At 42.6% G+C, this 288358-nt stretch overlaps 7 protein-coding genes and 1 long non-coding RNA gene across 27 annotated transcripts; 4 read left to right on the plus strand and 4 right to left on the minus strand.

The window, feature by feature from the left end:
* Positions 1 to 29136: 29136 nt before the first annotated feature.
* DISP1 (dispatched RND transporter family member 1) lies at positions 29137 to 114470 on the minus strand. Of its 4 annotated transcripts, none has more exons than XM_081186354.1 (8): positions 114182 to 114470; positions 63687 to 64228; positions 48190 to 48219; positions 45761 to 45884; positions 42673 to 42800; positions 41721 to 41818; positions 40454 to 40551; positions 29137 to 32319 (listed from the first exon to the last, which is right to left on the minus strand). In XM_081186354.1, exons 1-8 carry the CDS (start codon positions 114347 to 114349, stop codon positions 29410 to 29412), a joined length of 4098 nt encoding a protein of 1365 aa, XP_081042480.1. In that variant the 5' UTR covers positions 114350 to 114470; the 3' UTR covers positions 29137 to 29409. The 4 variants fall into 4 exon arrangements, with proteins under 4 accessions (XP_081042480.1, XP_081042481.1, XP_081042482.1 ...); XM_081186355.1 differs by having other exon boundaries at positions 64052 to 64228; positions 114182 to 114312; XM_081186356.1 differs by lacking the exon at positions 114182 to 114470 and adding an exon at positions 72906 to 73109 and having other exon boundaries at positions 64052 to 64228.
* LOC308583120 lies at positions 94028 to 99738 on the plus strand. The gene is made up of 3 exons (XR_014006063.1): positions 94028 to 94703; positions 95582 to 95659; positions 98754 to 99738. It is a non-coding gene; the product is annotated as an uncharacterized lncRNA (long non-coding RNA).
* Positions 114471 to 120219: 5749 nt separating the features above from the next.
* Positions 120220 to 127421, minus strand: FAM177B (family with sequence similarity 177 member B). Its single transcript, XM_081186504.1, has 5 exons — positions 126741 to 127421; positions 125766 to 125924; positions 123542 to 123608; positions 122845 to 122942; positions 120220 to 120499 (listed from the first exon to the last, which is right to left on the minus strand). Exons 1-5 carry the CDS (start codon positions 126765 to 126767, stop codon positions 120302 to 120304), a joined length of 549 nt encoding a protein of 182 aa, XP_081042630.1. The 5' UTR covers positions 126768 to 127421; the 3' UTR covers positions 120220 to 120301.
* A 3375-nt stretch (positions 127422 to 130796) lies between these two features.
* BROX (BRO1 domain and CAAX motif containing) lies at positions 130797 to 154666 on the minus strand. 4 transcript variants are annotated; one of them, XM_081186459.1, is made up of 13 exons: positions 154213 to 154666; positions 148230 to 148368; positions 147983 to 148089; positions 147365 to 147461; positions 145700 to 145795; positions 143802 to 143874; positions 141631 to 141736; positions 139876 to 139965; positions 139356 to 139441; positions 138563 to 138644; positions 136926 to 137076; positions 135592 to 135751; positions 130797 to 134898 (listed from the first exon to the last, which is right to left on the minus strand). In XM_081186459.1, exons 2-13 carry the CDS (start codon positions 148328 to 148330, stop codon positions 134812 to 134814), a joined length of 1236 nt encoding a protein of 411 aa, XP_081042585.1. In that variant the 5' UTR covers positions 148331 to 148368; positions 154213 to 154666; the 3' UTR covers positions 130797 to 134811. The 4 variants fall into 4 exon arrangements, with proteins under 4 accessions (XP_081042585.1, XP_081042584.1, XP_081042587.1 ...); XM_081186458.1 differs by lacking the exon at positions 154213 to 154666 and adding an exon at positions 152278 to 152432; XM_081186461.1 differs by lacking the exon at positions 154213 to 154666 and adding an exon at positions 151987 to 152238.
* A 954-nt stretch (positions 154667 to 155620) lies between these two features.
* Positions 155621 to 179377, plus strand: AIDA (axin interactor, dorsalization associated). 4 transcript variants are annotated; one of them, XM_081186486.1, is made up of 12 exons: positions 155621 to 155884; positions 164748 to 164817; positions 168429 to 168482; positions 170968 to 170988; positions 171085 to 171139; positions 173705 to 173768; positions 173985 to 174091; positions 175035 to 175046; positions 176128 to 176250; positions 177898 to 178020; positions 178483 to 178600; positions 178917 to 179377. In XM_081186486.1, exons 1-12 carry the CDS (start codon positions 155775 to 155777, stop codon positions 179011 to 179013), a joined length of 954 nt encoding a protein of 317 aa, XP_081042612.1. In that variant the 5' UTR covers positions 155621 to 155774; the 3' UTR covers positions 179014 to 179377. The 4 variants fall into 4 exon arrangements, with proteins under 4 accessions (XP_081042612.1, XP_081042614.1, XP_081042613.1 ...); XM_081186488.1 differs by lacking the exon at positions 170968 to 170988 and having other exon boundaries at positions 155622 to 155884; XM_081186487.1 differs by lacking the exon at positions 175035 to 175046 and having other exon boundaries at positions 155623 to 155884.
* A 1829-nt stretch (positions 179378 to 181206) lies between these two features.
* MIA3 (MIA SH3 domain ER export factor 3) lies at positions 181207 to 218093 on the minus strand. Of its 4 annotated transcripts, XM_081185944.1 has the most exons (28): positions 217758 to 217959; positions 215220 to 215353; positions 208070 to 208156; positions 204592 to 207322; positions 202558 to 202833; positions 200924 to 201063; positions 197701 to 197832; positions 196936 to 196957; positions 195976 to 196064; positions 195707 to 195784; positions 195513 to 195623; positions 193635 to 193706; positions 192955 to 193059; positions 189558 to 189680; positions 189344 to 189446; positions 188813 to 188868; positions 188260 to 188350; positions 187289 to 187427; positions 186339 to 186440; positions 186195 to 186255; positions 186054 to 186089; positions 185842 to 185909; positions 185219 to 185316; positions 184994 to 185116; positions 183926 to 184002; positions 183693 to 183764; positions 182640 to 182781; positions 181207 to 182087 (listed from the first exon to the last, which is right to left on the minus strand). In XM_081185944.1, exons 1-28 carry the CDS (start codon positions 217942 to 217944, stop codon positions 181765 to 181767), a joined length of 5778 nt encoding a protein of 1925 aa, XP_081042070.1. In that variant the 5' UTR covers positions 217945 to 217959; the 3' UTR covers positions 181207 to 181764. The 4 variants fall into 4 exon arrangements, with proteins under 4 accessions (XP_081042070.1, XP_081042071.1, XP_081042072.1 ...); XM_081185945.1 differs by lacking the exon at positions 183693 to 183764; XM_081185946.1 differs by lacking the exons at positions 215220 to 215353; positions 217758 to 217959 and adding an exon at positions 215196 to 215213.
* TAF1A (TATA-box binding protein associated factor, RNA polymerase I subunit A) lies at positions 199730 to 238460 on the plus strand. 8 transcript variants are annotated; one of them, XM_081186066.1, is made up of 11 exons: positions 199730 to 199910; positions 226267 to 226416; positions 226810 to 226979; positions 228298 to 228411; positions 229496 to 229694; positions 230925 to 231055; positions 232362 to 232520; positions 234264 to 234330; positions 234428 to 234551; positions 236706 to 236866; positions 238098 to 238460. In XM_081186066.1, the coding sequence occupies exons 2-11, from the start codon at positions 226269 to 226271 to the stop codon at positions 238211 to 238213; spliced, it is 1389 nt and encodes a 462-aa protein (XP_081042192.1). In that variant the 5' UTR covers positions 199730 to 199910; positions 226267 to 226268; the 3' UTR covers positions 238214 to 238460. The 8 variants fall into 8 exon arrangements, with proteins under 8 accessions (XP_081042192.1, XP_081042194.1, XP_081042191.1 ...); XM_081186065.1 differs by lacking the exon at positions 199730 to 199910 and adding an exon at positions 221995 to 222014; XM_081186064.1 differs by lacking the exon at positions 199730 to 199910 and adding an exon at positions 223464 to 223701.
* A 4523-nt stretch (positions 238461 to 242983) lies between these two features.
* On the plus strand, positions 242984 to 263148 carry HHIPL2 (HHIP like 2). The gene is made up of 9 exons (XM_081187007.1): positions 242984 to 243449; positions 248575 to 249227; positions 251251 to 251394; positions 252063 to 252394; positions 253850 to 253976; positions 254229 to 254374; positions 254668 to 254749; positions 258167 to 258249; positions 261009 to 263148. Exons 1-9 carry the CDS (start codon positions 243069 to 243071, stop codon positions 261404 to 261406), a joined length of 2346 nt encoding a protein of 781 aa, XP_081043133.1. The 5' UTR covers positions 242984 to 243068; the 3' UTR covers positions 261407 to 263148.
* The last annotated feature ends 25210 nt before the right edge of the window (positions 263149 to 288358 follow it).

Below are 288358 nucleotides of genomic sequence, written 5' to 3' on the forward strand. Positions count from 1 at the left end.
CCCAGCTTCTGTTCTCATCAGTAAAGAAAAACAGGCTTGTAATGGACTCTTTGCCAAAGTATCTGGGTGGAACATTTAGAACTTGGATGGTCTGAGATGCAGGATAGAGCATTTGGTAACTCAGATACTAAGTGAAAATACATTGGCAACAACAGGAGTGTTAAGTTGTGGGCGAACATATCAGACAACACAGCGATTCTTCCAAAGCAGCTCTTTATTTGTAAGCTGGAACAGAACTAACTGAGGAGCTCAGTCAGCCTGTTTATATAGAGCTCCAGAACAATGTAACTGTTGCCATTTTCTAAAACTATCCAATCACTGAACGTCACTTTCGATCCTTCATTTGCATAACTATCTACAGCATCCCCCTGCTGGCCCAGGGTGAGAACTTCAGTACATAACAAGGAGGAAGAACACATATGAATAAAACTCGAATAGCGACTGGAAGCAGAGCTGAAGTTTGAAAAGCCCAAGAGACAAGGTAATGCAAATGTGTTCCCAAGCAGAATGTAAACCAAAAAAACATTTGGGATAATACATGAAGGTGCTTAAGCTTCACTTGAGTCCCATCCGAACCAGAGCATCAGTGAGTACTCTCTCTCTCTCTCTCTCTCTCTCTGTGTGTGTGTGTGTGTGTGTGTGCGCGTGTGCTGCCCTAGGAAAGCATTTCTGTATCAAGTTGTGCCGAAATGTCAAGCACAGCAGCTCTTGTCGAAGCAGCTCTGCTTACTGGTGGAATGATAATAATCAGTAATTATAAAGTAATTAGAAATTTCAAGCTGCTCTGCAAGCACAGGCATAGCTCTAGTGAGTCAGGCATTCTTGCCTCAATTTACAGAGATGAAGGATCCCTGAGGTGCTGAGGCAGAGATGGTGTTGGCAGGTTTCAGCTGGGGCAAGATAGGTCAAGGGCAGAGCCTGGTAGATTCTGGTGGGTCTAGGGACAGGGTTCATAGCAAAGAAAGAAACTGTCGGGCTGCTTCTGGAATTCGCTGGCTACTCAGATCCCAGTTCTAGTTGCCTGCCAGAATGCTCTTTTATTAGCTGGGCAAGTAAAATAATGGATGCTTGACAACCCAACCTGTGGAGGGCTGCAGAACCATAGTGGGTTATTACTCATGCATGGTGATCTATTTGACTGTCCAGGAAAATATATGGCCGCAAGCCCTGAACATTTTACAGTACTAGGCCATGTAAACTCACAAAGCTTGTCCATGAGCACTGACAGCATTAAAATGAAATGAGGATGTAAGGGCTGGTGGAAAGAGCACAGGGAGCTGCCTAATACAGAGTTAGACCAGGACTGTCAACACGGACTGGCAATGGCTCTCTAGGGCTTCAGGCAGGAGTCTCTCCTAGCCCTACCTAAGGATGGACCCTGGGACCTCCTGCATGCAAAAATCGTTCTCTGCAACTGCGCTATAGCCACAACAAGTGGCCCTCTCTCATGATCTCTGTGACACGAAATGTCCTTACACATGTATCCCCCTGCCATCATAATCTTGCTCCTAAGCCACAGATAGCAATTCCCCAGAGGCAGACAGCTACAAGGAGCAGCTAACCTGGGATAAAATCTGATGCACAGCTGCTTATAATTGCAAGATCGCATATGCCACTGCTTTGAAACTGGCAGTGCCACATAATGCTTGTTCTGCTTTTGTAAGATATTGATCTTTTAGTGTGGCAGGACTTACCCTTTGGAACTCCCTGCCTATTGACATCAGACAGGCTCTTCTGCTTTACTACTCTGTTTGGTGCCGGCTAAAAACATTTTTCTTTAGGCAAGCCTATCCAGACATGTAGAATTTTGCTTTAATTTGGTTTTCAGGTTTTCATTGATTTTAACTATTTTTTGAACATTTTCAGTAGTTGTTGTTTTTTTTCATTTGTAAACCACTTTGAGGTTTTATAGCAATAAATCTTGTGAAACAATAATCAAGTCCCACTATCTGTGTGATGGATTGTGGCAGTGTTCATGGGAATTTAACCTTCAACTCTAGGCTTCCGTAAAGCTGAAAGGTGATTTCTCCTGCCCTAAGACCTGAAGAGAACACTGCATTATAGTCTCTGGCAAAGAAGTTTTGTATTATTTCAAAAACCTACAATACATTTTTTAGCCAGAAACAAGAATGGGACAAAAAATGGTGTGCGTGCGCCATGGAAAGGAAAACTCCTCTCAACTCAAATGTGATGCCTTGTGTGACACATTTGCAATTCTGGGTTCACCATGAGAGTCTGATGATGTCTTGTTATAGTGAATCAAATTATCAACTAAGCATTTTGCCATTGATGGTCCCCAATCAAATGCTATTCGGGGTTGTTGTTTTTTTTTAAAAAAAATGTTTTTCCTAGCTGAAATGCACCATTCCAAACCTATTACTACTTCCCTTTGGACAGAAGTGTTTTGTTCGGACAAAATGTCAATAACTGGCCAATTAAGCTGCATGACTCCATCCCATCTTGAGAAAACAAAAACAAAAAGGCAGAGTCCTCAGAGGGTTATTTGACAAAGCAGAATGCCTTCATTAAAGGAGATCTTTGTGTAACAGAATGGAAAGAAGAGTGTTGTATAAAGAGCAGAAGTGGGTGACTCTCTCTCTCTCTCTCTTGAGCAGCTGAGGATTTATGCAGATGCTGGTTTAGCTGAATAGCATTCAGTTTCTGGGGCAAGGCAGAGCTCCCTCCCCTCCAATTTAGGAAATTCCAAAGAGCCGATCATGAGTAAAACAGGAATCATCATTGCTTGGTTGATCCAACTCAAGTAAAAGATGTACATCAAATTGAACAATGTCTTTATTGGGCAGGATTAGCACATTAAATGCTGGAAAAGCCTACTTTTTGGGTCACACAAAATTCTTCTTCAAAGCAAAGAAAGGAAATAACTAATGTTTCACCATGGCCTGCTGTGCAGTCTTCTAAACTGTTAAATGCATGACACTGTTGAGGATATTACTTGGCCTTGCTGTTAAATGTCCAGTTATAAAAATCCTTTCCAGCAGCAAAGTAGTAAATGAAAAGTATATACTCCCTTTGCAACTATATAATTCGGAAGCAAGGTTCACCTAGACAACCACTGGAGTCTCCTTTGAGCCCTGGTAAGCAGGGCCAGGCCAAGCAAAAACAGAGCGGCAAAGCTAGAGAGTCATTTGGGAAACTCAATCAACAGAGTGTCAACTGGAGCAATGCTACTGCCTCACATAGAGCAATTGTTCTTGAGGTCTTCATTCAGAATCATAATAAAGTTATTCTCTGGTTTTTGCGTTTCTCTGAATTTGATGATATAGTTTGCAGCTCAATACATATACTGTGTGAAAATGCTTGCTTCGAATGCTATTTGGTAGCAACATTGCCTAAATAATGCAGATGGAGCCCAGAAAGAAAAGAAATCCTGATAACACTTTACCGAGTTTCTAAGGAAACTGGACCAAAACAGTGTAGAATTTAAGGGAAAGGGAACAGAGAAGTTCCGTCTTCCTTCAGGCCTTCTACATTCAGCAAAGGTTTCCGACAGAACTACACATCCAATCGGGGCATGTACTATCTCAGCAAATGCAGGCATCTTCAGTGCTATTGCTTCCACTTTCAACTGCAGTTTTCAAACAACAAAACTTCCTACAGAAGCCTATGGGAATGTTTGTGCTACTATTAGTGAAGGCCATAACGTGAGCATGACCAATCCTCATTTCAAGTTTGCTCTTTCCTTGCCATCAAGCCTCTGTATGTAGCAGGGCAATCTTTTTCTTTTTGTTTCAGCAAGGGAAGCTTACCTGTTTAGGGAAGTTTTTAATATTTATAATATTTATAATAAATATTTAATATTTAATGCTGTATTGTTTTTAACACTCGATTGGAAGCCGCCCGGAGTGGCTGGGGAAACTCAGCCAGATGGGCGGGGTAGTATGTATTTATTTATTTATTTATTTATTTATTTATTTATTTATTGTTATTTTATTTATTATATTACCTGCCCACTCACTCCACACTTCCAAACAGAAAGCTTCAGAGAAAAGGGGGAGTTTCTTGCCTTTGCTTCTGACACTCTACCACACCTGTTAGAGGCAGAGAGTCAACTCTGTTAGGAAATGAAATCTTTGGCAATATCAATATAGGAATCATGTGATAAATTCCCTCATTTGCCTCTTCTTCAGTCCAGGTCAGTAGGTGCAGCCTCCAGCTCCTTTTCTTTTCACCCAGTTAGTCCCTTCCCCACATCCGTGCTGCACAGATGCTATTAGCCCAGAGATGGAAAGAAGATAAAGTCTCTACCAAGAGAAGAATGGCAAATCAAACTGTTGGACTATGCCAAAATGGCAAAACTGACCAGGAAGCTCAGGAAAAAAGACGACCAAAACTTTAACAAAGAATGGGGAAAATTTACCATTTATCTTGGAGACCACTGTAAGCAGATGAAAATGTTAGCAGGATTGCAATAACATTTGTAATGTAACAAGTACTATGGAGGTAATGGATTTATATAAAATATGGACTATTGAAAAAGATGCAGTAGAAAAGGTTTAATAATAGGACCCACAGAGGGGAAGGTGGGAAGTCCAGAGATTCAGTAAAGGTAAAGGTACCCCTGACCTAGGTCTAGTCGTGGATGACTCCCTCTATAGGCCAAGGGAGCCGACGTTTGTCCGCAGACAGCTTCCGGATCATGTGGCCAGCATGACTAAGCCGCTTCTGGTGAACCAGAGCAGCTCAAGGAAACGCCGTTTACCTTCCCGCCAGAGCGGTACCTATTTATCTACTTGCACTTGACATGCTTTCAAACTGCTAGGTGGGCAGGAGCTGGGACCAAACAACGGGAACTCACCCCGTCGTGGGGATTCGAACCACCAACCTTCTGATTGGCAAGCCCTAGGCTCAGTGGTTTAGACCACAGTACCACCCGCGTCCCCCAGAGATTCAGAGGAATCTTCAAATATGGATGTTTTTGGTTGTATTGTCATAATTTTATACTTTTAGAATAAAATAAAATTATTATTAAAAAAAATTCCTTCCCCACAGCAACATGCAGCAGAGGTAACAGGTAGAGTGCATGCACATTCACAAATGCACACCCATCAATTTCTTTAAAGAACATACATCCACACTCCCTTCTGGCAGCCAAGAGGCATGATCACAGTTCAAGAATGCATTTCAGCCAGGCAAGCACCATCAAAGGAGGACATGGCCAGATAGAGGGGTGTGGAAGCCCACATTTGCAACTTGCATCGGGACATTCCCCATCCCTGTTATAACTAGCTAAGCTGTTTCGATGTCCTCAGACAGCCCAGAGCATTGATGTTCATACTGGCAGGAGAAAGTGAGAAGATAGCAGAGGGAACACCAAAAAACAGTGGCACTCTTTTCAGCTGCACTCTAAAGAACATCACAATGGAGCTCTAAAGATCCTGTACGGAATTTGCTGCACTCGCTGAATAGCTTTTTCAGACAAATTTGGGTTTTGGCAAGCACGCAGAAGGAATTCCTAAACCACAATGGTTTGGGGGAAGACTTCGACTTCCTACCTCACTTGAACTGGCGTTGTTTGATCTGTGTTTTGATTGAGCGCAACTTTGCTTTGGCAGCAGCGCATGTAATTTCCTGAGGTCGTGTCAATATTTTGCAGCGGGGAGGCCCCAACTTTTCCGCAACACTATTATTATTAGGAACACACAAAAATATGAGAGGCTGAGGCCAGATCTTCGGAGAGGCTGCAGGCGAAAGGAAGCAAAACCCTGAAGAAGGGAAAACCCGCAACTGCTAGCACACAAATTGACAAAACACTGTGCACACCCAGCACCACAACTGCATCTCTGGCTTGTTCTCCTCCCGTATTTTGCCTTTAGAGAGGCAGCTCGAAGAATACAAAGCCGGATTAGACAGCCTCTATAAAGAGCAGCAGCATCTGGCATTACACTAGATGGGATAAGTATTAGGATAGCTCCACATTGTTGGAACTCAAAAGATTTAAGCTGATCCCCAGCTGAGGGCCAGAAGGAATCCATACCCTGCCATCGGAGAATATAATATGATTACACTACATACAGAAAGAGGATTTACACCTCCCTTGGAAAGAGACATCGATAGCAGCTTTGCTAACTCTCATATCTGATTGGATGAATCTCCAGTTTTTAAGTAGAAAAAACACAGCAAGAGATTCAGAGCATTAAGCTTAGGCAGGCAATTAATTTGATCACACTAGTAATAGAACAGGTGGAGGATGCACCGAAACATGTTTGTTATGAAGTTATTATTGAGAAAGATGCATCAGCCCTTGAGAAGTGGACGTCAGCTCACAGGAGTTACCCATTAATGGTTTGGACTTGTGAGGAAGTCTGGAGTGTGTTCTCAGGTTCCTCTTTGCTCTTCCATCCTCTGCAAGCTACTGGCAAATGAAACCAAATACGCTGCTTACAGGGGTTCAGCCCATTCATGCTACTCAAAGAGTAAATACCTTCCACTCCTGGCAAAGGAGGATGCAAGCCTTCATCTGACACAGTCCTTCATCAAGCACTAATCTCTCGCCAGAGCAGGGTGCCCCAAATTTCTGAGTTCATTAACCCCACTATGAGCTTATAAAGTTGTCATTGACTCCAACCCAAGTTGTTAGAAATGTAAATGAAATCAAGTCAAGACATAGCTATATTTAAGAGGAGTATTGGAATTATTTTTTGCCACTGTAAACAAAAATAGTGCACCTGAATACAGTATTTTTTAAAAGCAAGAAAGCAGCACGGTCTGAGAATACTGTTGCATTATGATATCATCTTATTAAATAGAAAGGTTTCTCACTGGAGGCACACTTTTTATATACCCTTTATTTCTGAGGCCCATAGCTCCTAAGTAATTTTTTCACACTGTGCCTCATGAACCCCTTTTCTGTCACGTTTGACTCTGTTTCAATCCTTAGTCACCCTCTGGGCAGTCCCACTGACTTGTGGTGGGGTCAGTTTCAACTACTTTGGGAAACCCTGCACTAGAGAGAACACAAAGCTGGTTATAAGTGTAGCTTCTGAGCCTCAAACCTTTTCTCTCCACCCTACAAATACCCCTTACAAAAAAGCCCCAAACCCTTAAAGCAAAGCCCAGCCCCTTCTCCCCCAAACCACAAAGGGCCTCCAGTTTTTTGGTTTCTGAATTTCCAAGGAATAGTAGATGCACAGCAACAAAAAGTGCAAACAGGCAGGGAGGGAGGTCGGTCATGAGAAACATCTGATATCGATCTCTGTTCTCTTAATCCTAAATCATAACAGTGTGAAACCAGAGCAAGTATGAGAGCTGTGGCATCCATCTGGAATTCACACTGGTTCCTCTGCTTCATGTTGAATGAGGAAAGGGTGTATCATTCGTTACATGCAACAAGGGAAGAAATTACATGTTTGTGTAATCAGAATAGCCTCTGTGATGATGGCGCAGGCTCCGCCAGAGGTATTGACCAAGTCAACCGATTCCCATCGAGATGTATTTGAACTCCCTGTTGTTGTTAACGAAAGAAACAAAGAGCTGCATTCAGCTGGGATGCCATCAAAAGTGCAGGCCCTGTCAGCCTCCCTCCCCTTTGGCAAGCACTTCGGGGGCAACGCAGTGGCGTGAGCGTTTTGGAATGTGAACCAGGAAGGTGCCATGACGGACAAGAGCAGCTGCTGCCAGCTAAGGGGAAGGAGAGCGCCAAAAGCTCTGTTCTGTGTAATGAGGTGCGGCGATGATAAACACACTCTTAAGGGGATTCAGAGTGCAAATAACACTTGGTGGAGCGAGCAGAGAAGCCAAAGGACAGCAAGGAAAGGAAGAATTCAGACCAAATGTCAGGAAAATAAATTGCTGCAATATCCATTAGGCTGGAGCCTTAACTCCCCCCCCCCCCAAGGGAAAGGAGGAGAAGCTTCATTTCTGTGCAATTAGGGCTGTATTCTTTTTCATGGCAATAGATTGCGCATTTCATGGTCCATTCGCTCCTCCCCTCCTCAGTTGCCAAGTCCTAAAATGGACCCTCATGCAAGTGTTTCAGGAACAAATATTTTTTCACAGGGAACTGATATTACACAGGCCTGGGGAGGATTTCACACAAATTATGAAATCCTTGATGCCTGTCGGGGAAAGAAAGAAAAAGATGACCCTGACCGCAAAATGTCAGGCTGTGATGTGTGAATCACTTGTCCCCTTTGCAAGGAATGTTGCATTTCTTTCGAAAGAAGACATGAAGAGAATTCAGGTCTGAAAGCTTTAAGTAGATCATCAACCTCTCCTTGCCAACGATCACAGGATTCAGTTTGTAGATGGATCACTTTGTGGCAGCCCACTGTCTAAGGGTATAATTTGGAAACTGGAAACACCTTGAATTGATGCATGCCAATTGAACCAAAAATAAAAATAATTATTCATCTTGTTATTCAACAAGCATATCCTGTTAATCAAAAGCCTAAATCAGAACAAAGGCATGCCTACCGTTTCAACAAAGCGTTGGTAAAAATACAGGAAGGAAGCTGAAGATTAAAACAAACCGGGGAGATTCTTTTGAAGTTTGATAGCACCTCTTGACCATGCTGGCTTCTGTTGCTAGGGGCAGCAGACAGGACATGCGGAGAACGGCGGGTCAATTCAAACACTACGACTGTCATATGAAAATGCTGCCACATGACAGAAGCTCTGCAAAGGCCATCATGCTAGAAAGCTGCTACTTGGCATGTGGATCACTCCATTACAGAAGACTTGCTTCCATCATAGGCAGAGCAGGTTCCAGCTACTCCGCGAAATGCCCTTGCTCAGAGGATCACGCTGGGTGAGGCAGCCTGGCAACACTTTCTTCTGCCATTAGCTGAGCAAGGTCTTGTCGCTGGGCCCTCTTACCTTGCCTCAGAGGTTTTCAGTGGCTCTGCTGCCTACTAGGCAGGAGCCAAAGGAGGTCACTGAGGGGAGGGACATAGGAAGCTGCCTTATAGTGAGACAGACAATTGGGTCCATCTCATTCTGCTCTGTCTACACTGACTGGCAGGAGCTTCCAGGGGTTTCTCTTTCCCAGTCCTACCTGGTGACAGGATCAAGCCAGCAGTAAATTATACTGAGCAATTTGGAATTAATTCTTATTAGCAAAAACACAAACAGTACAGGAGTGTCCGGTCTAATGAGCACAGTAACTCATCTCTGGCAGGTCTGAAGCAATTGCGGAGGCTGAAGGCCCCTGCTTTCCCACAGCTGCCTAAGTTCCCTCCTTTCCAGGGTTTTTGACAAGCAATCTGAGACTGTGCCTGCATGAAGCTAACTGCTCCTCTGCCCTCTTCATGCCTCTCCCAGTTCTGGGAGACCAGGAGAGAGGGGAACTTGTCACAGCAGGAGATTCATCTCTGCCTCTTGGCCATCCTCCTCTCCTGTCCTGCTTCAGCTTCTGCCTTTGATTCTGGACTGCTCTCTGCCACAGACTCCTCCTGCTCATTCAGCCCTGTTACCTCTTCAGCTTTTGACACCTCCGCCTCCCAGTCTACTCCTTCAGACCACTCATGGTTGTCCCACCACCAACCCCTGGACTCTGAGCCTTCTTCCCTTGGGGGCTCCTCACACCGTTCCTCTGTGCCCAACCAGTTCGTGGCATCTGGCCAGCTCTGCATGCAAAGCTGATGGTCTGCCGCTGAGCTATGATTCTTCCCCAAAGACCAAGGATGAGAATGGGAAAAGCTGCCTGTACAATCCCAGAACCATATGGACACAGTGTTATTCCTCTGTCCAGTATTACATTTCACTGCAATTGTATTGCAATAACTTTTTGTAAGCTGCTTGGAGAGCATCTAGGAGCTATATAGTGGGGATAGAGTTCTAAGTAAGTTAGCAATCCAGTGGAAAGTCTTCAGTGCCAATGTGTTCACTGGGACAGCTGACATTCATGTTGAGAGCCTCCTTCCGCACAGCCAGAGCAAAACATGGGTGAACAGTTTTAAATGTTCTGGGCCCTGAACAGAAGCATTACTATGACAAAACTTCAAGCAAATTGGCAAGATCTGATTCGTAAATTTTAGTGCCACATCAAAAAGGTATCTCCTGTACAGTAGTACTTTGGGTTAAGAACTTAATTCATTCTGGAGGTCTGTTCTTAACCTGAAACTGTTCTTAACCCGAGATACCACTTTAGCTAATGGGGCCTCCCACTGCCACTGTGCTGCCGGAGCACAATTTCTGTTCTCATCCTGAAGCAAAGTTCTTAACCCAAGGTACTATTTCTGGGTAAGCGGAGTCTGTAACCTGAAGCGTCTGTAACCCGAGGTACCACTGTATTAGGTACAAATTCTGTGCACACCAATCAAATTCTAGGACACTTATACAATGCATACACTGGAAAGGAAGCAGTATATGTTCTCGCAAGATCTTCAGAGCACCCACAATTTCCCAGGCAACAGTTTTTCACTGGCATGTCCTAACACAATTCTTAAAGGGAGCAGGCTCAGTTCAAATACAGGTCACAGCACTCATCCTGTTACAGGCCGGCAAAAACAACACAAGCTTCCTTAAACTAGCCTACAAGTAACCCTTTCACCTTGGAGTTACCTATAGGTGATCAACAGTTCAGGACATCCTGTGTCCTGAACTTTGACAATCGTGCTCTTTTGGATTGAGGTTTTGTTTTTGACATCACTGCTTTCAAAGAATATTCTTGGATTTTAGTCTAATGAACCAAAGTTGGCTGTTTCTGCCAAAGATGATTTAGAATTAATACTTAAAAACACATTTTCATTTGGAATGAAACACTTGGGAATGCTGATAATGGATGGTTGCTGAAAGTGGGCCCAATTTTATTCTTTTTGTAAACTACTCCATCATTTTTGTAAACCATTTTGAGATTTTATTACAGCAGTACCTTGAGTTACATACGCTTCAGGTTACATATGCTTCAGGTTACAGACTCCGCTCACCCAGAAATAGTACCTCGGGTTAAGAACTTTGCTTCAGGATGAGAACAGAAATTGTGCTCCGGTGGTGCGGAGGCAGCGGAAGGCCCCATTAGCTAAAGTGGTGCTTCAGGTTAAGAACAGTTTCAGGTTAAGAACAGACCTCTAGAACGAATTAAGTACTTAACCCGAGGTACCACTGTATAATCAAGTGGTATATAAATGTTGTGAAATAAATACATTAAAAAATTAAGCAAGTTTACTTTCTAGGCAATGCCTGTTTTGCCTTCAAAATTACAGATGCAGAAAATAAGCATCACTTGTGAGAATGACTTTCGTCAACATGACTGTTTCTTTAAATTTTCAGTTGATTCAGAATATGAATTCTCTGTTTTCCCCACAGCCTGTATTCATTGCCTTCACTCAGACTAAACAGAGCTTAGCATTTTAATCACAGCCTTAAAAGTACTCAAAGAGTCTCCATCTACCTGTATATTAAGATCTTCATGGTAAGAGCTCCTGCAAGTGCCTTTGCCTTCTGAGGTCAAACAGGTGGCTTCCAGAAAGAGGGCCTTTTCAGTGGTGGCTTCCAAACTGCATATCCAAACTACCCCAGCCTTTTAGTTCATGATATTTTGCTTGTGTTTACATTTTAAGTAGTTTATTCTTTCTTTTAAACCATCCTAATGTGTGAAAGCCTGCCACTGTTCTTTACCTCTGGATAAAAATTGTGCATCATGAATGTCCCTATTTAAGCCCCAAACTTCAAGTAAATATGTTTTACTTTAGAAAACACCATAAAACAATTTGGCAGTTATGTAGCAACATACTGATGTTTCAAAAACAGTGAAGCCAAAGACAAAAAGCCACACATAATTGGCCAGTTTTCACCATGGCTTTTGGATTTCAACCATCACCTCAGGAATCCTCACAAGAACATTGGTCAGTTGAACTTAGTTTCAGCTGAAACCTGTGGGTCTTCTCTTAGCTGTGACTACCTTTTCCCATTCATTTCAGTGGGACCTAAACACAATCAACTTACGTCTTAAAGGCAGGCAGCTGTTATTCCCATATTGCAAAGGGGTGAGGGCCGAAGTAAGATGGCTGGCCTAGGGCTCAGAGTTCATACCCTGAGATGCTTTTTAAGAAAACTGGAATTGGAGGAATTAAAAAAAAAAGTGTTAAACTAAACTTCAACAGTATATTTTGACAAGCCCTTGTGCTCTGGGGCACAGCTCTTTTGCTTTTTATTGGTCTAATAATTGAAGGCTGTAGATCCAAGCTGTCCAGGTCGCCCACTGCGCTGTCTCAAATTCTGGCTTCGGGGCTTATATATCTTGCCATTAAAATATCCTACTTCAAACCCCATGCCTCGATTTTTCTCTGCAAACAATGAGATCAACCAAGTAACACTTGAGAGATTGTCTTCATTAAGACATTTCCCCCCCTTTGGCAAGATACGCTCGTTCAAAACGATTGAATTTACCCCAAATCTTTCCTGATAACTTTTATAGAGGCCAACGCTTGGCTTTCTGAATTTTCTAACTTTTATAGAGGATTTGTGATCTGTGCCTACATAGCTATTCCTAGAGTCAAGTCTCTTAAAATATAAATAATTAGTTCCCTCCCAAGAAAGGATAAGGAAACTGTTTATTATGTGCAGATGGCTTCCCTTCACCCAGAGGAGAAAGAAAGGAAAAAAGGAGGGAGGGAAAAGAGAAAGCGGGGGGAGGTAAGGAGAAAAGCCACTCTTTCACTTTACCATCATTATTTGATTTAATGAAAAGCAGGTGATTGTAATGGCATGAATGGGCTACACAGAAGAGGAATTGAAAGGAATCTTGGGCTCCTTGGCAAGGCATCAGGAAAAGAGACTAGGTAGGGACATCTGCTCACCAGCAGATGTGGGACCCTTGTAAGCCATTTCTGCGGTTCTTTGGCCTACTTTCACTGTGCACATGATTATTATCATTATTTAATTGCCTTTGCTTTCCAGAAAGGAAAAATGACAGTGGATCATCATTCCCAATGTACAAAGGAAGTCATCTTGAGAGCATGCACAGGAAAGAAATTAGATTTTGCCTACAGCTGCTCAAGGCCAACCCAGGACATTTTGCTCCCTGAGACAAAGGATTCCCTTCCACATACAAAAAATCAGGCTATTTATTTTATTTCATTTACTTAGCATTGTATAATGGTTTTGGTTTTTACAAATATTAGTTTTTAACAATCCAAATTGCATATCCATATTTTGAGATTTCTCCAACTCTCAGGACTTCCCGCCTTCCCCTCCATGCTTTCTATTGTACAATATTTTATCTACTTAGAAAACCACTTATTAAGAAAATGACAATAGCTCTCCAAGTGGTTTACAGCTAAAAAATATAAACATGGCTTAAAGCCATAAATCAATTTAATGCAACTATACCCACAACCACCATAATTAAAAACTAAGGATATAATCAATAAAACTTAAAACTAACACAAGTAACTAAATCATGTGTCTGGATAGGCTTGATAATTTTGCAGCAGGTGTCTAAAATAATATATTGAGGGCACCTGCCTATTGTCAATAATGTCAAGATTAGGCTGGCTGTTGAATCTTACTTTGGGACCCCATCCTCCAGTCCAGCAGGCTATTTGAGAGATGCAGGACAAGGCTGCATGGGACACAGTCTTCCAACAGAGGGGAAGATCTGGAAGTCTCAGGAGTGGCGAGTGGATTGCCACCATTGCCCTTCACATTTTCCACCTCAGCCAGCTGCTTCACTCGGCCTAATGGTAGGGACGACCCTACAGTTGCTTCTCTACAACTCTCAGTCAAGGTGACCCGTGAAATAAGAACTTCAATGCTTGTTCCTGTATGCTAATGTGAAAGAAGATGCCGCACGACACTCACGGGGTGCAGTAAAGTGCCTGGGCAATGTCGCTGCAGATCCCAGGATCAGGTCGATTTCTAAGCAAAAGGATAGAGCTACGTAAGATCATAATCACAGAGATAAGTGATTAAATAGGCTCAGAAAGCACTTGCATGGCACTATAAACCAACCATAAAAGAATACTTTTGGTATCCACTCTGCAATAAAATAGCTGTTGAAATGCAGAGTATATTTGAAAGTAAGCAGATGTGAATAACAATCATAAGTCCTGTCCAAAACTGCCCAAACACATAAGATTCTCATTGTTTAAAGCAGCTGTCTTCAGACCCATGAGTCATTTTATGGTAAAAAAGGAAGAAGAAAAAGAAAAAAAAAGTTATTGCATTTCTCTACTCCCAGTTTCAGGTTTTTTCTATTTATTTTCTCCTCTGAATTTAAAATAAAGTGAGATGAGTTGTCACAGTATGGTTAGGTTGTAGGTCATGATCTATCCAGTGAAAACATAAAATTACAATATTTATTCTAACACCAACTCAAAACCGACTTAATTTTGCATTCATAGCAGGTAATTATCTTCTTGACAGTATTGTAGAAAGGGCAACCAGTTTCCCTCAAATTTATTCCTATATTCACTTGCAGTTCTCGATCTTAAATGTTATTTTTGCCTTCATAGCCAAGCGCCAAATTTTACCAAGCCATTATTTCCAAGGAGGGAGGAATGTAACTTTCTTTTTTTTTTTTTTTAATAAATTTTTATTGGTTTTACAACATTTTTAGAAAAAACAAACAAACACACAAAATGACAAACATACAGAATAGTTTCAAAGATATTTTCATAAACCTCTTTTCTTGGACTTCCCCATACCCCCCCTCTCTGCATCCCAATGTCCATATTTGAACTAGCAACTCCCAATTGTTATTTTCTAATCTCTGTCATCTTAGTCCTCTTTTATTGTCTAACCTTGTATCCTTGTACCCAATTGCTTCTGGCAACCACAACATTTTAACATTCATTCAGTTTATAGTAGTCCTTAAGATAGCTTTTAAATTTTTTCCATTCTTCTTCCACCATCTCTTTGCGTTGGTCACGGATTCTGCCTGTCATCTCAGCCAATGTCATATAGTCCATCACTTTCATCTGCCATTCTTCCAGAGTAGGTAAGTCTTGTGTCTTCCAATACTTTGCGATGAGTATTCTTGCTGCTGTTGTGGCATACATGAAGAAATTTCTATCTTTCTTTGTCACCAATTGGCCGACAATGCCCAAGAGAAAGGCCTCTGGTTTTTTAGGAAATGTACATTTAAGTACCTTTTTCATTTCATTGTAGATCATTTCCCAGAAGGCCTTTATCTTCGGGCATGTCCACCAAAGGTGATAGAAAGTACCTTCAGTCTCTTTACACTTCCAACATTTATTATCGGGCAAATGGTAGATTTTTGCCAGTTTGACTGGGGTCATGTACCACCTGTAAACCATTTTCATAATGTTTTCCTTTAAGGCATTACATGCCGTAAATTTGATACCGGTGTTCCATAACCATTCCCAGTCATCTGACATAATGTTGTGTCCAACATCCTGCGCCCACTTAATCATAGCAGATTTAACTGTTTCATCCTGTGTGTTCCATTTCAACAGCAAGTTATACATTCTAGATAAATTCTTAGTATTGGGTTCTAGCAATTCGGTCTCTAGTTTTGATTTCTCCACCTGGAAACCGATTTTCCTATCCTGTTTAAAAAATTCCATTATTTGGCGATATTGAAACCAATTTTCTACTTTGTGCTTCAATTTCTCCTGACTTTGTAGTTTAAACTTGTCTCCATCCTGTTCTAAGATTTCCCAATACTTCGGCCATCCGACCTCCATATTGAGTTTCTTCACTGCTTTAGCCTCCACTGGTGACACCCATCTAGGGGTTTTATTTTCCAATAGGTCTTTGTATCTTATCCAAACATTAAATAATGCTTTTCTAACAATGTGATTTTTAAAAGTACTGTTAACTTTGTCATACCAAAGATATGCATGCCAAACATTCTAGGCAATACATTCATTTTAATTACTGCAATTCGGCCTAACATTGACAGTTTCAGATTTGACCATATTTCTAAATCTTTTTTAATCTCTGACCAACATTTTTCATAATTGTCCTTATACAAATTGACATTCTTAGGTGTTAAATAAACCCCTAGATATTTGACCTTCTTGACCACTGTCAAACCTGTTTCCTCCTGAAATTTCTCCTTTTCCATATCTGTTAGGTTTTTCCCTAAAACTTTAGTTTTTTGCTTATTCAACTTAAATCCAGCTACCTGGCCAAATTGTTGTATTATTTCTAAGACCCTTTTCGTACTAGTGTTTGGCTCTTGCAAAGTCAATACTAGGTCATCTGCATACGCTCTTAACTTATAATGTTTAGCTCCGACCTGCACACCTTTGACCTGCTGGTCATTTCTTATCATATTCAGCAACACCTCCAGAACCGAAATGAAAAGTAATGGGGAAATTGGGCACCCCTGTCGTGTTCCTTTTTCTATCTTAAGTTCCTCAGTCACAACATTATTTACAATCAGTTTAGCTTTTTGTTCAGAATATATTGCAGCTATACCATTCTCAAAACCCTGGCCTACCCCCATCCCATGTAGATTCTTCCTCATAAAACTCCAAGAGATGTTATCAAAGGCTTTCTCCGCATCCACAAAGATCAATACTGCTTTAGTGTTTATATTCACCTCCAGCTTTTCCAAGATGTCTATTACATTCCTTACATTGTCTGCTAGGTGTCTTTTAGGGAGAAAGCCTGCTTGGTCTTTATGAATCTTCTCCATCAAAACTCTTTTAAATCTTTTTGCCAAAATATCTGCAAAAATTTTGTAATCCACATTAAGGAGTGATATTGGGCGGTAGTTCTTGAGTTGGGTCTTTTCAGTCTCTGACTTTGGTATGAGTGAAATATATGCCTCTTTCCACGATTCAGGTGCCCTTTTTCCCTCAAGAATCTCATTACAAACTTCTCTTAGTGGTTGAATCAACCATTCCTTCAGCGATTTGTAGTATCTAGAAGTCAATCCATCTGGTCCCGGAGATTTGCCCAGTTGCATATTCTGAATGGCAGCCTCTATCTCTTGTTCTGAGATTCTCTGGTTCAAGTCCATCTTACTTTGCTGAGAGATATTTTGTAATCCATATCTTCCAAGGAATTTATCTATATCTTCTTCATTTTGCGGGCCTTGGGTGTAGAGTTTTTTGAAATAACTTAAAAAGCAATTTCTAATTTCATTGGGTTTAGATATGTTCTTTCCATCGACCTCTAGGCTTGTAACTGTATTTAGTTTCTGCCTTTTCTTCAATTGCCATGCCAAAAGTTTACCACATTTATTTGCTGATTCAAAAGTCTTTTGCTTCATTTGCTTTATCTTCCATTCAATCTCTTGGTTCATCAATTCCATATATTGAGTTTGATATAACTTGATCTCTCTTAAAATGTCCTGAGACTTTGGTTTTGTTCTTAATTTCCTCTCTCCTTCCTTTATCATTTCCAAGATCTTCTCTTTTTTCTCATTTTGTTTTTTCCTCTTTATTGAATTTTGTTGAATCAAAAATCCTCTCATAACCGCTTTACTTGCGTCCCAGATCACTCTTTTCTCCACGTCGGTCCTCAAATTTATTTCAAAATAGTCTTTTAGGGTCTTTTGGGCCTTCGTGAGAATCTCCTTATCTCGAAAGAGGGTGTCATTCATTCTCCATCTAAATTGACCAGTTATTGTGAGTTTCATCTCCATCTTCACGGCGTTATGGTCGGAGCAAGTTTTTGGGCAGATTTCCACTTTCTTAATCTTTGGAGCCAGTCCACTAGTAACCCAGATTTGGTCAATTCTGGTCCAGGTCATCATTGCTTGGGAGAAAAAGGTTCCCTCTCTCTCCAGAGGGTTCCTTGTTCTCCAAATGTCTATCAAGTCCATGTTTTCTGTCATTTCGAAAAAAGTCTTAGGGAGTCTCCCTTCTTTAGTGACTGTTAGTCTTTGTGCCTTGTCCATATTAGTGGAGACCACGCCATTCATGTCTCCCATGATTATCATATTGTAATCCAGATAGTCCGTCAAAGTTTCATGAAGTCTCTTAAAGAAGTCAGACTTGCCTTCATTTGGTGCATAAATTCCAACAACTAAAAATTTTTCTCCTTGTACTTGTATCTCCACAGCCAGATATCTCCCTTGTTCATCTTTGAATATCATTTTTGGAGCCCATTTCTCCTTCACATATATTACCACTCCTCTCTTCTTAACTTTGTCTGATGAAATAAATTCTTGTCCTAGCCTTTTATTTGTGAGTAATCTCCTGTGGGCTCTGGTTATGTGAGTTTCTTGTAAACATATCAAGTCCAGTTGTTCTCTGTTCAAAATATGAAATACTTGTCTTCTCTTCAAAGGCCCATTCAGTCCATTACAATTCCAACTAAGGAATTGCAAAGCCATCTTGTTATTTTCTTAAGGCTCCTCCAACAGCTCCAAGTTGTTGCTCTTCTTCTGATGGTGGTGGTTTTTGTCCAAACGAGAGATTCAGAATATCCAGTGCTCTCCTCTGTTCTGCAAGTACGTCCACAGTCCCCTTCTGTAAGTCCTCCTGGTATCTTGCCAAAAATTTGTCTTTATCTTGAATTGTCTTTATTTTGACTTTCTTTGCCTTGTAGTCGAATGACAGTCCTTGTGGGAACTCCCACCTGAAGCGGATAGAATTTTTCTTTAACAAAAGAACCAAATCCTTGTAGAAGTTTCTTAAATCCAAAATGTATTTTGGTATATCTTTAAAGATCTGTACAGCTGAATTTCCAATTTGCAAGGCCTTTTCAAAGTGTAGTCCTAAAATTTTATCTCTTTCCTCCTTAGATCTGAGTGTGATCAGACAATCTCTCGGTGTCTTTCTATCTTGCTTTTTACCCAGTCTAAAGGCAGTTGTGATTTTGAATTCGTCTTCCTCAAGGTCCCAGCAATCCGCAAACTCCCGTGTCAAATATTCCACAAGGTTGTCTCTTTCATTCTCCGGAATCAGTCTTAATTTTAAATTTCTCTCTTTCCTCTGTAACTCCCACAAGGCCAAAGTTGCATCATGCTCATAGACCTTCTTGGCAAGTGGCTCTAATTTCTCCTGCGTCTCTCCAGCAGTGGCTTTGGCCTCTTCGGCAATTTGACGCGTGGTGGCGTTTTCCTCGACCAGTTTGTTTATAGATTCTGTATTCTGGTTTAATCTTGTTGATATTTCTGTTAATTTTTGTGTGTTCTCTGAAGTCTGTTTTGTCAGAGACTCCAGAGTCTGGTTTATCTTAAGCAAGGCTTCTGTCACAGCTTCCATAGAAACGGCTGCTCCTTTGTCTTGTCCTGTTGTTCCAGCTAATCCGGCTGTTGCGCCTGAGATTGAGCCTCTTTTCCTTGCTTGTTGCAGCTGCAACTGTTGTTGTTGTTGTTGTTGCTTGGTCTTGGCTCTTGTAGCTATCTCTTCTTGTGGTCCACTCATGTCAAGGTCAATTCCCACGGGATTTATTCTCCCTTGGAAAATTCCACTGTCTTAGGCCGTGCCGGACTTTACTTTATCCTCTAGAGGGAGCAAATCAAAATGGCCATAGAAGGAAGTTTCCAAATACAAGAACAAAGGAGATAGTCCAAAATGTAGAAAGAAAGGAGATTAACACAGTCAAAGTCAATGTTGCTAAAGTCTTATAACTTCCAATTGCCACAGTTACCCAGTATACTGCTTATACTGTTTCTTCTTATAATGTACAAAAGTCAGGCACTGTGGAAACTTTGTATCAAGGTGTCACTTCACAGGGAAAAGTCAGCTCAGTGTACTAAAAAGGCAGACCGTTTCGAGCTTTCGAATAGATGAGATAGCAGAGGTTTTTTCCTCCAAATAAATCATGCAGTTGTTAGTCAAATTCACCTCCCCTCTGCCCTGCTTGCTAGAGGGGAGATCAAGGGTCTAAATGTCCGGTTTAAATGATCAAAGAGCAGGTCTAAACGGATGCAAGTTTAGAGTTCCGTTGCTTTCACTTTCATGCAGTCGGGGGGAGGCAGACTTCCTTTGTTTAAATCTCCCCGTTTTTAGCCCAATTTCTGAAATTTAAAGGGTCCCGATTGTTTTCCAGCTCTTACTCACGGGAATTCAGTCCAGATTTTCTTTTCAGGAAGGAATCGGCGCTCTCCGCTTATGGCGACGCGGCTTCACTTCGCAGGCTGGGTAGCGACTCTCAGCACCGCGCTCTCTCCCGATGTCGATCCGTAGCCTTTAAAAAGGCTCTTTCACGGTACCGGGGGGCGCGAAGGTGCCCACCGAGTCTCCTTGTTCTCAGGCTTCAGCGCCTGAGATTTTAGGGGTCCCCCGCTCGCCGTAGCGGGTAAGACCCGAACTTGCGAAGCAGTCCTTCTCCGGAGCTCGGAGGCAGGACCGCCATTAAGCGCTGGCACCGACCGGAAGTCCCGGGAGGAATGTAACTTTCCAACTTTGAGCAAATAACATCATTGTGGCTGTTAACAAACAGGAATGCAAGTTCCTTGTGGGTCCCCCTCCCCCCAAGTGATAGGTGACATATGGTCTGCCAAATTAATAATGGATCTAAGGGAACTTCATATTTTATTATTATATGTTATTATGATGCTATTACCTTCCAGTATTTTTCGCATAACTACACATCCACCAAATACGGTAATATTTTCCATTCTCCTTTTTGCATCTCCAGCACATTTTTGACTATGATGTATTTATTGCTCCAATAATTTATAGGAGTCAGATGCCACCATACCATAATGTTTAAACAATTTTCTCCTTTTTTATTAAATGGATGGTCTTTTCACCACAATTTCTCCTAGCTAAAGGACCCCCTGTTTTTCAAACGGCAAGCCACGGACCCCCTACTTTTGAAAAATTTTATAACTCTATGGTAGTTACCTGTGCAAAGCATTTTTTTAAAAAGAAATGTGAGGTAACCCCTAATAAGCGAAATTTTAGGACCATAGAATTTGTGATATTACTACACAAAATGCAAAGATTTAGTTGGGGGAGGGGATAGTAAAGGTATTAACGCATAGTAAAGGTAAAGGGACCCCGGACCATTAGGTCCAGTCGCGGACGACTCTGGGGTTGCGGTGCTCATCTCGCTTTATGGGCCAAGGGAGCCGGCGTACAGCTTCCGGGTCATGTGGCCAGCATGACTAAGCCGCTTCTGGAGAACCAGAGCAGTGCACAGAAACGCAGTTTACCTTCCCGCCGGAGTGGTACCTATTTATCTACTTGCACTTTGACATGCTTTCAAACTGCTAGGTTGGCAGGAGCAGGGACCAAGCAACGGGAGCTCACCCCCATCATGGGGATTCGAACCGCCGACCTTCTGATTAGCAAGTTCTAGGCTCTGTGGTTTAACCCACAGCGCCACCCACGTCCCCATTAACGCATAGTACAAGTGAACAAATTAGGACATGTCCAGCAGCTACTAAACCTAAATATATGCCACTCATCTGGCTGGGAGCCACTCTGGGTGGCTCACAACAAAATGTTAAAACACACTCAACCTAAATGTGATGGGAAAAACCATGCCTCTTTTTGTCCCTTCCACATCCGGTTCAATATTTCCTACTTTTATTCTCCAGTCTGGTTCAACAGTAAGTCATTTTCTATGCTTGTTCTTCATATAACAAAATGTTGACAATGTGTTTTCACAATGATATGTGGAACAAAAAGGAACTAGGCATTTCAAAGCTTTTTCAGCAAAAACCTCTGCCCAGAATTGGTCCAGTCTACATTCTTTGAAAAATGATTTCAATGAACTCTCACAAGTCACATCAACAGGTACATCTTGCTCTTCCACAGATAGTTGTTAGTTGTACATCACCACATTCAAAAGGATTCCTTACCCATGAGTTTTCAGGATTTGGTGCCGGGAAGTAATCTCTGAAGCTAGTCACTAAATCACGCGGGTACTCAGTGATGTAATGTTTTACTTCTGGTATCAATTCTTTGTCAGTGGCCCCCAGAAATGTCTCCAGTGTTGGGATGTTAGTGAGGCTGCCACCTTCTACTCAGCTTGCCCATGACCACCATTTTTTAAATCACTGCCTCAATCTTATCTTCAACATAAAAAATATTCACATCATTACCTTGAAGGCTTGTGTTGAGAGAGCTCAAGTATGTGACCACATCTGCTAAGTAGGCTACCATACACAACCATGCAAAGTTGTTCAACTGATCGCATGAAATTTTGAATCTGTGAGGGGGAAAACATTGAGTCAGACCACTGATCCATTTGGCTCGGCGTTGTCTCTACAGTGACTGGCAGTAAATAGTTCTCCAGGATTTCAGATAGGGATGCCAGGGCATGTGCAAAACAGATGCTCTACTGCTGAGCTCTACTTATCCCCAGACAGTAGGAAAAACTTGTCTTCATTGCTCCTCTACAACTGAATAATAAAAAGAAACTGCGTCCCTAGCTTGCAAGTGTTCTATATGCAGAAGGCTTTTTATATGAGAGAGTATTCAAACATGCTATTCCTTACTTGTAATCTGAGATGGTACATTTTAGCAAAGCTTTGCAGCTAACTGAGGGATCTTGCACCTTCAAGACATAGGTGAAGGCTTGGTCAGGGCTTGGTAAAGTATTGGTGAAGACCGAGTAGAAAACAGCTGGAATTATATAATGTTGGTAATAGTAGTAGTAGTAATTTATAATAATACAGTCCTGTGCCTAAGTTTCATCCCTGGCTTAAAGAGATTAATTAGTTAAATACAGCACTTATTTGGAGTGAGGTTTTTATTCTTGCTGATTACCCAATAGGAACTACCAACTTTTAAATTTATTAGGATTCTGCCATACATCTGTTTCCTCCCACCCCCAAATGTAGCCGCATAGCTTCACACAGAAAACAAGAAAACAAAATCAGGTGGCACTGTGGGTTAAACCACAGAGCCTAGGACTTGCCGATCAGAAGGTTGGTGGTTCGAATCCCTGCGACGGGGTGAGCTCCCGTTGCTCGGTCCCTGCTCCTGCCAACCTAGCAGTTCGAAAGCACGTCAAAGTGCAAGTAGATAAATAGGTACCGCTCCAGCGGGAAGGTAAACGGCATTTCCGTGCGCTGCTCTGGTTCACCAGAAGCGGCTAAGTCATGCTGGCCACATGACCCGGAAGCTGTACGCTGGCTCCCTCGGCCAATAAAGCAAGATGAGCGCCGCAACCCCAGAGTCGGTCACAACTGGACCTAATGGTCAGGGGTCCCTTTACCTTTACCTAAATCATCAGAGGGTGGCCATTTGCTTAACGATTTTCCCTGTTGGACTTCCAGGCTGAGACATGAATCACAAACTCAAAAGGCAAGATTCACCAAAAACCCTACTCACAAGCAGTGGGAAAGTACTCTAAACCTGCTAGTCCTTGAAAGCAATTAGAACTTCTTTGCAGTTAAAAAGTAGAGAGCAAGGGGAAGGGAACCCTTACTTTTTAAAAATATAGGCAAGTGAACCCGCCCTGTGGAGCAAGCCATTTACTCCCCCCCCCCCAATGCAAGAGCCCTAAGAAACTGCGTCAGAGGTTTTTTTCCTCAATCCCAGCTCACTTGCCATCCAGCAACTCCTTCACAAGTTTTTTCCCTGGCTAGCAAGCAGGCACTGGTCAGGAGCAGAGGCTGGATCATCTGTCAAAAGCTTTCACTGTACACTTAACAAGATAAGTGAGTCCCCTGGCAGGGGATGGTGCTATGGACACCCTGGGTGTGTTCTGCGGACCCCCAGACACCCATTTGGGAACCAATGTCTTAGACAATTGAAGTTTGCCTTTCTTTAAGTTTTCTGATTCAGTTCTCTCATTGCCACATTCTCCATTATAAATGTGAATATTATATTTCAGACTTATACCAGTGTATTTTAGCATTTTGTACTGCTTCCTTGACCACTGAAAATTGAATCATTGTTCCATCTTTAATCAGCTCTCTGTAACTAGATAAATCCCTTCTCCCCATCCAAATATTAAAGCCATAGTCCTGTTCAATTTCACACACAGATTTTTCTTGGACTGACTGCTCCATTTCCATCTGGCAGAAAGCAATGTGCTCCAAATGTATTTTCAAGGGAACATCCTCATTCTAATTTAATCAAGTGCAAGTTAGAGTCTATGCCAGATGTCCCGCGATGAGTTCAGAACTGGACTGGGGATGGAGGATACTGGAAAGAGAAGAAAGTAAACAAACATTTGGCTACATCCCCCTTTGTTTTATTTTAAGTTCTACATAGAGTCACAGAACTAAATTTAGAATGCTTTTATTTCCGTGTGACAGGGTAATGAAGTGTTTAATAACGGGAGTGCAACTGACCGTTTTCTGTAGTTTGATGTCCATAAACTAAATGTTCTAGGACTAGGTGGTGTATTAAGCCACTGGGATATGCTGAATATTTTATCGAAGGTGCTTAGTAGCTGGTACTATGAAACAAGTGTAACTCCCCCCCCCCCCCAATCAGGTACTGTGAACTTCATCCTAGATCCTGTCACCAGACTTAACTGTACTGGGTTCTCCTCTGAGCAGAACAAAAATCCTAATTCCTTTGTCATTTTGTTGTTGTTTTTATCTCACACTGAGTCTCACTTCACTTTCTATCCTGATCAAAGATTGGTCTGGGACTGGAGAGCCCCCGTGTTGGTGCTCTCTGAAGTACTAGCTATAGGAGCTCAAATGGAAACACTTGAGATGGATTTTGGCTGCTACTTCGCTTTTCTGTTCTGATTTCAATCCTGAATGTGTTTAAATGGATATAAATAGATAATAAAATTAAACTTTTTAAACCATTTTGATTATAAGTAGTAAATAGTGTTCTCCATTCTCCTCATGCATTTATGTTGTAAGTGTTCAGTTGTTTTTTATTTTAATTGATCAGCATTTAATTTTGTTCAGGTTTGTTTTTTAAAAAAATGCTTTTTAAACCAGCTCTCCTCAGTATGGCTGCTCACTACTAAAATGTTTTGTCTGTCAAAGGTTTGGCTGTTTTATATTGCAAAATAGTGAAATCTGAACTCCAAAGGTGAGAAGAGCAGGCATGGTTATGTCCATGAATAAGCTGGCTGCATATTCAATTTCTTTCTGTTCCAAAATAAATTAATAAAATGTGGCATTGCTTGCCTTACTTTATTTTGGAGTAGACAAAAACTAAATGAAAAGGTAAGACGTAAGCACTTTTCAGTGAAAAACAATAACAGTGTGAGATCAGTCGTGGATTGGGGCCCTGAGGTTGCTTTTTCTCTGAAAGGTTAAGCACACTTGTTTAAACACATGACTAATAACACATGTAATTTGGCCCTAACACAGCTACTCTTCTAAACTCTTCATTTACATTGCTTGGGGCTAGTCTTTAAAAGAACAAAAATAAACACTAGTGAGATATGAACCAGCAATGTGTGACTTGCCTTTCCTTTGCAGAAAATGATTGTCAGTCACTTCACTAAGGAAGTTAAATTAGTGGCTACAAATGCCGGCCAACAGAGATCCCTGTATTTGAGTCATATAAGACCCACTCAGTGCTCAGTTCTGCTTAAAGAGGTGAGCAAAATTATGAGATTTTCACAATAGAATTCTTAAAGTACCTTCTCTCTCTCTCTCTCTCTCTCTCACTCACTCACACACACACACACACTGACCCAAGGCTGAAAAACCCTTTTTTGTACTTCGAAGATAGATAAAAGGTAAAGGACCCCTGGATGGTTAAGTCCAGTGAAAGGCTGAAGATAACTGGTTTACCACCATGTTGAATTTAATGCAACATGTTCACTTAAGAGAAAGTTGTTCTTGAACACTGTGACACATGTCCAGGTAATTGTTTAATTGCACTAATGTGCTCTATAGGGGGCTCCCCTAGAAGGTTGTTCATAAGTTGCAATTAGTTCAGAATGCAGTGGCAAAAATAGTTTTTTTATGTGAGCCAAAGGAACGATGTGCAAAGACTTCACTTGTTGCCGATTTGTTTCTGGGCTGTGGTGATGCTTACCTTTAAAGACCTTCATGGTCTGGACCAGGGATGCCTTCTCACTCGGAGAACCTTTCACTGGTCCCAGGCTGGAGAACACTGCTGAACCATCTTTTTCAGGACTGGCTCTAAGATTCTGGAACAATGAGCCTGCCCTTTTTAAACAGGTGGCTAAAAATGTTATTTAGGCAGCCTCTCCATGTTTTAGCATTTGTTTTTATTTGTGTCAACTCTTGTGGCTTTGATTTGGCCCTGATTTACTGTAGTATTTTAGCACTTTCAGAATTGCACCCCAAGAGAGCTATAAACCTTCTAAATAAAGACTCCCTGGGCATTAAAGCAACCAACAACAGGAAAGTCACAATTATTTTTTTAGGATGGCTATGGGTGATAAGTGACAGGATTTAGTTTCCAATTGTGCCTTTCTACCTTGCTGACATACTGGAAGCAATCTGTATAACAGGAGAGTTGCATTTACGGCAACACTTTAACAATTGTAACGGCTTTCTATTTCAGGCGCAGTTCAATATATTGGTAGTCCTCTTTAAATGCTGTTGCGTGGTGTGCTCCTGTTCAGGGTGCCTGCCAGTGGACCACATCCCTTTCCAGGATACTCCATTCCAGTGAGTATGTTGTCCTTATTGATATATCTTTTGGGTGGAGGGTACCCCACCTAGGCTCCTCACACAAGATCATTTATATTTCTGCAAATCTTGGTTTCCCAGAGCCTGCTGATTCCTCCTCCTGTGTGTAGATCGATGACAGTTCAACCACATAAAATAGTCAGATGGCCTGGGGATGGGCGTGGGCAGGAGGAAGGTGAAAAAGAAGTAGCAGCACTTATCCTGTTTGGGATGTAGTCAAGTGGGACCAACATCCTACTCCTTGTCTTCCTTCCCCTGTAGAAAACTATGGGAAAACAGATATGGACTGTCATTGTGCTGGTGATGAGGCAGCATTGGAGGCACGCATGCGCTGTGCTCTCCAGAAGCGAGCAATGATAATCATGAATTTAGATCCAATTTTGCATGGGAAAATAGCAAGACTGGAATGTAGCAAATAACGAATTCTTCCCGAATTCTCCAAACAAGAGTACAGTGGTACCTCGGGTTACATACGCTTCAGGTTACAGACTCGGCTAACCCAGAAATATTGCTTTAGGTTAAGAACTTTGCTTCAGGATGAGAACAGAAATTGTGCTCCGGCGGCGCGGCGGCAGCAGGAGGCCCCATTAGCTAAAGTGGTGCTTCAGGTTAAGAACAGTTTCAGGTTAAGTACGGACCTCCGGAACGAATTAAGTACTTAACCCGAGGCACCACTGTATAGGATATTTCCAACTTGGTAATTTGTCTGCGGGAGGCAGTGGAAGACAGGAGTGCCTGGCGTGCTCTGATCCATGGGGTCACGAAGAGTCGGACACGGCTAAATGACTAAACAACAACAACAAAATTTCTCCATGATGTTTGGTATCTTGATTTTATGGAATAATTGGCCACAATATAGATTTGTACTATGTGCTCAAAGCCTCCAGCCCCAGAGAGCAACCTGGCCACTGAATTCTGCACCCACTGAAGTTTCTGAACAGTCTTCAGAGGCAGCCCTACATATGATGTGTTGCAGTAATCTAAGCTAGAGGTTACCAGAGCATAGACAACAGAACTTAGGCTACCTGTGTCCAGATAGGGGTGTAGCTGGGACTGAGCCGAAGCTGATCGAAGGCACTTTGTGTCACACCAAAGCCACCTGAACTTCAAGCAACAGCAGTGGGTCCAGAAGTATCCCCAAGTTGCATACCTGCTCCTTCAGAGGGAGTGTAACTCATGAAGAGCGGGCTATTTTTAATTGCTATTCAAATAGGTGCCCATGACATTCATTTATGCCAAAAGAGCAGGAGGAAAGTGCTTTTTCGGTTGGAACTCTTGGGGAATGTAAAGTGAGAAGCACATAAAAATTCAAGCATTTGTTTGAACTAATTTACCCAACGGTACTATTCCGTGAGTTGTGAAACAGATTGGTAACATTTAGAGTCTGTACAATTTGTGCTTCTGATTAGGTTCAGTCTTCTTTGTGAATGTTATACAAGCAATAAATTTAGACAAATCTCATTTATGACATCATGCCAACAGCTAATGTGTGTTGGTGCCATTTTAAACCTGTAATCTCTTTAGATCCAAGTCAACGTGCAACATGATACATATAGTAGAAGCAGATTATTTTTACAATGTTAAAAGCAGATGAGAAAATCTGTGTGCAGGGAATTTTGTCGTTTTATTAGCCTCCCTGATCCTTTAAGAGATGTCTCTAGCTGACCCAATATAAATAGATAGATAATAGAAGAGAATAGTAAGAATAATACAGCACATTGGTTCACAAACTCCACACCTACACACACACCACTTGCAAACTGCTGAGAGCCTTGGCAAACCAGGAAACGTTTTTCCCACCTGTTGTTTAGGAACTGTAATGCATTCTCTTAGATTCCTCCTCTTTTTCTTGCTGCTTCCTTCATTCCAACACATTGATTCTCTGCTCATTTCAAGTACCTTGTCTGTCTCTTTCCTCTGCTTGGGACCTTCCTGTTTCCCTGCCAGCTGTGACTTTATTCCTCTGGGGAAGGCGGAGCCTCCATCACTTATGCAGACCACACTGCAAGAACCCCTCAGCAGCATAATTATAACCTTAATGACTAATCCTCTCTTGCCAAAAGGTGATTAGTAATGTTTTATTTTTCAGCTTGTGTGGATGCATTGCTGTTTTTTCCCACCAAGACCTAAATTAAACATGGCTTCATATTCTTGAGAACAATACCTAATTAACTTGTATGAGTTAAGAGAACTAACACACATACACCTTTCTTTTTAAGGAAGCATTTAATTCGAGAGTGTTAACTTTAATGTCTTTTTGTTTGACAGCTTGGGAAGGTTGGAATATTCTTTTAAAAAGAGAAAAGATCCCCCCACAAAAAAGACAGAACCGACAAGTTTAAGATTTATTATAGTTTTTTTTATTAGCAAACTTTCATTGGAAAGTTCTGGGTGTGCTAACAACAGCAGGCACATGGGCTTCACTGTTTGGCATATGACACTCAACAAAATTGCACTTTATTTTTATGGTTCTGTTACAATACCAGGAATTTTCAGGCCACAACTCAAAACCAGCCTTTGTTGATGTACTGTTTTCTATATATTTCCATTTATTCTGGTTAGCCCTCACACCTGAAGCAGTTTGTTGTAAGTTCTGGAGGCGCTCAGTTTCAGTTTGTGGATTTTGCTTTGATTTCGACGTTCTGTTTTCGTTCCCATTTACTTCAGTGACTCTTACAACCCATTTGTCTTCAGTTATCACAAGAGTCCCTTCTGATTATTAGATAGGTTTTTCTCCATTTCACAACAAGAGTGAACCAACACCCTTGAAGATAAACAGAGAAGAACTTGCTTCCTTTGGAGGAGTTCTCAAGTTCTCCTTGGCATTTGGAAGACTTTGGGATTGAAACAGTTGCTGTAAGTGGAGAAAAAATATTTCAGGGGCTATCTTAACCTGCTCTGTAGACAGTTACAGTGCAGAACTTGCTGGGACGGTAGTCACATATTTATCGAAAGAATGATGCAAAGCAGTTGCGCAAACTACAGAACTCTGGCTATGCACATTCCTGGACAAAGGAGAAGAGAGGTAGCATGAAGCTTCATTTGACCCCAAATTTTAACTGCTGACATGAGTGGGGGCTCCATTTCATGCTCACATGCTTATAATCAACTGAGCAACTACACTGCTGGTTTTGACATAAGAGCTGGCAAGTGGTGTCCTGCTCACCAGAAGACAACATGCCTATCCTGAATTCATTTTTGCTGCTTACGTTCAGGTCGCTGTTGTACGCTGACTGGGGAAGGACGTGCTCATTTGCAAGCCTGCCATCTAAGAGCTCCGCGCACATGTGCGTTTCTTCAAAGGTTCTCTTCTCTAACGCGCTGCAGTTGTTGGCATGGCATGCCAAAGGCTCCAATTCATAATGCTCGTGTTCCATGCCCGTTTTTTGACCTCTAGAGTCCAACTGATACTTACTGGCAGGCTGAGCTTTGTTTTGTTCCCCATCCCCTTTGTTCCCCGACAACGCCTGGGAAAAGGCGCTGCACTGCAGCCTTTTCGGCAGAGGAATCTGACCAAAAGTACCTTGGGGCCCAAGGCAACGGCACATACACTGGAAGAAGAAGGTCGCAAAGCCCCAACTAACGCACATTATAAGCATCATGAAGGTACCAAGCTGAGTATATGCCAGAACGGTGGAAGGCATCATCATGGCGCCGGCTACAAATGTGGTCAGCGCAGCCATAGCAATTGCCGAACCCATGCGGCTGAGAGAGAAGACTACTTTCCCTTCTCGGTCAGGATCGGGAGCTAAGCGGTAAGCAACGCCATAATGGACCGCGAAGTCTACCGATAAGCCGACAGCAACAGAAATGGTGACAGACTCCAAAACATTTAGCTCCCAGCCAAGAAGGACCAACGATCCAACTGTGACAAAAATGGTTCCTGCTATCGAAACTATTGCATAAAGGCTCAGTATGATATTCCATGTTGTGAGCAGCATTACGCTGAACGCAACAGCCACCGAAAGACCCATGGCAATCAAAGTGCCATCAGAGAGACTGTCCTGGAGATCATAGAACTCCAGGTTGCTCACAAACCAGCCACTGCTTAGACCCTCAGGCGCAGTGCTCAGCTCATCCGCAATCCAGGTATCTACCTCTTTGTAGAACTGATGCATCTTCTCGTAAGCCAAGGTGAAGAGGTAGGTGCTCTGGAACTCCAGTACTACTGCTCTGATGGTATCGTTGATGTCAAAGCGAGGCCCCGGGGTTTTGCTGTCTAAATGGTACCCTGTGCTTCTTTCAAGTTCCATGATGGCCCTCTTGATGCATAACTCAAAAACCTCCTGTTTATAGGGGAAGCTCCAGTGACTGCAGCACGGATAGAGAGCCGGCTCGTCGCAGTCCTGATTTTCCATCCACTGCTTAAACGTCTCAATGAAGCAGCTCGTGAAGTCCTGCTCTTCTGTTTGGTAGAAAAAGGTCTGATTTCTCAGCCTCTGGCAAAACTTCAGAATCCAGAGCTGTGAATCTGGGCTTGCAATATTGAAAGTGCTGTCCAGTTTCAGCTTCCCTTTGCTTTTGGGATTTAGAGGGTCCCCGTTATCCTCAGGAGAGACCCCCCAGATAATAGTGATTGGCATATGAAGCTCCTCTCCGTGATGGACACGTTCAAACATGAACAGCTTTTTGTACTCGGCGTCATAGCGTTCAAAAGGATGGGAAGACCTGAAGACTTGAAACTCGGAGAGCTCCAGGGATGGCAGCTTCATCTTTGGATTCACACAGACGATATATGCTCCCCCAACAGTTAAGGCCAGGAACCAGACCAACCAGATGTAGCGAAACCTGATAACTATGTGTGGCAACACTTTCTCGAAAAATATCCGGGATGCTTCCGAGGCTGCGAAAGCAACCTTGCGGAACATTTGGCACAGCACTGTCCAGCAGCTTTTGTTATTGTACACACTTGCCTGAGGCTTTCTGAAGCAACTAAATATATTGAGTAGATACCGTTCGTGTAGCACGACAACTGCAGGTAACCACGTTACCATTAATACATAGTTCACCAATATGGCGGTGCCAGCATAAACACCAAAACATCTGATTGCTGTAATATTGCTGACATAATTGGCATAGAAGGCAGCGGCGGTGGTAAAACTGGTGACAAACATGGAAAGGGCAGCATGTTGCAGGGTGATGCTCACCGTCTCCGAAGTGGTAGCTTGAGACTTGTCAAATTTCGTGTAGTTCCACACATCGCACAATACGAAAGCATCATCCGCCCCAATACCGACGAGAATAATCAGTGCAGTGAGGTTCATAAAGGGGAAAAATTCAAAATTAAATACTACCCGATAAAGAAAATAAGAAACGATCAAGGAGCTAATTATTGCAAACATAGTCATCAGTGTGATAAACATGGACTTGGTATATATGCACATGACTAAGAGAACAATCACAATGGCTATAGCAGGATACACAGTATCCATTAAAAGGTAATCTTGGAATAAACTATGCTTTATTCCAAACTCAATCCCTGTGATGGTGGTTATTCCATCTGAAGAGTTCCAGTTCTCAAAGTTATCCAGATAGATATTCATCATGCTCTCCCCTTTTTCAGTAGGTGAAAAGAGCATGCTGTACTTTAAAGCTGGTAAGACATAGTCTGTAGTCTTTGGGCTTAGAAAATCTTTGTCTACTAGGTAGTGGAGAATCTGGTAAACAGCATTGTACTTTGTACATTTACGAGGCACATTTGTACACTTGAGTTGGTCCTTCCTTCTGGCTGCCATATCCCAGCAATCTGGTCCCAGGGTCCCATTATAGTAGTATTTGGCACACGTACGGAGCTGCTTCAGAGTGTGAGAAACATCTTTCTCCACAAGCTTTTGACAGGATGATCTGTTGTTTAAAATGGCAATGTAATTGCCTAGCGTCCAGCTGGGGCAGCACGAAGCAGCAGTGGTCCTCTGGCAGAGATCACCAAACTGAGCATGGGATCGTATCTGCGTAAAGAAAGACAGAAAGAATTATAATAAGAAGCAGAAGTGCAAAGCTCAAACACCATTTTAACATTTTCGTTGCCCACAAAAAAATCTTCTTACCATCTCTAAAAATATTAGTTCCAACTGTGGGATTTCTCGAGCATTTGAGTGATTTGGAACCAGTTCTTTGTGATCACTAATTGCACACACTTTTGAGCTCTGTCCTCCCCTTGTGCACATTTAGCAAGAGCAATTTATACTAAGCAATCAGTGGTTTTGATAGCAAATGAGATGTAATTTTAAAGGTAACATACTTTGGAGACTAAATTTACTGCTCATAGACTCATTTGAACACATACCAAAAAAGTCAATATACTCCATCAGAAATAGTTTTTTTCTGTATACTGAAGGCAAAGGAAAATACAGGCACCGGGAATTCTCAACTGAGCACGCTGCTGTAGCTACATTTATACAAATGTGAGTGCAAATTGGTTAAAACTGGTCACCTGGAAGTCTTGAGTGTATCTTTAGCTACAGCCAAGAACAGAAAAATCATCTGATATAAAACAGGCTGACTTGTGTGGACAAAACTATAGTTAAATTTTGCTTCTTTCCTCGGTTCTCAGTCAGGACTATGAATCCTTTCTTCACCAGATCAAGAAAAGGCAACAATGCAGGCAGACAGGTAAGTGGCTTGGTTAAGCGTTTATGTGGTACTTGAATTTCTCAATCACTTGACACGGCTGCCATTTCACAATGTTTCTAGGGTTATCACACATCTATTAAAGTTGCTGATGACCGCAGGAAAGTCATTTTCCTAGACATATTTAGAAGTTAACTGGCACAAACTGTGGCAAGGCTTCAATACCTTTTCAGACTAGTCTTTTGAACTGGTTCCCATGCTATCTTTTTGCATAGGGAATGTTGGAAGATGTCTGTGTCAGGATCCGTCCTACTCTCGAGTAGGACCCTGGCAGAGGAACATGCCCGACTGGCATACTCTCTCCTTCCTGGTCAATCGTTCGGGAGCTTCAAAAGCTTTCTTCTGCCCGAACATCACAGCGACTGATGCCAACAGACATCAGCACAGTTAGGGATCCGCAGTGTTTGTGCAGTCAGCGTAACAGAACTCACTAGCTCAGCATTTGGCTAATCTACATTTATTTACATATAAAGCACTCGGAGCATTCTGACTTTGCTGTCTGATGAGAAAGAGGAAGGAGCTAAGAGAAAGAACAGAGGACAATAGTCCCACTTCACAGAACACAGTAACACAAACATCCTGTCTCCCTCACTTCCCACTCTGTGGAGTCAAAACATACACAGTCATGTGATAGACAACAATCCCATGACTGCAGACACGGGGAATGAATCTCTAATAATCTGAGAGAGTTTCTTGGACAAGTTTAACAACTGTAACATGATGTGACAAAGAGGGTATGTATATACTATATCCCACAAGAGCAACAAACCTGTAACAACCCCCCCCCCAAACCTCCAGTGTTACCTTTTCCTAACTGGTCAATGCATTCAGAGAATATACTGCTATGTAGACTCATTCCATCACTCCCAGAAATCAGAATATATATATTTATGGAAATACAGGAGGGATAGGCTCCTTAATTTGTGTTGGCACACCTACTGAGGTGTGGGGAGCTTTGTGGCACTGCTATTCAGAGGGCCAGGATACTCATTAGTTAGGCCTGCAAAGCTTCAGAATTAAGTTGTGCCTAATGTACATCTGGACTCACTAGTCAAATTTCCTACTTGGAATGCATAACAAAGGACCAATCCTGGATACACTTATGTACTTTCCCAATATTATCGGAGGATTAGTCTTACTAAGTCACTTACACATGTGCTTAAGCTTTTTGAAAGCCAGGCACATTTCAGACATCCAAACATTCTGGTTTTGAGTCATATTGAAATTGCTTTGGCTGATTATGTGCAATCCTTTTATAGCAGAGGCAAAAAAGAGCAGGATTTAGGAATTCTCCCGATCGTTATAAAAGATTTAATATGGCCTTAATTTTGTCAAACAATTTCAGAACAATAATGACCTAGCATTCCATAAAAACAGGATAATTCACATTTGATTGTTTCCAGATAAAAACACTCACACATGCAAGCTCAGGAAAAAACGAACAACCTAATAAATAAAAGGAAGCACTGGAATGCCATCTCTTTATTTTTCATGGCCCATGTCCAGTTGTATCAGGGAGGATACAACATGAAAGCCCTTCAGGTCAGCCAGACAAGCTGGGAGGAAAAAACTATCATCCACTTTACTTATTCAAGTTCAATCTGAAACTGTGAGTTTGCTTGCTATTTCTCAACACATTGCAGACCTTACATATTTGCTGTTAAAGCAAGCCTCACAAAAGATAAAGATAAATTGGCTGTTAGAACTTGGAAAGAGAGACTTAGCCTGGAACTTATCAAAATACCTCATGAAAACATTGTTTTAGAAATACTGCAAACACATGCAAGAGTTAGGGTCTGTTTTGTTGCTACATCAAAAGGTGTTGCCAAGGCCACTTTGTGCATGCAAGATTAGATGTATCATTGTGATGTTTTCCACTTGTTCTGCAACATCTAAAGAAAATATTGTGCTTAAATTATCTCTCGGTGGTTTTCAGATTTCTTACACTTCCAATGTGACCATGTGCTCTAGAACCCACACATTTCTTAGTAATACTGTATTGTACAGCATGAGGAACTTGCCGTATTTTTCTGTGTATAAGACAAGGTTTCCCCCCTAAAAAATAATGTCCAAAATTTCAGGGAGTCTTATACATGTATAGAGCTCCCCCCATTTTCTTAAATTGAAGTCCCCCAAATAAGGGGCGTATTATACACATAAAAATACGGTACCTCTGCTCCTCCAGATGTTGCTGGACTGCAACGTCCATCATCTTCCATTACTTATGGTGGCTAGGGCTGGTGGGAGTTGAAGCCCAACAACATCAGAAGGATAGCAGTTTAGCCATCTCTGTTTTAAGGGAAGACTGGTAATGGCAGGCGACCAGTCTTTTAGGGGGCTATATCTATGTTTCGGGACGCGGGTGGTGCTGTGGGTTAAACCACAGAGCCTAGGACTTGCCGATCATAAGGTCAGCGGTTCGAATCCCCGCGACGGGGTGAGCTCCCATTGCTCAGTCCCTGCTCCTGCCCACCTAGCAGTTCGAAAGCATGTCAGAGTGCAAGTAGATAAATAGGTACCGCTCCAGCGGGAAGGTAAACGGCGTTTGCATGTGCTGCTCTGGTTCACCAGAAGCGGCTTAGTCATGCTGGGCACATGACCCGGAAACTGTACGCCGGCTCCCTCGGCCAATAAAGCGAGATGAGCACCGCAACCCCAGAGTCGGCCACAGCTGGACCTAACGGTCAGGGGTCCCTTTACCTTTTATCTATGTTTCACACTGGAGAATGAGGACACGTTTCCAAGAAACCCCAGAGTTCCTCAGAAAACAGTTTGAAAGCAGCTTGAAAGCAGGCTTTCACATAAATTTCAGGGTGATTAACAGTCATACAATAGAAAGATGTGGGCAGTGGCAGTAAAAGCCCTGCTGTGGACGGGGGCTTCTGATATTTTAGAGACTTCACAGAGGGGTTCTTTTGAGAACAAGTGACCTCCTGGGTATATAAGAGGTAAGACCTCAAACCACCTGGTCCCCAAACTGTTTCAAGCCATGTATGTTAGTACCAAAACCCTGAACTTGACCTAGCAGCAATTAGCAAGCATTGTAGATCCTGTGTGCTGGCTGCAGTTCACCCCCCACAGGCAGCGTAGCTGCCATATTCTGCACCAGCTACAGCAGGGGTAGGCAACCTAAGTCCTGGATGTGGCCCAATCACTTTCTAAATCCGGCCCGTGGACAGTCCAGGAATCAGCGTGTTTTTACATGAGTAGCATGTGTCCTTTTATTTAAAATGCATCTCTGGGTTATTTGTGGAGCATAGGAATTCATTCATTCCCCCCCCCCCCAAATATAGTCTGGCCCACCACAGGGCTTGAGGGATGGTGGATCGGCCCACGGCTAAAAAAGGTTGCTGACCCCTGAGCTACAGCTTCCAGAACAATGTCAAGGGTTGCCCCCTCAGAGAGAACACTGCAGCAATTCAAACCTGAGGCTACCACTGCATGGTCAAGCTGTCCTGATTGAGAAACTGCTGTAGAAGGCACTCCAAGACCATCAGTAACAGAGCTGCATCTAGGGCAGGCATGTCAAAACTCCATTTTGGGGGCTTAATTCGGCCCACTGGAACTCCATGGCTATATATGTCTGGGGGTAAAATCCTCAACAACTTCAATCCTAAAGAAAAAGCTCAACAACTTTGGTCGGCCCTCATGCATGGTCACTTCATCAAATCTGGCCCCCTTTGAAAAAGTTTGGGCACCCCCAGATCTAGGGAAACCCCCAAACCACGCACCTGCTTCTTCAAGGATATCTGAAGGAGCGTCTCCACCCCCATCGTTCTACCCGGACACTGAGGTCCAGCACCGAGGGCCTTCTGGCAGTTCCCTCAGTGCAAGAAGCCAAGTTACAGGGAACCAGGCAGAGGGCCTTCTCGGTAGTGGCGCCTTCCCTGTGGAACACCCTCCCACCAGATGTCAAAGAGAACAACAACTACCAGGCTTTTAGAAGACATCTGAAGGCAGCCCTGTTTCGGAAGCTTTTAATGTTTGATGTATTATAGTATTTTAATATTCTTTTGGAAGCCGCCCAGAGTGGCTGGGGAAGCCCAGCCAGATGGGCGGGGTATAAATAATAATTTTTTTTAAAAAGTGCAACATTATACAGGGCAGGCAACTGTCTGTCTTCCCTAACCTGGGAACTGCGTACTCACAGAGCTTCCTGCTTGCCAGGATTCACACGCAGGTTATTAGCCCTCATCCAGCCCACCAATGCATCCAGACATTGATTCAGCACCTGCTTAGCCAGTCCTAATTCTCTGTTATAGTGGAACAGAGTTGGGTATCAGCAATGAATGGATGACACCTCACTCCAAATCTCCTAATGACCAATCCCAATAACTTCATATTCAATAGCATTGGAAGCTAATACATTGCCCTGCAGCACTACATAACTCAAAAGCCAGGAAACTGAGAAACACTCATCCAATACTATCTTCTGGAACCTTTCCTGGAGATAAGACTAGAACCATGGCAGAATAGTGCCCCCAGTGCCAATCTCCCAAGGGTGGTCCAAGAGGATACCTTGGCTGATAATATCAAAAGCCAATGAGAGATCAACCAGAAGAAGCAGGGTCACACTCCCCCTCTCCCTCTCCAGGCCAATTTAGTCCCAAACCCTGTTCTAAACCCAAACTGAAATAGTTCTAGACAAATCTATACATCTACTTGCAGCAGGATTTTCCTACACTGGAATCTCACTTGTGAGTCTGTTTTTAGGAAGCACCCTAGAGAAGATTTCTAGGTCAGTTAAAATCTAAAAGCATATGATCGATTTTTAAAAGGGCTTAAACGTTAGCAATATACAAACTGGGGGCTGAATCCTGTAGCCATTCTGCATATGGCATTAACATTAAGATTATGTGGGTGCAATGTGTGAAGAATTATAGGATCTTTTCCCAAGCATAAGTAAACCAGATGGCTAAAGCTGACACAGCATGCCCAAGACAAATTGTGTATGACTGGTACACAGCTGGCAATACAATTTATAATATCCCGCCCCCTCTTATGGAAATGCTGGGAATTTAATCAAAGTTTCCATTAAAACACATAATGGCACAGAAAGGAAATATGGCAAACCTTAAAGTTAAACTTTCAAAACACCAAACCAGTTGGATTTGCTTCCACATGAATTAATGGCATTGACTTGAGTACAGAAGGAGCCAGGCCTTTAAAGGAACATGAACTGGAAAGAGATACGGATAGCAGGCAACGAGAGAGACATTAATAAAGATGAAAGACTACAGAAGACATCAATGCCTCATTACTGGGCAAGACAGCCTCAGTTCAAAGATCCAGAGGTTTGCAATAGAGTAGAGCTGTTTTCTAAATACAACACACACTTAAAAACACCACCTATTTCCATATGGCTTGAACAGCCAATGAATCTTTTAAAAAATGATTCCGTTAGAATAACTAAATGCACTTCCCATTCCCCTAGCTCATTCAGTATTGAAAGCTTTTCTAACAAGAAGCCATCATTGTAATATCTGGGTAATACAGTGGTACCTCGGGTTACAGATGCTTCAGGTTACATACTTCGCTAACCCAGAAATAGTACCTCGGGTTAAGAGCTTTGCTTCAGGATGAGAACAGAAACTGCACGGCAGCAGCGGGAGGCCCCATTAGCTAAAGTGGTACCTCAGGTTAAGAACAGTTTCAGGTTAAGAACGGACCTCCAGAACAAATTAAGTTCTTAACCCGAGGTACCACTGTATTGCTCCTTCTCCAAATACTCATGATAGAGTCTACAAAGATAACAAATAAATTGAGAAGCTATCATCTGGTTTAAAAGTAGTCCATGATTTCAACTCAATCCCAGTTGGGATTATGCTAGACATCGTCCTCGTCATCATAATAATAAAAATTATTCAAGTGCCTCTAAAGTAAACATCCATGCAAGTGTGCTGCAAAGTTGTCAAGCTGCTTGAATAAAATTATGTTATAAAATAAATGGCTTGTTTGCTTTATTATAATCACGTAGAACTGGAAAAAATTTAAAAGCACTATTACAAGCTCTTCATCTTGAATTCAGTTTTCTTTTGTAATTTTGTGGTGCTTCAAAAGCAGGTTTTTCTTTCATTATTTTTTCAAAAGCAGATTATTAGTATTAAGCAGTAACTGAAACATTTTCCCTTATATCTAGCGTGCAGGTTGGGTTGTGAAAGCCTTGCAACAATGAATGATTACGTGAACCAGTCCCTAAAGAAGTTATTACCCATTCATTCATGCACACATATCCCACAACTGAGTGATCGTACTTCCACTTCCATGGATTCTTGCATTGTTGGGCATAACAATCCGATAACTCACAAAAATCTAGTTTTCCATTTCCCCACCAGCCCACTAAGCAGCACTGAGAGTGACACCAATCATGTGGTTTGTCTGTGGCTTTTCTTTCAGAAATAGCCAGCACAGGACACCAGGCCCAGATTGGGACCATGGTAAGAGGAGCCGGGGGACAACAGCCCTTTTCTCTCCTGCTACAGTCCCAATCTGGACTGGACCCCAGAACATGCAGTTTGCACAGTGACCCAATCCCGACCAGGACCATGAACCAACCATATTTTGAGGCTCCAGCACCTGTCAAAGTATACCAACTACTGTAGATTCAGAGAGCGACAAGCTCACATATCATAGATACACAATATGAACATACTCTCTTCACTTTACCAAAGACCTTGCATCAGTTAAGGTCCATTAGTTAAAACCAGACTTCATTTTCAACTATATGCAATGTTAACTTCTAACACATGCAGGAGGAACTCACGGAGTCCCTGAGGCTGCCTGTTACTTTTTACATTTTGGTTCCTTGGGGGAATAAAAAAAGGCCCTAACTATTTTGATGATGGAAAACATTCTCTCCTGATCAGAGCAGTCAAGACCAAAGTGTCTTCTTTCATCCCCCTGTGCTCTGAAGAGGAAGCAAACTTTGCTTTCTCAGAACACCACGATCTGGACTGAATTATTTTGGGGGGCTGCAGGGGGGGGATTTACACAAGTTACTGTATATATGTCTGCGTTCCCTATTGCCAACCTATTCCCTTTTGGACTTACAAACCTAAGCAACTCATGGAATCACACACAACAAAACTACTTTAAGGAGTATTGTAAACGGGCAAAAAATGCTTCCTCGCCAAGATGACAAAACAATCAATGAGAAAGACAAAGTCTTATTCTGAAAATTGCATACTAAATCCTTCTCCTCTCCTCAGACAAAGTATTCAGAATAGGAATGGGTAGGAAAAAATGAAACAGACAGCACTGTTAACCTTGAGAAGGGGTCATAAAGAAATGTTGGGCAGCATTATCATCACCACTGTAAAAGGCAAAGTTTCTTTTGTCCTAATGGTTGCCTGCCAATAAGTACCCTGTGACAAGCAAGACTTTAGTAATTATCAAAGACAAGAACACGAAGTTTCACATTTAGTCATATCAAAATTTGATATCTGTACTTACTCTCATATTATCCACATTGCACATTGATTTTATTGCAGGTAAATTCCACAAGTTATTTCCATCTGCTGATGTAAATACCACTCGGGAATAGCGATCACCTGAAATAAGATTGACATATCAAGAAGGTTTCTGATGTTATAGACCTTGAGAGAGTTAAAGTGTAGGGTATGTTCTCAGTTCAGTAGCACCCTGGGACACTCTGTCTCAGTCTAACCTACCTCAAAAGGTTGTTGTGGGAATAGGATGGGTGTGGAGAAGCATTTACGCAGTCTTGAAATTAATGGAGGAAAGGCGGAATTATAACGTAATGAATAAAATATATAGCCTAGCTAAATTGGTGTGCCTAAAACATCTTCTGTACTATATTAACATATAGAAACTAATTGCCAAGAAAAGCAGCACATAGAAACTGGGGGATGTTTTATAAAGTTAGCATTCATTTTCAGAAATGTTGAGTTTGTAATAATCAGTTGCTAGAGTGTCTTATTTTAGTGCATACACTTTCAGTATCAATATACTTTGAAAAATAGCGCCAAAGTGACCAATGTGTTATTGGCGTGAGTGGGTTGGGCTGAAAGGAGGAGGAGGATTTACACCTCTCCCATTTGTTCTAGCACCAAGGAGAAGCAAGCATTCAGCTATCCATTTACTTCCAGTGGTGAGAAAGGAGGACATGCAAAATGCCCTTTCTTCCCACACCACAAACTTCACAAAGCTGCAGCTAGTAAGGAAGTAAAAAATTGATTTCCTGGAAATATCGTGCAGGATTCATCTAGTGAACCCTGATAGCAGAAGCCATGTGCAGGACTTCTGTTTATGTGACATCTCCTTCCCTGTGACCGCAGAGGGGAGAGAGGATTGTTTTGTCTGATATGCTTGTGTAGACCCACTGTTTCTAGTACCAGGACACTGAATTCCACCCATGCACATTTTCGTACCACTAGTGGGGGACGACGACGACAAGTGCATGGTGATAATCTCTAAATGTGGTAAGAACTTGTAGCTTGGTAATCATCCCTTGCTTTTCACAAACTGAAAAGAACATTTCCTGGGAAATTGAAAAGGTCAACTGTAAGTAAAATATTAGTTCATCTTCCTCACATGCTTTAGATCAGGCATAGGCAAACTCAGCCCTCTAGATGTTTTGGGACTACAAATCCCATCATCCCTAGCTAACAGGACCAGTTGTAGTCCCATAACATCTGGAGTGTTTGCCTATGCCTGCTTTAGATTCATTTCCTAACATTTTTGCACACTTAACACTCACTTGGAATGTCGCAGAAAAAGCTGTCCTTGTGGAAATTCCAGTCTGCTTCCCTCTTCTCTCTTTCATAGTGATCATCTGAATATCGGTTATCTCGATGGCTAAGAGAGAACAAATTTTCATCTTTGAAAATATAGCATTCGAACAGCTTACACTTTTAACAGTTATCTTTGTTTCAATAGTAACTGCACAAAAGGCGGCAGGGGAGGGGGGAGTGCCATGAAGATACATGTACTCCAGTTTTATTGGGTGCTAAAGACATACCTCTTTACTCAGATGTTTGGAACTTCTTGAGGGTGTCACTGGTTAGGGTCAGGAAAATCTGGTTGGCAGAACAGTTTTTGGCAGGGATGGGGAACTTATGTCTCCCACAACCTGCAGGATAACTCTGACAGGTGGGTGGAGCAACCCACCCATGAATCACTTAAAAATAAATTAATTAAAAGATAGCTGAATGCGGGAGGGAGGGGGATGAATACCTATCCACAACCAAACAAAGAACAAGCTGCTCCTACCATGATTTTCAAGAACAGTTCTATCCTTAAAAGAACACTAACATAAAGCAGGGTCAACAACATCATTACTCTGTGTTCTCTGCTTTTTATACTAATATGGGCATACTGCCCCATTACACATTTTCGGCTGTGGCTGCTGGGTAAAGTAAGAATTCCCTAAGAAAATAAATCAAGTTTCACATGACTTCTAGGGTTTAAGAATTCAAATATTCAAAATAGTTTTTTATATCACTGTAAATGTTTGTTAGCATGCCACCTTGTTATTAACACTGACCAGGGCTTATGATTAAGAGAGCCAGATGTTAAAAGTGTGCAGTGCTATTTTTGTTGTATGGGGGGGGGGGGGAAGGAGAGGTTTAAAATAAGCTCCCACATTTCGTTTCATACGATATGTAAGTGGAAAACAACAGCAGAAGAGAACATGGTTGAAAAGCTCTTACCTCTTAGCCTGCTCATCTGCATATTTGAAAGGATAGTTTGCTAAGGTTGCTTTGTACCCTGTGTTTTTCACCATATTATTCCAGGTAACCAGCCGCTGTCCTATTGCAGTTCCTCTTGGCTCAAAACCCTATGACAAAAACATTAGAGAGCTTTTTTAGCGCATGCCATCCTTCTATTTGAAAAGGATGTTAGCAAGTCCAATGGATGAGAAGCCTTCATTAGAAAGCCCTCTCTCTGCAGTCCTATGCAACAAATTCCTATATAACAAATTCACTACCACCAAGTCTTGCCCACTACCACCAAGTCTTTCCCAGTAATAAAGGATAGAAATGATGGAAAGGATAGAAATGTTTAATTATCCTCCCCTCTTCCCTCTCCATCCCCACCATGGGCCTTGCAAAGGTCACCTTTGGGAAGCTGCTATTTGCATTGAAAGGGAAGCTCCCATAGGTGACAATGGAGATTTCACTTGAAACTTCAGAGGGATTATTTTTGTTGGGTTTGTGGCAGAGAGCACGAGAGTGCGAATATGAGAGTGAAACTTCTCCAGTCCAAGGTCCCCAGGCTGCTCATTAACACCATTCATGCAATTAATGGTGTGCCTAGCGTGGTTCTTAGTTGTTTGAGAGTTTTCCTACAATGTATTCAATCCCTATGGTAGTCCAAGAGGGGAAAAATAACTGCTCAAGTAATAAGCCTACAAATTGTGATGTCTAGACCCTGGCTGAAATATAGCTTTAGGTGTGCCTGCAATAAAATGAAACTGTCTAAAGCTTGCCAACGGTTGTTCCTTTAAAAATAAGATAAAATTAGAGGGCTTGGACTCATATCCTTGCCATATCCTTGCCTTGTTTAACCATTTATGGATTCTTATGTCTATGCCAACAGTGGCACATTTAATGTCTAATGAGGAGCACGCTACAGCCAACTTCTCCTAAATAGTTCAAACAGATGGTTCTGCGACAACTTTTAATCGTGTAGTTATTCTCTCCCCCAGCCCAGAAGACTCTCCGTACCTTTGATGGCTTGTTTTTATTGTTAGCAAAGCCGATTCCTAACCAAATATTCCTCTTTCATCTTCATGTCTCGAGAGACCACACAATTCCCATATTGCTCACACTGGGCTTTGAAATGTATGAAGCTGTTCTCCAATAACCTAAGCATGTGTAGACGTGCTCCACATGAAAAACAACACCCCTGAGACCGTGCAAAGCCACCTCCATAATAGTTGCTACATGCAGCAATCCATCAGTACGAAGTGCCCCACTACTGGCTGCCATCATCTGGTTTGTCTCCATGTGATTGTAAAAACACTCTATCAGAGTTTCATTGCAGTACAGAGAAACTGACAGCATTCAATACATGTGCAAAAATCTGCACCCAGTAGTTTGCTGCATGAGCAGCTAAGTTATGCAGTCATGGGGATTGTGTTAAGCAGGCTGTGATTTCCACAACCCCAAAATGCCTGACCACTGAGGCTAAATGCCAGGCAAGAACGGAAGACTGCAACAATTTCATTGTGGTGTAGTAGTAGTAGTAGTAGTAGAAGAAGAAGAGTTTGGATTTGATATCCCGCCTTTCACTCCCCTTCAGGAGTCTCAAAGCGGCTAACATTCTCCTTTCCCTTCCTCCCCCACAACAAACACTCTGTGAGGTGAGTGAGGCTGAGAGACTTCAGAGAAGTGTGACTGGCCCAAGGTCACCCAGCAGCTGCATGTGGAGGAGCGGAGACACGAACCCGGTTCACCAGATTACGAGTCCACCGCTCTTAACCACTTTGACCTGAGAGACCAGGGAGCTTCACCCAGCCGTGAAGCTCACTGGGTGATCTTGGGCCAGGTTAGCCTGACCTAACTCATAGGGTTGTTGTGAAGAGAAAATGTGGGGGGGAGACATGTGTACCTTCTTGGAGGAAAAGTGGGATATAAATGTAACATAAAACCCCACTGGGTGATGACCCCAAGGGTCATCTAGTTCACCCCACTGCAATGCAGGAATCTCAACTAAAGATGTTATCGGCCCAGAGCTGTAAAGATGACAAAGTCCCTACCAGAGAAGAATGGCAAGCCAAGTTGATGGACTATGCCAAGATAGCAAAGTTGACTGGAAAACTCAAAGTTGACTGGAAAACTCAGAAACCAAGAGGGTTAAAACTTTATAAAAGAATGGGAAAAATTTACAAGTTATTTGGGAGGCCATTGCACGCTGATGGAAACAAGAGCAGGATTTTGACACACTTGTAGTGTAAAAAACATTGTGGTTTGATATAAAAACTGGAGTGCAGACTAATATGCACAGTTGTAGATGTTCAAAATAAGACTTCATAGACGGGATTAGGGGAAGTCGCAAGATTCAGAGAATCTCCACATACAGTATTACTCTACTGATGTGAGTTTATTTGCATTTTTTATTTGTAAAATTAATAAAATGTCTTTAAAACCCCCCAAAACTAAAGATACTCAGAAGTTCTTCACAAAGGTCCCCCCCCCCCTTTAAACTGCATCCTCCCAAAATTGCCTCAGGAGGAGTCAGCAAGCAGGAGCGGGAGAGGATTGTTCCATTGGATGATCTGTTAGGCTTACACAGACAGAATGTTTCTAATAGCGTAATGTTGAACTCCACCCATTGACTTCAATGCGTCTACTCCAAATATGATTACACAATACTTTTGGTAAACTCATTTTAAAATTTAACAGGATAGAAATTCCATGTACCATTTCATAACACTGATGGTGTTATACTCTATAATCTAGTCATTACCATTTAATAAACCCATAATCTTCCTGGAGTTGCCTTCTATTCAGCACATTCAAAACTCAAATTATTTTCAGAGGTGCTGCTGGAAGAGATCTTTTCAATTTGTGTGTTATTGATTAAAAGGTTCAGCAGCTGCGCAGACATATTTGAAGACATCTGGGCTCAACTACCAAACTTCATAAATATTCAGATTTGGCGTTTTGATTTGCGCACATCTGTATTTGAAAGCAATATAATACATTTGCTGAGAATTCTTACAGCTCTCTGCTTACCATTACTGCTGGAAATAACACAACGATTTGACAGCACAAGATGATAATGTTTACTTACCAATAATGGATCAGAGAAGTCTGGAAGATCTGGGACTAGTATTCCAACCAATGCACACACCACAATTAACACAGTACACATGCCTAAAACCACCACCGGCCAGTCAGCTATCAGAGCTGCATAGCTAGAAGAAAATGGAAAATAACTATTTAAAAGGGGAAGGTTCATGTGTGTGTGCGTGCGTGCGTGCGTGCGTGTGTGTGTGTGTAGAACCAAGGAGAAGATAAATTTTACTTTACATCTGTTTTTACTTCATGAAGGTAATTAAAAAAAGAAAAACAATTACCACAATGTTTGTGGCAATTTAGGAGTGGCACTTCCAAAATAAATCAAGCTGATAACCAATGCAACAGGACTACTGCTTCCTCTTATTCTACCTGCAGTCTCCCCTGTGTCCCCTAAATCTGCTCCAGGGTATTGTGAGATTTTTAAAACTTCTTCCTCAAGTTCATGTTTTTGGTCTGGTCAGAATATTTCCAAATTCAATACCAAAAGTAAACCCCATACAATGTTAGAACATGAGAAGGGCTAGGCTCCAGCTCCTCTGTAAAGGGTTTCAGGGATTTAATGTAATTATATTGCAAAACATGGAAATGTAATTTTGGGCCCAGTTAACTCAAACACGGTGGCTCGGACATAAAAGGAAACAATACTGTATTACTCTGTGCTTGAAGAGTTATATCCAGTTTTAAGGCTAGCACTAACAAACTGAAGAAGATTTATCTGGTATGCAAGACACAATTAAAAGGTAAAAGACTGGCCATATTTACTTAAAGGAAAGAAGACTGAAGAGGGCCAAATAAGTAGACCATTGCCATGACAAAGAGGTCACATGCTTACCAGATGTACAAAAAAAAGGATGAAAAACATGGATTCAAATTGCAGCAAAGCAAATTTAAGGTGGATATCAGAAAGGATTTTCCAACTATAAGAATTTTAGGGCAGTTACCCAGAGACGTTGCAGCGAGTTCTTCCATAAAGATTATTAGAATACCGATCAGTTGTTGGTTCTGTCTAAGGAATCTTGCATTTATTGGGACTGGTGTGGGTCCATGCTGGGAGTTAATTCCAACAATATGTTCTGACAATATTGAGTTGATGTGAGATTTCAACTGCTCTTTTGTGAACTGGAACATTCCAACTTGCAAGGGGGCAATCTTAGAAGAATTAGCTGCTGTGTTGCACTGCTCACAAAAGTAGGCAACTCAGACGAACCTTTATTTTATTTAACACAAAAAATATGCCAACAGTGTATTGTTGGACATCGGTATGACTGTTTTGGGCATCTTGGGCAATGTTTAGGAATGCCTACTCCAGCAAGTTTCTCTTTTCACTTAACAGATTTCTCTTTAACATAAGCTGTAAGGCAGAATGCTTTAACTGTCTTTGCAGGCAGTTATCTTCCTCAGCTAAGGAAATGTGAATTCAGCAAAAGGGGAAGAGATGCCAACTGCTACTCTCAGCAAAAGTTTGCTGCCTAAGGACATAAACATGTGTTGTTTTGTGTCTGCTAGCAACTCTTATGGCTTCTTGTTTTTGTTTTTCTTATTAACAAACTGGGAACAAAAAGCGAATGTTTTGAACGGTCTTCATTAGTGAATGACTACAAAGATGCACAATCAATTTCACCAGAAAAAGGAGAGAAACTAGGAAGGATTAGAAACAGGGACAATACCCACCCCCCTTACAAATGAGCTGAATCTATTCTTCAGGCTGCTTCTGATAATGTTTGCTACAAAAAATAAAAAATAAAACAAAACATTTAAACAAAAACTGATAAAAGGTGGTGACGTCAACCTTTCTCTAGCATGTGTGTGAGATAAGCAGATTTGTGTATTATATAACCAAGGCAGAGAAAATTAACAGTGGGAAAGGTAACAACAATAAAACGCTCTAGTCACTCTCGTCGGCGGTCCATCCCTACCTACACTGTTTGATACAAACTTTGTTTAGATTTTTTAAAATAAAAAACCACATTTATTCCTAAAAGTTAAAATATAGCTTTGTCCACTGCCATAATATCACAGAATGATCGCACCAAACTTTGTTTAGATGAGCATTGTGGGTTGAGAGATTGTATGATAGAAATTTAGTCTTCAGCTTAATACAATGAAGGCGTTACTTTCCCGCCTCTGTCTCTTGTTTGTGGCTTGTTTTCGATTAATTTTGTATTCTTATGATCATTCGTCACCCTGCACACCAAATTTATATATAAATTAGTCACATCAGTTGGTGATGTGGTCAAGACTATGAAGGTATCCTCTGGAGTGCCCCCTCAGCCCCCAGGATTCTTGCCACACCAGATCACAGTATTTATACTTATTTGGCTTCCTCATTACTTGAGTCCTGAGGTGGATTGAACAAAAGATGTTTCTATGAATAAAAACCACAGAAGAGAATATAAAGCATGGAAATAATTCACATCTTACCTTTTTGGCCATGTTAATGTTCTGGCTGGCCTGAAAATCGAAAGAAAAACAATCTTAGATAGATAACATATATATACCAATGCCCAATAATTTCCCTCTCCTCATCATGTTTATAGAGATCAGCAAGAGGCAGTGAAGGGATTAAACTAGTACAGTAAGTTTGCTTTTCAAGGATCTATACTGTGCTAGTATTTTGATGCAGATATATGAGATGTACTTTCTCATTAAGAGCTTGCAAAACCAAGGCAAATTTTACAAGTTAAATAGAAAATTGGGGGGGGGGGGGCGCACGATGATCCACAGCACTTCCTTTCCTTTCTACAGAATGTATTCTGGAAACGTTTCCCAAGTCGATTTCCAAAGTCAAGCTCATACCTAAGACACTCTATACAACACTGATTTTCTTGGCTAACAGGAAAGAAACAAATAGGAAATTAAAAACCTCTATTCTTAGATTGTTTAAAAGCAGTTTGCTTTTAAACTGCTATGCATTAAATATGAAAATATTTCATGTACACACCAAAATGCAATACACATTATCTTTACTTGGATCCGTAAGTACAAATATGCCAATATTATTTTAGTAAGAGAACGTGGCCAAGAGTTCTGAGCTGTTTGCTCCCTTCAAACAAACAAACAAACAAACAAACAAACAAACAAACAAACAAACAAACGGTCATGCTCTGATTTAGAAAAAGCAATTCAAGCTTTGGTTTCCAAACTCTAATCAGATGACTAAAAAAGGCCCTCCTGGGAAAGCTGAAAATCCTCTGAAAAATGCCAGATATATGGACACGACAAACATAACAAACAGATGTTCAGAAATAACTTAAGCCATGGCTTCAGGTAAAAAAAAAGAAATGTTACTTCACATTGAAGGCCAACTCTAAAAGGTGCTTCTGTTTGCTCCTAAGCTACTGAGTTGGTGGATAGTTTTTTTCAAGAAAAGTTCAATTGAAGGAAGGTATTATGTTTCTAGTTTTGAAAGAAGACAGTTTTCAAAACTGCTATATGATAATGCTATTTATGAAACCATGAAAAGCAACTATGAATTCAAAGACCATCACACTCGACATAGTGGCCCACTTTTGACAATGCAACCAACAATAGCGTGTTCTTAAACACATGAGCCTCAGTCTTATGCACTCCATCTTCTTCAGTCCTTAATACACACATTTCTCCAATATGCAACAGAAAATGCCTACACTTGGATCTAGGGCAAAGAATGTGGGGACCTAGTCATGGTTTATCACTGCTTTAATTAGGCATTCTATAGAATTCATTATACTGCTATGTTGCACCAAGCCCTGCTTGGAATGCACTTTTTGATAACATTTGGATAATGCGTGGATAAATTACATTAATCCACAATTCTCTCATGGGGAGTCAGGAGTGTTTGCCCTTCTCCACAAAGCAGTTGGGGAAGGTGTTCTTGACAAACCAAACCGGAGCATAAAAAAGACCTTTTAAAACTGTGCATATCATCCATTAACGCAGCGGGAAAATTCTATTTTGCTATGCCTTTCTAAGTTTAAGCATAACAGAAAAGACTGTTGAAGTCGAAGATGGATAATGTTCCTAACCAACATAATAAAGTTGTCATAAAACAGCTGCAACGTATTGGTTACAGTGCAGGGCTTCATTCTGGTGCACAGCTTTTTTAATGCATACTTTTGGAAACAAAACAGTTTGATAGCAGGTGTGACCTTTAACATTTCAGACTTGAAGGACTTAATCATCGCTTTTGTGCAGCTCAAATATGCTTAAAGCCACTGAGTTGGTAGAAAAGGGAACATAGATGCAAGCTGGGATCTCTCCAGAACAATTTTGGGCATATCCATCGGCCTGCACAGATCGTGTGTGTGTGTGTGTGTGTGTGTGTGTGTGTGTGTGTGTGTTTAAACACTTTCAGCATGCCATGTCACCAAAAGCTTTTCAAACTCCTTACTTTTTATATTATTTAAGAGTGGCTTGCTTTGAAGTATTGCTGGGGAAAGGTAAGGGTGGTTCCTGCTTTTTGAAAACAAAATGCTGCGCTGTAATTATTTGGATTCATGTCCTTGTTTCCCAGAAAGATGTTGTGTGAATTATTTTTAAACGCTATCTCAAATAAAGTCATACTCAGCATAGGCCCATTGAAATCAGCGGACTTAAGTCCATTCGTTTCAGAGGGTCTCCTCCAAGTATGACATAAGAAATAAATACTGGCACAGATACTCACTGATAGCTTATGGTCTCTGAAGAAATTAATTTGTTTTGCTCAAGAACAGAATTCGGGTCTCTGGGCTCTGCTTAATAAACTAACTCTCTAAATCGTATACTATGGAGAGAGTTCAAGGTTAAGTTAGTAAACCAACTCAACATTCAGAATGATGAGAGAGAAGACTGCTTTGGCAAAACTACTGTCATCATTTTCAAGATGAAGCAGAAAGGGAAATTGTATTATTTGCAAAGTTCAAAAATCAATTTGCGGGAAATCCATCCAATAAACATTAGATAGTCACCAGGGCTAGCTGGCTGAATTAGTCCTACTTGGGCCAGCAAGGAGGCCAGGGGAGAATTAGCTATGGGGTCCTAGAGCAGGTAATCTTCATAAAAGGGGAGGGGGAGGAAAGAGAAGGGGAAATAAAAGATCAGGCTGAATTCAAATTAAAGGCCAGGTGGATTAACTCTGTCTTACAGGCCCGGCGAAAGGAGGTTAAATCCTGAAGGGCCCTGGTCTCCTGGGACAGAGCATTCCACCAGGTCGGAGCCATCACTGAAAAGGCCCTGTCCCTGGTGGAGGATAGTCTGACTTCTTTAGGGCCCAGGACCTCTAAACTATGGTTATTCATGGACCTTAAGGTCCTCTGCGGGGCATACCAGGAGAGGTGGTCCCGTAAATACGAGGGCCCTAAGCCACATATAGTAAATATAGGGCACATGAAAGCAACTATAAACACTTACCTGGGGTAGTATAAACATGATAATGTTTAATGATGCTTTCTTCCCTACAAACCCTTACCTTCCAACTTTTGAGAGTTCACATTCAGAGGTTCAAGTGTTATTTTATATGGCTCCACTACTATATATATAATTTAAGTCATGAGTGCATATTAAGCTGATCCATGAACTTTAAGTGCTTACAGTTCAATACAGATGATGATTGAAGGATGCTGGCATTCTGACAATTGAGAATTGAGGAACAAATGTTCTCTCTAAATGTATACAGTGCCACATTTAAAGCTTCATATGCTTGGCTAGCAGTTCTGAGAAAAAGCATCCAATTGTATTTCGCCCCCAGCTCTGCCTAAAGATGGACATGACTTTTCTTCTCACATTGTGTCTTGTCACTCATAAATAGGCCTGTATTCCTTCAAGGTTCTACTGTTTGGGTTCAAATATACATAGAGCACAAAATTGGTACAGGATGCTGTAGCTTGCTTAATAATTGGTGATTGGGGTGCATATTAACAGAAGCTTTCCTGTCAGTCATGTTGGCTTCAAATTATTTCTAACTTTGTCTTTTGCTCCAGTATGTTGAAGTCAGTGAAAGTAATGGAAATCCAAATTAAATTGTTATAATTGAAGCTTTATATTTAGATGGGGAAAGGGATTTGCACCTAATTCGTGTTGGAAAGTGGTGGTTTGGGGAGTGCCAACGCTATTATATTCTATCGTTAACAGTGGCATTCTGCAATAATTGCAAGCTATTTTACATTTCTCTAAGCACAACACTGTGACTCACATTGCACCAGTGTTCATCAATATGATTAATTTGTTCAAAATGAGTATCTAGCTAAGAGGCAGCCTATCAAGACAAATCCCCTGGATGGTTAAGTCCAGTCAAAGGCGACTATGGGGTTGCAGCGCTCATCTCGCTTTCAGGCTGAGGGAGCCGGCGTTTGTCCACAGACAGATTTCCGGGTCATGTGGCCAGCATGACTAAACCGCTTCTGGCGCAATGGAACACTGTGACGGAAATCAGAGCATACGGAAATGCTGTTTACCTTCCTGCCACAGCGGTACCTATTTATCTACTTGCACTGGTGTACTTTTGAACTGCTAGGTAGGCAGGAGTTGGGACACAGCAACAGGAGCTCACCCCATTGTACAGATTCAAACTGCCAACCTTCTGATCGGCAAGCCCAAGAGGCTCAGTGGTTTAGACCACAGTGCCACAGCATGGAAGAGGGAAATCTTGCTGTAATTAAATAAAAATAACTCTCGTTACGACTGTAACTTTTGGAGCACAGGGAGCCTGATTCGCACCAAGTGGGCAATAAAGATAGTCAACTGCAGGAAAGTTACAAGGAAAAGGTTTATGCATACTGAACAGCACTCTCATTTTCACCCAATAAAAACAATTGAAAAACTCAAGACAAATGTGTATCAAAGTTGTCACGCCACCACCAAGTGCCTTTCATTGTCAATTTGATCCTGCCACTCTGTCTTTCAATATCATTGCAAAGTCCCTGCTTTTCATGTTATTTCTTACAATTTGCCTGCCACTATGCTAATAGAGGGACGTGGGTGGCGCTGTGGGTAAAACCTCAGTGCCTAGGGCTTGCTGATTGAATGGTCAGCGGTTCGAATCCCCGCGGCAGGGTGAGCTTCCGCCGTTCAGTCCCAGCTCCTGCCCACCTAGCAGTTCGAAAGCACCTTTAAGTGCAAGTAGATAAATAGGTACCTCTGTATAGCGGGAAGGTAAACGGCGTTTCCGTGTGCTGCGCTGGTGCTGGCTCGCCAGCTGCAGCTTCGTCACACTGGCCACGTGACCCGGAAAGTGTCTCCGGACAGGCCTGGCTCCCGGCCTCTTGAGCGAGATGAGCACGCAACCCTAGAGTCGGACCCGACTGGCCCATACGGGCAGGGGTACCTTTACCTTTTTATGCTAATAGAAAACCACCAGAAAAGTCAAATATATAGTGAAACGTGACTACAGTAGCCTAATCTAGAAACTGGTACATTGGTTGTGCTAGTGAAAATGCTGTCCCCATATGCCGGGATTTGTATCTTAGAACAGCTTGCATTGCCTCTAGCCTTACCTAAGATTTTACTAATGTTCCCTTCCCTGTATCATATTTGGGTAATGGGTCTGCATTCTTTACTCTCTTAATAGACTGATGGTTAAACCAGATCCCCTTTCCTCACCCCCTCCCTAGCACTGAAGCTAAATGTTTGAGATCTATGCATTACTTTATCATCCAAATAGACTGTTACAAAGTCCTGGCAGCCTTTGAACACTAGGGCTATTCGTCTCTGGCATGAAAATCAAAGGAACTGACTATAAATGGATGAGGTCTTGCTGGGATCCAAAATGGTGCTTAAGCTTTGGATTTTGGAACAAATGGAATTTACTAGAAATGATTTACAGATCGTCGTTTTTCCAGCTGTCACTACCTTTCATTAAAAAAGAAGGCAAAAATGAGATACTGCATTTCAAAGGATTGTGCATCTTTATTTTTCCTTGAGCATTGCCCATTGCAATTATTTTTTTCTGACATTCTCTGTCTTCAGTTTTGGAACCAGCAGGGCCATTTCAAACATTACCTTTTCCTACACAAAGATGCAAAGTGCATTACTTTGGCATGGATGCATAATGCCCTGAATGCCCAGAATTGGCCTCCACAGTCACTTACGGGCTCATTGTTAATGTGTTTATAGAAGACAATCTTACTCGGCTACAAGTGATTGCCAAAGAAGAAGAAGAAAAAGATTTTATTTTTATTTATAATATATATATATATGGAATTTCAAGATAGGTAGCAACTATTTAAAATAATGTAAGGCCAGGTAAAAGTAATTAGAAGATAGAACTGCCAATATCCCTCACATCTATCCCAGGACAGGACTTATGCATCAAATGCTTGGCAGAAGAGGAAGGTGTTCATCTTTTTACTTGCAACTTTTCCACCTCCTCAACTGCTTTTCCCTCTAGCAATTACAGGTGCACATTTGTGAGATTAATGCACACATCTGGAAGTCTGCAGGAGGGAAGCAGCCAGAGTAGAAAGAAAGGGCCCTCTTGGCTCTTCTCTCCTCCAAATCAACCCTGCCCAAATCTGCTTTACCCTAACAGACATGGCAACAACACTTTTTGGTGCACACATTTCTGCATATAATATTCTCCCCCAACCCCACTTTCAGGCCTCTCATGAAAAGATACAGTTTGCTGGGTTAGCTAAATAAAAGGTTCTGAAATATTCAAAGACAATAAAAGTTTAATATCACTGTGAGTCACAATTTGAGAACAGGCCAACATCTAATTTGGAGCAGGCATTTTACTACTAAATACTTCATAAGATGAAATTCTTTTGTGCTGCCTTCTCCACATCCCTTCCATAACCGAAATGAAATTGAATAATAGTTGGCCTAAATGATGACCAAGTGGCTTTCAGCAGCATTTTTGGCACATAGTTGCTTCCATAACACACTTTATTTGTATACTTTCATTACACCTCCTATTTCAAGCAGCATCACAAGGTCAAGGTCAATTATATCTTTGAGAGGAAACTGAAACGATTCAGCAAAAATCACACTAGACAACAGACTCCTCCAAAACTGAACAAGAGGAGAGACATGAAGGGTGAATATTGATAATAATAATAATAATAATAATAATAATAATAATAATAATAATAATAATAATTTATTATTTATACCCCGCCCATCTGGCTGGGCCTCCCCAGCCACTCTGGGCGGCTTCCATAAAAACCAAAAATACAATAAAATATCACACGTTAAAAACTTCCCTGAACAGGGCTGCCTTAAGATGTCTCCTGAATGTCAGGTAGTTGTTTATCGCTTTGACATCTGCTGGAAGGGCGTTCCACAGGGTGGGCGCCACTACCGAGAAGGCCCTCTGCCTGGTTCCCTGTAGCTTTGCTTCTCGCAATGAGGGAACCGCCAGAAGGCCCTCGGCGCTGGACCTCAGCGTCCGGGCAGAATGATAGTTATATGCATGATTATAGTTGCTCATTAAAAATACTAATTCTCTCTTTACTGCATCCAAACTACAGTTTTGAAAACTCAACGCAAGCTGCGTGTTTCCTAGTATCCCTTAAAAGTTTTTCTTATGATGCAGAGACCTTCCAAAAGATAACACATGCACTTTCACAGAAATCCTCAAGATATTTGTGAAAACATGCCAAATATTACAAATGTTTGTCATAGCATCTAAGGCTACTCATGCATTATGGATCAACAAGGGTAGGGGGGTGGTTTGATGTATTTATACACATATTTTCATCCCATATTTTTCTAGTGCTCATGCACCTAACAATTAAAAACACAATATAAAACCCGAGGCAATATAACAAAGCAGATAGGTACACAGGAGACAAACCAAAAGCATCAGATAAAAAAGGTACTGAATTAAAAAAAAAAGCCTGCTTAAACAGAAAGATTTTGACCATAGAGTAAACCACCCCAGAGGAGACCAACCAAGCCTTATGAAGCAAAGAGTTCACATATTTTAGATGCAGCCACAAAGAAGATCTTTCTTCCATCCCCACCAGTCGAGGTTCCATAGTTGGAACATAGAGAAGGGGGCCCTCTGTAGGAGCTTAGGGAATGGAAAGGGTTGTGTTGGATGTGGTGATTTGCAAGGTCACCTGGATCCAAGGCAGGGGTCGCCAACCTTTTTGGATCATTTTGAGAGAGTGCTTGGGGCACCAGTCACATAACAGCTGTTGGTGTGTGTGTGAGAGAGAGAGTTATGTGTGTGGTACAACACAAAATTAGAGAGGCAGCCACCCCTGGCAGCCTTATGTGAAACCATAGGAAGTTAGCTATGCCCTACTGGTCCCAACTGTGGAGATATACAATCACACTCACTCACTGTTATTATTGCTATCTAATAGCAACAGGCCACATTCCTAAGTACCAGGAAAAATATACAAGGTGGCCACACTACTCACTCTCATTTCACAGAAATCGGTTAAATGATACCTGCACTTTTTGCCCTACAACTTTCTTTTTCCAAGGGCTAGAAAAAAATTTAAAAAGAAAAATTAAAGCTTAAGAGTCTGCGGCATCTGCCCAGGGGCACCAGTAAAAGCCTTTGCAGCTGTCTATGGCACCAGGCTTGCAACCCCTGACATCAGCCATTTTATAGTTTGCTGCTTTGCCTTGTCTTGGATTTTAAAAATGAATCAAGTAGTTCAGCTTTGGAACATTGCTATTTAAGAGATGGAATTTAGAAACAGCCTGAAGGGTGTTAGCTAAATCTGTACCTTGTACAAAGCAACTTTCCTACAAACACACACATCTTCAAAAGAGTTTGCAATCCTAATTTTGGACGTTTTACTCTTTGGGCCTAAGTCAACAAAACCATCGTAAAGTAGTATTCCTGCTCTCCAAACATATCTGAATGACTTAGATGTCACCTAGGTCATTTGGAAAATTTGGGTTGTGCTGTATTTGCTCATATAATTATTATACATTCCTCCCTCTTTTTCTACTGCTATTTCTCTCTCAGTTTTCATAGGAACTGGGAGCCCAGCATCAACATTAAGGAGATCTAGATTCTACTAGTAGTTTTCACCAAGCATGTGCAATGCTTAGCCACAAGCGGTATAAAACAAGTCTCTTGCTTATATACCCAGTAATGGGGGTTGACTCACTCCTGACACACCTAGTTATTAAATTTCTTTAGCTAGTTTAGACACTTACTTTCTTGGCTTAGGGAAAAAAACTCCACTCTATTTCCTTTAATCTGGTGTCTTCATTAAGAGAAAAGTAAAAGAAAGATTTGAGGCTACGTCCAAAGAAAATGCCAGTTAGTTCAGCATTTGATTTTATGTGTGGGGAAAGAACCAAAATAAAATAAAATAAAAATACAGAGAGTAACTGAACAGAAGTGGGATAAAATTTAATAGAATTTGCAGCATTAAAGTGCTTACAGTACTGAGCAGTGAAATGGAAGGGAGATTCGCGTACAGAATTGTTTATAATCTTTTAAAGCAAAATGTATAACATAACAAAACAAAACGTTGCTTCCCTGAGAAATTATTCCGTGATTCAGAATGTCAGATAAGGCTGCACATATGCACAAGGTGTGCTTTTAGTACAGTTGTTTCTTTTCATCCACAGAAAAGAACTAAGAAAATGCCCCCAAAGGATTTTTTAACTACTCCAGGGACATGCTAGAGAAACCCCCAAGTCAATAGGGCTGGGCGATATCAGCTTTTCAGCATTGTGGTATATCACCAGCCAAACATTGCGGTCTAGCGATATACCACGATGTTGGGGGAAAAGCTGCATTGGCCCCAGCTTGCGAGGTGCCAGGGGAAAGTGCCACAGCTCTCAACGTGGGAGCCAAGGTAGTTTTGCCCCAGCACCTAGTGGGAGCCTGGGACAAGGCAACTTGTTTGTACGGTTCAGCTGGGGCATGGGAGGGTGGAAAGAAAATAAGGCCATGTTGGACATGATAGAAAGGGAGTGAATGAGTTGCGTTACAGATAAGAACGCATATTGGAGCCATCAGGAGATGGGAGAACGCAACAAACCATGCTACAGAAGCTTCAAAGAGAATGGAAGATTGAGCACTTATGCATAGCTGATGGTGTAAAACAGGGTAGTAACAAAGGGGACTAACAGCATATCTAATTAAGTCAGCATGGCTGAAATAATGCTTTAATTAGTCAGTGTTGCTGAAATGATGCTTTGAGACTGTGCTGAACTAACAGTAATGAAGGGGGTGGGTTTGGTGATTTTACGTTGCTGTTACCTATGCTTGCATTGCGTTGGAATCCTTTGCAGCGACTTCTGCACTGGAGTTGCCACCTTGCACGTGCAAAATGAATGTTTTTTATTTACTACTGTGTTATTATTGACCTCCAGCAAGGAAACCTAGTTATTTCCCTACAGTGGAACATTTGGATCATGTCAAATCCCTATAAAGTAGGGTCTGTGATTTAATGTGCAGTTGGGAGGGATGGAAAAGGTTCCTGAACCTTTCCCCACCAATGTTCCTTTGTCTCCCAACATCACTTCTCCCCAGCCATTTTTCTCCTGGTATGGGTTGCTTCTGGAGTCCCAGAAGAGGAACAATAGTTGGCAAATTGTGGAGTGAAATGTAGTACGAGAGAGGAGTGGAGTGTTCAGCTTTCAGCTCAACTGCCCCCCACCAAGTTCAAATCTCCTACATACATATACATTTTATTTATTACATGTATATCCCACCTTTCGTCCAAGAAGCCCCCGCTTCATTTTATCCTTGAGTAACCCTTTGAGGTCGGTTAGTCTGGGAGACTGCAAATGGTGCAAAATTGCCCCACGAGCTTCACAGATGAGTGGAGATTAAAAATCCGGCCTGCTGCCACCATGTCTATTTTGTCCTGAAGGCAGACCCTTGTATTTTTTTAAACTAAAACAAGCCAACAACAGTGGCTGGGTCCTTGCATGTTCTACTCACATTTATAGTGGAACATGATTATTTCAAGCATCATAAGAACAAATTTCATAGCGCCACTGTGTTAGAAGTTCATTTGGTAAAATGCAATTGATTTATGATTAGTTGAAAAATTAACATGTAAACTTCTAAAATTATATGCGGTCACACTAAGAGCCTTTAAGTAAAGGAGGGCGATCAGAGGAAGTCTTGGAAGACTTGTAGATAATCCATTAGAAAGAGAGAAATCCAAGATCTACAGTAAAGTAATGCCTCTGTTAGAACCAACCAAAATGTCATGAAGTCATGAGTAACCTTTCTAATTCCCAATATATATCTGAAACTATGCAAATATTTGACATTCACATTCCATAAATAAACTTCAGAAAAATAAAAAGTCCAGCACTTGCACACATTCAAGAATGTTGAAAAGCAGACACCCTTGTTGAGTCTGGACTCCCCCTAATTATCCTGATTCTTTTAAAGAATTAGGGCCTTGCTGCTTAAGTGTTTTGAAAGCTATTCATCTATCTTCCCAAAATAACTCAGCCTTTTTGTCTGTGAATTAAGATGCTCACAGTTCATTCAGCGTACATTTTGAGCACTATCAAGCATAGCTTGTTCATAACTTGCTACAAGCTTTAAAATGGACTGAAATAATACTTTTCATAATTAACAGTGGGATGGAGGTATATTCTTGTTATATTAATTATCTCATTTGCACGCTACAGTTCAAAGGACTACAGATCACTAGGTTAAGTACTGAATATTCTTCTGTTTCTTAGAAGGTGAGGGATGAAGGGCATGGGAAATGAGTTTTCAAACACTTTGTTGCTACCATTTGCAAATGCCAGATTCTAAAGGTCAAAAGACGTAACTACTCCAGGATTGTGGCGCAGAGGCCAAAGCAAGAATTTACAAAACCCTTTTGGGAACTGAAAAGAACTCTGGTTCTAAAAAGAGAGTAATTACAACAAGGCCTTAGGTTGACTATGTAATGTGCTATCTTATTAAACTAATAAAATTTAGCCTCTACAGACTGTATGTAGACATTAACTTGCCAGACATTAACTTTGAAATGGTTTTCAATACAGTGTGGTATATTTGCATAGAACCTAAGGCAATGGGGAACACTTTAATGAAACTACAGCATATTGCTTTCATATGCACACTAAATAAGCAAAATGGGATCTGTGGAAAGATATTAATAAAGCCTGAACAAACTTTCTAAATTAATGTTGACTGTGACTAATTTATTTGAGCAAAGAGCTAGGCAGGCCTAGCAAGTGTCGCTGATGCACTGACATTCCAGAGAACCCATAGATCAGAAGTTTCTGGAGTACAAAATTCTGAAGGCATCAGATACTGGAAAACCTTTTCCAATTTTGTGCGGACAAGGGGAAACATAGGATTATATCCAGTGTTGCCATTACACCTGTGCAATGGAACTTCCCTCTCATCTCTCTGCTGAAACTCCTTGTGCACCCTCAAAAATCTGCTGCAGAGGGTTGCAGAATTCTCTGGAGTGGTTTTGGGGCACATGTGGAGAGGATGGGGTAGGCAACCTAAGGCCCGGGGGCCAGATGCAGCCCAATCGCCTTCTCAATCCGGCCCACAGACGGTCCCGGAATCAGCGTGTTTTTACATGAGTAGAATGTGTCCTTTTATTTAAAATGCATCTCTGGGTTATTTGTGGGGCCTGCCTGATGTTTTTACATGGGTAGAATGTATCCTATTATTTAAAATGCATTTCTGGGTTATTTGTGGGGTGTAGGAATTTGTTCATATTTTTTTAAAAAAAATAGTCCGGTCCACCACATGGTCTGAGGGATGGTGGACCGGTCCGCGGCTGAAAAGTGTTGCTGACCCCTGATCCACAGCATCATTGGAGAGGGGCACCGGCACCTGGGCTCCAGTGGGTGAGCCCGCCCCACCCCCAGCACACCTCATCCCCTGGCGTGCGTGCCCACCCAGGGCAGCAAACAGAGACACAATGTCCCTGCTGTCTACTTCGCCATAACATAAGAAAGCAAAAAAGTTAGTAAGTTATTGATATCAAGCTCTATAGTGTCAGCTTTACTTTTAGAAACAAAACCAACTACATTTATTTGAAATGTTGAAACCAATCTGAGTGTACACAGTTATTTCAAATTCATTAGAGTTTCTGTAATTCAAAGGTAAATACTATGCCGAATTCAATTCAGCTGAAAAACAGCAAAAGCAATTCTTCACTCTTTAAAAACTAATTTAGAACACGAAGAATCAACACTTCATTCTTTTAATGTTAGGTCACTGACAAATGCTAAGCTCTAGAAGGCTTGAAAAACCTGCTATGACCTGCTGTGCCAAACTGGTTACTTGCCAAGTCTCAATTTTTCGTTAAATTTGTAGAGAGATCTTTCCTCTGTAATAATATTGGTTCCCCCCTACCTTTCCAATTCCCAATTAAAGTTAACAATGTGGAGATATACAGTAATGAAAGCTGCTTTCATTATACACTAAATTTAATTAATGTGTCATACAAAAATGGAAGGACACCTGCATTTAATATTACACTGTCAGAACATGCACACTGCAGTGCTGAACGACTTCCAACTAGGGCTGTTTTACACACTTTTTTTTTTAATTGCCTTCCCAGCTTTTGGACAAAACCGAGGTCCGTATGCTCTGTGCAGGGCAATGTGCACATTTAAAAATAGAAATAAACAAAAACCCCTTACATTATTTCTATGTAAGAATATCATTTTTGTGTGTGGGATAGATCTAATGCAACAGGGAAAAGTCAATTTCATGTCTTTTGAAAAACAGCACCATTTAATAAATTTGATGTTTAAAAATAAGAGAAGAAGATAAGGATATTTATAGAACAACACACAATGTTCAACTTCCAAACCAAGGATGCTTAATTTAACTATAACTTACACTGGGGGAGGGCAGCTACCAGAAAAGTAGATTTGATTCCGTCTTCATACTAAAAGAAAGCCAAGCAGGCTGGGTATATAGAAGAAGAACAGAAATTGAGATATAGGAGAGCTTGCCAAAGTGCCAGAGAAAGTTTGAAAAGGCTATGCCAGCACCCAATTATGAAATACCTAAGTAGGTGGCACAGCCAGATGCCACGATGTAATGTTGGTTTGGGCTGCACCACTAAAAGAATTGGGCAGATGGATCAGAGCCTGCTGCTCAGTCCTGGTGCACCGTCTAAAGAGGAATCAAGTATTCTGCTCAAAGAACTTTCCAGTAACGTTCACAATGGAGATAAAATTTTGACATTACGTATTTTGTGTATATTTTCTTACAGAGCTCATTCCAAAAACACGCTATACCTAGTTCATGTGGGGATCAATGTGCTGTCCATTTTGGTTATGAAAATGCCAATTCCTACCAATACCAAGTGTTAGGTTTTTTATTTTTAAACCTCTTTAGGATCATCATACTGAAGAGTACAAAGAATCAAAAAAGCCCAAATTAAAATCCACATATCGCAATCCTTGTAAACACTGATCTAACTGCATTTAGTTTAGCTCAACTGTTGGGATTCGAAAAGAGTTTGACATGAAAGATGTTGCTGAAGAACAACAATTCTCATTACAATTTTATATTCCGTGTATTTTAACCAACACCAAGAGATCGTATGAGACAACTAACTGTAAGCTAGTCATGAGAAAAACCTCCACCTTGCAGTAATCTGAAAGATACATATATGCAGAGACACAGCTTGCCTACTGTCCTGGTCAGATGTTCAACTTGATTTGTCTTCAGCCACACTATAAGATATTACATATATATGATTAACAATGAAATACTGTGTGTCTACTCAGAAGCAAGTTCCACTGAGTTACCCAAGTTGGTATAGAACTGCATCCTACCACTGTTTTTCTACCAAATAATGTACCCCCTGGGAAATGTGTGGTAAAGATGAGAGCTTTCCAGGAACCTAGGTTTCAGGTACCTAGGTTCCTGAATGGCTTGTCTCCTGAACAAATTGACTCCCGCACGTCGCAAACCTGGAAGTAAGTGTTCCAGTTTGTGAACGTTTTTTGGAAGCCAAACGTCTATTTTGGCTGTTGGCATTGTTTCTGGGGCCAATCAGAAGCCGCGCCTTGGTTTGCAAACGTTTTGGAAGTCAAACGGACTTCAAGAACGGATTGAGTTTGGGAAACAAGGCACCACATGAAGGAGACATCAAAAAGTATTTGTAATAACAAGTCACAAAATGGCATGTCTTGATGTGAAAATATTTAAGATGGAAATAGTTTTAGATCATGTGTAGCAGATGTTGGGGTGGTAAGTAATAAAATACTATTTTTTGTAGTGAAAGAATATGCTGCATTGATTTTATTACTACAAAATTTAGTAACTTCAGAATTGATGCACATTTTAAAATGGATTGCACTTGGATTATTCCAAGATGATTAAACTTGCCTCACCGACACAAAAGAAGGCTTCATACATAAATAAGTGCACTTCACCCAGACAATTATGTGGTCTGTAGGGTTAAATAGTCTGATGATTTTATTGTTTTATTCTTTATTGTAAACTGCTTTGTTTTACTACAATCAAGCGTTGTGAGATAAACAAATAGTGATCCTTATTATCCCTGTTCAGAAGGGCACCAACAATCCCAACCAACTAACTTGGGTCAATTTGGAATTCTGCTACCCCTAACATCCTGCCAATCAATCATTAAGACTTACAATGTTTGGATATGCCATGCCTTATGTAAGGTATATAAAATAACCAAACCTTCTTTATCTTTAATTCAACATGGGCTATTGGAGCATAAGTTTGCATGTACTTCTAGATGAAACATATCTGATGGACTAGGACTATAGTGGGAAGGATTTAGCTCACTATAGGCTTGCTTTAAAACCTTTTATCTACATTGTGAAACAAGTGAAGTAGAAAGCATATAAAAATAACAATTCAGACACTATAGGAAAAAGCCACTGTCCTCCTAGTGGTGCAGCAATAAAACTGCTAGCATATTTGCAAAACTAAGTAGGGGGTGGTATGGTTTCAAATTGGATGGGGGACCATATGTTGAGATCCATGCATTGCAGGGGGTTGGACTAGATGACCCTTGTAATCCCTTCCAACTCTACAATTCAAATATACTTACCGTATATTAGCTATATGTTGTTGCACAGGCTGATGCTGAAAATGTTCAGGCCACTGATGATGTAGGCAGAATGAGGGCGAGGACTGAAGACAGCAGGCAGTCTGATACAAGGGTGTATGTTTTTGGCAAGCGGATGCTGAATATTCTGTATGAAGGTTTGGGCAGCAGGAAGTTAATGGAGATGGCGCCGCATTGCCAGACAGTGAAAGGCATTCTTGCTGATTACAATGGTGATTTAGAGGCTGATGATGGTATGGGCAAGGGCGACAACACTGTGATAATACCTGTGGAGTTCTTTGGTCATCTACAGGCAGAAACGATGGTTTTAGCATGCCATTAAGTTGAAGGCACCCATTTGCACTCACTTTTCTTCTTGTGGTTTCCTTAGATGGGAGGTTTTGGACGGCAACATTGCCATCACCAGTTGCAAGGAGATCAGGACTAGTTGCATTGGTCGGGATGTTACCATTGCTCAGAACGACAAAGTCATTGCTCCCATTGCTTGTAGCCATGCTCCAAAGTTCTGGTGGTCTGCAATGCTTCTAGAAGGGAGAAAAAGAAAGAAAAAGTTAAAAATGAAAAAGGCACAATTTTGTCAATAATATACTGGTCTCAGTGTTCTATATGATCTGCTGAATAAAAAGAAACCTGGATTAAGGATGCACCAAGTATCTGTACAGTTACAATTAGGGCTGGGCAATAGCTGGTTTTCACCATCACAATATATCGCCAGCTAAACATCGCAGTATACCAATATATTACAATGTCTAAAACAAGGATGGAACTAAGTACAGTATAGGGACGGAGGTGGAGCTATGGTCTAAACCAGTGTTCCCCAACCTTGGGTCTCCAGCTGTTTTCGGACTACAATTCCCATCATCCTTGACCACTGATCTTGCTAGTGATGGATGATGGGAGTTGTAGTCCAAAAACAGCTGGAGACCCAAGGTTGGGGAACACTGGTCTAAACCACTGAGCCTATGGCTTGCCATTTGGAAGGTCAATGGTTCGAAACCCCACGACAGGGTGAGCTCCCGTTGCTCGGTCCCTGCTCCTGCCAACCTAGCAGTTTGAAAGCACATCAAAGTGCAAGTAGATAAATAGGTACCGCTCCAGCAGGAAGGTAAATGGTGTTTCCGTGCGCTGCTCTGGTTTTGCCAGAAGCGACTTAGTCATGCTGGCCACATGACCCGGAAGCTGTCTGCAGACAAACGCCGGCTCCCTCGACCAGTAAAGCAAGATGAGTGCCACAACTCCAGAGTTATTCATAACTGGACTTAACTGTCAGGGGTCCTTTACCTTTTTAAGTACAGTATAGACATTGGCTGGCTTCACGTTTCCCCCCGCATCATGACTTCTGCATTGTCCTTGACCACTGACCAAGCTAACTATAAATGAATTTGAGCCCAACAACACTGGGCAAAGGTTAGTCACCCTGATCTAGAAGAAGAGACTGTTATCACTGATTTAACATCTTTAGAATGTACATAACATTAAAGCTTTGTGATTGTTAATAGCTTGCTAAGATTCTGCTTGCTCTACAGGGACCCATAAACATTAATTTTCTCTTTCTTCTCTACTACTGAGCTGTTAAGAGTGCCTGAAACTGTACAGCCAGCCAAGCTATTTAATTGGTTCATCACTAATATCGAACAGAAGGTGCTATGCACAATGGAATGCTGCCCATAGCAACCCTGGATGCTGATTCTCAGAGCCATTTGGGTTTGGAATCCTCAATGCCTAAAGCTAAAGGAGGTGGGGGAGAAAGAGCCCTGAATAATGTAACTTAAAACTATTTGTTCTATGTTACACTCAGACACTCTGCAAAGTTAATACCAAACGGCAACCAGTCAAAACTTGACAGCATTTTCAAGACAGGAATATTTTCCTTCAGAATCCAATTCCTTGCATTCCTATGTTTAATATTCTTTCCCGAACCACTGCACCCTAAACCAGTAGACCCCATTAAAAAGTTACTGAACACACAACTTGCCAAGTTTAAATTTAAGCAGCTGAATGAAGCTGGTTGCCGTCTGAAAATATTTAATTTTTAAAATACTGTATGGCTGAAGTAGAGTAGTTTTCTCATGGATTGCATGGCAATTTCAGAATGGCTGCAGAAAGGAATGTAAAAATAAGCACACAATTAAAAAGAAGAATATTTTTTCCCTTAAAGAGACATTTGTACACTTTTCCTTTTGTGCAACAGATTCAGAAGCACGTTGACACACTGGAGAAATCTTCTGAACAGGAAATTCAAGCATCCAAGTCAACCAACAGCTTCTTCCATATTTTCATTAGGATTTCTAAAGCAGTAGGTACAAACATTTATTGATCTGAACTCTGGGCAACCCAAAAAGGTCATGACTGGGACAAGACAGACCAGTTCCTTTGCTGTTAGGATGCAAATACACAAAAAAGGCAGCTGAAAAATGACTTTATGACCTACCAAGTCTACAGAGAACATTTTGTGGTTTCTTTGTTCTCTATGATGAGAGGGCAAAGATGAGCAGGTTCCCGGCTGCTCATGATAAGAGACAAGAGACGCAGCAGACACACACAAATCGGCAATAAAAGAGCAGCAAGCTAGCAACAAAAAGCACAGCGAAACCCATGTGTTTTAACCGGCTTGCAAAATGCTGAAAGGGAAGGTGTCAAACTGTGGAAGGCTATTCCATGGAACCTGGTGGCGAAAGAGGTCCTGCTTCTCATGGGGCTCCTTCAGCAAGCTGTTGCCGCAAAGAGAAGATCAGACTGCGGGGAAGGTTGAAAATTGTAGTTCTGATGTTAAGAATGGAGAGGGGGCTGCCAGGGTATCATTTGGAGAACTGGTTTACCAGGCTTCAGCAGGCTTGTCTGAATTTGTTCTGAGTCTGGCACTATGACCAAAATAAAAGAAGCAAAGGTGTATATGGCTATGGTAGCAGTTTATTACAGCACCCCAGAAGGAGAGAAAAGCTCTATTCCTTCTCTTTTTAATCCTACAACGGATTCTCCATTCTGGGGGATTCTCTTTCTGCTAAGACAACCTCTCAAATAAAGGATTTACCTTGGTATGGGATGGTTAGTACATCAGCCATGGCAATATCTTTCTCTTTTCATCCTCTCCCCCCCCCCCTCGTTTTGCTTTTCTTTGGTGTCCTCTGCTCAGGGCCAATTTTGGGGTCCAAGGATTACACACACATGAAGGCGGTGGATGAATGGAAGGACCCTGAGTGAGTGGTAAGGAAAGGAAGACCTCCCAGGATGAGAGATTGGGAGAAGAAAGGAAAGTTCCCAGGTGAGAGCTGGGAGGGTCCACCACTTTCTGTGTGAGACAAGGGTTAAGAGCTACGTTTGAGACAGGACTCTGTGATTTCTTCTCTCTCTCTGTTTTTATTTATACCAATCTCTTTTATCTTACTGTATTACGGAAAAGGTTTAATTTTTTTTAAAGAATTTTTTGTCTGTAAAAACAGAAGTACTGTTTTTGGGGGACGGGGGGCAGGCGGGTGTGGGGGATTCCCTGGTCCTGAATGGGGTAACTGCCCCTGAAGGACCAGGTGCGCAGCCTGGGAGTCATTTTGGACTCACAGTTGTCCATGGAGGCATAGGTTAATTCTGTGTCCAGGGCAGCTGTCTACCAGCTCCACCTGGTACGCAGGCTAAGACCCTACCTGCCCGCGAACTGTCTCGCCAGAGTGGTGCATGCTCTAGTTATCTCCCGCTTGGACTACTGCAATGCACTCTACGTGGGGCTACCTTTGAAGGTGACCCGGAAACTGCAATTAATCCAGAATGCGGCAGCTAGACTGGTGACTGGGAGTGGCCGCCGGGACAACATAACACCGATTCTGAGAGATCTGCATTGGCTCCCAGTATGTTTCTGGGCACAATTCAAAGTGTTGGTGCTCACCTTTAAAGCCCTGAACGGGCTCGGTCCTGTATACCTGAAGGAGCGTCTCCACCCCCATCGTTCAGCCCGGACACTGAGATCCAGCGCCAAGGGCCTTCTGGCGGTTCCCTCATTGCGAGAAGTAAGGTTACAGGGAACCAGGCAGAGGGCCTTCTCGGTAGTGGCGCCTTCCCTGTGGAACGCCCTCCCAGCAGATGTCAAGGCAATAAACAACTATTTTACTTTTAAAAGACAACTGAAGGCAGCCCTCTTTAGGGAAGTTTTTAATGTCTAATGCTGTATCGTTTTTAATATTCAGTTGGAAGCCACCCAGAGTGGCTGGGAAAACCCAGCCAGATGGGCGGGGTATAAATAAATTCTTCTTCTTCTTCTATTATGTTGAGGTGCAGGAATATCTTATCTTTCATATGAGTTTTGGGACTACAGACAGAAAACTCATGACCATCGGGTTTAATTTCAACGTAATCAGTAATGTACTTTGGACTCAGCATTAAATATCAAACTGCAAACAACAACAACAACAAAAACAAAAACAATAGCAACTTCAATCTCTACCCACAGTTGCACAGAAGGCAAAGCGACTCCCAAAAGTTCCTCTAGATCAGGCATAGGCAAACTCGGTCCTCCAGATGTTTTGGGACTACAATTCCCATCATCCCTGACCACCGGTCCTGTTAGCTAGGGATGATGGGAGTTGTAGTCCCAAAACATCTGGAGGGCCGAGTTTGCCTATGCCTGATCTAGACAGTCAGAACCCATGCCCATATCCTCAGGCCAAACCAAGTGAAAGTGATCCCACAAACCTGGGCCAGACTGTACTTGAGGAGCCTCCCTGAGATCTGCTTCAACAGTAGCATCAAATTAGGAATGGAAATTAATGACTTTTCCCCTCAAAGTGCTTCACAAAACTAGTACAGTGGGCTACTCAGTGATCTGTTGCTACATCTGCTGGGCTGATACTAACCAGACCCTTCAGCTTTAGGAAAAGGTCCCCTAGGTAGTTCACCGAGTAGGCAATTGTGGCTATAAAGTGAGCCGTCTGTGATGCCATCACCTCCACATAGACACTCACCTGTGTTTGGTCCAAGAGTTTAAGGAAGAACTGTAATGCTGTACTGCACTCAGACATGTGTGCAGGATTTTGTGCTCACTCAAGTGAATATTAATTTTAGATGTGGGTAAACCTCTCCCATTCCTTCAGGCCAAGATGACGTATTTCATTACTCTGAAGAGGTTTTTTATGTTATTATTAAGAAAGGGTGTGGGGGTAGGAGAAGGAGGCTTAAAAAAACATTGGTTCAAGAAAAGCCATCTGGACTAACACCACTACTATTGAAAAAGACAAGTGCAAAATCAGGTGGGAATGAAGTACTGGAAATGTGGTTTCATTAGTGCAGAGCATTATAAATCTTTAGATGGCCTTAGGAACCAGCTAATTAGCTGTTGAACCATTCATCCCCAGCCTCTCTTAAATCCAACAAAAACTCAACTTAAAAAAATGACGACAACTGTTCTATAACATTTAACCTAGATTCAACTTGCACATGAAATTATTTCATATATAAGCTGGAAAAGAACGCTCCCAAGCAAACAGTCCTGGTTTAGGGGGGTTGTGCTGTTTAAACCAGGCATAGGCAAACTCGGCCCTCTAGATGTTTTGGGACTACAACTCCCATCATTCCTGACCACTAGCTAGGGATGATGGGAGTTGTAGTCCCAAAACATCTAGAGGGCTGAGTTTGCCTATGCCTGGTTTAAATCATTGAATTCCTGCCAGATAAAGAGATTGCAGTATGCTAGCTGATGGAAATATGTCTTCTCATTCTAAAGTCTTCATTAAGGTGTTTTCCTTAAATGCTGCAAGACAGACAAACTGAGCAATATGCAACAGAGTGATATGCAACAACCTGTATAAGTATTAAAATAAATTCTATGATTTTTCTACAGAATGTTTATACAGCAAGCCTGCACCCTTCCGCTACTCTCATTTTACAACAAAATTATGTGGGTGTGAGAGAAGTGACAGACGGCCCTTGATATTTGGATTTTCTATCTATCTCTCAAGCCAGTATTCTTAAGGCAATTAAAGAGATTTTAAAATGCTTAATGTCATTGATCTTAGCCAGTGCTTTTTTTCTAAAAAAAAAAAAAAAAAGGTTTAAGGGTACTCTCATTTTCCTACTTATACTGAAATACTGCCCCTCAATGAGGTCAAACTTAGATTCACAAAATGTTTAGGGGTATGCGTCCCCCCCCCCCCAGAAAAAAGCACTGATCTTAGCTTCCGGCTCTCAGCTAGACATTTTTGAAATTCCCTAGTACCTTTGCTATTCACAGGCCAAGGGAGTCTCCCACAGTTTCCTGGCACTTGCTTTTTATTTTGTTTATAGGCCGCTAGCTATACACTGAACATAGTCTTTAACTATGATAACTTACTCCTCGAGGAGGCCCTGTTTCTGCAGAATGCCATTCCCTAATTGAAGTAGTTTAGGTCTACTTTAATGTGTGCAAAGAAAATGTGTGTGTGTGTGTGTTAAATCCAACAAGCTTGCTGTAGTAAGTATTAATAAGTAAAGTTCAACATGGTTAAAATGAAGTATTTTAACTCCTTTCCTTCAAACAAGGGTGGAGGCATATGCTTGCAAAGCCCTCTTCCCTCAGAGCCCTTTTCTGTCTCCTCCTGATAGGAACTTGGAGCTGAGAGCACTCATTATGTGTTAAGTAGGATGCCCATTATCTGATTCTTCACCCCTGAAGCTTGGATGTGAATGTTTCCTCAGCCATTTTTTGCACAGGCCACGGGTTTTAATTATGTACAGGTGTAAGTATATGTTATTGCAGATGCTACTTAAAATTTACATCCTTCTTAAACCTAAATCAATCATTAATGCATAGCGTTTGCTCACAACACATGAATTCAGAGGTACTGGGGTCACTCAGCTGATTGTTGCAAATATTCATTTGCTAAAATCCTCATTTGTATGTGTCACACACGCACACACTGAACTTTTATACTGCCTTTCATCAGGGTGTGTTATAAACATATAAAGCAGATAAAACCAATTCTCAAATGAATTGTTTATTTTTCAAAAATGCTATGGACGTATTATATAATCTCAACACCTATGAAGGCTGGGGAAGTATGTAATCCACCAAAAGAATGGCTGGGGAAACCCAGCCAGATGGGCGGGGTATAATAAATAATAATAATAAATAATAATAATAATAATAATAATAATAATAATAATAATAATAATAATAATAATAATAATTACACTGTAGGTGCCACTAGCCAAACATCCAAGGAGAGGGTGTTTCACATCTGGGCCTCTACTGTCCTATTCTTCTTCTTCTTTGGCGATCACTTGTAGCAGAGTAAGACTGTCTTCCATGAACATGGTCTTAAAGAGAAAGCTGGTTCTTGTGTCACAACATAATCCACCAGTCCTTCATAAAGAGTTAAATGGATCCATCACATTATTCAACACCTTCCAAGTCACGAAACATTTTTAGGATTAATCTTCTCTCGTATTTAAGTGTTTTGTTGCATTACTGCCAATCTACATCCCAAAAGACTTGATGTGTCTGCCCTGACCTTGAGAAATTATTTCATTTCCTGGGCTGAAGGCTGGGCTAGGAATTGCAATTCCACTGGCAGGGATTTTCCAGGTATCACCATGCCAAGGTAATAAAAATTGCTTTAAAGATAGGCACAGAGAATGCACATTAATTCAGCATTGGCAGCAATGGAGTGAAGGAATGACTGCTGGGAATAGTAGTAAGGATGGAGAGATGAAATTAAAAGCCTTTTTTTTATCTATCAACAGGTTAACTTACATAGAAGAAGCTAAAGGTAAAGATTAAATCCAAGTGTAAGAACAACCCACATAATGGGTTCTCACCTTCTTTGGGATGATGCCATACAAACTATAAGAGACTTTAATATACAATTGTAGTTTCTGTTTAGAAGAACATTGTGCAACTTAAAGTAAATCAAGATGAAAAAATTAAATGTATTAGGTAACTTGAGGAACTGGCAGAACTCTTAGCTAAATATGTCAATAGCTTCTTCACTTCACCAAACAGCAAAAGAGCCATTTTTAAGGGTTAGGTAAATTTACAAATAACATTTTAGACTAGAAATTATATGCTTGCAAGACATCCCTGTATCAAGCAAAGAAAGCTGTGCACTCTTAGCACAATGCACCAGGATTCTAAGAATCCTAATGCAAGAAGTTTAAGTCATACACCCTACAATTTTAAGAACCGTCATTACACTAAATCTTATATACACAGCTAAATGACTTTTCATTGGTATGTAAAGGCAAGTTTTCATTATGATAAATCCTTTATGCTTACAATAATGCTACACACACACACACACACACACACACACAGTGATATGCTCTTTTTCAGCTGAAAAAGGAAGTAACTTGTACTGAAAATGAACTGAAACATGTACGGGAATTCACAATAAATTATGTAAACAGGGAATGTCAATATTTAGAGTAACCCACAGCAGTAGAAAATCCTGTTAAGATAATGCACAACTGTAAAAGAATTGTTCTGCTACATGCATTTGAAAGGCACATAACACAGTAAGTTTGAAACCAATTTTGGATAATGTGTATTATCTAGAACCTTCCAGTGTGCTCTGCTAACAAAAGTTGCAAAGCTGAATTAAATTAAACTGGCTTTGACACACAGGAATCATTAAGGACAGCTGAGCTATGATTTTAGCATACAACTGGTTAAATGTTTTTGTATCTAAACATGTGCACACTTTTCAAAGTGACAATATATTTAGAATACCTTTAGACTTCTGCACTTAATAGCTGTGTTTTGTCGTAAAAAAAGTCATAAACCATACAATATTTTAGTATGCTAAATAGGCATACGATGAACATGTTTTAAATGACATTCAGTGCAGGTTTCCTAATCTCAGTTTATCAGATGAGAAAACTGCTTGTTGTACATGCATATCCCCAAGTAAATTTAAGATACCAATCAAGTTTAATTGCTGAATGCCTTCTGCCAGTTTTGCAGGCACATTCTACTTCCTTAAAAACAATACCCACTTGCATTTGTTCTCTTCAATCACTATAAAAGCATTTTGCCTCCTGTTGGGTCCGAACAAAACCAGGAAATCTCTTACTTTAGACACGTTCCCTGGCAGCCCGTTAAGTTTTGCCACAGGCTTCTTAACTCTCCCCCTTCAACTGCAGTCTCATTGTAAGTCAACAATCATATGCATACTTAACACAGCTTTGCAAAAACAAACAAATAAACAAACCCATAAGTTCTTAATACTTGCATTAACTCACCCAATTATTCTGAAATTCCTGGCTTAAGCCGCATCAAAAAATGTAGTGCAGAAACTAGAGATAAATATTTTTTTGGGGGGATCTCTCCTTGATTGCCAAATAAGAACAGTGTTGAAGAATTAAAATCGTTATCTATCGTTATCTAAAGAAAACTCAAAGCTATATGCACGATCTTTCATGAAGTCTTCACAGCAACTGCTCAGAACAGCAGAGACAAAATAGCTGGTTGAGGCTGCTCTGCAATACTGCCGAGAGGAGTCTGTATGACACGCACATGCAAATTGCCTTAAATCACGCTTGTTGGGGGCTGGAATTTCCAGCTCTCTTTCTCCTATTGGACAGCCGAATTTCTCTCCTAATGAGCCTCAAGGGGCAAGGGCTCAGTGGTAACAGCTGGTATGGCAAAGGCTTGATTTCCATGCAAGGTTAGAAAGGCAGGATATTACCATTAACATGGCTTTCCCCCGTTTCTGCAGGAGACGCTCATAATATTGCTGCTAAACATATCTGTGTTTTTCCTCTTAAACTGAACTAGTTGCTAGATTAAGACCCTTTCAAATGGCCTTATTTGGTTTGCTATTTTAGAGAAACTTTAAACTCCAGCGTCCAGGTACCTCATTTGTAAGATCTATCACGTATAAGGATTTTTCACCACACTTTGCAAACATAGTCCCACTCTACACTAAGAACAGCAGAGAAGCACGGCTGGGTCAGTCCCAAAAAAGTCTACCAACTCCAACATTCAGCTACCAACAGAGGCCAGGCCAGTCAAATGCATCTGGGAAGTTCACAAGCAGGGAATAAAGGCAATAATCCTCTCCCATTGTTCTCCAGATCCCAGCAACTGGTACGCAGAGGCATTCCATCTCTGAACCTGGAAGGTTCTATTTAGGTATCATGTTGAATAGCTCTATCCTCCACAAACCTGTCTACCCTTTTAAAAGACATTTAAGTCTGGAGATGCCACTGCCACCAAATCTTGTGGCAGTGGGTTTAATAAACGAATCACCTTCTTTTATGTCTCCTGAAGCTGCGGTCAAACAATTTATGTGTCTGGAATCTGAGGTCAAAAGGTGTGCAAAAGGAGGAAATCATAGAATTGTAGAGTTGGAAGGGATCCGTAGGCTCATCTAAGTCCACCCCCCTGCAACGCAGGAATATGCAGCTGTCCCATACAGAGATTGAACCCGCAATCTTGGCGTTATCAGCACTACGCTCTAAACAACAAAAGCTGAATGAATTTGTTGCATCTTTACTGAAGAAGATGCAGGACAGATCCCAGTCCCTGAACTAACTTTCTCAGGAAGAAAGTTTGAGAAACTGAGGTAAACAGTTGTGACAAGAGATGGAAATCTAGGTCTTGCTGACAAAATAAAAAGCAATACATCATCAGTTCTAGATGGCATCCACCCAAGAGATTTCAAATGTGAAATTGCTTATCTTCTAACAAAAATTTTTAACTTGTAAGATCAGCCTCCATTACAGAAGGCTGAAAATTGGACAGTGTAACAGCTATTTTTATAAAGGGATAGAGGGCAGGAAGATCTAGAAAATTACATGTCCGTTCTGGGAAAACTGAAAGAAAGCAATACTGATGATAAAGCTAGAATTACCAAGCACTTAGAACAGGGGTCAGCAACCTTTTTCAGCCATGGGCCACTCCACCATCCCTCAGACCAGGTGGTGGGCCAGACTATATTTTGGAAAGGAAAAAAAATGAACGAAATCTTATGCCCCACAAATAACCCAGAGACGCCTTTTAAATAAAAGCACACATTCTACTCATGTAAAAACACCAGACGGGCCCCACAAATAACCCAGAGATGCATTTTAAATAAAAGCACACATTCTACTCATGGAAAAACATGCTGATTCCTGGACTGTCCACAGGCCGGATTGAGAAGGCAATTGGGCCGGATCCGGCCACCGGGCCTTAGGTTGCCTACCCCTGACTTAGAAGAATAAGTCTTTGTGAAAAGAAACCCTGCCTGTATGACCTTTTTAGTGTTTATTTATTTGGATTATTTTTATAGACCACTTATATTTAAACAAATCCACTTGAAGCTGTTTTGTTCTTCGAGTGTCAAAAAGCATGTGGATAGGGGCGATCTAGATGGCACTGCATACTCTGACTTGCAAAAAGCTCTTGGGAAAGTCCCTCATCAAAGAGGAAGCAAACCAAGCTTACTCATGAGGTAAGAGGGCAGGCCTCTTATGGATCAGTAGTGGGTTAAAGAACAGGAAGCAGACGATAAAAAAATAAAACAAAGACAGTTCTCACAATGTAAGGATGTAGGAAGCAGGGTCTCGCAGGATCTATATTGGGACCTGAGCTTTTAAACTTGTTCATAAGTGACCTGGAGTTAGGAGTGAATAGCGAGAGAGCAAAGTTTGCTGGTGACAACAAATGGTCAAAACAAAAAGGGCACTGAGAGGAGTTTGAAAAGGATCTACCCAAACCTGGTAAATGGGCAGTAAAATTGCAAAGGCAAAACAAGCAAGCGGAAAGTGATGTGAGTTGGGGCAAAAATTAAAAATAAATAAAAATCTAACCTCACATATATGGTGCCTGAACTGGCAGTAACTGACAAGGAAAAAACATCCTGTGGTTGTAGTGGATGGTTGGTTGAAGATGCTGACTCAGCTATGGCCAAAGCACATTGCATGTTAGGGAGCAGAAATAGGAAGAATCATAGGATTGTAGAGTTGGAAGGGACCCTGACGATCATCTAGTCCAATCCCCTGCAATGCAGGAACATGCAACTGGGGATCGAACCTGCAACCTTGGCACTATCAGCACCACGCTCTAATCAACTGAGTTATCCATCTACATGTTGTGCTCATGCAGACTTCCCATAGCATCACTGTGAGAACATGATGCTGGCCTAGATGGCCAGCTGGTCTGATCCAGAGGGCTCTTCTTATGTTCTTAAATCAGCCTTTTAACTTGTTGATTTAAATCACCGAAATAAAATATATCTCCACTGTGATTCAGAGCACTGCAGTCATTAATCCAGAAAGGAACATACCACAGTGCCCAAATCACCATCTTCCAGGAAGGCATATTATATATTACATTACTTTTTTTATTACACTATATCAGAAGAGGTGAATAACACTCATGTCAACTAAGCATCCGGGAGCAAAGGTGAGACAGGAATAATAATAATAATAATAATAATAATAATAATAATAATAATATCCCGCCCATCTGGCTGGGTTTCCCCAGCCACTCTGGGCGGCTTCCAACAAAAGATTAAAAATACATTAAAACATCAGTCATTAAAAACTTCCCTAAACAGGGCAGCAAGAATTCCCAAGTTATGCAATTGCTCCTTTAAAGGTAACTGGAATCACACTCTTCCACACATGACATGCACCACTGTCCTGGGAAAGCTACAATAGTCAAGGGCTGCGAAAAAGATTCTATGCACCTCAGTGGAACATCATTCCTTATGTTTTATATGCAATACTCTGGCCATTACCTCCTCGAAGGCGTCATTAGTGAGCAAGAGCTCATGCAAAAGGGTAAGTTGTATAGCCCAATATAATTCTAGCCCTAGGACTACTGTCTGGAGACTAGAGTGGCCCTTGACAATACAGACCCAGACATGAATTACTATCAAATCAGAGACTTGCACATATTACTCAGCTTAGCATTATGCAGCATCCTAGTAACCAGAGAAATGTTGAAGAAAGATGTAGCCAAACTCTCAAAAATAAGAACAAACATTTTGTTAACATGTGAAGACAGGCTGAAAACCAATGGAAGACTATAGAAATGCAACTGGCCTCTATGGCAGCCACTTCTTATTAAACACGTATGAAAAGCAGTAAGATGCCTAGTTCAGCTGTGAAGACACAATTCATGAACAGTAGAAATCTGTCTGTTTTGTTTCTATGACTAGTGATGGTCATTTCCCACAAGCATGATTTTATCAGCCAATTTTCTGCTACCTACTGCTTTTCAGACACAAGAATCTTCTATTTCTATAAATAAATAGGTGTGGTTGTGATAGAGACGTGTAGTGAAGACAGGCATTTAAGTAAAGAAACCAAAAGGGTTTCATACAATAGAGGCCAACTAATAACCTCAGCAGGCATGCTTTAATTTCAATTCTTTATGGATAAGCTAACCAACAATATAACCTCTTGAGTTCAAAAGGAACACTACACACACCTGTGGAGTTTCAATCAAACCACAAAATCTGTTAAACAGGCTGATCTCCGCTAGACACAGTCAGCTGGTTATAAGCAAAGGAATGTGTGACATTGGTGGAGTTGGGTCATATGTATCTTACCTTAGCAGCTTAAAAGCTCTGGTGGCGTATTATGAGGTATGATAGCTGGTCCTATGCCAACCTTAATAGCACTTATGGACCTATAAACATAAGAATGCATACATGCATATTATATTCTGCAAATATGCAGGAATAAGTCCAAAGAAATTAAATAAGTACAGTCTGACTTGCTTTTTCCCTGCTGGCTAATTCAATCATTTGTTTCGTAATGTATCCCAAGGTCCAGTTATTCTGACAACTAAGAGACAACCTCATCTGATCTTGGAATAACAGCATGCACTATGGTGTGTTGTTTTTGTTTAGTCGTTTAGTCGTGTCCGACTCTTTGTGATCCCCTGGACCAGAGCATGCCAGGCACTCCTGTCTTCCACTGCCTCCCGCAGTTTGGTCAAACTCATGCTGGTAGCTTCGAGAACACTGTCCAACCATCTCGTCTTCTGTCGTCCCCTTCTCCTTCTGCCCTCAATCTTTCCCAACATCAGGGTCTTTTCCAGGGAGTCTTCTCTTCTCATGAGGTGGTCAAAGTACTGGAGCCTCAGCTTCAGGATCTGTTCTTCCAGCACTCAGGGCTGATTTCCTTAAGAATGGATAGGTTTGGTGTGTACCATGACTTAAGTTGTCGCTTTGAGACAGCTGATGGTATGGTATCTTTCAAGACCACATTGTCCTATGTACGGTGAAAAATTACTACGAGCAACAACTATTACTACATCACTGTGCCCATTTTCCTTCCCTCAGATGATAAAACCCTTGGACACGTCATTTTTTAAACTGCGCAAGATGCACAAGAGGAGGAAGATGGCTAGAGGATTGCATTATTCTGTTAAAAATAAGAAAATATCTATGGTACCCAAGCATTAAGCAGGGAGTCGACACTATGCTTATCCCTTCTCACGTGTGCAACAGTGCACACATGGGGAGGAATAATGCCTTCAACAATTTCAAGTTGTTTGTGAATATGTTCTCATTTTGACACATTTCCTGTGTATTTGGCTACTCATAACAGCAACTTGCCATGCATTTGTAGTACCACATAAAGTAACTGCAAGTGATCTCAGAATAAGTATAAAAATGTAAGTATTAAAATTTATGTTATGATTTTAAAAGTCACAACACAAACAAATCATGCAATTCAATTCAGTCATTCCCCCATCATACACCATAAAGGCTTGTTAAACAACTGATGTAAACCAAAATTATTGAAAGAAATCAAACAACTGCAGCGTATGGTTTAAAATATAAAAAGGTGCAAAAATTTGCATGTTTCAAATAGCATTCAAAATGTGTACCTTTCTCAAAATGTATAAAATTGGACGAGGAAATTAAATTGTTTCAACAGTCATAGAAGCTTGACTTACTAAAGTAGAGTTTAACACGCCTGTTTGTAACTTCAAGCAAGTTGCCTGATCTGACAAACATGCACCAATAATAAATGACTTACACTGGAGCGCAGCTGTACTAACATTTATACAAAGTTACACAGTCATATGCATTCCATTATCACAGGTGTTGGCTTTCCACTATGAGTTACAACTAATAGGAAACTTGAACAAGTATACGCAAACCCCCAGACTGGGCTATTTTTACAAGCAGCCAAGGCGGGAGATGATATGAGTCCATCACCCGTAAACATAATAAATGATGCAAAAAGCCACATGCAGCACTTCATAAATTGGACAAGGTTGGTACTTTAGAAATCCCACCATCTTGATGTCACACACTGATTACATTGCTTGGCAGGCATCTAGAAAAGACATCACCTGTCCATTTATGTACAATGCTGTTAGAACAAAAAGGAAGTATTCTCAATTCTACCTTGTGAGAATTAAGACAAGGTGAAAAGCACAACCACCATATCGGAGCTAGCTGTCTAACTGCACCCACCCACACCCTGGTCAACTCTTTCAAGTTTGGAAGCCGCACTGTATTCAAGGGAAACCATTCAAGAAAAACCCAGCCAGATGGGTGGGGTATGTATTAATTAATTACTATTAGTATCATGAAGAGTCCTGCCAATCTCTATTGTTACTAGTTTCAGGAGAACTAGTAACAATAGATCTCTCAGCAGCTTTCGGTATCATCAGTCATGGAATCCTGGAGCAGCGGTCCAAGCTGGGTGGAGACAACACTGGGTTGTAGTGATTCTACTTATATGTGGGTAGCTGGTTCTAGGTGATGCTGGACCACATAGCATTTACGTCTCAGGGTCTTGCAGCAGTGTTCAAAATTCCCCCAGTGCCAGGCGTGTTTTGCTACTGGCGCAGGTCCAATTATTGTTCTTATTCATTTCATGTGTATACCGCTTTACATTTTAAAGGGGAAAAAACACAAAGCGGTTTACAACACATTTAAACATCAAATACCGGTACATCAAATACAACAACGCAGAATAAAACAGATTCAAGCTTCAAGGAAAATATTTCAGATCCTTTTCCATGTGACATTTTGCTTCTCAACCTAAGCTACCTCACAAGGGTGTTGTGTGGATTAACTGAGCCGTGGAAGAACCATGCACTCCTTGTAGAAAAAGGTGGGATATAAATACAATAAATAAGCTCTTCTGCTTGCCTGCTTAAGAAAACTGGAGGGGCCAGCTAGATGGAGACGTCCATTGCCAACCTAGCATCCAGAGATTTCCACATGGTTGCCAGTCGCAAAACTCACTCGGCTAATTTAGAACACTACCTTTCATTATTAACTAGCATTATGCAAGACTGTTATTGATGTTTTATGTCTGTTTTCATCATGGCTATGTTTTAAGCTTTATGAGATGATATCAACTCTTTACATGGCTAGATGAATCGGAGTGCAGCCATTAAATTATTATTTTTTTAAAAAAAACTGTGCTGCTTTGCATCTTATGATGGCTCATTTGGTTTACTCGATTTGCGTTTTTTGGCATTTAACAAATGAATATTCTATAACACTGTATTACATTCTCTGCAGGCTTCTGGAATCTGCCTGTGCTAAAGTTTTTCCATATACAAAGGGGGAGGCTGTGAATGTTCAATTAGGGACAACTTAAGCTATGTATATGGCTCTCATAAATGTTTCTTTTATCAAATGAACAGTTATGGCATCAACCTGGGAGGTTGATGCTTAAGTCAGAGAACTGTAACACCATGGACTCTAATAGCTGCCTTTATTCAGCACCTACACTTTTTCCTGCTTAGGGTAATGAAATAAGTATTATGACTACAGGGGTTTTTTTCTTTACAAAAGAGGTCCAAGTGATTTGAGAAAATGGTCATTGCAACAACTCATACAGAAGGTTTTATCTGATCTGAGATTTGCTGACACACTAATGAAGGCTGAAGCAGACAAGGCAAGAGAAAATGTTGTTTGAGCACAAATTTAAATGTTTATTCACTAGGCTGCTTGGGTTTGAGAGCACTGCCCAAACACAGCTCTTCCAATGCGGACACAATATTTTCTAGTTGTCTCTTGGCAAAGAGATGGGAGCCTGGGAATTCCTCTTGCATGCAGATAAATCAATGACCGGGCTTTGAGAGAGCTAACCTTCAGTGCCTTCAGAAGCATGTGTTAAATGTCTCTGGGACACTCCAGTTTTGCATAGCTCACACTAAAGGAAAACCACCAGCTCTAATTATAAGCTGGTAACTTTTAAAATGGCTTAGTTCAACAAATATATGAGGTAATTTTTATTATTATTTGAAAACAATGCATAAATTAAACTATTTTCTTCAAACCAGAAGCCCAAATTCAACATTTTTTGACTGTCAGTGCAAGGGCTGTTGCAGTAGCATTAAGCACAAGAATAATGGCTTCACAATAAGAAATCCATTGCAACAATAGTGGAAATTTGTTCTGCAACAAGTATCAGGGACAAGTATCAGGCACAACCAGCAACAATAACTGTGCTGCCTTCCTGCCCGTCTCCTGTGCAAGCCATTCCACTAGCACAACTAGTACACTGCTAAGGGACTTTAACTTACTGTGACTTATTTAATAAAATTATCATTAATTTCAAGGCAATAAGTCATAGAAATCTCTAATCATCATGTGCATTTAAGATTATTTGCACATGTGTTGGCTCACTCTTGCACCATTTTGAGTGTACTGGGAAACCCAGCCAGATGGGTGGGGTATAAATAATAAAAATTATTATTATTATTATTATTATTATTATTATTATTATTATCATCATTATTATTATCATTATTATTATTATTATTAAAATAAGTAGCCTCATACCTTCATTTTTTTAAAAAAGCACTGACATTACATCGATTTGACAGTGTCTGAAGAGACAGAAGGAAATAATCCATTGTGCCTCCTTGCCACAAATTTATCAGGGCTCCTTTCCAAACTCACCAAGGCTATGGGGAAAGGTTCAACCCATTTACAGTTGCACCAGCTTAAGGTTCAAAAAACCTAAAGCTTGAGCAATGAAGGAGGTATATGCTCCCACTGCACAGCTTTCCATAGCCCTTAAACTAATGCAGGATTTGTCAGCCTCCTCACTGTTATTCACAAGTAAGAAAATATAGTTGAATGATGATCAATTATATAACTACAATATATATCATAGTTGTTTTTAGGAAGCGCTATATGTGAAGGCACTTCAGGCTCCATCTTCTCCAACAGCAATGAGTGAAGAGCTGTACTTGCAGAAAAGCTAATATTACGCATATGAGATTGGTTCTCTCCCCGCACCCATGACAACCAAGTTGGGGGTGGCGGTGGGAGAAACCCACCTGTAATTCTCAGTGTTCTTTTACTTTTAAAAGTGTGTGGTAATGCTGGTAAGTGTTTTAACACTTAGTTCCAAATAAACTTTGTCAGCCTTTGCATTCTACAGGCTCTCAGTTTCCTTTCAAAAATTTATTCAGCATCTGTAACACCAGTGAAAATGGAAGCTGTTCCAAAAAATACTGATGATGGGGACAAATTCCACACAACATATGAGCCTGCCAATTAATTCCATGCCAACCACAGCACAGAGACAGACAGACAGACAGACAGACAGTGCAAGCCTCAGACTCAATCTTCAACAGCCTAAAACAACGTTCTTTCTTCTCACATTCCCAAGTCCCTAAACCTGTAGCCAGGCCAGAAAGTTATGAGGACAGAGGCCACATACTGTATATGGCTGGGCAAGTTGGAACTGTTGTAATACTAGAACTATGTATAACTTTGGAAGTACACCGATATTCCAATAGCGTTCATATTAATTTGTGTATAGTTTCAGAGTAAGGAACAGAAAGTTAAGAATCAAGGGTTATTATATAACTGATTTATACCAAGAGTCTTCTTAAAAAGAGAACACTTTTAGAGCTTAGAGAAAGCTTAACTCCTCTTCAAAGTACAAAATCTCCTAACCCCTGTTTAAATACATTACACATGCACCATGACCCTTCAAAAATGGTGTGTTTTTTTAAAAAAAAAATCTTCCCTGGGGTGGAAAGAGGCCTAGCTCATAATTTCTGTATTAAACTCTGTACTATTAGCTAAGGAATGGAATTATTAGTGACAGGTTCACTGAATTACCTGAGAGGTCACTAGAGCTTCCTCAAAATCTAAAACTGCCACCATAAATTTAACTAATGACAAATGATTTTTTTAAGCTACCAGAAGGAGATGTGCACAGGATAAGAACTCTTCCAAACAGCAAGTTAGGCACTGCACAATAGTCTTCTACAGTGATGACAGAGGCATCAAACTGATATGCATCAATGCTAGTTTAGATGCTGCTTTCACAATTGCGCTATAAGTATAACTTTTACAATCCACACAGTAAGAATGAGAAGCCAAGGACGAAAATAAAATTGATGATGGTAGTCCCATGCACTTAAACATGAACTTCCCCAATCAATCAAGAACATTTGTGGGGAAGGGTCTGATTCTGAAGCCAAGAAGTATTCACAGATACGAAGTACAAAACTACCCCAGCTTTTCTCCCCAAAGTGTTTTGCCAATGCACAGCGGATGAGTGGGAGCTGCAGGTAAGGAGGCTTTGAATTTCATCTGTATGCCCCTTTTTGTCTTAAAACTTGGACCCTGCTCTGAGTTCCCGGGACAATTCTTGTTTAAGCACATGGAAGTGCCATAATAAAATCTAGTTTGGAATCAAATCAGAAGCTGATTCCTGATCGATACACTTGAGGGCAATTTCATTTCCCCATAAGTCAACCTGTGTAAAGTAACTGCCCATGAAATAGTCATCAATTTCGAGAAAACAGAAAGGCTATTTACCTGATGTTGATACAAACATGAAGGTGCTGCTCTCAAGCAGAAAGTTTTGTCATGAATTAAACATTTGTTTAGCACCAATTAGGTGCTGGTCTGATCACACACACACATAAAATTAGCCTACTAGGGGCACCTCTGCCTTGAAGTGAAAATTATCTGAAAGCTACAGGGACGAGTGTGCATCACAAAGAAGCAGCCAACTTCTCAAGTGGGTAAGAGATCCATCCCTATTTTGAAACAACCCATCTGCAAAACCAAACTTCTCCCCTGAGCCTTCCCCAATGGTAGGGAAACAAAGGCCGATATAATGATTCTATAGTAGGACCCTGAAAACTGTCAAAATGAAGAAACCCAGAGCGTAATCCTACAATATCTGGAAGGGCATTCCAGGGGCTGCAAATTAGGTCAAATCTACCCCTCCAATGTCAAGAGATCTGATGTCATAGACTCCCTCCCTATGGCTGGTTCCTTCAAAGCCAACAGATGTTAGAGCTCCATAATCTGAAGAAGCAGAAGGGGGCGGCTATCTTGAGTTGTGGCTTGGGTCCAAAGTCCCCCTGGCACTGTGACAGGCCACAAACCAGAGAGAAATTTAAATAAACGTCTGAGCATGTCTAAATCTCTCCTTCCCTTTTCCTCTACCTCGTGGTAGACCACATGTTTTGTATGGAAAATGTCCAAGGATCAATCTTTGGTATCTCCAGGTAGGGATGAGAAAGACTCCTGTCTGAAAAGCCACTGCCAGTCAAAGGGGAAGGGAAAGCGTTAAGAGTACAGTTGTTGTTGGAAACTTGCATATAGGCCCAGCCAGGTGCAGGATAAAGCAGTTCAAATGCCTTCAGTTCCTCTCCCTTGCAACCTTAGGAATGTAGCCTTAATATTAAAACAAATGCATGTTTGAGTTGTAGGATCTTAATCAAAGTGATCTCAAATAACCTGGAGTAACTATATATAAAAAGTAACAACCAACGGTACATAAAATGCAAAATAGCAAGTTTCACATTTTCCTTTGGACAGACCCTTCCTTTTCCCTCTTTCCAAGATATACTTGTTAAAGTGTCATCATGTCCAATCTCAGGGCTGAACTGCACAAGGCTTTTTTTGTATATTTGCCCCCCTTGTAAAAGCAACGTGTGCAATGATCATGACATCACCCTCCAAAACCAAAGGTTTCTGACAAGCATTCTCAGTAATCTGAAGGCTAATGAAAACAGTGTTTGGATTGGCTCCACCCCTATAATTTCTCAGAAGGGTTGGTGTGCTGTATCACACTTCTACCCAACAATACAGGCTACAGTTCAGGTCAGGGGAAATTATGCACAATACACTGAGAGTACCATCAATGCTCGTTCACTCTCTTCTCATCATCAGTTGCTCATGAAGATCAGAAACAAAAGTACTTTAAAGTAGGCAAGTACGGAAAAAGAAAAAGAAGGCAATCAGATACTGACATTGCTAGCTACCAAATTGTTCTGACAAAAAACAACAGCTTTCATTTGGTCTAATTGAATGCAAAATGTTAAGCAATTTAGAATGTGACAAACCCATGGACCAGTAATTTTAATGTGATTTTTAATGTGATTGTTCTCTTAACATTCACAGAGATGTTAAATAAGCAGCCAGCCATACAGCAGGCTCTGCTAAAATATACTAAGAGCAGAACCATGACTTTGTACTGTTTCTCATCATTAAATAATCTGGCTAAACCTTATAGCAAATCTGTGCTTTTCCAAGTACAGTAATGAGAAGGAAATAAAACATAAAACTAGCCAGCTCAACCCCCTCCCCCCAAAAAACAGTGGGTCTTCATAGAAACAGAATATTTTTGTTATGGCAGAGAAATTGTGTGGCTGCTTGCCTGGCTGGAAGGTAGGAGCTGAAAGAGATTTAGTGTATGAGGACTGACTTGGACTTCAAACTACAGTGGTACCTCGGGTTAAGTACTTAATTCATTCCGGAGGTCTGTACTTAACCTGAAACTGTTCTTAACCTGAAGCACCACTTTAGCTAATGGGGCCTCCTGCTGCCGCCGCGCTGCGGGAGCATGATTTCTGTTCTCATCCTGAAGCAAAAGTTCTTAACCCGAGGTACTATTTCTGGGTTAGCGGAGTCTGTAACCTGAAGCATATGTAACCTGAAGCGTATGTAACTTGAGGTACCACTGTATTTGCTCAAGAAACATGTTCCTAAATTCAAGTACTGTACATAAAAGATCTCAGGTTCAATACCTTGCACTTAACTGTTTGTGTGTGTTTAACGTGTCCAACAACCATTATTAGAGTGACAAGAATAAAGCAGAATCGAGTCCAGAGAGAAAATGAAATTCCCGATAACACTTTAATGCTAACCAACTGAACAAGAACAACATATAATATGATGAGAAATGAAAGGGGGGGTTGTCTTTGTTACGTCAAGCCTAAAAAAGGAGCAAACTGCCTGCAGAACCACTTTCCTCTCCAATTCCTCCATTACTCAAATTTCAATCTTCTTCTTCACTCACAGCCGAAGCCCAAAAGACTAGAACCTCCAGCCAATTAAGTCTGCTGTCAGTTAGACCAATAACAGAATTAACCTCTTAAGATCCTGATAGCTCGGTTGGTCGAGCCTGAGACTCTTAATCTCAGAGTTGTGGGTCTGGGCCCCGTGATGGGCAAAACGATTCCCGCAATGCAAGCGGTTGGACCAGATGACCCTTGTTGTCCCTTCTAACTCTATGATTCTATAATTCACACACTGAATGTTCTCTGCAGCTGTAGTTCCAACAAAGACTACTAAACAAAAATCAGTTTTTTACTTGCTACAGCTGGAGATTTGAGCTACAAGGAACTAGAAATATTTGGATGCCTAAAATCAGCAGGCAGAAGGTCCTGCCGTATTTCCCCTGCTGGATCAAAAGGTCAGGCTCTTAGGTATTTAAGCCAGGCATGGCCAATCTACTTGTTTCACTTTCCCCTTGTGGGCACCCATCTGTCTCAGGATCCACTGGCTTCGCAAAGTCTGCCTGTTACAAAGAACAATCTTTCACAACTCCATTTCTCTTTGTGCCTGAAGTAGGCTCTAAAGCCTTCAGAGAACCAAGTCAGGTCACTCACTATTTAATAATTTTATATCACTTCTCTCTACAACAACTATAAATCAGGCCTCAGAGTCCCCAGTTCAGATACTGGGCAGAACGGCAGGGCCTCAGAGTTTTCACTTTATTATGGTGTGTTTTTAATTGCACTTTTAATTATTTTATTCTGAAGCATATTTATGTAAGGTGGAGCAGGTTTCTGATCATGTGCAGAATATACACAAATACTCCACAATATTGCAGTGCTGTAATATTATACTGAGAGTTTTATTTGCTAATTCCTAATTTTACATGTTCACCTTGATCTCTAAAGCTCAACAGAGGATAAATGTTTTAAGTACGTTAAATAAAGGTGCAACAGCCAAGACAAATAAAACCATTTCTCAACTGTTCTGAATTATAAATTAAAGCTTGTGCTACACCAATGTATTTTTAAAAAATCAAATTAAAAAGTTGAAACACTATTTTTTAAAAAAAAACCAAAGCAAATGCTTATTTTTGCTTTCTTGGGATGCTCTAGTTCCTCCTCCCATTTAAAAAACTAAACCAAAGAAGGCATTTTTCTCCTTCTTGAACTTCAAGTCAAATACAATTTAGGACAAGATCCCAGCACACTTTAATTTACTGCTCCTTTTGCTATTGTTACACAGCCGTTTCTAAATATTTGTCCTTCCCAGATTACCAAAATGGACTGAGATGTGATTCCTTTGTAGTGCAGATGATTTGCACAGACCTCAAGCAGTAGAGAAATTCTCACGCCTTCAAGGCACAAACCGGATTTAGGAGGTGCTCTGCTCACATGGCAGGGTAAACTAATAATTAAAGTCAAAGAGAGCTTTCTAACTAACTTGCCCAAAGAAAAGGGTCGCAATAGTGTTATTACTGCACTATGGAAAGGCTCTGGTTTCTAATTTTTTCCCCACAAAAGCCAGAGGCCATCACAAAACACAGCTATCGCAAGTCAGTGTCTCATAATGAATCTCTAGCTTTACAATAGACTCTCCATGAGAGGTGAAGCTTACATATTCTCTGACACCCCTACACAAAACCAGAATTCTTTATAACCTTCCTTGAATATTATACATAACTTGTTGTTGTTTAGTCGTTTAGTTGTGTCCGACTCTTTGTGATCCCCTGGACCAGAGCACGCCAGGCACTCCCGTCTTCCACTGCCTCCCGCAGTTTGGTCAAATTCATGCTGGTAGCTTCGGGAACACTGTCCAACCATCTCGTCCTCTGTCGTCCCCTTCTCCTTGTGCCCTCCATCTTTCCCAACATCAGGGTCTTTTCCAGGGAGTCTTCTCTTCCCATGAGGTGGCCAAAGTACTGGAGCCTCAGCTTCACGATCTGTCCTTCCAGTGAGCACACACCCAGTCATAACTTATTCAAGACTAAAAGAGATACATGCACATAATACAAGCAGTGGCGAAACTAGCCTTTATTTCACCAGGGTCAAAGATCCAGTTTGGCACCCTCTACCATCATTTGCATATATATATATATATATATATATGCAGGTTTTGGTGTTTTCGGGTATATATATATACACACATACACACACACACACACACACACACACACACACACAGGCAGAGAGCCTCAGGCAAATCAGGTCCTCCCTTAAAGAGGGCACGTATTGCGGTGAGACCTGGACAACCGACACCCTGTGTTGTGGGTGGGTACAATTGGTTAGCCACAACACCCGAATGCTAGGTCCCTTGAAGCTGGGTACAATCTGGCCAATGCGATGCAGTCTAAACGGTTCGAGGGACCTATTTATGCCCATGCACATGACCCAGAGCTTCCCCTTTCGGTGCATGCATTCGGAACACTCGCCCACCTCTCTCTACTTTTAGGGCTTGTTGCGCTTGACCTTACTATGTTGTTGTGTGTCGTCTGTCGTTAGGACTGGGACACTGCAGGAATTTTCCCCACTTGGCTGATAGGCTGTTGCCATTTGGGTTTCGCCTGCCGCATAGCAAATCATCACAACTTGTAAGGTTGCGGATAGGCTCTGGTTCAGGTGATAGGGATGGGAGAACGCTCTCGTCATCCCTATGTGAAGGGTATTCCGTTAAAGGAATCCAGGGACTCGATGGTTTGGTTAACCCCTGAGAGGGGGTTGTGCCCGTGCTTGAGTCCAGGGGGACATTTGGGTGGCAGAGTTAGCCTGTGCCCGGCTTTCCACTTATCCAGGTGTTCACCCTTGGCTGACCTATGCTGGTGTCTTGGGTCAGCGCTACCTGCATGACAGGGAGCTAGCGGAACCAGAGCCTATGCAACCAGTCACTGTCTGTAATCAATAAAGTTGTGGCCTAAATTCTGCCAAAAACCAAACCAAAATTTTGAGTCAAGTGTGAATTTATTTAGGGAGGAGGTTTCTGGGTCTGAACAAGCAAAGAAATGCCACCACACAAGGGAAGTCGGGCAGGGTCCCATTGTCTACCCATTGTCACCTGAAGTGGTACCTCAAAAATCACTGGCACAACCAGCCTTGCTACTCTTGTCATTACCATTTGGGGGTGATCACCTGTGGGAACCCCAATTGGAGGAAGCAGGGCAGGGAGAGGGAGGGGACAGGTTGATAGCTATCTCTACTTAGCAGTTTTAAACATGGTTCCCTCCCCCCATAAGGGGGGGGGAGTGGTGGGTTCTTGGTTACAGGGCTTCCTTTCCACTAGATGTGAAGCTCCTCACCCTGGAGGACCTTGCTGCAGGATTTGTGCCTAGGGCTTTCCCGCCCAAAATTCAAGATAGTTTGTACTGGCTGATCAGTATCAAGTTTAAAGCATGCATTAAAATTCCATTTAGAAGATGTTACAACAATGTGAAAAACATATTTAAGGGAGATGACAAGGTATGCCATAAATCCTTCATGGGGCTTAATTAGTTTCAGACTAACCACTTAATGACTGCCAAAAGACCAAAGCTGCTGTATATACATGCATTAATTTCCAAAGTCACTGTCTAAAATTTATTCAGATCCATGCGCACATCTCCGCATAGTCCTGATTCAGTAACGGCCCCTGTGATGCAAATACCTGGATGCTCAAAGTTTAGAATATCCTTCACACTTTACATGTGTCGTGTTTTTAAGTGAGGAGCACAATTATCACCTGAAGTATGGAGCCACACCAGTTATAACATGTGATTTTTGTGCAAAAGAGAATAATACATTCTTACTCAACATTTATGGAAAAGTCTTTCCTAGAGAAGGGCCAACTGCAACATTATTTTTTCCTACCTCCATCTTAAAACAGGTAGAAAAGGCTCAAGAAGACATTAATAATAATAATAATAATAATAATAATAATAATAATAATAATAATAATAATAATAATAATAATTTAATTATACCCTGCCCATCTTGCTGGGTTTCCCCGGCCACTCTGGGTGGCTCCCAACACAACACCAATAACAATAATAATAAAAAAGCAACATCATCAAACATTAAAAACTTCCCTAAACATATATTGCAAAGAGGTTAGATATAACTAACACTAAATGAGCAGATCAGTTTTAAGGTGTAGGTGCAGCTGCCCAAAAGTGTAAGAACATACCCCAACAAAGATCCAGGGAAATATAAATAAAAGTTAACTTCTACATCAACTGGTGGAAAGGCCATAAGCAGAGTATGGCTATCATAGTCAAGCGCAAAACATTTATAAAGACCTGTGTGCATCCTCCTCGGAAGCCTGGACCAATCAGGGGTTCCAGCTCCACATATGTGGACATTTTAAGTTGTGTACATGTATGCATACTGCTGTTGAAAGAGACTGGTGTAACACCACACACACAAAATCACGTTTGCCATGTTCTGTGATTATGAATCTGCCAAAACAGGAAATCTCTTATCACCCTGTTCATTATCATAATACAGCTATGTCAAGAAAGTAAATATCCACACAGGAATATAGTCGAACATGATAAAATCCTACACCTGCCCTGCCCCACACAGTCTGTAGCATAGTAATAGCTGGTAAAAACAAAAACAGTGATTTAATCCCGTTAAAGAATAAACTCTCGTGTAATCTTTTTACAAAGCCATCTCTAGAGATGATGACCAGAACTTCAAAGCATTCGGAAAAAATTACTACCTCAAAAAATAAACACTGCTTTAAAGTCAAGTAGCTACGTGTACATACTATTGTGGTTCTTCAAAGTTCTCCAGCTGCTGCATTTTACAATGGAAATTGATGAAAGGGAAACATTAACTGAACCTCTATTTTACTAGCACACATCAATCTGTTTGATGCAACGGTTAACCCAGCTGTTAACTTGATGAAGAAAATTAAAAATGGGGTTTAAACAAAAATACTCTAAACAAAGAAACACAAAAATCTAAGATGCATTTTACTGTGTCTTTATGACATAATAAATAGCCAACATTTCTTACTGGAAGTGAAGACTGATTCAGCCTTTCACGAAACGTTTGATCTACCTGAAGACAAGATCTGCTTGTCAGAACTTCAAACTTAGTGCTTCAGCAGCTCGCAGATCTGAGGCAAACATTGTGAATTAAAGCAGCACACTGAAATACATTTACAATATAAAATTGCAATCTTATGAAAATACAATCCATATCTACCAAGCACTGTTTGCTTTTGGCTAAGATGGTCAAGGATCACTTTAACTCAGTGTCTATAATTTATCATCACTACTATCAGAGTTATATGGAAGATGGTTTTGGCAAGTAACAAACACATCTAAGTTGCACTGGAGAAAACTCCCTTAGGTATCCCATGTACAGTGGTACCTCAGGTTACATACACTTCAGGTTACAGACTCCGCTAACCCAGAAATAGTGCTTAAGGTTAAGAACTTTGCTTCAGGATGAGAACAGAAATTGTGCTCAGGTGGCGCGGCAGCAGCAGGAGGCTCCATTAGCTAAAGTGGTGCTTCAGGTTAAGAACAGTTTCAGGTTAAGTACGGACCTCTGGAACGAATTAAGTACTTAACCCGAGGTACCACTGTATTCAAAAGTAGGCCCTAGATAAGTAATCCATAATGTGATGGTTTCACATACTGTTAGGCTGTTGCTGATTTGATCATATTGGACCATCTTGTTTGCTGGGTATATCTGGTTTATAGAAGAACTTGCCAATGTTCAATGCACTATTTGAATATATAACAACTGTAAAATTGAGTTTCATTTATCTAAAATATCTGGAACTGACATTATTATGGCATTATGTATGCATCATTCTTCATGATTCCTGGACTTGAATCCTTGTTAAGAGGTGGGTTTTCTACTATCTCCTTTCTTAGGGTTGTTTCCAATGCTGTGCTGAGTTTCAATTGTATAATGGGCCTTTCATTTCTCCTCCCCAGCTCTGGATGCCCTCCCTATAGTGTCCATGGTTTGCAAAGCAGTCTAGATTGCTGCAACACGACGCCTGCTACTTGGAAGAAAGTGTCTCAGTTCTGCCCACTGCTGAGTCTACCCTCCAGATCAGTGATGGCCAAACTTGGCCTGCCAGCTGTTTTGGGACTACAACGCCCATCATCCCTAGCTAACAGGACCAGTGGTCAGGGATGATGGGAACTGTAGTCCCAAAACAGTTGGAGGGCCAAGTTTGGCCATCACTGCTCTAGATGGAATGTGTCTCCCACCCACCCCTTCCCGCCAGGCATGCTCTACTCAGGGAGCCCACTTAGTCTGAGAACCACTGATCCAAAATCGAAATATGGCTAAAGTTAAAGAGGATGGTCATAAAGAAAGATTATGGGTCTAACACCACGGTGGCCAGGCATGACAAGCGAAGGCTAGATGCAAAGCTGATCAGGGTGTTGCAAGACTGCAGCTAGGTCCGAGTGAGCAACTTGATCCAATGAAGATTGAGAGCAGACCAAACCTTTTTAAGCTCCTGCTCTCAAGACTACCTCTCTCTCATGCTCCATTCCCTTGTGACCAGATGTAGATTCTCAAAGAGCCAGCCTCCTGAACTGGAGTCGGGCACTCCATTCCCTTAGTCTTCTGGCTGGTGGACAGGCAAGGTCCTCTTAAAGAGCAGTGCTGATGGGTTGAACACAGGCACTCCATTCCCTGGTCTCCTGGCTGGTGCATTCCTTGCACAGCTGCACTGGTGAGGTCCTGGGAAGGCATTTATTTGGCATCTCAGACTCAGAGGATGTTGTCCAGAAGGGTTCAGGTTCTGGCCCTACAGATATAGGAGGCTCTTCTGGGGCTCATGGCCAACAGGTCTTAATTCATATCAGAAATATTTCATCCTTCCCATTCATGGCCCGGTACCACCCCAAAGACCAGCTATTTAAGCAGAGGCAACTAGTTGATTCATGGGAAACAATTCATTGCACGCACAGCAAATTTCTCCCAGAAGTTCCTCCACATGTGCTATAGTGGAACCTCGGTTGCCAAACGTAATCAATGCTGGAAGACCGTTCGACTTTCGAAACGTTTGTCAACCGAGGATCAATTGCCAGTCGGCAAAATCAATTGAGAAAATGGAGAAACGCTCCTCGGAAGCCGTTCAACTTCCGAGGCGCATTTGAAAACAGAAGCATCCACTTCTAGGTTGTCAGCGTTCAGAAGCCGAAACGTTTGACTTCTGAAGTGATCGACAACCAAGGTTCCACTGTATATACAATGCACTCCAATTAAATGAAAAAACAAAACTTACTTACCTCGGATTTTTAAAAAATGCATTTCAAGCGCTATTACAACAATAACAACTCCTGGTTGTAAAAATATATGGAGTGTAAGAGCAAAGAAACTCCACTGCTCCCCCCCCCCCAACGGTGGATTATGCATAGTTTTAATAGGCTCAATTGGACTAAGCCATGAGGTTATCAGAAATTTCTAGCCGTATGCCCATAACTTTCTCTGCAACAGCTTAACAATCTGGAACAGTGAAGCAGAAATAATTCTGCCGGCTAATAGGAGAGTTGAGACAGAAGGCAATAACAGCCTACTTTAATCTTTTCAGATAAAAAATAACACTAACAGGCTCTTGGAAACTTTATTTGAATTCAAAATGTACACAATATCCCTAGTCCAAAAGATTATTTCTTATCAAAACTGAATATTCGACTACAGCAGAATTAAATTCTGTGTCCTTAAATGTGTTCTTTGGCTAAACCACTTCCTTCTATAGAGACATGGAAAGGGAATCCAGTTTCAAGAAAAATACCATCTATTTGGATTTAGTCACAAGACTATAGATGCTTGCAAAAGGATTTGACCCACTATGAGCATTCCGTCTTACTGTGCTGTGGTTTAAACCATGCGAGTATAATGTGGTCTCCATATAGCTGATTATTTTCCATTCTGCCTGATGCAGTGTTCAAACTACCATATAGTAGCCCAAAGTGGACCAGAAAGTATTTATTGCACCAAACAGAATCAGCAATAAGAAAAAGGAAAATACACCACCTTTACAATTCCCTCATATTGCCGTCTGTAGATTTACATTCAGGTAGGTAGCCGTGTTGGTCTGACGCAGTCTAAACAAATAAAAAATAAAAAAAAACATTTTCCAGTAGCACCTTAGAGACCAACTAACTTTGTTCTGGGTATAAGCTTTCGTGTGCATGCACACTTCTTCAGATACACTGAAAAAGAAGTCACCAGACCCTTATATATAGTGGGAGGGAGGGGTGCGGTTTTTCTCAGAAGGGTAGTAGGGGATGAGTGATTAACTCAATGGGTATGGTAAACCTGTTGACAACTGTTAATGACTGCAATTAGTCCTACAGTAGTCCCACCCTCCCACTATATATAAGCTTACACCCAGAACAAACTTAGTTGGTCTCTAAGGTGCTACTGGACAGTATGTTAGAGTCACTCTCTTCAGACTCTATGAAACTTTTTACTTTGACTTTTCCTTGGTTGCCTAATTTTGTGTGCTTTTGGAGATAATGGTATTTGGTAATTAACCCTCCATCAGCTGCAATGTTATGTATATTGATAAATCTTAAACATTTATTCCTTGCCCTTTGCAAATATGTTTTCACGGCTCCATTCTCATCCAGGACTGAAATATTCTCTCAGCTTTTTATGATAGCTTTATGACACCTCTGCTTTGTCTGGAGACATCAAAATAAAATACCTTGGATACCATAGCTCATGGGGCATTGCTAGCCTTATGCTCAGCACTTTAAGAAGCTCTGAGCAACGTGCTGGCAAATCACTTCTTTCTCCATTCCACAACAGCTGAAGCCTGCATACTGCAAGCATCACCTGGTTGACAGGTGGGCAAGGTTTGGGGAAAATGGCATGTGCCAACTGGACCTCTTGACAGGCCAGAACAGGCCCACAGGCTGGAAGTTTCCTACCCTAAAGCAGGGTTTCCCAAACTTGGGTCTCCAGCTGTTTTTTGCATTACAATTCCCATCATCCATGACGTCAGCTACGGATGTGGGGAGTTGTAGTCCAAAAACAGCTGGGAACCCAAGTTTGAAAACCCTGCTCTAAAGTAAGGCAACATCCAAGCCCACAATGGAGTAGTGTTGTTCTGTTCTGCTGTTCTGTTTTCTAAAAAACTGGACTGGATGAGTAAGTTTTCTGTTGTAGAAGAAAAGGTAAGAGGTGTTTTCTTAATGGTTCCCTAATGAAATCCATTGGCTCAGCACTGCTGAGGTAATAAAGAATACATTTTAATTAGCACTGGATGGGCACACTGGAGGTACATCAAGGAAACATAGATCATGATTGTGCTGAAGCAACAGAAAATCTCCTAAATGAAACAGAATATTACGTTTACCGGGAAAAGTATGGTAGAAGCCATTACAACTATATACTGAACTTTGCTGGCTCTTCCCACAATCTATTTGTTAAAATGTAGTAAACACACACAAAATCTAATATTGCAGTTCAGATACGTATAATTTTTGACATTCTTTCTTTCTTAGGGTGAGTTATAATAAAACGCTTTTGTACCACCCCTCTCCAAAACTGGAGTTTCGATTTTCAAAAGGAAGTGTGAATAAGTTGCATAACAGAAAGAGCCACAAGAAATTCAGAAATATATCTGAATAAATCAAAGATCTGCAATGTACTGAACTATCAAATGACACCCCCCCCCCAAAAAAGAGGAATGGTGCATTGACATCAGAAGTCTTTCCTGCAGTAAAAGAGAACAGTATCAGAAGCAGAGCCTGAGGGACCTGACAGTGTGAAGATTTTAATAGGCAGCTCTTTGGCAAACGTACTCTGACCACTTCTAAATTAGCTTTGGAAGCACATTTGCCCTATTTTAGCTGGCAAACTTGCATTAGAAGCAAAACTGGATTATTTCCATCTTGAGCATCCTTAATCTGACTTCTTAAAGAAAAAGAAAAAGCTTCAAGTTAATATTACAACCTTTTAAAGGTTGTCAGTTCCAATTTGCTACCTTAAAGAGACACCAATATACATCTTTTAAATTCTTCAGGCTTTCACATTCCTAAAAATTATTAAGCACATTACAGTTCAAAGGAAACGGAGTAAGCAAGTGGAAATCAAAGGATGGTTCAAGCATGCATGAAAATAATGAAACGACATGGAGAACAGATGGCTGTTTCTGCCCGGCAGTTACGGTCAGAACTTTGCCATTAAGGCCCAATTATTTGAAGACATTTTGACATATATTGTACTTTTAAACATCAAACTGGTATGTTCACCATGAACTTTCCAAACCTAACCTTAAATCTATGAACAGTTTTGAAAGGATCCTGGCCCTTTTCCTGAATGTTAAAGAAATACACCCCCCCCCCCAGAGATAACTCTTCTTCAAGTCAAGATAGCCAATGAGCTGCTATAAAGAACAGGGGGTATCTGATGCTGTTGCCCTTTGCTGATAGAAGGCATCAGTCAGGTGAAAGAGGAGGGAGATTTTCTCTCTCCTCTGAAGCACCCTGCACCCCCCAAATCTGCTCTGGGCTCCACAAGCCTCCAGAGCAAATTTAGGAAAGTTCAGGGACTGGTGGGGTGCAGTCACTAAAAATTGCATCCTTCTCTGTTCTGCTCACACCTTCCATCAGCAAAGTGACAGCAATGGATACTATACAATATATATGACAGGTCCATGTTAAAATCATCATTCTTCTTCTCCTCCTTCTCCTCTTCCTCCTCCTCCTTTAAAAATCAGGCTAAACTATTCCCTCCAAGGCATAAAAGACCAATTCTGCAAGCATCCACTTACACAGCAGTTCATGTGACACCAAAATAACTTATGTGATATGAAAAGAAGAATTTGAAACTTTTGCAACAAAGCAAAGGGGTCGCTGACTCTTAAGATGTTTTCGAAATGTGCTGTGTTTCTTGCCTTTGGGCAGGAGGGGAGATTTTACTGTTTTATCTTGTATTGCAGTATTTTAGTTTCATTGTTTGTATACACACACACACACACACACACACACACACACAAAATTCTTTTTGTAAACTGCTTAGACTGTCCTGGTATTAAGCCATTTATAAATGTATTCAATAAATAAAATAAATAAATAAATAATCAGGGTAAGGAAATATGAATAATTCAATTAGGATAGTACCTGAAAAATCAGTTACTTTGGCCACCTCATGAGAAGAGAGGGCTCCCTGGAAAAGACCCTGATGTTGGGAAAGATTGAGGGCACAAGGAGAAGGAGACGACAAAGGACGAGATGGTTGGACAGAGTTCTCGAAACTACTAACATGAGTTTGACCAAACTGCGGGAGGCAGTGGAAGACAGGAGTGCCTGGCGTGCTCTGGTCCATGGGATCACGAAGAGTCGGACACGACTAAAGAACAACAAAAAACACACTGTGCAGTCACTCTATACTTTTCTATCAGTAACATATACTATCCCTTAAGCAAAATAAGAAACTGGGTAGAAAACATTCATAATAATGCCGAGGTTGCAGGTTTGATCCCCGTATGGGACAAATGTATAATCCTCCATTCCAGGGGATTGGGTGAGATGATTCGCAGGGTCCCATTCAGCTCTAACATTCTACGATTCAATAATTATGATAATGATGTCATAATTTACACTGAGAGCAGTTCTCAGATGAATAGCTGGCAGGCTCTATAAGCTCTTAGAAACTATTTTGGCATATAAGCAGTATATAAATGAGTAACAATAAATAGTATTTTACATGATAATTGCCCATAATAGCATGCTCCTTCAATCCAAACATCCTATATCAGCACATTGTGTAGTCCTGTCGATACATTTTTCCATTTCTTTGGTCATATGTCGCATCCTGTCCTGGGATCTCTCATCCTCATCACTTCTCCATTATGCCCTCTTTTCCTGTTTATGTTCCACAAACTTTGTCCACAATGGTTCTTTGTAGGCCTTCAGGGCTGGGCTGGATTGATTGTCAAGGTCCTTTTTTTGGAATTTTAAGAAACGTTTCCCAGATTTTTTCAAAAGAAAAAATAATTTTTTAACACAGGTATTTATGAAAATTGCAGGAGGTGGGCACCATCTTGGAAAATGCATGATCTTTCCCTCCCCCTGACACTTATACAGGAGGCCTCTTCTAAGAGATTGCCTGCTATAACACACATATCCATCGCCATAACAAAAAACCCTCCCCCCCCACAAATAAGGTATATTTTCCCTTGTTTTTAATTCATTTGCCAATTCTTGCAGATTTAATTAAAACTTTTTATCCAGCTAAGATTTCCTTAGTGAGACGACAGTCCTAGTTCCTTTCATTTCAAACTAAATACTCCCACGTAGAATAGCAAGGACAAATATTTCCTGAGCACATCCGCAAGGAGGACATGCAACTGGACGTTTAGTTCCTTATTGGCAAAGCACTTGAATACATCAGCTCCTAAGTGCAAGTATCTCTTGCTAAATAGCTAGCTGGACATCTCCTTCCTCTGACCTGTGCTCCATCCCAGCAGTTGGAGCAACAGCGCACCAGACCATTTAAACTAGTGATGGCAAAAACTTGGCCCTCCAGCTGTTTTGGGACTACAATTCCCACCATCCCTAGCTAACAGGACCAGTGGTCAGGGATGATGGGAACTGTAGTCCCAAAAACAGCTGGAGGGCCAAGTTTGACCATCACTGATTTAAACCCTCTCTTCTGATGTGGTGTGCACGAGCAACTTCACCTGTGAGGCATCTCCACCTGCTCCTGACGCCGCTTTAAGCCCCTCCTTGACCTTGGAGACCATGGGGAGGGGAGGGAGGAGGTTCTAAGGCTCCAACTCTCTCTCTGAAAATGTCTCTTCCACCTCTGCACCTTCCTGCAGCTCTCTCTCTGCCTGCTTTTCTTCTGTCTCTGTCTGCCCAGCTCCTCCCTCTCCCCCTGCCTCACAGGTAGTACCGAACCCCACCAATCACTGTCTCCTTCCTCTGGGTCATCCTCCTGCCCCCTGCCTCCTCTGCCCACCCTTCAGACTCCTGCCTGTCGCTGACAAAATTGCACAATGGCCACAAGAAAGCCATCACTGCAGAAACAACTGCAAGGGTTGATTTTGCATTTCATTATCAGTTGCTTTTTTCACCAGTTGCTTTTGTTCTCAAGCCTCCCTTGCACCTCGCCCAAATCTCTTCATACCACTACATCACACAAATGTAATCTTGTGCACGTTAAAAGTAATTTAACATCTTGCTCAGTGACAGTTTTGAGACATTGGCATGTGGCCGACTTGCAACTGATACCACGGTTTAAATACCTTCCCAGCAAAGTTGCACATTAACTTCAAAATACTCTGGGATTAAATATGTTTTTGTTTCAGTTACAAAGCTAATGAAAACCAAATGTCTGAATTTGTTTTAGCTCATGTAATGCACCAGGGATTTCACTTAAAAGGGAAAGGTTTGAATAAACTTCCATTTGCTCAGATGAACACATAGAGCCAGCACTACACTATGCACAGATACGAGTCATTATCGACCAAGTTTAACACAGGGAGAAATATTTGATGTTTAAGTTCCTGGCTGAAATTGCTTCAGACACACAGTATTTGAATATAAGATTTACTGAATTGTATATGTATTTCAAAACTGCAAGTTGCCCACTGCAAGAAGATTCACAGTGCAATCCTATATACATGTATCATCCGAGGCGAAACCCACTGAGTTCACTGGGTCTTACTCCAGTGTATATGTGTACAATATAGACAAATCAGTCTATTAACATCCTAGAGAAAACACTCCTCATCATGCTGAGACAACTTTATTAATTCCGGTTTTAAGATGTTTAATTTTAAAATGTTTTGAGTGTGTTCCACTTGTCTTTAAAAAGTCAGCAACAGCTGTTGAGAACAATAAAATCAAAGTACATGTGACTGGACATTTCAAAAGTCTTGTTCTAAGGAAGATACAGTGGTACCCCGCAAGACGAATGCCTCGCAAGACGGAAAACCCGCAAGACGAAAGGGTTTTCTGTTTTGGAGGCGCTTCGCAAGACGAATTTCCCTATGGGCTTGCTTCGCAAGACGAAAGCCCATAGGGAAATGCTGGCGGTCGGGAGCAAAGACTTTCGCCCACAGCCGGCCTTCAGAAGAGGACCTCTTCTGAAGGCCGGCGGGGGGCAAAAGTCTTTGCTCCCCCCCGCCTGCCTCCCCCCCCCGCCTGCCCCGGGCGATCTTAAAATGCTGGCGGGCGGGAGCGAAGCGTTCGCTGCCGACCCCCAGCATTTTAAAATCTCCAAGGGACAGCAGAGAAGTCTCTGTCCCGGGGAGATTTTAAAATGCTGGGGGTCGGGAGCGAAGCGCTGCCGACCCCCAGCATTTTAAAACGCTGTTCCGAAGGGGGGGCGGGGACACCTGCCCCAGCCGCCCCACTTTGGAAAGCTGTTCTGAAGTGGGGAGGGGGGCGGGGACACCTGCCCCAGCCGCCCCACTTCGGAAAGCTGTTCCGAAGTGGGGAGGGGGGCGGGGACACCGGCCCCAGCCGCCCCACTTCGGAAAGCTGTTCCGAAGTGGGGAGGGGGGGCGGGGACACCTGCCCCAGCCGCCCCACTTCGGAAAGCTGTTCCGAAGTGGGGAGGGGGGGCGGGGACACCTGCCCCAGCCGCCCCACTTCGGAAAGCTGTTCCGAAGTGGGGAGGGGGGGCGGGGACACCTGCCCCAGCCGCCCCACTTCGGAAAGCTGTTCCGAAGTGGGGAGGGGGGGCGGGGACACCTGCCCCAGCCGCCCCACTTCAGAAAGCTGTTCCGAAGTGGGGAGGGGGGGCGGGGACACCGGCCCCAGCCGCCCCACTTCGGAAAGCTGTTCCGAAGTGGGGAGGGGGGGCGGGGACACCCGCCCCAGCCGCCCCACTTCGGAAAGCTGTTCCGAAGTGGGGAGGGGGGGCGGGGACACCTGCCCCAGCCGCCCCACTTCGGAAAGCTGTTCCGAAGTGGGGAGGGGGGGCGGGGACACCTGCCCCAGCCGCCCCACTTCGGAAAGCTGTTCCGAAGTGGGGAGGGGGGGCGGGGACACCTGCCCCAGCCGCCCCACTTCAGAAAGCTGTTCCGAAGTGGGGAGGGGGGGCGGGGACACCTGCCCCAGCCGCCCCACTTCGGAAAGCTGTTCCGAAGTGGGGCGGGGACACCTGCCCCAGCCGCCCCACTTCGGAAAGCTGTTCCGAAGTGGGGCGGGGGGTGGGGACACCTGCCCCAGCCGCCCCACTTCGGAAAGCTGTTCCGAAGTGGGGCGGGGGGGCGGGGACACCAGCCCCAGCCGCCCCACTTCGGAAAGCTGTTCCGAAGTGGGGCGGGGGGTGGGGACACCTGCCCCAGCCGCCCCACTTCGGAAAGCTGTTCCGAAGTGGGGCGGGGGGGCGGGGACACCAGCCCCAGCCGCCCCACTTCGGAAAGCTGTTCCGAAGTGGGGAGGGGGGGCGGGGACACCTGCCCCAGCCGCCCCACTTCGGAAAGCTGTTCCGAAGTGGGGAGGGGGGGCGGGGACACCTGCCCCAGCCGCCCCACTTCGGAAAGCTGTTCCGAAGTGGGGAGGGGGGGCGGGGACACCTGCCCCAGCCGCCCCACTTCGGAAAGCTGTTCCGAAGTGGGGCGGGGACACCTGCCCCAGCCGCCCCACTTCGGAAAGCTGTTCCGAAGTGGGGCGGGGGGTGGGGACACCTGCCCCAGCCGCCCCACTTCGGAAAGCTGTTCCGAAGTGGGGCGGGGGGGCGGGGACACCTGCCCCAGCCGCCCCACTTCGGAAAGCTGTTCCGAAGTGGGGCGGGGGGGCAGGGACACCTGCCCCAGCCGCCCCACTTCAGAAAGCTGTTCCGAAGTGGGGCGGGGGTGGGGACACCTGCCCCAGCCGCCCCACTTCGGAAAGCTGTTCCGAAGTGGGGCGGGGGGGCGGGGACACCTGCCCCAGCCGCCCCACTTCGGAAAGCTGTTCCGAAGTGGGGCGGGGGGCGGGAACACCTTCTGAAGGCGGGCAGGGGGCGAAAGTCTTTGTCCCCCCTGCCTGCCTTCCCAGGGGCTTTTAAATCGCCCCGGACAGCGGAGAAGTCCTCCGCTGTCCGGGGCGATTTTAAAATGCCGCCCGCCAGCATTTTAAGATCGCCCCGGACAGCGGAGCAGTCCTCCGCTGTCCCAGGGTTTTTTAAAATGCTGGGGGTGGGAAGAAAAGCCCTTGTCCCCCCCCCCAGCCTTCAGAAGAGGTCCGGGGACAGACTGTCCCCGGACCTGGTCTGAAGGCGGTTTCCCTAGGAACGCATTAATTGATTTTCAATGCATTCCTATGGGAAACCGTGCATCGCAAGACGAAAAAACCGCAAGACGAAGAGACTTGCGGAACGAATTAATTTCGTCTTGCGAGGCACCACTGTACGTGAGGAATCTTTTATTTCAAGATTTGTATCCCATGTTTCCACATCAAAAGATCTACAAAGCGGCCTATAACAAAATTGAAATGTGCCATAGAGAGAAAAATAAAAAACAGCAGTATAACCAGTGAAACTCAAACAAAATTAAACCATTTAGTCAGAAACAGTAAGGAAGCAGAGCTGTTAAGATAGCAAATCCTGAAGTAATCACACATTGATGAAAGTAAGTTTTAACTCTGTGCCGAACAGTAAAATCCTATACATCATTCTACTCAAAAATAAGTCACATTGGGTTCAGTGGGGTTTACTCTTAAGTAAGTAGGTACAGTCACTGTTACCTTAGTCAATGTTAAGTGCACTCCCCTCTTGTCTAAGGAAGGCATTTCACAGACATGATGCTACGAATGAAGATGCCTTCACTGGTTATGTACTACAGTGGTACCTCTGGTTACATACTTAATTCGTTCCAGAGGTCCGTTCTTAACCCGAAACTGTTCTTAACCTGAAACACCACTTTAGCTAATGGGGCCTCCTGCTGCTGCTGCGCCACAGCCGCAAGATTTCTGTTCTCATCCTGAAGCAAAGTTCTTAACCGGAGGTACTATTTCTGGGTTAGCAGAGTCTGTAACCTGAAGCGTATGTAACCTGAAGCGTATGTAACCCAAGGTACCACTGTACAGTACTTCCAGTAACCGAGGCTGCATACTTCTCAATATCAGTTGCTGGGAAGCACATGTTTTCTCTCAGGTACCTAGAGACGTACCTCTTCTCTCTAAAAATTTTTTTTAAAACCCATCACATATTCATTTGGGAAACAGCAGTCCTTCAAATAACCAGGTCTCAAATGATTTGGGGTTTTAACATCAGAACTTTGAAATGTGTCCAGGAACAATTTGGCGCATTGCAGATCTTTCAAGAGTGACAAGATATGCTCAAACTGGCAAATTTAAACTCAGGAACCCCGGCAGAATAGTATAATATATAGCACAATGGCTCGGCAGGGGAGGAAATCAATAAAAATCTTTAGCTAGCCAAATAACTTGCTCTAAAGTTCACTTGGAATCTCAAGGCTGAAATAGATTAACCATAGGACATGTCACTGAAAAACTCACGCAAAACGGTTTTGCCAGGTTTAGTTCCTGCAATAAAATTCTGCCTTCCACAGCGTTTTAGGATTGGCACAGCATTCCAGGCAGCTGTTGAAGATATGGAGCAATACGTATTTGGCTCATGATCTAAGGTGATGAAGAAACACATTACGGGTTTTATCCAATTCTGATGTGTTTCCAGCCTAAGTGTCTTTCAGAGCTATGGCCAACATTGGTTGTGAAGGGTGATTTATAATTTTACACATGCTCTTCCACAGCAATGCTTTTATCAGTTTATACAGCGTTTCACAATTAACCACTTCTTGTCTGAGGTTTCGGAGATAAGCAACGCTACGATGACTGAAGCAAGTTTCATCTGCTGCTTGAAATATATGCATCCATAAAAGTAATTTGTGCAGATTTGACTTCACCTCTGAGTAGATAGATTGTTCTGATTTTCTTCCTGTACATTAAAGCAATATATGTAGGCATAGTGTACTACTGAACAACAGCAAGCACTGGTTTTCAAATGGGTAAAAAGCAGCAGAATACAAGTACCTTATTAAGTATTGATGAAATTTCAAAATATTTGAGAAAATTAAAAATTCAATTGGGGATATTTTATGATTGCCTTTTAGCTGGTACTGGTAAAGAGGCTAAGACACCATCCCACAGTTAACCACTGAAGAAATAAAGCCTGTAGCTCTGGTCTGGAGTACATGTAAACAGGTATGACTTTAGATAAGAAGCCACCACCTCCATCCAGAGCCAACACAAAACTGAAATAAAGAAGACTGGGGTAAGGGTGAACACTGCAGAAAAGGGAAAGGGAAAAGCGAGCACCACATGTGTTTTCTTCAGAACTGATCCAAAATAGTTTTCTTTACATCTTGCTAGTCACTTTCTAGAAGGCCATAAATAAATCACAGACATTTTTTAAGCAGTGCTTGAAGCCAGCTGGGGGGGGGGGCAGCTTTCAAGCCATAAAAAGCACTAGAGGCAAAACAATATTCAGATGTGAATGTATGCCAAAGTGAAAACCTATATTTTAAGAACCCTTTTGGACAAAGAAGCATGCATGATGTGCAGGCATGTCTGAAGCCAATGTGACACATTAGAAAGCAAGCAGGAACAAGTTTCTCAGACATAGCAGTCTACTTCATGAGGGGCTGGTTCCAAAAACTGTAAAGCTGCAATCTTAGGGATATTTACTAGCAAGCAACCCTCCCCCCCGCCCGAACTTGGGAAGGCTTACTTCCAAGTAGTGCCAAGCTCTAAGCATCTACATAAAACTGTCAATGAGACATTACATTCAACTGCAACAGAATTCAGGTTTTTTTACAGACATCTTTTAGTTACCAATAGTAAAATTTCAGAGGACTATTGTTTACGATAACAACAAACTTTGGGACAGCTTATCTTCTTATGTAATTAAAGTGTTGCGTAATCTAGCTAAATCTTTACTCCTGCAATTAAACTACAACAATAGGAATTTTAAAATTCCTGGCAGCCTCAAGCAAAGCTCACATAGCTATTCATTAAAATACTATGGTGATGCTGAGTTTTAGATGTGCAGATATTAATTCACCCCTTCCATCTCCTAAGCTGCAATCCTAGATGTACACTTATCTGAACATATATACTTCCAAATAAACAAAACTGCTGACGATGGGGTGTGTGTGTGTATTTACTCTCTTTTTCTTCTCATTTCCTCAGAAAGAAGCTACAAATTATGAGAACATTATACCACACCATATCATGAAAAAATGGGCTGTTGCTATGTTGTTTGCTAATACCACAATTCTTGATTAAATATGCAGTTATCTGAAGTCACACATAAAAGGTAAAGGTAAAAGACCCCTGACAGTTAAGTCCAGTAGCGAACGACTCTGGGCTCATCATCTCGCTTTTCTGGCCGAGGGAGCCAATGTTTGTCCACAGACAGTATTTCTGGGTCATGTGGCCAACATGACTAAGCTGCTTCTGGAGAACCAGAGCAGCGCATGGAAATGCCATTTACCTTCCCGCTGGAGCAGTACCTATTTATCTACTTGCACTTTGACGTGCTTTCAAACTGCTAGGTTGGCAGGAGCTGGGACCGAGCAACGGGAGCTCACCCTGTCGCGGGGATTCGAACCGCCAACCTTCCAATCAGCAAGCCCTAGGCCCAGTGGTTTTAGACCACAAAACCACCCAAGTTCCATATAAAGCCCACTAAATGTGGTGTGGGGTAAAAGATCTGGCTGGCTGGCTGCTGGGCTGCCCCACCTTGTGCTTCGTTTTGACAGGTGAGCAGACCCACCCATCACTCAATCACCTCATCTCACCTTTTAACAAAACAACAACCCAACCCTCTTATAATGCTAGTATTGTTAGCAAAAAAGGAACCTAGAATAATCCCTCACTGGAGCAAGCTCACGCACATACAGTCATACCTCGGGTTACAGACGCTTCAGGATGCATTTTTTCAGGTTACAGACCCGCTGAAACCCGGAAGTACCAGAATGAGTTACTTCCTTGTTTCGGGGGTTGTGCATGCACAGCAGCACTAAATCGTGCCTTGCGCATGCGCAGAAGAGCCGAATTACAGCTTGCGCATGCACAGATGTGCTGCTGTGGGTTGTGAACGCTGCAGGTTGCGAACGTGTATCCCGCACGGATCACGTTTGCAACCCGAGCGTCCACTGTATAACCTAGATAGACAAATTTGTATGGTATTATTTTTAGGCCACTTTCCCAAAAAATAAACCCTAAAAAACCCTGAATGTCCCAACATAATTGTTTCCTCTCTCCCATCTATAATTGATTATGCTGTTTCGCCACAAGAGTAGAAGGAACACACAGTTCAGTCCTGAGAGTCACAGAATTTCTTAAAAATCCACTACCAAATTAATATGGGGCACTCTTTAAAAATTGATTAACCTAACCCATCAATCAATACACTGCAGGATATAAATGATAGTGGTGAAGGAGACCCAAGAAATGGCAAGATTTTCGAATAGAAGTTTAAATGGCCTTTTTGATGTGGGGAACGGCACACAGTAAACAAACAAGGATTAAGAAGTGCTGTATTTTAATTCAGAGACAGTAGTGAGTTCTGAGACAATGTTGGCCAGTTAGGAGCATCTTTTGCCAGAAGAAAGGGATATCTACCAAGCAATTTTGCAGCCTATGGCAAAGTCTTAACTAGCAACTTTGTATGAATAGACTAGTAAGCATTTTCTTTGTTCAGACTTAAAGACACACACCCATGCAGTGAACAGTAATTTATGGTTGAGAAATAAAAGGTTTCCAATGAAGCATTCTTAGTTCACACCTTTAAATCAGCCATTAACCCTGAAGCACAACTGTAATGTGAGAAGTATCATTCTTTAGCATTCCAGCTAAACCGGAGGTGTGTGAATTGTTCCCACAGTTAATCCTTTTTATTTTTTTAGCCCCCCAACAGAGCCTTGAATTTTAAAGTAAGTTTACTCTAGGACTAAATACACCTAACTTAAAAAGGAACAGAAGAATTCACTTCTCCTGTTTCTCAAGGTGCAAATATTTTACCATTTTAAGTGGTTACGGTTTTAAAATTGTGGATTTGTAACTAGAATGTGCAATGCAATGCAGTAAGCTCACAACTTGCACAACTTGTGCACATTCAGCAAAAAATAAAATATAAATAAAAAGGGGCCGGAAAGAGGATGAGGTTTTGGGGAAAATTACTTTGGCAATCCCACCCGCCATTGAACCCAATGTGTTTTGACTATACACTATTTTGGCTTTAGGTGTGTAAGTTGCGGGCTTACTGTACAACTTAACATTTTCACAATGTTCAAACAGTTTTCTATATTTCTTTTATTTAAAGCAATGTATATCCCATCCTTCACCCCGTGGTCACAAGACATGTTATAATTTGTACAAATACACACATAACACAAAGCCAAATTACACAAAAACAGAATCTTAGTTAAAATTAGAAGTACAGAATTCAATCAGAATTCAATCCTTTATCTAATAACAATTCAATCCTAAATTACTAATTATGTTCAAAGTCAGCGTGAAACAGAAATGCCTTACCCTGTCAGATTCCACCCAATGTAGGAGTCTGCCTGTTATTGGGAGAGGGAGAGCAGGGAAGAAGAGTGTTTCAGAACCAGGGTGCCACAATCAAGAAGACCCTGTTCCAGGTTCCCACCAAGTATAATGATAGCACAACCAACAGGGTCTTCTCAGCAGATCCCAACTCACAATATCAGGAGAGGCAGTCTTTCAGCTAACTGGCCCCAACAGTCCAGAGCTTAACATTAAAGTTAACACCTTGAATTGGACTCAGTGATGAACAGGTAGCCAGTGCAAATGTTTCCAAATTGTGTATGTCACTGAATATGTCAGTACCTACACAGCATTTTGCTCAAGCTGCAGCCTCCAAACCACCTTCAAGGGCATCTCCGCAGAGAGCATCTTACAGTGGGCAAGCTGGGAAGCTACTAGGGCATGTGACTAAGCTATCTCTGTCCAGGAACACAGAGCATGACAGTTCCCATCAGCCCCAGCCAAAATGGCCTATGGTCAGGGGTGATGAAAGGTGTAGTCCAACAGCATCTGGAGGGCCACACATTCCCTATTCCTGCTTTAGAGAGAGTGCAACCTCACACCAAACAATCTGTGAACCCAATTCCTAAACCCGGGAACTCCAGTCTGCAGCAACTCCATCTTGTCAAGGTTCAACCTTAGCTTATAGAGAAATACTGAATGTTTGCAACACATTTTCAGAGGGGGGAAAATTCTGTACTATAGTGAAGAAATTACGTTGATTTAAAGGATTTCATAAGGGACGTAGGTGGTGCTGTGGGTTAAACCACAGAGCCTAGGACTTGCCGATCAGAAGGTTGGCGGTTCGAATCCCCGTGACAGGGTGAGCTCCCATTGCTCGGTCCCTGCTCCTGCCCACCTAGCAGTTCGAAAGCACGTCAAACTGCAAGTAGATAAATAGGTACTGCTACAGCAGGAAGGTAAACGGTGTTTCCGTGTGCTGCTCTGGTTCGCCAGAAGCGGCTTAGTCATGCTGGCCACATGACCCGGAAGCTGTACGCCGGCTCCCTCGGCCAATAAAGCGAGATGAGCGCCGCAACCCCAGAGTCGGCCACGACTGGACCTAATGGTCAGGGGTCCCTTTACCTTTACCTTTAAAGGATTTCATAACAACAGTCATAGGTTTTTCAGACACAACATTTTAAATAAGCCTTCATCTGATGAAAGTAATTTATTTAAAAATGTGTCTGTGTAGGAAGGTCTTGGGATGTGGGTGGCGCTGTGGTCTAAACCACTGGGCTTAGGGCTTGCTGATCGAAAGGTTGGCGGTTCGAATCCCCGTGACAGGGTGAGCTCCCATTGCTCGGTCCTTGTTCCTGCCCACCCAGCAGTTTGAAAGCACATCAAAGTGCAAGTAGAAAAATAGGTACCGCTCTGGCGGGAGGGTAAACAGCGTTTCAGTGCGTTGCTCTGGTTTTGCCAGAAGCGACTTAGTCATGCTGGCCACATGACCTGGAAAAACTGTCTGTGGACAAACGTCGGCTCCCTCGGCCAGTAAAGCGAGATAAGCGCCGCAACCCCAGAGTTGTTTGCGATGGGACTTTCAGGGGTCCTTTACCTTTTAGGAAGGCCTTACTGGGCAAGACACTAGCAAATTTAAAATGTAAATGCAGCTCAACTACACACGCTTACTATGGTCCACATTCAAAACTTATTTCAGATACAGAACAGTTCCAAACCACTAGTTCTGAGAAGTAATACAAACTTGAGTGAAATATCTTCTTTAAAAAAGCCCAGCAGTCAGTCAGCACAAAGAGAAAAGAAGTCACAGTCAGAAAAAGACCAACTAAGTTAGTTCTTGGTATGAGCTTTCGTGTGCATGCACACTTCTTCTGAAGAAGTGTGCATGCACACGAAAGCTCATACCAAGAACTAACTTAGTTGGTCTTTAAGGTGCTACTGGAAGGAATTTTTTTATTCAGAAAATGTTGTGAGAGAAGCTTCTTCAATACTATACAATACATACAAATAAGTGCTTAGCCTCACATGGTTTCAGCATTAATTAAAAACACCCACACATAATGGAGAAGGGAGAATTTCTAATACTACTTATATTGCAAAAAGTTACTAACCCACTTAAGAGCGCAAGAGCACATTAAGTCACTGTCCATCAGTTCTGCTCCTCAATTTCCCCCTCCCCAGGGATTCCTCCAAAGCGGCATGTGAACATCTTCTGGAAATGCTATTAAGGCTTTAAAAAAAATTAGTCTGGCTTTTGGTGTCTGGTATGGTGGAAGAGTTTTAATAGTAGGTTTTATTTTCACTGATTAGGCTTTTTAATGCTTTTAAAACAGTTAAGCTGCCACAAATCTTCAGGATAGAGTTTTGTGTACAAACCATTAACATCTGAAGAGGATTCCAGAAAGATGAGAAATATTTATTGAAATTTTATGAACTGAGCAGTTTGGGGGTTGTTGTTTTTTCAAAACTTAGTTGTGCTTGGGCTTTTTCCCCATTGATTTTACAATTCTAGCCCTTTTTGGGTGGTTGTTGATAAAAAAGGAACATTCAGATGATCCCAGTTATGCGGGCTTGACAATAGATTTGAAATATTCCAAGATGTTGTCACCTGACATCTCTCTCTCTTACACACACACAAACACACACACACATGCTCATTCATACACCCCTTGGCTAACACCTAGTGGAATTATCTGAAATGTTCCAAAATGTGGCTGAAAATTCAGTACAACTCATTAGACATTGCATGTGAGTGACAAACTGTATCCTTCCAGAATACCTACCCCCACCTGTTTCCCATCACTTTGTGACTTAAGGATTTAAGCTACCAGGAAAAAGAACAAAAAACCTTAACTCTGGTCTGTTAGCCAACTTTAAGAGGGTGACTAATCTCAAAGACGAATACTGTACATAGCATTTGAAAAGAGATGCTTTATGTGGGAAACTGACACATACTGCTGTAAAATATGAAGATTTAGGAGTCAGCATTGTAAGAAGTCTTTATTTTGTTCCTGGAAAACCCTTTAAAACATATTCCAAGTTCCAATGTTTGACACGGTCTACATCTCCAGTGCAGAAGCAGGGGGTGTGAGGGAAGAAGAAATGTTCATACTTTTTCTGGCATGATCACCTTCTGTCTTTTGCCACAGATAACCCAATATCTGAAATAGTAACAGGCCAAAATATGGCTGAAGGCCACTTCCATTTCACTAACAAAAAATCCCTGAGGCACAACAGGGAGCATCTTTCTCCAAGCTTGTGCCTTCCAAATATTTTTGGACTACAACTCCCATCAACCAATGGTCAGTAATGATGGGATCTGCAGTTCAAAGCATCTGAAAGGTACTAGGCTGGGGAAGGCTGAGTTTAAAGTGTTGCTTCTTTCCCCTCTTCCTCCACCAGATGTGCTGGAAAGTATCCAGAATTCTACATCCCATTCCAAACAGGAAACCTAAGCAACTACTAAAATCAGCTGGGTAGCCGATGAGGTGCGAAGGTTTACATTACTACTGAATAATTGTTTTGTTTCTAATTTAGGCATGCTCTACCTTAAAAATTGATCAACTCCGGAAATTCATATGATTGTAGGTTTGCTGAGGAGCACCGATATGTAAAAAGGTTCACCTTACAACATTTTTATGATGGTCCTACTACGCTGTTGACATACATGTAATGAAATCCTATACAAGTTTACTCAGACCTAAATCCCTCTTATGTTCAGTGGGACTTACTCCCAAGTACGGTAAGTATGCAAAGGGTTGCAACTCTAGGTTCACCTCCGTTTAAGGGAAGACCAGCCAAGGTTCTTCTGACATGTGGAACAATGTTTTATTCATGTAATTAAGTGACCTTTATTTACAGTGGTGCCCCGCAAGACGAATGCCTCGCAAGACGGAAAACTCGCTAGACGAAAGAGTTTTCCGTTTTGGAGGTGCTTCGCAAAACGAATCTCCTATGGGCTTGCTTTGCAAGACGAGAATGTCTTGTGAGTTCCTGCGGGGGTTTTTTCCTCCCCCCCCCTTTCTAAGCCGCTTATCAGCTGATCTGATAAGCCGATAAGCCGCTAAAAGCCGCTAATAGCGCTAATCCGTCAATAGGCTTGCTTCGCAAGATGAAAAAACCGCTAGACGAAGAGAATCACAGAACGGATTCTTTTCGTCTTGCGAGGCACCACTGTATTTCTCTTGTATTCATTTCTATCAATGGGCTATGTCTGAGTTCTTTTACGGTGGGTGGGGACTGAAAGGGGAAATTAAGGGGGAAACCAAATGTTGTCAATGTGTTTATTTTTAAAAAAACAAAAAACTACACACAAACAGTGGAAAATGACATGTTCTAACTCACCTCAATGATAAAAGAAATACTGTCAAGCCTTGATGTATTTGGAAGAGAGAAGATGAACATAAGCCTTAGCTTCCAGTACAGTGGTACCTCAGGTTAAGTACTGAATTCATTCCGGAGGTCCGTACTTAACCTGAAACTGTTCTTAACCTGAAGCACCACTTTAGCTAATGGGGCTTCCTGCTGCCACTGCGCCGCTGCTGCACGATTTCTGTTCTCATCCTGAAGCAAAGTTCTTAACCTGAGGTACCATTTCTGGGTTAGAAGTGTATGTAACCTGAAGTGTATGTAACCCGAGGTACCACTGTACTTTAAAAATGCAGTCCCTGTTGCAAACCCAAACTAAATTCTGCCCCATCCGAGGTAAAAAATAAATAAGTGGAATAATATCCGTAGGCTCTGTTTCTACTACAGAGTAATAAAACGACCAGAGCCTTTATTAATTCTGAACAATCCAAGACAAGCAGCAGTCGTTTTATAAATGTTATGGCTAAAGTTAAAAGAGCTTTCTTTGCTTTGAATATGTGCTTAGCACAGGAATGTAAATATTCTGATGTAGCAGATTCTTGTACACCAGATAATTAACCAAAGGATTATTGGGACTGCGGCTCACTGAACCAGCACAGAAGGTCCCATGTACACTCTCAGACACCTCCAATTAAAGGCTCTCAGATGCCAGGACTGGGAAATATATGAGACCTTGAGTCTGCTGCTAGGCGAAGTAAACAATACTTAACTAAATGGATGAATGGTCTGACCCAGCATACAGAAACTTTATAGGATAATGCATTCAACTATAATTTCAATTAACCCCCAAAGGCGGTGAAATTCCCTATTGTCTCTGACTTAAGTGTCAGAGATGGCTTTGGAATTGGATCCAATTTTAGGGCAGGCAGGCGACCCTAGGTTAAAATGGCCAACAGTCATAATGATGGAAACCGAAGTCTAACTAGAACTGGAGGGCACCATATTGACTATCCTTGGACTAGACAAACCATGTGGTCCTTTTCTTCAAATTCCACCTTCCATGCTTGACCTTCAGTCAACATGTATCTTTTATCTGTAGAAGACCCTTTAGAAAGATACTGTATGTGTGTCTAAGCATCCTCTTAATACCCAATTCAAACATGCAAGAATAAATATCCTGCATCACAGAAAATAAATAATTAAAGGAGTCTTATTCGAATCAAAGAATGAGCCATCAGTGGAACATTCCCATCTCCCTGTGAAGTAGAACAGGGTTCTGTCAGATGATGTTTCTAATAATAACATGACCAGACAGCTCTATTTGTGGAGATCACAAAGCACCTTTTCAGCAATTCCGATCCCCAGAGTCCAGTCCTCAACCAGCAACATAGGAAGTGGCCTTATGCTGAGACCATTGGTCCATTTAGCTCTATGATGACTGGCAACATCTCTGCAGGCTCTCAAGACAGTGGCCTTTTCCAATCCTTCCTACAGATGCAAGGGAGAGAACCTGGGACCTTTTCTGTGCAAGGTATGTGTGCTTTACAACTGAGCTATATGAAAGTCCCCATACACAGATGGAGAACAGCACAGATTGTGTTGCCTTCCTAGCTCTTTTCACATATTTAGCTGAATAAAAGATCCCTGAAATTCCCCACGTCACCTCCAATGCTCTTTGTTGTGCAATTCAGAATTCAAAAAGGGAGCACATCATACAGGAGTAGCCAGAGTAGTGCCTTCCAGATGTTGTGGACTACAATTCCCATCAGCCCCAACCAGAAAGTGATCAAGTGTGATAGCTAAATCAACATCACTACCTTGACTAAGCCTGCGGGAAAATGAGTCAAGATTCCTCCCCAAAATATGCAGAACCACACATACAAAGGGCATGTTTGCATGTGAAGAGTGCAGGAAAACAAAGCCCTTCTGGTGATGAAACCTAAATTTGGGGCGAAATCTGAGGAAAGCAACAGTCTACCTAAGGAAATCCTCCTCCGTTCCAGAAGATGGATACAGTACTAACAAAGAGTCGGATGTGAAGCTCATTTTGGGTATGCTGGACTTTATGCACCACTGGAAAGGGGTTTGTGAGGCGGGTAAGAGACAGGGAAATTCTACACACTTTGCAAACAACTGCATACGAGAGTTGTCACTGAGACCCGAGAGAGAAGATGCTTAAGCTCTTCAAGAGGGAGGCGGCTGTAAGTAAAAAATCGCAACTCTTCACTTTTAGCATTATTTAGGAGGAAGGGTACTGCAGCCAACCGTAGAGCCAGGCTTGCAGAGATGCAAGCCCTTCGTTCGTCCCCCAGTTTGCTGGGCCAAGCGCGGCTTCACGAGCAGCGGGGCCCCCTCCTCCTCCTCCTTTCCCCAGCGGGTCCTCGCTGCTCCCCCCGCAGTCGCGCGCTCACCTCCCCAGTCCGCCCAGACAAGGCTGGGCCTCCTCTGCAACCGAGGCGCTGGCTACCTGTGCAAATCCCCGGGGCAGAAGCCCCCTGCCCGTCCCCCACCCCGCGGAGCGCAGGACCAGTTCCTACCTGGGTCCCTGCGAGGGGGCGGTCCCTGCCCGGCTTGCTGCTGAGGGGGCGCGTGTGGAGCTCGTCCTCCTCCTCCTCGTCCTCTCCCTTTCTCTCCGCGCCGCGTCTCTCTGCGGGGCAGGAAGTGAGCAGCCCCTCTGGCGTCCCCCGCCGTGGCCCTGTTACCATGGGACGGAATCCCTCTCGCTCCGGAAATCACTGTCGGGAAGAGGTCTGGGCCAGGGAGAGAGGGAGAGGGGAGGGGAGCAGCCGCCCATCTTGAGCGTGGCGCGCAGGCGACCCCGCCATCTTGAGCGTGGCGCCACCCCGACGCGGTCTAGGCTCGCTGCAGCCGCGGCTGGTATAGGGCAGCGGGTTTTCCAGGAGCAGGGAAAGGTGGAAAAGCTTGGCGGGTGGTGCGCGTGCCCTTGCTCCTTTCTAATACGTTTACCCCTTTGAGGAGGGGAGGGATATACTACCATTTTTTGACTCAGGGTCTCATAAAAACCTAGATCGAATTGCGAAATGCAGCTTGGGACGGTTAGATTATATACTTGAAATGCATGGTTTGAATGTGGTTTGAATGAATGCCGGATTCTTGGGGTGGGATAGGCATCTAAGCCTTGCCTCCATTTCTCTTTCTCCTGTCGTCGCCCTTGTGTTGAATTTTAGATTGGAAGCCCCTCAGGGCAGGGATCTGCTCCTTTTGTAGTCTGTAAAGCGCTATGCACGCTGATGGTGTCTTATGAATAACAACGCAGGGAGCTCTCGCCCTTCTTGTAAACTTCCAGCGCCTCTGCCCATATGAACCAACCCTGGACCCTGCAATCACCACCTGAATCCCTTTTCTGGCTGCCCTCTCCCTGGGTTTCCATCCAGAAGATGTAAACAAAGAAGGGGTCTTTTCTGTGGTGGCTCCTCACTTGTGGAACGCTCTCCTCAGGGAGGCTCCCTGCTGTTGCCAACTTTTTCCATTTTAAGCACCAGGCAAAAGCTATGGTTTTCCCAGTACAGTAGTGATGTATGGAAGTGAGAGCTGGACCATAAAGAAGGCTGATCACCGAAGAATTGATGCTTTTGAATTATGGTGCTGGAGGAGACTCTTGAGAGTCCCATGGACTGCAAGAAGATCAAGCCTATCCATTCTGAAGGAAATCAGCCCTGAGTGCCCACTGGAAGGACAAATCGTGAAGCTGAGGCTCCAGTACTTTGGCCACCACATGAGAAGAGAAGACTCCTGGAAAAGACCCTGATGTTGGGAAAGATGGAGGGCACAAGGAGAAGGGGACAATAGAGGACAAGATGGTTGGACAGAGTTCTCGAAACTACCAGCATGAGTTTGACCAAACTGCGGGAGGCAGTGGAAGACAGAAGTGCCTGGTGTGCTGTTCCATGGGGTCACGAAGGGTCGGACACGACTAAACAACAACAAAAGAAATTCCTTATTACATGCAGTTTTGCCTGATTTGAATTGCTTAAAGTACTTGTTGCCTCTCTTGTGCGGCAGGATCTGCAAGTCCTGCCTTTTATTGGTATAGATGTGTTGTTTAATTTTTTATTGGTGGTTTGCTATAATTTGTTCTAGACTAGAGTTTATATCTTGTTTGCTTTGTGTCACCTGGGAAGAAAGTGAATGATGATGATGCACAGCAAAGGCAAAAAATAATGAGTGGGGGGATGACAAAGTAGAATATGGAAGGAAGGAAAGTAGGAAGGAAATGGTAGATTTGAAAGAGGCTGAGGAAACACACACACAAGTTGACCATAGGCAGTATGCTGGATGTTACTGCAAATGAATTTCTCCTAAGTCTTATCATCCAGTTGGAGTCTGAAAGAAGTTCCATGAAAAGGTGGATTCACATGGCTGTGGAAGAATAATAAAGTAGCACTGCCATTTGGATTAGATAGACATTTCACATATCTGTCATGCTAGGATGTGATCCTGCTCGTAGAAAGGGATAGGGGAATAAGGGTCAAATTTTGTCAATTTCCCCTTCAGCCTCCTTCATTCTGAAGCATCCCCAAGACTCCTGAAGCATATTTGTGGAAGGGCCTTTACGGGGAAGGAGATGCCGGTAAAAAGCACTCTTAGTAACTTCTGCTATCTGCACTTCCATAGACATTGCCAAATCCAGGAGAATCCCCAGGCTGCTATCTTGGTCCTTTGAGGGAAGTGCAACCAAGTCCAAGACAGGTTGTAAGCCTCCATCCAGATCAGCCTGCTGCCCTGTCCTGACTTTGCCTTAAGAAGCAAAGGTTATCTTAAATAAAGACATGTTTCTCTGTGTGAAGGAATAATGCCTTTGTTTAATGTAGTGCTCTGCAGTTTATATAAGCGCTTGTTTTTTAATGTCTGCTTCCCAGTTTATTGGGGTCACATTAACAAAAGGTGGGGTTTTTTTCATTGATTAGCCTTACTGGTTAATTTAATTAAGGATTTAAGCCCTAATTTTCATCCGTTACATAAATGCTGGAAAGGTGAAATGCTCAAGGAAAGAATATAGCTGGGGCACCTGCATGTACTTGAAGAAAAGCATGCTGCTTTCAACCACAGGCAGTCAGACCTGGGGAGCAATTTGGCATATAATTGCTACCACCTCCTAAGGCACAGGACGTCTGACTTTGTTCCCTTTAGCAATGAATTATGGGGGAGAAAGATACTGAAGTGTTTTCAGTTGTGTAACTTTTAAATTATGAAACTTTTGAATGGATTTTTTTTAAAAATAGGAAGGTGCCATTAATAACAATGTACTGTTGATATACTTACATTATTTTCATGCTTTGCTGTGAATCTCTCTGGGTATCCAGAGATGAGATTTGCCCACGAAGCGATTATGACTAATAGCTGAGGACTGTAAAACTGAAGTATAAACAAAGCAGGAAATAATCACAGCTAGACTGCTTTTTCACCATTTAAGTGAAGTATTCAAGAGTGGGGCTTAGAGTGGCTGGGGAAACGCAGCCAGATGGGCAGGGTATAAATAATAAATTATTATTATTATATAGACCTTGCTGGCTATGAAAATCTGAAATGGTGGCCCTGACATAAAGCTCTTGTCATGGTACAGATAATCCTTCCCATGGACACCAGGTTGTTTCTGTACTCTCACGTCTTCTCAGAGAAGGGGAAAGAGTTGAAAGGGATAAGAATATTTCTGACTCAAGCCTTAACACTGTTAAAAATTCACTCTCTTGCTCTGCATAACAAACATAATCCCCTCAGGAACTGGATAACCTGTCAGTTGCCAGATTCACATACTTACATAAATATATTCTTATCTATGGGGTTTTATGCTCAGGGAGGCTCCAATCCCCTATAACCTTTGAGTCCCAAAAACATTTTCTTTGCAGACAGCTGTGCCTTACACTAGAGCTGACATCTTCTTTTCTGGCAAGGTTCCTAGGGGTTTGGTGGGGAGGGGGCTAACACGTGAGCTTCCAAATGCAATTGGAAATACAATTCCCATCACCCCTGACCATAGCCCTTGCTGCCTTGGGCGAGTTAGAATCCAACATCTGGGGGTGGGGCACAGATTAGCTACCCCTGCTTTCATAACGGCTGTAATAGGAGAAAGCTGCACCTGTTGAATTTAAATTAGTAGGCAGATTTTAAAGCCACAGAGTCTCCAGCATGAAGAAAAGGCAGCAGCCTAATTGGAGACCTTTATTCCATCTAAAATAGCAGATGTTTTCCCTGTGATAATATTCAGCTCTGTTCAATGGTCACACATACTTAGCTGAATAAAAAAGGCTCTGGCAACTGATGCTTCTTCTCACCTTTATAGTGGGAACTTGGGCAATAAACTGGTGTTCATCTCTGTAGGATACATTCGAACTTATTGCCTCTGAGCATTTGTGAAGTCTGCTCCTTTAGTATTGTATCTCCAGATGGAGATTCTGGGAAGATTTGAGGCCCAGTGTGTAACTTTTAAAAAAACAGCAACACCTTCTTCATCCTAGTGTCAAATATATCTGAAAGTGACCTTAAGAGAATCGTGCTAATTCTGGTTGATCAAATAATCTCCAAATAATCTCCTGAGACAACCAGGAAATTGTGTAGAATGTACAATATACATTGAATGATGCAAGCAAGAGTCATACAGTGAGATCAATTTCATATAAGTGTAACTTTAAATATGCTATCCGATTCTGTTTGACTGGTTTAGCATGATGACCTCATCTTTGATTGGAGATGGAAGAAGGCACTGGTGTCTCATTTTGTCCAGTTGATAAATCACTTGGCCTGGAAACCAACTATAGCAATGGTGGAATATCTATGGTCCTCTAGATGTTGTTGGACTACAACCCAGCATTCCTACTGGTTACACTGGCTGGGGCAGATGAAAGCTGGAGTCCACATCTGGAGGGCTAAGAGTTGTCCCACCACTGTTCTAGAGCCTCCCCACTTCTCTCTTTGCCACCTATTCCCATAGAAAATGATACGACTACAGTTCAAGAATAGGTGTATTTTTTCATTTTTTTTGGATGTCTGGTCATTTTGGGGAGACCTGGAGGTGCTTTGAAAAGCCATCATTGTACTTTGCATGCTGTGCCACAATATTTGGTAAAACAGGGTGTACAAGTTTCATAGCTGCACACTGTGGTTCCGCTCCTTTCTCCTGGGCCATGTCCAGAAAGTGGTGGGGGGGATGAGTGTTCAGACCCCTGGGCTCTCACTTGTGGGGTGCCTCAGGGTTCCGTCCTCTTCCCCATGCTTTTTAACATCTATATGAAGCCGCTGGAAGAGATCATCAGGGAGTTTGGGCTGAGTATTCAGCAGTATGGAGACACCCATCTCTACCTCTCTTTTAAATCAGAACCAGTGAAGGCAGTGAAGCCCTGGAGGCAGTTGGAGGATGGATGGCAGCTAACAGATTGAGGTTGAATTCTGACAAGACAGAAGTACTGTTTCTGGGGGACGGGGCAGGCCGGTGTGGGGGACTCCCTGGTCCCAAATGGGGTTACTGCCCCTGAAGGACCAGGTGCGCAGCCTGGGAGTCATTTTGGACTCACAGCTGTCCATGGAGGCGCAGGTTAATTCTGTGTCCAGGGCAGCTGTCTATCAGCTCCATCTGGTATACAGGCTGAGACCCTACCTGCCTGTGGACTGTCTTGCCAGAGTGGTGCATGCTCTATTTATCTCCCGCTTGGACTACTGCAATGCGCTCTACATGGGCTACCTTTGAAGGTGACCTGGAAACTGCAACTAATCCAGAATGCGGCAGCTAGAGTGGTGACTGGGGTGGCCACCGGGACCATATTAATACCGGTCCTGAGAGATCTACATTGGCTCCCAGTACGTTTCCGAGCACAATTCAAAGTGTTGGTGCTAACCTTTAAAGCCTTAAACGGCCTCAGTCCTGTATACCTGAAAGAGTGTCCACCCCCATCGTTCAGACCAGACACTGAGATCCAGCGCTGAGGGCCTTCTGGCAGTTCCCTCATTGTGAGAAGTAAGGTTACAAGGAACCAGACAGAGGGCCATCTCGGTAGTGGCACCTACCCTGTGGAACGCCCTTCCATCAGATGTCAAGGAAATAAACAGCTATCCTATTGTTAAAAGACATCTGAAGGCAGCCCTGTTTAGGGAAGTTTTTCATATTTAATATTTAATGAACCCTTGAGTCACATTTGGCAATGAGGGCATCCCAGAGAGGACAGACAGACAGCCAAACAAACAAACACAAGCCACTTTCCAAAATATATAGTAGATTCTTCCTTGAATAAAACAAACACTTTGTGTCAATAAACCAAATAATTACTCCCCGACATGGTGGGCTGCTAAAGTGCCAATTCAAACCCAGATTACAACCACCAAATGAACAGGAACCATTTTCAAGCTGAATGAATTTGTTGTGAAAACAAAAGCAGCCATGTCTCTTTTTACTGGAAGTCTGTTGTCTTGGGACAACTTGAAAAGTCAAACTCAAAATTAGAGATTGTCGTGCAGTGCCACCTTGTGGTGAAATATAATGAGACTACCCTCAATTAAAATTGACGAGTCTATATTCTGGGCATGAATGGGCCCGTTCAGCATGAAGTTCCAGTAACAAGGCAAAGCTGTGTGGTTTTTTTATTCAAAGCATTCCATATTTAGATGTGCATCAAGTGCTTATTTACAAACTTGACAGTGGCTAAAGTTCATTTTGGACTGGGGAGGCTACCTTCTTCGAGTTCATTGACCACTGCAACAGTATTTTCCAGAGAATATGCAGCTGTCTCTTTAGAATCAGTGGACCCATATCCAAAGCTCTGCATCTCCAGGTGCTCTTTTTCGTTTGATGCAACAGTCTCCTCCATCTCCTGCATCTCTTCTCCATCTTCATCACTTTCACTTTCCTGAAACGAACCCCCAGACAATAGCAAATACAGGGCACAAAACCAAAACAATTTGGATGTCTTAAGGGAGGCGTGTGACAACAGCTAGATAAATGTTTTCTTATTTTACATAAGAGCCTACTGGATCAGGACAGTGGTCCAGGATGTCCACAGGAATCTCACATTCTCCTGTCCTGCGGTTTCCAGCTGACAAGCCAAGTGTCCCCATCTTATATTGGTGCAGCTTGTACTTCCTGCCCAAATGTATAACCTTACATTTGTCCCTACTGAAATTCATTTTGTTAGCTCGCGCCCAGTTCTCTAATCTGTCCTTAGCTTTAGCTACCCCTCCCAGTTTGGTGTCGCCTGCAAATTTGAAGAGCATCCCTTCAATTCCTTCATCCAAGTCATTTATAAAGATGTTGAACAACAGGCCCAGGACAGAACCCTGCAGCACCCCCTTCTCATTTTTTTCCAGGATGATGAGGAACCTTTACTGACCACTCTTTGGGTTCAGTCAGTCAACCAGCGTTCAACAGTGGAAAAGACTCTGAAGATGGTGGACCCTCCTTCATTGGAGATTTCAAAGCAGAGGTTGGATGGCCATCTGTCATGGATGCTTTAGTTGAGATCTGTGCATTACAGGGGGTTGGACTAGATGACCCCAGGGGGTCTCTTCCAGCTCTACAATTCTATGATTCTATGACCGTGGAGGCAAAGCACGGCCATCATGGCTAATAGCCATTAATAGCCTTTACCAATTTTTTAATAATCAAGTGGTACTTAAATTTTTGTGAAATAAATAACATAAGTATTAAAAGTAAAGGGACCCCTGACCGTAAGGTCCAGTCGTGGATGACTGGGGTTGCGGCGCTCATCTCGCTTTATTGGCCGAGGGAGCCAGCATACAGCTTCCGGGTCATGTGGCCAGCATGACAAAGCCGCTTCTGGTGAACCAGAGCAGCGCAAGGAAATGCCGTTTACCTTCCCGTCGGAGCGGTACCTATTGATCTACTTGCACTTTGATGTACTTTTGAACTGCTAGGTTGGCAGGAGCAGGGACCGAGCAACGGGAGCTCACCCCGTCGCAGGGATTTGAACCACCAACCTTCTGATCGGCAAGTTCTAGGCTCCGTGGTTTAACCCACAACGCCACCCGTGTCCCTTAACGTAAGTATTAGTGGAAGCTGAAACGTAGCAGAATGGAAACAGCACTGATTGTGATAAACACAGAACAGGACAGCCTCCCCATATTCCTAAGCCACAGCCCGCCCTATTCAGTCTAAGGAAAAGCTTTTGGGAGCCCTCAGGAAGACACCAAGGGGGAGAAGGAGAGAATGAAAATGTCACCTTTCCTCCCATCTCCTTTGCTGGTGTTTCTCTGGATCCAACAACATTAGAATTTAGGTATATCATCAGTTGTAAAGGCAGACCTCAGACATTTTGAAGAAAAATAAGTGTTGTTGCTTCCACAGTCAGCCTCAGCACAGCTGGAAACCACTTTTAGGTTTCTGCATCAGAGGCTGACTTCTCACAAAACAGCAGGTGAAATGGTAAATCTGTACCTCGTTTGTCTGCTGTTTTGAGAAAGTTTGGCCTATGATGCAAAGTCTATAAGCAGCTTCCAGCTGTGCTGTGGCTGACCCTTGCGGGGGCAGGGGAAAGAGAAGTCTTCCATATGACTCAAAATTGCATAAATTCAGGCTGGAGGTGTGAGAGAGTGCTATCTTAAGAAAGGCTCCCCCATCCAACACTAAACTAGGTGTGTGGGGGGGGGGGGGAAGGGACTGCAAGTTTTCTAGGAAAAGATGAAGTCTTGTGGAGTCCCACCTGCTACAAGTAATTCTTATCAGCTGTTTTGGAGACTTGCTTGCAGAAACAGTTAAAAGGGACCAGCAGGAATACAAGATGTTTGTTTTGGGAAGTGAGTGCTAACATGCCTTTAATATTCCCATGTAACCCAATTTCAAAAGGACCCTCCTTTGTTATTTCCTGCCAAACTTCACAGCCAGGGCCATTTCTCTTTGCTCTTCTGAGATCCCCACATCCAAAGCTGATTGCATTCCAGCCTCATCCTTATTGTGGCTCAGCAGACTCACAAGAAAACAGGAGGGCTTATTCCTGAGCAGCTTCTTAGCCTCCAATGAAACAGCCAGATAACCGGGCAAGCGGTAAACAAACAGATTTGCTCTGAATTCTCTGAAGAGTTGCCAGAGAAAAGGAAGTCGTTCCCGGAGATAAATTCAATAGGATCGGTGCTGTGGGCTTGAGCCATAATAAAGCAACCCTAATTAACCAAACACAAACAATCCCAATGATCTTAATTCCTGTTGCTTTTGCTCCACTTGGAGCTAGACTACACTTACCTTGTTCTGTGTCCTGTAGTATTCGTTTATTGAATATTGATATTTGGATTCATTGAGTCCAAACAGCGCGGCGAACTTCCCACCAAGGAATTCGCAAGCTGTAAGGATATTGAAGAAAAACAGCAATTGGGACCTTCATCTTAAAGAGAGAGAATAGAAAATGGATGGAAGGGAAGTGGGAATCACCAGTGGATCCCAACAGATACAACAAGCCACATCCCACCTGAGTTGAGCTCTTGTTGGATCTCTAGCTTGTGAGCAGAATACATGGAGACCAAAAGATGGGCCATAGTGCAGCTTGGTTTATGTGGACTATGGATGCACATTAATCCTCCCACATCATATGCACCACATTTTAACTTCCATTAAAATGGCCTTCAACCTGGTGTCTCTCCAGATGTTGGGCTACAACTCCCATCAACCCCAGCCAGCATGGTTACTGGTCAGGGATGATGGGAGCTGTAGTCCAATAACATCTGTTGGGCCCTACGCTGGGGGTGGCTATAGTAAGATAGGCCTTGTTCCTGGTTTGCTGGATGAAGATGAAGACAGACAGACCTTCTCACCCAGGAGCAGAAGACTTAACCAATGTCCACAGACCCAACATGGGCATTTTTTAAAAAGCAATTGTGAATTGATGTGGTGACTGTTCTCACGCCATCAATTTGACAACCATATTGAAAAGAAAAATGCTTACTAAAAAAAGTTGTCGCTGCTATTCGAAGGACCCAAAATCGCAGGTAACTAGCCCAGGAGAGGCCAACCTATGAAACAAAAGCAACATTTTACCAATGACAGTACAGAAATTCATTTGCCACTCCATTAACAGCAGGATTATATATTTGAGATCGGGGCTGTGGATGTCTCTTTTGAACTCAGAAGACAAAATGTGTTCCTTACAACTCAAAAACCTCTTTCTTGCCCTTACAAGTGAAACAATAGAGACCTATTATCAAGGGCGTTTAAAATTTGGTAGGGTAGGGCCTTCACATCCAATTATATGTCTCCTCCGATATTTGTAATTTCTTATAGAAAACACCTCTCATTCAAGAAATAAAGATGCAGATTCGGCAGGAGTTGAGATGGGGAGAGGAACGCTTGGACGTTTGCTGTTTAGGTGATTCTCCATGACTAGAATTAAATAATCTTGTCCTTCTTCCTCCCCCTCATTACAAACTCCTATAATCCAAACCAAATGCAGTAGACTTGCCATTCTAAGGCAGAAGTGGGAAAACTCAAGACAATCTCTCTCTCTCTCTCTCTCTCTCTCTCTCTCTCTCTCTCTCTCTGTGTGTGTGTGTGTGTGTGGAGGCTAAATTGAGGCCCTCCAGGCCTTGTTCTCTGGTCCTTTGAACACTCCTCAGGCCACACCTCTTCCCAGCCATGTGCCACCCACTCTGGGTGCTTCTGCTTGCCTGGATGGAGAGAGATGTATATTATTATTATTATTATTATTATTATTATTATTATTATTATTATTATTATTATTATTATTATTTATACCCCACCCTCCCTGGCCAAGGCTGGGCTCAGGCTTGCTAAGAAGCAATAATAAAAACAAGTTGAATGAATACAACTTAAAAGCAAGATTAAAATATAACATTAAAATATTGAAACATTAAAATATTAAAATGCAGCCTCATCACAGGAGGAAAAAGAAAAAAGAAAGAGGGGGAAGGAATCAGACTGGCTCCAAGCCAAAGGCCAGGGGGAACAACTCTGTCTCACAGGCCCTGGGGAAAGAAATCAGATCCTGCAGGGCCCTGGTCTCATGAGGCAGAGCATTCCACCGGGCTGGAGCCAGTGTTGAAAAGGCCCTGGCTCTGGTTGAAGCCAATCTAACTTCCTTAGGGCCCAAGACCACTAGGGTGTTGCTATTTATGGACCTTGAGGCTCTCTGTGAGGCATACCGGGAGAGGCGATCCTGTAGGTACGAGGGCTTTAAAGGTCAAAACCAGCACCTTAAATCTGACCCTGTACTCTACCGGGAGCCAGTGCAGCTGGAAAAGCACTGTGTGAATATGCTCCCATGGGAGAAACCCCATGAGGAGCCTCACTGCAGCATTCTGCACCCGCTGGAGTTTCTGGGACAGCTTCAAGGGCAGCCCCACGTAGAACGAATTACAGTAGTCAAGCCTGGAGGTGACTGTCGCATGGATCACTGTGGTCAGGTCGGGACGGGAAAGGTAAGGTATGAGGGTATTGAAAGACCTTTACATGGCTGGAATGTTATATGTGGTAGAAAAATAAAAGTCAATGTTGCTTCACTTACTCTTGGCCTCTGGCCACATCCGCCACTTTTACACGGTCCCTGGAAGGCTGCCCTTGAGGGACTGTGGCCCTGAAAAGGGGTTCACACCCCTGCTAAGGAGAGTTATCCCACAAGAGCGTACGCAAACAAAATTATCAGAAGGCCTCAAAACCCATCCTTCTGAAATTTGGCAGGTGGAGAAAAGGGCCTTTTTTGTCGTGGCACCCAGCATATTCAAATGCCCTCTTTAGCAAAGATTGCTTAGACCCCAGTCATTGCCAAGTATATATATTAATGCTTAGGCCTTCCAGCACATTAAGACTGGTATCAAATGATGGTCATTATCGGCTCTACTGAGATTTTAAATTACCTGATGTCATATGCTGTGCACCTATATTACTTTTCAAGCACATTCAAAGCACATTATTTTTGTCAAGAATTATGGGCGCTGTCGTTACAATTCTCAGCCACCTTGAACAAACTAATGCCCAGAATTATTTGTGGGGGTGTGTGGATTGTGCTTTAAAGGTATAGTGTGCATGCAGTGGGAAATTAGATACATTTACTTTAATTGCTTTTTGTTTTGTGTTATTAGCTGCCCTGGAAGTATAGTTTTTAAAATGTAAGGCTATACTGTATACAAATTTGAGGTTTTTGAAAACATTCTCACAGTGTCAGGAAGTGGATTGTGGTCACTTTCCTCTATATCTTCTTCCTCTGTACTGTATTCTTCCATCGTTTCACCACTTGTAAAATGAATAATCCTCCTTGGAGGTTTCCCCCCCTTTGAACCTTCATCTCCTGGCTGTCTGCCACCATTTTCTTCATTCTGCTCATCAGAAAGATGGTGATCAGCTGAGACAATTTTAGGAAAATTGTGAGAGCATCCATATGCATCGTTATTTTTATCTCACTCATGGTGAGTTGGTAATAAGGTTGTGCGCTGCACATATCCTCTATGTATATATCATATACAAATATGGAAGCTACTTAACATTCCGTTGCACTCTTTGTAACTTTTGGGCACACTTTTAGAGTGACCAAGAAAGTAAAAACCAAGCAGAGCTATGAAGACAAGAGCAGGCTTGATTCTAGGGCACGAGTCCTCCAGATGTTGAACTATAACTGCCATCATCCCTGACTACCAGCTATACTGGCTGAGGATGATGGGAGTTGGAGTCCAACAATATCTAGAGGACGCCATGTTGGCTACCCCTATTCTAGGATAACAGGGAAGAAGTTCAGGACATACAAACACACCCCCATGAAGTGCCTGAGTTGTTTTAAATTTGTGCTTAGCTAGAGGGTAAGTGTTTGTCTTCTCAAGCCGATAAAGTATAAAATATGAGAGTCTATATGTGTTGATTATGAAGAGCTTGGGGCTTCAGCACAGTCCATAAAATCATATTGTGCACTTAAAATATTTTGCACACATATTTTACAATGCATCGGGGGATCGTGCTAAAAACGCATCTAGCTCTGGAGCAGAAAATTTTGTTTACTGCTCCATTATCTCCCAGCTACTGTGACAAACAACAGGGGAGTTAAAAGCAGGTTCAAAGGATTTTCTCTGCTGCCGTGTGCGAGGAATTATAATAGGCAGCTATTGCTAAAGATCTATTAAAAACCCACAATAGTCACTCACCTTCAGAATCCCTTGGCTCCCTTCCATCACAGAAATGAGAATCTGACTAAAACGCTGAAGAAGTTGGGAGGAAAACAAGAAAACATAACTGGGCCTCCTCCTCTTTTGGGAACATTAGCAGCTCATAACTGAAGACACCAGCCAGGAAAAGCAGAACTGCTTCAGGAGGGAATTGCGCTCATAAAAGGGCTGGCTGTATTTGAATTGTGGGCTGGGCTTTTTTCTTCCTTTTTCTGTCATGCAAATCTAAATGATCGCAACAGAGAGGTGGCGAGCCAAGAGGAACAAGTACCTGCAAAAATGATAGTTTAGGAGGCTGCCAAATCTGCAATTTCTTTGTTCCAAATCTAGTTTTAGGGATCCATTTTCAGCACCTCCTTTTTGATGCCCTCCCTCCCTCAAAATGTTTAACAAGGTTAAAAGTCACAGTGGTATTTGCTCTTTCCCAGCAACTAACCAGCCAGAATCAACGCCACACCTTTGTTGAATGGAGAGAAGCCGCTTGTGACCTGGGATGCTGCGCCACCTACTGCTTGTTTTGTGAAAGTGCCACGTGTTAGAAAGTTACACGTCGCAATCGCAGGTCTTCTAGCTATGCTGCGGATTCCCGTCAGAACCGAATTGAACAAGACATTATCTCATTTTTTAATCAGAAGTTTTTGTCGTATGCATAGCAAAGAATAAGGCATCATCAGACTTGGTAAGGGGATATTTATTTTGAGTTTAACAGCTCCAAAGCTTGAATGATTCTGTCCCACTCTGATTCAGTCTGGTAATAGGTTTTAATTTATAGTGTACCAAGGTATTCAAAATTGTTCATAGTCAGTCACTGTAAGTAGTCCTAACAACAGTCCTATAAGGTAGGCCCGCCTTTCTCAATTTTGGGTCCCCAAATGCTGTTGGACTACAACTCCCATCATCCCTAGAGAACAGGGCCAGCAGTCATGAATGATGGGAGTTGTAGTCCAGCAACATCTGGTTGGGGGCAAGGCTGAGAAAAGCAGAGGTAGGCGATTCTTTGCATATCGCAAAGGGGCAGGGGTTAAGAGATGGGGCAGCCAGCTGCAAATAAGACTTGTGACGCATGGGAAACTGTGAAGGCACATTATGGGATGTGTGGGCAGGACAAGTTGTTGTTGCTGCTGCTGATATTCCAGTTTCCACATGATTGCTTTGCCTCTGACCACCCTGCTGAAAGATACTGGCTTGCCTAAGTCATGTAGGGAGTTCATAGGCGAGACAAATTTAACCTGGGAGATGTCCCAGCTCAAGCTTGTAGTCTTAAGACACTATAATATACAGTGGTGCCTCGGGTAAAGAACTTAATTCATTCTGGAGGTCCGTTCTTAACCTGAAACTGTTCTTAACCTGAGGTACCACTTTAGCTAATGGGGCCTTCCGCTGTCACTGTGCCACTGTTGCACTATTTCTGTTCTCATCCTGAGGTAAAGTTCTTAACACGAGGCACTATTTCTGGGTTAGCGGAATCTGTAACCTGAAGCGTCTGTAACCTGAGGTACCACTCTACAGGGAAGCACCTTAGTTTAATAGCACAAGAAAAGCCTGCTGGATCAGGCCAGTGGCCTCTCTAGTCCACCATCCTATTCTCACAAGCAGGACCCTCTCCTGTGGCTTCCAGCAACTGGTATTCAGAAGCATTGCTGCCTCTGATAGTTGAGATTGAACATAGACATCAGGGTTAGGAGTAGCCACTGATAACCTTATCATCCATGAATTTGCCTCCTGCTTTTTAAAAGCCAGTACTTTGGTAGGCGCTGGGCTCCTGGAATGTCATCAAGCGTTTCCAAAGGATGAATGACAGAAGAGCCTTTGCATGAAAGCTAGTTGCTTATTTCACAAGGAGACTTGACATAAAAACTTTTAGGCGCCAAAAAGAGCGAGCACCAGAAGGATATGGAAGAATTCACATACACACAACCCCACAACAGCTTGCCGTAAAAAAGCCTGTTGTTTCCCCTGCTTGGGGTTAAGACTTGAGATAAGCAGAGGCTAACAGAGACTGTGAACCAATCAGGTAACAGGCGACCATGCAGGAATAATTCAACATTGGTTTGTAATCTGGCCTAGCTTGAGTAATCAGGTAGGTTACAGTAGCCAATCTTCTACTTATAGTATCTTGACCAGTACAAGTAGCATGTGATAATTCACAAAATTATAAGCAGCATCACAATTCTTAAGTGCAGAGTTGTCTTTGCAATATATTAATATCCAGCTGTGTGTAAGGCTGTATCACAGGACTCATCGGGACACAAGTAGATTTTTTGAATTAAAGGAATCAAGTACCTTTGGCCTCAGTGCAGGTTCTCACATGCTTAGACAAAGATGCTTAGCTATGATACATACTAATCTTTAGAGCTTTAGCACTGCACGCTGAATGAAAACTTGGGTGTAACACATGCTGCTTTAGTGTTTCTTCATTGAAAACCAATAATCCTACTGATTTGTCTGAGATATCCAAAGGGGAAATTAAGCTTTTAGGGTGGCGCGTCTCTAACAAAGCTAGCTATTTCCTGTGAGCTAAAATAAAACAGAAAACAGTCAGAGGAGATTTCAGGCATACCGTTTATCATAGCATATTGTTTGCTGAAACTGCAGCTTATGCAGTTCTTTTTTATTAAAGGCCATATCATGCTGCCAAATTTATATATCTCGTTTAATAAAAATGGTTTTAACACTAGTATCCCAAGTTCTGTAAAGTCTCTTGAACCTTGCATTACTCTCAGTTCATGTAAAAGTATATATAATTTGTATAGTCCACTTTAACGCCCAGAGCATATCTAAAAGTGATTTACAAGAAAATAGTGTCACATTCAAAATCTGGTACAGGAAAAGAAGTTACATAGCATAGTGGATAATGTTGGACTAGGACAGGGGTCTGCAACCCGCGGCTCCGGAGCCACATGTGGCTCTTTTACACCCTTGCCGCGGCTCCGGGGCGGATACTAGCGAGGGGAGCATTGTGCGCCCCGACACTCCCCACTGTGGCGGGCGCTGTACTGGCTGTGACATCGCATGGGGGCGCACCGTCCCGACGTCACCTTCCCGCCCTCCCGCTACATTGTAAGGGGCATGTACGCTGGTCACTGCATTGAAAGGGGGAATGTACGCTGGTCACTGTTTTGAAGGGGAGTGAAGAACACACACACACAAAAAGGTAACTTGTTAATTTAACGTTCATTTCTATGGGGAGGAGTAATTCTGAGGGGTCAAACAAAGAAATAATTTAAAAAAAAGTGACAAAAAAGTTCTGTTTATAATGACGAGTTTTGCGGCTCCCAGGTTTTTTTTCTTCTTCGGAAACAGGTCCAAGTGGCTCTTTTTGTCTTAAAGGTTGCAGACCCCTGGACTAGGACATGGAAGACCGGGGTATAATTCCCACTCACCTGGGTCACTTACTGACGCTCAGCCTTTCCTACCTCACAGGGATGTTGCAAGGATAAAATGGGGAGGGGAGAGCTACGTACACCACCTTGAACTCCTTGGAGGAAGGGTGGGATGGAAATGTAAGAACAGTAAGGAAAATCAGTTATCCAGGCTGTATTTCCTGCCATAATAATAACAATTTATTACTTATACCCTGCCCATTTGACCAGGTTGCCCCAAACACTCTGGTGGCTTCCAAGAAAATATAAAGGGACAAAACAAAATATCAAACATTAAAAGCTTCTCCCTACAGGGCTCCCTTCAGAAGGTTGTATAGTTTTTTATCTGTTTGTCATCTGCAGGGTGGGTGCCACTACTGAGAAGGCCCTCTGCCTGGTTCCTTGTAACTTAGCTTCTCAGACAGGGGAACTGCCAGAAGGCCCTTGGAGCAGGGCCTGAATGATGGGGGTGGAGACACTCCTTCGGCTATAGTGGGTCCCGATTGTCATACCAGGCAGCAGCTCCCACCCAAATTTAATTGAGGCTGGGGAGCCTTTCCAGTGCACCAGCAACATCAGAGCAGCTAAGCAAAAAGGTATTCAGAGGGGTTACGTGGTCCCACTGCGACATCAGGGATCTGCTGAAGAATTAACACTCGCAGCCTACAAACTATGAACATGCTAGGCATTTTATTATTCCTACAGCTCCATCAACATACATGGTGCTTTACAGAGCAGTGTTTTAAAATCAATTGCTACATTTCCCATCAGATACATTTTAATTATGAGTGCATAAGGAAAAGCAGCCCAACATTCAGAAAATAATATGAAAATGTTCAGCTTGCATGTTAAGTAATTCATTCGTCCATAAAGTCCCAACCAGCTTCTCTTAAGAATGTTATGGCAAGCAGGGGAGCAAACCAAAGAAGCAAATCAGAAGTATTAAATGTAGGGAATGCATACTGATACTGAGTAGCTTATATCCTTCATGAGAAAAATGTCACAATTACAAAAGAGAAATCTATATACACTGGAGTGTAAAAAGATCATGCCTTGTTTTCATTAATTATATACATAATTATATATACTACATGACATCCGAGTCAAAATAATGGTAAAAGGCAAACAGAAATCCAAGAGCATGTTGATTCATTTCCATTCATACCACATTCTTGATATGCAGTCAAAGGCCACCCAAGCTTGGGAAAGGGACCAGGAAGATCTGTTAATTCCCTCTTGATACAGATCTCAACCAGCATTCCAGTAATGGCAAGACGTAAAGAGTAAAGTTTCCCCAACTCCAAAAAAGCAATCAGGAACTTTCAGCATGTGTTTTTGTATGCGAGTGTGCAAACATGTACACTAGGAAACCTTAAATACATAAACACAGCTGTTCTAAAAATAAACGGAATGTTTTTTTACTGCCAAGGATAATTTTGGAATCCCAAATCTGCAAATACGCTCACTAACATGCTGCCTCATTAGTGACCGGTACAAAAATCAGTATATTCTTCAAAGCGTCTTGCAGCGCCATTTAACATTTCCACAGATTTGAAGCAGTGCCTTTTCACCACCAGAAAGGCACCAACAAGTCAGAGGGTTTAGCCAACCTTACATTTTGTCCTGCTCTTTCCAGGCACAGGAATACACTTAAAAGCCCCATGTCTAAGCATTGGCTGTTGGGAGCTTTTTGCCCCACCAAAACATCAGTTCAGATTTTCTGTGGATTGCTGTTTGCTCTGACTGAGCTTTAAAGAACAGATTTTCACAGGGGAAACCCTGGAGGCACAAGAAAAGATGCTCAGACACAGAGCCTTAAAGTGTGGGCTGTTCCTGGAAAGAGCAAAAGAAAGGGAAGCGCCGATAAGCCCACTGGAATCACACATTTCTATTTAATTTAAAACTGGCTTGTGTACTGAAGACTTTTAACCCGTCATGTCACACCTATTCCTCCAATAGCTTCAGGAAGATCTTACCAGTCAGGAATGTGCAGTCAGAAATGGAGCGAGGGCAGCAGGAAAGAAGCAGAGTTGGAAGAAAAACCCAAGAGATGAAAAAATGGTGTACATACTAATGTATGTAACATACAAGGGCATCCACTACAAGCTGGAGTACTGGGCTGGGAATCACAACCCTGAGCACACAAAGCGCTTTGTGCAGTAGTTAGTGGCAGCTTCAGAGCAACCAAAGATAAGGGGCTGAACAAGAATAAGAACATGCAGCCAAAACTTCTTACACTGCTGGTTGAGAAACTACAGGTGGCTGAACCTGCAGGCATGTGGTCGGGGGACAGGGGACGGGACCCACCTGATGCAACAGAGAGGAAAAGGTTATGGAATAAATAAGAGAATGAGAAGTATGGATGGTAAGTGAAAGAACGCAAAGGCAGCACTTATATGTGAGCTCCACTGAAATAACTGACTGTTTACCTCTGAATACATACAACCAGGACTGAGCTATGAAACTTATTTTCTATGCTAAGCCTGGGAGCAGGTTGTTTGCCAACTCCTAACTGTTCATTAACTACATTTTACAAACTGGTTAATTTAAGGTTACTGACCAGAACCCCTAATAAGAACATAATCTACAGTTCCTTAGCATAATACATTCCAAAGATTTGTTAAGCCGTTCAGGCTTATCTGATCCTTATTAATCCCTGGCTGGACATGCTCCCGGTCTTTTACAAATGCCATGAGCTTCTCAGTGCATGGAGCATATTCATATATGTTTCCATACATCAGAACACTATTCTTTCATCCAGTGTGGTGTAAGGCAGCAGGAAGACCTCCTAAACCACTGGATGGTTTTAAATTTTGATGGAAATGAAGGGTCTGCACTTGTACTGGCATAACTGGCACAAATAATAAAAGGAGCCCTAATGGGTCCAGAAAAAAGTCCATTCAGTCTCGTGTTCCATCCTTACCAAGTGAATATGGGAAGCCCACAAGGAGGGCATGAGCACAGTAGCATGTCACATCTTAAAGGTGTTTTTAGGCTTTGGTGAGGCCAGCCAAGCTGATACCACACTGCATTAAATAACCTTACGTTCTCCAAATACAGGTAGCGAGCCAGAGTAATCTACGGAGGACTCTGTTTATACAAATATATACAAATTCAATTGCAGGATGGAGCAGCAATTTTCCCAATCATGTGTTAATGGTAGTTGTTTTTACAGGACATTTTTCTTTCAAAGCAATGTTCTGCAAACCAGATTCTACTAGCTTCCCATAGCGTAATCCAAGTAGCTCACATACAGCAACATTCTTTTGTCTTGGCTCTCAAGAGTCAACATTTTTTTTTCCAGGTCACAATTCTAGATCTTTGAAATCTGCTGGTTATCCACAACCAGGGCCTCAGTCAGATTGGTAACGAAAAGGCGATTTATATGCGTTGTATATGCGAGATGGCGACGTGGAGTCTCGTTTTTCTCTACCTGTTTTCCCTGTTTAAATTTACAACTCATTTAACTGAAACACTTTTTTGATGTGTCTAGATGCAGCCCAGGTCTCTGAACGGAATCAGTACAGCCACTCTATTCCACAAACATCATCCCCATCCTCCATGACACATTTTGATTCTGCTTTTCCATTCTATTAGTCTTATCTCGTTGCAGCTCCCATAACTCCACAATTTTGTTTCTCCTTCATCCTTTCTCTACACTTACAATAACCTTTTAAATTGATTTTACCCCATTTCTGATAACAGCAGTTGGCACAAATATCGAATACATAACATGAATCCTCTTCATATTTACTACACAGATCTGCCATTATCTTCAGGCCTTCCCCATAATGTGTTATTTACTAGACTCTGGGATGGGTAGATTTTTTTTAACACAACAGAGCAGCTTGATATTTATCCATGGCAGCTCTGCGTTCAATTAAGAGTTGCATAGTCCTTCTGTAAAAGTTTTGCTTCTGTTTAGCCCTTTTGGTGCAAAGGCTAAATCTTGCTTAACATATGTTCCTATAATCTCTCTTCCCCAAGCATGACCAAAATAAGACATTTTGTTTCTGTCAAAGGACTTCAAAGTCAAATACCTTTCAAAAGCATATTTTACGTGTATTTCACTTGCTGTAATTGAAGTGTCAACACGGCATCAGTTGTATTCCTGCCAGGGTAAAAATTACATGAGCTAAAACGTTCTGTTCCCTTAGCAAGGTGAGGCACTATATTTCCATACCATTTCTTTAAATAGATTATTACTTTGATTCCCCTAGAAGTCTCCATTGCCTCAACTTAACATCCTTGCACTTAAAATTCAGTACTATGAATTTGTCCTACCTTTTAAAAATGTTCCTCGACTTTTGTACTTTCAGTCAGCTCTTTTACATGCCACCTTAAAGCTTCTACAAAATTTCCTCCTGTTCAATCTTCCTCCTTCGCAAAATACTGCCTCTCCCAAGATTCACCTGCTTCTGTTTCATCTCTTGTATTCACTATCATTTATTCCACCTTCCAGTGCAAATTCATCTAAACACTCACTTTCTATGCTGAGAAGGGTACATTTATGACAATTCCAATTTTAATCACTTAATTCTTCCGAAAGAGAGCTTAAAAGAAAAGTATCTATAAAAACTCGAAAAGCAGTGAATTCCTTTGTAGGATGAGAAAGTCCAGAAAACAAGGTAGATGATAAAAAACCCAGAGTTCACAAAATGCAGCTCACAAGGGCTATTTCGAAGCATTTAAGAGATCTGGCACCCAGTGTCTTTTTGAGGTTTTATATCTGGTTCTTTCACAGGTTTCACTTCCTCCTCTGGTTTTGGTTTAGCCTACAAATAAAAAGAAAAAAAAGTGGTGTTACTGGAGCGCAAATGTTTTCTGTTTTTCTTTTAAGAAAAACAGATTTAAGCAATGTGGCTTTCAGAATCAAGAGACAAATAAGCCCCATTTGTGCATTTATATTCACCACATGAAAACAGCCACAGGGTGTACTATCAAAGCCTGTTGCCTCTAGTGAGTCAGCTTCAGTCTATAAATTTGAGGGTAAAGGTTTGAAGTGGGGAGCCTCCACTTCTTGTGGATCTTCATTCTCCAACTTGTGGAGGGCTGTAAACAGACAACAGGACTTGATAGAGCCCCAACCTTCCCCCTGCTCTTTTCACAAGAGCAACACAAATGCCAAAACAGGGCTAGATTACTCAGGTTTTTGTTTTTTTGAATTTGGTACACAAGAATGCAGAAGGCACTCTAAATCTAGGCCAGTTCTTCAGGTACTAAAAAAGTGCAGCTGCATATTATTCAATAGTGGTTTCAACCAAGGCATATTTTGAAAGCTTTTCAAGGGTGTAACATTTCGTGCAGGGAGCCCTTGGAACAAGGCAAAGATATCCAAGACACCGAAATCCAACGCTTTCACAGCACTAATCTCTATCAACACCATTCTTCCTCCACAAAGCAAGAAAGCAAGGTGATGCTGATGCAAAAGGTAACTCAAGTTGGAAAAAGCAGCAAGAATTGCTTACACTGTCCTCCTTTGGCCTTTTGGTGAGATCAAACGCAGAAAGGGCTTCTGAGGTCCAGTGTGCATGCAAAGCAGGGAACTCAAAAGCAATTGGCTCAACCAGACCATAGTTTGCCTTCAGCTCCAGCTGGGGAGCCTCTGGGGGAATCTTCTGGAAGTAACTGGAAAAAAAACACCATGTTGGATTTTAGCAACCTCCTCGTTCTTCTCGTTCAGGACTCCGGATTCGTGCCACAAGGCAGTGGGCACAATTTAAACAAACACACCTCACAGTCTGCACATTTATTCCTATATCGGGGTGGGGAACCTCTGGCACAAAGGAATAATTAGGCCTGTGCAGCATCCTTTGGCCCACCAAGCCATTTCTGCCAAGCTATGCCTACTGACCTACATCTGACACCATAAGTATAAATCTGGCTCAGCTGAAAGGTTTGCAGGCACTGCCAATCAGCTATGCTGAGCACTATGCAAAGCACTGAGTGAGGCAGCACTCTGAAAGGGGCTCTTGAAGTCCCTTTCAAAGCACTGGGCAAGGCAGTACAGTGGTACCTCGGGTTACAAACTTAATTCGTTCTGGGGGTCCATTCTTAACCCCAAACCGTTCTTAACCTGAGGGGCACTTTCGCTAATAGGGCCTCCTGCTGCCACCGACACGCAATTTCCGTTCTCATCCTGGGGCAAAGTTCTCAACCCGAGGTACTACTTCCAGGTTAGCGGAGTTTGTAACCTGAAGTGTTTGTAACCCGAGGTACCACTGTACTTTGAAAAGGGGATTCTGAATACTCCTGTGGGTCAAAAAGGTCAACTGGCGCCACTGTGACATCAAGTGATTGACAGGTAGGCTGCTCTGCCTACTTGTCAAATGTGGTCTGTGAGGAGCAGGGGAGATAATGATCTCGCCCACTGGCCAGATCATTTTTCACTGGCCTGTATTTAAGGTCTTCAACACGGGATCACAACCCAAAAAGAATCCTGGAATGAAGATTTCAAGAGCACTTCAGGCTGCTTATTTTATTGCTGAAGTTTTGTTATAATTGGGAAATGGATAAAGTGCATGCCCTGCCAATTCCTTTTTTAACTAGAGAATGAAGTATGAAAGAATATCATCTGCTAGCAGCCTTTAACATTTTACTCTCAGCCATACAAAATGGCTGCTGATCTTCACACATTCATTAGTTAGCACTAATTTCCCACAGAACTTGGCAAGATCTACTTTTTAGTTAATATGTTTATGGCTTATTTGGCTGTTACTGTATTTCAAAAAACAACATGCAAGATCACTTAAAAACCATGCAAGTATTTGTTGAAAGCACGGAAGAGATGTAACAAACTTACATGAATCCATTCTCTCGCTGGCATTTTTCTAAGGTATTTTTCACCAGAGTTCCCAGTTTCCGAAAGAAGAGGTGGCCGGAAGGCTTAGCTGTAGTTCCAGGACCTTTGGTTTCACCATATTCTTTGCACAAAGCTTCAGCCTTGGCAAAAACTGAACAAGAAAACAACAAATGAGACCATGCTCTTTAATTATTCCTCTTTGTAAAAGCTGGACAATCTACTGTTTTCACCTGAAAGAAGATCTGAAATACTGAGAACACAATCATGGACATGATTTACACTTTACGCTTTATAGAACGATGACATGTACTTGGAGAAATGACAACAAGCTGAACAGTCACAAAGTGAGACAGTTGCTTTTTTACTTTTGCTGATTGTTCTACATTGGCAAAAAACAAACAACAACCATTGCATTTCCCCCTATGTAAATCGTTCTAGGCTTTTTTAAAGCTGAATCTCATATAGACGATTAGTAGATACAAAATCTGACTATCATATCTTTGTGGAAAATACTTTTGGCAACACTTATGTTACAATTTTGCTCGGGTACAGTGCAGTCTTTCCTAGACTAATGATTTCTCCACACCTATCAGTTTGGCACAGGAATATTTACCACAGCAAGTCCCAGACCTATTAAGAATGTTCTGAGGGAGATTTAGGTGACACCCTGATTCTCTGCATTTATGAGCAAGACTTTGGATGTTTTGATGTGTGGTAAATAGAAGGTAAAATCCCATATTTTCTGGAAGGGAGGGACAAGGTACAAAAGAATGTAAGAGCAGGCCTGCTTGATCTGACCCAAGGCTACACCTTGTCTAGCATTCCATTTCTCAGTGGCCAACCAGATGCCAGGAAGACAGGAGCTCTCTCCCACTGTTGTCACCAGTAGCCATTTCCTCCATTTCCAATTTGTCTAAACTTATTTTAAAGTCATCAAAAGTGTGACCATCACATGTTGTAGAAACAAATTCCATAGTTTAACTGTGTGCGGTATAAAACAGTAATTTCTTTAGTCAGTCCTGAAATCTTCAATATTGAGCATCTTCAAATGGCTCCCAGCTTTAGTATTACAACAGAAGGAGATCATCTCTCTATCTGGTTTCTCCTCACCATGCATAACTTTATAACCTCTATTATGTCCCCTCATGTTAAGACATTTTCTTGAACCAGCAGCTCCAAACATTGTAATCATTGCTCCTGCTGCCTGAACTTTTTGGTTGCCCTCTCTGGGACCTTTCCCACCTCTAACACGTCTTTTAGAGGTGAGTGATCAGAATGGGAAACAATATTCCAAGTTTGGTCACACCAAACATTTGTATGCAGGCATTATTATGTTAGCAGCTTTGTTTTTTACCCCTTTCCTAATGATCCCTAACAGGGAATCTGCATTTCTCACAGATGCCAAACCCTGTGCTGACACTTTCATGGAGCTAAATGCTAACAATGCATTTTACCATTTTAATGTCCATTCAACCAGCTTGGAGAAAACTTTTTGGAGCTCTTCCCAAGATTTGTTTTTGCCACCTGAATAATTTGGCATCATCTGTGAAAGCCTGGCCACTTCATTATTGTTCACCCTTAACTTCAGATTATTTATGAACAAGTTTAAAAGAATTTTTTTAAACCACCATACATACATTTTTCTGATTCCTGCAAAGACCTAATGGCTTCTCCACATTTATCACCGGCCAGGAGTGTTTGACCATGGTAGCAGTAGGCCTGGTGAAAGAATACATTTGTTAAACGATTATGACATGGGTAGGCAAGCTAAGGCCCGGGGGCTACATTAGGCCCAATCGCCTTCTAAATCCAGCTCGCGGACGGTCTGGGAATCAGCATGTTTTTACATGAGTAGAATGTGCCCTTTTATTTTTTATTTAAAACGCATCTCTGGGTTATTTGTGGGGCATAGGAATTCATTCTTCTTCTTTTTCCAAAATACAGCCCAGCCCCCCACAAGGTCTGAGAGACAGTGGACCAGCCCCCTGCTGAAAAAGTTTGCTGACCCCTGAATTACGACATGCTGTGGAGCAACATTAAAATGCCACTTGCTTCAAGGGTTGAGGTAGAAGAGCAGCAGAATCATGACCTGGGAAGCATCACCAACAATCCAACTGGAGAGCAAAAAAGCAGAATACATACAAAGTGCATTTCTGTTCTCGTTCACAATGCACATCTTTATTTGAGACAGTACGCAATTGTCACTGTCCACTGCAGCAGAATCGTACAGGTAATGGATTACTGCTGTGGGGACAAGATGCTGGGCCTGATATATTATAGGAAATTTAAGAGCATCCTATCAAAAATACACTCTTCCTGAAAAGTACTGCTTTAAATAGAACACAAAGCTTTGATTGCATTCTATGCTAGTATTTTATGGCCCTTTGGAAATCTTCTTGAAATGTTTATAAACAATGACAGAGCACTCACATAGGCCATATAGAAACATGACTTCAGCTGAAGGTATTTTCGCCACTTGGTTGTATATGCTGGGTCCAGACTGGATAACATTTGATCTGGAAGGAGAAGACAGCATTACATTTACAATAGCAGTCTATTCACAAAGCCATCCTCTTACTGTGACTGCTGAGACCCTAATTTGGTATGAAAGCTCTAGTTACTCTGGGAACTGTCTTTTAATATGCATGATTGCAAGATACATCTAACTTATTTGGAGAAAACTACAGCAAGCCAATTAAGTTCTCAACCTAAGTTTGTTTCTTGCCCCAGTTAGCTATAAAGAGGGAAAATTAAACATTATCAAGTCAGTCTACTTTCTGGAATCATGGTTAACCCAAACCAAGACCCTTCTTACCTAAATCTGAAAGCCATGGAAATCATTTACTGTCCATAATATTTCCTTGGTATTCTTTCAACGCTTAGGAGCCTGTACTTTAGGACTTGCTTAAGAAGCTATCAAGAATTCATACAGCAGTGCTTTCTGACATACCTGCTCTTTGATAGAAATTAGCTGTTTCATAAGCCAGAGCAGCTATTAGACCAGGATTGTGTTTCAGTTCAATAGCTCGGGCAATAGTCACTGAAACAAAAAAATAGATATGCTGAAGCTATTTCCTGTAGTTGATGGAGATTAAAAGTATAAGTGAAAAATTGGCCACAGAAGTCCTGTTCAGAAATAAATAAAAGGTAACATGTTTCTAACAGTTGAGCCGCACCGGATGAACAACACAGACGCCTCCTGCAGGAACAGACTAAAAGGCCAGTCTAGTCCAGCGTCTTGTGCTCACAGTGGCCAATAAGATGCCTCTGGGAAGCCCACAAGAAACAGAACTCTCCACACTTGCAATTCCCAGCATATGATATACAGAGATACACTGCCTCTGACAAAGGAGATAGAACACAGCCATTGCGGCTACTAGCCATTGAGAGCTTTACCCTCTTTTTTAAAAACCACCAAAATTGGTAATGATCACTACATCTTGTAGGAGCAAATTCCCCAATTTAACCATACACTTTGTAAATAATTTGAGACCCTGAGACCCCTGCCCCAATTATTGAAGGAAATCACACAAATACCAGGCTCTGCTATCTTAAAGTTAAACTGAATTATTCATAGCTGCTGGTAGAAACACGAAAGGTCAGGTTTCACAATGAAAAAAGGTACAAACATTGCTCATGGCTGAATGTAGCTAATTAAATTAGCAAAAGTGATATCATGAGTAATAGAACTGGACAGATGCCCCAAAGCTAATAACACGGGCATTATACCAAAGATCACAATAATGTTCTAGTATAGTTGTGCATATATGTCAGAATGAAAAGGATGGGGACACAGGTGTTCAAGCCAGAATAGAAATTTGAAATTACCATGTCAAGAGCAATGTCAGAACATGAGGATGTCAGCAGTAAACCTGTCAACCTCTCCTCTATCCTATTACTGCTCAGCTTACTCAGGAGCATTTGGCGAGGTACTTTATCAAAGGCTCTTGAAGGTCTTAAGTACATGACGCTGACTGGCTCACCTCTATCTATATGCTTGTTGACACTCTGAAAAGACTCCAAAGGACAGAATTTACCCTCACAGAAGCCATGCTGACTACTTCAGCAAGACTTGTTCTTCTATATGCTTGGTAATCCTATATTTCCAGGAGTTTTTCCAGAACAGACATTAAGCTAACCAGATCCCCCCTGGATCCTGTTTTTTAAATATTCCAGCAATTGAGTATTTCCATTTCCAAGGATCAGAAATAGAAATATTCCTTAATTAACTTGATACAAAGGGAGAAAATCAGTTAAATAAATAATCTACTGAGTTTCATAACCAATGTTTTCAAATCCATTATGAGGAAGGACCTTAGTCCTGCATGGAGCTTACAGGTTTGATTGTCGGTGTCTCCAGTTATTGGGATCAGGTAGCAGGTGATGAGAAACATCTCTAAATTACTGGGAGCTGCTACCAATCAGAGTAGACTACATTGAGCTAGGTGGACAAATACTGGCCAGGGGCATCTTCCTATGCCCCTAAAATATCTGGATTTTGCATTATTACTATATAAAAGCAGCCCCACTGCATCAAGCCAAAGGCCCATCTAGTCTAGCATCCTGTCCTCACAGCAGCCAACTAAATGCTTACAGGCAGCCCACAAGTATGAGGTAAAATGCCAAACCACATTCCACCCTAGAGTTCCCCAGGAGAGAAAATATAAAGAAATCCAGAGAGAGCCCTTAAAAATTTAAGGAGTACCTTCTTGTGCTTCAGCTTGGCACTGGATAACGTAGGAATCTATCAGTCGAGCTTCTAAATCTCTTCCCTTTTCTACAGGAGTGATCAGCTTAGGGATGTGGCTTTCCTAAAGGGGAAAAAATGTAATTTAAGATATGTTTGAAGCGCTATAACCAAACAGAGGTAACATCTGAAGGAAATGACCAAGGAGTAATGAGATCACAGGTATAACCCTGGACTGGTTCTGGGATGGGCACTGGTGGCACTGTACTTCAGTGCTTCTGTTCTTACCTTCTGTATGATTAACAGAGTGGCTTTCAGATACTATTTGGCTGCCCCCTGGCACTTCTGCTATGGGGTTCCCCAAGGTACCATCTTTGCCCCCAATGCTTTTAACAAACCACTGAGAGTAGTCATTAGGAGACTTTGAGCAAGACGTCACCAGGGACCTGATGACACTCAGCTCTACCTCTCTGTTACATCTAAATCAGAGGAGGCTGTGCAAGTCTTGGATCAGTGTCCGGAGTCAGTGATGGGATGGATGCAGGAAAATAAATAGAAGCTGAATCCTGAAAAGATTCCTGAAGGAGCAGGCACATGATTGTTAGTAAAGGTAAAGGTACCCCTGCCCGTACGGGCCAGTCTTGACAGACTCTAGGGTTGTGCGCTCATCTCACTCTAGAGGTCGGGAGCCAGCGCTGTCCGCAGACACTTCCGGGTCACGTGGCCAGTGTGACGAAGCTGCTCCGGCGAACCAGCACCAGAGCAGCACACGGAAACGCCGTTTACCTTCCCACTATACAGCGGTACCTATTTATCTACTTGCACTTAAGGGTGCTTTCGAACTGCTAGGTGGGCAGGAGCTGGGACCGAACGACGGGAGCTCACCCCGCTGCGGGGATTCGAACCGCCGACCATGCGATCGTCAAGTCCTAGGTGCTGAGGTTTTACCCACAGCGCCACCCGCGTCCCTCCCACATGATTGTTACATATTTTTATTTTTATTTATTAAACCCGGTTTCTAAGCAAACTAGACTTTTAGCATTGCGGCACCACTATTTTAGAACATGCTTCTATTGAAATCAAACAGGCACCTACAGTTTTTATATTTCATTACCTGTTGTTGAAAACATTGTTTTGACACAGCTTTTTATAGAATTAATTTGATCCAGTGCTGGGTCATCTGTTCTGTACTTAATACGTTTATAATATTATGATGTTTTAATGAATTCATTGCACACTGCTATATTTTTCACATGTATTGTGGGTTTATAAATAGTCTTGCAAATAAGTAAAAGTATTGTGCCATTCTACTTCCAAGCAAAGGAATGAATTCTCCGACTCTGTGAAGTGTATGGAGCATTTATGGCTACCATGGAATTCCAGAGGTATGTGGATCAACAAAAGACAGTTGCTATTAGATCAGGCCCCACTAGTCAATAAGTCATTCCAAAATTGAGAAACAGCATGTGGTATAGTCTCTCTAGGGCTTGACTGCTTGCTTGAATGCACCCTCACATCAAAATCTCCTTGCATTAGGAAGATTTGCCCTATAAACTACAAAAAGAAAAAGAAAAAAAGACAAGCTTCCAAGAGATTTGGAGTGCATTTTTGAAAGTGCATTACTCAAGAGTAATATCTACACAACTAGAAGTGGGAAGCACAATGCAGGGACGAAACCCTCTCCAGTTTAACAGTTTTTAATTTGGGATTCAATCAGAGCAGTGGCACTCATTTATCCTAACCTTTTTCTGAGCATGTGAGCCTGAACAATGAAATGAGGGCAGGCTGGGGAAAATTGGGCAGGGGTGGTTGTCGGAGGGAATAAGAGACTGTTCCGTTTACTGTAATAAGGCCAAACCCTAATAACCATCTCCTCCCCCCTCCCCATTGTTTAGCTTGTTTTCCATGCATACAAATATGGTGGTATTGGAATGCCTTCAAGCAATTCCCCCATATAAATCCTGATGTGCAACTATCCCATGGTGGGTATTCCACAGACTTTTCATAAACATCTGAAGTTGTTCTTCGTTCTCTAAATTAAGTTACTGTATAAAAGGAGGAGAATCAGAACATCCCCCAAAACAAGGGTTATACTGACCAAAAACAAAGCAAGAACAAAAACAGGATCTTCATAAGAGGGTATACGGTGTGTGTGTTGTTTTTGTTATTTAAATAAAATGGGTTTGTACCTTTAAGTGTTTGAAAATCCCAGCTGCTATTTTCATACTCCTGTGGACATCTTTTGCTTCATCTTCGGTTATGCTAAAGGAGGAGCAACAAATTAGTACTGCCGCTCTCCAAGGATATTAAACATCACCCGAATTTACTCCCATTTAACCTCATCAAATTTTCCAGAATTCTCCTTGGCCAGGTTTATTTCTAATTTCTAATATCTCACCCCATTTCAGGAGGGATCGCTGTAAATAACCTTTGTTTTAAATGTCTGATACAGCCGAGACAGTCAGAAGGTAAAAGCTGTCTTATACCAGATCAAAGTACAGTCATACCTTGAGTTGAATGTGCTTTGGGTTAAGCGCGTTCAAGTTGTGCTCCACGACAACCCGGAAGTAACGGAGCGCGTTACCTCCGGGTTTCGCCGCTTGCGCATGTGCAGAAGCGGCAAAACGCAACCCGCGCACACATGAAGTGGTGTCTTGCATTCTGTTCGGGATGCGAACGGGGCTCCAGAACGGATCCCATTCGCATCCCGAGGTACCACTGTAGTTGTGTTGTGCATCTAGCTCAGCATTGTCTGCACTGACAGACAGGCAGGGTCTCAAGCAGATGCCCTTCCCATTTCTCACACACTGATTTCTTTCACTAAGTATGTCAGGGATGGAACTTGGAACCTTCTGCATGTAATGGGTGTTCTGTCACCGATTATAAACGTCAGTCAACACAGCCCAACAACTGCAGCTCCAGTATGTACCGTATTTTTCGCCCTATAGGATGCACCGGCCCATAGGACGCACCTAGTTTTTTTGGGAGGAAATAAAGGGGGGAAATTTTATTTCCACCACCCCCCCAGCCGTGGATATCTGCCTGAAGCGTGGGGCACTCTGCTTCGGCACGCTCCGGGCAGCAGGCGGCTATTCACAGCCTAGGGAGCCCTGCGGGAACTCCCGCGGGCTCCCCAGGCTTGCTGATAGCTTCCTGAAGCGTGGAGAGTGAGAGGGGTCGGTGCGCACCGGCCCCTCTCGCTCCCCACGCTTCAGCAAAAGCCTGCATTCACCCCATAGGATGCACACAGATTTCCCCTTCATTTTTGGAGGGGGAAAAGTGCGTCCTATAGGGCGAAAAATACGGTATCTGTTTCACCACAATACCCTTTGGACCAGGCACCCCCAAACTTGGCCCTCCAGATGTTTTTAGGACTACAACTCCCATCATCCCTAGCTAACAGGACCAGTGGTCAGGGATGATGGGAGTTGTAGTCCCAAAACAGCTGGAGGGTCGAGTTTGGGGATGCCTGCTTTGGATCCTGGCCTATGTTTCCATACCTAAAACATAACCCTCAAATGGAAAGCAGAAGAACAGAAGATGCAACATATATATCCCATGAAAAACAAGATTGTCTTCACCTGCTACCTTATGGCTAGGAAGGCAAGTGCTAACAGAGTATTCCATAACCAGAGTGCCATCATTGAAGAATGTAAGAGCCCTGCTGCATGGGATGAAAGCCCCATCTAGTCCAGCATCCTGTTTCCACAGGGACCGGCCAGATGTTTAGGGAAAACCTACAAACAGGACATGGGCACAACAGCACTCTTTCATTGTCTATGGGAGGAAAAGAACAGAGAAGGGCCTATATCAGGTCACCAAGTACTGAAAACTCTGAAGGAAGGGGAACCTGGAGCAGGGGCTCTGATGAGAATATCAGAGGAGGGCAGGCTCAGATAACAATAGGCAGTCCTTCAGATATGCTGGTCCAAAGCCAGATATGTGCTTTATATAACCACTATATATGCTACTTCACAATTTCGTCTGTTGGCTTAATTGATGTTTCCATGGGCTTAAGCACAACTAATGCTGCACAGGAAAAGAGGTAGATAGTTTAGAAGCCTATTACTAAAGTGAGAATACTTACTCTTCTTTTCCTGCCAACCTTGATGCATATTTTGTGTACCACAAAGCCACATTAAATCCCATGGAAATTAATTCAAACACAGCATCTTGTTGGGCACTAAGGGACAAGGGAAGAGAAAGAAAGAAAAATATAAACTCAAATGTTTTTTTGCATCAACTACAACACACTGTTAAGTACTCCACCTCTCTTTTAGAGACTTCTAAGGCGAACAAACAATCTTATGTTTAGTTCCTTCCTCACCCTCCCATCCCAAATCATGTGAGCAAACCCCAGAGTATTCAAATGTACGCTCCTCACATAGATTTCAGACAACTTGAAAAGGATAATTGTTTAGTCAGAAACAATTTATGCTTTGTTTTAAACTGGATTAAGAATGGTTGAAGCATAACTCTTGTGCAAAATCCAAGTCTCCATCAACCCCTCCAAACAAAGCACAGAATAGCAGTCAGAACTTTTACAGTTCCCTATAAAGAGCAACTGAGAATGTACTAGTTGGTGTTTTAAATGGAACATTTTATCTTAAGCAGAATTATTCACATGCCCTGTAAAGATAAATTTCATATGAACTAATCTTCTTCTCTCTGGGGTTCTATGATAAAAATTTATAATAATAAACTATTATTTATACCCTGCACATCTGGCTGGGTTTCTCCATCCATTCTGGGCAGAAGGGTTTGCAATTCGGGGGGGGCTGCAATTACCCATACAAACACCCTAAACATGCAGATATTGTGGAAGACCAAATCATAGGAGAATATATATAAATATATATTTGTTTCCAGGCATCAACAACTTGCCTAATCATCGTGGCTTGGTTTAATGTGAATAAGCAGTGTGCTCCAGCATTCTGCTGGAAATGCAAGTGCTTTGTGCCCCTCATTCCTGCTAAGCCAGAGAGGAAGCAAGTCATTGTGCGGCTTGTCATTAGTATTCATTTATAAAAATATTTATATACCACTAATTCATAAAGAAAATCTAAGCAGTGTAGAACTGTACAATCCAGCCTCTCAGTTACCAAAATATGGACTACTTGAGAACCCAGGCTTACAGGTTTTTTCTCTTGGAACAAAGGATAAGTCAATCAGCTAATTAATAATAATAGTAATAATAGTAATAGTAATAATAATAATAATAATAATAATAATAATAATAATAATAATTATTATTTATTTTTACCCCGCCCATCTGGCTGGATTTCGTCAGCCACTCTGGGCGGCTTCCAACAAAATATTAAAATACAATAACCTATTAAACATTAAAAGCTTCCCTAAACAGGGCTGCCTTCAGGTGTCTTCTAAAAGTCTGGTAGTTGTTTTTCTTTTTGACATCTGGTGGGAGGGCATTCCACAGGGCGGGTGCCACTGAGAAGGCCCTATGCCTGGTTCCCAGTAACTTGGCTTCTCGCAGCAAGGGAACCGCCAGAAGGCCCTCAGTGCACCTCAGTGTCTGGGCAGAATGATGGGGGTGGAGACACTCATTCAGGTATACTGGACCGAAAGGATAAAGCCCATCAGCTGATTTGATGTAATTATTTTTTTATAATTTATACAATGTTTTAAATTATATTTTTACCACTGGGCCTTGAAAGAAAGGGCATGATATAAACAGAAGTAATAAAAATAGTTACAATAGGCACTGAAAACCATACTACATGTATTTAAGTACCTTGGTACTTGTCCTTGCAAGGTGTCTGTCCACTTAAAATTCTGAATATATCTCAGCTTGCTGTCCTGTGAAGAGTCATCCAATGAAACTATAAAGCCTGTTAAAACAAACAAACTCCTCTAAAATTCAAAGTAATTTTCAAAATGATGATCTTGATCTTCAGCAATTGTTCCTGAGTCTACTACTCAGCCTTATATACGTAATTTGTTTATATGTGGACTTTCACTATTTAATAGCCCCCAAGATCTACTCCACTGGGCTAATTGGGGGCCAGTTTTAATACTTAATATTGTACTGTACATCTTCTACAGGCTCGTTGCATAAACCGACTAATAAATATATTAAATAAAATTGTTTCATTATTAGGTGGGAAAGCAGAATTAAGAAAGCTATAGAAGTACAGCATTTTCCTACTGGTTTCAAATATGTCAAATACATCCACTAGACATATGAATCTCTGGGCCACTGATCTACATATCATGCCCATTGAGCTAGTGTCTCATTTTTATCTTTTATTGGCACAGCTGAGAATTTGTGCTCTCTATGCCAAGCACAGAGATTTATTTACTGAAACTACTAGTAACCAGAACAACTATGCCAGCTGCACTGATATCTTACCTTTCAAGAGTGAAAAATAGGAATCAGTTGCATTTTTCATCATATCTGGATTACAACTAAGATCTGTAAAAAGCTCCAAGAGTCGGCTTCGTGATAATCTTAGATCACTGCATTAAGAAACACACCAAAAACACAGTTCAAAGACAGATACTTTGGAGAGATTCAGTGTTGGATTGTCTCTTATTTCAGTACTTGCAAATGCATGTTGTATGTTGAGAAGCCCCACTGATTTTTTAGAACCACTTACTTGCAAATCTTTGTTGCAGCTGGAGTGGTGGCTACCCCATAGTAATTGAATGAGACAGGAGCTGTAGCCTTTAAAGGGTTTCGATGAAACCAGTGAGTCATTTCTGAGTGTCTCCTGCAGGTTTAGAACTACAGCAAGCCTGAAACAGCAAAGGGAAGGGAAGAAACTAGAGATTATAAACATAAATACCAATCTTCAGCAAAAATAATAATGATAAAGTATCTAATTACTTAGAAATAATTCTTTATTGCAGGAAAGACTTAAGGGTACAATCCTAGACACATTACTACAACGCAAATCTCCCTTACAATTTATTTACTGTATTAAAATTATTTGTATATTGTCTTGCATTTCCAAACACAATAAAGTGGTTACAGGGCAATAAAAACGGCAACATTTAACAAAATGTAACAATAAAAGCTGTATCAGTAAAACATCCATTACAATTACAGTGGCCAGATATGCCAGGAGTTAGTATTAACAGTCAAAAAGAGGTTGGGTAAAAGGAATGTTTTTAGTGGCTGGGGGGAGCATCTAATAGTTGGTGCCTGCCTGATCTCCAGAGCACTTACTTCTGAGAAAGGACTGCACTATATGAAACATCTACTCTATTTTTTAAAGTCAGTATTAGCTAAGGTGGCAGCACGGAAATGCTTAACCCTTTAACACCCAGTTTAATATGACTAGTGCACAGGGACGCGGACTTATAAAAAATATTGGGGGGGCCCGGGAAAGCTCATGAATAATAAATAAGCTCATGAATATGCAAATAAAGTGGCGCCGCCTCCTCGTGAGCGAATAGGGGAGAGCGTGCTGCGCCTATTAATCAGCTCCGGAGCGGAAATTGGGTGGAGCTTTTGCTCAGGAGGGAGGGCAGAAGGCATGGATGCAGCCCAACCCTGTGCATTTTGGGCTGGGGGAGGGCGGCGGTGGCGCTCTGCTGGAGGGGCGCCGGAGATTTTGGGGGGGCGGAGCCCCCCCAAACGAATTTTTGAGGGGGCTCGGGCCCCCTCAAGCCCCATGGAGTCGGCGCCTATGCTAGTGCAGCAGAGATATACTACATAGCAATCACTCATTTATCACATGATATACTTTTGCAGAAGGATAAATCTATTTTAAGTTATCTTTTCCAGTTTTCATAAGATAGGCATTGTTCTGGAGTAAACACAATAACCACAGCTTCAAGAATCTTTTAAGAGGCAAGAAGTACAGAGCACTCATACAACTGCATCAGCTAGATTTGCTACTCAGAATTTCTATCAATGGGGCCATTATTAACTTGTCTTTTGTATCTGTGAGTTCACGCTAGTCCATAAGATGCCTTTGTTTTAGTGTCAGAAATATTTGCTTAGAACTAGTTAAACTTGGCTGTTCAGATCAGATATCTGATTGGTTTTTGTTGTAAGCCCACTCCTGCATTAGTAGATTTGTTCAACTGTGAGGCTTACATGTATGTAAAAAAGCATCCAACCCTTTCACAAGCTTAGCCTACATTAAAGCAGAAGAAAGTCTGCAGCAGCTGCTTTTGGAAAAAACCAATATTTCCTAGCAGAATGGACTCATAGTACAATTAAATATTAAAAGCAAGTAGATTGTGATTAGGATAGTTAAAGCAACACTTTGAACAATCTAATTACTGTAATTTCACCCCCACTGTGTTTTTCAAGAACTTAAGAATGGGATACCTTTACAACAGTTGCCCCAGACAAACTATATTTACAGAAAGCACTTCTATATAATTAGAAGTTGCTTGTGCTCTCTTGATTAATGCGTATCACTTTAGAGCATTAAAAAACTTCTGCTTGAGTCTATTGACTGAGATGCTGCACAACCACTAAACTTATACTGTACAACATAAATGCTGATGTTCATCTAATATTTCTTAGCAAGCTTCTTTAGAGCAAAACCCTCAGTGCAGGGTTCCTTTACAAATAACATTACGGAATCTTTTCCCATTTGTAAATGGCATAAACAAGGGCTGTGATCCAATGTGCATGTGAAGCTATGTACACGTATAGTGAGAACACATACAGCTGGTATTATCTTTGAAAGTTCCATTGTAGGCACTTGCCCAGCTCAAGAAGCAAACTGATTTTAAACTGTAAAGCACCTTGTCTGATCCGTCATGCAAGAGGCTCCAGCAAAAAATGTAAAAGACACCCCCAATTGTGCATGTAGTTTTCTACCATAACAGCACAAAGGTTTAAAACCACAGCCCAGGTTCTACTCTAACACCATTTTGCATCTAACATCTATTTTATTAATACAGTTCTTAAAAATAAATATTGTCCTTCTCAAATTGGTTATTTCAGTCCACCATTACAGCTTAATGCATATGTGGATGTTTAGACAAGAACTCACGCTTATAAGGTCAGGACTGGTTAACTGAACTATTAACCAATAGTCATAAAAACACCCAAATAATAGCCTAACACTGCCTAAGCCACTACACTGACCTCTGTTTCATGCCAGAGAATCATAGCTGTCAACCTTCCCTTTTTTTGCGGGAAATTCCCTTATTCCAGCACCATTTCCCACTGCTTCCCGCTGCTATCCCGGATTGTTAGATATCCCGTAGACTGTCCCCAGGACAGGTGAGGCTGCTAATCCCTTATTTTCAAATCTAAAAATTGACAGCTATGCGGAGAATCTTGCAAGTCCTCAGTCTGCTGGATGACCATTAGGCTAAACCAGTGGTTTTCAACCAGTGTGCCGTGGCACCCTGGGGTGCTTTGAATGATGGTCAGAGGTGCTGCGGGCAACACTGGCCTCTGTCCCTCCCCTCCTTCCTCTGATGCCCTCACATCTCTGCCTCCCAAAGGCTTTCACAGCTGTTTATTGCAGTTGCCCTGGCTACCTTTATGGAAGGTGGGCAGCTCAGAGACCAGGGATGACTTTAGCAGCTGCCCAGAGAACTCCCAAGGAGATGGGAGAGCAGAGGAGGCTGAAGGAAAACTCCACAAGGGAGGGTGTTTGAAAAGGGTGAGGCACTGCCAGCTCTGCAGGCAAGGGGTGACATAACTGGGCTCCTGAGCCCCACAGGGGTGCCACAGAAAGAAGGTAGTTGGTTAAGGGAGCCATAGACTCAAAAAGCTTGAAAACCACTGGGCTAAACAAAAGGAGATTACTGCATGTTTCTCCTCAGTCTGGGACTAATGAGAGAATGGAAGCAAATTGGGATTGAAGAGGTGTTCCTGACAGCACATATACCCCTCAAGGATCTTTTAAGCTGTTAGATGTCTACCTCTTCACAATGCAATATAAAGAATCTATTGGGATACTTAATTTGGAGCCTCTGACCTAAATCAATCACTTCACAGAACTATTTAAGCCATGAACAGGAAAGAGCCTCTGTGGGAAAATAGAACTCTGCTCATGCTCTTATGTACAAGCAATCATTTTCCCACAAGCCTCCACCAGGTTAATAGGGTAGATCATTAATGGAGGAGGAATATGTATCATCGGAGATGATTTCCCCGAAATCTCCTGTTTACCACACACACACTTTCAATGCAGTGTCTCAGAGGAGTCAAGGATGGCCATCATCCGCCCCAGCTTCACACCAGAGCACTATAGTGACCAAGAAGATTTCCCCCATCGCTTATCCCCACCTCACCTCCGTACAAATGTTTGCACTGAATCAATACTTTTCTACCCCAGGGCAGCAATCCTTTACCTCCCTACTGGGCAACAGGCCCCAGTGAACTCAATGTGACTTACTTCTGAGTAGACATGCGGAATGAAGGAGTGCACATACCTCCCTCAAATCCCTGTCAAAACTTAGCAGATTGAGAAAGGCAAAGTAGTGCTTCTCTACAGGGCGTGGTCATCTTTTGCTTATAAACATTACTTCACTCGTCGCAGGCCCTGCCAAGGGGAATCTCTTCCCCGTCTGGCCTCACCAACACACAACCGGGCCAAACACCGGAGTATTAAAAAGGGCACGAAGTCGCGCCCCGCCAACCCTCCCGAGTGTGTGTTGGTGTCTCCCCCATCACCGGCCGCCTTTCTCGGCCTTTCCTCCCCAGGGCGGGGCTGCTCTGTTTACCTTCTCTCCGCCAAGCTCTTCCTGCTGCGCCGCTGCTACGGCAACCACTTCCTGCTTGTGGGTGCGGGAGGAAAAGAAACCGAGATATAATAAGAAGGATCCCGGGCGGAGCAGCTCCTCCACTTCCGGCGCCGGCTTCTCCTCCCGCCGGTCTCTATGGTGCTGCGCGGATCCGGGAAGCAGGCGCGAAATGGCCGCGCCGGGAAAGCCGAGGGAGTCGCTCGCGCAGCGGAGCGGCCTCCCCCCGCCCCCGCAGTAGCCCGAGCGCATCGATACCTCTCAAGCCTGCGAAGGAGGAAGGGGGAAAGCGGATCCCCACGCCTCGCCCCTGTCTCTTATTGCTCCCAGACGGAAAGAGACGAGACTGCGAAGGGAGTAAAGCCCACGGAACCCAATGGGATTTTGAGCCAGCCTGCACCCGATGGCCTTGCCAGTCTGTTCCTCAGACAGGTTGCCATGGGCTCAGTGCAAGACACATAGGTTCCAGTCTTGCTTGGATGCAAACCCTGCCGATTAATGGGTGATCTACTTCCCACAAAGTGTAGAGGCTTAATAATTTTCCTGCTATGGTATCTGCCACCCGCGTGCATTCTGAGGGACTCATCCTGCACAGTTTTTTCCTCTCCTCTCAACCCCTGATAAGGAGCCAAGACCCTATCAGCGGGGAAAGGTTATTCATGGCCTGCTCATCGGTTTGCTCCAGGACACTTCTTATATTAACTCACTGCGTTGTAAACTATGGGTGTCAAAGTTGCTCAGTGTTAGAGACCGCAATCAGGGGGTGGGCGAGAGGCTCTGCACAACTGCGGTATCTGGCGCGGTTGCGGCAATCCATAATAAACAGCTTGCTCCGAAGTAGTCCCGTTGACTACAGCAAGACCACTTTGATCTGGAATAAAAAGTTGTAGATTGCGATCTCTCTCACGCGAGCTAATGGCCACCACGAGCTATCAATTGCAAGAGAAAGTAGGACAATATTGTTCCATCCTTCCCTTTTGTTAGTGCAACTGCCTTAGGCAGACATAATAGGGAATAAAGGGGGCGGGTCCTGATTTTTCGCGCGATTCAGGCTACAATCCTATGCCAATTTACTGAAGAGTAAGCGCCACTGAACGTAGTGGGGTTTGCTTCTAAGTAATCATGCGTGGCATCAGGCTGCGGACTACCGTGTTAATACGAATCTTTGTCCACGAGCTTTGTTCCCAACTGTCTTCGGCTGCGGTCATCCGTGAATTTACTTTTAAGGTAATCCTACCTGAAACCAATGGGATTCATTTCCTAGGTAACTAAGTTGCTAGAACTCTTAGAATTATCACATGGAAGGTAGGAACTTGGGTTTAATTGAAGATTCAATCCGTGCCCATTGAAATCAGTTCAGTTTGCTTTGGAGACAGCACTGAGATTGTACTTCCTATCAAAAGGATTTTAATAGCAAAGCAGGAAATGGATTGTTTAGTGAGGGGAGAAGAGGGGGGAAACGCAGCCTGAAAAATAGAACAAGCCTTCGAGAAGTGAGGTCTATGCTTAGCTAGGCAATAATATACATACTGTACAAGAGTAGACAAAATAAAGCCAAGGAGGTGGCATTAGAAGGAAACTCCCCAGTGTACAGAAGTTCTCCTATGTCCACATCCACAAATATCCCCTACACAATATAAGGATGAAAACATGCCTTCTTAGCACCCTGTGTCTAATTCTACATGAAAACATTGGGCTGTCGCGGTGTTTTGAGCCCTACCTGAATGCAATGGCACTTCTGTGTAAACATTTTAAAGGATTGAGCTGTTGTGTTGAAACACTACGATCGGCAAAGAGAGGAAGGAGACAGGGTACATACCGTTGTCTTTTAGTTCGGATGCTGGTGTGGAGGGGTTGAAACGCAAGATAAACGCACATTTTTCGATAATATAAATAAAGTCTGTCTGTAGCACTCACCTCTACCCACGACGGATTCGTTAGCCCACTTATATAGACCCAGATGTGGTGGTAAGCAGGAGCGTGATGACAGGTTGATCCAAGACCTTGTCAATAAATGCGCTAAGAGAGACCCTAAATTCCCGAGACAGATCTACTAGCCGAAGATCACGTGTCCTCCCTTGCCCTGGCAAGAATCAGGTAACGAGGCGGAAGTGCTTCGGCTGGTGCCATCGTAGAAATTGGGCGGGGCGGCTGCTTCAGTAGCGACGACGCCTGGAGAGTCATACGCAGGGTTAGGTGCCCCTTGGGGAGGTAACGGCTGAAGATCGGGAAGCAGAGAGAGCATGTAGGCTTTTTATCAAGGGAGCTCGCCTCCCGATTCCCTCTGAATGCCACAGGGCAGAGCCGTAATGCAGAAACGGGGCAGTTAGTCTATCATCCGTGTCTCTATGTAGCCGTGGCCTTTTTTCTTTGCATTGGTTGCCCGGCACGTTGCCCACAGGAGGTAACCACGCCCACGCGCCCCTCTGCCTCCGGGTTTGAATTTGAGTTTTCGTGCGCGCTGTGGAGGGGTGCAAGCACCGACGAAGTGCGTGTAAGGCAAGGCGCCTTGAGCCCCAGCTGAGCGCTGCGTATTGGTGGAGAGGACAATTTTCCCTATAATAATCCTATGGATTTTGTATGTGTCTGCGTGTATGCGAATATCTGTACTGTATAGCCCTAAATATAAAGTGACATGTAGGGAGCATATAACTTCTATTGCAGGGCCTACCTTTAAACTCCGATAACAATATAATCCCCGGGGGGAATTCCGTCGGGCTACTACTGCCTATTGTTCTACAAAAGGAGGGCGACAGTGCATTAGATGCGCAATTACGCCTGATGCTAAGCCTGGACTACACTGCTGGGTTATGGTCTCATGCGCTTACTCAACTGCTCACCTGCCGGTATGGGGAAAGGGACACCAGACTACACTGGAGGGCTGCCCTAAAAGCCACCCTCTCCCAATTTTTGACATGGAATAACAATGATCGCTTGCGTGCGCACATAGAAATGAATAAATATTTCCCGCAAGAAACGCTCGAGCTCCATCACGAGCCCTGTCTTTGCTTCTGCCGTTGGATCGCAGCCTCCGGGGAAATGAATTTCTCTGCTGGCTTCCTTGGGAAAGCCCAGCGAGCCCCTTCTTTAGGTTGCCGTCTTTATATGCTCACTGACCAGGGAGTTAAGCCCCGTGGAACTCAAGGCTGCTTTACTCCGGAGTGGGAACAACGGACTGGCGGGAGACCCCGGCGCATCCAAAGCCGACGCTCGCTCGCCAGTGTCACCGCGGCTCTAAATGCGCCGGAGAGCAGAGCAAGAAAGGCTGGTCGGGCACAACCGAGCATGATGGCGGGGAGGCGGAGCCGGCCCAGAGGCGGCCGCCAGGTTTGGTTGCGGTGGCAGATGGGCTTGGTCGGTGACTGAGTAGCGGTGCTGCAGGCTTTGGACGGAGCGGCGGTTGCCCGGCGCGAGCCCTCCTCCTCCTCCCCCCCGCGCGGCCCCGGGGGTGAAAATGGTGCCCTAGCAGCGCTGGGACCATGTCGGAAGCGGCCCGGAGCCTCCTGCAGCGCTGGGGCGCCAGTTTCAGGAAAGGCACCGACTTCGACTCCTGGGGGCAGCTCGTGGAGGCGATAGACGAGTATCAGATGTGAGTGCGGGGTGGGCGGCGGCTCCGAAGGGCTGGGCAGCCCGGCGGCGGCGGCGGGTGAGAGGCGGCGGGCGGCACTGGGTGGGGCAAAGAAGTTGAGGCTGGGGCGAAGGCACTTGGAGGGCTGCGGGCGCCTGGGTGGGTCTGGCGCTTCTGGGCGGAGGCCGAGGGTGGTGACCCGAAGGGCACAAGCATCGAAAAAGCTCTGGGTGGGGCTGAGGAGCTGAGAGGCTCCGGTTCCTCAGGAGACGAGGGCGGTGGAGGCGGGGGGTGGGGGGTCTGAAGGCTGCAAGAGGTTCTGCGTGCTTGGAGCCCATGTGTCGATGCTTCACTTCAGGAGGATTGTTGTGGGTTTTTTTTGGGGGGGGGTAGGGCCACGAAGGTCCGGGGGGGGGTTGCCTGTGGGTGAAGATGAGGCCGTCCTCAGTTGAGGCGTTGGGGAGCCGTGGGAAGGGCTGCTGAACTAGATCACTCCTATCTCTATTTCTAAATATTTGCCTCCAACATTGAGCTTTGAAGCCTTAAGGAAGGATAGAGAGATATCTCCGCCTCAGTGTCCTTGCCCTGGGTCTCTCTCTCTCTCTCTTTCTCTCTTTCTCTCTTTCTCTCTCTGTATGCGTGTTCTGCACTGAAACCTAAAGTTAACATTAGAAATAAGACTAAATGATTTTGTTAACGTTGTCTTGCTTCCCCAGGCACATCTATGTGTTTGCCAGTTGTGTAGTGTCTGGCGAAAGTGTTGCCTTTGGGAGCCACCTGTTGTTGTCCACATTGTTAATCTGGATGCTGCGACTATCTCTCAGCCCTCTCTGGAGCTGCCAGATGTGCTGTGGCACAGGGCTTCTTGCAACTGTAGAAACCATCTGTGGAAGAAGGGTTTCTGCAGGTGCAGGTGCTTTGGATGCCGTGCCGTGGAGATCCGTGCTTGCCAATTAGATACCTACCCTCCATAAAAATTGGAGAGGCCCACCTTTTCTTTCCTGCCAAGCTTTCATGTTTCGCTGATCGCACCCAGCTGGCACTTGGGAACTCCTGCATAATATTAATAGCTTGCTGGGAAGCAATTATGACTGCTGTTCTTGACTTGAATCAAATCTGCAAAAAACCAGAAGACAGGCTGAGATCCAAGAGAGCTGCTTAAGCCTTAAACTAATGCAAGGGGCTTTCAGTGAAATTTGTTCCTATTCAAACAGCTGACACCCTCCCTGCCATATCGCAAACAGCTTTTAAAGTGCCTTGGTGACTTCCAGTCAGTATGGCATGAGGAGGGTTCCAGTTCAAGAAAAAGAAGTCTAAAAACCCATTGACCTCACAGAATGAGATTAATAATTCTTTGGCATCTTGTCTTAGAGTATGTGCCCTTCATCTTTCAAATAGTTATTTGCTGTGCGTTACAAGTTACTTCAGAAGCTTTTTCTGTCCCTCCCACAACATAGGAGTATCCCTTTTTGAGTGCCATGTACGTGTGAAGAATAGAATCAGTTATATGCCCTCTGTTGACATATGACGAAGCTTGTTCTAAGCCTCCCCTTGTTAGTATATGCCATGTCACCACATCATCGTTAATCAGAGTACGGTGACCCAGTTATTATTTATTAAATTTCTATACCACCCTTCATCTGAGAATACCAGGGCAGTTTACAATATTAAAAAACCCACACAACATAGCAAAAAACAAAACAATAGCACCCCCTACACACAGTTTAAAAAGCCATAAAAAGGTAAAGGTACCCCTGACAGTTAAGTCCAGTCACGAACGACTCTAGGGCTGCGGCGCTCATCTCGCTTTACAGGCCATAAATTGTTTAATTAGCCAAAGGCCTGGGAGAAGAGGAATGTGTTTGCTTGACACCTAAAGATGTAATAAAGGCATCAAGTGAGCCTCCCTGGAGGGAGCATTCAACAAACAACCTTAGAAAAGGCCCATTCTTGTGTTGCCACTCTCTGAACTTCTCATGGAGGGGGTGCATGGGCAGGGTATAAACAACTACTACTACTACTACTACTACTAATAATAATAATAATAATAATTTAGAACAAACTGACCCTCAGAACATTCCCTTCTGGGCCTTCAGGCTGAACACAGTTCCCCACTGCTGCTCTGAGGAGCTCAAGGTGGCATTCATGGGTCTCAGTTTCCCCATTTTGTACCCACAACCCTGAGATCTTGGTTAGGCTAAGAGATAGTGATTGGCCAGAGGAGGGGAATAGTCTCTCCATAGTTCTGGAAATTTATGGGGTCCCTAGTTAACAGTCCTTTGTGGCACTTTTTAAAAAAGTCTTACCAATTCATACTGCAATCCCAATGGAATTCAGTGGGGCTTATTTCTGAGTAATGTACATTTATTGTGGCATGAACCCACAGCAGACATTGTCACAGCAGGCATATCTTTTGAACCAAGGTTTGCACTGGTCTTTTTGAACCTGGGATTCTTCGCCAACCAGCTTTTACTGAGGTGCCTCAAGTTGTTACTGTTTTTATTCTAGAGTTGTGCTTTTAAGTTGTAGCTGCTTGTAACATATGAAAGTGTGGTATATAAATAATTAAATAATTTTAAAGGTAAGACATTTAGTTAGGTACTAAATATTGTGCTCTGGTCCATGGGGTCATGAAGAGTCGGAGACGACTAAACGACTAAACAACAACAACAAAGTATTTATACAACTAAAACAAGAGAACCAGAACAGATGGAGGCCATGCAACTTTTCTTCTAGGAGAAAAGCAACTGTGACTGCTTCTGAACCTAAAGTATGACACTTTTCAGTTTAGTTAGGCACTAAGTAGTTAGTTGTACAAAGGCAATACTGTACTTAAATGTCCACTATATCCTTGCAAGGGAGGAGGATAGAGAGAAAACTAGTGCAACTTGGCTATGTCCCCATGGCCTTATTGGCCACCCCTCTGTGACTTCCTTGCAGTCCCACTGGTTTCAGCTACCTTTGGCTGCCACTGATTTGCAGTTGGCGTTACTGATTAATGAGCATGTATCACTTTTTATATATCATGCAGGTTGTCAAGTAAGAAGACACTTAAATACCTGCTGTTGACATTTTCTGGAGCTGTTCTAGGTCTCCACTGGAATTGCCTGTAAAATGTTAATACAGAGGACAATTCACTCAAGGAGATGCCAAGTACAGTACTGCATCAGATGGTCTGTGCAAATAAAGGTTCATTTCTATGTTTGCGGTAGAACTTAATATAGATTTTACATGGAAAATGCTGTAGGGTTTAATGGTAGGCTTGTGGAACTCCAATAATTTTTTCGTGTTAAATTGATTTGGTTTGTGCAGTATGCATTAGTTTCAGACTTTCCTGGAAAACCATGCACATGGTTCTGCGATAGGAATTTAGCCGTTTTGCCTTGCCTCTTAAAACTTTCACAGGTTTTTGAAGGAGGGGATAAACCAGGCAGCAGAAGTGATGAACCTCATCACTAATGTCTCGTCAGAAAGCAGTAGTAACAGTGTGACTCTCTTTTCCCCTGGCAGATGCTTAAGTGGTGGAGGATAACATCCCTTTTCATTGAACTGTATTTCATGGCTGTCTACTGCACTACTTTCACTCAATATGAGTGTGCAAACCTGCCCTAAGAGATGTAATGGTGAAATCTAGAAATGGTAAATGTGGTCCTGTATTTCTAGGACAAAAATAGGGCAGAGTAATCCTGTGGGCGGATTTGGATTTGCATCCAAATCTCATGCACTCAGAGTTGCAGTTTTGCCAGTTTGACTCATGATGTGCCTTTGGATAACTTGCCAGCTCCCAACTTAGCTTCCCATCTTTAAAATATTGAAAATGGTGCCTCAATAACTGTTAGATTCTTTGACAGATTTGAACAACCTTTTGCGTACCAAGGGCTTCATTCTGTGATGATGGTAGATGGGGCTGGAGCAAAAAGTAGATGGGACCATTCTTCCATTCTCCTTTTTCATACTGCCAAGGACTTGCTCAGCTGAGCAGGCCACAGCACTCTTGCTAGAAGTGTGAACTTGCAGGGACCTTTTGAAATTAGACTGAGGGCCACAGATTGCCCATCCCTGTTCTGCAGCAATATGGAGGCCTGCGAATATTGAGGGACAAAACTTTTTTCCCAGCCTTACATGGGAAAATTGAAAATTTTAGGTAAATGGGGAAAACATTAAGTAATTATCTCTTTTAGAATATTGGATGGGATGCTTTTAAAGGCACTGTTTTAAAATATTGATGTTCGCTGAACTTCATTCCCTTAAAATGGTTTTTAAGAGCAATCAACTTTGCTAGATTTTATTTTATTTTTACAATTACATTCTGCACTTCATCATAAAAAGTTCTCAGGGTGAGTCACAAAACATACAAACACATAATATCAAAGATGAAAACCCACTTTGAGAATTGTTGCTTTGCTATCCTTCCTAAAAATGTCAGGTTTCACCTCTTCATATTATATATTTTTTGTAGCTTTATAGATGGGTAGTGTCAGGGAACTGACATTGGAGCTAGAAGCGGAGGGAAGGCTCTCAAATGATGCTGGAGAAGGGCCCAGCAGGGAGAGAAGCAGCTCAGCAGATGGGGAAGCAAATCAGCGCAACACCAGGGATAAAGGGGGGCAGATGGGGGAATCGGAGAGAGGGCTCCAGGAGTCTTCACCGGACACCAGCGGGGAGAGCACGGGTCCTCCGCTACCCACGCCCTCCCTGCGCAGAAGACTTCCGCGCAGGGAGAGTAGGAGGAGACTGGGCGTCAAACAACTTTTATGTTGGAAAAGGTTTAAGAAATGCCCACTGACGGATTCTGCTAGCGACTGAGGCAGCCACGAAGTGAAGGGCTGCCCAGACTGAAAGGTTTAAAAAGGCAACACAGCCAGGAGTGGCGGTAACTTACGCACGAGCAACCCCATACTCATTACAGGTAGGGACCATCTTTGCTGTTCTGCCTTAACATCATTTAGGTTTAAGATGAGCAAATTCAATCTTCGAAATGAAATCACAAATCTCAAACTTCAGAAAGGCAAAAGAGGGTGTGCTGGACAGAAATCATTGTATGCTTGTATAGAAATCTTGCAAAATTGACAGTTTATAGTACGTGTACAGAATTAGCAAGTTATATATATAGTTCAGACTGTTCCACTTAGATTTGTGGAGTTGTTTGGCAACATCAACTGGGTGCAGCTTTCTTTGTCTCTTTCCAGGTAGGTAAGTATGAGTTTCCATTTGCAAGTTTAGATCATTTCACTGTTTTTCTTGCTGTTAAATTGATAGCCCTTGTCACTTTACAGGGTTGTATAACCCTGCAAAGGGATTTATTGTCTCTTTCAAATGTATGCTGTATGCTATGCATTTAATTTATATAAGCAAAGTAGTACTACTTTAATGAAGTCATATTTTTCCATGTACCTAAGATCAGGCTTCCTCAACCTATGTTTTTGGCCTACAACTCCCATGATCCCTAGCTAGCAGGACCAGTGGTCAGGGATGATGGGAATTGTAGTCTCAAAACATCTGGAGGGCTGAGGTTGAGGAAGCCTGCCTAAGATCTTCAAACACCTTTTTTCCTTCTCAACTACATACCTCCAAAATCTCTAGCATTTCCCCACCTTGCTTTTTTTTTGGGTCTCCCATCTCTTATTCCATTACACAAGAGGTTTAGAAGCTTGACTGACACTCAGGAGGAAACGAAGCCTATAGCTCCTGGCAAAATTAATACTGCAACTCGGGCCATGAGGAAAAGTGGACTGAACTGTCATGAGGAAAAGTGGACTGAATTTGGTCCATTTACTTCTTCAAGCACCTGAGAAAAGAGGTGCTTCCACTGCAGCATTTACATCTCTTGGCTTTGTGCATTGCTGGAAGCAGCATATAGGTAACATAAATACCAAATGGTCTGATGGTTGATCTGGAAAAACCCTACTAGCTGAAATCATGTGTTACAAGCCGTGTGCTGTGTGGGCTTACATTTCCCCCACAATTTGAAGGATTTCTCATGCAGGGATATGCAGTTGTGAGGAGAGAGGCAAGCCTTTTCTGATCTTTTTTTCACACCACCTTTTTGGTTGGCCTGCATAATGGGTATAAAAGCTTCCCCCTGTCTTTTGTTTGTTGTTGTTTTTAAAAGTGGAAAATTGATGCCCTGTTTCCATTTACTGCAGGGCTAGGGGAACTTTTTCAGTCTGAGGTCCACATCCCCTTTCAGGTGACCTGGAGGCCACATGCCAGTGATGAGCAGGCCAGAGGGAAGAGTGGGAGGAGCAGTAATTGTAAATTTTACCTTAATGCACCAGCCTAGTTTCTATACACACACTTACCCAATTCTATATCCTCCATCCAGGCAAGCAAGAATCTTCATCAGAGTTCAAGGGCACATTCCAGCCGGGCAAAGGCACTCAAGGAGGGTGGGGAATCAAGGCTGTTAGGGTATGTGGCTTTGGGGACAGAGTACAGTGGTGCCTCGCAAGACGAAAAGAATCCGTTCCGCGAGTCTCTTTGTCTTGCGGTTTTTTCGTCTTGCGAAGCAAGCCCATTAGCGGATTAGCGCTATTAGCGGCTTAGCGGGCTTAGCGGATCAGCTGATAAGCGGCTTAGCGGATCAGCTGTTAAGCGGCTTAGCGGATCAGCTGTTAAGCGGCTTAGCGGATCAGCTGATAAGCGGCTTAGCGGATCAGCTGTTAAGCGGCTTAGTGGCTTAGGATCAGCTGATAAGCGGCTTAGCGGCTTGGGAAAAAGGGGGAGGGAGGAAAAAAACCCCACAGGAACTCACAAGACATTTTCGTCTTGCGAAGCAAGCCCATAGGAAATTCGTTTTGTGAAGCACCTCCAAAACGGAAAACCCTTTCGTCTAGCGGGTTTTCCGTCTTGCGAGGCATTCGTCTTGCGGGGCACCACTGTATGTAACTGGAGAGAGTCAGATTGAGAGGCCCAGAGGGCTACATTTGACCCCTGGGCCTGAGTATCCCTACCCTTAACTTAGTGTGTTGAATAAATCTGCGGGTGACCAGTCAAAACAACCTGTTTTCTGCATTTACTTGGGCTTCTTTGCTGGGGGATTTGGGGCATGCCACATACTTTGCTGTTTGCCCAATGGCGTAGCATGGGGGTGCAGGGGGGGCTGGCCGCACCGGGCGCAACATCGGGGGGGGGGGCGCCCTCGCACTTGAGTGCTAAAATCCACGGGTTAGGGGGCGCAAATTACTTGCCTTGCCCCGGGTGCTGACAATCCACGCTACGCCACTGTGTTTGCCACTGACCTGCATGGCCCATTCCCTGAGAAAAGCATTAGCTCTGTCTTTGTTGCTACACAGGCAGAGGTGCAATCTTATTTATTTTAGACTTGGGAGAATATTGGTACATTAACTTTCAGAATCCCTGTAAGCTGTGGCAACCATTTTCGAGCTTTCTGTCTTCAACTAGCCCTGTGCACATTGGTTTGCCTGCTGGGGAGCTGCTGTGTGTTGCAAAGGTTTCTAGGGTACACAGTTCACAAAGGCGATTAGCCAGATATATAATAATTGCTTTTCTACCCTGGAGCACATCCAGTGAGGTCATGTAAGGAAAGATCAGTAAAAATAAGAGGGGTTTCTGATGGCTCCTGCTCCTAGGTAGATTCCTGCTAAATGAATTTTGTCTCATCTTGACCCTTTCTCAATAATAATAATGAATTTTTCCAGTGAAGTTCCACATGTTACTGGCTTACAGATTACTAAACAGAATTGCCAACAGCCCGCTTCTGTATGAGTATTTTTTGGAAGCAAGTATAAATTGGTTGGCTTTGATTGAAATAGTGGTAGAAATGGATCTTATAAGTTCAATGTCTAGATTGGGGTGAATTTATTGCTCTCGATCATTATTCCAAGGAATCTCCAATAACCTGATGTTCAGCAGGCTCCAGCAAGACTTTAGGCACACCTCCAACAGGTTGCCGCTGCCTGCTGCTCTTACTACACTAGTACCTTAGCTGTTGTGAAGCTTCCCAGTTCCGGGTGCAGCTTTTGGGGCATTGCCAACAAGGGTGGGTAGCTGCTGTTGGGAGGAAGAGATTCAGAAGCACTATTGGGCGTACTTTTGTTTATATCCTAGCCCTAATTCCTGCCACTTGTGTGAACTTGGATTAAGTTGTCTGGAGTCTGCATTATCTGTTATATGAAACAGCATAACTTCAATTCCCTGTATGTTACGTATGTTTGATTTCATCTGCTTAGAAAGTGCATTGGAAGTTGTATATCTGCTTCAAACTCAACTTTCCTGCAAGTCAGATTATAGATTTAAAAAATGATAGGAACAGGGATCTCGTTTTGAGAGTGTTTTGGTGCCCTTGATCACATAAGTGCTTCCTCAAATATAAAGCAATTTCTGTCATTCTCTGATAAGGACTTGACCTACAGAGATGCTAAATGGTATGGATATACTATGGCTTTTTATAGAGAATAGTAACAGGTGTTGTTAGGGGCTTGGTTGAGATGTACAGTAGTAGTTTTACTATTTCTTATTTACACAGAACTTACATCATAGGTGGGTGTTGCGTTAATGACAGTAAGAATTTCCATGCAGAATGTAATGATGGAGGCAACATAGACCAACATAATTGTGTTTTCCAAGCATAAACATAAGAAACATTGGGTGGCTAATTAATGTATGTCTCAATTAGTTCTAGGTGAAAATGTTTGAAGAAGTGCATGTTTTTAAATCTTGGTTTGATTGTCCTTATTTTAATTCTTGTATACCTTCCTAACACTATACAATATACATACATGCTGTTTCATTACTGAGAACACTGTCTGCCTCTTAACATAAAACATACAGGTTCCTGTTTAAACCTGTTTTTAAGAATTTTAAGAGCACAGTTACCCTTTTTATGACCCTAAATTTCACAAAGTGTCTCCCCTCTTTCCAGATTAGCAAGGCATCTACAGAAAGAGGCCCAGTCTCAACCCAACAACTCAGAATTCACAGAAGATCAAAAGGTACATGATGGTGTATGTTCATTGGTGGTGGAATATTCTTTAAAATAGTTTTTAACCCTTTCCTTGCAGTAAAGAGAAAAGAGGAAGTACTATCTGGGCAGCCATTTAAAAATATTGGGTTTTGTGTGGCAGTGAATGTCTGAAAACTGCCTTGTCATTATCTGCCTTCTAAAGCTTTGGGCATTCCGCTTTCAGGAGAAGAAATTTTGTTCAAAGAAACTTAACATAGATTACCATAGACAGAAAGTACTCTCACTGCTAAGCAGGAGATCCCTGCTTCACCATGCACCAACAAGTTAGCCAGGCCATTGAAAATTCATTCATTTTATTATACAGGTGACATTTTGGCTTTGAACCAAATCTTTCCGTTCACAATTTGTTAATGAGAAGGCCAACCTGGCTGCCTCCACTGCATCATTCAGCAGAGCTTTTCTGTGTAGTACAGGGCGTTTTATACTCTAGCCTGATGGAGGTGGTAAAACTAATGGTGTCTCACCGTGACTTGTTTGTGAAGCGTTTTGAGAATAAAATTACTTGCATCTGCTGGACCTTGACTCCATAGCAGGTGAATCTCGAGAGGGATCCAGAACACTGTTTTGACTTGTTTTGTTGGATGAACTTCAGTTGATATGGTTTGAGGATGTGAACAAGGTACTTGGATTGGTGTGGGTATGGACCTTTGGTCTTCATTGCTGATAAAAACTAATAAAGAGGGGAAGGCTAGTTGGGCCAAATGTGATTAATGCCTCTTTACTAGAAAGAACGGTCCCTGTCTGCTTAAAGGATGCAGTGGTAAAATCACTCCTTAAGCCTTCCCTGGATCCACAAAATTTAAACAGCTGCCAGCCAGTTACTAATGTCCCCTTCTTGTACATAGTTCATGAGCAAGTGGTTGCTAACCAAATCCAGGCTCTCTTGGATGAAACAGATTTTCTAAATCAATACCAATCAGGGTTTATCATAGCCTTGGGGCTGTGATGTGTGATAGAAGTGAATGGGTATGGGTAACTTGTCCACTGAGATCTGGAGCTTGAATCACTTAATAGGTAAATGCTTCCAGACCTAAATTAGGAAAAAATGTATGCTAAAATAGTTTTGATTGAGTCTCCATATTGCTTAACTGACTCTGCCTGGTCTTAAGTACAACAGACAAAATTTTGCTCTTGAACAGAGCTCCTCTCTTCTTCCTACTGCAGTCCCCCCTGCAAAAAAATTTAAAAATTGCTTCTCAGAACACCATGAAATATGAGGACTATAGCTGAAGGAAGGATCAGCAGATTGGCGGTCTCCTCTTGCATTAATGGAAATGTCTTCTACTCTAGGGCTCTGTTGAATCCCTGCCATTGTGTAGTAGAGCCTTCAAATGGATCTTAAATAAGAGTATGCATGGTGAGGATTCGGAGATTAATTCCCTGCCTTTCAAGGCACATTCTAGGATAGCATGGAAGTATAATCTTCACACTCTTCACAATAGGGAAGCCAATGCACACTCTGAAAAGTTTTGGTTAGATCTCTGGTCCATCTTAATCAAAAGAGTGATGGGTGGATAAAGGCAGAACAAGCAGGTGTTAATGCCAAGGACATTTCTTCATTTCTTCACTGCTATATGTTTATATCTGCTGTGACGATTGTACAACTATCATTGCAAAATGATGAGATTTAATGGATCTTGCTTTAAATGTCAAGATACAATCTCTGAAAGAATAACCAGCTTTGTTTTGGACTATTTTTTAAAGTAAAGAGAGTCTTCTTCCTATCTAGAGTAGCAAATTGCTACATGGCAATTAGAAGGGGGCAGGTCTTCCCTGGACACTGCCATCTCAGTGCATAAATTTCCGATGTTCAGGGGCGGGGGGAACAGGAGCAAAGAAAGCATTCAGGTTCTGATGTTCTAGGAAGGAAGGGTCAGGAAGCAAATGAATGATGTGTTTCTGTAGGGAGAAGGGGATAGGTGACTAAATGGAATGGAGTTGGGTTTGGAATTAGACTGAGAACTTTTCAGCCACATTTCTCTTTTTTAAAAAATATGCAAGTGCCAAAAACATTTGGAGAGAGAAACTGTGTTCAAACATTAATACTAGAATCCACCAAACCAAGATGGGTGAGCTGGAGTGCATGGTCTTGAAGGCAAGCATAGATAGAATCGGCATAACAGAAACCTGGTGGAATGGAGAGAACCAGTGTGACATGCCAGTGTGACATGGTTATCTCTAGGTACAAACTCTATAGGAAGGACAGGTGTGGGCATAATGGACATTGTGTCGTTCTATGCATCATAGAGGACATAAAAGTCAAATGAGATAGAAATTTCACTAGTTTAATCCCTTTGTTGCTTAATTTATTCTTACTGGTCACACCTCTCTTCCCATGGTGAGTTCTTGGCTCTTGTAAAAGGGGGGTTGTGTCTTGATCTTTCTGTTACATTTAGCAGTATCAAGTCATGAAAATCCTGTTTCATTGCAAACTATCACTGCGTTAAAACATACCGAACTTATAGCTGATTACTAGCAAATAGACTTAAAGCTCTAACAAAGCAAAATTCAATTTGGATGAAAAACATGTGCAGTAGCACAAACATTACTTGCACAGCAGAGCTAATGGTTAACATATCCAGTAGCACACTCTTAAGATTCAGTCTTAACATAAATTGTGGACAAAGATTCTCACTTGCAAGGACATTACAACTTTAATGCTTTTAATGTGATAAATGTTTTCCCTGCTGAAAAATGAAGCATCTTGTTGGGGAAAGCAACACTTGGAAAAACATTAGCTGTATCTAGCTGTAGTGTTTTGGATTTGGGTTTTTTTTTCTTTTAAAAAAAAGTTAGTGTTGGGTGTGGTTCCTGAGAAATAGCTATGAATAATGCTTGCTGGTATCTTGCCACCATTCAATAGATCTCAGTTTCTTTCTTTAAAAAATAACAAACCAGACCTATTCCTTGTGGCTCTAAATCTCTCCCAAGCAAATCTGAGTGCATTATCATTCTTCAACTCTCAAGTGCCTTCTAACACATCTCAAAGCTTTCTGCTCCACAACAAAGTGCAGCTGGCAAGTTCAAGCAGCTGTAATGCTCTAATTTGGGGAGAAGAAATAGGGCTGTAAGCCTAGCTGTTAAGCCAGGAAAGGAAAGCAGACTGATACCTCACTTGCCTCTGGCTCAGTGCGGGGGGTGAGTGGGAAGGAATGTGGGTGGAGGAAAAAGAAGAGAACATCTTTAGCCCTCTTGTTTACAACACTGTATTTGGGAAGAGTCTCATATTAGAATTTAATATATTCTGATTTGCGTTCATCTATGAAGATGTGGTCTCTTGTAGCTCAGTCTGGAAGTTGGTTGTCATTCTGCTTTCAAACTACATGTGTTGCACAGCTGAACTTGCATAATAAAATGTATATCTTTGTGCAGGAGTGTGGCTGCATATGGGAAACAGCTCTTAGGAACACAGAGCAATATTCTTGCCCGCTATTTCTGCCTCTACACTTAGATAGGCACTTTGCCGTCTCTTCCATCTTTTACACACACAACTGAATTGCTGCTGCTTTAGTACATGAGCTTGAAAAGAAATATTCTGTTAGTAAAAAAAAAAAGTTAACTTTCTCCTCTCACTTACAGAAAACCTTAGCAAAGATCGCAACATGTTTGGAACTCAGGAGTGCAGCTTTGCAGGTACAGTTAATTCAGTTTTCACCTTGTGACTTCCAGTTTCTTTGTGGGTCTCAATAAATGTTAAATAAAAGACACTATCTATGGAAAGATGGCTTGTTACATATATTGTATTCTATTCCTCTGTTAGCCACTTATTACAGGGAATCAGAAGCAGAAGGAGAGAAATTAAGCAGTGGTTGAGAATAGAATCATAGAATTGTAGAGACTGTTTGAGGTCTTCTGGTCGAACCTCCTGCTCAATTCAGAATGGAGCTACAGCATTCCTGACAATCGTATGCTTAAATACCTCCAGCAGAGATGCCATCACTCCTAGGGCAGTCTGTTCCATTGACAAACTGCTTTTTGTTAGCAAGTTTCTCCTAATGCTTAGCTGAAGTCTTCTTTGCAATTTGCATTCTTTGTCTCTAGCCCTCTGGAACATCAAAGCTCTTTAGATATTTGAAGATTGCTATCACGTATTTCCTTAATATTATCTTCTCCAGGCTCAACACAGTCAGCTCTCTTTCTGTCAGTCTTCGTAAAACTTAGTTTCCAAACCCGTCACCGTTCTGACTACCCTCCTCTGGTTGGTCAATGTTCTTCTTAAAACAACTTCTGAATATTGAAGGTGGTGGCTTTCTGTCTGTATTTTCAAGCCTTCCATGTTAATCTCACCAAAGTGTTCCTAAATATCACTGAAGTGCTTAGGGGGCTACTCACAAAGGTGCTCTTGTCCCATGAACAACAAAGTAAAGTAGACTGATCACTTCACTAGTAGTGATGTATTTTGGAGCTGGTCTGGGATGAGAATGACGTCTAGTTTTATTTGTTGCTTTTCTTCACCTTTTAAGTTTTCTCCTATAGATACTCTGCAAGAAAAAGTAACAACATCACTCATATATATACTTCAGAGAAACTTTAGTTCCTTTCCTACTGACATGTTAGATCACAATAGAAAGTAGCACAAACTGAAACCTGTTTCATAATCATTTTACTACAATCAGTACAGGAGTGAAGCCCTTTGGGCTTATGCTGAAATTATCAATGTGAAACTGCCCTATACTGAACCAGACCATGCAACTGTCTATAGTCTACTTTTCTGTGACTGGTTGAATTTCTCCAAGCAGAGGTCTCAATCCTGGTATCTAAGATCCTCTTAACTAGAGACACCAGGGACTAAACTTTGGACCTTCTGCATGCAAAGCATATGTACACTTTACTGCTGGAGCACAAAAAATAGAACTGAGAAGTGTGATACATGGCAGTATGTTTCCTTTGCCATAAGAAAAGCAGCCAGGTTCTAGTCATTGAGATTTCTGAAGGCTTCCTCCCCGTAGTCAAGAGGAGCTGGAGGTGCTTGCCTTGATAGCACACTGAGAGGTGAAGAAATGCTGCTGGCCAACAGGCAGACTTCTGTCTCTGGTTATCTTGCTCAGTTAATCTCTCATAGCTGTTAAAAAGAAAAGTAGAGATGATAAGCCTGCTGCCTGTGGATTTCTCTCCCTTCAGTTTGACATCAGGACAAGCTCCTTCAGCTTTTCTATTGAGGGAGCCTTTAGACTGTGGCTTATATTTTTCTCACAATGAGTATAATGTTTTGTTGGGCTCTGACTTTAAACAAATCTACCCAAAGTCTACAGTGTCATTTCTTTCGTTTAAGTACATATTACTAAATTGCACGCTGTTTCAACATGCCAATACTTCAGTCTTAAGCAAATGTGTCATTATTTGCCTTCAACACCAGCATAATTACTTCTTGATCGCTGCAGCCTTTATTTCTTCCTGGTCTATAACTTGCTTTGCCCTCCAGTCTTGATCTATGCTATCTTCTCCTTGTAAAGTTATTTTGGCAGAAGGCCCCAGCTTAGTTCTGCCCGATCAGACATCTTATCACTGGTTTCTTCACCTCTGGCCTGGTCTGACCACATGAGCAATTAAAACACATCCATAATCCTTAATGTCTTTGGTCCTGGTTCTAGTCCTGTAACCTGCAGTTCTCCATATCACGTTTGAATCCAACTTCCGTCATCTCCAGCATGACCACTTGTCAGGGATGATTGGATTTGGGAGTCGAACAACATCTGAAAGGCCACAGTTTAGTCCTGTAAACCCTGCCCTGAATTTTGGTGGTCTTAACACACACAAAAATTCCTATGGTTTAATTAAAATATATAAGGGACCAGTGTGTGTGTGATAAAGTGGATCTAATATGGAAAATGATTGGACGTTAGTACCATATTCAATTTTTGACAAGAGAGCAGATATTTCTTAAGACTCACAAGGGAAATTATTTTTTCTGTTTCTAATGCCTTAATGAATCTTCAAGAAGCTGGAGAGAATGCTCTCTTTTTTGATGCATTAAAGACATGCTGATAATTCAACATGTTTTCCAGTCAATTTTTTACATCAGCAGGATTTTGTGTCTCAATAACTTTTTCCCTTTAGGTAAACAATGAAGTTCAAAGGTACCCAAAGAACTAACAGTTAGTTTCTCTTTGAAATACAGGGCCCTTTCAGGAAACAAGAGGTAGAACAAAATGCAAAACCAGCACTACTTTTACCATTGTAACTGGCTGTAGCAATGGATAGTAGATACAGATATGTAATACTACTTTCCTTTTAGTCTACACAGTCCCAGGAAGGATTTAAGCTAGAGGATCTGAAGAAACTAGAACCAAGTAAGTATCTTTTAATTTCAAGAATAATTTAAAAGCAGTGTCATTGTGGGATGGTGTTCAGTCAGCTGTGCTATTGTGATATTCTGGTTTCTCTTACTATGCACCACAAAGAACAACTTGGAGGGCCCACAAGGTAGTCTTGGTTTTCATATCTAGGTGCTTGGGCTCCTGATTGCTATAAATGTATTCCAAACAGTTCTATAAAGATTCTATTGGTAAGCAGCTAGGAGCTGATTGGTTTTCTCCAGGAAAATAATCTTCCAAGCATGCTGTTCCGTCAAGCAAGTGATGAAGCAACTCTCTAGACCAGAATTTCCTAAAACGAATGCTGTGAAAAAGATGTTAATGCAGCATGAGAAATTAATTAAACGAGAAGTTACCTTTGAACTGAACATATCAGCACAGATTTCCACTGCATCTGTGCATAATTCACTGGCTGTTTACCCTTCCAGCACAATCAGCTTCGCTTGGAGGAGGGGGATGTGTATGGATCATTCAATCACTGTTGATGTAAAGATAGATTATCCCTCCTCTGAGACAGCTGCCCATTATGTGCCTACGTGAGCCACTCACAATGCATGTCCAGAACAGTGACTATTGCAGATACATAATGGGTTTTAGTCAAGAAATGTCTACGCGGTGTAGACTCATTGAAACGAATGGCCATGATTAACCTAGGTCCATTAATTTAATATTTCTACTCTGAGTAGAAGTAAGTTGATTACAAATCTGTGCACAGGTTCCACTTTGGCAGGTAGCTTTCTTTGATCCAAAGGGTTTATTTTAATGTAAGGTATTGACTGATCTGGCCAATGGTCTGTCTAGTCCAGGCATAGGCAAACTCAGCCCTCCAGATGTTTTGTGACTACAACTCCCATCATCCCTGACCACTGGTCCTGTTAGCTAGGGATGATGGGGGTTGTAGTCCCAAAACATCTGGAGGGCCGAGTTTGCCTGTGCCTGGTCTAGCCCAACATCTTGTTCTCAAAATTGCCAACCAGATGCCCATGGGAAATCTGCAAGCACTCTACCCTTCAGTGGCTTCTGGCAATTGGTATTTAGAGGCCTACTGCCTCTGACCATGTGTAGCCACCATGCCTAGTAGTCTTTGATAACCACCAACTTGGATAGCTTTAAAAGGAAGTTACGCAATTCATGGAGGGTAGGGCTATCACAGCCTCCTGTGTGAGTGAACTACCCTGGAACTTTTTAAAATAAAGGATGGCACGTGAGTATTTTAAATAAATCAATATAAGCAAACTTCGTGAGTGAAACATTCCATTGTACTTTTAACCTTCTTGTGAACTTTTGACCCTCCTATGCAGGAGAGAGCTGCGAGAGCAAGTATTTTACAACCCAAATTTTCTAACCAATGCCCAAATGCAGCATGATTGAAAATCCTACTTCTTCACACATGGAAAGCTTGAAAACAGTAGTGTCATATTTTGATTTGGGCAAAGGGGACTGAATTGATGTTGCTCTGAACCTGGTACTTACTTTTTTCTCCACTCGTAACTCTTAAGGACACAATCCTATGCAAGTCTGAATCCCTCTTTGCTCGTTGTGGTTTATTCCCAGGAACGTGTGCATAACACTGCAGCCTTAGTCTCTAGTGTGCTCTTTCGCAAAAGAGAGAGGTGCCCTGAATTTTTCCGTTCTTGAACAGGAGAGTGGTGAAATTGGATTCTTCTGTAGTAAAGCATTGAAAGCAAAGTGCTTTCCTTAACTTCTCAGTGTGTTGGGTAAATGACAGGTAAACCATTAAAAACAAAGAACCTGTATGTGTAAACAGTGTAGCTGTAAATCCAAAACCACAATATGAAACATTACTTTGAAATGAAAGGTCTTGTTCATCTGTAACCAGGGCTACGATTAATTGTACTTCATGAAGTTCAGCAACCTTATAGAACTTCCTCATATTATCAGGACTGGATATTCCATCTTATTCTGGAATAGAGTCCTATGTATACAATGCCTTATTCTCTCCCTCCACCCCCTTTAATTTACATGATGGTAGCAGATATTGTTCTATTAAAAAAATACATACTGTGTGTGATTGTGTGGGACCAAATGATAAAAGTACCATCACCAATTCTTCATACTATTTCCGAGAGATTATTGTCTGAGCCTTACTAGGAATGAAGGGAAACACTATTGGTTCTCAGTGTTTGCAAGTTGCTATTTTTTCTGAGAAGAGAGCAAGCTATTTCAACATGAAAAGACAAAAAGTATGGCTCTCACATTGACATTGATTTAAAATACGATCGGATGTAATTTTTCTCACCATGCATTTGACCCTTTTTCTTTCATTCTTTGCTTTTCTTGCATGAATTAGGTTGTAGGAAATGCTACTTACCCTTAAAACTCAGAATTTTTTTTTGGGGGGGGGGGTGACTGTGAAAATGATAATTACAGTGACCCTGTTATGTTGTATGTAAGGAGCCACTGTTTCTTTCAGGTGTCTTCTGGGAGGGCACAAGAATGAAACCCTCTGCCTGTTTATTTCATTTATACACTAATTAGGCTTTTTGATAGTTGATGGTGACTGTCTGTCTTCCCTTACAGTCTTAAAGAATATTCTTTCCTATAATAAAGAATTCCCCTTTGATGTTCAGCCTGTTCCGCCAAGGTAAGCAACCAATAAATTAGAAGTATATATGGAGAGGGCTTTAGGAAGCTATACCAGAGATTGGAGTATAGTGTCTAACAGGGAATTGTTAGAGGTCAATTCTAACTTCCTACCATCTGGAAGCCATACTGTTCATTGCAGGCACATTGATCTGAAAATAATTGAGTGATGAAGGTGCATAATCACCCCTCAGTTGTGGTGTGTGTGTTTTTAAAGGAAGATCTTAGCACCTGGTGAAGAGGAAGATTTGGAATTTGAAGAAGATGAGGAGGAGGGTGGAGCTGGAGCAGGATCTCCAGACGCGTTTCCTGCCAGAATTCCAGGTAGTAGGGGCACCATTTTCTTCAAATGTCATTTACTAGGATGAGGGTGATGATGTGGGAGTTAAGATTTGTTGCAGAAGTGGTTGGGTTCACACTTGGATGGTCATTAGCTAATGGATGATGGCGCACGCCGTTGACACGATCACCCCGAGTGCTCTCTTCCTCTTTGTGGAGCCCATTTGGCTCCCTGGTATATTTCAGAGGAAACAAGCTAGGATACGGCTCAAACATGAGTGGAGGAAAATTGCAATCAAATGCAGTCGAACACTGGTGAGGGCTCCTCATCAAGCCTACCTAGTGGCAGTGAAGGCAGTAAAGAGGGCATACTTTGCTGCCTCCATTGCATCCTCATTGTGCTGTCCAGCAGAACTTTTCCGGGTAGTATGGTGCCTTTTATAGTCTGTTCTAAAAGAGATGATAGAACCAACAGTAGCTCACTACTATGACTTATTTGCAAAACATTTTGAGTATAAAATCACTTGCATCCATTGGGATCTTGACTCCGCTCCTATAGCTGATGAATCTCTAGAGGTGTCCAGGGCACCTGATAGTTGTGCTTCCTGTTCCCTGGCAAATTGCCATGTCTGAAATGGCTCTTAGACCACCAGCACTCGCTTTCATTTTTGTCTTCTATGTCTGGACAAAATTTGTAGTTAGATACGTGTAAACATAGTGTTGAAATACTTTTTACAGAAGGGCTTAAATGTGAACGGCTTAAGGTGACTCATGCAACCTAGATTTCGGGAGGCATTATATACTGCTATTCTCAAATCAGCTGCTTTGCTGAATTTGTACTGTTCATTGTACTTGCTTTGCCTGTACAATCTGCTTGTTTCCATGGACCCCCTATTGCATTATTGTGCTGCCTAACTGTACGTGGTCTTGTCTTCTACATGCATGGCTCCATCGTGTAACCATATACTACATAATTCATCTAACGCAGGAGCCAATGAAGGTATGATAATATCTTAATGTGAGCAGCTATTAATTGTGAATGTGTTCGTATTGGCCAGAGCACTGGCCTTGTGCTTTCACTTGGATGTGAAAACTCTTGTATGTAAAATCATCCTGCCCACAGCAACAAATGCTAGATGTTGCAGAGCTCTTTGCCCATGCCACCAGACAATTAAACCCAAAGTCAGAACATCTCCAAGTGTCCGTATTGCTTTATATGACCAGGGTCACATGAAAAAAGTAATTCCACTTTGGGGGGTGGCAGGGGGAGGTTGTAATTTGAAGAGTAGATCCTGCAGATTAATACCTGGTACTATCTCTTTCAAAAGGAGGAAATTTATGCTGATATTTATTTCTGAACTCTAACATATAATAATATTCATTGGTTACCTTTGATCAGACCTTTGTGAAACTCTTCTTGCCAGTTGCTGTTTTGTTATCTAAGGTGACTCAAATGTAGATTTGTACTTATATATACACAGGTTTATCACCATATAGAGCTGCGAGTACAGTTGTTAATTGGCCCTGAGCCGCCATTGTGCATCTGGCTCTGCCATTTCCCTGATCCACTATTTTACACCTGGTTCCAATTACTGGACCTCAGAGTTCCAGTTAAACAGCAATGAAGTTGACCTCAGAGCTGACCTCAACCCCCTGAAGTCTGCCCACCTCAATTGAATCGAGGTCTTTGGGTACAGAGGTGAATCTTTTGTCTTCCCACAATTGGTGTATCTGTTCAGTTCTTATTTGGGGGATTAGATGTACTAATATAATATATCTGATCCTTGTAATCCAAGTGTACTGGATTACTGGTGGCTGGTACCTTGCTTCCCCATATGGTGAACATTGAAAAGGACCTGCAGACTTCTTACTCATGAGACTTGCTGGCAGATCCAAATGAATAGCTGTTTGTTTGTGGCTCAAGGTGGTCCTTTGACATTAGGCAGCCCCATTTTTCCTTGAATACAGTCAGTGGATTGAATCCTCCAGGTTCAGAATGCAGATAAAAATAGTGGTAGAAACTGTGCTGAAGGGCTATAATTCTGTTTCTTTAACACCCCCTTGTCTTATTTTCTTGCCAGGTACATTATTACCCAGATTGCCATCTGAACCCGGGATGACGTTGCTTACTATCAAAATAGAGAAAATTGGTCTTAAAGATGCTGGGCAGTGCATCGATCCCTATATCACAGTTAGTGTGAAAGGTAGTTGTTGTGTTAGTTGCGTTGGCGAGGCAATTAAGTCAAGCTTTGTTCCTTTGACACTTCTGATCTACTCCCGGCTGCCAGCAGGCTTGGCAGTAATTGCTTAAGACTCCCACAGCAAGTATGTAGTTTCCCCCCCTCAACACGTACACATTTTCTGACTCAATCAGTGTTTATGAAGGGCTGAAAAATGACACATTTGTGTCATGCCAGTATCCCAAGATACTGGTTTTGAGAAGCATCCTGCATCTGTTAGGAGTTGTGCATTATCCAGACTTCTTCCAAGTCTTCAACATCGTAGCTCCGCTTTTCACTTTGAAATGAATGCTCACTTTCATGTCATAAGTGTTTGAATCTTTCTTGGCTTTTAACATTCAGCAGGTCATGACAGATTTCTATTAGATTAACTTCTTCTGATGATGAAAGTGTGTTCAAATATATAAAATATATACCTTTGTATTTTTCTGTTTCGTAAAAAATGCTAATGACAAAGTGTTCCTAAAAGAATAAATAGAGCAACATATTTTGTGGATTTCTTGAAAATCTTCAAGTGACGTTTGAGGTATGAAAGTATTGAATCTTATTTTAAAAAGGTGGATTATGTGTTTGGAAAGTGCCCTTCACAGAATTGAATTTATGTTATGCCTACCGTTACTGTTACTGGTGGGTGATAGTTTACTGGGCAATAACCTGCAATATACACTGCAAATGCATTCAGATCTAACCTGTCAGATTTTCTGTAGCAAAATCACCCCTGGGTAGGAAATAGCATATACCTTGAGCATACTACTAGGGAGGGTGATATCCTAGTTATGCAGTGGCCTCACCTGGAACCATCACATTGTATTTTCAGTGCCAGGTGAAAATATTTGTATTTATCCAGGCCTTTTAAACTACTTGAGTTTTTTAAACATGAAATTCGAGTCTTAATCTGCAAGAAAGGAAATGATTAATGCTGTTTTTATTTTGTGAGCTTCCAAGAATGTACACTATAAGAAAATATATTTTACCGAGTAGCCATACAAACATAATTAGCAACACTGCAATTCTACTTACAGAAATGTTTTTGATCCAGTGGAGATGTCTGCTAATGTTAGAAAAGTGGCATTCTTTAACCAATTCCCCTTCAGTCTAGACCACCTTCCATGCTGTACTGGAGGGTCCTTCAGCTATCTGGAGCAGAAGGCAGGGTGCAGGATACTGCAACAAGGAGTAGGAAAAATCGTCTTCCCTTTTTTTTTTTTAACGTTAGTCAATGCTTCTGCTGAATTAAAAGGATTCCTTAAGCAGAATGGCAACAATGGATTTCACCCTAAATAAATATGTTGTCATATGCACGTGTTTCTCTTGCAACAAGTGATGCACAATGAGAATTCCTAATAGGTGTGATACGTCAGTTCCTTGTGGTATTATGTACACAATTTTGGATTGGATGTGATAGTCATGTAAGATACTCACCTTGTCTAAAGGTGATTCTTGTGCTGTTCCCAAAAACAAATGCTTTTTTCACTAGTAACATGTATAATTCTGTTGTTACATTTTCAGAAATGGAGGCTTCCAAAATTTAATGCAGTGGTCCTTGTATTTTTCTAAGAATTGAAACAGCTCTGTCTCCTGATAAAAACATCATGTTTTGCCTCCTAACAGATTTGAATGGGATAGACTTGACCCCTGTGCAGGACACACCAGTTGCTTCAAGGAAGGAGGACACATACGTTCATTTTAATGTGGACATCGAGATTCAGAAACATGTTGAAAAATTAACAAAAGGTTTGTTGCATTGAAATAGGACCAGCTGATAAAAGCTGAATTTAGAACCACTTCAGAAGTCAAAAATCTAGGGTGGGGAGGAAGAACATTTCCATGTTTTGCTTTCGTGACAGATTATTGACAACAGTGTTTCTAATAATTGCTCAGTACCTTTTATAACGTAAAGCAAAAAGTGTTGTTTAATGGGAGGCAGCTATGTGCCAAGCCTATAAAAAGAAGCACTCTGCCATGTAACATGCACTGTGTTGCTACAGCTCTGCATCATCTCTGCATGGCTCAGTCGAGTCGTGGGTTCAAGCCCCACGTTGGGCAAAAGATTCCTGCATTGCAGGGGGTTGGATGAGATTACCCTCATGCTCCCTTCCAACTCTACAATTCTATAAGTCTATGTGGTTGGGGGTCTTCACCCTCTGTATCCTAGATGCCTCCTTTCAAGGAATGATTCTTTTCCCCTCTGTTCAGGTGCAGCTATTTTCTTTGAATTTAAACACTATAAGCCTAAGAAAAGGTTCACCAGCACCAAGTGCTTTGCCTTCATGGAGATGGATGAAATTAAACCTGGACCAATTGTTATAGAACTGTAAGTGACCTTGGGCACATGCTGTACACTCAGATCCTACCAATTGCTTGCATGTTGAAGAACATAACTACTTGTGCTATGCTGGATTGGCAATTGCTGCTCAAAGTCTGCTAGACTGATAAAGATGCTGAGCATCCTCTGTCAAAGTATTAAAACTTTTAGTAGGTAAGATAGCAGGGGAGTGATAATCACAACCTAATACATCTTGACATGGGATGCTGCAGCGCACAGAGGCAGGGTCATCGTAACTTTGTGCTTGCACATGTCCTAAGGATCATTAAACTGAAGAGTCTGACAGTTCTTTATGTCATTATAGGTACAAAAAACCCACTGACTTCAAGAGGAAGAAACTCCAATTGTTGACCAAGAAGCCACTTTATCTTCACCTCCATCAAACACTGCACAAAGAGTGACTTTTGTGAACTGAACCACTTGCCACAAAACCATAGCAGCTGCCTTATGTAGCACTCATCCTTCAGGACGCAGGGGAAATGGCTGCATTTTACCCAGCAAGTCAAATGGGACCATCACCTGCCGCACATCGAGTGGATCAGCAGCCAAGCCCTGCCACCTAGGTGCAGTTTTCTTTGGAATGTATATTTTTATCACAGATGTTCCAAAGCGTGTTGTGAATTTTCCTAATTGGGCTGGTTGTAAGAGTTCAGTTTTGTAGTTTGGTTTCTACACCCATATAAGAACACCCCCAAGTAAGGCGGTTGGGAAGTCCTCATCCGCCAGACCTGATACAGCAATAAAGATGTGCCAGTATCAACAAAATTAGTATCATGATGGTTGCTGCAACTCTTCAAGTATGCATCTCTCTCTAGTCAATGGATTGATTTTATGAAGGTGACAAAAAAAAAAAAAACCAGCACTTGAATTTACTTGATGCAAAAAGATACTTGGTCATGCTGCGCCCTGGATTGCCTTCATCTTTTCATATGCCTGTTTTTTCTTCAGTTTGGGGACAAAAGTAGCTACAAATAAATCATGGTGCTTCTGAATTCCTGAAAATAAATAGGTAATTTACACTTGCTAAGGCAAATTAGGAATAATCTGATCACAAGAAAGACTGCTTGATATATATATTTTTTTAAAAAATCAGGTAGTTTGCCTACTGACTTGAATTTTTTACATTGATCATTAAGGAAATTATCGTATTTTTTGTCCCATAGGATGCACCTAGTTTTTTTGGGGGGAAATAAAGGAAATTTTTTCCCCCTTTATTTCCCCCCCAAAACCAGTTCGGGGAACAGCGGTATGGCAGCGCTGCGTCTCCCCGCTGTCCCCCGAGCTTGTGGGGCTGGCCGATGTCTGCCCTGCGCGAGGGGCGCTCTGCTTCAGGGCGCCCCGGGCGGCAGGCTGCGGATGTCTGCCCGGCGCAAGGGGCACTCAGCTTCAGGGCGCCCCGTGCGGCAGGCTGCTATCCGCAGCCTAGGGAGCCCTGCGGGAACTCCCGCGGGCTCCCCAGGCTTGCTGATAGCTTCCTGAAGCCTGGAGAGCGAAAGCCTGTATTCACCCCATAGGACGCACACAGATTTTCCACAGGCACCATTCTGGGCACCTTCATGTTATAAGGCCTTTTGGAGATGGGTTAGTGTGCAAAGGTTTTTTTAAAAAACAAAAAAAAACATGAGCAACACTACACACCACTTAACATAAAAGAGACTACTCCCCCCCCCCCCCCGCTGGATTGTGGAATAAAATGTATCCCTTTACTTCCCCTCCCTTAAAGCCCTTGTATTTATAATTTGGCAGGCCTAATCCTCTCTGGATTAATTACAGATCAAAGATGAGAATGCACAAAATGCTTTTTTTAAAGTGCAGATATAAAGCAATACATCACTAAACTAGGTCACATGAGAGTCACAGCACAGTCCTAACCGTGTCTACTCTGAAGGAAATCCTACTGAATTCAGTGTTTGTTCCTAGCCAGGTGTTTTCACTTACCTATTACTTGCTGCACATTAACTAGTTATTGACCCATAAGAGGAAAGGAACCATTTTCTTGCAAGTTTACTGAAGAGCCTTGGTAAGCAAGGACCAGTTCTTTGTTTGAGGTGGCCAAGTCACATACCCAGAGCTTGCTTATATATATCCAACAATCCTGCTACAGCCAGCTAGTTTACTTTCTAATGTAAAACTTGTTTTACCCAGCAGAAGGGGGGAAAGAAAAGCCACAGCTGGAGTGTTTCTTCTTGATGGCAGGCACATGACTTAAGTCTTAATACCAAGAACTATTCTGAAAACATTCTTAGTCAAGACGAGTAGTTCCTACTACACTGGTACCTCGGGTTACAAATGCTTCGGGTTACAGACTCTGAATTTTCCTGGGCCGCTAGGGCTCTAAATTGCGGGGGTTTTGTGCTTTACGGAGGCATGACACTGGGTGGTCATCAACTAAGTTTTATTCAGTGTACGCCCACTGAAATCCATGACTGTTACTGAGTTAGGCCTATTAATTGCAATGGGTCTAAAACTTAGCTGAATATCGCCCACTAGCTGGAAGAATTTGTTCTATCCTTTCATCTTAACCCGTCTCGTGACAAGTACTATTCATTACAGCAAAGGAAAATGGATTTGTACAAAATTCATTCTTCTAAATGTAGCAAAAAAAGAGAAAGAGATCTTGCTCACTTTATTAGTAGATTTGTCCTTCCAGTACAGAGTAGTTTGTTTCTGGTCTTTCATACCAGGTAGTTTAAAAATATCTGCATTAGAATCCTCATGTAAACCACTTGTCTACAGTCACTGTAGGCTATATGTGAAGGGGTAGCATTTCTTACCAAAGGTATTTCCACAGGAAATGTTCAAATTATCATTTTGAAATCATTCACCAACTTATTACATAGGCTACATTAATTAAAAACTAACCACACAGGTACTTTCATATATTGCACGTTGAGAGCTGCAGGTCAGCCACAGCTGTAGAAGCAGGCTTCAGGTTCATCACAGAAAAATTATATGTGCATCCCAAGAGGATGAACAAGTCCTCATTTAAAGGTGATCGAATGCGCGTTGCTAGAGAAATTATTTCTGCAAAGGAGAAAGGGGAAAAAAGCTACATAGAAACCAAGTCCAGAGGAGGAAAGAAGAGTTGGTTCTGAAGCCAATGAAATCCTCCCCACATGAAACGTGATGGAGATCAGTCCAGAAATCCAAAGTCATGGCTTCTCTTCAGCATGATGTGCAGAGTCCCGTGAGCTAGCTGGGGATGGGGGACCAGAAGGACCTCCTTGGTAGTCATTGGGTCCAGAAGGTGGCAAGTCTCTGGCAGGAGGAGGGGGGTAGTCCCTTAATCCTTGCGGAGGTAGCCGTGGAGGGCCTGGAGGATAATCTCTTGGGTATGGAGGCCGGAAAGGAGGAGGTCCACGCTGATATACTCTCTGATCAGGAGGTGGTAGTGGACCATGTGGAAAGTCTCTCATTCCAAATGGAGGGACAGGCGGATAGTCTCTTGGAAGAGGTGGTGGAGGGGCTCCACGTACTGGAAGGAAAAGCAGTACAGTGAATTATTCACTGGGAGGAAGTACATACATGCAATCTCACCCCAGAAATTTGACAGAAACCAAACAGCAGGCACAGAATTCCAAGTTTACCAACTTCCATTTTAAAGAAGCATATTTGAAGCCTTTATGCCTGGCAGATAATATGTGAACAGACAACAAAATGTTCCACTTCTCAGAAGAGGAACCATCTGTATTTTGCATGCCTCTCTTGTCACTTCCAGTCCTTTTCCCACATAGTTACAACTGTGCTTTGCTATCAATAGACTCGCCAAATCTATCAAGGCAATATTCAGATGAAATACTTCAGCCAAATATTCAAAGCAGGTTATGGCTCTCAAATTAGTATTGCTAACATTGCTCAGCTCTCACAAATTCACTATGAGGCACCCCTGCCCACTCACTCATTGCCGCGAAGATAACTTTGTTCTGCAACAGGTTGTGAGAAAGATTCTTGAATCTGTAATGCCAATTAAAATAAACATATTCTTTTTTTTAAAAAAAAAAAAAGCACAATGGAAAAACAACCATACCTAAGGGAAGAGGTCGAGGTCCATAGGGTAGCCGGGGTGGAAGTCCAACACGAACTGGAGGTGGTGGCAAATGTCCAGCTGCTGGTGGTCCCATTACGGGGGCCCCTGGGTAAGGTGGTGGGCCTTTAGGACCCATGTTAACCTGTGTAAGACAGAAAAGTTAGTCTTCTACTATATACACCAGCGAAATATAAAACTGATCTTCCACCAAAAATGTTATGTGTTTGAAAGCTATGTATTTTCAAACTCGTTTTCACTGCATACTACCAAACAGGGGTGAGGAATCTCAGGCTAGGGGACCAGTTGCAGCCCTCCAGACCTCTCTAAATGAGCCTCAGACTAAACTCCTCCTTGCACAGCATTTTCAGTGCCCATCAAGTACTTTTGCCTGCTTAAGACTATGCCTGTTCCTTGCCTGAACGGAGAATGTAGAGTCTTGTGTGTGTAGCAGTCTTCAAATTTTGACTGGAATGTAGCCTGCTGTACAAAGGCAAGACTCTCATCCATTGCCCAAACTACTTTTGCCTCTGGCTCCACCCATGATTGGGATGCAGACCTCACAAGGAAATGCTGCTCCTGAACTGAAAAACGTTCCCCACCCGCTATAGGGATTTTCCTTTTCCTGAATACTCTGGCTAAACAAAAAACAGGTGTTCCAACTAAGTTACAGTCCTGAATATTTAACCACCTAAAACCATCATCCATGTAGTTAGTATTTCTTAAAGCACCAGCAAACCCAAACGAACAGTTAATTTAAACACAAAGAAATCCAGAAAGTACCCAAGGGATTAAAAAAAAAAAGCCTCAAATATCTACTATGTTAGATTTCTAGAAAATAACTCAGGACCAAAGCATAGCTTTTACAAATGTAGTATATGTTAGCTACCCTCACCAATGTATGCAACCTTAGGAAGTCAAGAAGCCCCAGAAGAGTTGTAACCTAAAATGAGTCTCACGGGGCTCATTTTGCCATGCCAAGTTATGAAGCATCATGCTCCTCTCCATCAAACCAGGGGAAAGCAAAAGCACCATTCCCAGGCTCCTGGTACTCACTGCTGTTGCTTCAACAGATGAAGGTGGGGCAGTAGAAACACAGGGGGCTTCAGGCTCTTTAGGCGGGTTTGGCTTTATTTCCCCCCCAGCAACATAAAGACAGTAAGATGATAGACAAAATAAGAGCATGATATGTAAGAGCTGATGAGACCTGTACAGTGGGATAACACACAAGGTTCTTCCCAAAATGCCATCTCAGAAGATTTTATAAAACCTCCCTGCCCCTTGCTTACCATTCCATCCACTACTGCAGCAGGAGATGATGTCCTTGGCCCACAGGTCATTAGGGATGCTACAGCAGGGCCAAGCTCTAAAGAGAAAGACCACGTATTTTTTACCATTTTGAAAAGAAATGCACTTTCTCAGTTGACCTGCCATCAGTATAGCTGCAGTCTCTGGTCTTCCCTGGAACATTCTTCTAGATAGTTCAGAATGTTTTCAGGAAATCATAGCTTGGTGAGCAGTTATTTCTGCAACATTATTTGGAGCAATGATGAGGAATCTGTGGACACCCACTTGTTGCTTGTCTACAACTTAGAGATCTTTTGTTCTTCTAAGTGGTATGCACATTTTGTTAAAAATTATTTCTCAATTTATATACCACTTACATGCCCTAATGGCTTCTGAGCACCAGCCAGCACAGCCAATTGTCAGACAGAATGGGAGTTGTAGCTCAGCAACATCTGGAGGAGCACATATTCCCTACTTCTGGTTTAGAGACCTGGGCTATGCACTCCTTTCCTCCCTGAACAGTAATGCATACAGTGGTTTGAGCATTGGACTAGGACCAGGGAGACCCAGTTTCAAACACTCACTCAGCCAGGAAGCTCATTGAGCAACCTTAGCCAATGACTTTCAGCCTAAACTACCTCTCAGGTTTGAGAGGATAAAAAGGGGGAGGGAGAAAACCTTGCACACCATTCTGAACTCCTTGGAGAAAGGGAAGAATGAAATTAGCATAGCACTATGGCATTAAGGATTACTCTATTTACAAACTGTGCACATATGCTAGCAAAAAATAAGGTGCTTTATTTTCCTATTAAGGTCAACAGGACACAAAAGGCTTAAAATTAACTGAATTATAACCCAACATCTATAAACACAGTGTGCCATCCTGGCTAATTTAGGACTGCTTTGTTATGTTTACTATTTTCATTCTTAAACCAAAGAAGGAAAAGTGTGAGAATTTCATAAAAATAAAAAATGGGGCCTTTATAAAAGTTTAAAGTTAACGAAGCAGGCTTCTATAGCAAGACAACCTAGGGAAGAAAGAAAAAGGATTGATTTATTGCCATATTCACCTCTTGAACCTTCTCTTGGATTGGCAGAAAGGGGACGCCCAAGGGGTTCCATCATCAGCGGTGGGGAAGGAGCTCCCCCGCTCACAGGTGAGGGCCCAAAGGATCCATCTCGACTTAATGGACCTGTAATAAAGCATGGTCACTGGTGTCAACTTTTTATTTCCTTTTCTGAAAGGTTAGGCTTGACATTTCAGATCCTCAGCCAAAGGTGAACAGAGCATCTACCTCTGCGAGGGGCGGCTTGATGGTCTGGTCGGCCTGCAGTTGGTTTCACAATTAGTGGTCTCTGAAGCGCAGCTATTTTCTGATCCATCTCTATTAATCTATTAACGGAGGAAAATCGAAAGTTAATCTCAAAGTGCATTCATGCTTGTACGATATAGTGCTGAAGCAGGTGCGCCATGTGGTTGGGGGCTGAGGGGTCTTCAGCCCCCAACATTTTTTCAAGGAGGGGGGTGGGCTCCCCCAAAATCCTGCAGCCCCTGATCCACTTCCTAATCCCCACCGATGTCGTGTAGGGAAGAGGTTGAGCATGGAGCTCTGCTCTGCGCTCCCCATTCTCCACCACACAAGTGCTGGCATCACAGCGGCAGGATGCTCAAGCGTCTCAGCACGGCGCACGAGCGCTAGGTGGGGCAGGACATGTCACATGACATGTAACATAACACATCACATGATGCACCCCCACAATGTGGGGGGGGGCAAGTTGGCGCCTTTGCGCTGAAGGAATTTGCCATTAAATAATATGCACTTTCACCAAGAAACCTGCAGTTGTGAATAACTTAGTATTAGTGGCAGTCTATAAAACCAAGCACCTTTTGAAGTTACCAAGTAGAGAACATACTTACTTGAGCCTTAAGTTGGAATTTTCCCTTTTTTCTTCAGCTAATGCCCTTTCGGCAGAACGTGCTATGAGCTGCAATAGAAAAAAAATAGTGAAAGTCACGTTCTGCTAGGAAAATACACATTAAAGGCTAATTGCTGCTGCTCTGCGAAAAGCATTAACTGCCCTGCTCAACTATAGGAAAAGGTTTTTTATATGCTTTAATAAAATCCTTACCCAATTCTCATGGGCCTTCTTCTCATGGATGTCAATCTTAAAACATTAAGGAAGGAAGGAAGAAAAGTTTATTTGAGTCTGCACATTGGTTTATATCCTACATTGACTGCTTCAGAAAGATTTATTGGGATAGCATCACACCTGATTCTTGTAAGATCGCTCTGTTTGTTGCAGTTCTTCAACAATTTCGTCAATTCTCTTTCTGTCAAAGAATTTGAGAGATTACTTCTGCTCACTGTCTGAAAATATGAGACATTACATTCATCAATCAATCAATCTATTTACTTGTATTTTTTCACGTCTTCAACTGCCAGGACTGCTTTTTCATCTGCAGCAGAGAGCTTCTGATCCTTCTCTTGACGCTCATACTCTTCTTGTGACAACTTCCTAAAGCAGAAATTTAGGTATAATTAACCCTCTGGCCAGATACAGCCTGACAGCACTGGAAAAAGTTCTAAAGCTTTTGTATCACTCTTACACAACTCCATGTTTCAGGTAGTCCTCAACCATGACAAATTGTCAATTGGCGTTTCAGCCTCTCCTTGATTCAATGGTGGGGTAAAATAATTTTTTTAAAAAATTATTTGCAGCTATGGGGATCAATTCTAACCCTATTGGAATGGCTGAAAAAACAGAAGCTGGGTATGTTTAGCCTGGAAAAGAGGAGACTGAGAGTAGATATGATAGCCATCTTCAGATATCTTAAGGGCTATCACACGGCGGAGGGAACATGCTTGTTTTCTCCTGCTCTTCAGGGTTAAGACTCAAGGCTATGGCTTCAAGTTACAAGAAAGGATATTCCGATTAAACATTTGGAAAAACTTTCTGATGGCAAGAGCTGTTCAGCAGTGCAACAGACTCCCATGAGAGGTGGTGAACTCTCCTTCCTTGGAGTTTTTTAAGCAGATGTTGGATAGCCATCTGTCATGGATGCTTTAGCTGAGATTCCTGCATTGCAGGGGGTTGGACTAGATGACCCTTTGGTCCCTTCCAAGATTCTATGAAAGGTAAACAGAAAAGGAGCAAAATGATGTTATAGCTTACACAAGCTTTCCAGAACGCTATTCCTTCCAAATACTGTGGGACTACAATTCCTATCATCTCTTGACAACTGGCCATGCTGGTTGGGTTGATGAGAGGTCATCCAAAACATATGAAGGGTGCCAGATTGGGGTAAACTGGTTTATACCATGTTTTGGGGTATTTTTATCATCTTTAAAAAGCCCAGTACTTACTTCTGAAGTGCCATTTCCTTCTGCTGATAAAGCTCATTGAGAATCTCCACTTTCTGTTGCAGAGTTTTACATTCACTTTCTAGCTGAGATTTTGCTCTCTGCAAGGAACAAGAATCATGTTCCAGCTTCTTGATTTGCTCTGCAATAAAGACAAACCTATTTAGTACAACATTTCTAAGAGCTAAGATACGGTGACACAGAACATTCAATTGCTCAGGAAACAAGACAGTTTTCACTCCAGGCTCTTTGACAGAACGAAAAACTGCAAATTTGGGTGGAAATAAACTTCACACAGAGGCAGGCCAGTGACTTGGAAGAGGTCCCAACATAAAGAGGAGGACCGAAAGATGGTGCCCTGAAGTAAGGAGGCTGAAGGAAGGGTAGGTGGAAAGAGGCAGAAATAAGACCATGAATTAAGCAAAATGCAGTCTATCAAAGAAAGGGCTGTAAAGAAATTCCCCAGAGCTTAAGATAAGGAGATGCTGTAAGCACTAGGGGAAGTAGGATAGCTTAAAGTCAGCAGCCAAAAACCAGAAATCTGCAAACACAACAGGGAGTGGAAAAACTGAAACTGGGCTAGACTATGCACAACTGTTCCCTTTTTCTAGGCCCTATGTTCTCTTGGCCTGAAGGAAATGAGCAGACAAAGAATGTCTAGAAGGCTGATGAATGCCAGCCAATGGGGAATGTAGCTGCTGGATCTAGAGATGAGACAGTGAGAGGTCTAAGTGGTTGACTGTAGTCTCTATCGTCACCACATCATTACACACTGGCAAGCGAAGTATTAGGGACAAAAAGCAGGGTGAAGCAGATGGATTTCATTGACTGATTTGAACTAACCAACCATTCTTGTGCCCCAAGGTTTCTAGTCTATCAACGAAAGGAAATGGGAACCCCCTTAACTGATGAGTTACTGCAGTGGTTTCTTTTAAAGAACTTGTCATTCCAAATTATATATTTGCTGAACACACCTTCCAACTCATGCCTTGCTGCTACTTCATCATTAAGTTTGGACCGCATGTGATCTCTTTCTTCTTCAATGATAGATAATGTTGTTTTTACCTGCAAAAAGGCAACAAATGGTCAGTGAAACACTCTCCTGGAATACAAACTTGGGCCATATTGATTACACAAAACAATGTTTTCATGGGGTTACTTCATGTACCAAACTGCCCCCAGATTCTCTCACAGCACCTTTGAGGTCTGCTATAACTAGTGGGATATTACTGAAGGCGTTTCAGATTTTTGTGAGCTTCTACACTATGGTGGGTAAGGGGAAGGGATCTGTGTTAACATGGGCTCAAAAGAATTTTGTATTTTGGGGCTCTGCTTGGACTCAGATCTTTCAGCCTACCCAGTTTGTGTTATGTGAAATGGGTGTTTTGTGCTTGGGCATGCCTACACAGTAGCCATTTTATGAAGGTACATGCCCCCATGGCAGCAATTCTGTGAAACTGCTATGACACTTCAAGAATCCCAAATGTGCCCACTGCCCCCAAAAGATTGGAAGCATCTGTGTTATACCCTTGAAACATCCATCATCTGTTTAATCTGATTCTTCATCTTTTCATTCCTGGTATCTAGAAGGGAGAAAAATTATTTTCATTGTGTCTGTTTAAGCAAAATTTTCAAAACATGGCAAGAGGAAATCTCCATAGATAATTATCTAGAAGTGTACAGATGAAAGCAACACATTTCAACATGAAGCAGGAAAATATTTCAATTATAGGAATTAAAAGCTACTGATGTTCACAATTGACTCAAGAAAGGGCAGATCACGATGGCAATCCAATCCAGTTATTTATCTGATGAATTGCTCACATTATAGATATAATTCAGAGTTGAGAAATTTACTTCTCAGTGACACAGCCAGTATGTTAGATGGACATCATCTTAATTTCTGGTCTTTTGTATTAGGAGTATCTGTTCCTATTTGACACATAACAGATGTTAATTATTCACTGTTGTGTACCATTGCCCCTAAGAGTCTTCAGCTACTGCTTCCTCAAGATTAGCTGCTTGAATGGTCTACCAGGTTATCTAAGATTTTAGTACCTGAGAGCTCTCCATTGGCCAGATCATTTCCATCATCCCTCTTGCCTTCTGACTCAGATTCTGCATCAAACTGCTTCAGCTGCATAATGCAGTTAGTCAAAACCTAAAGCAGCAGCAAAAAGCCAAATTTTAAACTATAGGACCACAACATTAGGTGTAGTAGTTCAATCACAGTCATGAACACAGAAGAAAGTTGTTCTTCAAGAGAGCTTACTTCAATTTCATTTTCTTTATAGGCAAGTGCTTCTTCCATATCATTCTGAGATTTCTGATACAACTTGATCTGTTCACTGAGCTCACTGTGCCTCTCACTCCAGCCTTCTGCTTGTTGCAGCAGCTGAAAGAACACAAGTACAATATTAACAATATTACTGGGATGACAAACAGCATGTAACTCAGGCCATCAGGTTTTAAAACTACACCAGAGTGGCTAAATATGTCAAAGTTAAAGTTGTGCCAAAACAAAAAAGAACATGCCACCCCTTAAAAAAATAATGCTGGCTCATAATGAGGGGAGGCACAGGCAAAAGAACGATCATCTGCAGCCATGCACAAAATCCTTTAAAATGAAAGCACAGCTTTAACTGATATATTTAGATATCATCTTATAATAAAACCAGAAAACAGGAGGGGTGGGTGGATTGCACAGGGGATCAGCATTTTAATATTCTCCCTGGAGCAATAACATTTCTAAAGCTGCCACAAGGCACCCACCCGATACATAAAGGAATTCAGGATGGGATTCACCTAACCATAACATGCATCTTCAGCATCTGTCTAACCATCTACCGTATTTTTCGCTCTATAACACGCATCTGACCATAACACGCATGTAGTTTTTAGAGGAGGAAAACGAGGAAAAAATATTCTAAATGAAACAGTGGATGTATGATTTTTATGGTTCATGCTGTGGCCACAGACATGTGATCTGACAGTGAGTTTGGGGTAGCCCAATGCAAAAATCCTGAGGATCCATGTGGATCCGTGCTTTGTAACCACGTTTTAAGTGGGGAGGGAAGGTGTAGAAATGAAAAATCACGGGACTAACAGTTATGTGCAGAAAGAAGACTTCCCTTTAGGAAGGAAAAGAACTCAAGGGACAAGGAGCTTTTCCGCGGGGAGGAGGGAGGGAAAGAGCACTGTTGCTTTAAAGGTATACTTAAGGTATTTGCCCTGTGCCTGGGGTTTTTTCCATTTAACAGTTTGCAGCCTTTTCCTTCCGCTCCTTGTTTTGAGGCGGAATAGATTTGAGCAAGTGAGGAGGACTTGGATTGCAGGGGATTGCCATTAGCTGTGTAAAAGTGCTCCTCCTTGCAGCCTGAATGATAAGCAGCCACCAGCAGCAATAGAATGGAGCACAAAAAAGCGGTAGGGGCACTAGGACCCAGACATTGCTCAAATCTATCCTGCCTGAAAACAAGCTGCTCCATGCCAGCCGATCAGCTGAGACGCGGGGGATTTGCGAAGTTTTCCCCTCTCCCTCATGCCCTCCCCAGCCTTTTTTTTTACTTCCTGGTTTTCACTGCGCTGGCTCAGAGCTCGAGGTTGGATTTATTTTGCTGCTGGTTGCTTAAATTTTATCTTTCCTGCCGTCTCTCTGCAGCCTCATTGCTCTGTTCAGAGAGCGCGCAGACCTTTGCTAGCGTCTCTCCCTCCCGTGTAAGCGGCTGCTGCCGGCTTTGCTGCTATGGCTCTCCTTCCCTCCCTCCTTCCTGGCTCCAGGTCGCTTTAAAGAAAGCAAAGTGAGAGCCTCGTAGAGCGTGTAAGTGCCTCCCGCTTTGCCTGACTGACGGCAGCCATGGCTCTGATCCGTGCATTCGCTCCTTAACACGCACAGGCATTTCCCCTTACTTTCTCGGAGCAAAAAAGTGCGTGTTTTGGAGCGAAATTTACGGTATATTTCTTTTAGAATTCATTGTTGAACATTTCCACCTTCTCCAATTTTTCAATATACTGAGAAAGTGTATTGTAAGTGTATTGTATATGGTATATTCCCTTGCCTCAAATGACCTCGGTAGGAGCTGCTGCCCATCAGTGTCAACTGTCAGCAAGGGGAGACTTGCCTTCATCATAACCTGAGCACAATCTAGCTGTTCATCCCCACTCCACTGTGTCAGAGAACCACAGAGTTCCCAAAACCAGATGGGGACATCATTTTGGGTGAGAATTTTTTTCTATAAGCTACTCTTGAGAGCTTCTCAGGAATATAAATGAAGATGTAGATATTCTACATGAGTAAATATTGTAGCTGGCAGCTCCTATGGTGGGGTTTCCTAACCACTTATTTTCCCACAATTGTGCATTCATGTTTCACTTCTACCAAGGTTCCATCTTCTCTAGCTCTAATATCATCAATGTAACAAACGTTAACAGAACATGGCTGTTGCCAGAAGTAATGGGAAGAGAAGGTGTGATAACTATACAGCTATGGTAATTTCTTCAAGAGTCTAGGAATCATCAACTAAGGAAGTTTGACCTGGACTTCTCATCAGCTTTCCTTTCTTCTCTCTCAAGGTCAAAAAGTATTTCTTGTTCAATGTGCTTTCACCATGTCACTTATGTTCTGGCATCATATGGATGTAACTTTAAGTTAGGAAGACACTGAAGAGCATGGCCAGAAATGACCTTCCGGACACTACGAATCTGCACAGGAACAACATTGAGCATGGCTGTGGGGGTGGGGTGGGCAGCTGTTCTTGCCAGTCACAGGAACTAGAGGCACCGTCATCAGGTTTCATTCTCTCACAGAGCAATGCAAATCAGCCTCCTAGCATTAGGGTTCCAGACTGTCTTTGCAATGACCAGCTTTAAACAGGACAGCAAGTATAATTCACTGTAAAGAACTGTACTTGTCATATAAGCAAAGGATTTAATAAAAGAAAGTATGAAGCTCGATATGGTCAAATGCAGTGCTTTTTTCTAAAAAAATGTTTAGGGGTACTCTCATTTTGACTCAGGAAAATCACCATTTTATAGTTCAAATTGGAAAAAATAAAAACAGTAAACGGACAAAAGTACAAAGATTCACAAAATGTTTAGTGGTACGCGTGGTTTCTGCACATGTTGTAGGGGGACGTAAAGGGCAAATGGGGCTTATTAACCTGAGAAGGTAGCCCATCTAGCAGAAGGAAAACCCTGAACCTAAACTTCTGCTGCCTTGTGGGATATCTTCAGGAGAGGAAAAGGCTAAGGAGTAAACCCTACACAAAATCTGAGCAGAGTCACTAAGATGGTTGGATTGCACCTTGTACGCCTCCTTCCGGCAACTCCAGCCAAGCTGGTGCCAAACATATTGCTCTGCTTTCCTTTGGACCACATCAGTGAGGCTGAGAGGGGGGTCTTGTTGTCTAGATGGTCCAGGACCTCCATATATACTACCCAGGCTTACATCCCGGAGAGGTCACTTCGGTGCTGCTAACACAGCGTTTAGACTTCAGCTGCGGAGGTGCACTCCATTGTCTCTCAAGACAGATGAATGCCAACAACTACTCATGCCCCTCAATATTTAAAAATGAGCAAACTTTTCAAGCAGAATTAACTTGGTCTGATATGTACACAAAGCAAAGCCTAATTTATGAAGAACAGCAGTTTAACAAAAATGGCACACTCACTTGCTCCTTACTCTTCTTAAGTCTTGTATTCTCTTCTTGAATACGACTCAATTCAGACTTCACTTTTTCTTCACTTAGTTTAGCTTCATTAAGAGCTATCTGCACCTAAAAATTCCAATAATTTCAAGTTTAATATGCAAACCACATAAAAATGCCAGCTTACACCAAAAAAGCACAGAATAATTTAATAACCCACAACATTCAGAATTTAGATTCTTCTATTATCTTGGGAGACCATACCTCCCATTAAACCATGGTTAAAAACAAATTATGGTTTAATACAAATGCACAAGCTGTATGTGCATGCAGCTAAAAAATTCCTACAGCATTCCTCCCTCCACTTCTGTTGCATCACCTTGAAACATGACAGATTCTCGCTTGTTGTGATGTTCAAACCCAGGCTCATGGTATTAACCCTGAACAAACTGCAAGCAGTAAGCCAAGACCAAACTTTTGTTTATTGCTCATAGATTTGTTTATTTGAACATCAGGACAAGCCAGACACTTAATTGGTCCTGGTAGCACAGCAGGAGTGTGAAGAGCAGAGTGAGAACTTTTCAGCAGCATGCACCAGCAAGTTGTGCATTCACATTGAACAGTAATTTGTTTTTAACTGTGGTTTAAAGTGATGCTGATATCAGGTCAAAGATTTACTTGAATTCAAAATCCAGATGTGTTACCTCAGAGAGCTCTACAGAATGCAATGTGATGACTTCTTGGAAGTTCTCCAAAGACTTCTGCGCTTCTGTGAGCTGTGAATAGGAACAAAAAAGGCATACATATTGGGCTTGAAAATGAAAGAGTTATACTGACATTACAGTTACTGAGATGTATAAGTACGTAAACTAGTTAAGCTGGCTTTCAGGTTACCAGCAACCTAATATAATTTATTTCAAGTTCTGTAATGAAACCCAGTTACAAAGACCCATCTGTGTTGAGAAATAGGTTCCTTACCCCCTCAAAGAAAGGAGCAGCATACCAAAGATCCCTAAACACATTTACTAGTCTCAGAATAAGAAAAGATACATATTGAGCTGGAATACTGGCTCATATTGCGTCAGGAGCACATTCATAAATAGCCTTAGGCAAACAAGTCACTATTTCTCAGTCTCACCAACACAGTATGTGAATACTACTAGCCTACCTTATAGCACTGTTGCAAGGACTGAAATAAGCTCTATGAAGTACTCTGAATACTGCAATGTGCTAAATAAATGTTAAGCATTATCAGTATGCTTAAGATCAGGGATCAGGCATGTTGTTGGACTCCAACTTCCATCAACCTCAGCCGCCTCCATAAGAGATGATGGGTATTGTAGTTCAGAAACATTTGGAGAGCCACAATGTTTGCTTTAGGTTCCAAGGAAGGGACACCTGCTCCTGGCTCACACCAGTCCTTCCCTAGGGCCTCCCTCCTGGCATGTATCCTTGGGCAAGATGCATGCCCTGAGGTGGAAATGCAGAGAGGAGAGCCACCCACTCGCCTGGGGTCCACCAGCGCCCACCATCGAAATGCGTGGCCAAGGAGAGGTGGCCAGGGAAGGGTTGTGCTTGGCTGCTTGGCCTGCTCTCTGCCACCCTCCTCCTAGGCCTGCTGCAGCTGCAGCTCCAGCACTGCTGGGATGCTGCCAGGTCCGCCAAGGAGTGCCAGCCGCAGCTCCCACTGGGAGCTCACTGAGCTGAGAGGGCAAACAGAGTAACCAGCAGGCAACCTCTGTAAAAAGCAGCCACCACAAGGGTGCAGGGAAGGCCACCTGTTGCCTCTCGCACAACGCCCGCAAAGTGGGTAGTGGGCGCAATCCTTGCCTTGCCCCAGCTGATGGCAACGCACGCTATGCCATTGTCTAAAGGGCTGTCACATGGAAGAGGGAGCAAGCTCGTTTTCTCCTTCTCCAGAGCGTAGGACCCAAACAATGGATTCAAGCTATAAGAAAGGAGATTCTGACAGTAACAGCAGTTTGACGGTGCAAAGGACTTTTTCAGAAAGTGGTGGACTTTCCTTCTTTGGAGGTTTTTAAGCAGAGCTTGGATGGCTATCTCTCATAGATTCTTTAGCTGAGATTCCTACATTGCAGGGGGTTGAACTAGATGACTCTGGGGGTCCCGTCCAACTCTACAATTCTATAAATGTTGTAAGATTATTAACTTAAAAGTTACCATTAACTCTCCGGACTATTCTACCTTCAGAACATAGGAGAAATAATGAAAATAAAGCTTGGAGGCATGAGTGTAGATAGAACATTCCAGGGAAAATTCTAAGGATGTGTGACTAACGAGAGCCATTTGCGTGGATTCCAAAGCCGTGAAGGCCCACATCGCACAAAAATGGTCAGGTTTCCAAAACCCAATGGAAAATATGAGTTACTAGATTTTTCAATCGTAAGTGCTGACATTTAAATATTAAACAGATTACAGAATTTAATGTCAAACTGAAGTTAAAAAAAAGTTCACCTCTTCAAGTGTTCATGAAGTTCTCAACCACCACCACCTTTCCAAGGAGCTTAACCACACTCTCAAACACGCCAACAGCCAGTAGCAAAGTAGGAAAATTTGCTTACTTGTTTCTGTTTCTCTGAGTAGTGCTCTTTCTCAGTTTCTAGCATGGTGTGCAATTTTTTCACTCGCTCATCTAACAGATGGTTTGTTTCTTTAAGCCCCCTGATTGTGTCCTGTTAACAGCAATGGAAAGATATGTTTATTTTGTTTAAATATTTTAAACATCTGTCATAAGAATAAAATCCTTGTTTCATACCTTAAGCCCTGTAGCCTCATCTGAGAGATTTGTGTTTTGTTTCTGGGCCTCGTTCACAGCTTCTTTTGCTGCTTTTATCTTTTTAAAAGAAAACAAACAAACATGGAAAGTAGAAACTTAACATTAATTTCATTTTTGATATCCCAAATTATGACCTTCCCAATTATACCACTAAAAGAGATTAGAGGACACGCACATTTTAGATTATCCAAACACTGATATTAAATTTTTAACTTCAGAATAATAAAGACATGCAGACAGCACGATACCTTTTGATCATATTCCGACATCTTTTCTAAGATTTCTGTCTTTTCTTTTAAGAGAGTTTTAATCTTTTCTACAAGTTGTTTTTCTGTCACTAGAAAAAAGAAAATTAGGGACAAATGTGGAGCATTTTTCTGTAGAACTGGGCTACCCTGCTAACCCTTACACATCACATGTACCTCAACAATTACAAATAAAAAATGCCCCAACATGGCCCCCACCCCACAACACTGATGTCAACTGCTGAAAATGGTGAGCTTAGACATCACAATATATCATGGATCTATCATTCAACTTAGGTTCAGTTTCCCTGAACTGGGACTGTCAACTCCAGTGTGCATGCAGTTCACTGGAAAAAAGGGCTCTTTTCCCACCCTGGAGATCTTCTATTAGGCTTCTGCATTTTATGCTAACAGACACACCACATTATGACCCTTTTTGGGGACTCAAGGGGAAGGTATTCTTCATACTGAAACCTATTATGTCAAAGCTCCAGTGAGGTAGTGGGGAAAGACACGTTCAAGATGCACTGGAAAAAGTTAGGCAGACAGTACAAAGGGGGCTATTGGAAAAAGGCAGGATTCAAAGGTCTGTATATGCACCAAAGCTTCTTAGGCCTTCCTTTCTCACTGCTTTCCCCACCCTCTCAAAACAAAAACAAAACCACCCTTGGGAGATTCTCCTAAGTAGAATCCAGCACAGCACAAAGGTGTAGAGACAGACGTGGAAGTTCCCATGAATCCAGGAAAACACCTGAGGGACAGGTACATGCAATCATTGGATTACAACCTGGTCTGCCTAGACAAACAGAGTAAAGAGCAGCCAGAATACTGAAGTGTACAAATAGCTCTTTATACATGTGGTATTAAATAATAAATTCTGATACTAAGTGCTCAAAGTTATATTAAACAATAAAGCAATCCTGCCATACAATCTGCAATATCGCAAGGACAAAATATTCCTACCTTGATACATTCTACTCTTTACCTACAAAAGGAATGGATAAAAGACAGCATTATGAGAAAGATTATGCCATTTTATTAATGCCATCAACAAAGAAAAGTAAATGTTTGTCAATAACCGCTCCAAGAAATATCAACACAAGCATGGTTTCCATTGCAAGTATCAATTTACATTATGCAAGCAAGCTTCTAATAAAAGCTTTTAGGTTCTGCTTCAAAGTCAGGCCAAAGTTCTGGTTATGCAAGTACTGTGTGGGTACAATTAAAAACATTTGATTTTGAAACTAAAAGAGCAACAAGTAAAGTACCAGTTTGAAGCTTGCCCATCAAGCCATTCTATCATTGATGATGTTGTAATTTGAGGCAATAATAAACTTGCCACACAAATTATTATAGAAACTTCTCTCTTTATTTTGAGAATGTAGACCACTGTCCATATTATCAGTACTGAAACTGTCTAGCAAGGATCCATCTTTGCCATTACTATTTATTGTTCAATTTTAACATTGGATTTAGCAACTGCAGAACAGTACGTTTCCAGTAAGTGTCAATGTGGCACTTTTGACACAAATGTTCAGCACTGACTTGTTTTCTGTTAAAACACTTCATTAAAAAGTATTTAAAATAAATTTATGTGCTTTACTGTTGAAGGTAGAATTATTTGACACCAAATATTGAAGCTTGAAAGACTTCATAATCATAACTGTCAAAGCTCAGCCAGTTAACTAAACATCAGTATACTGTATCTGACCTTGAAAATATACTTACAGATAGACAAGTTCTCCACAAGAAAATGGCAAGTGTGGCAAATCCCACAAAGACAGTAATAATAATGGGCTCCCAAGGAAGTCCATGGAAGTCAGGACCAGGCTGCATGTCTTCAGGTAGTGTTGAAACCAACTAAGAAAAAAGTTGGCAAATTTTATTCTTCTTAAAAGCTGTCAAGTGAGTACATATTTAGAAAATGCACCAAACTCATAGGAAAGTTTACACAGAAGAATGTCCACTAATTTCAATGGGGTCCACTCCCAATTGTGTCTCATATGCCTGGCAAGCTTCATCCTTACAACCAAAAATTATAGCCTAATCATATGCACACAGACCAGAACAGAAAGGACTTAATGTAAAGTATGACAAAATCTAAGGGGTTCTCTCACCAAAGATAAGGCAGCTTGAGCTGGGTTGTGGGAAAGGAATTCACAAGTAGTTCCCTCTGTTCTGCTTAAAGAAATTCTAATTTTTGATTCTTCCAACAACAACAACAAAATCAATATTCCCTGTTACTGTTAACTTTTGGGTTTATTCTTCTTCAACAACAACATCCTACACATTTAAATTTAGCCAAGTTAAACCTAACATAATCTTAAGTCTAAATCCCTGATGACTTTCAAGTTGTTAGTTTTCTTAAATTATTCCTTGTTAGAATTTCAAAATATATATACTTAGAAATTCAGAAGGTAATTTCAGAACCCATACTTTACTAAGTTTTGAAGTTGTATGTTGAATCAAAGGTATGTATGTTGAATTAAAGCTGTTGGATCCTTGATAGCTTGCTATTACACCACACATTTACAACATCTTGTTATTGAGAGTTACACAAGCTTTCAGTTTCATTCCCAGAAACCTTTGCATCACTAGGTGTACTGATACGCAGAAAACAGGGGGTGGAGAGGAGAAACCAGGACTCTGCTCACACAGAACTCAAAACACAATTATTCCAGGTTCCTGTATCACTACAGATCTTTCCACACAAGAAGAATTAGGTATTTGTCATACTGAAACCTATGACACATATAGCAATACAGGATCTATGTGATCTCTCTCCAAAAACATATAGACACAAACAAGAAAACTTTACTGAAATGTGCATGATTCTAATTTATGTTTTCTAGAGTCGTCTGCAAAGTGGAAGTGAAGGATGCCTTATTTATTTCCCGGAAGAGTCTGAGGTTACATGATACAGGAGCATGAGGCTTCAAAGCCACAAACATTTACAAACAACTCACTGTAAAATGGGGGCTGGGACGAGAGAAAGCAGTCAAGATGCAACTTCAGGGCCATTTACTGAACCCTCGAAAATTGTCTGATCTCCTCTACACTCCTAGCTCCTGTGAGCCCACGAACTTGCAAGAACTACGAAAGCTGATCTAAACAGGTTTATCCCCACTGGAACTCTGTATTCTGCAAAAGTCATTTCAGGGCACAACTTGTTTTTGGGCTGTGTACGCGTTTTGAAAACAGCATTACATTCCCCACCCCCAGCAGCAGCACCGGACTAGCATTTGTTAAATCTTTCTGCCGATCCACATCTGCCCTGCAAAAGGGGGCGGAGAGAGAGGCAAGGAGTAAACAAATCCTCCTCTGTCGTACGGAAACCCACGTTTCCCCTTCTCCCTGTGTCATCTCAAGCACTAGTTTCACCTAGTTTCTCCTCGCACTGTCTCTAAAGGCCCATCGGGTTACTTTCACCTCCACCCAACCCCCACCCGCATCCCTCGGCCGCCGCCGCCACGGTCCTTTCCCCAGGTGCGACGGAAGCCCCCAACGGGCGCTCGGAGCCTTCAAAATACGAAGAGCCCTGGAAGGCGGCCCCCCTGCGAGAAGGGGGCGACAAGAACCCCTGCGACTACAACTCCCCCCCTCTCCTAAGACCCCGCCGAGATTCGCCCCTTGCCTGGCCGCCAGCCCCCGGCTCACCTCCAGAAGGCGGCCCGTGAGGGAAGCGTAGCCGCGGGACAGCGGCCCCAGGAGAAGCGCCGCGCCGCCACCGGGGGCGCCGGGAGGACTGACGGACTCCATATGGGGAGAGGTGGGCGGGGAGAGACGCTTGCCACTATCTGAACGGGAAGGAGGCGGCGGAGGCGAACTTGGCCCGTTCCTCCCCGACCGTTGATACGGCGCCTGTGTTCCCCGCAGGGACACGTCACCTCGCGCTGACCCTCGAGCGACCCCGTGACGTCATCGGCCCGTGCCGGCAGGTCAGGGGGAAGGAGATTCCGGAAGGGAAGGTGGCCGCGCCGGGTCCTTGCCGGAAGTCGGTGAGGGCGGGTAGGGCGGGAGCAGCGGTGACAGACCGGGACGGGTGCTCTTGGCTCGGCAATGGGGTGGCAGCACGTTCCTGCGGACTCTCTTTTGACTCCCGAAGGAAAGCGCTGTAGCCGTTCACTTGATACGGGGAGCGGGAGCACGGCTGGAGGCGACCACAGGCCTCAGCTCCTCAAACGGCACTGGTTTAAGTTACTTTGGAGGCAAAACTGTTTGGCTTCAAGAGCAAGCGCGTACCTTTTATATTCAGGTGTGTGCAAAAGGGGCGGGGGGAACCACCTATTTGTATATAACGGGTAGTCTAGAAGAACAGGCAAGGAAGGCTCTTTTTTTGAGCAGGAGAGCAGCATGGGTGTGCCTACTGCTGGTTTTAAACAACTAAAAATCATCGCCATGCATGCTGCTTTTCTCATAATGGGTTCCAGGTGTGTGTTTGCTGAAATCTTTTAAACATGCTTGAACAGCAGTCAACTATCACCGAAATTACAGTGGTACCTCGGTTTATGAACATAATCTGTTCCGGAAAGCCGTTTGAGTTCTGAAAGGTTTGAAAGCCGAAGCCTCAATACAGAGGCTGTGTGACATGTTTGACTTCTGAGGCGTGTTTGAAAACTGAAGCATTTACTTCCGGGTTTACGGCGTTTGGAAACCGAAATGTTCATCAACGGAGACATTCGAAAACCAAGGTACCACTGTCTTTGAACATGCTTCTGTGTGAACGTGGTTCGGACTCGGTTGCAAGCACACTTGGGTGCATAAGGCTGCAATCCTTTGTATTTCTACATGGGAGGGATCTCAACCGAACCACAGTGGGAATCACATATGCACAAGATCAGGCAGCTGCATACCCTTCGACTGGCTTAAACTTCTTTACAAATTTTAAATTAAACATGTATTTAGACATTAACACCACACTGATTATATACACCATTAAGTAGGTACTCACAAGCTCTGTGAAGGGGTGCATATTTTCCTTTGCTGATAAGATAGCACTATCCAAGGCAGCAGTAATATGTGGAGCGGTAGAGTCTGCATCTGATGGATTACTACTCTCTTCTGTGGCATCATCCTTAGCATTAATTATACCTTAGGTTAAAAAAAGTTCCATATATTATTTTCACTAAATGTCTTCAGCAAAAAAAAGCATCTTAAAGACAAATACATTACTTTTGGCATAATTATTAACACATTTATCTTCTGTTGTACATCACCCACATCCCTTCAGAAGAAGGGAGAGTCATAAATACATAAATAAAAGCAATAAAAACTGGTCACAATTCAGACTAATTTCTTATATTTCACAAGGATATGACCTCACTGTTCACATTTCTTCTACATTGTGTGTGTATTACACATTGAGGAAGACACTTCATGCAAGTAGGCTCTAGTCCAAAAATATGCAGGAAGAGGCAATCAAAATTTATCAATTACTGTATATTTGTTCAGAGGCCCTACTTAAGTCTTAATTTAAGTGTATCCCAGGACACAGCTACATTAGTGAAGAAAAAGCGTTTTATATGTGTTATAACACTGTGACACCAGATGGCACTGTGGAGTCCCGTCTTTTGCCAACGTGATTTCCCGCTATGAGGTTTACAATGCATTTTCCTGAAACATTTTTTTAATGTGTCTAGATCGAGCCCCAGACCTGTACATCTCAATATTGCAGCTTGTTTACTCATTAGTCAATCTGAGTAAGTCTTGAAATCCATGGGACTTACTTTTGAGTAAATATGTGCTGGCTTGTGCTGTAAGTGCACATACTATTGCAACCTAACAACATGATCCTAAGCATGTTCACTAATTAGTAATTCTTATGGCCCAGTAAATGTCTTTCGAATTGCACCCTAGTGGGTTAAGTCAGTTCAAATACACTACTGATTCACTCATAATCCAATACCGTCATCATACCACAATTTAGAGAAAAACTTTCTAAATCTAAAGAGATTTGTCTGTAGAACCTTACTTATATGCAGATACATTTTCTCTGTTGATGACCATAATTTTAGAAGATCTTGTCTGCTGAATTGTTGACTTGAAAATGGTGAAAAAAATCACCACTGATTATCTTACACTAGCATATCAAGGTAGGATTTCTATAACACAGGTTCAAATTCTGAGCCCTCTGTGCATCTCTCGTTTAAATGGAGAAAACACCATATGTACAGTCATATGCTCTGCAATCATAGTAAGCTGCTTAATTAAGGTGTTGACTTTAATTTCATAAGTAATTTCATTCATGGCTGAGTCGGAAGAACATGAGACACTTAATCTCAGGGTTGCAGGTTCAAGCCCCATGTTGGACAAAAAAATCTTGCATTGCAGTGGGTTGGCCTAGATGACCCTTGTGGTCCCTTTTCAACTCTACAATTCTATGAGAAGTTGTTATATTTTTCTTTGTAACTATGCCTTTGGGCATTGGAAATCTTTAAAAACCTAGACAATAATGTCACCAGCAAAATATACCATTTTGAATATAAATATGCCTACTTTATAGACTTCAATTGGTATGCTTCCTTTAAAAACTACATTGCTTTTTGTTAAGAGAAAGAAGTTAAAGAACAGTTATCAAAAGGTTACCTGGAACGACGTCCCTCTCCATTCCTGAATCAATTGATGTAAGAGTCGTATCCGCAACTGGCAATATTTTGTCACTATCAAGGACACCCTTGATTTCTGTTTCATCCAAAGTTCCAGTCTTTTCCAAAATATTCCTATGTTCCTTTGGTTGATCTGGGTGAATAATTTCTTCCTTTGCTGTTGACATCTGTTCCAAATCTCGTGGTAACTCTTGATCTAGGTTCTCTACAGGGCTTTCTATAGAATGTCTGTCATGCTCAGTTTCCTTTGCATTGGCTACAGTGAACAGAAGTATATATTTTAGTTAGGTTATACACCTGCCAGCACCTTGCCTACTTCTTAAATTAAATTTCACATTTTTCTTTGTTTGCAAATACATTACTTTCATTTCAGTAACTCCGAATTAGGAATTTCTATAAACATTTTTTCAGAATACAAATATTAGTAATGTGAAATACTTTTTTTCGTAAGAATAGCCACCATCCCCTGCAGGACTTGTGAACTTTTGTTAATTTATTCTGTTTTTTATCCTGCCTTTCTTACATCATAGAACTCAAGGGACATACACACTTTCTTCTGTGCAGGCCAACTGACCAGCTTAGCTTCAGCAACATTGCTGCATATTGTTGTTTCAGATTGACGACTTTGAAGAATTCTAGCTACCATTTTAAATAAATAAATTTTCAACTAGAGAGATAAGCTTAAAAGTTTAAGAACTGACCAACAAACAACCAGCATATATTCAGCCTTAGGATTTTTACAGGCCGTTGCCAGGACTTGCCAACTCAAAATATTTCCGCTGTTTAACATTTGTTCCTCAAAAGGAACAAGTGAAACATTTCCAATGGTTATGGATTAGCAACCAAAACTTCAACATGGATATGCAGATTATATGAAGCTGGAAATGCAGTCCATTTTCAGTGGGGCTTTCAAGACTGATCAAACTTTCAATCTTTATTTTATTGTCTTAGTAGCACAGAATGCAAATTACGATTGTCTATCCCAAGGTTGGTAAACAAGTGGTGAAACAAATATATGGTAAAACTTTTTGTCATCAAGTTCATTCTTAAGAGTTTGAAATTTTAATAAATCATGATATTCCACAAATTAATGCTTCATCTCTCATGTTCATTTTGAATGTAGTAAATATATAATAATCAAACATTTTAAGAACATATGCTCTATAATTATAAAGTTCTTACTACTAGATAGTGCCAGCTGAGCAACTGTGAAGGTGGTCAATTTGTGTGGCAAAATATGCATGCAGGCTCCAGACCACTGTCTGGGGAACAGAATGACCTCATTGCTAATATGACAAGCTGGCTTACCCCATTAGAGACTTTCTAGGTAAATTGAAGTTCTCACACTTGGTCTTCACAAGCCTCAAGCCAAAACAAAAAACAGGCTAGAACTAGTTCTTGGTGTGGTATTTTTATTTTATTTTTTATATCCCACTTGTTAAACTAAAGTCCTTGTGAGGGGTATTCAGCTAACGTTTTGCTCAGAGTAGACTAATTAAAATTAATAGACCTAACTTTGCCATGTTCATTAATTTCAGTGGGTCTTCTCTAAGTAAAGCTCAGTTGCATACTATTCTGTATTCCTTCAGACTGCAGGTGGGGTGTTACATCTGAATGCAAAATAAGCTCCCTCTTCATAGGTACACAGGGTATTTCCATCAAGGCTTTCAACATAAAGCACATTCAATTTCATTCAAAGTAAAACACCATGATTTAAATCTGGAAATAGTTTGTTAAATTCACTGAGCAATTAATCATTTTGATTCAGAGTTCACCAGCTGTCTTAAAAAGTTTCCTCAGCAATTATCCTAGACAAGGGTTGGAGAAATTCTTTAAATAAGTTCAACATCAAGTTTGCAGTGCCTATGTGTCAAGGGTTTCTGGCATATTTTGTAGCCCTGTCAATAACTCAAAATATAGCACAATCCTACACAAATCTTCTCAGAAGTAAGTTCCACCAAGTCCAGTGGGTCTTATTCCTAGGAATGCATAGGGCTGCAGACTCAAGACTTACCTGTAATGGATTCACTAGAGTCCATCCCAGATTCCGGAAGGGAGGCAAGTGGAGCACTCTCGCTAACTGGAGAGTATTTTTGCCTTAATGAATACATTAATTCCTGGATGTCATCCATTAAGGCAGCTTCGTCATCAAACAAATCAATTTCCTTGATCACTTCTTCTTTATTTTCTGCCTCCCTGGAATCTAAAACTTTGTTCAGAACATCCAGAATATTAGACTCTGAAGATTCAAGGATCCGGTCCAATGCCTCTTCAGTATCTGCATGGTTATCAGTGTGTTTCTGAGCAAACATCAGCTCCAACTCCATGTCATGAAACAAAGATTCTATCCTGAAAATATGTTGCTGTCCAAGATACTTTTGGATACGTGCAATACGTTTTTCATCAAGAAATTCTTTCATTATATTGAGCTGCCTCACAGACTCACTGTACTCTGGCTCTGCAGCTTCATGTGTTTTCTCTGAAACATCTTCAGGCCCAAAGTCATCGCTGGAATGCTGGTGCTCTGTTGAGGTCTGTAACTCTTCATGAAAGTCATTCTTGTTTTCTAACTCAGAAGTATTTATTTTATTTGACATTATTTTATCACGTATATAGTGGGCTTTTTCCTGAAGCAGAGAATTTTTCACTTGAGGCGCCACTTCCTCCTGATTTTCCTCTTTGATTTCCTTCCTCTCGCTCAGCTGAGGATCTTTATTTATTTGTATTCCTTCCTGTGCATCATTCCAATCTTCCATGCCATCTTTCTTGGCCTGCTCAAGTGTTGTTATTGCATGTTCTCCTATTGCATCAACAGGATTAGCAGCTCTTGAAATAGCACCATTTGGCATTTGCAACTGAGTGGTACCACTTTCAGCCTCTGACGTGAAACTTTGTTCATCTGCAAGTCTCTCTTTAGACAGTTTTGCGCTCACTGCATTTTCATCCTGTAGTAACTCCTCTTCTAGTACTTCAGGGAAATCATCTTCTTCAGCATCTAACTCCACAGGCTTAAGTTCTTCTGTGTTTTGCTGAGTAAGGTTTCTATGTTGTGTGACTTGCGTGGGTTTTTCTATAATCAATTTCTTCTCTTCTTCCTCCTTTTTTAAATCCTGGGTTACAGTTTCTTGTTCAGATTGGACAATAGGCACTTCAGTATCTTCCTCTGTGGGAATGCTTTCCATAGCAGAGTCATTTGACTGCTTCGTATTACTGAGCACCTTCCCAAGTTCAAGATCTTCTCCATCTTGCGTTGTTTTGCCTTCCAAAAGGTCAGAAGCGCCCAGTTCAGGTTGAGATTCATTTGTTAGTTCTTCCACCAAGTGTGGTACAATGTTCATTGGCTGTTTACCACCGCCATCTTTTTTGCCTATTTTTTCCCATAAAGTTTTGTGTTTTGTATCATTTTCTAAGCTATCTTCAATGTTACCATCTCTTGTTTCCTTTCCTTTTATTATTTTATGAAGAGAAAGGCCTTCTGGGTCATCTTTGATATCACCTAGGGGTGGTTTTAAATGTTTTTCCTTAGCTCCCATGGATGCTTTAGGCTGCCGGCCACCTCCGTAATTCGAAAAGGCACCAAAATCATGTGTAGAAGTGCTTTGCAGTTCTTCTATGGTGGGTTCAACTTCAGCTTTTGAATACTCTTCTTCGTAGTCCTGAGTTTCATGTTTTTCCCCCTTAGGGTCCCCCACATCTACATTATGTATCTTCTTTGTAATCAGATCATTTTCTGGTGTGATGCTATCATCTTCTGCTGAAGATTTTGAATCAGCTAACACATCTGTATTTTCCTTCTTGCTGATTAGGACCACTTCATCATTATCTTCATCATCTTCCTCCTCCTTGTCCCCATCAGTTTCATCGACTGTTCTTTCACCTCCACTGACAATTGCAAAAAATTTATCTCCTAAATTTGTTAGTAAACTAGAGTCGTCTTTTTTCTCATGAACAAATCTTCCTGCAGCTTCCGCAATGCCATCGTCAAGGTCACTAGTTTCTGATTCAAAAACCCCATCAGATGGCATCTCTTCAGCTTCTGGGTCTTCTGATGATTTTGTTTCTTCTGTAAAAGACAGCAAAGGGATTTCTTCAGACTGCTCCTCAGGTTCTTCAAGCTTCTCTGTATCGTAAGAGTCAATGCCCAGATCTTCGCTGAAATCATCATCTAGAGGTGTAACAAGGCTAGTCGTCTCGTCATCAGACACAAGGGCATCTGCAGTTGAGCCAAGTGTTGTTTTCAAGTCTTCCAATACTTTGTGTTGGCGTAGATGTGTGTCAGGGCCTTCGCCTCCATTATCTGATTGTTTAGCTTTGCCCTGAGATACACTAGAGTTTTTGGCACTTTCATATTTTGGCACTTTTAATGTTTCTTGCAGCATTTCTTCTGAAGGCTGATGTGCACTTTGGTCTCCCTGAGGACTGTCTGTGTTACTATTTACAGTGAGGTCCTTGCTCTTGGAATCAAGAGCTCCCTCTACATTCTCGTTACTTTCAAAAATAAAATTGTCTTTTTGATCCATTTCCGCATGGTCTTCACTGCCGACTTCTGAGCCCACTTCAGAACCACCAGTCTCTGGTTCTACTGACTCTGTATGCTCATCACCTTCTGTTTCCGCTTCCTTCTCAGTTTCTAGCTGAGCTTCTGCATCACTAGCCACCATGTCCTCTGATAATTTTAAAAGCTCTTCTGCATTATAATTGTCAAAATCATCCTTGCCTCCATTAAAGCAAACAAAGTCTGTTTCCTGAAAGAAAATAAATAATCTTAGTTACTTAAGGAAATAATTTATCTTCTAAAATTTACTACTATATTGGCATCTTGCTTTAACCTAGCTGAAATTTAGATTTTTATTGTTCCCACTAAGATCCACAAGGGAGTCATCTATTTAAAATGGATAGTAAGAACTCCTTTAGATTTTGAACAAGTTTAGCGCTACAATCCTGTGCCTGCTTCCTTGGAAATAAGGCTTTATGGACACAGGCATAGGATCAGGTTGTACAGAACAGAAACCCTGATAAATTGTGATGTACCAATTGCACAATGGATTTTGCTTATGCAAACAGGACTTCCCCTTCCTCTGCTCCCCACCCCGCAGCCTCCCATAAAATCTGCTCCAGAAGACTGGGGGCCCTCCAGAGCAGGGTTGTTGTTGTTGTTGTTGTTGTTGCTGCTGCTGTTTTAGTGTGTGGGAGGCTGCAGAGGGGAAGGGGGGAGAAGTTTTGTCACTTGTGCTGGTGTGATCCTGGATCTCAAACAGAAAAATTTATTGGTCTAAAATACAGAGAATTTTGTTGCTGGAGAAAATATTTTAAAGAACAGCTTTTCTTCTTTTTCCATCTCAGTCTTCCCTTTCCCCTTCTTCTCCTGGGTTCATTTATATGGTCTGTTTTTAAAATGAGCTCTTTAAAAGACATGGATTTATTCATGCATATTCCTGAGCCTTGAGAATTGAATATGTGTGTAGATCAAAAGAAACTCACAAATAACTTACATCTGTTGGCAATTCTAGTTCTTCATAGGTATAAATGTGATTTATCTCAAGTAAATCCTTTGGAAAATATCCAAATTCATTTCCAACCTGAGAGGAAAACAAGGAAATAGAAGGGTCAGTATAAGAAATGGTTTTGTTTCGTTTTAAGTATTTCTGCCTGTTTAGAGGCAACTTTGCTACGAATGCATAGAAGTGGCACTTGCAGTGCATCAGAAGAACTGGTCATGATACTTGGCACGTCAATTTTTAGTACAAATTTTGGCCCCCTTAAACCATGGGTAGGCAAACTAAGGCCCGGGGGCTGGATCTAGCCAATCGCCTTCTCAATCCGGCCCGCGGACGGTCCTGGAATCAGCGTGTTTTTACATGAGTAGAATGTGTCCTTTTATTTAAAACGCATCTCTGGGTTATTTGTGGGGTATAGGAATTTGTTATTTCCCCCCCAAAAAATATAGTCTGCCCCCCCCACAAGGTCTGAGAGACAGTGGATTGGCCCCCTGCTGAAAAAGTTTGCTGACCCCTGCAAACCCTTTTAAGAATAATAGGGGTCAGGAATACAGAATAAAACAAGTTTTTATGTATTTGAAATAATACAGTAAGTTTAAATGGCAGCTACAGTGGTACCTCGGGTTAAGAACTTAATTCGTTGCAGAGGTCCGTTCTTAACCTGAAAGTGTTCTTAACCTGAAGCACCTCTTTAGCTAATGGGGCCTCCCGCTGCCGCCGCGCCACCAGAGCACAATTTCTGTTCTCATCCTGAAGCAAAGTTCTTAACCCAAGGCACTATTTCTGGGTTAGCGGAGTCTGTAACCTGAAGCATCTGTAGCCTGAAGCATATGTAACACGAGGTACCACTGTATTTGAAATTCATCCTAATAGGCACAGTCAAAGGCCACATACCCTAAAGATTGAAACCATCAAGCATGCTTGCACATATCATTCCATTAGGGGTCAATAACAGTTTGAGGCATCTAGTATATGCAAATGCTTTGCCTCAGCTTCACTGAGAATTTAAAGGAAATATATGGAAAGTTATCAAACAAGTGAAGCAGCAGCACCTAGATGCAGAATTTCACCACTTCAGCTTAGAGCACTGCAGAAAGGTATACAGTGGTACCTTGGTTTACAAACTTAATCCGTTCCGGAAGTCCGTTCTTAAACCAAAGCGTTCTTAAACCAAGGTGTGCTTTCCCATAGCAGTGGGGGATTCAACTTACACTCAACAGGAAGCGGAACATGTTCTGCTTCCAAGGCAAAGTTCACAAACCAAAACACCTGCTTCCGGGTTTGCAGCGTTCTTAATCCAAGTTGTTCATAAACTAAGCTGTTCTTAAACCAAGGTACCACTGTATTAGATTATTAGTCAAACTCCAGAAAAAAATAGTTCTAAGTCTTGCTGAAATATGGAAGTGGCACTCTCACTAGTGCATATTTATTTGGAGGTTCCTTTAATGGAACTTGCTTTCAACTTAAGGAATTTACTGGGACCTTTGATCCACATTTGAAGCATACTGTGGGCATAGGTGTGCCCAACTTCATCTAGACTGCATTCTTTTTGCCTGGCTCAAAAGCTGATGTTTGTCTTTGTTTCTTGTACTTGATTATTCTGTATTTAACAGTGTATATTCAGCACCATACTCTTCAGAAATTAAATGTAAAATCCAACAGGCATTGTGGTACTTAGGATCAAACTAGGTGTGATGTTTAAAGCATCTTTGCATTTTTACATTTGATAGCAGCCAATGGAAAATAATTGGGATCACAATCACAGGTGGAGAGCGGGGTTAAATCTTCCCCTGCTGCAGTCTTCTGCTCCTCTGAAGCTGCAATTTACACTGGCAGGAAAGCTCTAATTTGGTTCTAAGAGACAGGGCTCAGAGGTAGAAGCCATTCTTACATTGTCTAAAACTGGGAGAGCATGGCTGGAATTTCCAGCTTCTATACAAGCAAAGAGAAAATATGAATTTTGCATACACAAAGCAGGTTTTTCCCTCCCATCCTACTTTGCTCTCCTCGAAATCCATTTTTCTACCATTGAACATAACAATAATGAGATGTTTTCATTGTTCTTAAACCTAGCATGAGATAAGTTACTTCCTAACAAATAGCATATTTGCAGAGCAAGTTATGGTTTGTAGGCCAACATCACATTCAAAATGCCCTTGTGATATTCTCTTATTTTCAAATACCCCACCACCACTCTGCAAACATTTCCCAGTATTTTAAAGTCTATTTGACTCCTTGCTTATTGTTTAAATTATTCACACTCAACATCAATGCAAGACCACCCTTCTTTTGTCGACGTGTATTTCAGTAAGAATCATTAATTCCACACAAGAGGCAAGATGCTACTCTAGTAAAATGCAAACTATGGAAGGAAGCTAAATCTCTCATCCTAAACGTGGTGACTAGAGAGTAAGTCCCACTGAACACAGAGGTGCTTATTTCTGAGTAAACATGCATAGGCATGCACTTTCTGATTTTATCCCAGCTTACTGCTTTCTAGAAAAGATTCACATTTCTGCTCTCATTCAGTTCTTACAACTGTTATCAGGAAGCCAATATTAACAGCCAAGAATTGCTACAGAGATTAGATAGCTTAGGCATTTAGAAACTGGCAGAACACATTAAGTAAACAAACGCTAAAGATAATGTGCTCAGTTAGAATGCGGTCCATGAGTGTTGTCCCTTTCCTGAATATCCTGGTGGTTTTATTGCCAGGAAAACATCCCAGATATTTACTAATAATTAAATGGACCACTTCCTGGCTTCAAAGAAGTTAGTAAAAGTTGAGAGCAGGTGATTCAGATGTCTTTTCATAGGGCTTGAGAAATATATTTCCAATTTCTCGATGCCAGATTCATAATTTTTTATTATTATTATTAAGGAGTCTGCATCAAACTCTTAGATGCCAGGCCTACGAAGAGATGGAAAAACAATGCCACACAGTTCTTGGCTGAAAGCATCAGCATCATTTTGTATGCAATTAAACCAGGGATTTATCTGGTTATCTGGCTTATAGGATGGTACAGTAAAATGAACATCTGTCTAGTATATAATACTCTTCTATGAACTGCTAGCTGCATATGGTATTCCCTTTGTTCAATATTTATTCTTAAATATTAGTGCAAACTAGTAACACCCAAAGTCAAGGTTGCACAATAGGTGTTCTTGACATGGACTGCATCTTTTTTGCAGCCAGAATGGACAGTTTTTCCGTATTAACTTTGTAATCAGTTACAAAGGATTTAAGATATTGTACTGTACTCTCACCTTAAACTTTGTTGAGTTACCTTAAACTTATTATTGTATACAGCTGTTTGTATGCACATTAATTTGGCTAATGTGGGTGTGAACTTTTTAATTATTTCTTTTGTTTAAAAACTTGAGACTCTAATTATCCAGCCTTTTGTTTCAAAGCCGGCCCTCTCAAGTCTTCATATTTTGTGTTTATAAAGCGCTGGCAAGCCTGGAAACAGATGCCTCCTAATTATCCAGGTTATTTGTGGCATAGTAATGTCAGAGGGGACTTACTGGAAGAACACAATGATTCCATTCTGCCATTTTCACTGCATGCAGTGCTTTTCCTGTTTCAACTGTGCAACTTTAATTGGACTCTATTGCCAGCTGAGAGCCTGTTGTGCCATAATCCCACTTGTGTATTCCAGTGAAAGCAGTTGTAATGGTGTTGTAATGGCTCACAGTGGCAGACTTTCCTTTACAAAGGAAAAAAATAAATGCTCAGCATGCTACAAGGAATTCGTTCAACCAGACAAGTCTGTGTAAGGGGCGGGGGACAGCCAGGTACACTTTTCCTTGGCCTTGGAGGGCTAAGTTGCCTGCAGAAGCCCACCAGGGCCCTACCGGACTTACGCTGTCCTGCCAACATCCTACGCCTCTGACAAGCTCTGCACAGGCCTGCAGTCAGAATACCCAACCTTAAGGGACTGTTCATTTGTTATTTAGCAGTGACAAATTATAGCCTAGTAGGTACAGTGGTGCCTCGCAAGACGAAAATAATCCGTTCCGCGAGTCTCTTCGTCTAGCGGTTTTTTCGTCTTGCGAAGCAACCCTATTAGCGGATTAGCGCTATTAGCGGTTTAGTGGTTTAGAGGCTATTAAAGGCTTAGCGGCTTAGCGGCTAAAAGGCTATTAGCGGCTTAACGGCTTAGAAAAAGGGGGGGAAGCGGGAAAAAATCGGAAGACTCGTAAGACGTTTTTGTCTTGCCAAGCAAGCCCATAGGGAAATTCGTCTTGCGAAGCGCATCGAAAAACGGAAAACCCTTTCGTCTAGCGGGTTTTTCGTCTTGCGAGGCATTCGTCTTGTGGGGCACCACTGTATCTATAAGTCTATCTTACCTCTCCTCTGACATCTCATTGCAAAGAGGAAGTAAGAATTTGAAGTAAGGTCTATCATGTTTACTGAAAGCCATCACCTTAACAGAGGCCCCAATCTAGTGAGTAGTACTTAAGATCCATTGGTTATGTTAGTTGCTGTTAACTTGTCCCATTCATTTAGAAACCTAGGATGCAGCCTTATACCAATTAATGCAAAAACAAAACAAAACGTTCCTCAATGGAAGCTACTGACATTAAATGTTCTTCTGAAAGGGAAATTTACCCACAGGAATGGGATTCAAGACTAGTGTTTCTCATGGTATAGGAGTAGGAAAGAAAGTAACTAACTAGCACTTACTAAATTGGGAGCACAGAGAGAGTTGTGAGTTTAGCTGAACTGGAAGCAGCTTGGTGATTGTGGTATGTGTCTACACTGTTGCTATCTAGGAATCTAATGCAAGTACAGTGCTCCCTTGGGTTACATACGCTTCAGGTTACATACGCTTCAGGTTACAGACTCCGCTAACCCAGAAATAGTACCTCAGGTTAAGAACTTTGCTTCAGGATGAGAACAGAAATCGTGCAGTAGCGGCGCGGCGGCAGCAGGAGGCCCCATTAGCTAAAGTGGTGCTTCAGGTTAAGAACAGTTTCAGGTTAAGAACGGACCTCCGGAACGAATTAAGTACTTAACCCGAGGTACCACCGTAGTTTTGTTGCCTCACTTGCATCCAATAGGCTTTGCTTGTAGAATTAAAAAATAACAAGTCTCTGATGCTCTCTCATGCAGAGGAAACTTAAAGGCTGTAGGAGTACCCTTTGAATTCTCAGCAAAGTGTGGAGTACTTAATGAATATGTTTTAAAATGCACAGAGCAATGTCAATGAAAATACCTTTAAACGTCTCTGCAGGAAGCAGTGAAAGAAAGAAAGAGTAATTAAAATGTTAGTTGAATACCACCACATATCTCTTCTGGTAAGTTTTACTCAGAGAAGACCCCCTGAAAATAATGGACCTAACTTAGTAATATTCTTTAATCTCAGTGGGCCTTTTTGTGAGCAAATCTTAGTTGAATGCCACCCATGCAGTTTCCCCCCATTTGTGTTAGATGTTGAACTTGGGCTCTTTGGCATTCAAAACAGTTGCTCTGCCATTGAGCTAGGGCCCTTAAATAGAATTAAAGTGTGTATATCTCTGTATCCAAGCCATTGTTAGTTCTTTTGTGTTGTTAGTGTACCACATTTTTAGAAAGCACAATTTATGCTCCCAATATGAAACAGATGAGATCCTTTATCATGCTCCAGAATGCAATTAAAATATTTCTCTTGTGCAATACTGCCTTTGTGGTATATCCTTCCAAATTTTTCAGGAAGGACCAAATTGCAGATTTTGTAGTTGTAAGCTTCACTCAAAACTGCTCTCCATTTCCCGATCATGGGGTAGGGGAGAAATTACAGGGTCCCAAAATCTTTTCCTCCCATGGAGACACAATTCTGAATGGACAAGTGGCAGAGTAAGAGAGGGTACACAACGCAGTACACAATGCTTTTCAGCAAAGTTGATGGCAGAAACAGAGTAAAAGTAACATGCAATTGTGGGCAATATATACTTAGTAGCTCAAGCCATTTTCAAAATAAATGCTACCATTAAACACAAAAAACCCCTTGCAAATGTGGTAATACGTGCCACAAAAGAAGCATTTTTTAATGGCAAATAATAATTTACCAATGGACTCTCCTTCCTTGGAGGTTTTTAAGCAGAGGTTGGATGGCCATCTGTCATGGATGCTTTAGCTGAGATTCCTGAATTTAACAGTTACCATTAACCCCCTGACTATTTACCTTCTGAACAAAGGAGAAATATTTAAAAGAAAACTTGGAGGCATGAGTGTAGATAGACCGTTCCAGGGAAATCTCTTGGACTGAGAAGAGTCATATGTGTGGATTCCAAAGCAGTGAAGGCCCACATCATGCAAAAATGGTTCCAAATACCCAGTGGAAAATATGAGCTACTGGACTTTTCAATCATAGGTGCTGACATTTAAATATTAAACAGAATTTTAAGTCAAGTTGAAGCAAAACAAAAACAAACAAACAAAAACCTCATCTGTTTAAGAGTTTGTGAAGTTCTCAACCAAAACCACCTTTCCAGGGAACTTAATCACACTCTCAAACATGCAGCTCTACAATTCTATTATAAGTAACAGGAATCTGCTGTCTCGTTTGGGTGATCTGGTAGATTTGCATTTATTCAAAGTTTTCTGAGTCAAGGCAGAATCTCTTCTGCATTAGAAGCTGATGGTGTGCTATTTCTAGTGCAAAACAAAACAAAACTGCAGAGGTGGTGAGTTTAGCTGGATTGGAAGCAGCTTGGTGATTGTATTGCCTCTTTGTAAGCATTCATTTATTTCCAATAGGCTTTGCTTGTAGAATTCAAAGTTAACAAGTTTCTTATGCTCTCTCATGCAGAGGAAACTAAAAGGCTGTAGCAGTATCCCTTGACTTCTTGGCAAAGTGGGGATTATTTAATGAATATGTAAGATAACATGCCGTAGCACAATGTGAAAATACCTGTGAACATCTCTGGGGGAAGCAGCAAAAGAAAGAAAGAAAAATTAAAATGTTAGTTGAATACCACCCCATGTCACTTCTAATAAGTTTTACTCAGGGTACTGTAGACCCACTGAAATTAATGGACCTAACTTAGTCATGTTCATTAATTTCAATGCACCTTCTCTGAGTAAAGCTTCATTGAATACCACCCATACTGCTTTTTCCAATTTGTGTTAAACCATATAAAGTACTTAAAAACTTACACTTCCAGCCCAAAGCTCATGTGTTCTCCCGGTTAATTTATAATACACGTACACCGATTCACCTTCTTTAAAATCTACAAAACGACAATCTGGGCCTTTAAAATCCTTCACTGCTTTCCCTCGACACATTAGCACTGTTGAAAGAAAATGAGGGGGGGGGGGAGGCAAAGTAAATAAAGAGCTGTTTTCTCAACAGAAAAGGAAACCTGTCTATAACTTGCAGTCCATGTGTATGAAACAATGTAGCCCAGGAATGAGAAGTTATGGCTGGTGAAAATCTGGTATCGAAGTTACTTTGTGTCTTAAAATGTTGGTTAAGGCAATGAAAGGACATAATGAGGTTTCAATGTACATTTTATTGAAGACGTTTCTCCTGGAAAAACGTAATAGACTCCATGAATATATCCCAGTATCACAATCCTTCACTATGTCCCAAAGGCATGTAGTCATATGCATTATGCACCAGGGTGCTATTTGTTTACTTATTAATTATGTTTGTTATTAGCTTTATGCAAAAAAGCAATCTCAAACCAACAAAATAAACATAAAATCAATTTAAAACTAAGCTTAAAACAAAATACAAAGTTCCTAAAAAGTTCATTCAGTAATACAATAAGAGGAACAAGTTCTATACCAGCCACTCCACTAAAATATGAGCCCAACACTAGATGTTAATTTAACCACAAAAATTGAGTGTTTCCTAAACATTGACAATTAGGATGCTAAGTGTGTTGCCATGTGAAGAGCATGCTGAACTGGGTTGATTTTGTTAAAAAAAATAAAACGTTGATATTGTACATTTGTTTCAATTTAAGTTAAATTAATTTATTTGGGAAAGAAAGGCAGAACAAGTATATTTTAATAAATAAACAAAGTGAATGGAAAGGATTCCAAATTCTATTTTATAATTCACAAAAGCTTATCTCTGAAAGGTGATGTAGCTAGAGAGTCCTTCTACACATGCATGCGCACACACGAGTGTACAGTTAGTTTAACTGAATATTAAAGTCTACATTTTTAGTCTAGGAATGTCGAACCAACAGCACAAATCTATGCATGCTTACTTGAAAGTAAGTGTCACTAAGTTATAGGGGGATAGGATCACAGTTTATAGCTGCAATCCTATAGTCAAACGTCACCCCATTGAACTCAGTGGGACTAACTACCAAGTAAGCCAGCATAGGTACAGGTGCAATCCCTATGCACATTTAACAGGACATAAGGAAGTCATCCTTGCAGTTAAACAAGTTGAGCAGTGGGCTGTCAGTAACAAAAATTAAACGCACTGAATCTGAACCTAGAAATCTGAAACGTCTGAGATATTCTTACAATGAGTTCAGGATCAGAACAATACATTTTAAACAAACAAATGCAGTCATCTAATTAGCTAAGAACCACTCAAATAGATGAATATTTCCAAGAAAGTGAATTTTATATATCAGATTTCTTTGAGTAATTTGATACAGGACAATGAAATGAGAAGGTGAGGAGAATGAGGTCAAGAATTTGCTTCTCCTAAAAAAACAGCTTCTAAAGGATGCAGTTTGTTTACAAGCAGAAAGGAAGACAAATACTTGATGCTTATTAAAAGCAAATCTTCCTGGTGACAACAGTAGTAAGTAGTACAGAGACAGCAGTAAGAGAAATAGGTCCAGCAATAACTTTTTACTGGGTGCGCGCATCAGACCCTCCCCAGGGTTAGCCAAACAAACAAAAACAGCCCATGAAATCACTTGGGGCAACAGTTTTTTAGGGTGACAACAACCAAAGTCATGGGGAAAATAAAAGATGCAGCCTAAGACCCTTCGATCTCAGACTGCGTGGTGGAGCTGTTTCGGTGGGTGGGAGGGATAAAATGTAAAAGGATCGCGTCCCCCCGGGCTTCCAGTTAAAGTCAGCAATGTATAAGAAAGAGTAATAATGGTGATCGGGATGATAATTATTGCCGTCTCCACATAGGGAAGGAATAAAGCACGCGGTGCTTTACAAAGTAGAAAACAGGTAGCAACCTGCAAGAGCACATTTGACGGCGGGGGGGGGGGTGAGAGACTGAGGCAACACTTCCCAGTTTTAGCTCCGATCCTAAACACCTCATCCACACCCAAAACCCCTTCAAAAATAAATCCCACTGTGTTCAATTAAGCTCGGGTGGTGTTTTTTTGTTGTTGTTGCAAGTTTCGCTCTGGCACAAGCTAAGAAACCGTGGCAAGTGGGGGCCACCCTGCCAGGAGCAACGGGGCCCAAGGCAACGTGGACGGATATTTAAAATGACAAGGGTGTAAAATGACAGGGGGAGAGATGAAGATCCCCGCCGTCCCTCCAGGGACGTGGGAAGAGCGGTGGGGCAGAAGCACCCTCCGGCTCTTCCACCAACCCACCCCACCCTGCGAGGCAGGAGGCGGCCCCCATCCAGAGCCTCTTCTCTGACGCGGCCTCGGAGACGCCGCCGCCACCGCCGGCTCCTGCTTTGCAAGGGCAGACAGTCGCAGGGACCCGGCGGATACCCGGTCGCCTGCCTCTTCCCTCCCCGCCACTTACTGCTACACTCGGGGTCGGCGCACCGCTTCCACTCGGCGAAACGGCGGTCCGGGCCCCCGCCGGACTGGGCGCAGGGGGGCAGCTGGGCGCACAGCAAGAGCAGCAGCAGCGGCGGCGGCGGCAGCAGCAGCAGCAGCATCCGCCGAGGCGGCAGGGCGAGGGGCCGCCGCCGCGCCGCAGCAGCCATGTTGGGAGTTCGCGAGGCTGCCGGGCTGGCGCCGAAAAAAAAGAAGCGGCGCGTGGGGCGGCCGGGCGGGGGGAAGCCGGAGCAAGACACGTCAGCAGCAGCAAGCAGAGCCCGGCTGGAGAAGGATATGGGGAGGAGGAAGAAGAGGAGGAGGAGACTCGCCCGCTGCCCCAAAGGAGCAGCAAGAGGAGGAGGAGGAAAGGATGGAGGAGAACCACACCCTGCGTGGCGGTGCTTGTCCACAGGGAGGAGGAGGACCAAGAATAGGTGCGCGCGCCCCACTCCTGAGGCAAATGCACCTCAGGCGCTCGCTCTCCCCCTTTGCTCGCCTCTCCTTTCACTGTATCTTTGTGTGTATGTGTGTGTTCACTTTGCACCCCCGGTTCTGCATCTGGCAGCACTGCCCGCCCTCCTTCAGTCCTGAATAACTGCCTGGCGGAGAAAAACAACAACAGGTCAGACTTGGGGGACCTTCCCCTGTCAGTGGGGAAACACAACTTCGCTTCCGGCCTTCCTTCAGTAGCTAGCCAAGCCGCCCCGTATGTTTTCACTAGAGCAGGGTGGGCGCGTGTAGCGAGAGAGCTCCCGTCAGGCCCAGCCTGCCCGCCCGCTCGCGCGGCCGGTGACGAGGGGTCGACGGGAGTTGTAGTCCGGAGGGCCGCGGGGTTTTCACGCTTTGGCAGCAGAGGCGCTCGTCTCCTGCGCGCGATACAATGGTACCTCGGATTAAGTACTTAATTCGTTCCGGAGGTCTTCACTTAACCTGAAACTGTTCTTAACCCGAAACACCACTTTAGCTAATGGGGCCTCCTGCCGCCGCCGCCGCGCCGCCGGAGCCCGACTTCTGTTCTCATCCTGAAGCAAAGTTCTTAACCTGAAGCACTATTTCTAAGTTAGCGGAGTCTGTAACCTGAAGCGTATGTAACCCGAGGTACCACTGTATAGTTGGGATTTGTTTACTCTTCCCCGCACCCCCAGCGCGCCCTCACTCCGCAGTCAGGGTCGTTAGGGGTCGTTGCAGTTTTAAAGGTGCAGGAAAATTTAAATTGAAGAAAGGGGGTACGGAGATATGGCGAGTCCTGAGCTTGGGCGGGCACTTGCCCCCCAGATCAAGTAAATCAATAAACATATTTAACTGAGGTCCCACCCCCCAGTATAAATCTTGGCTATGTCCATGGTCCTGAGGTGGTAGAACAGGAAGTGTCATTTCGGACGGCAGGAGGATAAAATCACATCTAACCATAGGAGCCAACTCCTAGGGGCCGAGGTCTTTGGTACCAGCAAAATAGAATATTTGAGGGGGCTCCCCCCAAGTTAATAGGTATTGCCACTCAAATGGTGCGTGCGTGCTGCATCTTGTAAATCAATTATGCAGGGTGGGGCTTACCTCGGCCTCCCCAATATTTTATTCAAGTTGGCCCCCTGCATCTCACATAATTCCTCCCTATGTACAAAAATCTTTCTGCAAGTAGACATCTAGCACATAAGGGAGTAGGATTATCTAGAACTGGTGGAGAGCTTTTTGCCCCCCAGATGTTGCTGAAGTAAGCAAGTATGGGCAATGACCAGAGATGACAGGGCGTGTAGTTTTGCCCGAAGCTTCGTCTACCACCTCATTCTTTAAGCAAGTCACATGGACTGTTCCACTTCATCCTGATGAGGAATCTGAATGGCTTCCTTGTGCATTTCACATGAAAAATCACACAGGGTCATTCAATGAAGCTAAATGATGGGAGATTAAGTACAGACTGTGCTTCTTCAGACAGTGTATAGCTCACTTCCATAAGATGTGGTGATGGCTACTAACTTGGATGACTTCAAAAGAGGATGAGACAAATTCATGAATGATAAGACTATCAGTGGTCACTATTAATGATGGCTATATGCTGCCTCCAGGAACAGAGGCACTATGTCTCTTATTACCAGATTAATTTTATTTCTTAAATGTTTCTTATTTATCCCAAAGGATTCAATCACATACCAGCAAATTCAGGTTGCACAAATATAGTTGATAAGGGATCTTGTGCAACAAACCCACTTGCCCAAAATACCAGACTTTTTGCAATAAGTAAAGTGATGGGGAAATGCATTGGAAAGCATAGATTAACATTTGTTTTGATGCAACACGATCTAACCACCTCTCAAACAAATCAGGCTGAATCTTCAATAAACAGATAGTCTGGAAGCACCTTCTGTTGCTGTTATTCCTATATTATCTATAGGGAACTAATTTAAAGTTAGTACTGTACTCCTATATTTCATCCATGTGCGGCAATCCACATGGCTTGAAAAATGTTCAAAACCCCCTTACCATGCATGTGTTTGGCTGTGTTATGTGCAGTATCTGACACCAGTGCCAGTCATCACTGCAGATATATAGTGCAGCTGCATGACGTTTGACTGGGCCAGGACATCTGGTGAAGAACATTCAGATGATGCAGAGAGTTGTTATGTCAGCTTTTTTGGCTAAGACATAGATACAGTGTGGTAGCATTGAACACTCCTCTATGTTTTCAATTTGTTTGCATTAAGGTTATTGCTGGTTTATACATTCACTTTGCATTTGTGCTTAGATTACCGGTGCATTGCACCAGTTGACTGGTTCAATGTGAAACAAGCGTGCTATACAGGAAAATGTATGTTCATCCAGGATTCTAACAAAAAGAAGCCAAGGTTTGCTAGAACTTAACTTGTATCTTAATATGAAAAGGAACATAACAGAATAGGCTAATGATTGCAATGTAAATGCTTTTATCTCTGCACATTTGGCAGTATGCAGAAGTGGTCTTTTAAGATAATTAAAATATGTAAAGCACACAGTGTCCCTTGTACCAAGCAGCACAGAGAGAATAATAATGATGAACTAGTTGGCTCGCTGAGTGACTACATAAGTTGCAGTCTGTTGTGCTCTTCCAGTTATTGCTACTTTGATATCTGAAATTGCTAACAGTAATCTTTGCCACTAATTACATCAGAAGTGAAGCCGATGTTCTTATCATATACTCACAATTATTGATTTTCATTGCATACTATTCTCTTGTGTACTATCTCACTTTGAGCCAAATAATCAGTGGCTGCTGGAAAACAGAACTGTTCTACTGTTTTTCTTCACCCAATCAGAGGAATTTGAAAGTATGTTAACATGAAAGACTTAAAACAACAACAACCCGCACACACTGATAGTTGCTCTCAAATTTTCACTTCTAAATGTGAAAGTAACTTTTGTTGCGATCAGCTTATTTCCACAAATGTTTTTATGACTAGGACCTGCCCAACTTTCATCATTTTGAGATGTATGACCTGGTTGCTTGTTACCTGTCCCATAGATAGCAGGGTCTGCTTTACAGTACCTTTACTACCCACAGTAAGGGGAAACAGGAACATGCAAATCCTAAATTTGCTCCAGATCTCACCCTGAGTACAATCCCAGTAGCAAAGTAAAAAAAAGAGAACAAGCCAGTTTAAATGGAATGGATGCCATGAGCAGAGTTCTACAGCTTTAATCAGCAGGGGTTTTTTTGTACACTTAATGTCAAGAGATGATAAAACTTGTCTGATCCCACTTCCGTCTCTCTCCTCCAAACTGCAGTTGCCTGTGTTCTTGGATGACAGGTCAGCTACAGTCTTGGATGACATACGGCCTTTACAGAGTCGGACAAGATGAGTGTGACTTTGCACCTGCTTCTCAATAACTCTGCAGCTTTTGGTAACATTGACCATGGTATCTTCCTGCACTGGCATTTAACTGGAATTGGAGGCATTGTGTTACAGTGGTTTGGGTCCTACCTATGAGTGCAAAGAGTAGCATTGGGAGGGTATTTTTTTTTTGGCCCCCTGGAAGCTATGCTATTTTATCTGCAAAGCTACTTACTATCTATATGAAGCCACTGGAAGTGGTCATTAGGAGTTTTACAGCAAGGTGCCACCAGTAAACTGCTGACACTCGGCTCTATTTCTCCATGATATGTTATTCAGGAGGGCCATGCGGCCCTGGGATGATGCCTGGACAGAGGGGTGGGCTGGATGAGGAAAAATAAGCTGAGCCTGAATTCTGACAAGATGGAGACATTGTGAGTGAGTGGTTCCCATGTCCAAAAAATTGGTCAGTTGCATGCCCTGGAAATTGGTTGCATTACCCCCAAAGGAACAAGTATACATTCTGGGAGTGATTCTGTATCCAGCTTTGTGACTAGAGCCCCAGGTAGCCTCAGTGGCTTTCCTTGTGCTTGATCCAGAAACCATAGCTTGTGCAGAATGCTGCAGCACACTTGCTGACAGGAGCGAGACCCTCCTCTGCACAGAGATTTGCACTACCTGCCAATCGTTCAGTGTGGCAGCACTTACACTCTCTGCCTACTAACATCAGCCACGTGCCTTCTTCTCAGTCCTTTATTTAGTGCTAAATAGCACCCTGAGATGGAGAAGGGAGGTCCTCCCCTTGTGATTCTAATTGAAAGATAGGGGAAGCAGATCTGCTCTCTCTCTACTCTGTCCCTCCAGTGCAGGGGAGGAATGAACAGGAGGTGGTGGTGGAGCTGGAGGCAGAGGGGGAGGATATAGTCCTGTTGCCAAGATCCAGGTGCTGCCTTTGTTGCAGGGATGTCACACTCATCCAAACAGAGCACATGCGGAGCAGACTCACAGGTTGAGTCTCATGACTGAAATATGTAAAATGAAATAAAAAACAAACTTGCAACTGTTTGTGCATTTAGGAAGAATATACCCTAGTAAGCCAACAGTTTAGCTCTGGGTATGAATATTTAGGATTTGTAGCTATGCTGCAGCAGCACAATCCCAAGCATGTTTACTCAGAGCCAGGTGCCATGGTGGTTACCCACTTCCTTGCAGAAATGCAGCTGTTCGGATTTAGCTTGGCCCTATGTATGGCTCACTGGTTTAAGCGGGTCTTAATTCCAAGTCAGCATGTAAGATTGTGATCGCTTTTTTTCTACTGTAGGTCAAACAGAAGGCTATGACAGTGAACAGTAAGTATTTCCTATGGCATAATCACTACTATGAGAAAGCTTGAGTTCCAAATAGAGATTTCCAGGGCTTTATATGGTAAAGAGATGAGGTGCCAGTACTTGTATCTTGAGAAAATTGCCATGGGTGCCAGCACAAAACAGCTACCAATGGCAGCAAAGAGAGGAAGAAAGAGTACTCATTACAAAAAAAAAAAAGGGAGAGCACTGGATATTTCCCTACATTCCTATAAACAGCTCTTGACATTCAGGTTGAAATTGTGCGGGTTTTTTTCTGGTGGGGCTCAGAGGACAAGTTTTTGTTCGCTCTCAGGGGTCTGGGAACTTCTGTGTTCTGTGTTTAGTCACCTAAAATTAAGCTTCGAAAAACGAAGTCGTTCTGCACCTTTTAAATTATATCCTGCTTTTCATTAGAGATGACCAACAAAGTTCAAGCATCTCGCGAGCACAAGGAACGTCTACCCTGAGCGGCGACAACCACAAAGCCTCAAAAGTTTTTGCGCATGCGCATATAGCCGCAAAGTCCTTTGCGGCCTCCAGCCCCGCCCCTAACTAAAAAAAAGAAGACCGGCTGTTACGTAGTACGAACAGGGAGTCGGGTTATGCCATGGTCAAAGATGGCGGCGAGGAACGCGTCGGCGTGCTGGAAGGAACTCAAAATGGCCTTTTAGACATTCCATACCCTCGTAGGGAGCGCGCTTCTCCTGCCGTTAAGAGCGAGACCGGGCCCTATCAGGAGAGGTTACCGAGAGACAGAAGGAAGCTCCGCATCCAGGTAGGTCGGCCGGCGAAGGCTCCTCTCGGAGCTCACGTCGCTTGTATCTGGGAGCCAATAGATTCCTGTGGGAGACAACACGTGGTAGCCAACCGATATCTATAGAGGTAGGAAAAGCTTAGATTGGCACCTCACTTTTCTGAAGTTAAGGAAGAGAATTCTGGCAGCCTCTTGTTGTAGTAAAAACAGCGAAGGCACCTGTGACGCTCAATATGTTCATTAGGGCATAAGCTTTCGTGGGCTACGGAATCAGATGCAGTTGCAGTTTAGAGTTTCCTGGCTCCTTTTGAGGAGACACGCAGGTTGGACTAGATTGCGCTTGATGTCCTTTTGGAGTTCTGCGGATGAGGGCTGACCATAGTAAGCAGTGGAGGAACTGGGAATTTGAATCATAGAATCATAGAGTTGGAATAGACCACAAGGGCCATCGAGTCCAACCCCCTGCCAAGCAGTGTAGCTGTGATTAGGAAGCAGCACTTTCGTCCTGGAACAAAAAGTAATAGAAAGCAGTTCGTAGCCTTAGTATAAACTCTGAGCACTTCCAGGCCACTTGTTTTTTTTTTCTTATTCATTAAATATATATATATTTATTTGGAAAGGCCACTTGTTTGTTGAACATTCATCCTGATTTGTTAGAAAGGAATGCTAGGGGGCATCATGTCAAAACAAGTGTTGCCTGTATTTCCCAGTGCATTTTCTTGTCACTTTCCTCATTGCAGAAAGCCCAAACTTCAGGGGGAAATGGGTTTGTTGAGCAAGAGTTCCAAAGCAGTTTTAACTGTCCACCCTGAATTTGCCAGTATATGATTGTATCCCACCTGAAAGTAGTGACAGTCTGGAAGCCTGCTGATTATATTTTGCCACAGGTGCACTAAAATATTGGATTTCTCACTTCTGATGAATAGGAAGGGAAAGGAAGAAAAAAAGAGGGGGAAGCATTTAGTGTCAACCTATAATTTGGGCTTTTTGTCTAATTGTTATAAGTTTATGCCACTGTTACTTTTGCAGACCAGGATGGGAAGTGTCAGGGAAACGTAAGTTATCTGATGCCATCTAGTGGTTTCATGGAGTGTAGAAAACTCAAGAGATCACTGCATTGGCCCATTAGAAAGAAATGACACAAAAGTTGCCATCCATTTCAGGCACTAAACTCCAGGCAACCTTTCTCAACCTGTGGGTCCCCAGATGTTGTTGAACTACAACTCCCATCACTCCTAGCTAGCAAGGCCAGAGCTCAGGGATGATGGGAGTTGTAGTCCAACAACATCTAGGGACCCACAGGTTGAGAATCACTGCTCCAGGGGATGCTGTTGAATAGGGTGCTGGTGCCTCCTCTGCAGGGGCTGTGGGGCGACAGAACACTCCAGGGACTAGGTGAAGTGCCCTCACTAGGAGTTGGCTGACTACATTGCCTATTCATGGTGTGAGCCTGTGTATGTTTATTCCGAAGTAAGGCCCATTGAGTTCAATGGAACTCACTCCCATGTAAGTGTCTGTAGGATTACAGCCTAATAGCTTAATTAATATGTGGGGTTAACAAATTAATTAAAAATGAGTCCTCTGCTCTTCTACAGTGCAGTGTAATATTTATTTGTGACGCTTGCATGCTGGCCCATGCTGTAATGTTCTCTCAGCTGCTTACAATAAATAAGTATGAAAGTAACTTTAATACAGCCGAAAACATAATAATAATAATAATAATAATAATAATAATAATAATAATAATAATAAATTTTATTTATATCCCGCCCTCCCCAGCCAAAGCTGGGCTCAGGGCGGCTAACAACAATCAAATAATCAAACAATCAAATAATCTAACATTCTAAAACATTTCATTATAACAATTAGCAACATGAATGCAAGAATAAAGCACAACTCCAAGGTTAAAACCAATTTGAAACACTGAGAGGACCATGACTATGTGAGTTGTTGTCATGCCCCACTTCTGAAAAATGGGTGACATAGGAGCCAACTCCTAGGGGCTATGGGGGCTTTGGCTCCACAATAAAACATTTGAGGGGGCTGGCCCCCCACAAAGTTGATGGGCATTCCCATTCACATGGTGTGTGTGCACTGTGCCATGTGATTGATTATGTGGGACGGAGCTTACAAGGGCACCCACAATATTTTATTCAAGTTGGCACCCTGGTGGGTGATACGTCATCCTTTCCAATTCTGATTATGCACAAGGCAAGGAATAAAAATGGTGTGGGGAGCAATGCTGAAGGCTTTTCCAACCCTGCAGTGGCCTGCTCTGTCTGTCTGTCTGTCTCTCTCCCTCCCCTTTCTTCTAAGATGCACACTTTAACCTTCACATCACAGTAGCTACGGCAGTGTTGATTGAAATTTCAGCAAGGTGCTCTATTTTGTATCAGGCACGCTGCTTCCATTTCATGTCTGTAAAGGGGCAATACTTAATGGTAAATAGTAATAAAAAACTAAACTTATGCTTCCTTGTACGGCTGTTTTTAAAGACATTGAAAGTGTCTCTTGCCCCCTGCTCCACTTCTTATTTTGATTTGCCTGACCTGCAAGCATAAATATTTCCCCATCTTCCTTTCACAGAAATGGATACTTTTGTTGAAGAACTGAGACGAAAAAGAGGGCAGGTAAATTTGGAAGGAGAAACACCGGATGTGCATGCAGCCACAACAACGACAGCTCCCATCCCAGGAATTTATTTACCTTTGCTCCCGAGATATTTTCACTACACAAGTAAGTTCTTGATTGCTGGTTGGTAAGATTCCTTATTGCTTTGCATGGTATGATAGGCCTGTCAACACTGGAAGCAAGAAGCAAAAATGGTGGAAAACCTTTTCCTCATTTATGCCCTCACCAGCCTACACTAGGTGCCAGCAGCACATTTTTTTGCATGAAGTATTTTTGCATGAAGCTATGAAGGAAGTTAGACAGTTTAGTAGTATGGTATTGGATTTTATGCTCCAAAGATGAAATGCAGGATTGATTCCTGTATTTCCTTGCCAGATGCAACCAAGAATGTATGGGCTTTTGTGTTTTCCTCTAAATTGCAATTTAAGTCTATAACCCCATTAGAAACGCATCAAAACTATTCTCATGTCTGTTACCAAAATTATTCTTGTGTTGTAGCGTCTAGGGTTGGAATGCACTCGGAATTTCAGAAGGCAAAAGAAGGTTGTTTAAACTGCATCCAGGATTCCCTTTTGCAAGGCCAGTTGCAGAGGGCTGCAGAATTAATCATAAGCTACATAGAAATGTTGGAGCATTACAGTAAAGACAAACTGCGGGCTGCTCCCGAAGTAAGTAGACGAGCTAATCCCCTGATTCTGAGCAGGAAAGATGGAAAAGGATCTCTGTGATTCCTGTGTCCTATGCTTCCATCATGTAATATGTTTAGGAACAGGGTAGAAGAATTTTTGGACCAAGGGTAGGCTGCCTTTCTTCTGTTGATGGCTCTATTCTCTTGGGGATAGCCTGTTGTTGAAGTACATGCCAGTGGTGGAAAGGGCAAAACCTAAAGTGGTTTCTCCTTTCTGCCATCTCATAGAATTATTATAATTATAATGATTAAATTTATATACTGCCTTATATCCGTAGCTCTGAGGGCGGTTCACAACATTAAATTGCAATTATAGAATTGTAGAGTTGGAACAGACCACGAGGGTCATCTATTGTTTGTTTGTTTGTTTTGTATACCGCCCTTCTTCCGAAGCTCCCAGGGCAGTTCCCAACAGAAAACTACAAAATGATAATAAATAAAAAAACAAACAAAACCAAGCTGAAAAAGCCCCTCCCACAAACACATTTTAAAAGCCATCAGCCAAACACCTGATTGAAGAGAAATGTTGATTGAGTTTTCAGCCTATTGGCTCTCATCTAATCCATTAGTGGGGCAAGACAGCGGTCCTGAACTTTCATTGCTTCACCTGCAGATGTAAAGGAGAAGTAGAGCTCTTTGTCATCAGCATATTGCTGACCACGTGCTCCAGAACACTGGATGACCCCACTCAGTAGTTTCATGTAGATGTTAAACAGCATAAGGGGTAACATTGAACCCTCAGGAACCCCTCATTGAAGGCTCTGTGGGGCCAAAGAACGACCAGCCAAGTAGGTCGCTCCAGAAGGATACCACAGTCAATGGTTATCAAAAGTTATTGAGAATTGGGGTTCAGCCCCCTGCAATGCAGGAATCTTTCACCCAACATGGGGCTTGAACCCACAACCATGAGGTAAAGAGTCTCATGCTCTATCAACTGAGTTTATCGGACTGAGCTATACTCCTCCTGTCCTTCTTTGCCTCTCCAGCCAGTGGGCTGCTGGGATAGGGATAGATTGCGCTTGCCAGAGATATAACCTGATTGCTTGCAGAAGGCTTTTGAAACAGTGTTGAGGGCCACATGAAATTAGACCAAGGGCCACAGGTTGCTTATCCCCAATTTAGGGTGTTTTGTTGTGCATTTAATTCTGTGTCACAATGGCTGCAAATTTTTGCATTATGCAATTAGAAGTGCTCTTTGTGCCTGTTGTAAGTGACCGTATACTTCAAAGCTATGCTTATGTTCACTTTTTGTAGCTGTCGTTTGCTTCTGTGTTCTGAATGTGTGTTCTCTGTGCTAGGAGATCTGGAGAATAGGAACTGAGATCTTGCAGCGGCATCCACGGAGCAATATTCAAGAGACCAACCACTTTGCAGATCAGATGAAAAATTTAGGAGTAAAAGGATATTTAAAGGTGAGAAGAGTTCCAAAGGATCCTTAAGATCATAATACTTATTTTTCATAGAAAACATCATTAACATTATTATTGCTATTATTAAGAGTGCTGCTCATTCTTCCACATATAGCAGGGATGGGGAACTTTTTAGCTCACCATATATACCATATTAGTATATAAATCTAATAATAATAATAATAAATAATATACAGCAATGAATGCTGAGGTAGTTCATGCAGCTTTGGGTTGTAGCTGATGCTCTTGGAATGTGTGATTTCCGCTTCCTCTCCTCCTCCCACACTTTGTCTAAATCTGGTCCTCCAAGCATATGAAGCACAGAGCAGGGGGCACAGCAGATGGCAGGAGAGGGACGTGCCATTGCACACAAGGAAGTCTCTAGCGCACATGGCACTGCCGCACTGGATGCAACCCTTTGAACTGGATATTATTTTGTGTGTGTGTGTGTGTGTGTGTGTGTGTATGCAGTTCTGCACCTTGATCTGCAGTAAATTGGCCCCATGTACATGCAAAAAAGTGTACCATTTGTATACTTGTACAGTTCAAACTGGGAGTCCCTAAAAAAAATTACCTGATTTTGTGTTAATTTCTTTATATTCAATTTTCCACTCATTTATAATTCTATTTCATATCATTTGCATATTTTTTTTAAAAAATATTTTAAGCTTTGTCTATCAGTAAACAGAGAAATTCAGTTTTGGTTTACATTCAGAAGTCTAGTTCTTTTTCTTTCTTTCTCGGTGTGTGGAAGCTTTAGTCCTTATTCCACTGGGTTGCTACCGAGCCAGTCTGAACCTTGACTGGGATCCAGTGAGTGTTAGTGCATTTGCCAAGATTTGAATGGCGTGTGCTGATGTTAATTGCATCGCCAGTTTGACAGTGGTCCCCCATTTATTTCCAAGTCCAGCACCATTCAAATGGCATGTTCCTGTTGCTCTTGCAAAGCTGCTAAATTTTTCACTGAAAGTAGCGGGGAAACCTCCAAATGTAGGAGGTCTCTGAGCCCATTGGGTTTGCATTGTAGCATTTTATTCAGAGCCGCTGCTGCTTCTGAGGATTGTAAGCTAAGTTGAAATTCTTGTAGGTTTCTTTAGAGCACGCCTTCCACCTGCTGTGCAACGGGTTTGAGGACGAGGCTTATCAGAACCTGGTCTTGGCAGAAAGCTGGAAGTACGGAGAACAAACAGTCATTCAGAACAAAGAACTGAAACTCATTCAAGGTTACAGGGGGCTGCTGGACTATTCTAAGTGGTTAAAAAAGAAGACGGACATGTTGGGGCTTGGTGAGTATGTGCCTTAGGAGAAATCAGTGTAGGACATAGATGGCCATATGCTCAGCTCTTGAAATTGGAAGCATAGAATGAGACTCTAATGCTGGACTTTGAATATGCACCTAAGTCCTAATAACGTTTTTATTGTCTGTTTTGTATCCCACGCACGGCAAGGATGAATGAATAGAGGAATAGTCAGTATGAAACAATAATTAAGAACAACACACAAAATAACACTATACAGTGCAGCAGTCAGTGGTATTTAGACGACTAAACTGTCCTGAGGTCACAGTTAAATCAGAAGTCATGTGTGTTTAGGATTTCAGCATTAAGCAATTGTTAAGGAGTAAGTCCAGTGAAACGGGTGGCGCTGTGGGTTAAACCACAGAGCGTAGGACTTGCTGATCAGAAGGTCGGTGGTTCGAATCTCCACCACGGGGTGAGCTCCCGTTGCTCAGTCCCAGCTCCTGCCAACCTAGCAGTTCGAAAGCACGTCATGTGCAAGTAGGTAAATAGGTACCGCTCCTGCAGGAAGGTAAACGGCGTTTCCATGTGCTGCTCTGGTTCGCCAGAAGCGGCTTAATCATGCTGGCCACATGACCTGGAAGCTGTCTGCGGACAAACACCGGCTCCCTCGGCCTATAGAGCGAGATGAGCGTGCAACCCCAGAGTCGGTCACGACTGGACCTAATGGTCAGGGTTCCCTTTACCTTTAAGTTCAGTGAACTCGACAGAACTTATGAACGAACATGCTTAGGATTGTGTTGTTAAGTCTGCCTTCCTCATCAGGTGAAGGTTAGTTTTTTTGAATAGGTTGTTGAGAGTTTTTCCTCTTATCATCATTGCATCTGTACCGAAGGAACTCAAACTGAGTGGCCTTCTCGGTAAAGCAGACTGACTGATGCTTTCGTTTCAGTCTGCTTTGCCATTAAGTTTAATCAGATTCATTGGCTTGTGGTAAACATAAAGCTTAATCATCATTTGTTGCCTTAACAGGTGAGTGGGGTTGCTCACCTGTCAACGTGGCCTCTGCTTGAAAGAGGTTCCCTGCTTAATAGTCCTCTGTTTGACTCTTTTGGGACCAGAAAGATATGTTGTGAATTTCTTCGGTTCTTCTCTTTCAGAAAGCTTTTTATTTTTATTTTTAGGGTGCTTGGAAAGTGAGATTAGTGTCATGATTTACCTGAGTTGCAGATCACTGTGCTTAATATAAGAGGTTATATTATGCCTTGTCTTTCGCAGATGAGGACAGCTACGCAGTGTCTTCTATTCAGCAGGAAATGCGCATCTTGTACCGGCAGGCTAAAGTCAGCCTCAAGGAGATCATTAAAATTCCTGGAGTTTGGGATCCTTTTGTGACATGTTATGTGGATGTAAGAGCATGCTTTACAATCAGCTTACTCCCCCCCCCCCCAAATCTTGATCTAAGTAATTGCTGGCTGTTCAAGATTTTGTAGCTCGGGGAATACTCGAAAAACGTCTTTCATAGCAATTAGTAAAATAAGACTCTGAAAAAGTGTCTAGAAAGCATTGGGGAGTCTTGGGAATTCTCGGTCATAACATATGATGATGTTCATTGGTTTATGTGGCTTTTAAAAAATACTAGATAGATTGCCAGTTTAAATGTAATGGCTAACTGGAGTTTGCTTGGATCAGGAAGCAAGGTAATTGTAGGAGAGGAAAGCCTGTCAGCCCCAAGTTTTGAACCCAATGGCCGAACCATGGTTTCACTGCAGCACAGTTGCTGATAGGAGTGAGACCTTGCCTGCATATAACACCACTGAGGTCTGCACCCGGCTGCCAGGCCATGTTCAAGAGGTTACAATTAGTATATGAAGCCCTTAACAGCTTGGGACCAGTTAACTTGCAGGATCATCCTACCCCTATAACAGATGTACCTTGGAAGGTGAACAGAATCCGTTCCGGAATCCATTCGACTTCCAAAGATTCGACTTCCAAGGTGTGGCTTCCAATTGGCTGCAGGAAGCCCCTGCAGCCAATCGGAAGCCTCAGAAGTCCTGTTGGACGTTCAGCTTCCAAAAGAACGTTCTAAAACTGGAACAATAACTTCCGTTTTTTGATCGTTTGGGAGCCAAAACATTCGACAACTAAGCCATTCGAATTCCAAGTTACGACTGTATACACACTTAGCCTCTTCAGTTTGTGGAACTGGTACTGTTACAGTTCCACAAAATACTCATTCCACACTTGTAAGAAATCAATAGTTTCGTGTGGAACTTTGGAACTCCTTGTGTATTGACATCAGGCAGGCACCTTCATTGTAATCTTTCTAGTGTCAGCTTAAAACATTTTTGTTTAGGTAAGACTATCCAGACACGTTGAAGTTAAACATGCTTTATTTCTTTTTAGCCGCTTGCTGTTGATTTTAATCTTTTGAATATTTTTAAATACCTCATTTTTACTGTGTTTTGTCAATAATTTAAATGGTGGTTGTTGTTTTTTTGGTAAACTGCTTAGAGGTGTTTTTTGTTTTTTTTGACGATCAAGTGGTATACAAATTTTGTTTAAAAAAAGCATTTCAGTCACCTGATTGTGTTGACGATATTGTGTTCACTTGATCCAATTTTTTTTCCTTGTTGCTAAACACTCTTTTGGGTCAAGGTGAAAATGTGGTCCCCAACCTTAAATAATCAGCTGTACATTTGTGTGTTTCCTCAGATGCTGGAATATTATGAGGAGTATGAAGAAGCAAGAGAAGTGTTGAGCGAATATGCATATAATTCCAAATTTCCTCCAAACCCTAATGCACATGTCTTCCTATATCAGTTCCTAAAGAGAAGGGGTGAATCGAGGAAAACTCAGATGTCTGCACTCCAGGTATTATATTCAGGCCTTATTTAATGATCACCATTTAATTGTGTAGCAGTTAGACTGTCAGACTAGGAGCTGAGAGACCAGAGTTCAGTTTCCTGCTCAGCCATGAAGCTCCCTGAGTGACCTTTAGCCAGTCACTGTCTCTCAGTCCAGCCCTCCTCACAGGGATTGTTGTGAGGAGAAATTGGAGAGGTGGAAAACCATGTATGCCAGCCACCTTGAGCTCTTGTGGAGGGAAAGTGAGATATAAAAGTACCGTATTTTTTGCACCATAACACTCACTTTTTTCCTCCTAAAAAGTAAGGGAAAATGTCTGTGCGTGTTATGGAGGGAATGCCTACGGGTGGCATGCCTACGGATTTTCCTCCTCTAAAAACTACGTGCGTGTTATGGTCGGGTGCGTGTTATAGAGCGAAAAATACGGTAATTAAATTTTAAAATGTCACAGTACAGTGGTACCTCGGGTTACATACGCTTCAGGTTACATACGCTTCAGTTTACACACTCCACTAAGCCAGAAATAGTGCTTCAGGTTAAGAACTTTGCTTCAGGATAAGAACAGAAATCGGGCTCCAGAGGCATGGCGGCAGCAAGAGGCCCCATTAGCAAAAGTGGTGCTTCAGGTTAAGAACAGTTTCAGGTTAAGTACTTAACCCGAGGTACCACTGTAATCCATTAACTGTGGCTCATTATGGCATGAGGTTGAGGTACACTGTGTCTGGAAAGCCTATGAACAATGTTAATATTATTATTATTTATTATACACACATACATGGAGATTTGTTTTCCTGTAAGCACACTGTAAATTCAATTTTCACGCCCCCTCAGACTTGATGTTGCAGAATTGCAGAAGAAATTCTTTGTCCCTAGTATACTTAGGCTATAAAGTGAAATTATTGGACCAATCCACTCCCCTGCTATAGTGAACTTTGGCACAAGCCTCCGGTCATAATTTGTCCGTTGAAACTGGTGGGATAGGGAAGTGCATAACTTTGTCTCAAGATGGATGTTTAGTGTCTTGTCTGTTTCTTTTTTTTTTTTTTTATAAAATTTTTATTGGTTTTACAAAATTTTAAGAAACAAACAAACACTTAAAAAAACAAACATACATGTATAATTTCATGACATATTTTCATAAACCTCTTTTCTAGGACTTCCCCATACCCCCCCTTTCTGCATCCCAATGTCCATAATTTTATAGCAACTCCCAATTGTTACTTTCCAACCTCTGTCATCTTAGTCATCTCTGCATTCTGACCTTATATCACTGTATCCCTTTGTTTCTGAAAACCACAACACTCTAACATTCGTTAAGTTTATAATAGTCCTTAAGATAATTTTTGAATTTTCTCCATTCTTCTTCCGCCGTCTCTTTTCCTTGGTCACGGATTCTGCCTGTCATCTCGGCCAAAGTCATATAGTCCATCACTTTCATCTGCCATTCTTCCAGAGTGGGTAGATCTTGTGTCTTCCAATACTTTGCGATAAGTATTCTTGCTGCTGTTGTAGCGTACATAAAAAAGATTCTATCCCTCTTTGACACCAATTGGCCGACAATGCCCAAGAGAAAGGCCTCTGGTTTTTTAGGAAAAGTACATTTAAGTACCTTTTTCATTTCATTATAGATCATTTCCCAGAAAGCCTTAATCTTCGGGCATGTCCACCAAAGGTGGTAGAAGGTACCTTCAGCCTCTTTTTTTTTTTTTTTTTTGCAACAGACAAAAAAAAATGTCTGTTTCTTTTTAGATCTTGCACGAACTTGTCCCTTCTCACGAACTGATGCTGGAATATTACGCCATGCTGAAAAAATCAAGTAAGGTGTTTTAATTATTGTGCTTGAAGATACACAGAATTAGGATCAGATTGCCTCCCTGCCCTCCTCCCTTAATATGATTTGCTCTTAATTTCAGAAAAAAGGAAAAACCAGAAGCTACGGCTGGAAGTTATTTTTGCAGCCTTGGACTCTGCTGGGTGGAAGGAGAATGTCAAAGCCTGGAGCTGCTTGGCGAAGGAGATTGTAGAAATATTGCAGAAGTGGGTGAATGGTGAAATCAGCTGCCCCATGGGATGTATCTCTTGATTGACTGCACCTCAGCAGATGGTGCACTGAGGATATTTGACTGCCCCCTCATTCAAAAACTTCTCAACATATTTGAAAATATGTCAGTGGAAGGTTTTAGACACTTTTACCTGTATTCAAAATTGCACCAGTTTTCTAATGGAATAATTGGTTGTTTTTTTTAAGCTGTTTTTATTTCATAATACCTTTTAGTTCATTTAGTTCATTCAGCTTGGCGGATTTCTGGATGAAACATCAGCTTTGGATCCATTCCAGTCCGGTTTTCTCTCTGGTCATGGGACCGAGATGGTTTGGGCTGTCATCAGTGATGACACCCAGCTTTATCTGTTGATGGAAGGCCACCGTGACTCGGCCCCAGATACACTGACCAGATGTCTGGAAGCCATGGCTGGATGGCTATGTGGGAGCCGGTTAAAGTTAAATCCTTCAAAGACAGAGGTGCTTTGGCTCGGTCAAGACGATATGGGGTTGGGGGGCCAACTCCCATCCCTTGCGGTGGTGCAACTGGTGCCAGCACCTTCCGTCAAGCATTTGGGTGTAATCTTTGACGTCTCCCTTTCTATGGAGGCGCAGGTTACAGCTACAACAAAGGCGGCATTTTTTCATCTCTGCTGAGCTAAGCAGTTGGTCCCTTATCTCTCTCACCCTGACCTCTCCACTGTGATCCATGTGACGGTCACCTCCAGGCGTGATTATTGTAACTCTACATGGGGCTGCCCTTGAAACTGACCCAGAAACTACAGCGGGTGCAGAATGCCGCGGCGAGACTCCTTACGGGGCTTTGCCACGGGGTCACATTCATCCAGTGCTATACCAGCTGTACTGGCTCCTGGTGGAGTACAGGATCAGGTTTCAGGTGCTGGTTTTAACCTTTAAATCCCTATACGGCCTAGGACCCTCGTACCTACAGGACCACCTCTCCTGGTATGCCCCACGGGGGACCTTATGGTCTACAAATAACACAACCCTGAAGATCCTGAGCCCCAGGGAGATTAGACTGGCCTCGACCAGAGCCTGGGCCTTTTTGGTCGTGGCCCCAGGCTGGTGGAACACTCTCTCACAAGAAACTAGGGTTCTGTGAGATTTGACATCTTTTCGCAGGGCCTGCAAGACAGAACTGTTCTGTCAGGCCTTTGGCCAGGGTTCAGTCTGACTCATTTTCTCTTTGTATGAACAAGTACGAAGGAGGTGTACCAGCCCGCACACAGGTCCTTATAATATCAGTGGAAATAGTTGGTCCTGGTGTGTATTAACCACTTTCAATTTTAACTTGAGGATGGCCACTTGTCCAGTCTAATTTTAATTTTAATTTATTTGAATTAATTCATGAAATATACTAGACTACAAAAAAGTAGCCTATTTGTCTTTTTTTTTTCTTTTTTCCTCCATGCGGCACCAATTTATATCAAAAATGTCCAGAGCAGGTTGCATGTCTTTCTTCTTGAATTTAGGACATTAACTGGAAACTGAACATGTTTTCGCTGCAAGGGCACAGCCAAAAACAAGAGATGGCATTTGAATATTAGTAAAGCACCCTTTTAAATCACTGAGTTAAATAACCATAAGTAATCTTCCATGTCCCTGAAATAGGGGTAGCCAACATGGCAGGCTATAGTAGTCGGAGATGATGGGAGCAGCCGTCCACAACATCTGGAGAGTACTACCTTGGCTACTTCTAGCCTAAAACTCCAAACGAAAAAGGGAAGTTTGGACCACGATGAGATTGCCTGTGCGCACAGCTTGGTAGAGCCAAGCATAAGTAACACACACCTCCTAGCCTAGCTTAGTTCTGTTCTGGCACAGTCTGACCCCCTCCTTCTGTAACCCTCATAGAACTCTAGCCCAATGGTTGCCATTAATTTGACTCTGAATTGATTTTAGAATGAATTGATTTTAGAATGTATTTCAATTAATTGATTATGATTTTATGTAAACTGTTATTTTTACTGTTGTTAGCAGCCCTGAGCCCGGCTTCGGCTGGGGAGGGCGGGATATAAATAATTTTAGTAGTAGTAGTAGTACAGAAATCTATCAGCATTCAGCATGGATGTAACTGAGATATACCCTCTTCTCTCTCCTTCTCTCCCCCTCCCTCTCCCCACTCCCAGCTCTGACAAACAGCTTCACTGGCTCAAAAACAAGTGGGCATCTCGAAAGGACTGGTGGCCAGCCTTGCATTTCAGCCTTTATTTGGCAAAAAGAAACTGGCAGGAAGATGAATGTCTCGCTTGTGAAAAAGTACTGGTGGCTGGAATGCTGATGGGAAAAGGTAACTGCCTCCCCCCAATATATGTTCTGTCTCCTGTATAGATGCAATAGTTAGAATCCTGGCAAAGCGTATATTGCATAAAGCTTTATCTTGTATCTTCTGCCTTTTCTCTCAACTGCGACCACCTTTATCCTTGCACCAGCCCTGTGAGATGGGTCAGACTGAGAAATATGGCTGGCCCAAGGTTGCCCACTGAGGGAGGATTTGAACTCTGGTCTCCCAGCTTCTAGTCTAACACTAAATCTATTGCTCCACACTGACATTTGGTGCATAGAACTGTATCAAGTAACATAAGCAAAAGTGATTGGTTTTCGCACCAAGGCAGTTAGCATCTAAAGTTCACCAGAGCGGCAAGCAAAAACAACGAAAGGAAGAGGCAACTGTTGTTAAAAGTTCTTAGGCTTTCTTTCAGCTTGGACTGTGGAGTTAAGCCAAAAGCTTCAAAGAAGAGATTGATTTTGAGGAGCGGTGAGGAAAGAGAGAGAGATGGAACTCTGTAGATGCCCCGAGAGAGCATTCTACCTTTAGCCTAGTTGAAGCATCAGTTATTACAGTGGGGTTTCCTTCCTCCGTTTTGTAGGAAGGAAATCTGAGGTGCTGAGAGACCATACAAAATGTGGGATGTTAATGAACCTCGGATTACTTCTTACATGTGTTACTTTCATGGCCTTCAATGGAGAGGAGAGGCAATTCTAGCTGCTGATGGGAACACCATGCGTACTGCTGGTTACTCATTACAGCATTAGTTGAGCCCAAACAAAGCAAGATGATGCATTTTCTTTTGCATGTACAAAACCCAGCACCCATCAGACCCCTAATGGAAAAATCTAACATGAAAGATGAGCACATGGTCTGTAGATTAATAGTGCTGTTTGTCGGTATCTTAAACTCTATACAGTACCTTCAAAGCTCTTGTAATAATGGTCTAGATAATTTTTTTTAGAAAATGGCCGTCAAACCTCATTCTGCACTGGGACCTTGTCATTAAGCAAAGTGACTTCCAGATGTAGGCTAACGTCGCTGGATTATTTGCTCCACCATTATAACAATACTAATTTACCCATAATTTTTCTATACATTGAGATTTTGACACTTGTGGAGTACTGAGGTTGAGAATGCTCAGTGGGATTTTTTTATTCTTCACAACATGTTCTTAAGGGTCTGATTGTACCCAGTTAAGTCTTAACCCATTCATTCATTCTAATGCCATTTTACTTTTGTGTGTGTCTAGATTGCAAATATTTTAGATACGTCATGCGGCAAGGTTGTGAAGCCAATAAGAAAAAGTTCAAACCATTGAAGACATTTGTGAAAAAACACAGCTGGGTCAGTTTGAAGATCGTCTGATATTTGATTGCTTTTAGAGGCAAAATCCCTTTTCTTTTCTTTTTGGAACTATATTCCCCACCCCCCCACACCGATTGTACATGTTTTGCTCTGCATACAGATCTCCCCTGCAATGAAAAAACCTTGTAGATAATTGACAACCATTTTTTTAAAAAAAATATGAAGTTCCAGTTTTATAATAAATCTTTCCAAAGGAATTCGGCTTTGCGTCATTGCTAAAATAAAACTTCACAGGAAACACATTTTATCATTTATCTTTCAAAGTCTTCATATAAGAACCTTTGAAATATGTTCTTGAATTGATGGTGCTTGTGTGTGTGTGTATCTAAAGCAGACAATATATAATATAGACATGCTATGACTACAGCTTGCCTTGCATCCTATAACAATAGTGTAGAATTGTTTGCCTTTAGAAATTCTTCCAGTCACCCATCATGCAGTTAAAAGAAGAGACCCACACCAGCCCATTCTATGCACTGTTGTTAACACATGTCTTTAAGAACCTGTCTGTGCACATGCACTTTGTACATTTAAGCACATTTTTGAGAGAGGTAGATGCTTTCTGGTGCTAATTGACTTGCAGGCACTTCTGCCCTCCTTGGGTAACAAAAATGGAGACAGCAGCTGGTACCCTGTGTCTGGTAACTCGGTAGGTAGAAAGATGTTCAGACCTGAAGTCAGTATGCATGGTTGGGCTACACGCACATTAGGCGAGGCAGGAAAACCCAGAGCAACCCGAAGAAATTCTGCTGTGTCCATTTAGCAACTTTTGTGTACATTATGAACATTTAGCAAATATGCACAACTGACTTGGGTAATCCAATGCATTGCCATCTGTCTACTAGACTCAAACTAGACATTGCATTCTGCAAGACCAGTGGCTTCTCAGAGGTATCCGAGGCATCCTTTCAGTCCAAAAGTTCATACCATAAGGGTTAGAAACATGTTCTTTTTCAAAAGAAAAGAAAACTCAAGAATCCCAGGAATCTGAATGTTGTACCCAGTAGAACTATTTATTTGTTTGTGCTGCACTGCGGCATTCAAACATATGAAATGCTTTCCTTAGGATGGAGCTCGTGAATGGATTAATTAATCTGCCCCACGCACCTTCCTGCTGGTCATGGTCATCACTTTGGCACAGCCTTGAATTGTGACTTCATCAGAAGTCTGACTTGGGAGAGTGGCTTGCGGAGGCACCCTGCAGAGAATGTCTAGACTCCGGTTGCCTTCAGACTGCCACTACTTTGCAGGAATGATTCAACTGGAAATTCAGGTTTGTGCATTTAAAGTGGATTACAGTGCTCTGGTGCAACAAATCCACTTTAAAAACACACTTTTTGTGGTTAGCAAAGTGATAGGGAAATACAAGTAAGGGATAAAGAACAATTGACAGAACAATGTACAACTCCTGTGCAAACCAATCCGGATGAATGTCCAGGGGTGAAACTAGGCTTTATTTTACCTGGGTCAAAGACACAGTTTGACACACACACCCTTGTGCATTTGTGTACACACACATCACACACACACAGGCTGGGAGCCTCAATGGCGCCCCTGGAGGCTTCACCTGGGGCCAAAACCCCAGCTAGTCACCCCCCCCCCGAGTGGTTATGGTTCTGTGAATGCCCCTTGTATAACTTCCTTGCAAATACATGGAAACAAATGCTTAAAAAAGAGCGGACACTATAACCTCCCTGTAAGATTTGTGTAAGCAAATTTGGAGATATACTCAGTAAACATCTTGTGGAGCCCTTAGAAACAGCAGACTTAGGATTTTAAGCAGATGAGAGTAACATGAGTGAGAGAACTGCTACAAGTAGTGCAAAGTACATTTTGTATTGGTGGAATACAGCAACAACACCATGCAAAAAAGCATTGGTGGAGGTCCAAGAAGCAGCGTGGAACTGGAATGTGCTTTTAAATGGTATCACTTAAATGACAAACGCAGTATATTATTGACTTCATCAAGCTACAACAATTGGAACTGAATTACATAATATTACTATTGTCATTTGTGCATATCCTATTCTTCATCTAAATCAGCGATGGAGAAACTGCAGATACCCCTGGGGATGTCCACTGTCTGAAGCCCTGAAGATCTGCTGTCGGTCAACATAGATAATACTGAGCTAGATGGACCAATGGTCTGAGTTGGTATAAGGGAACATTCTCTGTTATATCCCTGATATATCCCTGGCATCCCAGATATATCCCAGGTATATCCCTGGCATCTCATGTTAAAAGGTGCTCAGGAAACAAGGGCTGTGAAACCCACCCACCCACATCTCAAAGGCTGTAACATGGAAGATGGAGCGAGCTTGTTTTCTCCTGCTCTGGAGAGCAAGACCGGAACCAATAGATTCAATTTACAAGAAAGGAGATTCTGCCTAAACACCAGAACTTTCTGGCAGTAAGAGCTGTTCAACAGTGGAAAGAACTCCCTCAGAAGGTGTGGACTTTCATTAATTGGATGTTTCTAAGCAGAGGTTGGGACGCAGGTGGCGCTGTGGGTAAAACCTCAGCGCCTAGGACTTGCCGATCGCATGGTCGGCGGTTTGAATCCCCGCGGCGGGGTGCGCTCCCGTTGCTCGGTCCCAGCGCCTGCCAACCTAGCAGTTCGAAAGCACCCCCGGGTGCAAGTAGATAAATAGGGACCGCTTTATAGTGGGAAGGTAAACAGCGTTCCGTGTGCTGCTCTGGTGCCGGTTCGCCGGAGCAGCTTCGTCACGCTTGCCACGTGACCCGGAAGTGTCTGCAGACAGCGCTGGCTCCCGGCCTCTAGAGTGAGATGAGTGCACAACCCTAGAGTCTGTCAAGACTGGCCCGTACGGGCAGGGGTACCTTTACCTTTAAGCAGAGGTTGGATAGCCACCTGTCATGGATGCTTACTTGAGATTCCTGCATTGCGGGCGGTTAGACTAGATGACCCTTGGGATCCATTCTGATGCCAGTCAGATATAGTATAGTATACCAGATGGACAAAATTGGTATATGTCAGCACCCTGTGTTCATTTGGGTAGAATAAAAGACAATATTTTCTCATCTGCAGCACTGGATGAACCCGCATTGTAAAAGTTGTTCCCAGGCTTCCTAGGTGAAGTTTTCACTAATCTCAGATCTTTTGCAAGTCTGCCACCTGTTGATATGCTTTTTGTTTTTGAAATAGCATTCAACACATTTTTGTAGGGGTCACAGTGGCCTTTTGCAATCTGGCAGCCAAAGCAAGATTCTTAAAGGTGCATGCTGTCAACCTATGAAGGAAGCGGTGTAGCTGTATGTGGAAGTGTAATCAAAAGTACTAGTTTTAAATCTGAAAGCCTTTGAGCAGAGAAGCAAATTTTACTTTTGTTCATATTTACTAGAGCTTTCCAGCATTAACCCTTATATCTGCATAGATGCCAATGCTCACCTTGGTTAGCCTTTTGGGTGGGGCTCAGAGCAGGTAAAGGGGTACAGCCAGGAGCCAGAGCTCAGATCTGACAGTGGAGTCTAGCACAAACACTGTTCTCCTAAAATGTACAGCTTTTTTTTAAAAAAAAAGGTCAAGAAGGGAAGGAGGGTGGGTAGAAGCAACTCAAGCTAGATTGCCCCTGAAGCAACAAACCTGGCCATGTTTTTCTGGCAACTGATCATTTTTTATTATCAGCAGCTTCATGTTCAGAGTCTTAAAAGTCTTGTCGGTCAAAGGGAACGAAACCAGTAAGAGCAAATTAGACATAAATGTTTACAGGACCAACCCATGTTCAATATGGGGCTATGAGCTGGGATAGCTCAGTTGGTAGAGCATGAGAATCTTAATCTCAGGGTTGTGGGTTTGAGCCCCACGTTGGGCAAAAAAGATTTCAGGGGTTGGACTAGATGATCCTCAGGGTCCCTTTCAGCTCTACAGTTCTATGAGTCTATGAATTCATTTCTGAACACTGAATGTAATTAGGGTAATAAGTAGTGCTTTGGGAGGGTACAAAAAATCTCTCTCTCTCTCTCTCTCTCTCTCTCTCTCTCTCTCTCTCTCTCTCTCTGTGTGTGTGTGTGTGTGTGTGTATACATATGTGCCAAGGTGGCAAAAAATAAATGAGTCAAAATGTAGGATTTACTAAGTAGCATCTAATAAATCATTTAATATGCTCGTTTCCAGTTTGTAAAAAGGATGTCCATTGTAATATTGTCATTGAAAAATATCATTGCCAGGATGAACGTATTAAACAACCCAAGGCTTTTGTGGTGGGAAGCATATTAACGATCGATTAACAAAACCCTTTTTTAAAAAAATCCACATGCTTGTAATTTGGCAAAGGGGAAATCCTATATAATTTCTTTAGAATGTGATCTCAAGCTGGTCTCTGACCGTTATAAATTTCATGTTTCATGTTTCACATGAATGTGATCTCAGTTTGATTAATTTCAAGTAAATGAGAGTGGGAATGTAACGGACAGAAATGATTCATCGTCTTTCCCAGCTACAGTATTTGCTGAGCTTTGGATTCCTGAGCTTTGTGAATAGGAAAAAATGATTATTTTCTATAACTGTTGACCAGATAGTATAGAATGCTTGCAGCAGCTGTAATTTATGCTTTAAGTTCTCTCCCCCCCTCCTCTCTCTCTCTCTCTCTCACAGTGTATGTTACTGTGTGGCATCTGCCTCCTTCTATCAGAGGGGTCAGAGAAAATTGCAGAAAAAAAGGAAGGAGGGAAGTATTCTGCAGTGTGAGGTGTGGAATTGCCAAGAGGCGGTCTGAAGGCTTTGCTTCTTAGCACACCAATAGTAAACTTAATGGGAGACAGAGAGAGGGGTGTGTAAGCAAACTTGAGCAAACACTGAGCTCTCTGCTGGTTGGGATGCTTCAAAGCTCAGAAGATGAACAACCCTAATCTTCAAGGTGGTCACATCTTGGAGACATCTAGCAACAGGAAAACGTCTGTGAGGAAAGCTACTGTGAGCTCCTACAAGAGCAACAGAGCCGGGATTTCCTTCCATTCTTTAAATTTTCTCACCGGTGTCTTCTTTATGCTCTTGGGCCAAAGTGGGCCACTCCTGGGACACCCGCAGTGCCTCGATTATGGTCCTCCTTTCCAGCCTCCGTTCCACCTGGAGTTCTGCTCTGCCTATGAAACTTTTGGTTGTTGTGATCAGGACAAAGACAATACGATTGCAGCCAAATACTGGGAGGTGATGGATTATATCGATCCACAGGCTCACAAATTGTGTGGAGGATATATCAAAGATATTTTATGCCAGGTAAGGCAATGGGTGGGTTGTAACCTTCATTATGCATCACTGATATACACTTGTTTGCAAATTCTACTGTTGGTTTATTTATTTTTTTAAGGAGGGAAGACAGAGAACAGAAATTAAATAAAACTAAGCAGCTACGTGTGTGTGTGTGTGTGTGTGTGTAGAATATATATATGTGGCATCTTTAGCAGCTACAGGGGAATATATATAAGTGGCACCTTTCCTGCGGACAAATAGTGATGTATGTAAAAACATAATGCAATATTGTTCAGGGGGAGGATGAGGATAATATTCCATTGATTCATTCTACGTATCTGCTTAGCATACAGGTATTAAGCTGTATAATCTTAGGGTGATTTTTTCTTTTAATGTTTCAAACCAATATGACACAGTGGTGAAAATCTCACATCCTCACTCTCACCTGAAGGCTGGAGAGCAAGGAATGATTTCTCGCAAAGTTGTTGTGAGGCTCAATGCGAGCTGTGAAGCAGGTTTTTTTGTGTGCCCAAGGGGGCTACAAAACACACTTTCAAGTTAATATTCTAGATCAAATGAAGCAGCAGCGGTGCTCTCCGTTGCTGGAAAGGTGGCGAAGCTAATCATTTTGTGTCTGAGGTTCGGAACAAAAAGATAAGTGTTTCTTCCATTTGCTTTGCAAATAAATGCAGACCGAGACTGGGCAGCGCTCGGCGGCTTATGCAGGGCTGAGCAAAGTGGACCTTGGTGTTTTGATTCCCAGATGCCATGAAGCGATGTGTTTAGATTGTGCTCCTGCCTGGTGCCCTGGAAAGCTGCAGCTCTGAAAGCAGCCTCAGATCAAACAGCTGGCACCCATGCCTTTTTGGAAAGGGTTCCCTCCAGTCTCAGTTGCTCGGTTCCTGCTCCCCCTGCTTTCTAGTGAAGGCTGCCCATCTGGCTGAAGGCAGAAACCAGCCAGTGTGTGTGTGTGTGTAACTAGCAGGAGAACAATGAGCAAAGGGTGCGGCTCCCATTGGCACCCTGCCTATCCAGTGATTTATGAGCAGAAAGGGTTCCCCTTTTACAGTGAGTCATGGAGGTCAATGATTCACTCCTTGCCAGCACAAAGGAGCCAAAACACACACCAGGCAAACACTTAGCACTCTTCCATCTAAGCTTCCTCAGCGCTAAAATATTATCTGCATGTACTGAATACGCTCTCTTCAAGGGGCAACACTGCTCAGATTGTGAAGTCAAAAGGAAGCTGCTTATTTTTAAAAATAATTTCACAGCCACAGGAACCCATATTTTCCCCCAGTGTGGGATACTTTGTGTGTGTCAGGGGCAGGGATGGAATTGGTCTAAAGTAAAGCAAAGACAACCTGGATGGAAAATGAAGCCAGTGGTTCAGTTTACTTAGGACTTAAAGATTTTGCTCCTCTTCAGATGGCAATGTGTTTGTTGCCTCGCTTAATCTGAAATGTATTTCGGTCTGTCAGCAAAGGTGAGCCCTTCTGCTCCTTTTGCTGAATGGGCCCCTCAGACCTCTGCCCCCAAATCTTGCTGCGTTGGCACCACTGCTGGAAATAGTGAATAAATGTGATGGTTCCTGACACTGATTGATTAATTAATTAATGTCAGTCTTAGGGCCAAATAGGAAGGTGACCTCAAATATGTCTTTGCACCCAATATGCAGATCTTTTAAAATGCAGTGGTGCCAGAGAGGGCAGGGAATTCCTGCCTATGCAAATACTAGCTCCAGAGAAAGGATTTCCTTTCGGACTGCAGCAGGGGAGGAAAGGGTTAAACTCCCCCCCCTCTCTCTCTCCTCCTGTTAATTATCAGTTCCACCACCCAAGCTGATGCAAAAAGTTTCACTTCAAAACCCCTGCTCATTAAATGCAGAAAAACACATTTAACACACTGTGCCTTTAAAGCACATTTGAAGCACATTTTCCACACCTCAAAAAAAAAATCCTGGTGTCTCTAGTTTATCCCTCACAGTTTCGGTTCCCACCAACCCTTAACAACTGGGACAATAGTTAATTCTGCATAGCTCCACTTACTATTATGTGGAAACAACTTTTCAGACAGGGAGACAGGGAGAGGAAATCCTTATAAAACGACAGACACAGTAGTCACAGAGGGACCTAAAGACTTAATATTTCATCAGCCCCTCTGAGATAGAGGTTGGAACAATGAGCAGAACACCATTTGCAACCTCTCACATAGATGAGGAAAAAGGAACAGATGGGCCAGCCTTTTTCTGGCAAGGCGGTTTAATCCTAGCAACTGTTATGTAGACCCTTAGGAATGTCTTGACCTCAGACATTTTTAGCTGCAAATGGGGGTTGCTTGCATTCTCTGAAAGACAGCCCCTGCAGCGCCTAAGTTTGGACTTGAGACAGGGAGAGACTGTAGGATCCAAAGCAAATGGTGGGACAAAGGCTTGTCAGAGGGGACATTTTGTTGAACTGCACTTCAGTATACTATACTCAGCTCTGAAGATTTAGGCCCCATCTGCCCTTTACATTTAAAGGAGCATCACACCACTTTAAACAGTCATCATAGCATCCCTCAAAGAATTATGGGAACTGCAGTTTGTCAAGGATGCTGATACTTGTTCATACACTCTTATTCCCTTCACAAAGCTACCATTCCCAGAGTTCTCTGCAAAGAAGGATTGATTGCCAAAACACTTTGAGATACCCAGTTACAGTCATATCTTGATTGATGAACGCCACAAACTCGGAAGTGAGTGTTCCAGTTTGTGAACGTTCTTTTGGAAGCTGAACGTGTGGCAACCAATCGGAAGCTGCACCTTGGAAGTCAAACGTTTTGGAAGTCAAACGGACCTCCGGAACAGATTCCGTTTGGCTTCCAAGGTACAACTTTATAGTCAGTAGTCAAACAAGAGCTTTGGATTTAACAGGTCAGTTTTGGACTGGAATAACAAAAAGCTATGTAAGCAAGAAGAGCAAGCAAGTAGTAGTAGGTTCTCTGTGTGGAGAAGATGGAGAAATGCTATTGTGTGATGGCGAGAATGGCACACTTCTTTGGGCATAGCTATGGAGTCTGTCTCCACAAGATGTGGTTGTGGCCATCAAGTGCCATCACAACATAGATAGCTTTTAAAGGGGGGGATAAGACAACTCATGGAAGATATGGCGATCACTGGCTGCTAATAACAATGGTTATCATACCCAACTGCCCCAATAAAATGGGAACAAAATGGAAAGCATAATGCTGGTGGTCAATGTTATGTATTGAAGTTCTCACCCTGGCCACCAGGAGTATTGTGTATGTAGTTTTCACTCAGGTCCACGTCAGTTATTTTAGGCGGGAAACCCTGGGTTGTTGTTGCTACATTGTTGACAGCCGGCTGCCTATAAAAGCAGGCCGGCTGAGCTGTTTGCTGTTCAGTTCTGTCCAGCTTACAAATAAAGAGCTGCTCTGGAGAAATCGCTGTGTCATCTGCTATGTTCGCCCACAACTTAACAGTCAACAAAAGAGGTTTAAAGACTGTCTCAAGGCAAATCTAAAAAATGTAGAATAAACACTGACAACTGGGAAACACTGTCCTGCGAGCGCTCCAGTTGGAGAACAGCCTTTACCAAAGGTGTCATGGACTTTGAAGACACTCAAACTCAGAACGCAAGGGAGAAACGTGCTAAGAGGAAGGCACGCTTGGCAAATCCACACCATGATCAACTTCTGCCCAGGAACCAATGTCCCCACTGTGGAAGGACGTGTGGAACCAGAATTGGCCTCCACAGTCACTTACGGAGTGACTCATTGTTAAAACTGTGTTTATAGAAGGCAATCTTACTCGGCTATGAGTGATCGCTGAAGAAGAATGTGTGTATGTGTGTGTGTGTATCTATCATCTATCTATCATCTATCTATCTATCTATCTATCTATCTATCTATCTATCTATCTATCTAATTTTTTAATTAAATTTTCTGTTTTACAATTTAGAATACTCATTTAAACATCCTTAAATTAGCAATGACCTTCCTGCATATTTTACATAAACCATTCAGTATTCCATTATTACATCCATCAAAATTTACTTACACTGTTGAATTTATCTTTATGCTGCCAACGTTTTCAAGTGTACACAATTTCCCCCCATATATTCAGTAAACATTTTCCATGCTTCTTTAAACATATGTTATTCTTGTTCTCTTATTCTATATATTAAATCTGCAAGCTGTGCATATTCCATCAGCTTAAGTTGCCATTCTTCTTTAGTTGGGACCTCGCTTGTTTTCCATTTTGGGGCTAACAAAACACAGGCCGCAGTAGTGGCATACATAAAGAACCTTTTTTGATACCTGGGAATTTCTGTCTGAATTATCCCCAACAAAAAAGACTTTGTTTTTTTGGAAAAGCACTTTTAAACAATTCTAGCCAGTTCTAGCAATATTGCATCTTTCAGGGCCTTGCTCTCATGCGAACGAAATGACTCATGCAGGAGCACGCCCCCAAAAGCCACGCATCCCGGTTTTCCGCTGGGGCGTGTGAGAGGGTATGGGTTATATGCCACCTTCGGCATCAGAGGCACCATGCTCTGAATACTGGTTGTTGGGTAGTAACAGTGGAAAAGGCTATTTCCTCATGTCCTGCATGTGAGCTTTCCATAGGCTTCTGGACGGCTGTTGTGGGAAACAAGATGTTGGATTAGGTCTGGGATGGGGTACCTTTGGCTTTCCAGATGTTGTTGGACTATGTCTCCCATCATCTCCAACCATCGGCCTTGCTGGTTGGGGCTGATGGGAGTTGCAGTCCAACAGTATCCAGAGGTCTCCCTTCCATAGCCCTTTGGTCTGATCCAATGTAGCTGTTATGTTTCTTAAAGTCAGGGAGCATTGCACACTTAGGATTATATAATCATAAAAATGTAGAGTTGGAAGGGACCCTGAGGACCATCAAGTTGAACTCCCTGCAACGTAGGAATATGCGGTTGTCCTATGTGGGGATCGAACCTGCAACCTTGGTATTATCAGTAGCATGCTCCAACCAGCTGAGCTATTCAGGCATGCTATTTGAGGTGTCTTTGTAATACATAAATGTGCAGACTGAGGAGGTATGACTGTGCTGCAGCAGCAGCCACACAGATAGGGTCCATTGCACAGCACTTTCAGAATGCTTTTCGCCCTTTAACAGGAATGCTCACCCTACGCAGCTCATCTTTATGATGCCGAGAACCCCCAGACTCCCCTGCGGAACCTGCCTGGCCTTTGCTCGGACTACTGTTCGGAGTTCCACCTCTACTGCCGTTCTGCCATCACGTTGCTTACCGACGACAAACACATCCAGGAATGCTGCGAGAGGAACAAGACCCGCTTCTGCAACCTGCTTAACATCCAGGATGAAGACTATTGCTTCCCCGACGTGCTGAAAAACACAGACCTGAACCGTAACCTGGGCTCTGTGGTGGAGGACAAGAAAGGCTGCCTTCAGCTGTGCCTAAAAGAGGTGGCCAACGGGCTGAGGAATCCTGTGCTGATGGCGCACGCGAACGACAACACCCATCGCATGTTTGTGGCTGAACAGGTGGGCATCATCTGGGTCTTTCTTCCAGATGGAAGTCGCCTGGAAGAGCCTTTTCTGGACATTAAGAACATGGTGCTGACCACCCCCTGGTTAGGAGATGAAAGAGGTTTCCTCGGGATGGCCTTCCACCCCAAATACAAGGACAATGGGAAATTCTACATTTATTACTCCTACCAGGACAAGAAAAAGGTGGAGAAAATCAGGATCAGTGAATTAAGAGTTTCCATGTCAGATGTCAACAAGGCTGATGCAAGCACAGAAAGGTAATGTTTTTCCCAAGCTTCCTTCCTTCTTCCTTCTTCTTGGGATCTCTGCTTCCTCCCAAGGGCTTAGGGTGAAGTTGTTACCTTTAGTCCTCATATTGACCCTGTGGAATAAGTAGTAACCAAGTACACTCTGTGCTAAAGCAAATCCCAGCTGGGCTTCAAGAAACAATGAATTCTGTGATTTATTTTCCCTGGCCAAGCAAAAGGACAATTTTATAGGTATGTGGGTGGAGGTGGACTCAGGTGCTAAGCACTACTGTGCTAGCTAAGATAAAAGAATGCATTCAGATGTGTGATTTGAACCTAGGTCGCTAGTAAGGGTGGGGAACCTTTGGCTCATAGACTAATGCTGGCCAACAGAGGTTCCAGTTTGATCCATGAGGCCCAACCACGTCCTCCTGTCAATCAGCTGATGTCACTCATGATATCAACTGATGGGCGGAGTCCACATTGTTCATTGGCTGCATGGGCCTGTTCCCAGCAGGCAACAGGTGTGTGCAGGCAAAGCAAAGGTGTGTGCTTTCCTTTGTAGCCACAGGCTACAAGAGAGACTGCTCTGACTTGCAGCTGATGCTTGCAAAATGTGATAGGGAGGGGAGAAAGGAGGTTTTGCCAGCCCTACACTCGGCACTTTGGAAAGAATCTAGACAAATCTTCAACCTGGAGAGTAGTTTCAGTTTCAACCTGTAACATGGGGGTACCCGTTATTGTGCAGCCTGATCCCACTGTCTTCAATGGAGATCACTCCCAGGTTCATTGGCTCTGTTTTCCCACCTATATATGACAAACTGTGGTCTTCTAGGTGAGTGTTTTACTCCCTAACTATCTTAGACCATGGCATGGCCAGTTTTGGGTTCCTGGCCCACCAGTTGCATCAGCCAGTGCTCTGTAGCAGAGACAGAGAACAGGACCCAGATTCTGACAAGATGGATCCTGAGCTCTCTTGACATTGGAGGAAAGGGCTACCCACTTTTCAATCATAATTGAAGCCAGTGATGAAAAGGAATCCCTCCCCCCCTTTATAGGTATGACTTGATCCATGTCAACAAAGAATGCTCCTTTGTGTTGTTGGCTTGAATCGAAGGTGGTCATTCAAAGGTAGAATCGGGAACACCCTCTGCATCCAAACATTGGCTCATTTGGGAATTTGGTGACTTTTCCAGTTGCTGTGCAGGGCCTAATGTCCAGCATAGAACCCAACCCTATCATCTACCAGACCACAGTGTCTCCTAAAAAAGAAGCTTATTGAGGGTCCTAGTTTGAATATTCTTCCACCCATGTTCAATTGCTGCCTCAATATGTGCCTGGAAGCAGGATAGATGTATTGAGAAGTATATTGCCAAACAGGAATGGCTGGATGCAGAGTTAACACTCTTGCGCAGGGCTTTTTTTCCCCAGCCAGAGTTCACTGGAGCTCAGCTCCAGCAGCTCCCATGTGGGCGCCATTGCCATTCTAAGAGGACAAGGGAGAAATTCATGGTGAGCTGCGGCACCTCTCTTTCTGGAAAAATAGCACCGCTCCTGCATCCAGGAGTTGTGCTGATCTGCTGTCAGGATTTCCTGCTTTGACTACGGCTTAGACCTGCAACGTATCGTGCAGTCCACTACGGGTGATTGCCTATTGGCATAAGAGTTATCATAGATCAAAACAAAGCCATTAATTGACTTCCTTTCCATAAGCAGTGATGGATGCATGCTGATGGATGCAGCGCATTCTGACCCAGCTTCTCTCCTGGGAGGGCAAGTGGGAGTGCCAGATGTGCACTTAAGACGGCTCTATCCAGCAGACAGATTTCATCAGAAGGATAGAATTATCCCAGGAATTTTAAGGTCCTTTTTTGCTTTGTCTAGGAAAAGGGGAAGATTGAGCACTATGCAGATAAGATGTTCTGCTTAGTGACTGAATAAGTAAAATACGTCTTTGAACTTAGTAAGGCCCTGGATGTTAACCAACCTTCCTCCCTTGCTCTTTTTCCTAGTTTCTGATCTCTGTGTTTCTCTCTCCCGCCCCCCTCTTCAGGAGTCTCTTAGAAATCGAAGAACCAGCCGCAAACCATAATGGGGGACAGATCCTCTTTGGTCTGGATGGCTACATGTACCTGTTTACAGGGGATGGAGGGAAAGCCGGGGACCCTTTTGGTAAATTTGGGAATGCTCAGAACAGGTAAGGTCCATCTTCAATAAGTGCTGATTACATATGAGACGGGACGCAGGTGCCGTTGTGGGTTAAACCACAGAGCCTAGGACTTGCCAATCAGAAGGTTGGCGGTTCGAATCCCTGCGACAGGGTGAGCTCCTGTCTTTCGGTCCCTGCTCCTGCCAACCTAGCAGTTCGAAAGCACGTCAAAGTGCAAGTAGATAAATTGGTACCGCTCCGGCGGGAAGGTAAATGGCATTTCCGTGCGCTGCTCTGGTTCACCAGAAGCGGCTTAGTCATGCTGGCCACATGACCCGGAAGCTGTACGCCAGCTCCCTCGGCCAATAAAACGAGATGAGCGCCGCAACCCCAGAGTCGGCAACGACTGGACCTAATGGTCAGGGGTCCCTTTACCTTACATATGAGACAGCTTACTTTGCCTTTAAAGGCAAATTATACTTTTTAAAATAGCGCTGCTTTTCTGTTCAGGGGTGCTTTTAAAAGATTATCTTATCATTTATTGCTTTTTTCCAAATCTTTTATGTAAGTTTCCTTGCGTATCATTTGACAGAAGGTGATGATATCCCATCTAGTCAAGCAGCCAGCCAGCATATATGGAAACTGCTACAACACTCTCCCTTCTGTTTCTTTGTCACATTCGTTAATCCTTGTTTTATGCCTTGATTTCCTCTCAGGAGTAGTTTACTAGGAAAGGTTTTGCGGATTGATGTGGATGGAAGAAGCTCTGACGGGAAGCCTTACCGCATCCCCTCTGACAATCCTTTTGCCTCTGAACCTCAAGCTCTCCCAGAAGTCTATGCCTATGGGGTGAGGAACATGTGGCGTTGCTCTGTGGACAGAGGTGACCCGCTCAGTCGCAAAGGAAGGGGGAGAATTTTCTGTGGAGATGTCGGCCAGAACAAGTTTGAAGAAGTGGACATAATTGTTAAAGGCGGGAACTACGGCTGGAGAGCCAAGGAAGGCTTTGAGTGCTATGACATCAAGCTTTGTCAAAATTCCTCCTTAGGTAAAGAATATTACCTGTCATTTTTAGTGTGTTGGTGGGAAGGCCTTATCTTACCTGTATTTGGTTTAACTGTTAATTTTGCAGCTATCATTTTTGTCATTCCTTTGTGAAGGGATAGGAAGTGCAAATGCACTTCATTAAGGATAAGATCCTTGGGGGCAAAGTTACAACATTTAGAGTGCTTTAGTTTCAGGAAAAGGCAAGTACAGTCATACCTCATGTTTGCTTCAGGTTGAGCGTTTTCAGGTCACGTCCCATGGTGACCCGGAAGTACCGGAAAGGGTTACTTCTGGGTTTTGCCGCTTGCGCATGCACAGACACACAAAGTGACGTCACGTGCATGTGCAGAAGCGGCGTATCATGACCCGCGCGTGCGCAGACGCGGGTTGCGTTCTTTTCAGGTTGCGAATGGGCCTCCAGAACAGATCCTGTTCGCAACCAGAGGTACCACTGTACAAGGAGACATGATAGAGGCGTTTAAAATCACACGGGGTGGGGAAAGTGAATAGAGAAACGTTTTCTCTCTCCGTTTCTCATAGAGCCTGGGGGCATTCAGTGAAGTTGAACGGTGGAAGATTCAGGGCCGACAAAAGAAAGTACTTCACACAGTGCACATGGACTATGGAATTTGCTCCCATAGGAAATAGTTATGGCCAGCAACATGACTGGCTTTAAAAGAGGATTTGACAAATACATGGCAGAAAAGGCTATTCATGGCCACTAGTCGTGGTAGTGATGGTCTACCTCCACTGCTGGAGGTCTCTGAATATGTGTAATTTCAACACCCCTTCTCTCCATTTTTATGGTTAGTTATTTTTAAACCAGTCTTGGGCCCATCAGCCATTCAACCAGAGGATGCCTTCAAACAGAGGTCTGTCGGTTGCAAAGGTGAATGCATGGTGGTCCTAGAAACCAGTGTTTCCATATAAACCAAGATATCCCAAGGGGATCACAGTGAACAATGCCTAAATGGGGGAACCACAGCACGAGGCTAGGGGGCCACAGAGGGAAATGAGAAGTGAAGGGGGAAGTCCTGATTGGCTATCTATCTGCTTGGCCAATCACAAGCGGGAAGGGGGGCGGGCCACCAAGACCTAGTGCTCTCTCTCTCCCTTTTTTTTGCCACGGATAGGTGTAGCCAGGATTTTTGTTAGGGGGGCAGGTTTCTTTGGGGGGGCAGTGCCTCTGATTTGTATTGATTTTTACTTATTTGGGGGGCAGTTGTCTCCTGTGCCTACGCCCATGGGAGGGGCAACAGGAAGGAAACTAGGTCGGATGGGGGCCACAGTAGGAAAAAGGTTGGACAACACGGCTATAAACTACACTAATTTTACTTTAAATGCCCAATTTGTTTTAGAAAAAAATTGCTCGTGCATTGAAGAAGGATGACTATTTCCTTTTTAGATAATCAAACAGTTTTAATTGACAAAAGTGCATTTTCTCTGTTTTTAACAGATGATATACTTCCAATATTTGCCTACAGCCATTCAGTGGGAAAATCAGTCACTGGAGGTTATGTGTATAGAGGATGTGAGTCTCCAAACCTGAATGGCCTATACATTTTTGGTGATTTTATGAACGGGTAAGGAACAAACTTCTTTCCATTAACTTTTCAGTACAGTAGGTAGGTTTCCTATAGACCATCTCAGAATATTGGTTTTTGGTTCATCCCTAGTCATGGGCTCAAACAGTTCATGGCAACAGGGAGTAGCAAAAAGTATTTACGGCCCAAGAGAAAGCCTTGGATCTATTTTGGGATATACCAGAAAGAGTTTTTCTACGCTACAGTGGAACTGTGAAACCATAAAACATATGTTTTTGTTTTTTCATCCAGTCGGCTTATGGCTTTGCAAGAAGATGAGAGAGCAAATCAATGGAAGAAGCAAGACATTTGTATTGGTAACACTAAAGCCTGTGCCTTTCCAGGGATGGTCAGCTCTTACAGCAAATACATCATTTCTTTCGCTGAGGATGAAGCAGGTAATGTTGGTTGCTGTGTCTGTTTTCTTAGGAAAGCATTTTTTTGGGGAAGCCACCAACTCTGAGTTGCTCAACAACTTTTGGGGTGTACTGGTTTACCTTTTGAAATATGGCAACCCTGGAATAGTCAGGAACCTGGAAGGCCACATGGTTGCTTTAGGCTGGTGGTAGGTTACAACTTGCGCAGGCCTGGCTTACGTAGAGAGGAAAAATTGCACTATTATCAACCTGTTGCAATTTTGTCTGACGAATTTCACATTCCTGGCTTTCTCCTCTCTTCCTGTTATCTCCAGCTGAGCTCTATTTTATGGCTACGTCCTACCCCAGTGCCTTTGCGCCACATGGATCGATATACAAAGTTGTGGATCCTGCAAGGTGCGTACTTTTTCAAGTCCTTGAATGTCCCTGTGTCCTGCTGATTTTCTGAACAGCATCGGCACCACACACAAACATTTGTCAGTTTTCCAGGGCGATAGATACTGTTATGTACTGAAGTTCTCACCCTGGGCCAGCAGGGGATTCTGTAGATAGTTTTCATTCAGGTCCACATATGCAAATAAGGGTTCGAAAGTGACGTTCAGTGATTGGATAGTTACAGAAAATGGTTACTGCTGGGTTCTAGTGGAGCTCTATATAAGCAGGCTGGCTGAACCCTTCAGCTCAGTTCTGTTCTGGCCTGTGAATAAACAAGAGCTGTTTGAAGAATCGCTGTGTCGTCTGATATGTTCACCCACAACTTAACAGATACAACAGAAACACTCCATTCACATGACTGGATTTCAGTTTCATGCATTAAACCTGCAGAACAACTATGTTCCTGGGAAGCCACAGTTTCTTGCTCTGGCACTTGCAGGCCAATCGACTAATTTAATTAAAACGAAGTACATTGATTTAAAGCAATTGGGCTCCAGTTAAATCAGTGGGAGCCCACAGGCTTAAAACCCTTTTAAGGGATTTGAGGATTAGGAAACCAAGAGCCCTGAAAGCCCCACAATTGTTTTCCCAGACCCTCTTTCCTTCAGAGAATTCTGGGCACTGTAGTTTGTTAAAAGTTGCTGGAAGTGGTAACTCTGTAAGGGTCCCCAGGGTTCTTTGAGGGAAGAATGTCTCATGAAGGTATTTCGTGTGTGTGTGTGTGTGTGCAGTCCACAGAATAACAAAATACTGTGAAGCATGGGAGCATGTTCCATCAGTAACAGGAATTAAATATCGCATAAGCTACTACACTTGATATCAAGAAACCTGACCCAAACCCCTAGGTCATTCTTCCCCTGCTGGTTCAGATGGTGCCAACTCTCAAGGAGTAAAAAACCATGTTAGGTAGAGGAGCTACCACCACTTCTGCTTTGTTCACTTAACTTGTGCAGGAGATCTCAGGCTGTACTCTAGGGACTCAGCTACAGTAGTAAAAAACCCCAGTGATTTGAATGTTATAAACGTGCAACACCAGGTGGCGCAAGAGAGCACAAAACTTTTCTCTAGCGTTTTTACATAGGGGTTCCCCCCTTGGTTATAATGATTTAATTTCTGACTTATTTATAGTATTTTTTTCCTGTGTGTAAATCCACACTAGCTGTCCCTAAGACCCCAAGGAGCAAGAGCTAAAGTACTGCTCTCTGCTTCTGAGGCCTCAGGCAAAAGAAGCCAAATTACAGCAGCTGTAACTCGAGAGGTCCAAGGAATTGGTTTAGAACCAAGGCTTAACTAAAATAAGTACACCCAAAATGAAGTGGTGGATGTTTTATTAGTACGGTGGTACCTCGGGTTACATACGCTTCAGGTTACAGACTCCACTAACCCAGAAATAGTGCTTCAGGTTAAGAACTTTGCTTCAGGATGAGAACAGAAATTGTACTCTGGTGGCATGGCAGCAGCAGGAGGCCCCATTAGCTAAAGTGGTGCTTCAGGTTAAGAACAGTTTCAGGTTAAGAACGGACCTCCGGAACAAATTAAGTACTTAACCCGAGGTACCACTGTAATAATTGAAACAGCAGCATAGCATGAGACCTGTTTACCAAATAGGAGAAATTGGAAAGAAATCTGGAGCTAGGCCTGGCCAGTGTTCAGTCTGCTGCTGCTCACATCTCAGTTCAGTTACTCGTTTTATATTGTGTCTGTTTTCACCCCTACTGTAGGGAACTCTGTCCCCATTTGTGCTCAAGGAGAGCTGGCTCGCAGGCAACCCACAGCATAGAAAGCAGACAAAAATACATCTCTTTGTAGTTTGTATTTATTTTGAAGTTGAGACCAACCATAGAATTCGTCTGAGACTCAGGAACTAGTCTAGAAAAACATGAGAGTTGTTGACAGAACTTCCGTCCAAGTAATGGCAAGGCACATCAACGACAGTAATAAATATTCACTGTTTGTCTATCTCCTTTTATCCAAAGGATATCCAAAAGATTAATGTACCAAGAAAGCATCGCTTTTGCTCCCAAGTAGGGAAGACTTCCAGGCCTACCAACATTTGGGATGCTTTTCTGGGCAGATAGTAATTTTCATGTTCTTTTCGCCTTGTTATGAAGATGTCAAGCTGTTCTGGGAAGCTTTAATCTCTTTGATACACACTTTCCAGATTTTATTTTTAGTTTTCTGAGCCTATGGATGCTTTCAGGTGTGCGTTTATTGTGGGATGGGTGCTTCTTATTCATGCAGGTATTGTTTTGTTTTTTGGGTTTTTTGCAGCAGCCACATGATGGCATTGGCATCGAACCACCAGCCTCTATTTCCCCTCCCATTTAATCTCTTTTTTTGTGTGTGGGGAGGAGAAGAATGTAGGGCTTTAAAAACACGCACACACAACAAAAACACACCAAAACTTACCAACCTGTTGTTCATGCTATCTGAGAATGGGTAAAAGTGTCCAACAAGAACTTCCAGGAAGATCCATGGACCTTTCTGCAGGTTTTTAGAAGTCTATATTTCCCATTCATTTCTTTAGCATGTTTGTGAATTACACTCAAGAGAGAAAGTGAGAACTGTCTCAACTTCTGTAGCATAAAAAGGCCATGGAGTTTTCAAGGCAGAAATGCGAGAACTCAAGCTCACCAAAGCCAAACGACATGTTACATTATTTAACATTTTTTAAAAAGTTTGGTTAAACAGGCCTGTTTTGTAAAAAAAAATGTAGCTATAGGGTCCAATCTGGATTGGGGCACCATGTGAGTTTCCTGCTGAAATTCACTCACTTGCTCATATTTACCCTTTAAGTTGTTTCTTTTACTACAAATGAATTGCTCCCACTAAATACTGAGATTCCAGGGAACTTGCTTCTTCCAAAGAATCCTGGGAAATGTAGTTTGTTTAAGAGTGCTACAAACTGTAGGAGGGGCAAACTACAGTTCCCAGAATTCTTTGGGAGGGCATGTATTTTAAAAGTATGGAGCGCATGTGACCCGTTGGGAATGATAACTGTATCACAGTTCCAATTAATTTAGCAGAGCAGTGGAAAGACTTAAAACCAAAGATATAGTAGGCAAATATCATCCACAGGAAACCTAAACCAGGAAGAGTGTTCTTTTCAAGTACAAAATGCTTGACATTTTCCTTAACTGAAAATCCACTTCTTCACAAGGAGAGAAACTAATGGAAGGATTCGGGCAGGATATACCGGTAGCTTTTGTTCTGTTCGCATGAAAGTGCTTTCAATGTCTTTTGCTGGCAAGCTCATGATTTAACAGAAAGACTGAAGTTGGCCATCTGCCTCTAGAAAACCACCACAAACACAGGCTCCTTATCCATTCTCAAGATGTCCACACATAATTTTTGTGACCGAATCTATTTGCTTTTTAGGAGAGCTCCACCAGGGAAATGTAAACAGAAGCCTATTCCAGTGAAAACAAAGAGTAAGCGAATCCCATTCATTCCCCGTGCAAGTAAGTCAACAAGGATATGTGGTGTTTTTCTGTTTTGTTTGCTATGTAGCATACGTAGCACAAATGCTAAGACACATTGAAAGGAACTTTCGATGTGTGTGCCAACCATTAAAGGCTTCCAACTAAGTAAATACTACAATCAATCAATAATAAACAATTTAGTTACCCCCCCTCTTTATTCTACACTTGTGATTATTTTGCTCATGATGGTATTGGGGTGGTTATACACAATCACGTTTTGATACTGTTTGCACCTGCAATCGCTTTTGCAATGGGCATACTGCCAGGTTTCCAATTGGCACAACAAATGTTTTGGATTTGTGGGTTTTTTTGGGGTGGGGGGTGGGGAGGCAGGAATTGGCTTGCTTTTGTTGTGCTGTAGTCCAGCAGTGCCCTTCTAGGTGGCACTAATACTGTATCACTGGGGAAGCATTGCAGAACAACAAATAAAGTAATGTGGTGTGTGGACACTCCAGTGTAAATCCACCATCACTAATGCAATAGTACTGTATCAGTGACATGTTGCAGAATACTAAAAACAACAAAACCCTCCAGTCTGAATGTATATATTCTGATCTAAGTATATCTGAATCAGGGGTGAACTTTTCAGCCTGGAGGACCAGACCTTTATCTGTTCCCACCCCCATCAAAAGGTGGATTGGACACCAGTCCAAGTTGTCACTGAAACCGCCCACACCCTCCCACATTTCTCCGATGAAAATAGGGACGTCCCATTCCATAATGATAATTTTACTATTTACCGGTATACCCCACACATCTTACTGGGTTGCCCCAGCCACTCTGGGCAGCTTCCAACATATACAGTGGTACCTCGGGTTACATACGCTTCAGGTTACATACGCTTTAGGTTACAGACTCCACTAACCCAGAAATAGTACCTTGGGTCAAGAACTTTGCTTCAGGATGAGAACAGAAATCGTGCTCCGGTGGCACGGCGGCAGCAGGAGGCCCCATTAGCTAAAGTGGTGCTTCAGGTTAAGAACAGTTTCAGGTTAAGAACGGACCTCCGGAACGAATTAAGTACTTAACCCGAGGTACCACTGTATAAGAACAAAATAAAACATTAAACATTAAAAAAACCTGCCCTATACAGGATTGCCTTCATATGGCTCGGGGGTCGGGATAATGCCATACGCTCCAACATTTCTCTAAGGAAAATAGGGACACCCTAAGGAAAAGCAGGACATTCCAGGATCAAATTAGAAACCAGGACGGCTTCTCTAAATCAGGGATGTCCCTGGAAAATAGGGACACTTGGAGGGTCTGTGCCGGCTAAAATGGACGTTTTCTCTTCCCATTTTCAAAGCGGCTTGAGTGCAAACCACTTAGTGTTTGGCATGTTCCTGCTCTCCGTCAGCTGATGAGCAGGGGGAACAGGTCTTGCTCCTGCAGAAGAGCAATTCAGAGCTCACTTTAAGCTCTCGATCATTCCTTATGATGGGAGTTGTAGTCCCGTGTGGTTACATGGGTACCTGCTCCACACTTGATGACATCCGGGGGGGGGGGCAGGTGGGTGTGGTTTTCAAGGGTTGGCTCTGTGGGCCTAATCGAAATCCCAACTTGGCTCACTGGTCCAAGGCTTCCAAACTTGGGTCTCTAGCTGTTTTTTGTACTACAACTCCCATCATCCCTAGCTAGCAGGACCAGTGGTCAAGGATGATGGAAACTGTAGTCCAAAAGCAGCTGGAGACCCAAGTTTGGGAAACCCTGCACTGGTCAATGGCTTCTCACCCCAAATCTAAATGTTTGAGGCTTAGGGTGGATTACACAAGCCAGCAAACCTCTTCCTAACAGCTCATAATATTTCCCATGTTCCCCTCCTTTCCATTTTATCCTCACCACAAACCTGTGAGGCTGAGGGATAGACTGATTCAAGGCAGGGGTGCTGTTGTTCAGGGTGGCTTAGGGGTTCAGGCAATGCTGCAAAGCACTGTGATAATTGTTATGTATTGAAGTTCTCACCCCGGCCACCAGGGGTATTGTGTATATAGTTTTCACTCAGGTCCACGTCAGTTAATTTATGTAGGAAACCCTGGGCTATTGTTGTTACAATGTTGACAGCCAGCTGCCTATAAAAGCAGGCCGGCTGAGCAGTTCAGTTCAGTTCCAGCTTACTTATAAAGAACTACTTGGAGAAATCTCTGTCGTCTGCTTTGTCAACCCACTACTTAATAATGACACCTCACCCACCATTTTTAAAAAATTGTTTTTGATATTACAAATATAGATTTACAATACCAAATACATATCCATATAAAGAGATCTCTCTGAATCTCAAGACTTCCCCACCATCTCCTCCATGGGTCCTATTGTCAACCTTCTCAATTGCATATTATTTCATAATCTATATTTTATATCTATCCATATTGTCCATAGTATTTGTTACATTACAAGTGAGATTAAAATCCTGCTAATGTTTTCATCTGCTTACAGCGGTCTCCTCAATAAATTATAATTTCCCCCCATTCTTTCTTGAAGTTTTTGTCTTTTTGGTCCCTGAGCTTTCCGGTCAGTTTTGCCATTTTGGCGTAGTCTAACAGCTTGGTTTGCCATTCCTCTCTGGTAGGGACTCTTTCTTCTTTCCATCTCTGGACTAGTAGCATCCACGGTGCTGTTGTCGCATACATAAATAATCTTTTCTGTTCCTTTCCCACCCACCATCTTAAATTGCTCTGTATCGCTGCTAAATTCAACCTGTTGAAACAAGGATGGTAACCTCCTAAAATGTCTTTTCACAGAAACCGTCCTTGAACTGCTTAAAGAGCGTCTTACAACCCGTCCCCCCAAAACAGCCTTCAATGCTACCGAACCGCCCCCAAATTCTTCCACTCCAAGATCCAAGAAGCCTGCCTCCCACAAAGACCCCACTAAACGTAAGGCAGCGAAGGCTCCCAGGTCTGGCAGAAAGCAGCAAATGACCCAAACCCCTAAGGCCCGGGGATCCAAGACGAAGTCGGACAGAATGGCGCAAAAGGCTCCACGGGTCTCGAAAGCGACGGTGACGACCTCCCCGCCAAAGAAAAAAGGCTCCCGGTTAACCAGAGCCCAAAAGAAACAGGTTCCAAAGCTGAAGTCAGCGGCTAAGGAGAAAATGCAGAAGAAGAGAAAGAGTTCCGGCTTAAGAAGTGCTGCTTGAACTTGGACCAGTTATGTGAATGTAGATGGAGTTGCGGGGCAACTTGCTTCCCTTCCGCTCTTAGTAAGAGAGCGAGATCAGTGTGTAGTTTACACGCCAAATAAATAAATATATATGTATATGAATGAAAGCATTCCGCTCCAGGAAAAGCAAGCAGCTGCTAGGCCACTGTGACAGATGCAGCACATTTGCTTAATGAGGAGTTTAAATACCCCAGATGGATTCCAGGTTGTTGCTTTGCAGAAATCTTACTCCGATGACCGGTTTAAGGAGGCGACGCAGTGGCCATTTACAGCAGTATAGTTCTACAGGAATGTCAGTGGGATTGCTTTGGCTGTGTGAAGCAGCAACTGATTTGCACCCTCTTTGGGAAATTCAGTTCCCCCATCGACTTGCATGGCAAAGAGCACCACTGAAAAGATGGCGAGGTTAATAAGTCTGTGGTACTTTTGTCTCGGGGAGAGTAAGGCTGTATATCAAAAGGTTAGTAAGCAAGGAACATTGGCTGCATTTCAATGGCTGAACAGTCTAATAAAATGCAAACCTTCTAAGGAACTAACTACAGGGAGCAGAATTAACTAAATTGCCCAGTCTGATATTTTGATGATACTGGGCGGTTGATTTTCTTTTATCAGTTGCAACATACATTCTAAAGCACACGTATTTTCTCTCTCCCTACAATAAAATACTGGATGAGAACAAATAAATCAAAGTGCCTCTATTTGTGTGGTTCTCTTGCAAGGCAAAAAATGTTTCAACAAAAGCACTTAAATGCTGCGACCTTTTGTTGTAGGTCTCACCTGGTCACTTTATTAGACAACATCCTATCAACACCCAGCGCAGGTGTACAATATTCCTGGACATCTGGGATTCAGATCATACTATCACAGATACAAATTCCAAATGCACCAGTATTGGGGGTGGGGGTGGGAATTCACCTGTGTTTGGATATGGGTAGGATAGGAACAATTAGGATAATAAGCTATGCTTTGCAGTAAACCTTATGTCTAGTAGTGGGCAAGGACTTAAGAATGACTTTGCAGGGCCAGACTAAGGCCATCCCTAAATCAAGGCAAGGAAGGCATCTTTGCTGCCTCCTTTATTTTTTCACGTTATGACTGCCATATTTCCAATGCATTTACAGCCTGTTCCACCACACTAATGTATGACTTGCAGGAACGGATGCATCCCTCATTCAGCACTATACAACTAGATAATGTATCCTTATTTAGAAAAAAAAATACAAATCACTTCATAAATAATACCTAAGCAGGTTACATAACTAGCCATGAAACACAGATAAAACCTACAAATGTTAAAAACCATTATACATATCTAAACAATGTCTGGAAGAGACATGCTGCTATAAAAAAAGCTTTTAGCTGCCATCTAACACAGAAAAAATGTCAAAACAAATTCAATATCTTTACTATTGATAATCATTCACATATAATTATGTACCTGTTACACACACTGACGATTTACTATCAGCTGAGGAAGGGAGCTATTTGGAAACCTTGTTAAGTTAGCAGTTTGCACCTTGTTTGCTTGTGCCAGCAGTCTACATTAGCTGTGTTGTTTTCGTTACCTTGAGGACTTTTCTGTTTTTACCTAAGGATTGCGTTATACAGGAACGTACAAGAAGAAACAGTAAGAAAAGAAGAAATGTATTAATAATGGAATTAGTCTCATAGGTAATATACCGTACATATGAACTGTATATGTTGCACATACTGGGCTAAACCTTTACGTTAGGAAATAACCAATAAAATGTTTAGTGTTATTATTCAGCCTGTTGCGCTTTGTGTATCTAACACAGAAAAGCAAAGTGCCTGTGCAATATTACTAAATTAAGAAAATATTAATTCCCTCCCCGCCCCCCAGTTAAACTTGTCCCAGGTGTTCCAGCCTGCCTGGAGCCCCGATCACCATTCTGAATGCGCGGGGATATACAATACTTCTTCGTGAGTTTATTACATAATAAAGACTACAGTAACAGTAGAACACATTTTTTCTCTTTGGGTCTCAGATTCACTCAGATTGTGCCACGTGATTGAAGTACCACTTCGGGGAGACCTCAAATGCTCCCAATAAGGCTGCGTACACAACCATCCATTGGAAGCACATGGCTTGCCCCCCAGCGCAACGCCCCCCGCCCAGGATAAATCCGACCCTTTTTCCAGGGAACTTTTCTCACTTCGGAGACCCGCGCAGATTCCTTGTCCTTTAGCGCCACCTGCTGGCTTCAGCCTGGAAAGACACCTGAAACTGCAGCCTTTGCAACCAGCGACGCCTCCCCGCTGTCCTTTCGAACCTTCAAATCTCTTAAGAGTAATTTTCACTTTTGAAGCAGGCGTACGTAAATACGATTTATGTTTTCTTTTTTTAAAAAAATAATATTAAATTATTTTTTCCTGCTGTAGAGAAAAAAAAATGCCATAATGGTCCCTTCCCACTTTTTCTTCTACATTGATCGAAGGGCAGCAGTCTTGATTTCCACAGAGCTCTATCAACGAGCTTCAAATCTTGCACGAAACGTTTTGCATTAAATTCTAAGTTATTCAAGGAAAAAAAGAGGAAAAAAGAGAAAAAAACCGCCCAGGCCCCAGCGAGGATCGAACTCGCGACCCCTGGTTTACAAGACCAGTGCTCTAACCACTGAGCTATGGAGCCACCTATCAGTTCTGCTGATACAAATGAATGGTACTGTTCTATGCTACCCGGATGCTTCTACCATTTTATCGACTTCTTAGATCGATGTTGTCGCGAAGACCCCCAAAGCAAGCTTTTAATTAAAAAATCCCCCCAAGCGCTGTGTGCATAACGCCGGGGAAAAAGAAAGAAACCTTACAGCCCCGAAGCAGAGATACAACCGGATCGTGCGTCCCCGGGGAAGTTTTCCAAAGCAATTCTCCTCCTCCTGGACCTGAAGAGAGAGATTCCCCCCCCCAAACATGATTGTATGATGTCCAGCTAAAACAGCAAATCCAAGGACGGCTTCTTGTTGCAATGCATTCGCCCCCACCCGGCCGTCTCTAAAAAGGGTTTTTAAAATCACATAATCCATCTCAGATTCACGCTTTTCAAGGTTTGGGTTTGTGCAGATGTCTACTTCGCTTCTCACTGCAAAAGAGCGATTTCTACCAGATAGTATGAAAACCACCATAACATACAAATAAATTCATTTTATTCCAAGCAGCGTCGCTGCAAGTTCCCCGTTCCCAGTTTGGCAGAAAGAGCTCCTTATTCGGTCTCACGCTGGAATTCCTATTCACAACAATTAAGGTAAGACCCGATCGACTTACACGAGGACTTACTTCTGCGTAGACATGATGGATCGGACTGCAAAAAAACCATGCAGGCCCTATAGGAGGTGGGGAGGTGGGTGGGTCAGGGTATAAGAATGAAAATCACAGCCTGGTCTAAATTTATTTTCCCCTGGAAATTTGGAAGCTGCAAGGAAGCTGGCAGACACCCCATTAGAAAACAATGGGAGAAGCCCAGGATTTAGGCACAGCTGCCATTGGGAAGCAGTAAATTCTCTCTCTCCAGCCTCCCCTATGCTATTACTACGAATTTTACCAACTCTTTGGGCTATCCAAGTTTGAAGCCTCAGAAATGCAGTCCAATTGCAACTGGTTTACCACACCTATCAGCCCATCACCCATTCCCACCACCCTTCTGAGTAATACCCCTCCCCACCCTCTCACTATACAGTGAGGGGGGGGGGAAAAGTATGTGACCCCCCTGCTAAATTTGCCCATTTGCCCTCTGACGAAGAAATGACCAGTCCATAATTTTAATGGACTGGTAGGTTTATTGTAGCTGTGAGAGACAGAATAACAACAGGAAAACACCCAGAAGACAAAAAGTCAGAGATTGATGTGCGTTATAATGAGTGAAATAAGTATTTGATCCCTTTGCAAAAGATGACTTGGTAGTTGGTGGCAAAACCCTTGTTGGCAATTACAGAGGTCAGACGTTTCTTGTAGGTGGCCACCAGGTTTGCACACATCTCAGGAGGTATTTTGTCCCACTCCTCTTTGCAGATCCTCTCCAATTCAGTAAGATTTTGAGGCTGATGTGTAGCTGGACAGACTCAGTTAGGTGACACACCCTCTCTGGAGAAGGAGGAAGTGAAACCTACCCCCCCCTCTGCTTCTGGAGGCATGTGTATACTTGCTCCCAAACTTAAGAGCACGGGTCTGGGACTATATTCTGTATTTTCTATATTCTGTATTTTCTATTGCCTGTGTTTCTCCATGCAGCTGCATGGAACAACACATGTATCAGACCTATGAATCTGTAAGTAAAGCATTCAGGTAGGTAGCCATGTTGGTCTGACACAGTCGAGATATATATATATATATATATATATTATAATAATAATAATAATATTGTCCAGTAGCACCTTAAAGACCAACTAACTTTGTTCTTGCTATAAGCTTATACCAAGAACAAACTTACCGTAGTTGGTCTCTAAGGTGCTACTGGACATTTTTAAAAATTTCTTTATATATTTGTAAGTAAAGTGGTATGTGTCGTGCAAAAAGGGTCAAAAGAGGGGGGCATTGTAAGCAGGGTAAGAAAGGTCTTACAACCCACATGCCTAATGCTTCATTGTGCTGCCTATTTTTGTGGATTTAATACTCTGCTATTGGGCTCTCCGCGTGCTAACCCAGACAATTCTTTTTGTTGTTCACTCACACAAGTGGGTCCACATAAAGATGTTGGCTATTTGCAGTATGGTAGCGCTGCAGAGAGCTTGCTGGGGAGACCATGCATTAAAAAGGGACTCAAAAATAACTCAAACAAGGTTTTAATAACAAAAACTCCTTATACACTAAATACATCAACAACAAACCAGACCCAACCACCAACCCATCCCCCAGGGTAATGGGAGAGCTAGGTGCTGCTCCTTATATACTACACCCAAATGCTGACACAGCTTAATCAATACAACTCAGCAGCACCTGCTATGTTTCACAGCTGTAAAGCTGGGTCTCGTTAGTTTGCTCTGGCCCTTGCTCCGGCCCCTTAAAGACACACACATCGGGTGGAACAATGATGAACCTTTACATGTAAAGAAACCATTCAACAGGATCTGTATATATTTTCCTCTCACAAAAAATTGAAAGTAGACCCAGCTGTGGATCAGCTGTGATTGTGCAATTTATTAGAACACTCATTTCTGTAAGAACCAACCCCCAGAACGGATTCACTTGTGGGCAGGGCCGGCCCAAGACATTTTGTAACCTGAGGCAAACCACAAAATGCACTCCTTGCTGCAATGCACTCTCTCTCTCTCTCTGCCTAAACCTTAAAAATTGCCTTGGCACAATCCCTCTTTCTTGAAGCATTTCCGATTTAATTATTGTATATTTAACCTGCTATACAATTTGATAAAACCAATAAACTAAGCTGAAACTCTTAAGTAATAGAGTGATGCATTGGTGAAACTCTTAACTCCTTGTTAAACATCGTCCACAGGATCAGTAATGACCAATGTAATTGAGAACCGCTAGGTGGAGCCAATATCTCACACAAAAACCCAGGAGGAAGGAATTCTGGAGGCAAGGTCAGATTCAAAAAGTTTAGAAGAATTTACCATGTGTTTCAAAAATAACATGGTAGAGCAAATTAGTGCTTTAAATCTACTGGACAGCCTAACGTTGAATTTCATATGCCCTATCAACATTTTATCTGATTTAGTGGAAGTTTCAACTTTCTTTTATTGCTGTACTACATTTGGTCATTTAGTGTACGGACATCTGTTCACTCACCAAATTATGGCTAATCACACCTGGTTTTTTTATTATTAATTTCTTTATTACCTGTCCTTTACCCTAAAGTCCCAGGCCGGGTTACAGCATTAAAATCCATATTAAAAACAATTTGAAACAACTTAAGACCATGAAAATAAATGGGTCCTAAAAACTTACACCTCAAGGGTCAAAAGTCAGGATAAAGGGCTGCATCTTCAGCAATTCCAGAAGCTGTATAATGAAGGTATCAGACTCATATTTGGGGAGAAGCAATTCCCAGAGAAGACCCTCCCCTGAGCTGCTGCCACCCCCCAAGCCTCTGAGCAAGTACCAAGAGGGCACCTTTTGCCGATTTCAGTACACAAGAGAGACTGCAGGAAAGGAGTCAATATTTCAGATATCTGAGCCCTAAGTTGTTTAGCGTTTTAAACACCAATGTGAGAACCTTGAATTGGGTACGGAAATGAAGCGGCAACCAGTGCAGCTGTTTTGAAACAGGGATTATATGATTTATCATCTAAATGGAACCCCAGACAGCCAGTAATCTGGCTGCTGTGTTTTGGACCAGCTGAAGTTTGTGGGTTGTCTTCAAGGGGAGCCCCACATAGAGCACATTGCATTTGTATCCCACCTTTTTCTCCAAGGAGCTCAAGGTGATGTACTTGGTTTTTCATTTAATCCCCGCAGCAACCCATCCTGTGAGGTAGGTTGAGCGGCAGTGACTGGTTCAATTTGGGGGGGGGCATGGGGGATAGAGAGGGGGAAAGGTCCCGTTGTGTGAGCAGAAGTCCTCGTGCAGGGCTTCTGCTGATGGAACCCATTAGTTGAATCCTACCCTAAATAATAATGATAACAATTTGTATCTAATAAACACAGACCATCAGCCATGGGTTGCCGACTGGTTACAATCCCCTCTGCTCCAGTGGAAATCTCAGCGAGGCAGCCAATAGAGGAGGCTTAGAAAGGAGACATGAGCTGTCAAACATGGGTGGTGTGGCTGTGTTTGGCTTGGTGGGTCACAAAAGTTGTATAGTCATGGGAAGGAGTCATCAGACTTGGACCCACCACTCAAGATAGAGCCGTTCATATCATTTTGTACACACCAATCCAACTGATTTTGGAAAGAATTTGAAGCGGCGCTCTGATCGTTGGGCCGAAAATAGAGGAGCTTTCTTTGTGGTTGGAAAAGGCCACTAGATCTGTTTGCAAGTGTCAGGCTAGAGCTGGTTTCAGATTCGGTGTTTATTTTGTGCAGATTAGGCCATGGCTCATTTATGGAGTGGGTGGCCAGCAGAAAATCCAGGTGGAAAGAGCAGATGGGTGACACTATCAAGTACTTGGTTTATTTCAAGCCTGATCTTTGGCAACTCAAGCAAATCCCCTGAAGCAGAATGAGCATGTTAACTCTGGAATCAAATTCACCAGTGGACTTTTGCACCATCGAGAATATCAGCAGAGAGCACCAAGATCACGATGAAGAGAAGAGGGGGATGAATTCTTCTCTAATCACAAATCAGAATGTTAGTTTCTATGGGTCTGTGTGTAAAATAAATACATATTAATAGCTGCTTTTCATACATGATAGGTCTTTTGAAGAGCTTAGACATGCATATATTCACTAATTTCCATTTAAATTAAATAAAAATATATGTGCTTAATGGATATGCAAGAGAGCATGCCCTAGATGAAGGCTAATGCAGAACTATGGACATTTCATTATATTTGGATTATGGATCACTTTAGTGATATTAAGGTGATAATTTCAGTTTACCATGAAGAGAGAAGCAAAACCCAAGACTGAATTAGTACATAATTGAGTTAATGAGCTCTGCTTTCCAGAAACTGGGCAGGATACTACTCGTTGGCTTAGTTAATATTTCCATAGGAACCTAGTAAGTTGTCCAGCCACTGGTTCATTTAGTTCGTATTGTCTAACCAGGTGTGCGGTGGTTCCTTTGGCATTCCAGATGTTTCCGAACCGCCCCTGTTAATTCTCCTCAACCTCTCAGCGGCTTTTGATATCATCAACCATGGAATCATTCTGGAGCACCCATTCTGGGTGGGATGGATGTTTCCAGAGGGTGATGCTTGGAGTCGCATGGAGTCTTCAATGTGGGGTTCCTCAGGGTTCGGTTGAATTCCCTATGCTGTTTAACATCTACATGAAACCACTGAGTGGGGTTATCCGGCGTTCTGGAGTATGTTTTCAGCAATATGCACCCAGCTCTACTCCTTTGCACCTGCAGATGCAGCAGTGGATGTCCTGAGCCGTTGATGAGAGCCAACAATCCGAAGCTCAATCCAGATAAGACAGAGTCACTGGCCAGTTCCCTCGACTGGATGGATGGAAAGTTGCCTGCTCTTGATGGACTTGCCCTCCCTCTGAAGGAGCTTGAGAGTGCTTCTGGATCAGCTGCTGTCACATGAGACTCAGGTGGCCCTGGTGGTGTGGAGTGCCTTCCATCAGCTTTGGCTGGTGGTCCAGCTGCACCCCTATCTGGAGAAGAATAGCCTAGCTTCTCTTGTCTATGCTCTGGTAACATCTAGGGTAGATTACTGCAATGGGTTATACTTAGGGCTGTCTCAGAAGCCAGTTCGGAAACTTCAGCTGGTATAGAATTTGGCGACCAGGCTCCAAATTGACATATAAACTGCATGAAAAGGACAACGGTGACTTCAAGGAAGAATGGGAACTTTTTACAAATTACTTAAAAAGACAACAAAATGGTGGACTCCTTGGCAGGTTTTGAATAAACACCCACAAATTTATTAGTTGAACACATGATAGATAAAGCAAGGGTATGTACAATTTTATGATATGCAGAGAACAATATGTGCAAAGAAATCAGAGAGGGGAGCTGAGGGAAGTCCTTGGTGGGGGGGAAGGGGAAAAAATAAGGTGATTGATTATGTGGATTGATATTTTGTTATGCTGAAATTGTTTAATAAAAATACTTATAAAAAAGAAAAGAATTTGGTGGCCAAGCTGCTCGCAGGAAAGGACAGTTTGTGTTACGATATAGAAGCAGTGCAGCTGCGAGCTGCTAGCTTGAAAACATCACATGATGGAATGTTGGGACTGTTCCATGGGAAACAGAGGGACAGTCAATTCACAGTGCGAAGCACCGGAATTAGCTCAGAGTGTAATATGAGCTCTTCCTATTGCTCCTGTACAGGAAGTACAGGAAGTGTTTGTCTCTCGACTGCTGGAGCTTGAAGAGAGCAGTCATGTTTTTTGTAACGCTGCAAAGACAGAAATAAAGGCATGTAAATACGTTTCTGTCTATCTCTTTCCCCTGCCGGGGGGCAAGAAAGAGGGGGGGTGTTCTTCTCACGCTGAGAAGAATTGCCTATCGCGACCTAGCCTGAATCTTGCTGGGGAATGCAGACAGGGAGGTCAACAGGAGATCAAGCCGGGTGCCTGGAGAGTTGCCAGTTACTACTGATATAGGCTTGAGCATATAACACAAATCCTGGCTGCCTGTCAGTTTCTGCGCCCAATTCAAAACAGCTGGTTTTGGCCTATAAAGCTTTAAATGGCTCAGGACCACAATACCTCCAGGACTGCCTCTTCATACAAATTGACCTGGGCCCTGCACTCATCATTTGAAGCTCTTCTTTATGTGCTTCCTCCACCAGAGGTCTGGAGGGTGGCAACACAAGAATGGTCCTTTTCTGAGATGGCTCCCCATTTGCAGAATGTTCTCCCCATAGAGGCTCGCCTGGCACCTTCGTTACGTATCTTTCAGTGCCAGGTGAATTCATTCTTCTTCCAGGCCTTTTGCTAATTAAACAATTCGTGGCCTTTTAAAGGGAGTGTGTCTGAGAGAGGTGTTATGACTTTATTTATTATGTTATGTATTTTTGCGTTTTAATACTGCATACCACCCTGAAAGGCAGTATATAAATGTAATAAACAAATAAATTGTCCAACCCTCTGCAATGCAGGAATCACAAATAACTACCGTATTTTTCGCCCTATAGGACACACTTTTTCCCCTCCAAAAATGAAGGGGTGTGCGTCCTATGGGACGAATGCAGGCTTTCGCTGAAGCCTGGGGAGCGAGAGGGGTCGCAAACTCGGGGGACAGCGGGGAGGCGCAGCGCGCCATCCCGCTGTCTCCCGACCTGGTTTGGAGGCTGGCGGAGGACTTCCCCCTCCCCCAGCCCCGCAAGCTCCCAGAGCGATGCCAAAGCTGCATGCAGCTTCGGCATCGCTCTGGGTCCCGTTCTGGGGGCTGGGGTCGGGGGAAGCTCGGGCTTCCCCCGCCCCAGCCCCACGCCTGAGGGGGGAAAATAATTTTTTTCCCCTTTATCCCCCCCCAATCTAGGTGCGTCCTATGGGCCGGTGCGTCCTATAGGGCGAAAAATACGGTAATTATTAAGGCATCCTCAGATTAGTTAGTTTGCTTATTCATTCGTTCAATGTAATGTTACTCTGCCTTCCAATAAATATAAATAAATCTATGACATCTTTTGAAAATAAAGCCAACTTTAATAACGAAAACAGAAATATATTGGGTGGAATACACATTACTATTTACTGCAGCTCCAGTCTTTGAAGCCTAGTATACATGACGTTAGCTGCAACCTGTAGGTACAGTGGTACCTCAGGTTAAGAACTTAATTTGTTATGGAGGTACGTTCTTAACCTGAAACCGTTCTTAACCTGAGGTACCACTTTAGCTAATGGGGCCTCCCACTGCTGCCGCACCTCCGGAGCACAATTTCTGTTTTCATCCTGAAGCAAAGTTCTTAACTTGAGGTACTATTTCTGGGTTAGTGGAGTCTGTAACCTGAAGCGTCTGTAACCTGAGGTACCACTGTATCCTGTAGCTTCTTGGGAAATACTCCTAGTGGATGTGCTTTCCCTCAAGCTAGCTTCCATTCAATTAGAAAACAGAAGCTGTGGTCAAGCTGAGGGGTTTGGGGGGAAAACTGCTCCCCAGCCCTATCTGAGGACACCAGATATTTAAACATGGGATATTTTGCATGCAAACATCATGCTCTGCCACCGAACTATTTCCCTTCTCGCCAGTTTTTAAGTTCGTGTGATTGACAATCAGTATTTGGCTTTTAATCTTTGCTGTATATATCCCCCCCCCCTTCTCCTTGTTTTTCCTTTACGTTTGCTCTATTAAGTCTGTCAAGTATCTCTGTACAATCTCATGTTTTGATTAACCTCCATCCCTTAAAAATATCCATTATCTCACTGGGGAACTGAGCGTCGCAAACAAGCCCTTTTCTGACCTCAGTCAAATAGTGAGCAAAGTTTTAAATTAAGCCCTGAAAAACAACTATAAATTTTACATTTACGCAAGCATGGTTCAAAGTGGTTCACAGGAGAATATCAACATTCTATGCACCACAACCTGTACAAACTGCTATCAAAAAAAGAAAAGAAAAAAGAAGGGAAGATCTAAGTCCGTGCAGAGCGTCACACCTCACATATTTAGAACACAATGAAGTTATTTGCTGGCCTCTGTTATTCGCAGGGGACATATACTGAGCGTAATTCCTCTCCCCAAGCCGCCTTTTTGATGCTCCAACCAAAGTGAAGCAGCTGCTCACGTATTACTCCTACAGTCCTTTGGGTAAAAGTACAGAGCTCAGTGTTTCCCAAAATGCTGCAGAATGCTAAAAGCGAGTCCTTGGGAGAATGTGTGAGTACGTTTGTGGGCTCTGTCCTATTTATCACTGTCAGTCCAGTGGTTCTGATCAATAGTGCTGAATAACAACAGTAAAAAAAAAAAAAAGGGTTATGGAAGCGCATTCTGGGATTATGACTCAGATGTACGGTGTCTAATGGATTCATACTTTTGTAGAGTTTTTAATCAATGGCCAGCTTTTCCGAGTGCTGGCTTCAAGGCTGAACTCGATGGATTACATGCAGACCTGGGGGAATATTTCTCCAATGAGCTTTTGAAAATCAAAATCAAAAGCAGGTTTAGAAGAGGACAAATGGGTGGAAAGGAGACAAAGGGAAAGGGTGTTTGCACTGTAGCCCTTCCGGATAACAACAACATGGTAGCACTGGGAAAGCATCCCAGAAAAAAAACTAAAGCAGAATATATTCACCGCTAATGCACTGTTACGCGGGTGGCGCTGTGGTCTAAACCACTGAGCCTAGGGCTTGCCGATCGGAAGGTTGGCGGTTTGAATCCCCGTGACGGGGTGAGCTCCCATTGCTCAGACTCAGCTCCTGCCAACCTAGCAGTTTGAAAGCACGTGAAAATGCAAGTAGATAAATAGGTACCGCTCCGGCGGGAGGGTAAACGGTGTTTCCGTGCGCTGCTTTGGTTTTGCCTGGGAAGCCCAGAGTCGTTCACGACTGGACTTAACTGTCAGGGGTCCTTTACGATTATTGTGTCAACTAGGGTTGCCGTATTTCAAACAGTGAAAATCCGGACAGAAAAGTTGTTTGCCAAACTGCTCTCTGAAGCTCCTCCCCTCCTCCATTAAAGCTTGCTGCTGCCATATTTAACAGAGTGCTCCAGAAAGGGGTTTGCTGAACTGCTTGCCTTCCTGCCAGTCTGTCATCATGCTTGCGTTGGTGTAGCCACCTGCTGGTGATAAAAAAGTGCAGTATGGCGGCAGCCTAACATTTATATGTATAGGAAGACATACAGGCACAACTTGGAATTATACAGTGATTAGTAGATGGGCATACACTTGATAGCAAACCAAAATTTGCTGCTGCCTAATGTGTTAAATAGGTGCTAGAAGACCCATTGGTGTGGGGCTTAACACAACCAAAGTATGTTCATTATAGGGTTGCCATATATCAGAAAGTGAAGATCTGGACAAAAAAGGTTTTTTAGGGGGCAAAGTTGTGAGTTTTTTGTCCAAGTTGTTGGCCTTTTTTTTTTTTTTTTTGCAAAACTGCCAGAAAAAAATAAGTTTTTTTGGCTGTTTTTTAGAAAATTGGCAAAAAACCCCTCCACTTTGTCATAAGCCCAGGTTTCCCAGGTCATTTAGAATGGACACAACAAATTCTGCCTGGAGGCCATTTTAGGTATCAAGATGTCTGGGATGTCTGGGATTTTCAGGACGTATGGCAGCCCTAATTAACAGGACTGAAAGAGTTAATCAAGAAGAATCATTATATGGTTCACTTAGAAAGAACTGCTGAAATTTCCTGCTGTTGGCATAGAAATCATTAGTAAGCTCATGCAAAACGAAAAAAAAAACGGAGTGGTGGTTGGCTATGCAGATTTGTTTTTGAAAGCATTACAGAAATCAGTGGACAAAATGTCTGGGCCTGGGGCATTTACACATTGCATATCCTTAATTGTATTAAACACTTCAGAGGCATCTGCTTGTCTCACAGCTCCACCATCTGCTCTAGAAATTTATGCAAGCTGTACTTGACGAGAGAAAAGGCAATTGCTCTGCAGTTGCAAGCACAGGCCCTTCGGCTGTTCTGGAATGGGCTTTGCTGAAGATGGGATGTGGGTCGAGAGAAACAGACGGCACTTGGAACTCATTAGTTTTGATTAATCAGGCTAAAAGATAGCAGTTCCTTTTGCACTCTTTGTTAAAGCCCTTACCATTTTTCTTTAAAGAGAAGTTATGAATTTGAACAACTAATTCGGCAAGGCTAATGTGGCGATGGGCCGCAGGTGGCGCTGTGGGTTAAACCACAGAACCCAGAACCACAGAACCCGATCAGAAGGTCGGCGGTTCGAATCCGCGCGACGGTGTGAGCTCCCATTGCTTGGTCCCTGCTCCTGCCAACCTAGCAGTTCGAAAGCACAAAGTGCAAGTAGATAAATAGGTACCGCTCTGGCGGGAAGGTAAACGGCGTTTCCGTGCACTGCTCTGGTTCGCCAGAAGCGGCTTAGTCATGCTGGCCACATGACCCGGAAGCTGTACGCTGGCTCCCTCGGCCAGTAAAGCGAGATGAGCGCCGCAACCCCAGAGTCGGCCACGACTGGACCTAATGATCAGGGGTCCCTTTACCTTTACTAATGTGGCGATTATTGAGGTTGCATAACATTCTCTGTTTCCTTCTCGTTTAGGCCTAGTTCTAGGATTTCATACAATAACCTTCCAGATTCCCACTTCCAAGTAGCAAGTCTGTCTACTTTTTTGTCCGCTTCGCTACCTATGGAGGATACACCATGAAGAGCCAGTGTGGTGTAGTGGTTAGAGTCTCAGACTAGGACCTGGGAGACCAGGGTTCAAATCCCCACTTGGCCATGAAGCTCACTGTGTGATTTTGGGCTAGTCACTGTCTTCTCTCAGCCTAGCCTACCTCACAGGGTTGTTGTGGAGATTGGATATATACAGTGGTACCTCTGGATGCGAACAGGATCTGTTCCGGAGCCCCGTTCGCATCCTGAAGCGAATGCAACCCGCGTCCGCGGGTCGCAATTCACCACTTCCGTGCATGCGTGTGACGTCATTTTGAGCGTCTACGCATGCACGAGCAGCGAAACCCGGAAGTAACACATTCTGTTACTTCCGGGTCGCCACGGAGCGCAACCCGAAAATGCTTAACCTGAAGCTACTTCAACCTGAGGTATGACTGTAAATGCAATAAATAATAATAAAATAATACATTCCCAGCAAGTGATATTCAGAGGCATAACACAGCCATTTGGGCTCGTTCTATCTCCAATTTAGGTGCGATTTATATCTGCAATATAGGTATTGCATTAAATAATCTTTAGTGACCTAACCAGATGGCTTTTAAGTGATTCACTTTCTATCACATTTAATTAAACATGCATCTCACTAATACCTTCATATAGTAGATTGATACTGAAAAAAGTGCAAGGGCTTGATTTTATTAAACTAACTCTGCTATTCACTGTATATTTTATATTGTTCTGGTGGTAAACCAGAACGAAAATATTCTCAAAAAATATAAAAACAGTGCCCTTTCGCTTTCAGGTTCAACAGTTAAAATGTGCTCTCATCAGTCAAGTAAAGCATTAGTTCATATGTCCAACTATTAAACCAGTGAAAGCTAGCAACCTGGGAATATGGTATGCATTTATATATTTTTAAATATATTAATCACCTTTCTGTTGAAACGGCAATAAAAGCCCAGAACAGTATTAAAACAAACACATTAAATGATATGGAGAGAGTACTTCCACAGAGTTGGTAGTGAAGAAATGGGAGGAATGGGATCTTTGGCAAACATGACTTCTCTGTAATAGGTAAGTTTAACGTGCACAAAATGTTACGTGTATTGTTATGTGCATTGGTACACTCATACAGGTGGCTGGAGAATGTTCTTTGAACGTTTGTGGGGTGGGAATTCAGGAACTAAACCCCCTGTAGTGACATCCGCCTGCCCAGGACAGGAGCAGAAACACTCCAAAGGCACATTTTTATTGGCTGGGCCAATCAGCTGTCAAGCTTTTCCTGTATTCTGCAAGCTGCTTTGTAGATGCTTTCTCAGCAGATGGCTGGGCCGGGTGACTGATCGGGGTAGTAAAGTCTCAAAGACATTTACAGGTTTATATTAAGCTGCATTAAAACAGATTGCTCTATAAAAAGTGACACCGCAAACATAAATAAAATGCAATCCCTGTTCCTCTTGGCAGGGCAAGCTGAAACGTGCCTTATATGCAACATGGGGAAAACAGGCTTGGATATGCAGGTTCTAAGCTGGTAGTGTGAAGTTTTAAGGGAGGAGTCCAGAGACTAGGGACAAAGGATGGGTGTTCTCATTATTGCATCCTCTGTTTATGTATCAGGAAAGCAGCCGTTATCTCGCCCCCAGCATACGTGGAGACACTGATATAAATTTATGCACTCAGTCATAGGAAAAGAGAAAGCTGCTTTATACCAAACAAGTTGGTCCATCTATAATTTTATTGGCCCATCTATAAATTTATTAATTAATCCATCGATCGATCAATCAATCAATTAAATGTATATATTAATTAAATATATATACTGCCCTTCATCCGAGGATCACAGGAATGGTTTCCAATATAAAAACACAAAAATTCGTAACGTAGTAACAGACAAAAACAATACCCTTCCCCACAGTATGATCTACCTTGACTGGCAACTGCTCTTTGAGATACTGAGCTCTCCCTAGAACTCACCTGGCTCTGATTCCGCCTTCTCCTGACAAGCTGATTTTGCTGGTTGTTCAGGTTGTGCTCTTCAGACCAGTTCCTCAGGACTCTGCAAGCAATTAAGCCAAATTCACTTCTGTTTAATTTCTTAGCAAAGGCTATGCTGTTCATTGCAGAAGATTGGAGAGAAAACAAGCATCTTCTCTGTTGTGTTAATTTTGTGCTATGTTCTGCCTCTACCATAACTTTCTTTCTTTTGGGATCTTTCCCCCACTTTTGTTTGAGCTGATTAACCAAGAAGAGTTGCATGCACAACACCAACATCACAACATCAGCTTCTTACTGGGTTGCAACAAAATGGTTTTCTAGTCCAAGACCTGCATTTGACATTTCAGATTTAATTGGCTACAAAACTGACCATCCAGTCACTACTGAGGACACTGAAGTATTAGGGAGTTAGTCCCATTGAACACAGTGGTTTTTACTTATGAGTAAACACATAGAAAACTGTGCTTTTGGTGCTTATACAGGTATGGATCAGCAGTTACTGTTTAAAAAGGCGATTGCTTTCCTAGTTTTTCAAATCACAAGATGCAGATTTTGCTAGATGTTAATTCTTCAGCTATGTATAGCTGTATAGCAATGAAAAGAGCAATAAGCAATAATAGTGAGCTTTTATATATATATAAACCTTTAGGTGGCCTGCAGGCCAGATTTGGCCTCAAAATGAATTTTATTTGGTCCCTGTAGCCTTATCAGAATTTAATCAAGGTTTGGCCAAAGACCTGGCAGCAATTTTAGTTGGAAAAGCAAGAGAAAGGAAATAGTTGATAGCTGGCTTAGGATTCTTCCTCAGAACTAAATTTCTCCTGCAAATGTGCTCAGTTCCAAAAATGTATGCAGCTTCACAAACTGTGACACTGTATTAGTGCCCAAAGCAGATCTACTGACCCAGGTGTTTAGCATGAGGATGGATGCTGATCTGTAAAATATGTGAGACAGATGTTGCTCCATACTGATTGGCTTCCAAAGAATTGCTTCATGTGGTTATAGATCATGGGTGGTGGTCACTTCCTTCTAAGGAACCCGCTGTTGTTGTTGTTTAGTCGTTTAGTCATGTCCGACTCTTTGTGACCCCATGGACCAGAGCATGCCAGGCACTCCTGTCTTCCACTGCCTCCCGCAGTTTGGTCAGACTCATGTTTGTAGCTTTGAGAACACTGTCCAACCATCTTGTCCTCTGTCGTCCCCTTCTTCTTGTGCCCTCCATCTTTCCCAACATCAGGGTCTTTTCCAGGGAGTCTTCTCTTCTCATGAGGTGGCCAAAGTATTGGAGTCTCAGCTTCAGGATCTGTCCTTCCAGTGAGCACTCAGGGCTGATTTCCTTAAGAATGCATAGGTTTGATCTTCTTGCAGTCCATGGGACTCTCAAGGAACCCGCTACTTCTCCTTATTGATCAGTTCTTCCCTGTTGGTGAGGATAAGTAAGTCAGGCCAGAGACATTTTGGCACCTAAGATGAACCACAAAATGGCGCACCTTCTTCGCCAGATAAGAAGGGATGAATGAATATCAGCATGAGGAACAAAGGAGTAATAAAGACCTGCATTGGGATCTTCTGCCCCTGTGGGTCCTGCTGCCTGAGGCGGTTGCTTCACCTTGCCTTATGGGTGGGCTGGCCTAGAGGATCCAACTAAAGTTTACTCAGAACAGGCCAGTTAAAATCATTAGTAGGATTGGAATATCACTTGTAGTTTAAGGGTGAATTCTGGATACGTAAAAAATTTGGACTATCATAAAAGATGCAGAAGGAAATGATGAATAATAGGACCAACAAAGTATGGAGATTCCTTGGAATCTTTTTTTATGATTTATGTTTGATATATCTTTGTAAAATTTTAATTTGAAAAACAGGCTTATTGAAATTAATGGCCCTAACTTAGCCAGGGCTGGATAGAGCCAGTGTCCAGAGAGATTGAAGAGTCCTGTGATGTTCTTAGAACCTATTCCCACATTGTCCTGAAATAAATGCCTTCTCTTTTAGGAACAGAAACTGAAAACTGCCTGTGGGAGACTGAAGGCCCCATAAGAAATTCTGGAGTGAGGGCAGCTTCAGGGAGTAAGTGTTGCGGAAATGCAAAGGGAAGAAAGGGGATGTCAAACCCCTCAGGTGAGTCTTTTCTGTGCTTCTGCGACATGTCCCTCGAGAACCCTAATTCATGCACTCATCCATAGTAGGTAAAGGAAGACTTTGTCAGGGTGATTATAATGACTTTGAAATATTTGCCCTGAAGCAAAGGAATCTTCATTGGGTAGAGCCATGTCTGATGGGTAGAGTTTGGAGACTACCAGTTGTGAGAGGGATTGGAAACTTCTTCCTCTGGGGGTGGTCTTCTCTGTAATCACTGTCCACCAAATTTCAGAGGGTGGAGGCACTCAGCGATGGGCCTCCTTGGTGAACAGGCAGATTCATGCAGAAACGGGCCCTTTAATCCGCGCAATATTTAAGAGCAAAAAATCCCACCCTATCTACTGCATATAACAAATTTTAAAATCTTGCATACAACCCAATTATTCCCACTAGCAAAAGTTATGAAAAAATGCCTTCCATTATAAAAGCATTAGAGCAGACAATCATACGGCATGATCTGGAAACAGAAAGCATTCTCATTTTCTTAACATTACTCTGTTGGCAACAGTTGCAGCATTAAAACAAAACACAAAGGAATACTTAGGGATGCAAACTATAATTCACAAGGACAGCTTTGCGAAAGTTGGCAGCAGCTGTGCAGTACATCTGAGCGGCATGTAATTCAATATATGTGTGTGTATACAAATCTGAGTGAGGACTTGAACTCAGCTCTTGCTGATCCTAGGTAGACACACTGCTAGCATCCAGTATCACAGAATCAAAAGGTATATTGTCAGCCCTCCCCCCTTTTAGCCTAATTGGCTTGCAAATCTGCAAAGTGGTGTCAGGAGAGAGCAATTTGCAGTGGGAGAAATGCTGCAAAAATAAGAGTTCCTTTCTTTCTGCAGCTCTCCCTCACAACTCCTTCCCCCCCAGCTAGAGTTCTGGACCCATGTTTCTCAAAGAAGAACTTGCATACCCTCCAACAATCCTCCAAAGAAAATAGGGACACCCCATTCCATCATGATAATTTTACTATTTATACCCCACACCTCTTACTGACTGGGTTGCCCCAGCCACTGTGGGCAGCTTCCAAGATATATAAAAACATAATACAACATTAAACATTAAAAAACCCCTTCCCTATGCAGGATTGCCTTCGGATGGCTTGGGGGTCAGATAACCTCCAACATTTCACCGATGGAAACAGGGATGTCCTATGGAAAAGTGGGACATTCGGAATCAAACCAGAAACTGGGACAGTTTCTCTAAATTAGGGACACCCCTGGAAAACAGGGACACTTGGAGGGTCTGATCTTGGTTGCTTGATGTTAGTTCCCAGGTCTCCGTTCTTATCTCTGTTGCAGCTCTGAGCTGTTTCTGCTGCGGTACCCTCTCTCACAGTCCAACCAACCGCCTCTTAAAGCTCTTTTGTATATTACTTCAAACACACCTGAATGTCAGCCTTTGGTGCTGTGAAAAATGGCCCAATTCTGTGCAGAGAGCTGAGCAAAAATGGTCTCCCATAAATCGCCATCCTATCGGTGAGTGGTGAAATTGGGCAGCTGGCATTTCATCAGATATTCTCCGTACCTGTGTATGGGTGGCAGTGGTGGCCAATGGGATGGGGCACTGCCACAGAATTGGCCTTCTGGATGCAGTGTCACTGCTAGGATGGTGTGGGACTGTCAGGAGTTCAGCCTACACTTGAGTAGGACTCTGGCAGAGACACATGCCCGACAGGTCGATCGTTCGGGAGCTTCATAAGCTTTCTTCAGCCTGAACATCACAGCGACTGATGTCAACCGACACCAGCACACTTAGGGATCCATGGAGTTTGTGCAACTTGCCTGACAGACCTCAGCAACTCAGCATTTTGGCTAATCTACTTTATTTACATATAAACACATACGGAGCACTGCAACATGGCTCCCTCTCTCTCTAGTATCAGACAGCAAAGAGAAAAAAAAACAAAGGGCAATAGTCCCACTTCATGGAACACAGTAACACAAACATCCTGTCTCCATCACTTCCCACTCTGTGGAGTCCAAACATACACCGTCATGTGATAGACAAAAATCCCATGACTGCAATCATGGATCAGGAATTCTAACAGGGACAAGTGCTTTGGTGGAACCAATCTGACACTCTCACTGGTGTGCCTCAGCCACCCCAACTTTGCTGCCACCCTGCCCTGCTCCCGATAAGTAACAGCAATGTCACGTCAATGATATCGCACTGTGCCAATTCTTCCTGGGGTGTGAATTCTTAAACAGCCCCCAAAAAGAACAATTCCAAGGAACTTCTCTACTGAGAAATTTTGGCTCAGTTTAATACTGAATGAAACCATGGGCTTGGAGGAGGGCTGGAATGTGTAGGAGCCGAGCCCTGATGCTTCTTTCAGCAATATTCAAATATATTGCTGTGCATTCACTGTCGCGCCCCAAATTCACCGCCTTATTGACAGGTGGCAAAATTGGCACTGTGCGTGTGAACTGCTAAATATTCTCCAAGCCCTCCCTCTGCAAATTCTCTTACAAGTTCAGGGGGTGCACAAGAAATAAAGTTCTTGGTTAATTTCTTGGAAATATTTTTTTCTGATTTATTTATTTTTTGTCTCAGCTCTAGTTCAAGAGCAAATGTCTCCCAAAGCAGCCTTAGAAAACAGCCTATAGAGACAAACTGCTTTGTGTGCACTGACCTTTCCTCCTGTTGATTTCCTTTCGACTACAAGTGACATTTTCGCTTATGTTGTCTTTGGCTCTTTCATGTGGAGAAAAACCAGTGATGCAGACTGAGAAACCCCTAGAATAGATTTCCATGAGGACGAATGGCATGGTCGCAGCTTACTTTTCTTTCTTTTCTGAGCTGTCGCCAAAATCCCACTTGACATCTACACTTCCATACAACCACTCAAAGTGTGTGTGGGGTTGGGGGAAAGGGAGTTTGCCAAAGGGCACAAGAGACTGGGCATCGAAAACAGCAACAACTGATAAGGTGAACCAGGTTTTCATCTTCTTCTACAGCAAGAGTGGGGAACTTCTGTCCTGGGGGTCCAATTTGGCTCGCAAGGCCATTTCCCCCAAACCATGCCCACCTGTCAATCACACCAGTTGATGGGCAGGGGGTCAATCACTTTGGGTGCTGCTTTGCCAGTGTATTCCCTGTGGGAAAGAGCAAGATATCGGATCAACTGATAAAAATATATTGAGAAATATGAGTTAAGGCTTTCCTAATAGAAAAGAGTCCTCAAGCTCAGGTGGTGCAATGGGTCAGTGTGTCTGACTGCTAACCAGAAGGTTGGTGGTTTGAACCCACATGGGGACAGCTGTGGACAGGATCCCTGCATTGCAGGGGGTTGGACTAGCTGACCCTTGGGGTCCCTTCCAACTCTTCGGTTCTATGATACTCAAAAGAAATGGCAATATGTTGTGGTACATTTTGCCACCTGCTGCAGGCATTTTCATGGCTGGCCAGAAGAGGGAGCACATGTTCCATCCAGTCCTTTCCTTATTATTACTGCATCTGTCTGAGCACTTCTGCAATCATTACCAGTGCTTTTTCCCTAGGAAAATAGGTGCCGGTACTCACCATGAAGTTGTTAACAATAAGTGCCTCATTTTTTAACCCTCCCCAAGGGGTGCTGGTACTGCGTACCCTTGAATACCCCCTGAAAAAAAAGAGCACTGATCATTAGCATGCCTGTCGTACAAAAAGTATTTCAGGGCTACATCATTCCCAGTTTAGAGATGGGAAATTAAGGGAAAGGTTGCTGTTGCTACCTTTGTTGTCTTCTTGATTTATGCTGTTGGGTTAGAATTGCTGGCTCTGAATGGGAGTTCTTGGAAGGGCTGTAGCTCAGTGTTAGAATACAGGCCTTGCATGCAAAAGGTTCCAGACTCAGTCCCTGGAATCTCCAGGCAAGACACCTTTCTGAAACATCAGGGAGCAGCTGCCAGTAAGAGTAGACAATATTGAGCTACATGGATCAATGGTCTGACCTGGCATAAGGAAACCTCTTCTGTTCCTACCAATACGGATCTATTTGCATTCATCAGCCTGCTGGCTGCTCAGGAACCATGAGAGAAACCAGACTCATCAAATTGTTGCAGGCTTTTAGTGATGGTGGGGTGCGAGATGAGCCTTATTTCGTTGACTGATGGTGTCTGAAGAATCTTGAGGTTTCCTGCTAATATATATTTTTTAACCCCCCCGCCCAAATATTACTATTAAAAAAACCAAAGCAAAACAAAAGACTTAATTTAAAGAAATATGAAAACTGATTTTATGTAGCTTCAGGTAACAAGATCAGGATCAAGCAGTATAATCCTCAGAATATAATACAAGCGCTGTAACACAGAGGAAGAGTGAAAGTTTGCTATTGTTTAAATGAAAGTCAGATTCTGTTCCACCAAGTGATTTACAGTGGAAACATTACATGAGATGACAAATCAGTACTTGAGATTCAGATATCTGATAAGGCCAAGGCAGGGCTGACAAATTCCAGTTGCCAGGATGTAAAGTGGTACCTCGGGTTACAGACGCTTCAGGTTACAGATGCTTCAGACTCCGCTAACCCAGAAATAGTACCTCGGGTTAAGGACTTTGCTTCAGGATGAGAACAGAAATTGTGCGGCAGCGGGGCAGCGGCAGCAGGAGGCCCCATTAGCTAATGTGGTGCTTCAGGTTAAGAACAGTTTCACGTTAAGAACGGACCTCCGGAACGAATTAAGTTCTTAACCCAAGGTACCACTGTAAAGTGTTGGAAATTTAGACTTCACGTTTGTCCACATCAAAAATTCATCTCACGGTACAGAGAGGTTGGCATTCATTGGCACTGAATGGAGTGCAACAGTTGGTCACTGCAATGTTGCCAAAATTTGCATTTGCCTTGCTTGGGGGGAAAAAAAGTTTGTAATTGTCTGCTGCCTTTATGGAAGAAGCAACATGTTCCGAGGAGTGCTCCAGCCTGGAAAATAAACAGAGGTTCTGGCAATGGTGGCAGGTGTCCATTGGAATTGGTATGGTGTAATGCAGGAGGTCAACAGTAGGTGGAGCCAGGGCCAATGATAAGCAAATCCCGTTCAAGTTTTGTCCCCATCCTCCTCCCTGCTGAGTTCTTCAAGGGTTCCTCTGAGACCAGGGAGGAGGAAGCTGACAGCCAGGGATGACCTCTGGAGTTAGGTAGGTGGAGGTTGGCTGAGGGCAGACTGAGGTTGGTGGGACAGTGACCCATCACCCTAATAGACTGGGCTTTCCTGGGTTCTGGGAATGCACAGATCAGCAAAGAGTTATGGAACATATCATTTCCTGGGGGGTCTGATTTCCCTACTGAATACTGAGGAACCCTTGGAAACTACAATGACCTTGGTGCACAGGAGGCTGCTTTTGGTTTTCTAAGGACCAGGAAGGGATGGGTGCCTTGCAGAGGGGAATCCTGGTCAGTCACCACTGCAACATTGCAGTATGTAATGTTTGGGCAAAGAGAAGCCAGTGGCAGAGTCAGGCTTGAAAACTGAGGCTTTGAAAGGGAAGGGGTGTTTGCTCCCATCACACACCCAGGGAAGGTGTGAAGAGCATGGTGGGTTTCCAAGAAGAAGAAGAAAAAGAAGAGTTTGGCTAACATTCTCATTTCCCTTCCTCCCCCACAACAAACACTCTGTGAGGTGAGTGGGGCTGAGAGACTTCAAAGAAGTGTGACTGGCCCAAGGTCACCCAGCAGCTGCATGTGGAGGAGCGGAGACGCGAACCCGGTTCACCAAATTACGAGTCTACCGCTCTTAACCACTACACTACACTGGCTCGGAATTAGGCTCAGAATTTCTTTTGGATGTATTTTCTGTTTGTTTTTTTAAAAAAATTAAAGGTGTGTGGGAATTATGGAAAGCCCAATTCTAGTTTGAGTGGAGGAAGTGTTACCCATGATTACTGACTAGCCAATTTTAAAAGAAAGAATTTGGCCATGTGATTTCCAGAGAACTAGAATAAATGTAAGTATTGCAGGCCTAAAGGTACGTCCAGACAGCTCTACAGTGGTGCCCCGCAAGACGAATGCCTCGCAAGACGGAAAACCCGCTAGACGAAAGGGTTTTCCGTTTTGGAGGCGCTTCGCAAAACAGATTTCCCTATAGGCTTCCTTCGCAAGATGAAAGCCCATAGGGAAATCTCCGGGACAGCGGGGAAGCGCAGTGTGTCTTCCCCACTGTCCTCGGACCTCCTCCGAAGGCTGGCGGTGGGGAGGAGAGACCTCCTCCCGCCGCCAGGCTTCGGAAGGATGCTCTGAAGGCTGGCGGCGGGAGGAGGGCTCTCCGCCCCACCGCCAGGCTTCGGAAGGCTGCTCCGAAGGCTGGCGGCGGGAGGAGGGCTCTCCGCCCCACCGCCAGGCTTCGGAAGGCTGCTCCGAAGGCTGGCGGCGGGAGGAGGTCTCTCCGCCCCACCGCCAGCCTTTGGAAGGCTGCTCCGAAGCCTGGCGGTGGGGTGGAGAGACCTCCTCCCGCCGCCAGGCTTCGGAAGGCTCCTCCGAAGGCTGGCGGTGGGGCGGAGAGACCTTCTCCCCGCACCAGCCTTTGGATGGCTGTCCTGAAGACTTGCGGTGGGAGGAGGGTTTTCCTTCCCACCGCCAACATTCAGAATGCTGTTCTGAATGTTGGCAGTGGGGAGGAAAAACCCTCCTCCCATTGCAAGCCCCGGGAACAGAGAAGAAGCGCTGCGCCCCTTCCCCTCTGTTCCCGTACCTGTCCTGAAGGCTTGCGGTGGGGAGAAAAGCCCTTCTCCGTACCGCCAGCCTGGCAAGCGGTTTCCATAGGAACGCATTAATTGATTTTCAATGCATTCCTATGGGAAACGGTGCTTCGCAAGACGAAAAACTCGCAAGAAGAAAAAACTTGCGGAACGAATTAATTTTGTCTTGCGAGGCACCACTGTAATTGCAAATGGCAAAGTATTGTTTCAAGCGCTCCCAGTCTCCTCAGCTCAGTTCAGATCCTACAGCTGCCTTTGCCTGTGTTCCTTCCTGCCAGCCCACCAAACTGACGGGGCCCAGTGCTTTGCCTTTGGTTCTCACTGCTGGTTTGCAGGGGTGATTGCAAGGGCATCCCACATGCACCACATTCCTGGTGGTTTCTTCTTCCAGTGGGAAACCAATGTCTGGACCGATTGTCTGCTTGGAATCATTCCTCTGTAGTACCAAGGAAAGTACGGAAGTTAAAAGGAATGGGAAATTGGAACTAAATGCAAGACCACAAACACAAAGATCAGCTATGATGTCATTAGTTGCTGTTGGAACTACTATCAAAGAGGGCTGGGATAGCTCAGTCAGCAGAGCGTGAGATTCTTAATCTCAGGGTTGTGGGTTCAAGTCCCATGTTGGGCAGAATATTCTTGCATTGCAAGGGGTTGGACTAGATGACCCTGGTGGTCTCTTCCAACTCTATTCCAGAGCATAATTATCTCCTTGACCTTTGTTGTTTAGTCGTTTAGTCGCGTCCGAGTCTTCATGACCCCATGGACCAGAGCACGCCAGGCACTTCTGTCTTCCACTGCCTCCCGCAGCTTGGTCTAACTCATGTTCGTAGCTTCAAGAACACTGTCCAACCATCTCGCCCTCTGTCGTCCCCTTCTCCTTGTGCCCTCCATCTTTCCCAACATCAGGGTCTTTTCCAGGGAGTCTTCTCTTCTCATGAGGTGGCCAAAGTATTGGAGCCTCAGCTTGAGGATCTGTCCTTCCAGTGAGCACTCAGGGCTGATTTCCTTCAGAATGGATAGGTTTGATCTTCTTGCAGTCCATGGGACTCTCAAGAGTCTCCTCCAGCACCATAATTCAAAAGCAACAATTCTTTGGTAATCAGCCTTCTTTTATGGTCCAGCTCTCACTTCCATACTTCACTACTGGGAAAACCATGGCTTTAACTATACGGACCTTTGTTGGTAAGGTGAGGTACAGAGAACAATTCATGAGAATCTGGGCCATTGTTGTTGATGTTATTATTATTATTATTATTATTATTAATTAAATTTCTATACTGCTCTTCACCCATAGATTACAGGGCAGTTTACAACATAAACCCACACATACCACCACAACAAACAAAAACAATACTCCCCACCAACACATAAAGGCCATAGATTGTTTAATTGGCCAAAGGCCCCGCCCCTCAGGTGCACAGCATGTGCACAGCTCTGGATACTGGAGCATCTAGCTCCGCCTCTGGTTAAATGTACCTGCAGCGAGGTTTAACCGAGGCCCTTCACACGGTGGTTTAGCAAGCTGCTTTGTGAAGCACCCCCCTTTTGAAGGGGCTTGGGTCAAGCTGTGGTGGGATAAGTGGGGGTTGAAGTGTAAAGGGAGGCTGGTCAGGTGTGGAGGAAGGGCTAAGGGCTAAGTGGGATTGGTCAGTGCAGCAAGGAGGGTCAGCAGCCCCTACTCTTAAGAGAAATATAAAATGTACTAAATTCTTTTGCAAGTCGTCTGTCAGATACTGTTCAATTTGACCTGCTACCTGTCATATATTTTCATACTGCTGTCCATTATTCATGCTTTAATTTGAGCTCTCAGTTGTGTCCCTAGGATACTGTACCCTTTTAGCCATCATGTTTCTGTTGAAAGCCGCCCAGAGTGGCTGGGGAAACCTAGCCAGGTGGGCAGGGTATAAATAATAAATAATAATAATAATAATAATAATAATAATAATAATAATAATAATAATAATAATAATAATTTATTTATACCCCGCCCATCTGGCTGGGTTTCCCCAGCCACTCTGGGCAGCTTCCAAAAGAATATTAAAATACTATGATACATCAAACATTAAAAGCTTCCCTAAACAGGGCTGCCTTCAGATGTCTTCTAAAAGTCTGGTAGTTGTTGTTCTCTTTGACATCTGGTGGGAGGGCGTTCCACAGGGAGGGCGCCACTACCGAGAAGGCCCTCTGCCTGGTTCCCTGTAACTTGGCTTCTCGCAGTGAGGGAACCGCCAGAAGGCCCTCGGTGCTGGACCTCAGTGTCCGGGTAGAAC

This window comes from Podarcis bocagei, assembly GCF_964188305.1.
Source record: "Podarcis bocagei genome assembly, chromosome: 3".
NCBI classification, from domain to species: Eukaryota; Metazoa; Chordata; class Lepidosauria; order Squamata; family Lacertidae; genus Podarcis; species Podarcis bocagei.

Coding starts and splice junctions, on each gene's coding strand:
- AIDA (XM_081186486.1), top strand. CDS start 155,775: ATGTCGGAAGCGGCCCGGAGCCTCCTGCAGCGCTGGGGCGCCAGTTTC. Junction 170,989..171,084: donor GCCCTTTCAGGAAACAAGAG/GTAGAACAAAAT, acceptor CTTTCCTTTTAG/TCTACACAGTCCCAGGAAGG. Junction 176,251..177,897: donor TATCACAGTTAGTGTGAAAG/GTAGTTGTTGTG, acceptor GCCTCCTAACAG/ATTTGAATGGGATAGACTTG.
- MIA3 (XM_081185944.1), bottom strand. CDS start 217,944: ATGGCTGCTGCGGCGCGGCGGCGGCCCCTCGCCCTGCCGCCTCGGCGG. Junction 215,354..217,757: donor CGCCGACCCCGAGTGTAGCA/GTAAGTGGCGGG, acceptor TTCTTTCAACAG/TGCTAATGTGTCGAGGGAAA. Junction 188,351..188,812: donor AGATGATGGATGTTTCAAGG/GTATAACACAGA, acceptor GCCTTTTTGCAG/GTAAAAACAACATTATCTAT.
- FAM177B (XM_081186504.1), bottom strand. CDS start 126,767: ATGGAAGGGAGCCAAGGGATTCTGAAG. Junction 123,609..125,765: donor ACAATCCACTTCCTGACACT/GTGAGAATGTTT, acceptor TTTGTTTCATAG/GTTGGCCTCTCCTGGGCTAG. Junction 120,500..122,844: donor ACTACAGGACACAGAACAAG/GTAAGTGTAGTC, acceptor GGTTCGTTTCAG/GAAAGTGAAAGTGATGAAGA.
- DISP1 (XM_081186354.1), bottom strand. CDS start 114,349: ATGGTAACAGGGCCACGGCGGGGGACGCCAGAGGGGCTGCTCACTTCC. Junction 45,885..48,189: donor ACATTAACATGGCCAAAAAG/GTAAGATGTGAA, acceptor ATTTTCTTCTAG/CTATGCAGCTCTGATAGCTG. Junction 32,320..40,453: donor GCAATGTGGATAATATGAGA/GTAAGTACAGAT, acceptor TTCTTTACGCAG/ATACGATCCCATGCTCAGTT.
- BROX (XM_081186459.1), bottom strand. CDS start 148,330: ATGACTCACTGGTTTCATCGAAACCCTTTAAAGGCTACAGCTCCTGTC. Junction 148,090..148,229: donor GCTGCAACAAAGATTTGCAA/GTAAGTGGTTCT, acceptor TTCTTAATGCAG/TGATCTAAGATTATCACGAA. Junction 143,875..145,699: donor AGGTTGGCAGGAAAAGAAGA/GTAAGTATTCTC, acceptor CTCCTCCTTTAG/CATAACCGAAGATGAAGCAA.
- HHIPL2 (XM_081187007.1), top strand. CDS start 243,069: ATGAACAACCCTAATCTTCAAGGTGGTCACATCTTGGAGACATCTAGC. Junction 249,228..251,250: donor GCTGATGCAAGCACAGAAAG/GTAATGTTTTTC, acceptor CCCCCTCTTCAG/GAGTCTCTTAGAAATCGAAG. Junction 253,977..254,228: donor TTTGGTGATTTTATGAACGG/GTAAGGAACAAA, acceptor TTTTTCATCCAG/TCGGCTTATGGCTTTGCAAG.
- TAF1A (XM_081186062.1), top strand. CDS start 223,955: ATGCAGTTGCAGTTTAGAGTTTCCTGGCTCCTTTTGAGGAGACACGCA. Junction 232,521..234,263: donor CTCAGATGTCTGCACTCCAG/GTATTATATTCA, acceptor GTTTCTTTTTAG/ATCTTGCACGAACTTGTCCC. Junction 236,867..238,097: donor TGGAATGCTGATGGGAAAAG/GTAACTGCCTCC, acceptor GTGTGTGTCTAG/ATTGCAAATATTTTAGATAC.